The 282,667-nt window shown below is 52.8% G+C and overlaps 3 protein-coding genes, 2 long non-coding RNA genes and 2 pseudogenes across 18 annotated transcripts; 5 read left to right on the top strand and 2 right to left on the bottom strand.

Annotated features, from left to right (window-relative positions):
* Positions 1 to 15,590: 15,590 nt before the first annotated feature.
* On the top strand, positions 15,591 to 24,564 carry SLC39A3 (solute carrier family 39 member 3). The gene is made up of 3 exons (XM_005587474.4): positions 15,591 to 15,663; positions 18,793 to 19,101; positions 23,613 to 24,564. The coding sequence occupies exons 2-3, from the start codon at positions 18,892 to 18,894 to the stop codon at positions 24,345 to 24,347; spliced, it is 945 nt and encodes a 314-aa protein (XP_005587531.3). The 5' UTR covers positions 15,591 to 15,663; positions 18,793 to 18,891; the 3' UTR covers positions 24,348 to 24,564.
* Positions 24,565 to 35,100: 10,536 nt separating this feature from the next.
* DIRAS1 (DIRAS family GTPase 1) lies at positions 35,101 to 42,041 on the top strand. Of its 2 annotated transcripts, none has more exons than XM_045380292.3 (2): positions 35,101 to 35,198; positions 38,655 to 42,041. In XM_045380292.3, the coding sequence occupies exon 2, from the start codon at positions 38,725 to 38,727 to the stop codon at positions 39,319 to 39,321; it is 597 nt and encodes a 198-aa protein (XP_045236227.1). In that variant the 5' UTR covers positions 35,101 to 35,198; positions 38,655 to 38,724; the 3' UTR covers positions 39,322 to 42,041. The 2 variants fall into 2 exon arrangements, with proteins under 2 accessions (XP_045236227.1, XP_045236228.1); XM_045380293.3 differs by having other exon boundaries at positions 38,593 to 42,041.
* A 9,855-nt stretch (positions 42,042 to 51,896) lies between these two features.
* GNG7 (G protein subunit gamma 7) lies at positions 51,897 to 261,693 on the top strand. Of its 8 annotated transcripts, none has more exons than XM_065535413.1 (6): positions 52,342 to 52,390; positions 109,630 to 109,686; positions 200,276 to 200,373; positions 215,842 to 215,881; positions 252,283 to 252,400; positions 257,675 to 261,693. In XM_065535413.1, exons 5-6 carry the CDS (start codon positions 252,320 to 252,322, stop codon positions 257,798 to 257,800), a joined length of 207 nt encoding a protein of 68 aa, XP_065391485.1. In that variant the 5' UTR covers positions 52,342 to 52,390; positions 109,630 to 109,686; positions 200,276 to 200,373; positions 215,842 to 215,881; positions 252,283 to 252,319; the 3' UTR covers positions 257,801 to 261,693. The 8 variants fall into 8 exon arrangements, 5 of the variants coding, with proteins under 5 accessions (XP_065391485.1, XP_065391483.1, XP_065391484.1 ...); XM_065535411.1 differs by lacking the exon at positions 200,276 to 200,373 and adding an exon at positions 164,314 to 164,408; XM_065535412.1 differs by lacking the exon at positions 200,276 to 200,373 and adding an exon at positions 164,314 to 164,482.
* On the bottom strand, positions 91,536 to 98,936 carry LOC123570326 (uncharacterized). 2 transcript variants are annotated; one of them, XR_006694421.3, is made up of 3 exons: positions 98,642 to 98,936; positions 93,834 to 93,944; positions 91,536 to 92,568 (listed from the first exon to the last, which is right to left on the bottom strand). It is a non-coding gene; the product is annotated as an uncharacterized lncRNA (long non-coding RNA). The 2 variants fall into 2 exon arrangements; XR_012428240.1 differs by having other exon boundaries at positions 91,547 to 92,114.
* Positions 185,735 to 192,520, top strand: LOC102115461 (ATP synthase F(0) complex subunit C1, mitochondrial pseudogene; annotated as a pseudogene).
* LOC123570325 (uncharacterized) lies at positions 216,411 to 227,000 on the bottom strand. 5 transcript variants are annotated; one of them, XR_012428238.1, is made up of 5 exons: positions 225,542 to 227,000; positions 222,850 to 224,569; positions 217,871 to 221,974; positions 216,951 to 217,765; positions 216,411 to 216,728 (listed from the first exon to the last, which is right to left on the bottom strand). It is a non-coding gene; the product is annotated as an uncharacterized lncRNA (long non-coding RNA). The 5 variants fall into 5 exon arrangements; XR_012428237.1 differs by having other exon boundaries at positions 217,871 to 224,569; XR_010583312.2 differs by having other exon boundaries at positions 216,412 to 216,728; positions 222,850 to 227,000.
* A 9,829-nt stretch (positions 261,694 to 271,522) lies between the features above and the next one.
* Positions 271,523 to 271,617, top strand: LOC123570414 (U6 spliceosomal RNA; annotated as a pseudogene).
* The last annotated feature ends 11,050 nt before the right edge of the window (positions 271,618 to 282,667 follow it).

The following is a 282,667-nucleotide window of genomic DNA, read 5'->3' as shown; positions in this document are numbered from 1 at the left end:
GTTTCTGGTTCAGCCGCGACCTCTGTCAGCTCCCAAGAATCACACACCAAAAAGTCACAAAATGCAAAGAACAGCTGCCCCGGGATTGCCGGGTCTAGTGCTGAAGAGGCCTGGCTGTGGGAGACAGGTGTGCACTTCAAGTCTCTAGCAGAGCTTCTCACCCGGGCGGCTTGTGCCCCAGGGCACACTTAGCTGGACAGCATCTGGGGACACAAGTGGTTGCTGCAATGGTGGGGGTAGAGGCGAGGGACGCTGCTCAGCCCCCTGCAGGGCCCAGGACAGCCCCACCCCAGAGAATGATCTGGCCCCAGTGTCCACAGAGCCTGGGCGGTGAAAGGGGAACCGTGGATGAGCGATGCTCTTTAGACTGTCCTCAGCTCAGCAGCAGCAGCGTGTCCTAGAGGCGCGGTAGAAACTCTTAAGTCTTGGGCCCCACTCCAGGCCAGGCGCAGTGGCTCACGCCTGCAATCCCAGCACTTTGAGAAGCTGAGGAAGGGGGATGGCTTGAGCCCAGGAGTTCAAGATCAGCCTAGGCAGGATGGTGACCCTCAGCTGGGCGCAGTGGCTCACGCCTGTAATCCCAGCACTTTGGGAGGCTGAGGCGGGCAGATCACCTGAGGTCAGGAGTTCGAGACTAGCCTGGCCAACATAGTGAAACCTTGTCTCTACTAAAAATACAAAAATTAGCCTTGCATGGTGGTAGGTGCCTGTAATCCCAGCTACTTGGGAGACTGAGGCAGGAGAATCGCTTGAACCCAGGAGGCGGAGGTTGCAGTGAGCCGAGATCGCACCACTGCACTTCAACCTGGGCAAGAAGAGTGAAACTCCATCTCAAAAACAAAAAATACGATGGTGAGCCTCTATCTGTACCAAAAAAAAAATTAGCCAGACATGGTGGTGCTCATTTGTAGTCTCTGCTCCTCAGGAGGCTGAGGCAGGAGGATCACTGTAGTGAGTCATTATCACACTGCTGCACTCCAGCCTGGGCAAAAGAGCAAGACCTTGTCTCAAAAAATAAAAAATAGGCCGGGCGCGGTGGCTCATGCTTGTAATCCCAACTCTTTGGGAGTCCAAGGTGGGTAGATCATGAGGTCAGGAGATCAAGACCATCCTGGCTAACATGGGGAAACCTCATCTCTACTAAAAATGCAAAAACTAGCCAGGTGTGGTTGCAGGCACCTGTAGTCCCAGCTACTCGGGAGACGGAGGCAAGAGAATGGCGTGAACCTGGGAGGCGGACCTTGCAGTGAGCCGAGATCACGGCCACTGCACTCCAGCCTGGGCGATAAAGCAAGACTCCGTCTCAAAAAAAAAAAAAAAATTAAAAATAAGTCAGGGCCAGGCTCGGCGGCTCACACCTGTCATCCCAGCACTTTGGAAGGCCGAGGCGGGCAGATCACTTGAAGTCAGGAGTTCAAGACTAGCCCGGCCAACATGGTGAAACCCCGTCTCTACTAAAAATGCAAAAATTAGCCGGGCGTGGTGATGCACACCTGTAATCCCAGCTACTCGGGAGGCTGAGGCAGGAGAATCGCTTGAACCCGGAGGTGGAGGTTGCAGTGAGTCAAGATGGCACCACTGCACTCCAGCCTGGGCGACAGAGTGAGTGAGACTCTTATCTCAAAAGAAAAAAAAAATTAGATACGTGTGTGGGCCCTGGTTGTATGTTCATCAAACCCTCTAGCGCCCACCAAATTTAAGACCCAATGATCCCTCTGTGTCCTGCTTCTTGTATTTAGCCAGCCCCTCCACTCCCATTGGATCTGCATCCTATTTATTTATTTTTTTTGAGATGGAGTTTCGCTATTGCTGCCTAGGCTGGAGGGCAATGGAGTGCAATGGCGCGATCTTGGCTCACTGCAATCTCCACCTCCCAGGTTCAAGCAATTCTCCTGCCTCAACCTCCCTGAGTAGCTGGGACTACAGGCACCCGCCACCACGCCCAGCTAATTTTTGTATTTTGGATAGAGACGGGGTTTCACCACATTGGCCAGGCCAGTCTTGAACTCCTGACCTCAGGTGATCTGCCCATCTCGGCCTCCCAGAGTGCTGGGATGACAGGTGTGAGCCGCTGCGCCTGGCTGGATCCGCATTGTAAGTCAAACAGCCCAGGTGATGGCAATGCCCCTGTTTGGAGAAGCCCACTACGGGAAACACCTGCAGACACCGTTGCAGGAGGCACGTAGCCTGCGGTTGGGCTACCGCAGCCGACTCGCCCTTCAGTCTTGGTAGACGACCTCGGCTTATTTCCTCCCATCTCGTGTCCATCACTGGGAAAGCCTGTACACCCTCTTCCCGGTTGACCCCGAACCCAGCCCAAGCCTTTAAGAGACCCCAGAAAGTTTCTGTTTTGGAATCACCACAGGGTGGAGAAGAGGAGGGGCGGCGAGGGGGAGCTGTCATCCCAGAACCAGCAGCTTCTCTGTGCCACTTGATGAGAAGCGTGTCATAGATAACGGCTTGTCGATCCCACACAAGTTAGAAATAGGGTATTTCTGAATATTCCTGTCAGAGATGCACGGAGCAAAGAAATGGTAATTAAACTTGGGTTTTGTGTAAGTCGTGACTCGGGGCTCCAGGAGTAGGTTGGACCTCCCAAGTGTAATCATGAAATTAGGAAGGCTCTGCCCTCTGCTTCTCTGCGCGCTTGGGGTGCGGTTCCTACAAAACCTGACCCTGCATGGGCGACGTTGCAAACTCCTCCAGAGTAAGTCCCAGGAAGCCACGCGGAGGAAACAAATAGTGGTTTTCTTTTTTGCAGAATTGGTGCTTCTCAATGGGGGCAGTTGTCCTCCCCGGGACACAGGGTGATGTCTGGGGACATCTGTGGTTGTCACGACTGGGGGTTGCGCCTGGCATGGAGTGGGTGGAGGCCAGGGACGCTGCTCAGCACCCTGCAGTGCCCAAGATGCCCCCACTCCAGAGAATAATTCAGCCCCAAATGTCCATAGCACAGAGGAGGAGAAGCCCAGCCACATGATACTCTCTAGATAAATGTGTCAAATAAATCCATGTCCCAAACTGTTTTGCCATTAGGAAAAATAATTTGTCACTGGCTCTGGAATGTCCCGGTATCTTTGAAGGAAAAGATTTCACCCCAAACTGAGTAACATGAAAACCTAAAATAAGTCGGGCGCAGTGGCTCATGCCTGTAATCCCAGCACTTTGGGATCCCGAGGCGAGTGGATCACGAGGTCAGGAGATCAAGACTATCCTGGCTAACACGGTGAAACCCTGTCTCTACTAAAAATGCAAAAAATTATCTGGGCATGGTGGCGGGCACCTGTAGTCCCAGCTGCTCCAGAGGCTGAGGCAGGAGAATAGTGTGAACCCGGGAGGCGGAGCTTGCAGTGAGCTGAGATCACGCCACTGCACTCCAGCCTGGGTGACAGAGCGAGACTCCGTCTCAAAAGGAAAAAAAAAAAAAAAAGAAGGCAGGGCGCAGTGGCTCAAGCCTGTAATCCCAGCACTTTGGGAGGCCGAGACGGGCGGATCACGACGTCAGGAGTTCGAGACCATCCTGGCTAACACGGTGAAACCCCGTCTCTACTAAAAAATACAAAAAACTAGCCGGACGAGGTGGCGGGCGCCTGTAGTCCCGGCTACTCGGGAGGCTGAGGCAGGAGAATGGCGTAAAAACCCGGGAGGCAGAGCTTGCAGTGAGCTGAGATCCGGCCACTGCACTCCAGCCTGGGCGACACAGCGAGACTCCGTCTCAAAAAAAAAAAAAAAAAAAAGAAAGAAAATAAAACCTCCAATGAAGTGACCTTCCCCATCCTGTTCTCCATCTTTCAAAAATATCTTATTTCAAATTATTCTTTTTAGAGACAGGATCTGGCTCTGTTGCCTAGGCTGGAGTGCAGCAGCATGACCATAGCTCACTGTAGCCTCAACCTCCTTGGCTCAAGTGATCCTCCCACCTCAGCTTTTCAAGTAGCTGGGACTACAGCCATAGATCACCACGCCTAGCTAATTTTATTTATTAGTTTTAAATTTTATTTATTTTTTGAGACAGAGTCACACGCTGTCACCCACGCTGGAGTGCAGTGGTGCGATCTCAGCTCACTGCAAGCCTCAACCTCCTGGGTTCAAGCAATTCTCCTGCCTCAGCCTCAACAGTAGCTGGGATTACAGGCGTGCGCCACCATGCCTGGCTAATTATTTTGTGTTTTTAGTAGAGATGGGGTTTTGCCATGTTGGTCAATTTGGTCTCGAACTCCTCATCTCAAATGATCCACCCGCCTCGGCCTCCCAAATTGCTGGGATTACAGGGGTGAGCTACCGCACACAGCCTATTTTTAAATTTTAGATTCAGGGGTACATGTGTCCTCCCTCCCTCCTTTCCTTCCTCCCTCCCTCCCTTTCCTCACTTCTTCCCTTCCTTCCTCCTGCCTTACTATGGTATCGAGATGAACCTGGCCAACATGGTGAAACTCCATCTCTACTAAAAATACAAAAATTAGCTGAGCGTGGTGGCAGGCATCTGTAATCTCAGCTCCTCGGGAGGCTGAGGCAGGAGAATCTCTTGAACTGGGAGGCAGAGTTTGCAGTGAACCGAGATCACACCACTGCACTTCAGCCTGGACGACAAAGCGAGACTGTCCCAAATAAAATAATAAAAAATAATAAAATAAAAAGGCCAGGCACCGTGGCTCACGCCTGTCATCCCAGCACTTTGGGAGGCCCGAGGCGGGATGATCACCTGAGGCCAGGAGTTCGAGACCAGTCTCACCAACATGGAGAAACCCCATCTCTGCTAAAAATACGAAATTAGCTGGGTGTGGTGGTGCACGCCTGTAATCCCAGCTACTAGGGAGGCTGAGACAGGAGGATCGCTTGAACCCGGGAGTTGGAGGTTGCAGTGAGCTGAGGTTGTGCCACTGCACTTCAGCCTGGGTGACAGAGCGAGACTCCACCTCTAAATAAATAAATAAATAAATAATTAAAAAAATTAACATTGGGTTGGAGACCAAACACCCGGCCTTCAGCCTGGGCAACAGAGCGAGACTCCGCCTCTAAATAAAACAAACAAACAAACAAACAAATAATAAAAAAAATTAACATTGTGTTGGAGACCAAACACCCGGGTTGTGGTCTCGGAAATGGGGAGCCGGGGCGATTCCGCACGGAGCCGCCAGGGGGCGCGGCAGCCACGGGCACCCACGTGCGTCCGCAGCTGCCAGGGCTGCGATCGACAAGGCGTGGCTCCTCCTGCAGCCACCCGGGGTCAGAGCCTAGGGACCGCCCTGCTCCTAGAGATTTGCTCTTAGAACCGGGTCTCCTCTCAGAATGACACGGAGAATACGTCCTCCGAAGCAGGGATGCCCTACTGGGTCCTCGTGCTTTGATGGAGCCAAGAGGATGCACGCAGTGGACTAGGGAGCCAGGCTGGCCCTGCATAGCTGTGGGATGCAGAGTCAACGACGTGGGGCGCCGTAGCCTGGGCGCGCGAGGACGCCGAAGCCCACCAGAAACCAGAAATTCTCATCAGCTCACAGTGGTCCTGAATTCTTGCCAAGCCCAGGTAGACTTGAGGAGCCCCGTTCCTCTGTCTCCCTCTCTTTTGTTAATTGTGCTTTTTCAACCTGTATACATTTTTATTTACTTATTTATATTTTTTAACTTTAATTTTTTTTTTTTTTTTTTTTTTTTTGAGACGGAGTCTTGCTCTGTCCCCCAGGCTAGAGCGCAGTGCCATGATCTCGGCTCACTGCAACCTCCGCCTCCTGGGTGCAAGTGATTCTCATGTCTCAGCCTCCAGAGTAGCTGGGACTATAGTCACACACCACCACGTCTGGCTATTTGTGTGTGTGTGTGTTTATAGTAGAGACAGGGTGTCTCCATGTTGGCCAGGCTGGTCTTGAACTCCTGGCCTCAGGTAATCCACCTGTCTCAGCCTCCCAAAGTGCTGGGAATACAGGTGTTAGCCACCATGCTCAGTCAATTTTTATTTATTTTTGAGACAAAGTCTCTCTTTCTGTGTGTCTGCTTTCCAGGCTGGAGAGCAGTGGTGCAGTCACGGCTCATCCCAGCCTCCACCTCCTGGGCTCAAGCGATCCTCCGGCCTCAGCCTCCCGAGTACACGGGACTACAGGCATATGCCATCATGCCTGGATAATTTTTTTTTTAGAGATGGGGTCTTGCGGTGTTGCCCAGGCTGGTCTCAGACTCTTGCTTGGCCTTATGCAGTCCTCCCACCTTGGCCTCCCAAAGTTGGGATTACAAGTGGGTGCCACTGTGCCAGGCTGCTTCTTCTTTTTCTTTTTCTTTTTTTTTAAGAGATGGGTTCCTATCCTGGCTGACACGGTGAAACCCCGTCTCTACTAAAAAATACAAAAAACTAGCCGGGCGAGGTGGCGGGCGCCTGTAGTCCCAGCTACTCGGGAGGCTGAGGCAGGAGAATTGCGTGAACCCGGGAGGCGGAGCCTGCAGTGAGCTGAGATCCGGCCACTGCACTCCAGCCTGGGCGGCAGAGCGAGACTCCGTCTCAAAAAAAAAAAGAGATGGGTTCCCCAGGCTGGAGTGCAGTGGCACCATCGTAGCTCACGGCAGCCTTGAGCTCCTGGACTCCAGTGATCCCCTTACTTCAGCCTCCTGAGTAGCTGGGACTACAGGCATTTTAAAGACTTTTAATGGAAGTGAAACATACCTACACCAAAGTGCTCAAATTATAAGCAAACATCATGGGCCGGGCGCGGTGGCTCACACCTGTAATCCCAGCACTTTGGGAGGCCGAGGCGGGTGGATCACCTGAGGTCAGGAGTTCGAGACCAGCCTGGCTAACATGGCGAAACCCCATTTCTACTAAAAAATACCAACATTAGCCGAGTGTGGTGGTGGGCATCTGTAATCCAAGCTACTCGGGAGACTGAGGCAGGAGAATCGCTTGAACCCAGGAAGTGGAGGTTGCAGTGAACCAGATCATGCCACTGCACTCCAGCCTGGGCAACAAGAGCGAGACGCCATCTCAAAAGAAGCAAACATCATGATGAATTTATTTTCACAAGGGGAACACGCCCATATCATTGGTACCTACACCAAGAAACCAAACCTAAGCAGTTCCCCCACACTCCTGCTACTCCCTGCTTACCCAAAGGGTGACACTGACCTAGCGTTTGATGCCATGGATGGGTGGTACCTGTTTTTGAGAGTTATACAAATACGATCTGCAAAAGGTAAAGCCACAAGTGTTTCAGAAGAAAATATAGGGTCTATTTTGGGGTAGGCAAAATTTTCTTAGAGAGAAAGCAAAAAGCACTAACCATAAAGTTTTTTTTTTGTTTTGTTTTGTTTTTTCTTTTTCTTTGAGACAGAGTTTCACTCTTTTTACCCAGGCTGGAGTGCAATGGCGAGATCTCGGCTCACTGCAACCTCTGCCTCCCAGGTTCATGCGATTCTCCTGCCTCAACCTCTCGAGTAGCTGGGATTACAGGCGCCACCACCATGCCTGGCTAATTTTGTATTTTTAGTGGAGACGGAGTTTCTTCATGTTGGTCAGGCTGGTCTTGAACTCCCAGCCTCAGGTGATCTGCCCACCTCAGCCTCCCAAAATGCTGGGATTACAGGTGTGAGCCACCGCACCCGGCCAAGTTTGTTTGTTTGTTTGTTTTTAATCAACAACTAGACTGCATTAAAATAATGATGCCATTAAAATAGAGGGATAAATTGACCCATTGAGTGGGTGAAGACATTTGCAATATGTACTTTATAAAAATATCAAGTACTCCTACCGATCAGTGAGAAGAAGAGAGATGACCCAATTCTCTTAATGGGCAAAACACTTGGAAAGACATTTCGGCCAGGCGCGGTGGCTCACGCCTGTAATCCCAGCACTTTGGAAGGCCGAGGTGGGTGGATCACAAGGTCAGGAGATCGAGACCATCCTGGCTAACACAGTGAAACCCCGTCTCTATTAAAAATACAAAAAATTCAAGCCTGTAATCCCAGCACTTTGGGAGGCCGAGACGGGTGGATCACGAGGTCAGGAGATCAAGACCACCCTGGCTAACACGGTGAAACCCCGTCTCTACTAAAAAATACAAAAAATTAGCCAGGTGAGGTGGCGGGCGCCTGTAGTCCCAGCTACTCGGGAGGCTGAGGCAGGAGAATGGCATAAACCTGGGAGTCGGAGGTTGCAGTGAGCTGAGATCACGCCACTGCACTCCAGCCTGGGCAACAGAGTGAGACTCCGTCTCAAAACAGACAAAACAAAACCATAATAGCAAACAACTACACCAGAATAGCTCAAGTTAAAGGACCTGGGAAACAAGTGCTAGCCAGGTGTGGTGACACACACCTATAGTCCCAGCTATTTGGGAGGCTGAGGCGGATGGATTGCTTGAATCCAGGAGTTCAAGACCAGCCTGAGCAACATGGGAAGACTCTGTCTCTACACACACAAAATAATAGGCTGGGCTTGGTGGCTCATGCCTGGAATCTCAGCACTTTCGGAGGCTGAGTCAGGACGATCACTTGAGACCAGGAGTTCAACACCAGCTTAAGTGACATAGTAAAACTCCAGCCTGGCCAATATGGTGAAACCCCATCTCTACTAAAAATACAAAAAGTAGTCAGGCATGGTGGCGGGCGCCTCTAATCCCATCTACTTGGGAGAATGAGGCAGGAGAATCACTGGAACCCGGGAGGTGGAGGTTGCAATGAGCTGAGATCACGCCATTGAACTCCAGCCTGGGCTACAGACAGCCTGGGCTACAGAGGGAGGCTCCATCTCAAAAAAAAAAAAAAAAAAAAGGATCTTTACAGTTGAAAAACCTGACATACGTCAGCCAGGTGACCCAGTCAGTGTCAACAGTGGTAAGTCATGTTGACTGCATGGACGTTGACATGATGTGGTGAGGATGGCACCTCACTTCTGTAGTCTTCCTCAAAAACAAACAACAGAAACACAACTCCAGTCCAATGGTGAGAAAACTATCAGGAAACCTCCAATCAAATATTCCAGGCCGGGCGCGGTGGCTCACGCCTGTCATCCCAGCACTTTGGGAGGCCGAGGTGGGTGGATCATGAGGTCAGGAGATCAAGACCATCCTGGCTAACACGGGGAAACCCCGTCTCTACTAAAAAGACAAAAAAATTAGCTGGGCGTGGTGGCAGACGCCTGTAGTCCCAGCTACTCGGGAGGCTGAGGCAGGAGAATGGCGTGAACCCAGGAGGCGGAGCTTGCAGTGAACCGAGATCGCACCACTGCACTCCAGCCTGGGCGACAGAGCGAGACTCCGTCTCAAAAAAAAAAAAAAAGAAAGAAATATTCCACAACATATCTGACCTGTCCTCCTCAAAACTGTCCAGGTCATGAAATACAAGGAACGTCTGAGAAACTGTCACAGCAAGAGGGGTCTAAGAAGATGTGATGAGTAAATATCATGTGAGGCGGGGCGCAGTGGCTCACGCCTGTCATCCCAGCACTGTGGGAGGCTGAGGCAGGAGGATCACTTGAGGTCAGGAATTCGAGACCAGCCTGGCCAACATGGAGAAACCCCATTTCTACTAAAAATACAAAAAATTAGCAGAGCATGGTGGCAGGTGCCTGTAGTCCCAGATGCTCGGGAGACGGAGGCATGAGAATCACTTGAACCTGGAAGGTGGAGGTTGCAATGAGCTGAGATTACACCACTGCACTCCAGCCTGGGCAACAAGAGTGAGACTCCGTCTCCAAAAAAAAAAAAAACCAAAATCCAAAACCAAAAACCAAAAACAAACAAACAAAAACACCACGTTTATATTTCAGTGAATTTTCTTTTTCTTTTTTCTTTTTGAGATGGAGTTTCACTCTTTTTGCCCAGGCTAGAGTGCAATGGCGCGATCTCGGCTCACTGCAACCTCCGCCTCCCGGATTCAAGCGATTCTCCTGCCTCAGCCTCCCAAGTAGCTGGGATTATGGACATGCGCCACCACGCCTGGCTAATTTTGTATTTTTAATAGAGGCGGGGTTTCTCCATGTTGGTCAGGCTGGTCTTGAACTCCCGACCTCAGGTGATCCACCAGCCTCAGCCTCCCAAAGTGCTGGGATTACAGGCGTGAGCCATCGCACCAAGCTTTCAATGAATTTTCTTATGCTCTTCACCTAGATTCACTTATTCTTAACATTTTGCCAAATTTTCTTTTTTTCTTCTTATGTGTGTGTATATGTGTATAATAATAATTATTATTTTTTGCCAACAATTCAAATGAAAGTTCCAGACATCAAGTATTGTATATCTCCTGAGAACAAGGACATTCTATTACATAAATACAGTATAATTGTTAAATTCAGGAAATTAAACAATACTGAATATTGGCATAATATGATTATTTAATATACAGTCTATATTCAAATTTTGTCTGTTGTTTGTTTGTTTTTTTTTGTTTGTTTGTTTTTGAGTTGGAGTTTTGCTCTTGTCGCCCAGGCTGGAGTGCAGTGGACAAATCTCAGCTCACTGCAGCCTCCGCCCCCTGGGTTCAAGTGATTCTCCCACCTAGCTGGTATTACAGATCCAGCTAATTTTTGTATTTTTAGTAGAGACAGGGTTTCACCATGTTGGCCAGCCTGGTCTCAAACTCCTGATCTCAGGTGATCCACCTGCCTTGGCCTCCCATAGTGCTGGAATTACGGGCGTGAGCCACCGCGCCCGGCCCTTTTTGTTGTTGTTTTTTTGTTTGTTTGTTTGTTTCGGTTTTTGAGACAGGGTCTTGCTCTGTTGCCCAGGCTGGAGGTCAGTGGCAGAATCATAGTTCACTGTAGCCTTGAACTCCTGGGCTTAAGCACTCCTCCCTCCTCCCAGTAGCTGGGGTGACAGGTGTGCGTCACCACACCTGGGAAATTAAAATTTGGGTTTTTTTTGTTCGTTTGTTTGTTGTTTTTTGTAGAGACAGGGTCTCACTATGTTGCTCAGGCTGGTCTTGAACTCCAGGGCTCAAACGATCCTCCTGCCTCAGCTTCCCAAAGTGCTGGGATTATAAGGCATGAGCCACCGTGCCTGGCGTCTTGTTTTATTTTGTATTTTGGTGATTATCTTCCTGGATTGAGACTCTTTTCTTATATTTATTCACCTCTTATATTGGTTCTCCTGTGAATTGCTCATTCATCTTCCTTCCCATTTTTATTTGAGGATGTTTATTTTCTATCAAGGGCTCTGTCTCATATAATATCAACATTTTTCTCCCAGCCTGTTTCTTGTCTATTAAATCCATTCATGGTGTTTTTTTTACTATGGAAGATTTTTGAAATATTCAATGCAGTCAAATGTGTCAGTATTTTTTTTTTTTTTTTTTTTGGAGAGAGATAGGGTCTCATCATCTTGCTCAGGCTTGTCTCCCAACTCCTGGGCTCAAGAGATCCTCCTACCTCAGCCTCCCAGAGTGCTGGGATGATAGGCATGCATCACTGTGCTACTTTTATTTTATTTTATTGTTTAGTATTTTTTTCTATTGCACTCTGAAGACACCTGCTCCTACATAGCTTCTGGTGCATAGGAGGTTTTCAAAAACACACGCTGAATGAATCAAAGCCCAAAGCTTACGTAGCTCCTTCTCTGAGCAGCCTGATTCTCCAAACAATTATGAATAAATATCGCATGCTATGAATTCCCCTTAGGAAGTAGTTGTCCTGTGGCGTCTACCTGGTGTGCTCGTGTTCCAAGCCATCTTTTTCTTGTCATGAGTTATGGAAAACAGAAACAGAGTCAGATCACTCTGCATCTGATAATAAAAATAGCTACCACAAACTGCGTGTTCCACAAGATGATGTCAGCTCCACGCAGGCAGAAAATGGCATTAAATGCTAAGAACTTGTAGATGCCTCATTTATAGCCTCTGCAAAACTGAACTGTCTTTTGACGCCTTCAATCTCTGTGCCTCCTCCGGTCTTTCCTATTTTAGCGAGCACCAGGATCCATCCGATGGCACAAAGCTGAAAACAGGAGTCATCCCCAACACCTTCTTCTCCTGCAACCCACACGGACAAACCAGTGCCAAGTCCTGTCAATTCACCCTCCAAAACATTTCTCAAACTCACTCACTGTCCTTTCTCCTGTCAATGCCCTCAGCTAAACTACCATCAAGTCTTAGAAATAGATATAGGGTCTCATTATGTTGCCCAGGCTGGTCTCGAACTCCTGGGCTCAAGCGATCTTCCTTCCTTGGCTTCCCCATGTGCTAGGATTACAGGCGTGTGCCAAGGCACCCAGCCCAACTCTTGCCCAGAGGACTCTGAAGTAGTCTCCCTGCTTCCATTCTTGCTTCTCTGTAATTCAGGCTTTCTTTACACACGAGTCGAAATAATCTTAAGACATAAAATTAGATGACAACCCTCACCTACTTAACATCCTTCAATGAATCACACTGCACTTACGGTAACATCCAATTCCACAGCACGGTCTACGGGACTGTCCCTAATCTCCCATCTCCCCACTGCTCATGGATGTTTAGCCAGGCTGGCTTTCCAACTCCTCAAACGCAGCAAACCCTTTTCCATCTGTTTGTCAACTATCCTCTCTCCTCTCCCTACTTCCCAGTACTTTTTTTTTTTTTTTTTTTTTTTGAGATGGAGCCTAGCTCTGCTGCCCAGACTGGAGTGCAGTGGCATGATCTTGGCTCACTGCAACCTCCACCTCACGAGTTCAAGCAATTCTCCTACCTCAGCCTCCCGAGTAGCTGGGATTACAGGTGCCCACCTCCACACCCTGCTAGTTTTCTTTTTTTCTTTTTCTTTTTTTTTTTTTTTTTTTTTTTGAGACAGAGTCTCGCTCTGCCTCCCAGGCTGGAGTGCAGTGGCGTGATGTTGGCTCACTGCAAGCTCCGCCTCCCGGGTTCATGCCATTCTCCTGCCTCAGCCTCCCGAGTAGCTGGGACTACAGGCGCCTGCCACATTGCCCGGCTAGTTTTTTTGTATTTTTTAGTAGAGACAGGGTTTCACCGTGTCAGCCAGGATGGTCTCGATCTCCTGACCTCGTGATCCGCCCGTCTCGGCCTCCCAAAGTGCTGGGATTACAGGCTTGAGCCACTGCGCCCGGCCTTCTTTTTTTTTTTTTTTTTTTTTTTGAGATAGAGTCTCGCTCTGTCACCCAGGCTATAGTGCAGTGGTATGATCTCGGCTCACTGCAAGCTCCACCTCCCGGGTTCATGCAATTCTCCTGCCTCAGCCTCCCGAGTAGCCGGGACTACAGGCGCCCGCCAGCACGCCTGGCTAATTTTTTTGTATTTTTTAGTGGAGACGGGATTTCACTGTATTAGCCAGGATGGTCTCAATCTCCTGAGCTCGTGATCTGCCCACCTCAGACTCCCAAAGTGCTGGGATTACAGGTGTGAGCCACCGTACCCAGCCTTCTCGTATATTTGACTTGGCTAATTCCTGCAGAGAAGTCTCTCTCTTTCTTTCTTCACAGAACTTAGTATGACCTATAGTTTTTCTAGTATGTAGGCGTATTAGTTATCTATTGCCATATGACCATTTTTCCCCCAAACTTAGTGCCACCAGGCATGGTGGCTCATGCCTGTAATCTCAGCACTTTAGGAGGCTGAGGTGGGAGGATTTCCTGAATCCAGGCATTTGAGACTGGCTTGTGTGACATTAGGTAAAAAATTAGCTAGGCATGGTGGCACATGCTCCCAGGTACTCGGGAGGCTGAGGTGGGAGGACTGCTCGAGCCCAGGAGGTCATGGCTACAATGAGCTATGATTGCACCACTGCACTCCAGCCTGGGTGATGGGGCAGGACCCTCTCTCAAAATACAAGCAAACAAACACAAAACTAAGTGGCTTGAAACAGCATTTATTATCTCAGTTTCTCTGGATGAGGAATTCAGGTGCAGTTCATATGGGTCTTCTGTTTTCAGGGTCTTTGTCTCTCTTTCTTTTCTTCTTCTTTCCTTCTTTCAATCTTTCTTTCTTTCTTTCTTTCTTTCTTTCTTTCTTTCTGTCTGTCTGTCTGTCTGTCTGTCTCTCTCTCTCTCTCTTCCTTTTTTTTTGTTGCCCAGGCTGGAGTGTAATGGTATGATTTCAGCTCACTGTCACCTCGGCCTCCCAGGTCCAAATGATTCTGATGCCTCAGCCTCCTGAATAGCTGGGACTACAGGTGCCCGCCACCATGCCCAGCTAATTTTGGTATTTTTAGTAGAGATGGGGTTTCGCCATCTTGGCCAGGCTGGTCTCAAACTCCTGACTTTAAGTGACTTGCCCACCTCGGCCTTCCAAAGTGCTGGGATTATAGGCATGAGCCACTGTGTACAGCTTTGTTTTAGGGTCTTTCAAAGGTTGCAATTGAAGTGAAGCAGTCAACCGAAAGCTCACTTGGGGCAGGACCCTCTTCCATGATAATACTCATGGCTGCAGGCAGCATTTGCTTCCTTATGGGCTGTTGTGCTGAGGGTCTCATTGCCTTGCTGACCATTGGCTGGAGGATACTCTCAGTTCCTTGCCCTGTGGATCTCTCCAGCATCTTAGCTTGCTTTGTCAAGTCATGTAGGCTGAGCAGGTGAGAGACAGGCTCTGCTAGCAAAATAGAAGTCACAGTCTCTCAGAGTCTAATCGCAGAATGACATCCCATTCGTTTGCCATTTTCTATTTGTTAGAATCAAGTCATTGGGCCAAGCGCAGTGGCTCATGCCTGTAATCCCAGCACTTTGGGAAGGCAAAGCAAGAGGATCACCTGAGGTCAGGAGTTCGAGACCAGCTTGGCCAACATGGTGAAACACCGTCTCTACTAAAAACACAAAAATTAGCTGGAGTGGTGGCATGCGACTATAATTGCATCTACTCGGGAGGATGAGGCAGGAGAATTGCTTGAACATGGGAGTCGGAAGTTGCAGTGAGCCAAGATCGTGCCACTGCACTCCAGCCTGAGTGACAAGAGCAAGACTCTGTCTAAAAAAAAAAAATTTTTTTTTTTTTTTTTAGAGATAGGGTCTCACTATGCTACCCAGGCTGGCCTTGAACTCCTGGACTCAAGCGATCCTCCTGCCTCGGTCTCTTAAAGTGCTGGGATTACAAATGTGAGCCACTGCGCCCTGCCAAGATTTGGTTTTTAACTTATGCGTTACCTCGTATACTTATTTTTTCATGGTTTGAACATGTAACATCTACTTTCTTAGCAATTTTGCAGTATGCAATGCATCGTTACCAGCTGCAGCCACCGTGATGTACGGTCGATCTCTTGGACTTATTCCTCCTGCCTATCAACAGAGATTTGTTGAAAGGATGAAGCTGCTTCTTCAGCCGTCCGTAAGGGGATCAGCAGCGAGGACACTGAGAGAGGAGCCGCCTGCGTTGGAAATCACTTCCCGTCCACACCTCCAAGCTCCTTCCAAGCGGGATTCAGCACCAGATGCCCCTGGACAGCTCTGGAAACCCAATCCTGCCGGAACCGTTCCTCGCCGATCCGAGTTTCCCGTCGGGGCCGCTTGGTGGCTGCGCCCGCCGCTCTGCGGGAGGAAACCCCTTTCCTGTGCCGGTAGAAGAGGTGGAGTCGCATGTGAGTGGCAGGTTCCGCAGCCAATAGTATGGAAAGTTCTGCCAGCGGCTCTCGGGGAGGCCAATGGGCAGGGGCGTGGGCGGGGCGTGGGCCAGCCGCGCTGAGCGGGGCCTCTCCAGGCCGCGTCTGTGGGGTCGAGACTGCGCGGCGGTTGGGCGGGGAGCGGCGCCTGTCGGGGGACAAGGGTTCCCCGGGAGGTAGGTGCGGGCTGAGAGAGGACTCGGGGCGGCGGGGCGGGGCGGCGGGGCGGGGCGGCCCTGGGCGGCCGGTGTTCTGGTGGATTCTACCCGCACGTTAGCCGAGGCCCGACTCCGGTATCCGGCAGCGCGAGGCACACAGAAGGCGCTCAATAAGTGCTGATTGAATGAATGAGGCCGCGCCCTCCGCATCCCGGCCCGAGCCGTCTACAGTTTGAGAGCGTGCAGGCCACCCTCACCTTCACTGTACAGCCTGAGGCATCCAGATGCCGGACAGGTCTTTATTGGGCGCCTACTGTGTGCCTGGGTGGCTCTGCGCTGGGTGCAGCTGGCCCAGAGCGAGACAGACAGCCTGGTCCCGCCCAGCTCACCGCCTGGGGGGGCGGGACGACTTTAATCGACTTAAAATAATGTAATTCCTAGTTCCCTCTGTAGCACAAAATAAAAGAAAATAACACCAGGGAAGGGGGCGGGGAGGGCTGTGAGTGGAGACGTCTGAGCAGTGACCCGAAGACCTGAATGCAGGGAGGTGGCGGGGCCATGAGGCGCTTGGCTCTGATGGTGGGGGAGAAATCCCAGTTGGGGAAAACTCAAGGACCAGGGGAGGAGCTGAGATTCCTCCTAAGAATGGTGACATTTTGGGGTCCAGGGTGAAACCGACTCCATTTTGGGCCATTGCATCAGGTAATGCGGCCCTTATCAGTGCCCACAGGCTTCCGTTCCTCCGTGTGTTCAGCCAGCGGGTTTTTAGTATCTTCTGCACCAGGCCTTCCGGGGGGTACAGGGATATGGTTTAGGGCGGGAGTCAGCCATGGTCAGAGAGGGAGGCCCCCCTCTTTTTTTTTTTTTTTTTTGAGACGGAGTCTCACTCTGCAGCCCGGGCTGGAGTGCAATGGCGCGATCTCGGCTCACTGTAACCTCTGCCTTCTGGGTTGAAGTGATTCTCCTGCCTCAGCCTCCCGAGTAACTGGGATTACAGGCGCGTACCAGCATGCCCAACTAATTTTTTTTTTTTTTTTTTTTTGAGAGAGAGTCTTACTTTGTCACCCAGGCTGGAGTGCAATGGCGTGATCTTGGCTCACTGCAACCTCCACCTCCTGGGTTCAAGTGATTCTCCTGCCTAAGCCTCCCAAGTAGCTGGGATTACAGGTGCCCACCACCACACACAGCTAATTTTTGTATTTTTACTAGAGACAGTGTTTCACTGTGTTGGACAGGCTGGTCTTGAACTCTCGACCTCAGGTGATCTGCCCACCTCAGCCTCCCAAAGTGCTGGGATTACAGGCATGAGCCACCACACTTGGCTGAGGGAGGCCCTTTTGAGGGGTCCTGGATGCAGTGAAGCAAGAGAGAAGGAGGAGGCATTGCTGGAAGGTCAGGAGAAAGAGAGCATGTTCCAGGTGGAGAGAGAAGAACCCATGCAGAGGTCCTGAGGCATGAGCGAGTTTGGCACAGAAAGGACCAGTGTGGGCCAAGGTGAGGCAGGAGCTTGTCGTGCAGAGCCTCAGCCTCAGGGTCCAGAGTTTAGACTTTACTCTGGGGCATGGGGAAGCCATGAACCACCACCATCCAATAGAACATTCTGCACCGACGAGAGTGTTCCCTTTGCTGTCAAATACGGTAACCACAGAAGTCAAGTAGGCTTGTGTGACTACTGAGCACTTTAAATGTGGCCAGGGAGACTGAGGAGTGGAATTTTAGAGTTTATTTAGTTTGTTTATTTATTTATTTTTTTGAGACGGAGTTTTGCTCTTGTCACCCAGGCTGGAGTGCAGTGGTGCCATCTTGGCTCGCTGCAACCTCCGCCTCCTGGGTTCAAGCGATTCTCTTGCTTCAGCCTCCCGAGTAGCTGGGATTACAGGTGTCAGCCACCACACCCGGCTAATTTTTGTATTTTCAGTAGAGATGGGGTTTCACCACGTTGGCCAGGCTGGTCTTGAACTCCTGACCTCAGGTGATCCACCTGCCTCGGCCTCCCAAAGTGCTGGGATTGCAAGTGTGAGCCACCGTACCCCGCCTGGATTTTTTTTAGTTTTGATGAACTTTTTTTTTTTCTTTGAGACAGTGTATTAGTCAGGGTTCTCTAGAGGGACACAACTAATGGAATAGTTACATATATAAAGGGGAGTTTATTAAGTATTAACTCACATGATTACAAGGTCCCACAGTTGTCTGTAGATTGAGAAGCAAAGAAAACCAGTATGAGTTCCAAAACTGAAGAACTGCCCTGGTGCGGTGGCTAGCACCTATAATCCTAACACTTTGGGAGGCCGAGGCAGGCAGATCACGAGGTCAGGAGTTCGAGACTAGCCTGGCCAACACGATGAAACCTCGTCTCTACTAAAAATACAAAAAAATTAGCTGGGAGTGGTGGCGCATGTCTGTAATCCCAGCTACTAGGGAGGCTGAGGCAGGAGAATCGCTTGAACCCAGGAGGTGGAGGTTGCAGTGAGCAGAGATTGCACCATTGCACTTCAGCCTGGCAACGGAGCGAGACTCTGTCTAAAAAAAAAGCTGCCTGGGCGCGGTGGCTCACGCCTGTAATTGCAGCACTTTGGGAGGCCGAGATGGGCGGATCACGAGGTCAGGAGATGGAGATCATCCTGACTAACCCGGTGAAACCCCGTCTCTACTAAAAAATACAAAAAACTAGCCGGGTGAGGTGGCGGGCGCCTGTAGTCCCAGCTACTCGGGAGGCTGAGGCAGGAGAATGCGGGAGGCAGAGCTTGCAGTGAGCTGAGATCCGGCCACTGCACTCCAGCCTGGGCAACAGAGTGAGACTCCGTCTCAAAAAAAAACAAAAAGAGGCCGGACGCGGTGGCTCATGCCTGTAATCCCAGCACTTTGGAAGGCCGAGGCAGGCAGATCACCTGAGGTCAGGAGTTTGAGACCAGCCTGGCCAACATGGCGAAACCCTGTCTCTACTAAAAATACAAAAATCAACTGGGTGTGGTGGCAAGCGCCTATAATCCCAGCTACCTGGGAGGCTGAGGCGAGAGAATCGCTTGAACCTGGAAGGTGGTGGTTACAGTGAGCCAAGATCACGCCACTGCACTCCAGCCTGGGTGGCAGAGCGAGGCTCCGTCTCAAAAAAAAAAAAAGCTAATGCAATGCCCCTGCTGTTCACAGTTGCTGGACTAAGACATGAGCCTCCAACTGCGTGGTTGGGCTCGGTAGCACATCGTGGGGTTTGGCCCTGCGGTGACCAGAGCAACCCAAGCCGCCACCATGGTGAAATTGCTAGTGGCCAAAATCCTTTGCATGGTGGGCGTGTTCTTCTTCATGCTGCTTGGCTCCCTGCTCCCCGTGAAGATCATCGAGACAGATTTTGAGAAGGCCCATCGCTCCAAAAAGATCCTGTCTCTCTGCAACACCTTTGGAGGAGGGGTGTTTCTGGCCACGTGCTTCAACGCTCTGCTGCCTGCTGTGAGGGAAAAGGTAAGGGCTCCCTGGGTGCTAGCAGCAGCCCTTGGCACCTTATGGCCAAGGGACTCTGATGCATTTTCAACACTGATGCCAAGTTCAGTGGAGGCCTTGATGCTGTGAGGGTGATGGAAAGTAGGAAGTGAATTTGCTGTGTGATTGTGAACTGGTTGCTTTCTGTCTCTGTGCTCTCCCAGCTAAACAAGGGGCTTGGACTAGACCTGGGATTCCCAACAGGTGGACTCGTCGGTTGTCACCTGATAATCAGACCAGACCACCCACCCAGGTAGCACACACTCTGTCCTGAAGCTGGAAAGCATGGCCTCTCTTCGGTTCCTGTATCAGTCAGCTACTGCTGCGTAACAAATTATAGCAAACTTAGCATCTGAAGACTACCCACGTTTATCATCTCACAGTTTCTGTGAGTCAGGGATCTGGGCACTGCTTCAGGATCTCACAAGGCAGCAGTCAAAATGTCTCCTGGGCTGTGGTCTCATCTCAACGTTCAACTGGGGATGGGTCAACCTCTAAACTCACGTGGTTGTAAGCCAGGTTCAGTTCCTCATTGGTTGTCAGACCGAAGATGTCTGTTTGTCAGTGTCTGTTGGCTGGGGGCAGCCCTCAGAGCCTGGCCATGTGGGCCCCCCCGGCATGGCCAGTTCCTTCATCAGCAAATGGAGAAGATGGCCATGCCTCCGTGTAAGACAGAGGGCACAGTCCTATGTCATACAGAGATGGCAGCGTATCCCTTCCCCTGTGCCCCAGTGTCCTTCTGGTTAGAAGCAAGTTCAAGTCCCTCCCACACTCGAGTGGCCAGGACCTCACAGTGTATGTCTGTCAGGAGGCAGGGGCTTCTGGGGCCATCTTGGAGTCTGTCCACCCCAACTCCTGACAGCATCGTCCTCTGGTAACCTGTTCCTTGAGCTCCCCTACATCAGCAGCCCAGAGTATGGGTCCCCTGTCGGGCCACACTGTGACCAGCCCTGGCCATGCTTGCTGGGTGACCCTGGGTGAGGGGCTTCCTCTCTCTGGGCCGGATGTGACGGTTGAGTTTGTGTTGGTTACTTGCTTGGTGGAGATGTGAGGACCCCCTGTCCTTCCTCCCAATGAAAGCACAGAAGCCCTAAGCTAACCACCCCGCCCGGCCCTGCTTTTCCTCGTGCCTGGTGTCCAGAAAGGAGGAGGGGGCTGTTGTCTGGGATTAAATCCTCTGAGCCTGTTAGTGTGGCAGGGTGGAGTTCCAAGGTGGCCCCCGAGCTTCCAGCCCCTGCTCCACACGCCCCATGCTGTTTCCTCCCCTCGAGTATCGGTGGGGCTGGGACTGCCGTGGGTGTCACTCTGCCATTGTGTCAGAATCCCAGCCGAGGGGATTTTTTTGCAGCTGTGATGACCGACCCATATCAGTTAACACGGTTCATCCAAAGGGAGGGGGTGGGCCTGGCCTAATCAGGTGAGCTGCTCCCCTCCTGCTGGCCTTGGAGAAGCAAAAAGCCAGGGTGTGCCAGGAGAGGGGCATGAAGTGAGGATCCAAGGGCAGCCTCTCAGTGCCAAAAGCCGTCCCCGCCAACAGCCAGCGAGGACACAGGGGCCTCAGTCCACAGCCACGAGGAGGTTGACTCTCCCAGCCTCCAGTGAGCTTGGAAGACGACCCTGGGCGTCAGTGAGATCTCAGCCCTGACGACACCCTGGTTCCAGCCCCGTGAGACCTGGAGCATAGAGCCCAGCTAGCCCACACCTGGATTTCTGCCATTCAGAGCCGAGACACCACATTCCTGCTGTTCTGCGTGGCTGAGTCTGCGTTCATCTGTTACGCAGTGTGTGGAGACTGACATCAGCACTGCGAGGATGGAGATCTTGGTCGTCTCTGATGTCTCCTGCATCCCAGAGGCCACTGCCAGCCCCCCTTTTCCCCCAGAGTCATGGTGTCACCCCCGTCACCCTCTGACTGCAGGCCTGGGCAACTGCGGGGAGCTCGCTTTTCCCTCCCCCTCATCACAGTGGCCTTCTCACAGCACCCAAATCTTCCCCTGCCGTTCCCCTGCCCTCGGGCTGGCCAGGCGGATGAGGTCCCTCCTCCTGAGCCCCCAGCGTCACCCATTGCAAGGCCAGGCTCTCAGTCACCCCTGCAAAATGGTGCCTGGTTCACAGCTCCCGTGCGTCTGCCTCATCTCTCCTGATCAGTGTCTGTCTCTTGGGAGTAGCTAGAGTTCCTTGTGAGCTTGTCCCCAAGCGAGGCACGCACCAGCCGGTGGTCAGTGAGGGAGTTAAGTGGCTTCTCCGTGGAAACACAGCCTTCTGCTGCAGCAGAGGCTCACCCAGCGTGATCTGCCCCGAGGAAACACTGGGTCATGTCTGGGGACATTGTGGTTGTCGGGACTGGGGATGCTTCTGGCCTGGAGTGGGTGGAGGCCAGAGACACTGCTCAGCAGCACCCTGCAGCGCCCAGGACGGCCCCATCCCAGAGAACAATCCAGCCCCAAATGTCAACACCTTCCCCCTACCCAAGTTGTGAAAATAAAAAGTGTTTCCAGACATTGCCAGATGTGCACATGGGCAGAATCGCCCTGGTTGAGAACCACTGTGTACGTGTGTGTGCTTGTATGTGCACCTGCGTGTGCGCCTGTGTGTGTGTGTGCATGGGTGCGTACGTGTGCGTGCGCATGTGCGTCTGTGTGTGTGCGTGCGTTTGTGCGTGTGTGTGCATGGGTGCATGCACGTGTGTGCGTGCGCATGTGCGTCTGTGTGTGTGCGTTTGTGCATGTGTGTGCGTTTGTGCATGTGTGTGCGCGTGCGCATGTGCGTGTGTGTGTGCGTTTGTGCATGTGTGTGCGCGTGCGCATGTGCGTCTGTGTGTGCGTTTGTGCATGTGTGTGTGCGTTTGTGCATGTGTGTGCGCGTGCGCATGTGCGTGTGTGTGTGCGTTTGTGCATGTGTGTGCGCGTGCGCATGTGCGTCTGTGTGCGTTTGTGCATGTGTGTGCGCGTTTGTGCATGTGTGTGCGCGTTTGTGCATGTGTGTGCGCGTGCGCATGTGCGTCTGTGTGTGTGCGTTTGTGCATGTGTGTGTGCGTGCGCATGTGCGTCTGTGTGCGTTTGTGCATGTGTGTGTGCGTGCGCATGTGCGTCTGTGTGTGTGCGTTTGTGCATGTGTGTGCGTGTGCATGTGCGTCTGTGTGTGTGCGTTTGTTCATGTGTGTGTGCGTGCGCATGTGCGTCTGTGTGTGTGCGTTTGTGCATGTGTGTGCGTGTGCATGTGCGTCTGTGTGTGTGCGTTTGTGCATGTGTGTGTGCATGCGCATGTGCGTCTGTATGTGTGTGCGTTTGTGCATGTGTGTGCGTGCACGTTGTAATGAAGTCTGCTGGGAGGAAGCAGGGAAGCAGGTGTTGTGAGTGTCGGGCATGTTGTGATTTTCCCCTGCTTTGGTCTCGAGGTCTCTTTGGAGGGTGGCTGTGAACCCTGGCCCTGTCCTGACGGGGCTCCAGGGAGCTGTTGTGGGTGTTTACAGCCTGCCTTTCACAGGACACTTCATCCCGGCGCGTAGCCTAATGCCTGCGTGTCCGCCCCATGAGCGGCTGTCCCTCCCATAGGAGCGTGTACCTCTTGCAGACGGCCTGCGGCTCCTGTCTGACCTGCGTCTAGTTTTTTCCCACCAAAGTCTCCCCTCGCTAGGAGGGCCCTGACCGGGAGGAGAGTCGGGCCTGGGCGTGTCAGTCAGGGAAGCACAGAGGAGGCCTCGCAGCAGAACACGCGCGGCCAATGCAGCTCTTTATCATTTATTTTGAGCTGGAGTCTCGCTCTGTCAGCCTGGCTGGAGTGCAGTGGCGCCATCTCGGCTCACTGCAGCCTCCACCTCCTGGGTTCAAGCAATTCTCCTGCCTCAGCCTCCCGAGTAGCTGGGATTCCAGGCGCTTGCCACCACACCCGGCTAATTTTTGTATTTTTAGTAGAGATGGGTTTCCCCATGTTGGCCAGGCCGGTCTCGAACTCCTGGGCTCCAGCGATCCACCCGCCTTGGCCTCCCAGAGTGCTGGGATCACGGCCGTGAGCCACCGCCCCCAGCTCGTTTGTTTGTTGTTAATCTATCGCAGGCAAGCCCTTCCTGTCCCACTTTTTTTTTTTTTTTTTTTTTTTTTTTTTTTTTTGAGACGGAGTCTCGCTCTGTCGCCCAGGCTGGAGTGCAGTGGCGCAATCTCGGCTCACTGCAAGCTCCGCCTCCCGGGTTCACGCCATTCTCCGGCCTCAGCCTCCCGAGTAGCTGGGACTACAGGCGCCCGCCACCGCGCCCGGCTAATTTTTTCTATTTTTAGTAGAGACGGGGTTTCACCATGGTCTCGATCTCCTGACCTTGTGATCCGCCCGCCTCGGCCTTCCAAAGTGCTGGGATTACAGGCTGTCCCACTTGTTTTAACCTCTGCGTGAATCAGGGATTTCTGGACTTTGTTTTGAACGGTGACATGTGGCCGGTCCTGTCGCCTCCACCCCTGAGTGTGGGTCTCTCTCTCTCTCTCGGGTGTCCCTGGCTGCAGGTCCAGAAGGTCCTGAGCCTCGGCCACATCAGCACCGACTACCCGCTGGCCGAAACCATCCTCCTGCTGGGCTTCTTCATGACCGTCTTCCTGGAGCAGCTGATCCTGACCTTCCGCAAGGAGAAGCCGTCCTTCATCGACCTGGAGACCTTCAACGCCGGCTCGGACGTGGGCAGCGACTCGGAGTACGAGAGCCCCTTCATGGGGGGCGCGCGGGGCCACGCGCTCTACGTGGAGCCCCACGGCCACGGCCCCGGCCTGAGCGTGCAGGGCCTCTCGCGCGCCAGCCCTGTGCGCCTGCTCAGCCTGGCCTTCGCGCTGTCGGCCCACTCGGTCTTCGAGGGCCTGGCCCTGGGCCTGCAGGAGGAAGGGGAGAAAGTGGTGAGCTTGTTCGTGGGGGTGGCTGTCCACGAGACGCTGGTGGCCGTGGCCCTGGGCATCAGCATGGCCCGGAGTGCCATGCCCCTGCGGGACGCAGCCAAGCTGGCAGTCACCGTGAGCGCCATGATCCCCCTGGGCATCGGCCTGGGCCTGGGCATCGAGAGCGCCCAGGGCGTGCCGGGCAGCGTGGCTTCCGTGCTGCTGCAGGGCCTGGCGGCCGGCACCTTCCTCTTCATCACCTTCCTGGAGATCCTGGCCAAGGAGCTGGAGGAGAAGAGTGACCGTCTGCTCAAGGTCCTCTTCCTGGTGCTGGGCTATGCCGTCCTGGCCGGGATGGTCTTCCTGAAGTGGTGAGCAGCCACGCCATTGTCCCTGCCGCCGGGAGCCCCGGGCCGGACACAGGCCACGTCCCCCGGCCCCGCCTCCCCTGAGAGCAAGCACTGTGGCCCCGGGCCACCGTCTGTGCGCAAGGGGCCTCCCGGAACCAGGCTGTGCCCCCGATCCTACACCCCGAGTCTCAGAGCACTGCTACTTTTTAAAATACTTCTTTCTCTTAAAAGTCTTTATCAAAGCTGTGTGGCCATGTCAACCTTGGGCCGAGGGGTGTGGCAACCTGCAGGCGGGAGGGCCGGGGCCTGGGTCCAGGTGAGAACAGTCAGGACCCTCCTCTCCCTGCCACACAGCCCCAGCCTGTGGAGAAGGACAGGAGCGTTTGGCTGCTGTCACCAGAGTGGGGGCTGCACTGCCTGTGCCTCTGGAACTAGCTGGGGGTCCTGAAGGCCCGTCCTCTGCCCGTCTCTGTTGCCAGGGTCTCGCCGCCCGAGCCCCGAGAGTGTCTTGAATCTTATGAGGTTGGAGTCACTGTGGGGGGACAGCCAGGCTCCGTCCCTCCTGCCACACAGGCTGTGCCCCCCGCAAGTGGGCCATGTACCCTCAGGAGTGCCCTCTCCTCCTCTCCCTGTTGCTGTGGCCCCTGGAGCAGGGACCCCTGGGCTGGGTGAGTGTCACAGTTTCCTGAGATGCACAAGCAGGGTCAGGAAGCAGCTTGAGGATCAGTCCTCAGCTCCGCCGCACACACTGGGGTCTCCAGAGGAAGACGGATCCCACCGGCGGTGGGGCAGGCCCCGTGGTGCGATTCCCTCCCCCGGACACCGCTCCCGAGAGGGCAGGAGCGCGGGGAACGAGCAGCCGAGCGTGGGCTGGGGCAGCCCTGAGCTCCCGGCTCCGTGGCAACCTCCGGAAGGCCTGAGCCGTTGTCCAGGCAACACTGCCAGGTCTGGGGAGGTGAGAGCTGGGGAAGGACTCTCTCCTCGGGGATTTGTCTGCCTGGCTCGAAGCCGCTGTGGCGCCGTGGAAGGGGGCCCGGCCTGCCCGCCCGGGCTGGGTGTTTCCACCGGCTTCACCACCTCCTCGCTCCGACCTGGAGCCCCGGCCCCCGTCTCTGGGCCTTGGCGGCTTCCGGCCCCATCAGGGCTGCGAGGGCCTCTGGCTGTCCTCACCTCCTCCCTTGTCGCTCAGCTTTGGGCGCCAGGCCCCGGGTAACCTTCTCCCGTCCCATCCTCTGCCTCGCCGCCACGTCTCCCTACACCAGCCCACAAGACTGACTGTGGGGGCGCTACATGGAGAGGCCCCCATCTGGCCTGTGGGCTTGGGCCTGGCGGGTCTCCTGTCCATCAACCCATCACTCTGGTCAGATGGGAGCTCCAGGGCCAGCCAGTGACTTCTCTGAGGGGCGTGCTGGCTGGTGCCCTGCTGCAGCTCCCAGGGGCCAGTCACAGGTAGGGACGACCTCGAGAGGGCGGTGGCTGCCAGGAGCATTGTCACAGGGGCCCCGGGAAGCCAGGAAAGTCGCACGGCCCCTGCAAGTAACTTCCACTCCATGGGGTCTGTAAGTAACCTGAGGTTTAGCCTCCGCTCCTGAGACCTCCCCCGCCAACTTCCACTCCAGGGGGTCCCTACCCCATTGCTGTTGGAAGTCTGAACCTCTTACCGGGGACCCATCTCTGAACCCCGTGCAGCCTGGCCCTGGCCCCAGGGGTGTAGGAGTTTCACAGTGTCCTGAACCCAGTGTGGTTCTGCCCCTCCCTCCCCCCACTTCACCCCGCCTGGGCCATTTGTCCTTTACTGCAGGTGGGTGGGTTGTGAAGCCGCTGGGTCCCTGCACTGGTGGGGAATGTGGCTTGAGTTTCGTGACTGCCAGGGGATAGGGACATCCAGGCCCCCCACATGGGAAGGCTCAGGGTTCCTGTCCCCCAAATCCAGCAGGAACCCACATGGGGCAGAGCACCACCTGCTCCGGGGGTCCCCATCCACCTTCACCCATCACAGCTGGAAGCACAAAGTGGGGCCCTGCCCTTCACCAGCCATCAGCTCCCCAGGGTGGCCTGAGGGACCCCAGCTGTCGACCCCTGCAGGCCCAGCCACCGGCCCCCACAAAGGGTCCCAGGCAGCTTCTTCCCCTTCCCTCCAGAGGAGCCTCCGAGACCACGTTGTCCCCCACCAGCGCTGTGCCATCAGCCACATCTGTCCTCCCGAGGGTGGGAGCTCAGGGCCGGCTCTGCTCCTCTAACCGCAGCAGACCAGAGGCAGCGGCCAGAAAGCAGGACACAGGCGGGGTAGGGGCGAGCAGGCTGTGGCCTCCAGACCCCTCCGTCCCAGAGTCTCGGGAGCACAAAAGGAGCTTTCCTGGGGCCGGCAGGACCCTAAGGCAGCAGGGTATCTCTTGAGCCACTTTTGGTCAGCTTTCACCACTTTGTTTGTTTGTTTGTTTTTGAGATAGAGCCTTGCCCTGTCACGCAGGCTGGAGTGCAATGGCGCGATCTTGGGTCACTGCAACTTCAACCTCCCGGGTTCAAACGATTCTCCTGCCTCAGTCTCTCAAGTAGTTGGGATTACAGGTGCCCACCACCATGGCCAGCTAAGTTTTGTATTTTTAGTAGAGACAGGGTTTCACCATGGTGGCCAGGCTTGTCTCGAACTCCTGACCTCGTGATCCGCCCACCTCGGCATCCCAAAGTGCTGGGATTACAGGCATGAACCACCACGCCCGACCCACTTTTTTTTTTTTTGAGACAGAGTCTCGCTCTGTCGCCCAGGCTGGAGTGCGGTGGCGCGATCTCGGCTCACTGCAACCTCTGCCTCCTGGGTTCAAGTGATTCTCCTGCCTCAGCCTCCGGAGTAGCAGGGACCATAGGCGTCCGGCACCACGCCCAGCTAATTTTTGTATTTTCAGTAGAGATGGGGTCTCACCATGTTGGTCAGGCTGGTCTCGAACTCCTAAGTTCAGGTGATCCACCCTCCTCGGCCTCCCACAGTGCTGGGATTACAGGCGTGAGCCACCGCGCCTGGCGGCTTTACCCACTTTTGAGGAGGAACCCAGCATATGTCCATGTTGGGGTAAAGACGTGGCACGGTCATCTCGTCCGTCCTACAGAGTCCAGAGGCACAGGGCTCACTCCCAAGGTCCCTTGGCTGACGGCGGCCAGGTCCGGGCTCCTGTGAGGCAGCCCAGCGACTCTGTCTGCTCTGGCTCTGCCCACAGACACACTGTCATCCAGTGCCAGGAGCCACTGCTTGAGGAAGCCTGGGTTCGTCACTGCCTACAGCCGCAGGCCACTCCTGCCTCAGAACGACGCCACAGCACTGCAGAGCCGGCCAGCTCTGGCTGCGCACGGCCGCCTCCGTGTAGAGACACAACTTTGAGTCGCAGAAGTGTCATGTGACCTGCAGAAGCCAAGGGTCCTCCTCTTTGCGGGTCTCTTTGACTGACTGTGACTCCCAGCCGGAGATCTTCTGCCCCCAGGAGACACCGGGCCTTGTCTGGGGACATCTGTGGTTGTCTTGACTGGGGGTACTCCTGGCATGGAGTGGGTGGAGGCCAGGGATGCTGTTCAGCACCCTGCAGTGTCCAGGACGGCCCCTCCCCAGAGAACAGTTTGGTCCCAATGTCCACAGGGGGAGACACCCAGCCCAACTCATAGGAAGACCCAGGGCAGGTGATGGTGGGCTGTGTAGACCTCCCGTTCACAAGAGAGACGCTGGGAGGAGAGGGGACACCTGCCAACAGTTTCATGTGCTGTGAGAGACCAGGAATAGCTTGGACAGATCGTTCCTGGATAACACAGACAGCTTCCTGTGTAAAAACGAAGCTCCGGCCAGGCGCAGTGGCTCACTCCTGTAATCCCAGCACTTCGGGAGGCTGAGGCGGGCAGACCAGTTGAGCCCACGAGTTGGAGACCAGCCTGACCAACATGGCGAAACCCCATCTCTACTAAAAACACAAAAATTAGCTGGGTGTTGTGACAGGCTTCTGTAATCCCAGCAACTCGGGAGGCTGAGGCAGGAGAATCGCTTGAACCCGGGAGGCAGAGGTTGCAGTGAGCCGAGATCGCCCTACTGCACCCCAGCCTGGGCGACAAGAGCAAGACTCGGTCTCAAAAATACACACACGAAAAACCAGAACTCCAAGCGCAGAGTACCCAGTGCCACCTTTGCCCGAATCCAACACCTCTGGCTGGGTCACAGCCACCCCTAGGCTCATGTCTGGCCAGGGGCTTCTCTTGTCTATGACCAGGCAGGTCACAGACGGGAGGGACCCAGGTCAGGCCTAGCCCCTGCCCTGCCAGAAGCAGACCCAGCAGCCCTGTCTAGACCCCAGGTGGGCCCAGGTTTTTCTGTTGGGACAGAGAGGGTGGGCGGGGGTGTGGGCGTCACTCAGCTCTGCAAGCTGGAGAATTGACTTGGGACTTGGGCTCGGGGTCCCTGCTGGGCGCAGGGGCGGGCTCCAGGGGGAAGGAAGCCCCTTGTGGGGTTCTCAGCACAGCCAGCTGGATGGCATCGCCGGATTCCCCCACCTGGATCCGGAGACAAAAGGAGAAAATGACGAGGCGGCGCCCAGGCCCGCGGGGTTGAGTCAGCCATAATAACAGCCTGTCGGCCCCACGGTGTCTGTTGTTTGTATTTCTGTTGCACAAGTTATTAGCTCGGGGCGGGACGGGGAGGTCGGCGGTGGATGGGACGGTGTCTCCCAGCCCATGGCACCATCAGACTGTCCTGGCCAGCAGCTCCGGACCCGCTGCCCCACTGGGAAGAGGGGGGGCTGTATCCCACCTGTTCCAGCTGCCAGCCTGCCCCCAGCTTGTGCCTTGAGCTGTGTCTGCTTTTGGGACAGAGCCGGTGAGCAGCCTGTCACCAATAAAGACTCCTCAGGCTTCACCTCGATGCTCGGAGGCTGCCCCAGCCTTTCCAGCGTCCACCTGCAGGTGGGAAGGAGGCGGAGGCTCCCGAAAGTAGAGGAGAGGTCTGCCTTTCGAGGGAGGGGCTGCTGCAGGACGTGGGCGCTTGTCTGGAAGACCCCAGAACTCTTCTCCCGGCTGCCGGGTGCTGAGGCCAGACGGGGCTGGAGTGGGAAGGTGCCCCCACCTCTGTCCCTGCCACCCCTCAGGCCTCTGCGGCCACGCACCTGCAGCCCCTCGGGGCAGTGACACAGCTGGCCTCCGTGTCCTGGCTGAGGGTGGAAGTGATGGCGGGTTGCGGTCTTGCAGGGTGAGAATTGGGTTAGACAGGTGAGTGCTTCAGAGCCTGGGAGCTGCACACGGAGGGGAGGGAGTGGCCAGCGCTGTGTCGGGCTTCTCCATGAAGAGGTGAGCGGGCTGGCTGGGCTTCCGTCTGAGCTAGTGGAGGTCCAGCCAGACTCAGGCTAGATGAGCTGGCCCCCAGGACAGGCTTCTGTGCCTCGGCTTTGTGGACATCTGGGGCCATCCTGTGCCTTGTGGGAAGCTGAGCTGCAGCTGGGCTTTGGAGTGGGGCCTGAGAATTTGCATTCCACCAAGTTCCCAGGCAACGCTGGCCATGCTGGGGTGGGCAAAGTTTGAGACCATCCACCCCTCCAGGGTCTCTCCCCCTGGGCACTGTGGACCCAGGGGCCAGATGGTTCTCTGGGATGGGGTTGCCCTGGACACTGCAGGGTGCTGAGCAGCATCCCTGGCCTCCAACCACTCCATGCCAGGAGCACCTGCAGTTGTGAGAACCACAGATGTTCCCATCTAGTGCCCAGTCTCCCCTTGGGACCGAATCACCCCCTGGGTGGGAACCAGTGCCCCAGAACTAAGGCGGCTCACATTCTGGAGAGGGAGCCGACGCCAGCATGTCACGTGGTACCAGGTAGCAATAAATGCCCTGAAAAGAATGAGGACACGGTGAGAGACGGCAAAAGGAGATGATTTTAGCTCCGTGGTCAGGAGCGGTCTCTGGGGTGACATGCAGGGGACTGGAGGAAGTGAGTGAGGAGGAGATGGGGGAGAGACAGCGTGTCTGGCTGAGGGAGCAGCATGTGCAAAGGTCCTGGGGCCTCTCTGTAGTTCTCAGCCTTTTTTCTCTGATGACCAGAGTGGCTGCTTCTCTCTAAGAAGACCCAGGTGTTACTGGAGCTTACCCTGCCAATGGTAAAGACTCAGTAACCCCACTCCTTAGAGGTGGTGATGAAACGGCACCCCAGCCAGGCACGGTGGCTCACACCTGTAATCCCAGCTCTTTGGGAGGCCGAGGCGGACGGATCACCTGAGGTCAGGAGTTCCAGACCAGCCTGGGCAACATGGTGAAACCCCATCTGTACTAAAAGTATAAAAATTAGCCGGGTGTGGCAGTGGGCACCTGTAATCCCAGCTACTAGGGAGGCTGAGGCAGGGGAGTTGCTTGAACCCAGGAGGTGGAGGTTGCAGTGAGCCAAGATCACACTACTGCACTCCAGTCTGGGTGACAGAGTGAGACTCTGTCTAAAAAACAAAAACAAAAACAAAAACCCATAGCACTCGGATGTTAGAGAGGAACCCAGTGCTGACTCTAGGAGCCAGGCAGGGTGAGGCGTGGCATGGGGGCTGGGGGAGCAGCGGTGAGCAGCTCTGCAGATGCCGACAGGAAAAAAAAAAAAAAAAGGGGGGGGATGGGGACTTGGGGATGCCAGCCCGTTCATCTTTGAAGGCAAACTGGTTTTTGACAAATGGTCTTTGTTGTATCTTAAAATATTGATGCCACCAGCCTCGACAATATAGTAAGACCCCATCTCTACAGATTTTTTTTTTTTTTTTTTTTGAGTCTTGCTCTGTCACCCAGGCTGGAGTACAATGGCACGGTCTCAGCTCACTGCAACCTCTGCCTCCCAGGTTCAAGCGATTCTCCTGCCTCAGCTTCCTGAATAGCTGGGTTTACAGGTTCCTACCACCATGCCCGGCTAATTTTTGTATTTTTAGTAGAGATGGAGTTTCACCATGTTGGTCAGGCTGGTCTCGAACTCCTGACCTCGTGATCAGCCCACCTCAAAGTGCTGACCTCTTGATCAGCCTCTCAAAGTACTAGGATTATAGGCGTGAGCCACTGTGTCCAGCCCAGAACTTTTTTTCTTTTTGTCTTTTAAGATAGAGTCTTGCTCTGTTGCCCAGGCTGGAGTACAGTGGTGTGATCTCAGCTCACTGCAACCTCCGCCTCCCAGGTTCAAGTGATTCTCCTGCCTCAGCCTCCTGAGTAGCTGGGATTACAGGCGCCTGCCGCCACGTTTGGCTAACTTTTTATATTTTTAGTAGAGAAGGGGTTTCACCATGTTGGCCAGGCTGGTCTTAAACTCCTGACCTCAAGTGATCTGCCCACCTCAGCCTTCCAAAGTGCAGGGATTACAGGCATGAGCCATTGTGCCCAGCCCAGAAACATTTTTAAAAATTAGCTGGGCCTGGTGGTGCGTACCTGTAGTCCCAGCTACTCAGGAGGTTGAGGAGGAAGGATTGCTTGAGCCCAGAAGGTCAAGGCTGCGGTGAGCTGTGACCTCACCACTGCACTCCAGCCTGGGTGACAGAGTGAGACCCTGTCTCGATAGATGTAGATAGATAGATAGATAGATAGATAGATAGATAGATAGATAATTGATAGATAATGATTAATAGATGACAGATGATTGATAGACAATAGGTAAATGATTAATAGATGATAGATGATAGGTAGATGATTGATTATTGATAGGTGATAGATGATCGGTAGATTATTGTTAGATGATAGATGATTGATTGATTGATAGATGACAGATCGATGATTGATAGATGATAGATAGATAGATGATAGATAGATTGATTGATTGACAGATGCTAAACTTGAAAAGCAACTGTGTGGCTGAGCCTCCAGGGACTCTTCCCCCTGAGGCCAGGATGTGCAAACTCAGCTTTGCCCACATGGTCCAGAGACCACTGAAGAGAGCCGAGGACCGGACCCTACTGCCCTCCTCTCCAATGGCTAGCTGGGGCTCAGTGAGGCCCGTGCGGCCCTGGCCAGGGCAGCAGGGTGAGGACAGGGGCCGTGGAGCTGCAGGGCCGGCTGAGGAGCTGGACGTTTCAGATGAACGCCATCCCTTGCTATTCTGTTGAAAGGAGATCTGTAAGGCAGGACAGGCCCACTGTCCCCGGGACAGGACTCCAGATAGCCAGGGACAGGGCAAGAGGATCACAAGGGGGTGGCCGTCCATCCCCAGAAGGCTGGGCTGTGGCTTCAGAGCCTGATGGATCTGGACGGGCCTCTTCCCCACTGGGCCACCATGGGCGAGCCGCTTCCGTTCTCTGAGCAGCAGTTTCCAGACGGGAGCAGGGACAGTGGCCTCGTACAGACGGCTGAGAGCCCAGCACCCACTACACTGGCACTCTGTGTTTGCGGGATCCATGCAGACTCCCCCGGTTTCACCCTGGGGACTCAGTGTGGACGCCTGTGGATCCCGCCCAGCTCAGGAGCTGGAGAGGTTGACGGGTCCTCTTCTCCTTGGCAAAGATGCAGACGGCCTCAGTCCTCCTCGCCCACCTCTGTGCCTCTCAGGACACCCAGGGACTCTCCAAACAGGGACTCGGGTAGGAGAGGCAGCAGGGAACCCAGGAAACTCCAGTGCCAGTCCCGGCTTGCTCAGCGCCCCAGTGTGCAAGTGCCCTGGCCCCTGAGATTTGGATCATGGACCTTTCCAAGGAGAGGCAGAGCTGGGGCGCCCACCCACCGCCACTCACAAAGGCCAGGACGAACGCTCTGCTTCCTGGCCCGCCATGGGGGAGAGGCTCCTGCTGTCCTAGTTTGGGTGCTCGGGTCAGGGGTGGAGCCTCTGTTCCCCAGGGACAGTGAGGAGGGGAACAGGGCCTGGCCTCGCCAGCTCACTCGGCCCACAGCCTGGCCTGGGAGCTATAAATAGCAGCCGCAGCGTGGAGTTACTGCCCTGCCCACTCTCCTACCTATGAGTCAGCCTGCCCCGGCCTGAGCTGGTGCCCGGAGGAGCCAGGGAGCCAGCCCGACGCCCTGCCCCACGCTGGCGGGTCACTCAGGAGACGAAGGCAGGCAGGCAGACTGGGAAGGGGCAGGGCTGCGGTCTGAGTGCTTGGGTGCCCAGCAGCCCCGTGTAGGTGGGCACCCTGCCCGTGTGTTCCCAGCAACCCTACAGGCGGGCAACAGTGACGTCACTGACAGATGGGGGAACCGAGGCTTGGAGAAGGCACTTCCCTGCGGGCAGCCATGTAGAGCAGAAGCTGGGATTTGTCTGCCTCGGGGCTGTCTCCATCTCCTGCTGAGGGCACCCCCAGATGAGGGTCAGGGGCCGGGCCATGCTCTGAGGTGCTCCCACAGGGCTGGGGTCAGGGCAGGAGGGAGGTGCACACCAGGAGCACTCAGGCCAGGCCATGGATGCCAGGCTGAGAAGCTGGACCTTGACCTGGGAGAAGGGAGCCATGGGTGGCGTTAGAGCAGGGGAGGCCCATGTCCCAGTTGGAGCGTTGAGTGGCAGAGTAGGAGGGCTGCAGAGCGGGGGTCTAGAGGCCAGGAGGGAGAGTGGGGTCAAGTCAGGGAGAAGCAGAGTACCAAAGTCATACGAACCTCAGTGCCCCGGCCTCAGTGGCAACAGGAGACGGGACTGAGTGGTCTTGGGGGCAGTGCCAAGTCTCTGCAGAGGCAGAAGGGCCCACCTCATCCAGGGCCATGGAAATGGTGGCCATGGAGAACCCAGGAGCTGAGTGCCAAGGGCTTCCCGGGGCTGCAGCACCTGCTCACAGGCCTGGTGACGGGGAGCTCACCACCTTCCAGACCAGCCTCTCACCCACTGACCACTCTGACTCCGGAGAGTCCCCTGTGGGTCCGAGAGTTGGCCTCTCCACCAAGGGGCGCCTTCCTCTAACAGCCTTGCGGCCTGGGACTGTCCCACACTCACACTCACCCGTGAGTGCACCTTCTGACCTGGTCACTGGACCCCAAAGTCCAGTCTCCTCTGGGATCTGCCCGATGAGGCCAAAAGGAACCTCAGCCTCCAGGTCTCCAAAATGGAGGAGGAGTCACGGTCTCGTGGATACACAGACGCCATCAGGAAAGCCAGTGCTCCCCTAAGACGCCTCCTGTTGGGGGAACACAAACATATTCCTAACCCAAAACCGCAAACCCATTCTCTGCAGAGTAGCACCAGCCCCCTTTGCTCATCCCCCACCTCCCTAGGCCCGACTGCCACGGGCTGCCTCCCAATCCACAAAACCAGCCCTACTGAGTGCTAAGTCCACTTCTACCCCCATCCCGCCCCTGCCCAGGCCCCTGGGATGGGTGGGCCTCCAGGTGCACCCCACTGACCTGAACCCTCCCACCTCCGCCCACTTCTAAACCTGTTCATTGAGTGTTGGTTATCGACGGACTCAATTCACAACGCACCCCTCTGGTTCCCCGCCCGGCGTGTGACCGGGCCCCAGCCGGCCTCAGGGGCCCCATTCTGCAACCCCTTTATCCGTATTTCTGCCAAAGCCCCCCACCCCCGGCTGGAGTCTGCTCCTCCCGAGCCGGGCTCCTGGCCCCCACTCGGGGTTTCCCGGGAAGCGGCCCCACGCTCCCATCCCGAGGGAGGGCGCGCGCAGGTGGCCACGTGGCAAGGCGGGGGTCCCGGATCCTGGCGATCTCCCCCACCCCGGGCGCGGGCAGGGGTGCCGTGGGGGTGGCGGTCCGGGGTCCCTCGTGGGCCGGCGGTGACCTTGGCCAGGCGGCGCGCGGGCCCCGTGGGCGCGGGTCCCCGGGGCGGGGCGGGGCGGGGCGGAGCGCGGGGCCGGGCGGGCGGGGACGGCGCGGGCGCGACTGCGGCGGCTCGGGCGGGCGGGGGGCGGCGGCGCCAGCGGACACCGGAGCGGGCAGGAGCAGCGGCCGCGGCGCCGCAGGGACCAGCGGGCCCAGGTAGGCGGCCCGGGGCGGGGCGGGGGTCCCTGCGCAGCCCCCCGCCGGCCGTCCTCCCCGCCGCGCGTCCCTCCTTTGTCCCGGCCCCACCCTCCCGGGCCTCGGGGCCGGGCCCTTCCCCGCCTGGCTCCAGGGCCCCTGGTCGGGCGCCCCCGGTCCCATCCCGCCAGCCCGGCCGGCCCCTCCGCGGCTCACCTTGGACAGCTCCCGGCCGCCTCCCCTCCCCCACCCGGAGGGCGCCCCCCTGCCGAGCCCGCCCCACCGAGGCCCACCCCGCCGCCCCTCTCCGCATTGGTCCCCTCGGGCAGGGCCTCCTCCCTCCTGCAGCTGCCCACTTCGCCCTCCGCCCCGCTGCCCAGCCAAGCCCCTCCCTCCGCGCCCCTTCCCGGGGTGGGCTCCTCCTCTCCACCACTGAGGTCCTCCTGAGTCAAGGGGCGCCCCTGGGCTGGCCCCGCACTGTGCCTCTGCGCCCTCGGCCCCCTAGAGCAGGCCCTCTCTCCATCAGACCCCTCAGCGGTCAGGCGGCCCCGGGTCAGACCCCCGCCCCACCCTTGGTCAGGCGTGACCCCTGCCAGACCCCTGGGTCGCGGCTTTCTCTGCTTTCCTGACCCTGAGCTTGCTTTGACACCCCCGCCCCCACCAACCATGCCGTGTCCGGCCAGGAGCCGGGCTTCAGGGACCCAGGGCTGGGGTACCGTGGCCCTGCCTGGCTGTCCGGGGGTGGGCTGCCCGGCACAGGCGGGAAACCCCGGGAGTGTAGCCAAGCAGGGTGGGCTTCCAGCCCAGCTATGCGCCTCCACCCCCCTGCTCTGTGACCTTGAGCCAGCCCCTCCTGCTCCCGCCTCAGTGCCCACGACTCAGTGCCCTCCACCCGCATCCCCCAGGAGGAGGAGGTGGGAAGCCGCGTGGGCTTCGTGGGCTTCAGGGCTCTTGAGTGCAAGCGCCTTCCTCGTCAGGGATTCCAGACCCCGCGGGGCTACTCGGGGAGGACAGTGCTGCTGATGGGGGCTGGAGCATCAGCGCCCACAGCAAGGCAAAGGCTGGGTCTGGGTCCACAGAACCCATGGCCGTTAGGACCCCAGGCCCATCTTGGTGGCATCTTTCTGCACAGCAGCGTGCCTGCCTCTCAGGGCGCCCACCCAGGAAAGGGCAGGGTCTGCAGCGCAGGCCGCCTCCCCCCAACCACCAGCACCCCCAGCCTCCTCCGAATGTCCAGAATTACTATGCATGTAGTCCACACACCCGGCAGCCAATCACATGAGTTGGCATTGCCGAGGCGCCCAGAAGTTTGCCTGGCTCATCACAACTGGGGACTGTGTCAGCTGGCGCTTTCATCATCCTGTTTTCTTTTTCTGGCAAATCTGTTACCCTTGATAATCCAGAAGGTGCCTTTGCAACCAACTGGCACGGCCAAGTGCTCTGCCTACCGGCCCCGAGCCCTTGTGATTGTGATCACTGTGGTGATCGGAGTCTCTGCTGGACGGGGCACTGCCTGGGACCTTTCTCCACCTTGTCACCTTACTTGTCCCAACAGTGGCTCGCATTTCACAGAAGAGAGAACGGAGGCTTGGGGAGTTGAATGTGCCTGTTTAGGTTCAAACCACTGGCTCCTGGGGAACCTCTGGACCCTCCCCATAAACACACCCCCACCCCAAGTGCAACAGCAAGTAGGAACTGGTGCCTCCTTCTCTCCCACTGTAGACCCCCTTGCTGGGGGACTCCCCATCCCCATCCCAGAGACTGGAAGGAGGAAGGGGAGGGGAGGACATAAATTCTGGAGATAAGCCACCTGCCCTTCCCCCAGGGTTCTCTCCCCACCTCCATCCTTTCAGGATCCGCTGTGCTGTGTGACCTCCTCAGGCTGCTGGACCTCTCTGAGCCCAAGAGAGAAGAGAGAGGCCAAAAGGACCCCCTCCCAGGAAACGCTATTCCTAAGGATCCATCAGACCTGAACGGGAAGGCCTAGGGCATGCCAGGCCATAGTTTGATTTTATAATTTAGGAAGCGGGGATTTTCCCATTCAGCTTCTGGTTGTGTATGTTTGTGTCCCACCTGGGCTGCAAGACCCTGCCTCCCGGGGTGGCTATTGGAAATTGGTGCCCTGATTTGCAAATTGTGGTTCTCAGACTCCCAGCCTCAGGATCCCATTTATGGGAGGTGAGGAGAGCAGCCTTAAAATACAAGTTCCAGCTGGACTCGGTGGCTCACGCCTGTAATCCCAGCACTTTGGGAGGCTGAGGCGGGAGGATCACCTGAGGTCAGGAGTTCAAGACCAGCCTGGCCAACATGGCGAAACCCCGTCTCTACTAAAAATACAAAAATTAGCCGGGTGTGATGGTGCGTGCCTGTAGTCCCAGTTACTCTGGAGGCTGAGGCAGGAGAATTACTTGAACCGAGAAGGCAGAGGTTACAGTGAGCCGAGATTGCACCGCTGAACTCCAGCCTGGGCAACAGAAGGAGACTTGGTCTTAAAAAAAAATAAGAAGAAGGCCAGGTGCGGTAGCTCACGCCTGTAACCCCAGCACTTTGGGAGGCCGAGGTGGGCAGATCACCTGAGGTCAGGAGTTCGAGACCTGCCTGACCAACATGGACAAACCCCATCTCTACTAAAAATATAGAATTAGCCAGGCGTGGTGGCGCATGCCTGTAGTCCCAGCTGCTTGGGAAGCTGAGGCAGGAGAATAGCTTGAACCCGGGAGGCGGAAGTTGCGGTGAGCCGAGATTGAGCCACTGCACTCCAGCCTGGGCAGCAAGAGCGAAACTCTGTCTAAAAATAAATAAATAAATAAATAAATAAATAAATAAGAAGAATAAAATAAAATACAAGTTTCCAGGGCTGTTGCCCTGGCCGACTGATTCATCATACCTAGGGCTGCAGCCCTGACACATGCATCTTAAACACAGCACCATGTGCGTTTTCCACGAGGGTTAGCCATCTCTTGGGTGGGGGAAGAGCAGGGGACCCATGGTTGTTGGAGACGGGCACCGTTTGATCCACCAAACAGGCTCAGGGTGGCACAATGGCTCAGCAAGGCCTCAGAGTCAGGCAGGTGTGGAGCGAGAGGTGGAAGGCAGACCTGCTAGCTTTCAGGGGCCCCTGCCACGCTGGGAAGAGAGGAGGAAGCCTGCACAGCCTGGAAGGGACACCTGCACCAGGGGAAGGAGTTTCGTGGGCATCCCGGCATCTCTCACGCCTCTCCTAGCTCAGCGCCCCCCGGGGAAGCTCAGGCCCCAGATTTGGTTAGGGAGGAGTAAGCAAAGGGTGTTGGCTGTGTGCCCACCTGCGGGACAGAACTGCAAAGTCAGCCACGGCAAGCAGATGGGCCTTTTCGGGAGGCAGGAGGCACAGCAGCCACCTCCTCTGAGAAGCCGCTCTGTCTGCCTCTCTCCCTAGGGCGTGGGGCTGTCCCCTCCAGCCTGGGTGGCCTTTGACGTCTGACCCTCCTCTCCGCACAGGCTCGGTCTGGGGTTCTTGCAGCCGGCACCAGACCCTCCCAGGCCCGGCCCCCCACCCGCCGCGGGGAAGATGCCCGAACAGAGCAATGACTACCGCGTGGTGGTGTTTGGGGCGGGCGGCGTGGGCAAGAGCTCACTGGTGCTGCGCTTCGTGAAGGGTACGTTCCGCGACACGTACATCCCCACCATCGAGGACACCTACCGGCAGGTGATCAGCTGCGACAAGAGCGTGTGCACGCTGCAGATCACAGACACCACCGGCAGCCACCAGTTCCCGGCCATGCAGCGCTTGTCCATCTCTAAGGGCCACGCCTTCATCCTGGTGTTCTCGGTCACCAGCAAGCAGTCGCTGGAGGAGCTGGGGCCCATCTACAAGCTCATCGTGCAGATCAAGGGCAGCGTGGAGGACATCCCCGTGATGCTCGTGGGCAACAAGTGCGACGAGACGCAGCGGGAGGTGGACACGCGCGAGGCGCAGGCGGTGGCCCAGGAGTGGAAGTGCGCCTTCATGGAGACCTCGGCCAAGATGAACTACAACGTCAAGGAGCTCTTCCAGGAGCTGCTGACGCTGGAGACCCGCCGGAACATGAGCCTCAACATCGACGGCAAGCGCTCCGGGAAGCAGAAGAGGACAGACCGCGTCAAGGGCAAATGCACCCTCATGTGAGCCCGGAACGCCCACCTGCCCGCCGCCCACCCCCACTGGCCCCGGCCCCCGCTGCCTCCCCCAACAATGACACCCTCCTCGGCCTCCTCCTCTTCTCTCATCCTTCCTCCGACACCTCGGCTGGGGAAATCGAGGCCACCCCCTCTCCGCTGCCCCTGCCCATCCCGAGGCAGGGCTGGGGCTCTTCTTCCTCCCCCGCTCTCTTTCCACCCTCCTGTTCTGTCTGTACCCGCCCCCCAAAACCAAGAGCTAGAGGTGGCCCCCCTTGTCCTGCAGATGGGAAAACAGGACGGGGAGCTGGCAAGAGGAGCTGCTTGTTCCCGCCGGGATCAGAGGAGGCTGCGTTTCCCCATCTCCATCTCTTTCCCTGGGGTGTCCCCAGCCAGACCTGCGCGTCCTGTCCCTCACATTTGATCACTGTGACCTTCCGGGGGAGGGGGGAGTTGAAAATGCACATCAGCCTCAGATATTTTTTTCTTTTTTTCTCCTGTTTGGTGTTAATATACATCCAACCCCACCCGGCCAGTCACGACCTCTGATCTGTGCCCCTCCTCCGGTCCCAGAATGCCGCTCTCTCCTGTCTTCACACCGGGGTGTGGGGCCCGCGGGATGGGCCTCAGGCCACCAGGCAATAACCACAGGGCCTGCAGCAGTGCCCCTGCCAGCCCCGAGTCCCACCCCCGGGGACCGGCCACATCCACAGCACAACTGCCCGGTTGGAGACGCACCATGAACGTAGAAGGGCTTCCCAGACACCGTCCACCCGGGGACCCGTCTCTTCCACCAAGACAGAGACGTTAGCAACGCATGGTGGGTGGGGACCTGGGATGCTCAGGAGGGGGTGCCCAGGGCCCTGGCCAGAGAGACATCAATTATACCCCGGTAGAGGGACAGCCGATAGGACCCAGCACCAGCAGGATCCGAGGGGCCTCCAGGCAGAGGTCTGCCCCGCCCACTTCCTCCCCACCACCTGTGTCCCAGAGAGCAGGGCCCACCCGGGAAGGTGGCGTCCTGGAGTCAGGTGTATCTGCAGCCATGAGGTTCTCGGTGTTTTTGTGAGAGAGTCTGAGTGACGCCACACTCACGTGACCCCACAGGGTTGTGTCCAACATTCACGGAAGTGACTATGGAACGGTGTATGCGGTGTATTTGTGCAACCTGGGGTGCGTGGATGGGTGACTTGTATCTAAGTGCATCTGTGTGTATACCTGTGTGTGTCTGTCTGGGATGGTATGTTTTCGTGGCAGTCTGTGTGTGTAATAGTGGTGTAGGGTCTATAGAGAGGTGGGTAGTTGTAGATACCTGTGTATGGTTGTCAACAAGACCGGGTATTTGTGATGTGTCTGTGTGAATCTTTTGTGCCTGTATGAGCATGACTATATTTTGCGGGAGTGGGTGATATGGTTTTTCTGAGAGTATTTATCTGTAAATATGTTTGTCCTGATTGAGGGACACGATCTCTGTTCCACTCGATAGCAACATGACTCTCTAGCAATGTGACTTTTGGTCCCAAATCTGTATCAGTTGGATATTGCTGTGTAACCAATGACCACAAATGGAGCAACCAGAAACAACACACGTTTATTATCTCATAGATTCTGCAGGTCAGAGCCTGTGTGCAGGTTCGCTGGGTCCTCTACTCGGGATCTCAGGAGGCTGCAATCAAAGCATTGGCCAGGCAGAGGTCTCATCTGAAGGCCTGATCGGGGAAGGATTTGCTTCTTCCAAGCTCATGTGGTTGTTGCAGCATTCAGTTCCTTGCTGTTGCAGGACTGAGGGCCTCAGTTCCTCACTGGCTATTGGCTGGAAGCTGCTCTTTGTTCTGTGCCATGTAGGTCTCTCCATAGTGGGGCTTTGGAGCACAGCAGCTAAGTCAGCGAGGGAAGGTGAAATGGAGGTGTTGATCTTATTGGGTGTGAGGAAGCAGCGTGTGTGTGTGTGTGTGCGCACACTTTTGTACACTGAGAGAGAGAGAGAGAGAGAGATTGCACGCATGTGTCTCTGTAGTCATGTGGCCAGGTGGGACTATGTAGATAACGTATTGCTCGTGTCTGATTTGGTACATGGGACGATGTAGATAACATGTTGCTCGTGTCTGATTTGGTACAAGCATGTTTGTTTTCCTCTGTGTTCATGTGTGTGTTTACTCAACAAATGTTTACTGGACACACTCAGAGAGAGGGAGTGTGCATACTTGTGTGTGTGTTGCTATCCAGCACCTGGACTGGGCTCCCAGAAGAGCTGGCATTGTGTCTGAGCAGAGCGGGGTCCCCCTAAAACTTGGGCTGTCCCAGGGCCCACCAGCAGCTGACATTGCCTCCTCTCCTGTCCTGGCAGTAGCTTCTGGGCTCTGAAGGTGCCGGAGAGAGTGAGGCTGGGCAGGGGTCTGCGGCCCTTTCTCAGGGACACACCCTGATAGCACAATCTCCCTGGGGCCCTGCCCACCTCCAGGCCTCTCCCACCCCAGACCCTGCCCCGACCCTGGGGAGAGAGGGGATCTGCAATAGGAGGGGGCCTGAGCCTGCCCTGGCTGCTGGCCCATACTGCCTGGGCACCCCTGGTGCTGAGGACTGTGCCAGGCCATGCTTGCTGTGACTCCGCCCCCACCCCCTCTCCCCCCGCATGTGGGTGTCCCCACTCCCCCATTGTGGGGTCTGTGTAGCCTTCGCTCTAGACATAGTCTTCCTGCAATAAAAAAGTGGATCCTGCATTTCCCACCAGCATGGTGCCCGTCTCTGTGGTGGGGGTGGGGTGTCAGCTCACCACCTGCAAAGAATCAGGAAGTGTGGGGAGGTGCAGGATGGGGTGAAGGGTGGAGGAGGTGATGGGTGTAGGAAGTGAGGGATGGGGTGAAGGGTGGAGGAGGTGAAGGGTGTAGGAAGTGAGGGGTGGGATGAAGGGTGGAGGAGGCGATGGGTGTAGGAAGTGAGGGATGGGATGAAGGATGGAGGAGGTGAAGGGTGTAGGAAGTGAGGGATGGGGTGAAGGGTGGAGGAGGTGATGGACATAGGAAGTGAGGGATGGGGTGAAGGATGGAGGAGGTGAAGGGTGTAGGAAGTGAGGGATGGGATGAAGGGTGGAGAAGGTGTTGGGTGTAGGAAGTGAGGGATGGGGTGAAGGGTGGAGGAGGTGAAGGGTGTAGGAAGTGAGGGATGGGGTGAAGGGTGGAGGAGGTGATGGGTGTAGGAAGTGAGGGATGGGATGAAGGATGGAGGAGGTGATGGGTGTAGGAAGTGAGGGATGGGGTGAAGGGTGGAGAAGGTGATGGGTGTAGGAAGTGAGGGATGGGGTGAAGGGTGGAGAAGGTGATGGGTGTAGGAAGTGAGGGATGGGATGAAGGGTGGAGGAGGTGATGGGTGTAGGAATTGAGGGATGGGGTGAAGGGTGGAGAAGGTGATGGGTGTAGGAAGTGAGGGATGGGGTGAAGGGTGGAGGAGGTGAAAGGTGTAGGAAGTGAGGGATGGGATGAAGGATGGAGGAGGCGATGGGTGTAGGAAGTGAGGGATGGGATGAAGGATGGAGGAGGTGATGGGTGTAGGAATTGAGGGATGGGGTGAAGGGTGGAGAAGGTGATGGGTGTAGGAAGTGAGGGATGGGGTGAAGGGTGGAGGAGGTGAAGGGTGTAGGAAGTGAGGGATGGGATGAAGGACGGAGGAGGTGATGGGTGTAGGAAGTGAGGGATGGGATGAAGGGTGGAGGAGGGGACCTGTGTAGAAAGTGAGGGATGGGGTGAAGGGTGGAGGAGGTGAAGGGTGTAGGAAGTGAGGGATGGGATGAAGGATGGAGGAGGTGATGGGTGTAGGAAGTGAGGGATGGGATGAAGGGTGGAGGAGGGGACCTGTGTAGAAAGTGAGGGATGGGGTGAAGGGTGGAGGAGGGGACCTGTGTAGAAAGTGAGGGATGGGGTGAAGGGTGGAGGAGGGGACCTGTGTAGGAAATGAGGAATGGAATGGTGGTGGGGAGGTGGAGGGAGCGGGGTGAGGACACGCAGCAGGGGAGGCAAGGCAGGACCCGTCTGGGACTCTGCTTGGAGATGTCTCTATGTGGCTTTTTTCTAGGGCCTCGGTTTCCAGATTTGCTCTGTGCACATTAGCTGGGGACATTCTCCCAGCTGGACTTCCTGTGAACTTGGGCAATTTCCTTGCAGGCCCAGTGGTGTTGGGGCAGAGGGGACTGTATTAGTCCATTCTTGCAATGCCATAAAGAAATACCCAGGCCGGGCCAGATGCAGTGGCTCACGCTTGTAATCCCAGCACTTTGGGAGGCCGAGAAGGGCAGATCACCTGAGGCCAGAAGTTTGAGACCAGCCTGGCTAACATGGAAAACCCTGTCTCTACTAAAAATACAAAAATTATCCTGTCTCTACTAAAAATACAAAAAATTAGCTGGGAGTGGTGGCAGGCTCCTGTAGTCCCAGCTACTCAGAAGGCTGAGGCAGGAGAATGGCGTGAGCCCCGGGAGCGGAGCTTGCAGTGAGACAAGATCGCACCACTGCACTCCAGCCTGGGCGACAGAGCGAGACTCTGTCTCAAAAAACAAAAACAACAAACAAACAACAACAACAACAAATTATCTGGGTGTGGTGGCGGGAGTCTGTAATCCCAACTACTCGGGAGGCTGAGGCAGGAGGACCACTTGAACCTGGGAGGCGGAGGTTGCAATGAGCTGAGATCATACCATTGTGCTCCAGCCTGGGCAATAAGAGTGAAACTCTGTTCCACCCCCCACCCCCATTCCCCCAAAAAAGACAAGTAATGTCTGAGACAGGTAATTGATAGAGAAAAGAGGTTTAATTGGCTCATGGTTCCACAGCCTGTACAGGAAGCATAGCAGCTGCTACTTCTGGGAGGCCTCAGGAAACTTACGGTCATGGCGGAAGGCAGAGGGGAGCAGGCAGGTCACTTGACCGGAGCAGGAGCACAGGGGAGGAGGTGCCACACACTTTTAAACCACCGGATCTTGTGAGAACTCTATTATGAGACAGGACTGAGGAGGTGGCGCTAAACCATTCATGAGGATACACCATCGTGATCCAGTCACCTCCCACCAGCCACTACCTCCAACACGGGACAATTCAACATGAGATTTGGGTGGGGACACAGAGCCAAAGTACGTCAGGGGACCTTCCCTGCTTGTCCCATCTGCCACCCCAGCTCCCACCCCCCCACCCCCAACCCAGAGCAGGCTGGGGCAGGGGTCTGAGCTAAAGAGGTAAGGCGTTGTTCAGGCACAGACTGGAAGGAGGAACTGAGACACCATTCATTCATGTTTTCATTGGTTCATTTATTCATTCATCCACTATGCAAGAGGCACCACTGTATGCCTGGCCCTGCCCTGATGCTGGGCACACAGCAGTGACAGACACAAGGCCCAGAGTCCCTGCCCGCTCAGAACTCATAACCCACCGGGGACGATGATTGTCTATGAAGAAGTGGATCAAATCATTGCAGACACGTGTTCCCTACGCAGAAGATAAACCTGCATCACAAAAGTGACGTGGCTGGGAGTCCCAGACCTCTGGGGTCTGACTCAGAAGCCGACGCGTTTGCTGACGTGGGAAGCGGGGGAGAGGCCAGCTCCAAGGGAACCGGGGACGGAGCACTGGGCAGGGGGACCAGCAAAGATGTTGAAGCAGGAACAGGTGAGGCCTGGCTGGCAGGAGTGCAGGGAGGAGAGGGAGGGTGGCCAGTGAAGTTGAAGGTCGCCAGGGGTCAAACAGTGCCTGGTGGGCTGTGGGAAGAGTCTGGACTTTCACGAGAAGGACGCCAGGGCATTATGGGAACATTTCAACACTTCCCTCAAGAGACCTCGAGGGCCCTGCTGCACCGTGTAGTTACTGCAGCTGGCTGGGGAGGTTGGACAGGCACTAAGAGCCCTATTTTACAAAGGGAGGAACCCACAGGACCTCACTCTCCCTATCTGTGTAACGTGAAGTCTGGCTTGCCAGGATCCCAGGAGGCGGGAGAGGGCGGCGGTTAGTGATATATCCTGCTGGTCAAATGTGAAGATGGTGGAATCCCAGCTCCAGCTGCAGGGAGCATAGCACCTGCCTGGGATCCGCTCTTCTATTTATCCAGGTGACCATGGGTTTTTTTTTTTTGAGACAGAGTCTCGCTCTGTCGCCCAGGCTGGAGTGCAGTGGCCGGATCTCAGCTCACTGCAAGCTCCGCCTCCCGGGTTCCCGCCATTCTCCTGCCTCAGCCTCCTGAGTAGCTGGGACTACAAGTGCCCGCCACCTCGCCCGGCTAGTTTTTTTTTTTGTACTTTTTAGTAGAGACGGGGTTTCACCATGTTAGCCAGGATGGTCTCGATCTCCTGACCTCGTGATCCGCCCGTCTCGGCCTCCCAAAGTGCTGGGATTACAGGCTTGAGCCACCGCGCCCAGCTGACCATGGGTTTTGAGACACCTCTTTTAAAAATTACTTTTCTTTTTTTTGAGGTGGAGTCTTGCTCTGTCGCCCAGGCTGGAGTGCAGTGGTGAAATCTGAGCTTCAAACAATTCTCCTGCCCCAGCCTCCTGAGAGCTGGGATTACAGATGCCCACGACCACACCTGACTAATTTTTGTAGTTTTAATAGAGATGGGGTTTCACCATGTTGGCCAGGCTGGTCTTGAACTTCTGACCTCAGGTGATCCACCTGCCTTGGCCTCCCAAAGTGCTGGGATTACAGGCGTGAGCCATCATGCCCGGCCTTCATTGCAATTTTTTTTTTTTTTTTTGAGATGGAGTCTCGCTCTGTTGCCCCGGCTGGAGTGCAGTGGCGCGATCTCGGCTCACTGCAAGCTCCGCCTCCTGGGTTCACGCCATTCTCCTGCCTCAGGCTCCCGAGTAGCTGGGACTACAGGCGCCCACCAACACGCCCGGCTAATTTTTTGTATTTTTAGTAGAAATGGGGTTTCACCGTGTTAGCCAGGATGGTCTCGATCTCCTGACCTCGTGATCCGCCCACCTCGGCCTCCCAAAGTGCTGGGATTACAGGCGTGAGCCACTATTCCTGGCCTTCATTGCAATGTTTAAGACGTTTTATTAATTAATAATTATTGATTCACGGGAAGGTACAAAGAGGTCCAATGCACCCCTCACCTAGCCCCCCAGCTGTGTTTCCATCTCGCATAACTGCAGTGCAACCTCAGAACCAGCACAGTGGAAGGACACAGGTCTCACCGGTTTTACATGCACTCATCTGAGTGCGTATGTGTGTGTGGTTTATACAGTTTTATCACACACATAACTTCCTCTAAACACTGTCACAAGATACTACTTTTTTTTTTTTTTTTGGACAGGGTCTTACTCCATCGTCCAGGCTGGAGTGGTACAGTGGTGCAAACACAGCTCACTGAAGCCTCAATCTCTTGGGCTCAAGTGATTCTCCCACCTCAGCATTCCCCAAGTAGCTGGGACTACAGATACATGCACATCACCACACATGGCTAATTTTCTTTCTTTTTTTTTTTGAGACGGAGTCTCACTCTGTTGCCCAGGCTGGAGTGCAGTGGTGCCATCTCGGCTCACTGCAAGCTCTGCCTCCTGGGGTCACACCATTCTCCTGCCTCAGCGTCCTGAGTAGCTGGGACTACAGGGGCCCTGTAGTTTTAGTAGAGACGGGTTTCACCGTGTTAACCCGGATGGTCTCGATCTCCTGACCTTGTGATCCACCCGCCTTGGCCTCCCAAAGTGCTGGGATTACAGGCATGAGCCACTGCACCCGTCTAATTTTCTTATATATGTATTTGTAGATATGGGGGGGTCTTGCTATGTTGCCCAGAATGGTCTCGAACTCCTGGGCTCAAGGGATCCTCCTGCTTCGGCCTCCCCAAAGTGCTGGGATGACAGGTGTGAGTTACTGCACAATCAAGATGCTTAAGTGATGTGGAAGATTCCCTCGTGACAGCCCTCCTAGCCACATTACCCACCCTCACTAATGCAATATGTGTGTATTTGAGAGTCTCGCTCTGTCGCCCAGACTGGAGTGCAGTGGCATGATCTCTGCTCACTGCAACCTCCACCTCCCAGGTTCAAGCGATTCTCCTGCCTCAGCCTCCCAAGTAGCCAGCATTATAGGCATGCGCCACCACGGCCCAGCTAATTTTAATTTTTTTTGTATTATTAGTGGATTTTTTTTCCAGAACATTAAAGCAGTTGAAAGTATTCAAGGATTCAAAAGATGTTGTATTCAAACTCACAATGGCATGTATCTTTTTGTAATGTTATTATTAAGTTTCTTTATGTCCAAATAGACTTTATTATAATTTTACTGTCCTAGTTTTAGTAGAAGCAAATTCTACTAAATCATCCGTCATATTTTCAAAATCTACTTCGGGAAAAAAAATCAACCACTAAAAATGCATAAAGATATATAAAGGTGCTGGGTCAAGCACGGTGGCTCATGCCTGTAATCTCAGCACTTTGAGAGGCTGAGGCAGGTGGATCATGAGGTCAAGAGATTGAGACCATCCTGGCCAATATGGTGAAACCCCGTCTCTACTAAAAATGCAAAAATTAGCTGGGCGTGGTGACCCTGTAATCCCAGTACTTTGGCAGGCTGAGGGAGGAGGATCACTTGAGCCCAGGAGTTCAAAATCAGCCTGGGCAACCTGGTAAGACCCCATCTCAAAAGAAAACATTAAAAAATTCGTAACTCGGCCGGGCGCGGTGGCTCAAGCCTGTAATCCCAGCACTTTGGGAGGCCGAGACGGGTGGATCACGAGGTCAGGAGATCGAGACCATCCAACGGTGAAACCCCGTCTCTACTAAAAAATACAAAAAAATAGCCGGGCGATGTGGCAGATGCCTGTAGTCCCAGCTACTCGGGAGGCTGAGGCAGGAGAATGGCGGGAACCCGGGAGGCGGAGCTTGCAGTGAGCTGAGATCCGGCTACTGCACTCCAGCCTGGGCGACAGAGCGAGACTCCCTCTCAAAAAAAAAAAAAAAAAAAAAAAAAAAAAAAAAAAAAAATTCGTAACTCTCTGGAAGAATATTTGGCAGTTTCTTAAAGAACAAATCGTGCAGCTACCATATGACATAGCAACTGTGGTCCTGGTCATATATCTCAGAGAAATGATTTATGTTGATACACAAACCCTTACAGGAATGTTAATGGCAGCTTTATTAGTAAGAGCCAAACACTGGTCTTCAGTGGGTGGATGGTTGAACAAATTGTGCCCCATCCTCATTGTGGAATATTACTCAGCAGTCAAAAGGAACAAAATACTAAGACAAGCAACCACCTAGATGAATCAGATAATTATAAAAAGTGAAAAAAGTTGGTCAGATGAGGCAGCTCACACCTGTAATCCCAGCACTTTGGGAGGCCAAGACAGGCGGATCACGAGGTCAGGAGATCGAGACCATCCTGGCTGACACAGTGAAACCCCGTCTCTACTAAAAAATACAAAAAACTAGCCGGGCGACGTGGCGGGCGCCTGTAGTCTCAGCTACTCGGGAGGCTGAGGCAGGAGAATGGCGTAAACCCGGGAGGCGGAGCTTGCAGTGAGCTGAGATCCGGCCACTGTACTCCAGCGTGGGCGACAGAGCGAGACTCCATCTCAAAAAAAAAAAAAAAAAATACAAAAGTTAGCCAGGCACGGTGGTGGGCGCCTGTAAGCCCAGCTACTCGGGAGGCTGAGGCGTGAGAATAGCTTGAACCTGGGAGGTGGAGTTTGCAGGGAGCCGAGATCACGTCACTGCACTCCAGCCTGGGCGACAAGAGTGAGACTCCGTCTCAAAACAAACAAAAACCAAACACATAAACAACAAATAAAACGAACAAAAAACTCAAAGGAAATTGATGAGAAAAGATACGTGAAAATATGTCTATTTCGGGATATGCTGCCTTTTGCATTTGTCTTAGGCTCCAACATGGTTTCACATGACACTTTTTCAAAATTGTTACAAATACTTGTATCTATGTATGGGGTACATGTGGTATTTGTTATATGCATGGAACATATAATGATCATATTTGGTATTTGGGGTGTTCACAACTTAGACTATTTCTCATTTCTATATGTTGGGAACAATTCAAGGTCTCTCTTCTAGCTATTTTTTTGAGACGGCGTTTCGCTCCTGTTGCCCAGGCTGGAGTGCAGTGGTGCGACCTCGGCTCACCTTAGCCTCCACCTCCTGGGTTCAAGCGATTCTCCTGCCTCAGCCTCCCGAGTAGCTGGGATTACAGGTGCGCACCACCACGCCCGGCTAATTTTGTATTTTTAGTAGAGACAGGGTTTCTTCATGTTGGTCAAGCTGGTCTCAAACTCCTGATCTCAGGTGATCCGCCCACCTCGTCCTCCGAAAGTGTTGCAATTACAGGCGTGAGCCACCGCGTCTGGGTGGGTGCCTGCAATCCCAGTATTTTGGGAGGCCGAGATGGGTGGATCATGAGGTCCAGAGATCGAGATCATCCTGGCTAACATGGTGAAACCCCGTCTGTACTAAAAAATACAAAAAATTAGTTGAGTGTGGTGGGACGTGCCTGTAGTCCCAGCTACTCAGGAGGCTGAGGCAGGAGAATCACTTGAACCCGGGAGGCGGAGGTTGTGGTGAGTCGAGGTCACGTCATTGCACGCCAGCCTGGGCAACAAGAGTGAAACTCCATCTCTCTCTCTCTCTCTCTCTCTCTCACACACACACACACACACACACACACACACACACACACATTTTATTAAATAGAGATGAAGCCTCGCTATGTTGCCCAGGCTGGTCTCGAACTCCTGCCCTCAAGGAATTCTCCTGCCTTGGCTTCCCAAAGTGTTGGGATTATATTTTGAAATATACAATACATTGTTGCTAACTACAGTCACCCTATTCTGCTATCAAACATTAGAATGTATTCCTTCTGTCTAACTGAATGTTTGTACTCATTAACTCACGTCTTTTCATTTACCCCCACTCAACCTACACAACCTTCCAGCCTCTGATATTGATCATTCTACTCTCTACCTCCATGAGATCAACTCTCTGGCTCCCACATATCAGTGACAACACGCCGTATTTGTCTTTCTGTGTCTGGTTTATTTCACTTTTTCACTTAATATTGACCTCCGGTCCCATCCATTTTGCTGCAAATGACATTTTATTCTTTGGTATGGCGAAATCATATTCCATTGTGTATTTAACACTTTCTTTCTTTTTTTTTAAAGACAGGGTCTCACTCTGTCGCCCAGGCTGGAGTGCAGTGGCATGATCATAGCTCACTGCAGCTTCAACCTCCCAGGCTCAAGCGATCCTCCTGCTTTGGCCTCCGAAGTAGCTGGGACTACTGGTGTGCGCCGCCAGCCCCGGCTAATATTTTAATTTTTTTGTAGAGTTGGGGTCTCACTATGTTGCCAGGCTGGTCTTGAACTCCTGGGCTCAAGCGATCTTCCCGCTTCAGCCTCCCGAAGTGCTAGGAATACAGTTGTGAGCTACTGTGCCCTGCTCAAGTTCTATTTAAACAGTCATTCCTCTTGGGGAATGCCAGTGGGGAGAGCCTGGAGGAGGGCAAGCAGGGAGATGGAGGTTTCTCTGTGTCCTGCAGGGCAGGCCACTGGAGCCCGGAGGATGAGCAGGGAGGTTCCTGCAGGGATGACTGGAACCCTGGGGAGGTTTATCTTGGATTTTGGCCAGCAGCTCCAATCACAGGGCTCAGGTGGGGCAGCAAGGACACAGTGTCAGTGCTGGACGAGGTCCCTGAGGTCACAGAATATGGTGGCTCCATCTTCCTTCCAGGGCTGTGTGCTTCTTTTGGAGAAATATAAAGTGTTTCCCGATATCCCCAAGGGAGCTTATGAAAAATGAAGATTCCAGGCCTGTAATCCCAGCATTTTGGGAGGCGGAGGCAGGAGAATCACTTGAGCGCAGGAGTTCAAGACCAGCTTGGGCAACATAGCAAGACCCCATCTCTAACAAAAACATTAGCCAGGACCAGGCACGGTGGCTCACGCCTGTAATCCCAGCACTTTGGGAGGCCAAGGCCGGTGGATCACCTGAGGTCAGGAGTTCAAGACCAGCCTGGCCAACATGGTGAAACTCCATCTCTACTAATAATACAAAAATTAGCCGGGCGTGGTGGTGGGTGCCTGTAGTCCCAGCTACTCGGGAAGCTGAGACAGAAGAATCACTTGAACCTGAGAGATGGAGGTTGCAGTGAGCCGAGATCGTGCCACTGCACTCTAGCCTGGGCAACAAAGCAAGACTCCATCTCAAAAAAAAAAAAAAAAAAAAAAAAAAATGCCGAGTGTGGTGGTGCGTGCCTGTGGCCCCAGCTACCTGGGAGGCTGAGGTGGAAGGACCACTTGAGCCCGGGACTTCAAAGCTACAGTGAGCTATGTCTGCACCACTGCACTCCAGCCAGGGCAATTGAGTGGGACCCTGTCTCAAAAACAAAACAAAAGCAAAACAAAAGACAGATTGCAGGGTCCAGTTCCCTATAGGATTCTGGTTCATTCCGTCTGGGTTGGGGCCCAGGAATTTGTGAATCCAGGGCCACGAGTTAGGAAACTGAGAAACCTTGGAAATGATGAGACAGGCTTGGGCAAGTGATCTTAGGGGGCAAGTGACCTTAGGTTTCACCTCTCTGAGACCCAGTTTCCACCTCTGTAAAATGCGGATAGTAATCTCGCCTTCTGGCCTTATGCAGCGGGTTCCACGAAAGGGAGCCTATATTCAAGAAAGCGGCATAGCAGTTACGATCACTGACATTCTTCCTCCTCAAATGAACCCCTGGAGCTGGCATGCAGGATTCGAACCCGCTCTCCTAGCGCGGGATTCGAACTCGCGAAACGCCTCGCGCCTTCCTGACGTCACGAAGTCACCCCTGGAAAGCCGCTCCTCGCCCCGCCCCCGGCCCCGCCCGCTCCCGGAGCCCCGCCCCGCTCTCCTGGGCGCAGCCTACCCCGCTGCCTGCCCCGCGCCCCGCCCCCGCTCCGGCCTCCCGCCGCCGGGGCTCGCGATTGGTCGTGCCGGGACGCCAGGGCCCGCCCCCCGAGTGTCGGCCCCGCCCCCGCAGAGGGGAGCGAGCGCTCGCGGGCCGGGGCGGCGGGTTCGGCTGCGCGGCGGGGCTGAGGCGGCCGCGGGGCCCGAGTGCAGGTAAGGGCGCCAGCGTTTCGGGCCAGGGGAAGTGAGGGCGCGGCCGGCGTCCCGGAGAGGGGACTGGGACGGCTCCGAAATGACTGCGGACCGAGTTGGGGGTCGGAGTTGGCTGAGGAGGGGGGCTGGGGCTGGGGACCCGGGCTGCAATTGGAGGCTGGGATTGGAATTGGGGATGGGGCTGCGCTTGGGGGTCGGAGTTAGCTGGGGAGGGCCTGGGGCTGCACTTGGGGTTCAGGGCTAGCTGGGGAGGGGGCGGGAGTTGTAGGTCGAGGTTAACTGGGGACGGGGCAGGAGGTGCAGATGGAGGTTAACTGGGGAAGGGTTGGGTCCGGGCACTGGGACTCCACTGGGGATCACGGCTAGCTGGAGAGGAGGCTGGAGTTGCAGGTTCAGGTTCGCTGGGGAGGGGGCTGGAGGTGGGATTGGAGGTCTAAATTAGCTGGGGAGGGGGCTGAGCGTGAGATGGGGGTCTGAGTTAGCTGGGGAGAGGGCCGGAGTTGCAGGTCCAGCTCAGCTGGAGAGGAGGCTGTAAGTGGAACTGGAGGTCTGAGTTAGCTGAGGAGGGGCCTGGGGGTGAGACTGGACGTTTGAGTTATCTGGGGAGGGAGCTGGAGTGGCAGGTCGAGGTTATCTGGGGATGGGGCTTGGAGTAGGATTGGAGGTCTGAGTTATCTGGGGAGGAGTTTGGAGTGGCAGGTCGAGGTTAGCTAGGAAGGGGCTGGTGGTGGAATTGGAGGTCTTGAGTTTGCTGGGGAGGGGGCTAGAGTCGCAGGTCGAGGTTAGCTGCGGAGGGGGCTTGGAGTGGGGTTGGAGGTCCGAGTTAGCTGGGGAGGGGGCTGGAATGGTAGGTCGAGGGGCTGGAGGTGGAATTGGAAATCTGAGTTAGTTGGGGAGGGCGCTGGAGGTGTAGCTGGGGATTGAGATTAGCTGGAGAGGGGAACAGGGGTTGAGTCAAGGGTCAGCTTATTTGAAGAGGGAGCTGGGAGTGGGGTTGAGGTTTGCAGGGAGCTGGGGAGGGGGCTGGGGATGAAGTTTGAAGTGGGTTTGTTGGAGAGGGGGCTGCAGAGGGAATTAGAGGTGGAGGTTGTCTGGGGAGAGGACTGAGGAATGGGGTTGGTGAAGATGGAGGGCGGTGATTGACGGCCCAGGGGTTAGGCTTAGCTGAAAAGGAGCAGAAGAACAAAGTTGGGGTGAGCCAGAGAGTGGCTGGAGCATACAGGTGGGGGGCCAGGCTTGTTCCAGAAGGGGTCTGGGGGCTTTCAGGGGGAAATGGGGAGCTTGTGAGTGCGTGGGGTGGAGGGGGGTTCAGGGAGAAGGAAGTTAGGGTGAGGTAGTGAGAAAGGCGGTGGGAGTAAGGTCCCAGGCTGGAGATAACCTGGGGGCAGGTGTTTTGCTAGACATTAACTAATTAGGAGGAAAACGGGGTATGGGGAGGTGTCTCAGGTAGGATCCAGTTAAAAGCAATTTGGAGAGGACTCACCCCTCTACTTTTGGGGGAGATGTTAATTGTTTGCTCTAGAACCGGGCACGGAGCACAACCCCCCTGGGAACAGTGAGCTGAAGGAGACGGGAGTTTGGAATACTTTTTGAGGTTTATTTCTAGGATATAGGGTGCCAAGGAGAACGCTTCAGGAAGGAGAAAGGCTCCTGTCGGTGACTGAATTTTTCAGGAACTAAAGTGGGAGTTTTTGGGACGGTGATATTGAGCGACGTGGGTGGTACTTTATTTTTCCTGGGGAGCGGGGGTTGCTAGGGGCTGGGAGGTGGGCGGTGGAAGACAAGCTTGATGAACAGAGGCAGCGGATTCCCAGCTAAGCGTCTTCACACGGTTGCTAGGTGTCAGCGAGGCAAATGCCAAGTTCACAAACTTGTTCCCATCGTGGGATGCTGCGATCTTGCCCTGAGGGAGAGTCGGGGGCCTCTGGGAGGTGCGCCTGTGTGTTCCCACCCGGCCTCTCGCTGCTGGGCTGTATCGTCTTTTGGAGGTGGTGTTGACTCCCCTGCAAAGCGGGAATAATAAAAACGGTAGCATGTGCCTCTCAGGGTCGAATTACGGGATGCATGCATGGAATATTTCCTAGCAGGTAGCCAGGGTACCTGAAGCATGGAGAATAATGTACTCAATCCAGTTTTTTTCTTGGGTGCGTTTGGAGGTAGAGGAGTGGGATGCCTGAGTTGTCACAGAGGAGAGGAAAGGAAGTGACTGGAACTTGACTCTAGTCCTGCAACCTTAGGGGCATACATCAGGGTCACCCCCAGAAGCTTTCAAAAATAATCTGCATGGGTGGTTGTGGTGGCACATGCCTGTAATCCCCACGCTTTGGGAGGCTGAGGTGGGTAGATCACCTGAGGTCAGGAGTTCGAGACCAGCCTGGCCAATAGAGTGAAAACCTGTCTCTACTAAAAATAGAAAATTTAGCTGGGCATGGTGGTGGTTGCCTGTAATCCCAGCTACTTGGGAGGCTGAAGCAGGAGAATGGCTTGAACCCAGAAGGTGGAGGTTGCAGTGAGCCGAGATCGTGCCACTGCACTCCAGCCTGGGCAACCGAGAGAGACTCTGTCTCAAAAAAAAAAAAAAAAAAAAAAAAAAAGAATCTCCAACAGCAAGAAAAATATTTGTTAATATTATTATTATTACTATTATTTTGAGAGAGTTTCAAATATGGAGCCTGTCTCCATATTATTAAAAGTGAGTAAAAAACTGAAAAGAAAGATGACTTTGTCCACACCTGGTGGCAGGAGATACTCAAGGCTCGTTAAGTAACAAATGCACCTGTTTAAGAGAAGGCTGCCTGGGTCATTCTGATTTAAGGGTGCCCCGTAAGGAACCACATCCAGCTGTGATTATACGCTCGAAATGTTGAGTTTACAACTTCAGTGTATGGGGTGCGTTTGGTCTCTCTCTCCCAGTGCTGTGGACATTTGGGGTCTGATCGTTCTCTGGGGTGAGGCCTTCTGGGCACTGCGGGGTGCTGAGCAGCGTCTCTGGCCTCCACCCACTCCACACCAGGAGCTCCCTGCATCGTGACAACCACAGATGTCTCCAGACATCACCCAGTGTCCTGTAGGGACAGAGACACTCCAGTGTGGAACCCTTGTTATAGACAAAACTGATTTATTTTCTCCTTTAACGACCTCATCTCCCCTTTGATGTGCATGAAGTGGGGCCATTCAGAATTGGGGATTGTTTTTAAGTCATTTAGTGCTATCGTTTTGAGAGGGGAGAACTAAGGTCTCACTGCTTTTAGAAAACACTAGAAATGCCTACTTATGGCCGGGCGCAGTGGCTCACGCCTGTAATCCCAACACTTTGGGAGGCCGAAGTCGGTGGATCACTTGAGGTCAGGAGTTCGAAACCAGTCTGACCAACATGGTGAAACCCCGTTTCTACTAAAAATAACAAAAACTAGCCGGGTGTGGTAGCATGCACCTGTAGTCCCAGCTACTTGGGAGGCTGAGGCAGGAGAATCACTTGAACCCAGGAGGCAGGGGTTGCAGTGAGCTGAGATTGCGCCACTGCACTCCAGCCTGGTGACAGAGTGAGACTCTGTCTCAAAGAAGAAGAAGAAGAAAAAAAAGGCTACTCATTTTTAGGTGGGTCTTTTAGGTGGCTTTTGAACACTTAATACTGATTTAGAAGATGGGGATGAAGTTGTCAGTTACAGGCATTGGAAGATGACAGTGTTTGCAATGTGCTTTCTCGGTTTTAACCTGGAGCGTGAAGCTTCCAACGTAGCTTGAATTCTGCAGGTGCATCTTGATCTCACAGAGCTTTATTTAGAAAACATCCTTTGACTGAGGCCTTCATTTTCTGTTCTTGTTTCATGCTTAATAAACCCTGGGGCCCCACTGCTTGACAGCAAAGAGAACGAAACACAAATTACTCTCACGTGTAGATAATTCAGCTTCGTGTTTACTGAATGGAGGCATTTTTCTTGTTCACCGAGTAGTAGTGGGAAACACTCCTTTCTTCATTCAAGGTGTTATTCCGATTTTTTCAGTTGCGTCTGGAAGCAGCAATAGTTTTTAAAATCATATCCACCGAGTCATTTGTATTTTTGAAGATGCTTCATGGTTTCTTACAAGAAGGTCGTGCCTGGTCTCTAGGGGCTTGGGAGCTGGTGCGTGTGTGCTTTTTTTCTCTCCCTTTCTTTCTTTCCCTCCCTCCCTTCCTTCCTTCCTTCCTTCCTTCCTTCCTTCCTTCCTTCCTTCCTTCCTTCCTTCCTTCCTTCCTTTCTTTCTTCTCTCTCTTTCTTTCTTTTCTTTCTCTTTCTTTCTTCTTTCTCTCTCTTTCTTTCTCCTTCCTTCCTTCTTTTTTTTGAGACGCAGTCTCTCTCTGTCACCCAGGATGGAATGTGATGGTGCAATCTTGGCTCACTGCAACCTCCGCCTCCAGGGCTCAAGCGATTCTCCTGCCTCAGCCTCTGCTGGGACTACAGGTGCCCTCCACCACACCCAGCTAATTTTTGTATTTTTAGTACAGATGGAGTTTCACCATTTTGGCCAGGCTGGTCTGGAACTCCTGACCTCTGGTGATCCGCCTGCCTCGGCCTCCCAAAGTGCTGTGGTTATAAGCGTGAGCCACCACGCCTGGCCTGTCCTTTTTATTTGAGATGTGGTCTCGTTCCATTGCCCAGGCTGGAGTGCAGTGGTGCGATCTCGGCTCACTGCAACCTCCACCTTCTAGGTTCAAGCGATTCTCCTGCTCTAGCCTCCCGAGTAGCTTCCATTACAGGCATGCACCACCACGCCGGCTAATTTTTGTATTTTTAGTAGATTCGGGGGTCTCACCATGTTGACTAGGCTGGCTTCGAACTCCTGACTTTAGGTCATCCAACCACCTCGGCCTCCCAAAGTGCTGGGATGACAGGTGTGAGCCACTGCGCCCGGCCGCTGTGTCCTTTCACGACTGATTTCTGCAATTCGGCGTCCTTGGTGATGTTGGGCGCCTCCCCCCGCTCAGTGACATTTCTTGACTTCACTTGTCACTGCTTTTTACACATGCCCTCTTTGGCCTGGCCTCTGTCTCTTAAGAGTTAGGGAAAAGTGTTCATGGTTGACGTCACCCAGGAGACCTTACAGATGAGTGTGAGAACTGAGGAGATGGGTTGACCTCTCCTCAGTCACACAGCAGCCCCCGAGGGGTCACTCCTGTCCTCCTCCTCCTCCCCCGATCCTGCGGCGTGAGTGGGCCACACTCTGTCTGTGTGGTTCCTCCCCCAGATCCGCTCCTGACACGGGTGGGCAAGGGGGGTTTGTGGGCAGCACTGAGACGCTTCCACGAACAGTTACTTGAACCTCGTAAAAGGAAAAGTCTTACTGCTTTTTATGACAAAAATCGAGGTATAATTTACACTTCATAACATTCAGTCCTTTTAAGGATACAATTCCATCTTTTAAATAAGTTTATGAGCTGTGCAAACATCCCTATAAGCCCCTTTCAGAACATTCCTGTGATCCCAGCACTCTGGGAGGCTGAAGGGGTAGGATCACTTGAGGTCAGGAGTTTGAGACCAGCCCGGCCAACGTAGCGAAACCCCATCTCTACTAAAAATACAAAAATTAGCTGGCTGTGGTGGCAAGTGCCTGTAATCCCAGCTACTCAGGAGGCCGAGGCGGGAGAATCGCTGGAACCCGGGAGGTGGAGGTTGCAGTGAGCCAAGATCACGCCACTGCACTCCTGCCTGGGCGACAGAGCGAGACTCTGTCTCAAAAACCAACCAAACAAAAAAACATTCCATCACCCAGTAAGATCCCTTGTCCCCATGAGGGGGACTCTCCACCCCCTCCCCCAGCCCCGGCACCCACGCCTCTCCCTCCTGTCTCTGGACCGGCCTGTCCTAGACATTTCAAAGAAATGGGTCACACCCTGTGTGGCCTTTTGTGTCTGGTGTCTCTCACTGCGTGTGACATCCTCAAGGTGCATCCATGCTGTGGCCTGCGTCAGAGCCTCGCTCCTTTTCAGGGCTGAGTTGTGTTCCGGTGCGTGGACCGGCAGCGCTGTGCTCATCCACCCATCCAGCAACACACGCCCGGCTGCTTCTGCCTTTGGGCGATGGAGCGTGGTGCTGGGATGTAAATGGCTTTTTCCTGGGTGCAGGCAGCCCACTGTACTGAAGCTTGGGATGTTTGTTTAGGGGTGCTTTCTTTCCTTCCCTCCCTTCCTCCCTTCCTCCCTCCCTCCCTCCCTCCCTCCTTCCCTCCCTCCCTCCCTCCCTTCCTCCCTTCCTTCCTCCCTCCCTCCCTCCCCCCCCCCCCCCGCCTCTCTCCTTCCCTCCTTCCTTCTCTGTCTTCTTTCTTTTGCTCTGGCTGGCATGCGGTGGTGTAATCTCGGCTCACTGCAACTTCCGCCTCCCAGGTTCCAGTGATTCTCCTGCCTCAGCCTCCCGAGTAGCTGGGATTACAGGTGCCCGCCACCACACCCGGATAATTTTTGTATTTTTAGTAGTGACAGGGCTTCACCATGTTGCCCAGGCTGGTCTCGAACCCCTGACCTCAGGTGATCCGCCTGCCTCGGCCTCCCGAAGTGCTAGGATTACAGGCGTGAGCCCCCATGCCCGGCCCCTTCTGTCTCCTTTCTTTCCCATCCCAGTGCTCCCTCTTGAGCTGAGAGCCTCATCATCTCTGGCGGGAGCCTCTGAGGTGACAAAGTGGCCTCTGGTTTCTCTGACTCCAGCAAGACCTTCTTAGTAAGCTTCCTGGGCACTGATCAGACGGTAACTTCCCTGCCCCCTACCAAGTGAGCACCCGCACGATGGCACCCCAGTTCCTCATGGGGTCTTCACGGTCCTGCATGGCCCAGCCCTGCCCTCTGACTCTTCAAGTGCCCCCCCACTTGGCTCCATCCACCTCCCCAGTGCCCCTGGGTTTCCTGGACGCTGCCGTTGCTGTCTCCTTTGTCTGAAACGCTCCTTCCTTCCTTCCTCTATCCGACAAAGGCCCGTTGTGTGCCTATTTTAAGCCTCAGAACTGGTGCCAGGCCCTGGGAGCACCACGTGAATGAGGCATCTGTGTGCTGGTGTGGGGGCCGTGGAGATGGCAGCCCGGGTCAGAGGGGCCTGAGCCCAGGGTGGCACAGAGGTGGGGGCCTCAGGCCTGCATGTTCTGGGAGCTGTGTAGGTGCAGGGGTGATAAGTAGTCGTCCAGGCGGGTAGAGAGGGGGCTAAGGAAGGTCCAGACGGGAGGCCACGGGGAAGCTTTGAGTAGAATACTAGTTTGCCAGGGAATGGAGTGGTGGAGACTGGCCCATCTTAGTGGGTACACAGAGGGCGCTAGGTCTCCCTATGCCACTCCCCACACATTTTCTCAGCCTGACTCACTGCAGCCTCAAACTCCCGGCTCAAGCAATCCTCCCACCTCAGCCTCCCAGAGTAGCTGGGACTGCAGATGCACGCCACCATGCCCAGCTAATTAAAAAAAATTTTTGTAAACATGGAGGTCCCCCTGTATTGCCGAGGCTGGTCTCGAACTCCTGAGCTCGAGTTCGATCCTACTCTGTCATGGTCTGAGTAGGATCATTCTCTGGGGTGGGGCCGTCCTGGGCACTGCAGGGTGCTGAGCAGCATCCCAGGCCTCCACCCACTCCTTGCCAGGAGCACCTCCAGTTGTGACTACCACAGATGTCCCCAGACACAGCCCCGTGTCCCTCAGGGAGCAGATCACATCCGGGCTAGGGGGTTCCACGGACCCCAGGAGACTCTGCGTCCCATGATCCTCTGCCCTGCTGAGGTCCCAGGAGGCTGCACACGTTGAAATCCACATCCTGAGTGGGGAGGGAGAGAGGAGATGAGTCCCAGGAGCTGGGGGTCCCCCTGGTTTACACCGACTGCCCCGTTGGGAGTTTATTCTGGTGTCCAGTGTGATCAGGAGGCCGACTTGATCTTCTCCCAAATAATGTAGGGGCTCCCTCTTGGCACTGCAGATGGGGGGACCGGATTGTCCTCTGGGGTGGGGCCGTCCTGCGCACTGCAGGGTGCTGAGCAGCGTCCCTGGCCTCCACCCACTCCACGCCAGGAGCACCCCTGAGTTGTGACAGCCACAGATGTCCCCAGACATTATCCACAGTCATCTGGGGTTGAGAACCACTGCTGTGTATCAGGCTATGGTAGAACAGATCCTTTAAACTAAAACTGTTTTTTGTTTTTGTTTTCTTCCCCTAAAAACTATAGTTGAACTAGTTAAGTGCCATTCCCTGCCAAAAAAAAAAAAAAAAAAAAAGCAACAACAACAAAAAACTCCCCAAAATGTAGATTCCTCTAAAAATGGTGTCACCCATTCCAAATAGCCTTGACATTTCTGACCCAAATCCCCTATGCTGACCCCACCTTAGAATCTCAAATGTAGCCCAGCCCAAGAGAGAGAAGGAAGAGAATTTTATCCTCAAACAACCAAGATTTCTTAGGCATGGAGACCTTTCAAGGTCAGAGTCATTTATTTTACAGACATTTATGAACGTTCACAATACAACATTAAGTGTCTGATATTGTGTCGGGTGCTGGGGTTACAGAATGAAGACAGGGACCTTGACCTCTGAGAGCCTCCAAGAGGAGGTGGCATTTGATTAGAGACTTGTGGGGGCGGGTGGGTAGAATGTGGGCATTCATTCTTTAACCCTTGACACATTTATCTGGTGCTGTCTCTGTCCCATGTCTAGCCATGCCCTAAATCAGAGCTTGTCCCTGGGGGCGATTCTGGCCTTCAGGGGACACTGAGTGGTATCTGGGGACATTTGTGGCTGTCACGACTGGCGCTGCTCCTGGCATGGAGTGGGTGGATGCCAGGGACACTACTCAACGCCCTGCAGTGCCCAGGATGGCTGCACCCCAGAGAATGGTCCAGAGCCCCGATGTCCACAGTGCCCGGGGGAGGGACCCTGGTTTGCAGAAATGGCTACCGTTTTGGAATTTCTGTACAGTTACTCTTTGGAGGATGGTAAAGTAGAAAAAGATTACCTTTGATGTACATTAATTAGTTGAAAGTCTGCTTTTCTTGGCCGGGCGCGGTGGCTCACGCCTGTAATCCCAGCACTTTGGGAGGCCGAGGCGGGCGGATCACGAGGTCAGGAGATCGAGACCATCCTGGCTAACACGGTGAAACCCCGTCTCTACTAAAAGTACAAAAAAGTAGCTGGGCGAGGTGGCGGGCGCCTGTAGTCCCAGCTGCTCGGGAGGCTGAGGCAGGAGAATGGCGTGAACCCGGGAGGCGGAGCTTGGAGCTTGGAGTGAGCCAATATTGTACCACTGCACTCCAGCCTGAACAACAGAAGGAGACTCCGTCTCAAAAAAAAAAGAAAAAAAAAAGTCTGCTTTTCTTTTCTTTTCTTTTTTTTTTTTTTTTTTTTGAAGCAGGGTCTTGCTTTGTCACCCAGGCTGGAGTGCAGTGGTGCAATATTGGCTCACTGCAACCTCCGCCTCCCTGGCTCAAGCAATTCTCCCACCTCAACCTCCGGAGTAGCTGGGACTACAGGCACACATCAGTATGCCCAGCTAATTTTCTTTTTTTTAAATTTTTGGACTGGGCACGGTGGCTCAAGCCTGTAATCCCAGCACTTTGGGAGGCCGAGACAGGCGGATCACGAGGTCAGGAGATCGAGACCATCCTGGCTAACCCAGTGAAACCCCGTCTCTACTAAAAAATACAAAAAACTAGCCGGGCGAGGTGGCAGGCGCCTGTAGTCCCAGCTACTCGGGAGGCTGAGGCAGGAGAATGGCGTGAACCCGGGAGGCGAAGCTTGCAGTGAGGCGAGATCGCGCCACTGCACTCCAGCCCGGGCCACAGAGTGAGACTCCGTCTCAAAAAAACAAACAAACAAACAAACAAAATAAAATAAAATAAAATAAAATTTTTGTAGATATGGGGTACTGCTATGTTGCCCAGACTGGTCTCGAACTCCTGTGCTCAAGCGATCCTCCCGCATCAGCCTCTGGAGTAGCTGGGACTACAGGCGCATGTCACCGCATCCGGCTAATTTTTTGTAGAGGTGCAGTCTCACTATGTTGCCCAGGCTGGTCTTGAACTCCTAAGCTCAAGTGATCCACCCGCTTTGGACTCCCAAAGTGTTGGGATTTCAAACGTGAACCACTGTGCCTGGCTGAATGTCTGCTTTTCTTTTTAATGAGATAGGGGCTTACTCTGTTACCCAGGCTGGAGTGCAGTGGCACAATCACAGCTTACTGCAGCCTTGAACTCCCAGGCTCAAGTGATCCTCCTGCCTCAGCCTCCCAGATAGCTGAGACCACAAGCATGTACCACCACACCTGGCTAATTGTTGTATCTTTTGTAGAGATGGGGTCTTGCTATGTTGCCCAGGCTGGTCTTGAACTCCTGGGCTCAAGTGATCCTCCTGCCTCAGCCTCCCAGATAGCTGAGACCACAAGTATGTACCACCACATCTGGCTAATTGTTGTATCTTTTGTAGAGATGGGGTCTTGCTATGTTGTCCAGGCTGGTCTTGAACTCCTGGGCTCAAGTGATCCTCCTGCCTCAGCCTCCCAGATAGCTGAGACCACAAGTATGTACTGCCACACCTGGCTAATTGTTGTATCTTTTGTAGAGATGGGGTCTTGCTATGTTGTCCAGGCTGGTCTTGAACTCCTGGGCTCAAGTGATCCTCCTGCCTCAGCCTCCCAGATAGCTGAGACCACAAGCATGTACCACCACACCTGGCTAATTGTTGTATCTTTTGTAGAGATGGGGTCTTGCTATGTTGTCCAGGCTGGACTTGAACTCCTGGGCTCAAGTAATTCGCCCACCTCAGCCAGCCCAAGTTCTAGAATTACAGGTGTGAGCCACGACGCCGGTTTTCATTGTTCATTTGACCTTTGTTGACAAGGCCAAGACCGCTGCCTCTGGCCTTCTTAAAAAAACCTCCCTAACTTGATGGACAACAAAGCCAGGAGGAATCAAAGAAAAGAGGTGAATCCAGCCAAGTTCAAGTGCAGATGTCCTGGCAGAGTCTGTTGGCACAGAGAGGGCTGTGGCTTCAGAGTGGTTGGAAAGTAAGGCCTGGACTTTGCCGGCCTTGCCAGTGCCCAGTTGTAGGAGGAGCCTGGGACCGCCACTGTCATGAATGACCACAGACCGGGTGGCTGAAATAACAGAAACGTATCGTCTTGTGGTTCCGGAGACCAGGAGTCTGAAATCACAGTGTCAGCAGGGCTGCGCTCCTTCTAGAGGCTCCAGGGAAGGAGTCTCCCTGCCTCTCCCGCTCTCCAGGGGCTCCGGGAGTCCTTGGCTTATGGCTTATTGATCTGATTTCTGCCTCTGTCACCACAGAAGTCCTTCTCCCTGGGTGTCTGTGGAAATTTCCCTCCTGTTTTTTTTTTTTTTTTTTGAGATGGAATCTTGCTCTGCTGCCCAGGCTGGAGTGCAGTGGTGTGATCTCAGCTTACTGCAACCTCCGCCTCCCAGGTTCAAGCAATTCTTCTGCCTCCCGAGTAGCTGGGGTTACAGGCGTGTGCCACCACACCCAGCTAATTTGGTGTTTTTAGTAGAGACGGGGTTTCACCATGTTGGCCGGGCTGATTTTGACTCCTGACCTCAGGTGATCCTCCCGCCTCGGCCTCCCAAAGTGCTGGGATTACAGGTGTGAGCCACTGCACCCGGCCGAAATTTCCCTCCTCTTGTGAGGTCAGTCTGGGTCAGCACTTTAGGAGGCCAAGGCAGGTTGATCGTTTGAGCCCAGGAGTTTGAGACCAGCCTGGGCAACAGGAAACAATCCCATCGCTACCAAAAAGACATAAATTAGCTGGGCGTGTTGGCATGCGTCTGTGGTCCCAGCTACTCAGGAGGCTGAGGTGGGAGGATCGCTGGAGTCTGGGAAGTCGAGGCTGCAGTGGACCATGATTGTGCCACTGCACTCCAGCTTGGGTGACAGAGCAAAAGCCTGTCTAAAAAAAAAAGAGGCCATCGGTCGTTGGATTTAGGGTTCATTCTAATCCAGTGTGACTGCATCTAAATTCATGACATCTGCAAAGACCTTAATTCTAAATAAGCTCCCAGTCCCAGGTGTGCGGGGTTGGGTCATGGACCGTTCCTTTGGAGGGGTTCACAGTGTAACCCCCAACGCCTTCGTCCCCTGCGTGCGGTGAGAGTCAGGCTTTTCCCGGACTGTGTGATCCCAGGTGCTAAATCCCTTCCTGCTTCCCCCTCCTCCCTCCTGCCTTTTCCCAGCTACAGAAAAATTACACGTGCACCATCCCACAGCCAGTGGAGAACTCTGTGCCTGCAGGGGCCCCTGGGAGCGCAGGAGGCTGCAGAAGGAAGTGGGAATTTTGAGTTCATGTCCCTCCCAGAACCCCCGGGGGGCAGAGAGGCCACAGGTGACCGCGCAGCCCCCCTGAGAAGTGCCCCAACCACTCCTGGTCTGTAAAACAGGGTGGGAACGCCTGGCCCTGGCCACGTACTGCAGGGATGCACTGGGAATTGTAAAGCACTCTGTAAATGTTAAGTGTATTGTTATTGAAGTGGTGAGACCTGGATAAAGTAGCATCTCTTGCCCGGGGACTGTGGGCATTGGGGCTGGATCCTTCTCTGGGGTGGGGCTGTCTTGGGCATTGCTGGGTGCTGAGCGGCGTCTCTGGACTCCACCCACTCCATGCCAGGAGCTCCCCCGTCATATTGCCCAGGGCTCCCCGTGGGCAGAAACATCCCTAGTTGAGAATCACTGGTCTAAATAATTTCTTTTTCTTTTATTTTGATTTATCTTAATTTTTTAATTTTTTATTTTATTTTATTTTATTTTCAGACGGAGTCTCGCTCTGTCTCCCAGACTGGAGTGCAGTGGCGCGGTCTCCGCTCACTGCAAGCTCCGCCTCCCAGGTTCACATCATTCTCCTGCCTCAGTCTCCCGAGTAGCTGGGACTACAGGCGCCCGTCACAATGCCTGGCTAATTTTTTTTTTTTTTTTTTTTTTTGTATTTTTAGTAGAGACGGGGTTTCACCGTGTTCGCCATAATGGTCTCGATCTCCTGACTTCGTGATCCGCCTGCCTTGGCCTCCCAAAGTGCTGGGATTACAGGTGTGAGCCACCGCGCCCGGCCTGTTTTATCTTAATTTTTTTGAGACAGAGTCTCGTTCTGTTGTCCAGGCTGGAATGCAGTGGTACGATCTTGGCTCACTGCAACCTTCACCTCCTGGGTTCAAGCACTCCGCCTGCCTCATACTCCTGAGTAGCTGGGACTACAGGTGTGCACCACCATGCCTGGCCAATTTTTGTATTTTTTAGTAGAGAAGAGGTTTCACCATGTTGGCCAGGCTGGTCTCAAACTCTTGACCTCAAGTGATCCTTCCACCTCGGCCTCCCAACATGCTGGGATTACGGGCATGAGCCACTGCACCCGACTCTTCCTTTTATTATTATTATTATTATTATTATTTTTTTTTTTTTTTGAGACGGAGTCTCGCTCTGTCGCCCAGGCTGGAGTGCAGTGGCCGGATCTCAGCTCACTGCAAGCTCCGCCTCCCGGGTTTACGCCATTCTCCTGCCTTAGCCTCCCGAGGAGCTGGGACTACAGGCGCCCGCCACCTCGCCCGGCTAGTTTTTTGTATTTCTTCATAGAGACGGGGTTTCACCGTGTTAGCCAGGATGGTCTCGATCTCCTGACCTCGTGATCCGCCCGTCTCGGCCTCCCAAAGTGCTGGGATTACAGGCTTGAGCCACCGCGCCCGGCCCTTTTATTATTTTTTTTAATTTTTATTTTTTTGGAGAAAGAGTCTTGCTTTGTTGCCCAGGCTGGAGTGTAGTGGTGCAATCTTGGTTCCCTGCAGCCTCTGCCTCCCAGGCTCAAGTGATCCTCCCACCTCAGCCTCCTGAGTAGCTGGGACTATAAGTACGTAACACCATGACTGGCTAAGTTTTCCATTTTTAGTAGAGATGGGGTCTCGCCATGTTGCCCAGGTTGGTCTCAAACTGCTGAGCTCAAGCAATCCTCCAGTCTTGTCCTCCCAAAGTGCTGGGATTACGGACATGCGCCACTGAGCCCAGCCTAAACCATTTCTAATAAGATTTTATGATTCTGTGATTGCATTAAAGTACAAAGATACTTTTGGGTTTTTAAATAGACTTTATTTTTTTAGAGCTATTTTAGGTTTACAGCAAAATTGAGCGGTAAGAACAGAAAGTTCCCATACATCCCCCCCTGCAACCCACACACACAGCCTCCCCCACCACCAGCACCCCGTACCAGAATCGTGCATTTGTTATCATCACAATGGATGAACCCACGTTGACACATCATTGTCACCCAGAGTCCCCAGGCTCTATTGGAGTTCACTCTTGGTGTTGAAGATTCTATGGGTTTGGAGAAGGGTGTGAGGATATGTGTCCACCATTGTGGTATCGTATAGTTTCACTGCCCTGGCTGGGCGTGGTGGCTCACACCTGTAATCCCAGCACTTTGGGAGTCTGAGGTGGGAGGATCACTTGAGGTCAGGAGTTCGAGACCGGCCTGGCCAACATGGTGAAACCCCATCTTTATTAACAATACAAAGCTTAAGTGGGTGTGGTGGTGCATGCCTGTAACCCCAGCTACTCGGGAGGCTGAGGTGGGAGGATCGCTTGAGGTCAGGAGTTTGAGACCAGCCTGGCCAACATGGTGAAAACCCGTCTTTATTAACAACACAAAACTTGGCTGGGCGCGGTGGCTCAAGCCTGTAATCCCAGCACTTTGGGAGGCCGAGACGGGCGGATCACGAGGTCAGGAGATCGAGACCATCCTGGCTAACACGGTGAAACCCCGTCTCTACTAAAAAAAAATACAAAAAACTAGCCGGACGAGGTGGCGGGCGCCTGTAGTCCCAGCTACTCGGGAGGCTGAGGCAGGAGAATGGCGTAAACCCGGGAGGCAGAGCTTGCAGTGAGCCGAGATCCGGCCACTGCACTCCAGCCTGGGCGACAGAGCGAGACTCCGTCTCAAAAAAAAAAAAAAAACAACAAAAAACACAAAACTTAGCTGGGCGTGGTGGTGTGTGCCTGTAACCCAAGCTACTTGGGAGGCTGAGGTGGGAGGATTGCTTGAGTCTGGGAGGTGGAGGCTGCAGTGAGCCGGGATTGTGCCATTGCACTGCAGCCCGGGCAACAGAGCAAGACCTTGTCTTGAGAAGAAAAAAAAAAAAAAGAACTGAGCCAACAGGTTGAAATTGAAAACCTCAGGTGGATTTGGAATCAGAGAATCTTAAAAAGGCAGCTGAGAAAGGGGCTTAGAGTACGTCCAGTCCAGGAGTCAGTAACCACCGCCCTTGGGCCATCTCTGGCCCACAGCCTGGTTTTATATATGGCCCGTGGGCTAAGAATGATTATCTCATTTTTATTTTTATTTTATTTTACTTTTCTGAGACAGAATCTCATTCTGTCGCCTAGGTTGGAGTGCGGTGGCGCGATCTTGACTCACTGCAAACTCTGCCTCCTGGTTCAAGCCATTCTCCTGCCTCAGCCTCCCAAGTAACTGGGATTACAAGCGCCCGACGCCACACCCAGCTAATTATTGTATTTTTAGTAGAGACGGGGTTTCGCCACGTTGGCCAGGCTGTTCTCAGACTCCTGACCTCAAGTGATCCTCCCGCCTCAGCCTCCCAAAATGCTGGGATTACAGACGTGAGCCACCGTGCCCGGCCTCCATTTTTAAATGGTTGGGAAAAAAAAGTCAAAGGCAACCTCCCTTCTGCCCGCTGCCAAAAGAAGCAAAAAACAAAAGTCAAAAGAAAAGGCCGTGACACATGACAATTATATGGCATTCCGATTTTAGCGTCCAGAAATAATGTTTTATTGGCACACAGCTCTGGGCATTCTTCTGCCACGGTGTAGTTAAGTCACTGCCACAGAGAGTGGCTCCACTGCAAGGCTGAAAACACTGGGTGTCTGGACTCTTACCGAAAAAGCGTGTTGGCCGTCGAGTTCATCTCGCCTGCTTTACGGTTGGCAACTAAGGCCTGGCAGTTTCACGAGTTAGTGGTCTTGCTGGGACTTGATCTTGGAACTTTGTACTTTAGCATTTGTCATGTCATTTCAGCCTCTGTGTTGTCAGAGCTCTAACAGTTAACTTCAGAGAATTGCATCGAGTATATATATATATACACATAATTTAAAAATTTTTTTAAATTTAAAAACAAAAATTTTAAATATTGATTTATATTTTTATATTTTAAATATAGTTTCATATTTTGTATATATTTTATATATTATATATTTTATATATATTTAAATTTTTTTTTTTTTTTTTTTTTTTGAGACGGAGTCTTGCTCTGTCACCCAGGCTGGAGTGCAGTGGCCGGCTCTCAGCTCACTGCAAGCTCCACCTCCCAGGTTCACGCCATTCTCCTGCCTCAGCCTCCCGAGTAGCTGTCTTGGCCTCCCAAATTGCTGGGATTACAGGCTTGAGCCACCGCACCCGGCTAAATATTTTTAAAAATATTTTTTAAATATTTAAAAAATATATATATACATATATATTTTTTTGAGTTGGAGTCTCACTCCGTAGCCCAGGCTGGAGTGCAATGGTGCCATCTCGGCTCACTGCAACCTCTGCCTCCCAGGTTCAAGTGATCCTCCTGCCTCAGCCTCCTGAGTAGCTGGGATTACAGGCGTCCACCACCACACCAAGCTAATTTTTGTATTTTTAGTAGAGACGGGGTTTCACCATGTTGGCCAGGCTGGTCTCAAACTCCTGACCTCAGGTGATCCACCCGCCTCGGCCTCCCAAAGTGCTGGGAGGCCACCAAATATGGTCTTGTTAGGAGCTTTTATTCCTATAGCCTCCATGATGAGGAGGGTTTAATGATTTGGGAACAATTATATATAATTATTTTTTTTTCCCCTATAGCCTGGTGCTATGTATAGTATGATGGGCATTTTGGTGTTTTTTCTGCATTATTTTTATTTTTGTTTAATTTTTTCTCATCTATTTATTTATTTTATGTATTTATTAGGTTGGTGCAAATGTAAATGTGGTCTTTGCCATTAAAAAATATTTTTTAAAATTTGAATTAAATTTTTTTTTGAGACAGAGTCTTACTCTGTCACCCAGGCTAAGTGCAGCGGCATGATCATGGCTCACTGCAGCCTCCAACTCCTGGGCTCAAGCGAGCCTCCCACCTCAGCCTCCTGAGTAGCTGGGACCAAAGGCGCGCAATACCACGGCTGGCTAATTTTTGTTTTGTAGAGATGAGGTCTCACTATGTTGCCCAGGCTGGTCTCGAACTCCTGAACTCAAGCGATCCTCCAACCCCAGGCCCCCAAAGTGTTAGGAGGACAGGCATGAGCCACTGCACCCGGCTAACAGTGGGTTCGTTTCTGTTAACTAAACTCCACACTTTATTCAAATATCATTAAACTTCCCCTAATATCCTTTCCTGCCCGAGGACCCCATCAAGAATCCCACCTGACATTTAGCCGGCTCGTCTCCGGGACTTTCTCCGGGTTGGGACCATGTCTTAGACATTCCTTGCCTCTCATGACCCGGACGGTCTTAGGAGGACCGGCTGGGTATTGTGAGACTTACTTCTGATCTAGGTTTGTCAGATATTTCTCTCGTGATCAGACCGGGGTTACGGATTTTGGGAAAGAACATGTAGGAGTGAGATGCCCTGTTGCTCTCTCCTTCTTGGGGGTCCTTGAGACCCTGGTGACTTCCTATTGGTGCTGTTAACCTGGTTCTCCCAGCCCAGGTGGCCTTAGCCCACCTGCCAGCTACTCTGAGGTCATTCTTGCTGAGGGAACTCCCCACCTCCCCAGAACACTGAAACCAACTCCATCCTTCGTCTTGCAAACTTTGCTTTTCATCTTCGCATCGTGATTTAAGCTTCTTGGCCGGGCTGGTGGCTCACTCCTGTCATTCCAGCTTTCCTTCTTCTTCCCCTTCTCCTTCTCCTTCTTCTTCTTCCTTCCTTTTCTTCTTCTTCTTCCTCTTCCTCCTCCTCTCCTCCTCCTCCTCCTCCTCCTTCTTCTTCTTCTTCTTCCTCTTCCTCCTCTCCTCCTCCTCCTCCTCCTCCTTCTTCTTCTTCCTCTTCCTCTTCCTCCTCTCCTCCTCCTCCTCCTCCTCCTCCTCCTTCTTCTTCTTCTTCTTCTTCTTCTTCTTACTATTATTATTATTATTATTATTATTATTATTATTATTATTTTGAGACAGAGTTTCACTCTTGTTGCCCAGGCTGGAGTGCAATGGTGTGATCTTGGCTCACCACAACCTCCACTTCCCAGGCTCAAGAGATTGTCCTGCCTCAGCCTCCCAGGTAGCTGGGATGACAGGCATGTGCCACCACGCCCAATTTTGTATTTTTAGTAGAGACGGGTTTTCTCCATGTTGACCAGGCTGGTCTTGAACTCCTGACCTCAGGTGATCCACCTGCCTCGGCGTCCCAAAGTGCTGGGATTACAGGCGTGAGCCACCACGCCCAGCCTAACCCCAGCACTTTGGAAGGCCAAGGTGAGAGGATTGCTTGAACCCGGGAGCTTGAGACCAGCCTGGGCAACATAGGAAGACCCCATCTCTACAAAAAAGAGGAAAAAATTAGCTGAGTATAGTGGCGCATGCCTGTGATCCCAGCTACTTGGGAGGCTGAGGCAGGAGGATTGCTTGAGCCCAGGAAGTTGAGGCTGCAGTGAGCCAAGATCATGCCCCTATACTCCAGTGTGGGTGACAGAGCCAGACCTTGTCTCAAAAAAAAAAAAAAAAAAAAAGGAAACTTCTCTTTTGACCCCACCGCACAAAAGGATCGTTTCAGGGTGTTGGAAACGCGTCGTCTTCCCCATCTTGGCAGCAAACGCGGAAGACAGCCCGGGAGAGACAGCTCCCTTCTGACTGGAGACATATGCGTCCTGTCGGTCCCAAATGTGTTGGGGGGATTGGCCGGGATCCCGGTGCTGGAGACTGAAGCAAGCAGGCGCCCGGCCGGGATGTTGAGCATAGCTTTGCCTGAGATGCGACATTTTAAAAAAGGTGTGGGGAGGCCGGGCGCGGTGGTTCACGCCTGTAACCCCAGCACTTTGGGAGGCCGAGGTGGGTGGATCACTTGAGGCCAGGAGTTTAAGAACAGCCTGGCCAATGTGGTGAAACCCCATCTCTGCTAAAAATACAAGAATTAGCTGGGCGTGGTGGCAGACGCCTGTAATCCCAACTACTCGGGAGGCTGAGGCAGGAGAATCGCTTGAACGCGGGAGGCGGAGGTTGCAGTGAGCTGAGATCGCACCATTGCACTCCAGCCTGGGTGACAGAGCGAGACTCTGTCTCAAAAAAAAAAAAAAAAAAAAAAAAAAGGCTGAGACAGAGACCACACACGGCTGGGAAACTGCCTGACCACCGGCACTTCCCGCCCCCGGCCTCTGGGATCGCGGTGACACCCCTGGGTCCACGTTCTCGCGCTGATAAAGTGTCTGGGAAAAGCAGAGGATTGCTGGAAAGCAGGATATCGGTGGGGGCTGAGGTGGGGTTGGAGTGTCCTTGGAAAGCGAAACTGGGCCGGGACAGAAGGGCTCTGGAGAGAAAGAGCCCAGGCCCTCCTCTCTCGGGGACAGTGAATAGGGCCCTTTGTTTGGCCAAGGCCCTTTTCTTAGTGGCCTCTTTTCACCGGGCAAACAACGGCAGGGTGTCGCTGGGTGTTCAAGGCCGTCCCCTGCCCACCAGGCCCTGGTCGCGGGAGGAGGAGACCGGGCGGTCACGGATGTTACTGGGGATCTGACGTTTGGCACACGCTGCACAGGACCTCGTTACTTCCCACCCTGTCCCCCATCTCTGACTCTCGCCCACTTTGTTTTGTTTTGCCTCCCTTATTTCACTTTGAGACAGGGTGTCCCTCTGTCACCCAGGCTGGAGTGCAGTGGTGCGATCACAGCTCAATGCAGCCTCTGCCTCCCGGGTTCCAGCCATCCTCCTGTCTCAGCCTCCCAAAGTAGCTGGGGCCGCAGGTGCATGCCACCACGCCCGGCTGATTTTTAAACTTTTTTTTTTTTTTTTTTTGAGACGGAGTCTCGCTCTGTCGCCCAGGCTGGAGTGCAGTGGTACAATCTCGGCTCACTGCAATTTCTGCCTCCGGGGTTCAAGCGATTCTCCTGCCTCAGCCTCCCGAGTAGCTGGGATTACAGGTGTGCGCCACCACACCCATCCAATTTTTGTATTTTTAGTAGAGACGAGGTTTCTCCATGTTGGCCAGGCTGTTCTTGAACTCCTGACGTCAAGTGATCTGCCCGCCTCGGCCTCCCAAAGTGCTGGGATTACAGGCGCGAGCTGCCGTGCCCGGCCCCCATCCTGCTTTCCGTCTCTGTGAACCTGAGGGCTCTAGGGACCTCTTAGGAGTGGATCACATAGGATGTGTTCTTCTGTGCCCTGGCTTCTCTCACTGAGACTGAGGTCCTCAAAGTGCATCTGCACCGAGGCCTGTGTCAGGACTTCCTGTTGTTGAAGGCTGGATCGTACTCCAGGGTGTGTGTGGACCACGCTATGTTGATCCATGCTTCCGTCCAGGGCCACTTGCGTCGCTGCCACTTTGGGGTCTCCATCAATAGCAGCGTGTCAACGTTCGCCATCAATAGCACTGGTGCGGGCCGGGCGCGGTGGGTCACGCCTGTCATCCCAGCACTTTGGGAGGTCGAGGCAGGCGGATCACAAGGTCAGGAGATCGAGACCATCCTGGCCAACATGGTGAAACCCTGTCTAAACTAAAAATACAAAAATCAGCCGAGCGTGATGGTGGGAGCCTGTAATCCCAGGTACTCACGAGACTGAGGCAGGAGAATCGCTTGGACCCAGGAGGTGGAGGTTGCAGTGAGCTGAGATCACACCATTGCACTCCAGCCTGGGAGACAGAGCGAGACTCCTTCTCAAAAAAAAAAAAAAAAAGTCAGGCTGGTCTCGAACTCCTGACCTCAAGTGATCCGCCTGGCTTCGGCCTCTCAAAGTGCTGGGATTACAGGCGTGAGCCACGGCGCCCGGCCCCACCATTTATTTTTAAACCCATAGACTTGCTGGTCGCGCTTCTGTGCCCGGTGGGACTTTTGTCCATTTGACACTGCTTTTGTAGCTCGGTCCCTTGGGGCTGAGGGAGGATTTGAGCTCCTCTGGCCGATGCTGTCCACCAGCTCCCTGGCCAGCCCCTGCAGGAGCTCCTTTGTTGTTTCTGCACGGGCACCTCCCAGCAGCAAGCCCGTCCCTGCCCGAGCTGGCCTGTCCCTGCGTAAGAGCCGGTCAGCCCCGGGCAGTTTTTCACAGCTCAGTTCATTCCCCTCCCTCCTTCTCCAGGGTCTCTCTCTCGTTTTTCTCCTCACCTGGAATGCCCTCGGTTCAGGCTTTCACCATCTCCGCCTGCTCCGGCTCCCCCATTTCTTCTCCCTGTCTGATGTCTCCTTGTGCTTCAGTGACATCTTGAAGTTTCCGGACTCCCACCCGCCTCCCCTCTGCTAGTCTTTATGGGAGCCGGCATCTTCTTTTTTGGCCTGAGCATTGTTTTTGTTTGCTTTATCTGTAGAAGAGGCTCCTACCTCAAGACCAGGTAAGAAGACCACACAAAAGGCGTGGAGAGTATCTAGCAACTATTCTGGGGAAAAGGGTCTTTTTAAAAAAATTAGAGATGGGAGACTTGGCTGGGCGAGGTGGCCCACGCCTGTAATCCCAGCACTTTGGGAGGCCGAGGCAGGCGTATCACCTGAGGTCAGGAGTTCGAGACCAGCCTGACTTCCCACCCAGGCTGGCCTGGGACAACGTAGTGAGGAACCATCTCTATTTATTTATTTATTTATTTATTTATTTATTTATTTATTTATTTATTTATTGTGAGGCGGAGTCTTGCTCTGTCACCCAGGCTAGAGTGCAGGGGCATGATCTCCGTTCACTGCAACCTCCGCCTCCCGGGTTCAAGCAATTCTCCCGCCTCAGTCTCCCGAGTAACTGGGACTACAGGTGCGCACCACCATGGCCAGCTCATTTTTGTATTTTTAGTAGAGACGGGGTTTCACCATGTTGGCCAGGCTGGTCTTGAACTCCTCACCTCAGGTGATCCACCCACCTAGGCCTCCCCAAATGCTGGGATTACAGGCATGTGCCACCGCACCTGGTCGGGAGTCCTTATTCACTGAGCCCAGGATGGAATCTTCTAGAATGCAGTGGACTGTCATTTGAATGCCTCCCTCACTCCCACAGTTGCAGCTGCAGATATCCCATCGCCCCCTCACCCCAGGGCCACAATTACCCCCAGAGCAACCCCTGGCAGTGCCCCTGAGGCTCTGTCTTCAGATGAGGAAACCGAGGCTCTGTCTTCAGATGAGGAAACCGAGGCTCTGTCTTCAGATGAGGAAACCGAGGCTCTGTCTTCAGATGGCACGGAGTGGGAGACTTCACCAGATGGAGTGGGAGTCGGGGCAGGGACGACCCCTGCCTCCCTGTAACTCTTTATTTATTTATTTATTTATTTTTGAGATGGAGTCTCGCTCTGTCGCCCAGGCTGGCGTGCAGGGGCACGATCTCGGCTCACTGCAAGCTCTGCCTCCCGGGTTCACGCCATTCTCCTGCCTCAGCCTCCCGAGTAGCTGGGACTACAGGCGCCCGCCACCACGCCGGGCTAATTTTTGTGTGTGTGTGTTTTTAGTAGAGATGGGGTTTCACCGTGTTAGCCAGGATGGTCTTGATCTCCTGACATTGTGATCCACCTGCCTCAGCCTCCCAAAGTTCTAGGATTACATGCCTGAGCCACCGTGCCTGGCTTTTTTTTTTTTTTTTTTTTTTTTTTTTTTTTTTTGAGACTGAGTCTCCCTGTCACCCAGCCTGGAGTGCAGTGGTGCGATCCCGGCTCACTGCAACCTCCGCCTCCCAGGTTCAAGTGATTCTCCTGCCTCAGCCTCCTGAGTAGCTGGGACAACAGGTGAGTGCCGCCATACCTGGCCAATTTTTGTATTTCTAGTAGAGACGGGGTTTTACTATGTTGGCCAGGCTGGTCTCGAACTCCTGACCTCGCTATCTACCTGCCTCGGCCTCCCAAAGTGCTGAGATGACAGGCGTGAGCCACTGCGCCCAGCTCACCCGGTAGCTCTTTTATGAGACAGCTCTGTCTACGTTTTGCACAAACTCTTTTGCCTCCATGACAGAACCAGCCATGTTTCCTTGCACATTTTTCCAGGTGAAACTCCAGCTTCCTTCTGACTGTGGAGTCGATTATGCCAGGCCTCCTCATGTTAAAAATTGCCAGCTTCCGGCCAGGTGCGGTGGCTCATGCCTGTAATCCCAGCACTTTGGGAGGCTGAGGTGGGTGGATAACCTGAGGTGAGGAGTTTAAGACCAGCCTGACCAACATAGTGAAGCCCAGTCCCTGCTAAAAATACAAAGTTAGCCAGGCATGGTGATGCATGCCTGTAACCCCAGCTACCCGGGAGGCTGAGGCGGGAGAATCCCTTGAACCCAGGAGGCAGAGGTTGTAGTGAGCCAAGATGGCGCCACTGCACTCCAGCCTGAGCGACAGAGCAAGACTCCATCTCAAACAAAAACAAACAAAGAAACAAAAGCTATGGGTTTCACTTGAAAACATGCTCCACGTCAGCCATCAGGGAAATGCAAATCAAAGCCATAGTGAGATACCACTTCACACCCAGTAGGATGGCTAGAATTAAAAAAAAAAAAAAAATCACAAGGGCTCATGGCGATGTAGAAACATCGGGACCCCCATGTGTCACTGCTGGGAGTGTAACGTGGTACGGCTGCTCTGGAAACAGCTTGGCAGTTCCTGAAGTGGTTACATACAGTGTTTCCACTCGGCCCTGTGAGTCCACTCCTAGGTGTACACCTGAGGGAAAGGAAAGCCTACGTCCACACAAACACTGCACAAGAAAGATCTGGCCCAGTGAGGTGGCTCACGCTAGTGTTCCCAGCACTTTGGGAGGCCGAGGCGGGTGGATCACAAGGTCAGGAGATCGAGACCATCCTGGCTAATATGATGAAACCCCGTCTCTACTAAAAGTACAAAAAGTTAGCCGGGCGTGGTGGCCAGCACCTGTAGTCCCAGCTACTAGGGAGGCTGAGGCAGGAGAATCACTTGAACCTGGGAGGTGGAGCTTGCAGTGAGCTGAGATCGCGCCACTGCACTCCAGCCTGGGCAACAGAGCAAGACTCCGTTTCAAAAAAATAAAATAAAATACTTTGGGAGGCCGAGGCAGGCGGATCACGAGGTCAGGAGATCGAGACCATCCTGGCTAACACGGTGAAACCCTGTCTCTACTAAAAATACAAAAAAATTAGCTGGGCATGGTGGTGGGCGCCTATAGTCCCAGCTAGTCGGGAGGCTGAGGCAGGAGAATGGCGTGAACCCAGGAGGTGGAGCTTGCAGTGAGCCGAGATCGCGCCACTGCACCCCAGCCTGGGTGACAGAGCGAGACTCTGTCTCAAAAATATAAATAAATTAATAAAATAAAAAAAGTTGGAGACCAGCCTGGGCCACATAGTGAGACCCCGTTGCTATAAAAAATAAAAATTAGCCAGGCCTGCTGGGGCACACCTGTAATCCCAGCTACTCAGGGGGGTTAGATGGGAGGATCACCTGAGCTCGGGAGATGGAGGTTGCAGTGAGCTGTGATCCACCACTGCACTCCAGCCCGGGCAGCAGAGCAAGACCCTGTCTCAAAAAAGAAACGAATTAGGTCCAGAGTTCAAGACCAGCCTGACCAACATGGAGAAATCCCGTCTCTACCAAAATACAAAATTAGCCAGGTGTGGTGACACATGCCTGTAATCCTAGCTACTCAGGAGGCAGAGGCAGGAGAATCGCTTGAACCAGGGAGGCAGAGGTTGTGGTGGGCTGAGATCTCACCATTGCATTCCAGCCTGGGCAACAAGAAGGAAACTCCGTCTCAAAAAATATATATATATATTGTAAATTTTGTGTTAAGTGTATTTTACCAAAACACCCACTGTTGGTCTATGTGGTCTATTTTCAGAGCTTTTAATTTTTAGTTTTTAAATTTAAAAAAATTTTAAAAAATAGAGACAGGTGGCTGGGCAAGGTGGCTCATGCCTGTAATCCCAGCACTTTGGGAGACCGAGGCAGGTGGATCACCTGAGGTCAGGAGTTTGAGACCAGCCTGGCCAAGCTGGTAAAGCCACATTTCTGCTAAAAATACAAAAATTAGCTGGGCATGGTGACAGGTGCCTGTAATCCCAGCACCTTGGGAGGCCGAGGCAGGAGAATCGCTTGAACTCGGGAGGTGGAGGTTGCAGTGAGCCGAGATTGCACAACTGCACTCCAGCCTGGGCGACAGAGTGAGACTCTGTCTCAAAAAAAAAAAAAAAAAAAAAAAAGACAGGGTCTTACTATGATTCCCAGGCTGCTCAAAGTCCTGGGCTTAAGCGATCCTCCCTCCTCGGCCTCCCAAGGGGCTGGGCTGGGATTACAGGTGTTAGCCTCCATGCCTGGCTGACAGTCTTAGACTGTTTTTCTCCCTGTGAGTTTCTCATCTTTCTCCAGTGGGTCAAGCCTAGTAGAGCTGTGGACACTGACTGGTTCTGTTTTAAGGGACTCTGGCACTGGGGTTTGAGTTCCTTCACATCTGGGACTGCTAAGCAGAGCACGTCTTTGATTTAGTTCTTGCCAACCCCAGGTAATTTAGGAAGTTGCTACCTGGTGCCTGGAGTTAATACGAGTAAGGTAAAGATGCAGATGGGAGTGCAATGGGTTGAAAATTCTGTCCTGCTTTGAGGAAGTGGGACCTGAGGGAATAGAATATGTAGGAAGTGAAAGGCGGCGAATCATGGAGGCTTCTGGAATCTTCTGCAACCTTCTAGAAACTCCAAGAACCTTCTAGAGTTTTCTGGAATGTAGTCATGGTGAGGCGTTGGATTTAGAATGCCTACTTAGCCACCATGTGACTTTCTTTCTGTGTGAACTTTGAACAAAACATGGAACCTTTCTGTTTCCTTGTGTGTCAGACAGGATAGGAATCACTCCCTAGGGTCGTTGAAAAGATTGAGATGGACGAGGCTGTGACCTGGATGGGTGGTGGTCCTGGTTATCACTGTTATTGCTGGAATCACTGCTAATATTATTCAATATATTATGTATTAATATTAGTATTGGCTGGGTGTGGTGGCTCATGCCTGTAATCCCAGCACTTTGGGAGGCTGAGGTGGGAGGATTTCTTGAGCCCTGGAGTTCGAGACCAGCCTGGGCAACATAGTGAGACTCTATCTCTACAAAAAATTATTAAAAACTAGCCAGATGTGGTGGTGCACGCCTGTGGTCCCAGCTGCTTGGGAGGCTGAGGCAGGAGGATTGCTTGGAAGCCTAGGTAGCCGAGGCTGCAGTGAGCGACAATTGCACCATTGCATTCCAGCCTGGGCAACAGAGCAAGATCCTGTCTCCAGAAAATTAGCACTATACTATATGTTATTTATGTTGTTATTTTTCCTCATGGACACCATGGGCATGGACCAGATTGAGGAAATGATGAAGTCTGTTCTTGGAGAGATGGGATAGGAGCCGTAGCTTGGCCGGGCTGGCTCTGGAATCAGGCTTGTCTGGAAATAGGAGGGACCGTCATGGGAAGCTGTTGGTTTCCGATCGTTGAAGACTGCGTGACAGAGGATGGGTGGGCTGGGGCATGGGCCAGGGAAGAGATTCTGTTGCCATGGGGTGTAGACCTGGCTTTGAAGGCCACTCCTAGCTCTGAGAGCTGGGACCCTTGAGAGAAGCAGTTACCAGGCTGGGGCTTGGCAGGATCAGGGTTGGAGATAATGGTCTTGGGGGCACTGCCTGCTGCCCGGGACCCCCCGAGACTGGACACCTCATCTGATTCTTCTCCCTGTGTTGTGGATGGGGAAACTGAACCCGTATGCATCTATTACCCCTTCCCAGGATTTGGTTCCTCCGCCCATAATAGGTGACTGAGTTCAAAGAGCCAAGTGTGACCTGTGTACAGTGGCTGCGACCCACCTGCCCACCGTGTGGCAGCCATGTCATCCCTGGAAGTTTGCATTCCGTGGCTGTTCCTCTGTTACTCTTTTGACTCCGTGCCCAAGTCCAGCAGCTTCCAAATCCAAAGCCTTGCTATGCCACAATACTTACTATATTTCAGAAAATTCTGGAAGTTTCCAGAAGCTTCTGGAAGATTCCAGAACATTCTACAAGTCATCTTTCACTTCTTACATATCTTGCTCCCCCAGGTTTTACTTCCTCAACGTAGCATGTGCCCTGAGATGGAAGTGGCCACAGTCACATCCACTCCTGTGTTCCTTGCTGTGACAGTGTTGGTGTTGGCCACCGCCACCTCCTCTTCCACTCAGGGCCCACAGTGGAAGGTCTGGATGCCTGGTGTGCTGTTTTCCTAAGGCTGCTGACCCCTAACTAACATCCACACAGAGGCCACTGGTGGTCAGCACAGGTGGCAGGGTTAGAAAGCTTGGGAGACTGGCTTTGTCCTTTGAGTCAGAGGAACAGTCACACCATGTTTGTGGGATGATATGCATGTAGCTACAGTCAGCCCTATAGCTAATGGCAGCGGTTATCACTCTCTGTCACTGTGGACCTTGGGGCCAGATCATTCTCTGGGATGGGGCCGTCCTGGGCGCTGCAGGGGGCTGAGCAGCGTCCCTGGCCTCCACCCACTATATGCTAGGGACACTCCGAGTCGCGACAGCCACGGATTTCCCCAGACATTGCCCAGTACCCCATGGGGGCAGAATCACCCCCAGGTGAGACCCCTGGGGTTAGGGGATTCCACAGACCCCCAAGAAACTCTGCGTCTCATGATCCTCTGTCCTCCTGAGGTACCAGGAGGCTGCACGCATTGTAATCCACACCCTGAGTGGGAAGGGAGAGAGGAGGAGAATCCCAGGAGCTGGGGGTCCCCCTGGTTTCTGCTGTCCACCCCATTGGGAGTTTTTTCTGGTGTCTGGTGTGAACAGGGAGCAGATTCAATCTTTTTCCAAATAATTAAGGTGGAGTCTCTCCTCCTTGGGATTCAGGGCTGTCATTCTCTAGGGTGGGGTTGTCCTGGGCACCGCAAGGTGCTGAGCAGCATCCCTGGCCTCCACCCACTGCACACCAGGAGCACCCCTGAGTCATAACAGCCACAAATGCCCCCAGACACCACCCAGCATCCCCTGGGGACCAGAAGGATCCCTGCTTGAGAACCATGGTTGTATAGAAAGGGATCGAAGCAAAAACAAACAAACAAACATGGAATTTTCCGCTCCCCTGTGGCATCCTTCTGATAGATTAGATTCAGCCCCCGTGTTCCGACAACACCGAGCTCAGCACCGCCCGGAAGGCCCTGTCTCCAGAGGGCGTTCCCAGATCCTGCTCCCTGGAAGACTTCTTGCGAGCACATACGCAAGTGTAATTAAGCGGCCGTCTTTCGTCCGTGGTGGTGACACAGATTTGGGTCTGTAATAAAGGTGTGGAGTCCCTTTAGAGCTGAGAGCCGGATCACGGCCAGGAGAACGCCTTGCTTTGAGATTCTCTGGGAGTCGGGAGTCCTGCCTGGGTGGAAATCAGCCCCCGAACAGGGAGGGAATGTGCAGGTCGGGGCAAGTGGCTCCTTTCTTCCCGGCAACCCCGGAAGCTGTCTGCATAGCTTCCCTCTGCCCCACGTGTCTTTGAGTCTTGCAACCGCCCAGCTGAAAATTACACCCAACTCCTCCAGCCAGGTCTAGGAAGTGGTGCAAGCTCCTGAACCCCCATCTGCAGAATAACTAACTAGATGTTGCTGAAGATCACCAAAGAGGCTGGGCCTGATGCCTCACACCTGTAATCCCAGGATTATGGGAGGCCGAGGCGGGAGGATCACTTGAGTCTAGGAGTTTGACACCAGCTTGGGCAACATGGTGAAACCCCATCTCCATAGAAAACAAAAACAAAAATTAGCCAAGCATGATGGCACGCGCCTGTGGTTCCGTTCCTCGGGAGGCTGAGGTGGGAGGATCGGTTGAGCCAGGCGGTGGAGGTTGCAGTGAGCTGAGATTGTGCCACTGCACTCTAGCCTGGGTGGCAGAGGTATATCGCCGAGGGTTTGACGGACTCTTCTAGATAATCGATGTCTGTCTGGCTCCTTGGGGGCTGTGCATGTCTACGAGGCGGGTGTCTGAACCTGCCAGGATGTGGCTGCCTAGAGGAGGGTGTCTGTGGGGTGAAGTTTGGATATTTGAGGGCTCCCATGGAAATTGACCTCAACCTGCGTGGCTCAAAACCACAGAAATGGATTATCTGGCAGTTCTGGAAGCCAGAAGTCTGAGATGAAGGTGTGGGCAGGGCCGTTCCCAGTCCAGAGAATCCCGGGGAGGATCCTTCCCGCCTCTTCCAGCATCTGGCAAGCGGCCGGCGATTCTTGGCGCCCCTTGGCTGGTGACATCGCTCCAGCCTCTGCCTCCGTCCTCACACAGCCCCCTTCCCTGTGTGGGTCTGTGTCCAAATTTCCCTCGTCTCATAAGGACATCAGTTATTGGATTTCGGGCTCATCTTAATCCGGCACAACTTCATCTTAATGATAAGTCCATCTGCAAAAACCCTGTTTCCAAATAAGGTCCCATTCTGAGGCATCTGGCTCAACATTTCCTTCCAAATAATTAACTTTGAGTCTCTTCCGCCTGGTGCTGTGGATATTCAGGCTGGATCATTCTCTGGGGTGGGGCCATCCTGGGCACTGCAGGGTGCTGAGCAGAGTCCCTGGCCTCCACCTACTCCATACCAGGAGCACCCCCCAGTCGTGAAAACCACAGATATCCCCAGAAATCACCCAGTGTCCCCTGGGGGCAGAATCCTCTCCCCTCCCCCGCCCTATTGAGACCCCTGGTGTCAGGAATATCTTCTGTTTTCATGGGGTTTTCTTTGTATCTTGTAGGATCCTAGGGAAATGTTTGCTGCACCAGTCCCTCATAGGAGCCAATTTAGGTCATCGCTGTCCTTCAGAACTGTCCTCTGCAGAGGGGCCGTGACATCTGATATTCTCTACCCTTTAACCAGCCTGGTTTGCTAAATAACGCTCCCTGCTTCTTTACCGCCAAGCGACCTCTCCTGCTGGGCACTGCCAGCATTTCCTGGTCTTTGTGGTTGCAGATTTTTGGTGGATCACACCGGGCTTGGTCACAAAGCTGTCCCTTCCCTCCTTGAGCCTGGAGGTTCCATAAAAGCCAGATTCCCGTTCCCCAGCCCCTGCCATTGCTGCTGTTCCTGGCTGGTTCCAGGGTTTAACTCGTCATCCGCTGCTGCAGAGAACGAGAGACCCGTCCGTTCTCCAGGGGCACGGCGGGAATTTCTGGCGTGCCTCCGTCTCTGAGAACGTGATCTGTTTGGGTTCATTTACGAACACGTCCAACTGTTAGGAGCGCTTGGCGCCGTTGCGGGTTTGTTTGGAGAATCTAAAGCAGTCTGTAACCCTGTCGCGTCTTCCATGTGTTAAAACATTACCAGTCCTGAGTGTGTGAAAATCTGGATTTTTATCTATTCTAGTCTCAGCCAGAGAGGGAGGCGTCATGACGGTTCCGTTTTGGGAAAAGTAGTACGGTATGCATTACGAAAGACCATTGTTTTCTCACCGAGTCCGTTTCTGGTGACGTGCGATGGCACCGTTTTCAAACTCGACCATGTAGAAAAGCCGCCCAATGGAGTCGGCGCTGTCGAGGGGGAAAAGGCAAGTTATGACCGTCGAATAAGGAGATTTCTGTTTTCTTCAATACTCCCTGACTTTGCATTGGAGCAGGTGTCCTCTGTGTTTTAGAACAGTCACCTGGCAGGCCGGGCGCAGTAGCTCACGCCTGTCATCCCAGCACTCTGGGAGGCTGAGGTGGGTGGATCATCTGAGGTCAGGAGTTCGAGACCAGCCTGGCCAACATGGTAAAAACCCGTCTGCACTAAAAATACAAAAATCAGCCGGGCATGGTGGTGGGCGCCTGTAATCCCAGTTACTTGGGAAGCTGAGGCAGGAGGATCGCTTGAGCCCGAGAGGCGGAGGTGGCAGTGAGCTGAGATCGTGCCACTGCACTCCAGCCTGGGCAACAGAACGAGACTCTGTCTCAAAAAAACGAAACGAAAACAAAACAAAAAACATCACCAGTCACTTTTGGAGACCTTGCCCTTTTCCCAGCAGTATGGCTTTTCTGATTCCCTTCAAGAGTGGACTGTACTGCTTTTGTATATTTCAAACATACAATTGTGTGTGTGTGTGTGTGTGTGTGTGTGTGTATATATATATATATTTTTTTTTTTTTTTTTTTTTTTTTTTGAGACAGAGTCTCGCTCCGTTGCTCAGGCTAGAGTGCAGTGGGGGTGATCTCGGCTCACTGCAACCTCTGGCTCCCAGGTTTAAACAATTCTTGTGCCTCAGCCTCTGGAGTAGCTGGGATGACAGGCGCGTGCCACTACACCTGGCTAGTTTTTATATTTTTAGTGGAGACGGGGTTTCACCATGTTGGCCAGGCTGGTCTCAAACTCCTGACCTCAGGGGATCCACCCGCCTCGGCCTCCCAAAGTGCTGGGATTACAGGGGTGAGCCACGGCGCCCTGCCTTTATTTCCATTTTCTTGGTTTTTCCAGGACCACACGTGCCGTTGACTCCCCACATCGCCTTACACTCTGCTGGTACACTTCTCAGACTCATTGGTTTTGATGACCTGGTGGGTTTTTTTTTTTTTTTTTTTTTTGAGATGGAGACTTGCTCTGTCGCCCAGGCTGGAGTGCAGTGGCACGATCTCGGCTCACTGCAAGCTCCGCCTCCCGGGTTCACGCCATTCTCCTGCCTCAGCCTCCTGAGTAGCTGGGGCTACAGGTGCCCGCCACCGCGCCCGGCTAATTTTTTGTATTTTTTAGTAGAGACGGGGTTTCACCGTGTTAGCCAGGGTGGTCTCCATCCCCCGACCTCGTGATGTGTCTGCCTCGGCCTCCCAAAGTGCTGGGATTACAGGCGTGAACCACCGCGCCCGGCTGACCTGGTGGTTTTGAGGAGGACTCGTCGGGAGTTTTATAAAATGTCCCCCAGTGTGCGTTTCCATGATGTTTGCTCTTGAATAGTCTGGGGTTCAGGGCTCTGGGGAGAATCGGGGGCACGTGACGTCCACACTGCTGGTGTTGACACTGGTCATCTGGCCAAGTTAGAACCCAGTGGCTTTAAACTTTGAATTATTGCCAGCATTTAAAAATCAGGGGTCACAGGCCAGGCAAGGTGGCTCACGCATGTAATCCCAGCACTTTGGGAGGCCGAGGCGGGTGGATCACTTGAGGCCAGGAGTTTGAGACCAGCCTGGCCAACATGGTGAAACCCCATCTCTACTAAAAACACAAAAATTAGCTGGGTGTGGTGACACATGCTTGTAATCTCAGCTACTCGGGAGGCTGAGGCAGGAGAATTGCTTGAACATGGGAGGTGGAGTTTGCAGCGAGCTAAGATCGTGCCACTGCACTCCAGCCTGGATGACAGAGTGAGACTCTGTCTCAATAAAAAAAAAAAAAAATTGGGCGTCACACGTGTAATCCCAACACTTTGGGAGGCTGAAGCAGGAGGATTGCTTGAGGCTGGGAGTTCTAGACCACCCTGGGCAACACAGTGAGACCCCATCTCTATAAAATATTTTAAAATAGGCCAGGAGTGGTGGCTCACGCCTGCAATCTCAGTGCTTTGGGAGGCCGAGGCAGGAGGATCACTTGAGGTCAGCCTGGCCCACATGGCAAAACCCTGTCTCTACTGAAAATACAAAAATTAGCTGGGTGTGGTGGCAGGTGCCTGTGGTCCCAGCTACTCGGGAGGCTGAGGCAGGAGAATTGCTTGAACCTGGCAGGCAGGGGTTGCAGTGAGCCGAGACTGTGCCACTGGGTGACAGAGGGAGACTCCATCTTAAAAGAAAAAAAAAATAAATAAAATAAAATAAAATGAAACTAAAAATCAGGAGATTTTACAATAGAACATCTCCCAGCTTGTCTTGGAGTAGTTGGAAGAGCTGACATTGGGCTTCACACCCACTGGTGCAGGAGCGATGCCCTGATGCCCTTTGAATGGGCCAGGTGTTGTCTCTCTGGGGTTCCGTGTCACCTGCCTGCCTCAGGGCCGACCTCAAACTCACGACCCCTGGACGGGCCTTGGAGCTCAGCCAGGGCGAATGTTCCCCTGCCTGGCTCCTTCCAAGCTCCCGGGTCGCGGAGAGGTGGCTGTAGCTGGGGGAAGTGCGTGAGGCAGAAGGCAGGCCAGCCAACGTTGTCGTGAGCCTTGTCCACCTTATTTGTCAGCACTTGGGGGTGGGTCCTTGTGGCTGGTGTGAAGGACGCATTGGCTGGTGCTGGCCGGGCCGAGGCTCAGAGCCACCGGTGTCCAGGGCGATCCGGGGTGGTCTTTGGCCTCCCTGCAACTGCCAGGCTGGTCATCAGAAAGGCTGTGGCTCCTGAGCTGCTGGGAGTTGGTGGAAGGTGGGTTGCTGAGATCAGCCAGAGAGTTTCAAACCTAGGTGGGCACAGATTTGTGGTCGTCACAGTTAAGAGAGGGGCAGCTCCTGGCATGGACTGGGTGGAGGCCAGGGACGCTGCTCAGCACCCTGCAGTGTGCCCAGGATGACCACAGAGAACGATTCATCCTTGAATGCCAACGGGGAGAGACCCTGCTTTAATTATTTGCAAAAATACCAAGTCTGCTCCCTGCTCACACCAGACACGAGAATAAACTCCCGAAATCAGGGGGACCCCCGGCTCCTGGGATTCACCTCCTCTCTCCCTCCCATCTCAGGATGGGGATTTCAATGTGTGCAGCCTCCTGGGACCTCAGCAGGGCCGAGGATCTTGGGACGCAGAGTCCCTTTGCCGGAGTGGGGGTGGGGCATGGAATCCGTAGCCTAAGGGGTGTCCATGGTGGGTGATTCTGTCCCCCAGGGGACACCTGGCGAAGTTGAGACTTTGTGGTTGTCACAACTGGGAGGGGTGGCGAGGGCTCCTGGCATGGAGCGGGTGGAGGTCTGGGACGTTGATCAGTATCCTGCAGTGCCCAGCACAGCCCCACCCGAGAGAACACTCCAGCCCCAGCGTCTCAGCAGTGCCTAGTGGAGGAGACCCTGGACCAAAGTGACCCTCAGAGACCAGGGCGCTCTGTGAATCTCCACACCCGCCACACAGCCGTGCCCGAGGCAGCTCAGGGTCTGGGAAATCGAGCTGCATGGACGCAGTGGCCGTCCCAGCTCAGCAAGTCTGACCGTCTGGAGGCTGCAGGGCTGACTTGGTGGAGTCAGGGTGACCTGTGTGCGTGCAGGCACTGGCGCTGGGAGCGCAAGCCTCAGCTCCGTGCCCCGTGACAGCGGGTTCGAGGTGACAGTACGGCCCCCGCAGGGACCTCAGGGGCAGGCCAGCTGCCAGTCTCTGCTCCCCCGACAGTGAGGTGGGTCTGCCCCCGCTGGCACTCCTTCCCCTGGAGACGGGCTGAGGGGAGGGTGGGTCTCCGTGGCCAGAACCAGCCCGCCCCAGGCAGAACTCATTTCACCCCCCTCCCCGGTTGACCCTGCTGTTTTTGTTCCTTCGTAAAAATATTAACAGGGTGCTCAGAGAGAGGGAGTTTGAAGAGAAAAGAGTCAAAGGCCTTGAAGTTGCAATGTAGCGCTCTGGGGCTCTGTCTTGTGAGGCATCCACACACCTCTTCTTTTTCTTTTTCTTTTCTTTTTTTTTTTTTTTTTTGAGACAGAGTCTCACTGTCTCGCCCAGTCTGGAGTGCATTGGCGCAATCTCAGCTCACTGCAACCTCTACCTCCCGAGTTCAAGAGATTCTCGTGCTTCAGCCTCTGCTGGCATTACAGGTACTCCCCATCACGCCTGGCTAATTTTTGTATTTTTAATAGAGATGGGGTTTCACCATGTTGGCCAGGCTGGTCTTAAACTACTGGCCTCAAGTGATCCTCCCACCTCAGCCTCCCAAAGTGCTGGGATCACAGGCATGAGCCTCTGCACCCAGCCATCAACAGAACTTTTCTGTAAAGAGCCAGAGAGTAAATATTTTCGACGCTCTGAGCCAGGCGCTCTCTGTTGCAGCCTCTCAGCTCTGATGTTGATGTTGGAAAGTGGCCTAGACAGTACATAAATGGGTGTGGCTGTATTTCAGTAAAACTTACTGACGAAAACAAGTGGTGGGCTGGATTTGACCCACACTGGTAGTTTTTGTTTGTTTGTTTGTTTGTTTTGAGACGGAGTCTCTCTCTATCACCCAGGCTGGAGTGCGGTGGCACGATCCTGATCCCGGCTCACTGCAACCTCCGCCTCCCGGGTTCAAGCGATTCTCCTGCCTCAGCCCCCTGAGTAGCTGGGCTTACAGGTACCGCCACCACGCCTGGCTAATTTTTGTATTTTTAGTAGACATGGGGTTTCACCATGTTGGTCAGGCTGGTCTCGAACTCCTGACCTCGTGATCCGCCCGCCTCGGCCTCCCAAAGTGCTGGGATGACAGAAGTGAGCCACCATGCCTGGCCCACAGCGGCAGTTTTCTGATTCTTGCCATGTTAGACCAGCATTGCCCAGCATAGGGGTCTCTATTACTAAAGTGACAGTCATGACGCACAACCACCCCCTTCTTTGAGGCTTCCTCCTAGGTTGGTGACCTTGAGCTGGCTTTACGTCTTCTCAGTGTGTTTCCCCGTCTGTGGAAGGAGGATTATACGTATCCCTTATGGGGCTGCCGGATGGATTAAGCTGGATATTGTGGGGACCGTGATTTCTCACCGGGAATGATCCTTCTTCCCAGGGGACACTTGGCAATGTCTGGGGACATTTGTGGTTGAGGGGTGTTCCCAGCATGGAGAGGGTGGAGGCCAGGGACGCTCCTCAGCACCCTGCAGTACTCAGCACAACACCCTATGACAGTCATTGGCCCAGGTGTCAGCACCAGGTGTGGGTGGCCATACCTAACCGGCTGTGCAAAGATCAGGATGCCACGGCATATTAGTTGTCTCGTTTCTTCCTTCAGACCACAGCGTCATGCTTATTTTCTAGAACTTTCCATCCATAAAACTGCAGCCCTCCTCCAGCCTAGGCAGCAGCTGCACCCTCAGCAGGCATTCATTGAGCGCCGCCTGGATGCCGTCGGCCTTGGTAGGGAATACACCATGTTGCCGAAATTGGCCTTGGGTGTTCCGGGGGCTCCCTCCAGCAGCCCCTCCATCCGCCTGGGGTTGGAGTGCTTGGTGGTCGTCCCGGAGCCAGGGAAACAGGAGACAAGACCAACCGCCCAGCCACCGGCCCCCCCACCCCTCCCATTCTTTTCATAAGCGCAAACTTCCCCTGCCAATTTGCATATCCCGTTTTTAGCGTCTTTCTTTTCTAGGTTTTACATAATCATCTCATTATTAGATGCTGTCACAGGAACTTAATGTTCCCTCAATCACATTTTACAGCATTTTCTAGCGTAAGTAGCTAATTGCCTGTCATCCTTCTCTTCTGTTTTTTTTTTTTTTCCTGATAAACTTTTCATTTTAGAAGAGTTTCAGATTTACAGAAAAACTGGGAACGCAGTGCAGACAGTTTCATCTCCTCGACACCCACTTTTCCTTAGCATTCACATCCAATGGCACGGTGCATTTGTCACAGCGAATAAGCCGGTATTGATACAGCTTCATGAACCCACGTCCGCACTCTGTTCCGATTTCCCCAGTTTTCCCTAATGTCCTCTCCTGTCCCATGGACCCATGCAGGATCCCATCTCTGGCCTGTGACAGTTTCTCAGATTTTCTTTTTTGTTTGTTTGTTGTTGTTGTTGTTGTTTGTTGTGGGAGACAGAGTTGCTCTGTCGCCCAGGCTGGAGTGCAGTGGCGCCATCTCGGCTCACTGCAATCTTTGCCTCCTGTGTTCAAGTCATTCTCCTGCCTCAGCCTCCCCAGTAGCTGGGACTACGGGCATCTGCCACCATGCCCAGCTAATTTTTGTATTTTTAGTAGAGACAGAGTTTCACCATGTTGGCCAGATTGGTCTTGAACTCCTGACCGCAGCTGATCTGCCCACCTCGCTCGGCCTCCCAAAGTGCTGGGATGACAGGCATGCGCCATTGCGCTTGGCCTACTTTTAAATTATTTTTGTAGAGATGGGGTCTCCCTATGTTGCCCAACTGATCTTGAACTTGTGGCCTGAAGCGATCCTCCTGCCTCAGCCTCCCAAAGTGCTGGGATGACAGGTGACAGTCACTACACCTGGTTCCAAATTAGATATTCTGAATGCCCTTTGCAGCCAAGGTTTTCTGGTCAGCACATAAAGGTGAGGTTTCACACATAGAAGATAGATGGTAAGAAAAGAAACAGCCCTTTTCCACATTTCAAAGAAGCAACATCTTGGGAAAATTTTTGTTGTTGTTGTTTGTTTGTTTTTTGAGAGGGAGTCTTGCTCTGTGGCCCAGGCTGGGTTGCAGTGGTGCGATCTCTGCTCACTGCGACCTCTACCTCCCGGGCTCAAGCGATTCTCCTGCCTCAGCCTCCCAAGTGTCTGGGATTACAGGCGCAGCACCTTGCCCGGTTGCTTTTTGTATTTTTAGTAGAGACGGGGTTTCACCATGTTGGCCAGGCTGGTCTCGAACTGCTGACCTCAAGTGATCCACCCGCCTCAGCCTCCCAAAGTGCTGGGATGACAGGCGTGAGCCGCCGCACCCTGGATGAGTGTGTGTTTTGTGTGAAGGGATGCTCTGCGCTAACTCTGCCATGTGATGTTGAGGATCAGAAGTGAATCTTTTTTGACAGGATCCTCATCTACTTTCAGGATGAAAGATTGGAACACTGCCTAGATGCGAGTGTTCGGTGGCTGAAATGGGGCTATTTTGTCTTAGACTGTTTCCAGGCGGGGGTCTCAACCAGTGGCCTTGGGGGCAAATCCAGGCCACCTGTTATTATAAATAAAGTTTTATTGGCACACGATGGGCCATGCCCATTTATCTGTGCATAGTCTATGGCTGCTTTCAAGATACAACAGCAGAATTGTGTAGCTGCAACAGAAAACATATGTTCTGTAAGGCAGAAAATAGCTGAAAATATTTACATCCTGCCCTAGACAGGAACACTTTGCTGTGCTCTGGTCTAGTCCAGAAAGGAGGTAATCTGGCCAGGCGAGGTGGCTCACACCTGTAATCCCAGCACTTGGGAAGGCTGATGGGGGATGATTGCTTGAGCCCAGGAGTTCAAGGCCAGTCTGGGCAACATAGCAAGATCCTATCTCTATGAAAAATAAAAATTAAAAGAGCGGGCATGGTGGCTCATGCCTGTAATCCCAGGACTTTGGGAGGCCAAGGCAGGCCGATCACCTGAGGTCAGGAGTGTGAGACCAGCCTGGCCAACATGGTGAAATCCCGTGTCTACTAAAAATGCAACAGTTAGCCTGGCGTGTAGGCAGGCGCCTGTAATCCCAGTTACTCGGGAGGCTGAGGCAGGAGAATCCCTTGAACCTGGGAGGCAGAGGTTGCAGTGAGCTGAGATCGTGCCACTGCACTTCAGCCTGGGCGACAAGAGCAAGACTCTGTCTCAAAAATAAATAAATAAATAAAAATAAATAAATACAATAAAAATTAAAACATAAGCCGGGCGTGGTGGCACTTTGGGAGGCTGAAGCAGGCAGATCACCTGAGGTCAGGAGTTCAAGACCAGCCTGGCCAACATGGTGAAACTCCGTCTCTACTACAAATACAAAAATTAGCCGGGTGTGGTGGCGCACACCTGTAATACCAGCTACATGGGAGGCTGAGGCAGGAGAATCACTTGAACCCGAGAGACAGAGGCAGTGAGCCGAGTTTGCGCCATTGCACTCCAGCCTGGGTGACAGAACAAGACTCCATCTCAAAAAATAAAATAAATAAAATAAATTTAAAAAATGATAAAAGGAGGTAATCCAGGTTCTAAATAATAAAGCCAGTATGTGCCTTGACCCATGGTTCAGATACTACCACTTTAAACATTTTTTTTTTTTTTTTTTTTTTTTTTTTTGAGACGGAGTCTCGCTCTGTCGCCCAGGCTGGAGTGCAGTGGCGTGATCTCGAATCACTGCAAGCTCCGCCTCCCGGGTTCATGCCATTCTCCCGCCTCAGCCTCCCGAGTAGCTGAGACTACAGGCGCCCGCCACCACGCCCGGCTAGTTTTTTGTATTTTTAGTAGAGACGGGGTTTCACCGTGTTAGCCAGGATAGTCTCAATCTCCTGACCTCGTGATCCACCCGCCTCGGCCTCCCAAAGTGCTGGGATTACAGGCTTGAGCCACTGCACCCGGCCCACTTTAAACATTTTATAGATACTCATTTATGAAATCCCCAAAACCAATCTCACAGGGTACGTGCTGCTTCGATGTGCATTTTACAGTGTGGGAAACTGAGGCACAGCGACATTGGTAAGGGACTGAAGGTCTCCCAGCCAGCGAGTCATGAAGTCAGAACGGAGTAGCCCCTGTTCAGCACACCACCTTGGCCATACCAGAGCGAATGTCCCCACCCAATCCTTCCTTGGGACTCAGTGGAGCTATTTTCATGTCGAGGGGAAATAGAAATCTCTTCGTTCTCATCTTCTTTATTTTTTTGTCCTGCATGGCCCTCTTCCTAAATCCTTGTTGCCCGTCTCTCCAGACATTCCAGTTCCAAGAGGTGTAGGGTGTGGTGAGGACTGTCCAGCACGGCAGAGCGATCCTGCCCCCAGGCAACACTGGGCCATGTCTGGGGACATTTGTGGCTGTCACCACTGAGAAGTGCTCCTGGCATGGAGTGGTTGGAGGTCACGGATGCCGCTCAGCACCCTGCAGGGCTCAGGACAGCCCCAGCCCAGAGAATGGTCCAGGCCCAATGTCCGCAGTGCCTGGGAGGAGAGACTCAGCATTCATTATTTGGAGAAGAAATGGAGTCTGCTCCCTGCTGACCAGGATAAACTCCTGATGGCACAGATGGTGTAAACCAGGGGTCCCCAGCTCCTGGGATTCACCTCCTCTCTCCCTCCCCCAACTCAGGGTGTGGATTTCAATGTGTGCAGCCTCCTGGGACCTCAGCAGGACAGAAGATCAGGGGACAGAGTCTCTTGGGGGTTCGTGGAATCCCCCAACTCGGGGTGTCAACTAAGGGTGATTCTGCCCCAGGGGACACTGGGTGTTGTCTGAGAACATTTACGGTTGTCATAACTTGAGGGTGGTCGTGGCATGGAGTGGGTGGAGGCCAGGGACGCTGCTCAGCACCCTGCAGTGCCCGGGACAGCCGCGCCATAGGGAATGACCCAGCTCTGAATGTCCATGGTTTCCAGGGGAGAGACCTTGCATTAACTGTTTGGCAAAAGAAAAAAATGCGTTTGTTCCCTACTCACAGTAGACACCAGAATAGATTCCCGATGGGGCAGACAGTGTCAGCCGGGGCCATCCTCCCCGAGTGACCTAGAGGACCGGGTGAGGAGGGTCTCTAGAGCACTAAAGGCGCAGGACACAAAACTGGCTGTCTCATCGTTCCTTCCCCCTCCTTGTCCTCGGTTCCCAGAGACCTTGGACCCTCAGGGTCAAGCAGGCCCTGCTCCTTTGTTCTGTGTGCCCCAGGGTGCGGTGGAGCCTGTTCCAGGGCACACCCGGCCTGGCCGTCATCGGTCTCGTGGCTCTGAAGCAGCCACGTCACTCCCCCCGTCCCGGCACCTCCCCTGCGCCTGCACCTGGGTGAGAACCCGTCCTGGCCTCTCTGCCCCCTTCCTTTGCAATCAGCACTTTGCTGGTGACATATTTAGATGGTTGCTGTGGTGATGAGTGAAGGCTGAGGTTGACAACTTCAGTAGTGGCACAAAGGACAGGGCTGTGTTTCTATATCCAGCCTCCAACGAGACAAGACGCCCCTGCCACGTGCTGGCGGAATGTCAGCGTGGGAAGGGAAGGGGGCTCTGACAGCCCATCCCGCCCACTCAGTTCCCAGAGGAGGAAGTGCAGCCGGGCCTGGGGGGTGGAGGATAGGCCTGTCATCAAATGTCAAGTCCCTGGCTGTCCTGCCCTTGAGGGACATGCCTTAGATCATTGGGTGTCAACTGGGGGCAAGCCTGCCCCCTGGGGGCACTGGCGATGTCTGGGGACATCTGTGGGTGTCATGATTTGGGGGTGCACCTGGCCTGGAGTGGGTGGAGACCAGGGATGCTGCTCAGCACTGTGCAGTGCCCAGAGCGGCCCCACCCCAGAGAAGAATCAAGCCCCAATTTAATAGTATCAAGATCAAGCCACCTTGCTTTAGTAGGAAATAGATAAAAGCCAGTAGATTTGTTCAGTTTTAAAAACTGGTGCTGGCAAGTATATCTTGATAATTTGCAGAATGCCCAAATGAATCATGTTCTTGGCTTGGTCATTCTTCTGATTTTCTCTCACTTATCCAACTGGGTTCTTGCATCTCCCCCGATTATCAGGGTGATAGATGTTGGAAAAACAAGAAAATGAAAGATCCAGTTGCTGACTATTAGGAAAAGGTAATGGTTGACTACACATCTGTCTTTCACTGTTTTGTGCTGCTATAATGGAATGCCACAGACTAGATAATTTATAAATAATAGAGATTTGTTTCTTACGGTTCTAGGGGCTGGGAAGTCCAATGTCAGGGTGCCGGCATCTGGCAAGGGCCTTCTTGCTGTGTCAGAAGGTGGAAGGGCAAAAGAGCACACATATGAAAGATTGGGGAACTGGGGAAGAAAATGCGGGGGGAGAGAGAGAGAGAGAAAGGGGGGGAGAGAGAGAGAGAGAGAAAGAGAGATGGCATTAATGAGATTAGAGCCTTCATAACCTAATCACCTCTTAAAGTTCTCACCTCTCAACATGGTGGCATTGAGAATTAAAGTTTCTACAACATGCTTTTTGGGAGGACACATTCAAGCTATAGCAACATCTGCTTGGAGGAGTCATATGGATCAGCAGCCCTTCCTTCCCTTTGCAGATGTGCCCGTTATCTATCACTGTGTAACAAATTACCCCAATACTCAGCTTAAGCAGCAAGCATTTACTATCCTGCAGTTTCTGTGGGTCAGTGGGCTATTACATTACTTATATTATATTTATTATATTATTTGGTCTTTGTCCTGATTTTTTCTGGTGCAGAACTCCTGAAATCCTTGGAATCTGCAAAGTCATGTCGTTTTGTATGATGATAAGTCGACTGATGGCTGGCAGCCCCGAGTTATTTTCAGGATGGGTCTGGCCACCAGAAAGATCAAAGCAGGATGAGAGGGCTGGAACCTTTAGCTGTACCCTCCAACCTCTGGAGAGGGGAGAAGCACTGAAGGTTGAGGTGATGACCAGTGGCCAATGATGCAATCAATCATGCCTATGAAGTGAAGCCTCCATAAAACTTTAAAAGGACAGGGTTTGGAGAGCTTTGAGATAGCTGAGCACATGGAGGTTCCTGGAGGGTAGCATGCCAAGGAAGCTTTGTACTTCTTGCCTATACCTCATCCTATGCATCTTTTCATCTGTATTCTTTGTAATATGCTTTATATTAAACCAGTAAATGTGTTTCCCTGAATTCTTTGAGCTGCTGTAGTAAATTAAACCCAACCCTAACTTGAAGCTGGTCAGTTGGAAGTTCTGGAGGCCCAGACTTGCTACTGGTGTCTGAAGAGGTTGGGGTCAGTCTTGTGGGGTTTTTAGCCTTCAACCTGTGGGGTCCAAGGCTGTGTCCAGGTAGATAGCATCTGAATTGAATTGAACTGAATTGGATTAGGGGACACCCAGCTGGTGTGTGGGGAAACTCCTCCCACATTTGGTCACAAAAGTATTTTGTGTTTTTTTTTTTTTTTTTTTTTTGAGATGGAGTTTCACTCTTGTCACCCAGGCTGGAGTGCAATGGCACGATCTCAGCTCACTGCAACCTCCACCTTCCAGGTTCAAGTGATTCTCCTGCCTCAGCCTCCCTAGTAGCTGGGATTACAGGTGCCCACAACCATGCCTGGCTCATTTTTGTATTTTTGGTAGAAACGGGGTTTCACCATGTTGGTCAGACTGGTCTCAAACTCCTGACCTCAAGTGATCCTGCCACCTTGGCCTCCAAAAGTGCTGGGATTACAGGCATGAGCCACTGCACTTGGCCATGTTGATTGTTGTTGATGTGAGAGTGAGAGGAAAAACAATTTGAGTTTGAGTTTTTTCCGCTCTCACTCAGGAGTTTGGAAGCAGCTCCACTGGGTGATTCTGGCAGTGAATGTGCTGGGGCTGTATCATCTGAAGGCTCGATTGGAGCTGGAGGAGCTGCTTCCAAGATGGCACCCTCATGTGGCTGTTGGTGGAGGCCTCAGCTTCCAACTGGCCTTGACAGAAGGGCAAAATGCCCAAATGAACAAATGAATCCTTCCTTCCCTCCTTCCCTCCCTCCCTCCCTTCCTTCTTTCCTTTTTTTTTTTTTTTTTTTTGATGGAGTCTCACTTTGTCAGCCAGGCTAGAGTGCAGTGGCGTGATCTTGGCTCACTGCAATCTCTGCCTCTTGGGTTCATGTGATTCTCCTGCCTCATCCTCCTGAGTATCTGGGATTACAGGCATAACTACATCAACTAGCCAATTACTGGCTAATTTTTATATATTTTTTAGTGGAGATGGGGTTTCACTGTGTTGGCCAGGCTGGTCTCAAACTTCTGATCTCAAATGACCTGCCCCCACCTTGGCCTCCCGGATTGCTGAGATTACAGACGTGAACCACCTTGCCCGCCCTGGAGGGCCCATTTCTGCACCACATGGATTTCTCCACAACACTGCCTTCATTTCCCCACAACATGGCAGTTGGCTTCCCCCAGAACACGTGACCCAAGAAAGAACAAGCAAAAGTCACTGTATTTTTATTTATTTATTTGAGACAGGGTCTTCTTCTGTTGCCCAGGCTGGAGTGCGGTGGTGTGAGCATGGCTTACCACAGTCTCAAACTCCTGGGCTCCAGCGATCCTCCTGCCTCAGCCTTCCGAGTAGCTGTGATTATAGGGGCATGCCTAATTTTTGGCTAATTTTTGTATTTTTTGTACAGATGGTGGTGGGGTGTTGGTGTGGGGGTCTCACTATGTTTCCCAGGCTGGACTTGAACTCCTAGACTCAAGCGATCCTCCCATCTCAGCCTCCCAAAGTGCTGGGATCACAGGCGTGAGCCACCACGCCCGGCATCGTCTACTTTCTAGCTTGTTCTCTTGTACTTTTGAGGGCATGAATATGGTAAACAGATGAAAAATATACTTCCAGTTTCTCCTTTCTATGTGGTTTTGGAGCAGGAGGATGAAAAGGTCTTACCCATAGCGTCAACCCTTCAGTGGAAGGAACTGTGTTTCTCCCACAGGGAATCAGGATTGGAAGGGGATGAGGCTCAGGGAGAATTACACAGAGCCTTGTGGGTGTAACAGGGGGATGAAGACGTGTTATCTCCTGCTTGATGCCATCTTGCAGAAATAAGCTAATCATCTCCAGAATATGCTTTCGTTCGCCAAATGGGATTTGCACATGCATCGTAGGCTAATCTGCCTTCCATGGATGGCAGGTTCTGTGAGTAATCTGACAGAGGCTAATTGGGACAGATTCCATTAGGACTGCTGTGTGATCCTCTCACGGGGCCGCCGTGGCCCCTGGGTAAGGAGGATGGCTCTGCTGTGGGTTAATCCAGGCTTAAGTGGCCAGGAGATTTTGATCCTCATGGTATTACATGGTGGCGATACTCACAGGGGCTCGGGGAAAAGCAGAAAATCCATTTGGCCAGGACTGACCAGGCTTCTCTCTGGGGCTTGTTTAGAAGAGCTTGTGGAAGGAATCCGCTCATAAATGTCAGTGCTTAGAGATCATGTTGTCTCAAGTGGGTGCCTCTCCTCCTTTCCTCTTCCTTCCCTCATTTCTCCCTCCCTCCTTCCCCTCCCTTCCTCCTTTCCTTCTTTCCTTCCTTCCTTCCTCCGTCCCTCCTTCACTCACACTCATTCCCGTTCCTTTCCTCTGTCCCTCTCTCTCACTCTGTTTTCCTCTCTCTCCCACCCTTTCTCCCTCTCCCCCTCCCTCCCTCTCTTTCCTTCCCTCCCGCTTTCCCTCCCCTCCTCTTTTTTTTTTTTTTTTTTTGAGATGGAGTCTCACTTTTTTAGAAAAAAATCAGGCCGGGCGCGTTGACTCACACCTGTAATCCCAGCACTTTGGGAGGCCGAGGCGGGTGGATCACGAGGTCAGAAGATCGAGACCATCCTGACTAACACGGTGAAACCCCGTCTCTACTGAAAATACAACAAAAAAATTAGCCGGGCGTGGTGGTGGGTGCCTGTAGTCCCAGCTACTTGGGAGGCTGAGGCAGGAGAATGGCATGAACCCGGGAGGCGGATCTTGCAGTGAGTGGAGATCGCGCCACTGCACCGTAGCCTGAGTGACAGAGTGAGACTCCGTCTCAAAAAAAAGAAAAAAAATCCGAACGCTTGGTTCGTGATATAACTCTCACAATTTGTCTTTTCAAGTTCCCCTTTCAATAGACTATTTTTAGAGCAGTTTTGGGCTTACAGAAGAATTGAGCAGAAGACATAGAGTTCCCACCTATCTCCTCTCCCCTAAAAGGTACGCATTTCCCCCTACTGCTACCATCTCTCATTAATGTGCTACATTTGTTACACTAATGAGCCAATATTGATACATGGTTATTGACCAGCAGCTACAGTTTACATTTGGTGTGGCTCACTCTCTAGGGACCTCCTAAGCATGGAGTTACACAGGATATGTCCTTTTGCATCTGGCTCATTTCACTGGACACGATGCCCTCGAAGTTCATCCACGCTCTAGCCTGTGTCAAAATTTCTTTCCTTTTTCAGGCTGAATCATATTCCATTGCATGAATGGACGACATTGTGTTTATCCATTCATCTCTCGGTGGCCACTTGGGTGGTCTCCACCTTTGGGGTGCTGTGAATCGTGCTGCTGTGAACACGGGTGTACATTTTGACATTTTGGTTTTGGAGGATGTACCACGTTTTGTTTATACTTGGTTTTTTTTTTTTTTTTGAGAGGGAGTCTTGCTCTGTTGCCCAGGCTGGAGTGCAGTGGCGCGATCTAGGCTCACTGCAAGCTCCGCCTTCCAGGTTCATGCCATTCTCCTGCCTCAGCCTCCTGAGTAGTTGGGACTATAGGTGCCCGGCTAATTTTTTGTATTTTTAGTAGAGACGGGATTTAAACAGGATGGTCTCGATCTCCTGACCTCGTGATCTGCCCTCCTCGGCCTCCCAAAGTGCTGGGATTACAGGCGTGAGCCACTGTGCCCGCCTGACCTATGGCTTATTTTTATAAAGCTCAGGGCTAAAAAGCCTTTTCCATTTTAAAAGGATTGTAAAAAAACAAATAACAAAGAGGAATATGCAACAGCAACCCTTTAGCTCGCAGAGCGTAAAATACTTACTGTTTGTCCCTTTGCAGAAAAAATTTGCAGACGCCGGATGTAAGATACTAACACGAGGGGAAGCTGAGTGAGGGGTGTCTGGGAACGCTGTACTAGCTTTGCAACTTTTCTGTAAATCAAAAATTTTTCCAAAACAAAAATGAAATTTTTTAAAAAGATGGTGTCTCACTATGTTGCCCAGGCTGGTCTGCAGCTCCTGACCGGAAACGATCCTCCTGCTTTGGCCTCTCCGGTAGCTGGGATTACAGGCACAGGCCCTTGTGCCTGGCTGAAACAAAAGACTTTTGAAAAGGAGAATTGGGGTTAGAATTCAGGAAGTCCTATAAAGCAAGACGTGAAACCCGGAAGTCAGGAGTTAGAGACTGGTGGAGGACTTTCAGTTTCAGCTCTGAGTGCCTTTATACTGTTTCTCTTTTTAGGATAAATATTATTTATCTAGATAGATTTTTTTTTTTGAGACAGGGTCTCGCTTTGTCACCCAGGGTGAAGTGCAGTGGCACCATTTCAGCTCACTGCAGCCTCAAGACGTCCTCCTGCTTCAGCCTCCCGAGTAGCTGGGACTACAGGCGTGCACCACCATGCCCCAGCTAATTTTTAGTAGAGACCGGGTTTTACCATGTTGCCCTGGCCGGTCTCGAACTCCTGGGATCAAGAAATCTGTCCGCCTGGGCCTCCCAAAGTGCTGGGATTCCAGGCATGAGCCACCACGCCTGGCCAGTTTTAATTCTGAAGACAATCATTGAAAATTGATCTGACACTGTTTCATGTTTTCGGGCCTCTCCCCTGCCCCGCCCCCAGAGGATTCCAGTACATGAAACCTGTAAACATTTGGTTGTGCGGCATTACTCTTTGCTAAAAATCATTAGGACTTATTCGTTTCTGGCATTCAAGGTCCTCTGAGATCTAACTCTAGTACAGGGATTATCAACCCTTCCTAAAGGGCCAACGTATAAATTTTTGGCGTTGCAGGCCATGTGCTGTCTGTCGAGTCCTCCCAGCTGTGCTGTGGGAGCTCAGAAGCAGCTATGAATGATATGTAAGTGAACATGCACGGTTGTGTGCCAATAAAACTTTATTTACAAAAGCAAGCAGTGGACTGCGTTTGACCCATGGGCCAGAGTTTGCCAACCTCTAGTCTAGTTCATCTTTCTTTCTCTTTTTCTGATGGAGCCTCACTCTGTCACCCGGGCTGGAGTGCAGTGACATGATCTCGGCTCACTGCAACCTCCGCCTCCTGAGTTCAAGCTATTCTTCTGCCTCAGCCTCCTGAGTAGCTGGGACTACAGGTGTACACCACCATGCCCGGCTAATTTTTATATTTTTAGTAGAGACAGGGTTTCGCCATGTTGACCAGGCTGGTCTTGAACTCCTGACCTCGTGATCCACCCGCCTCGGCCTCCCAAAGTGCTGGGGTGACACGTGTGAGCCACCGCGCCCGGCCTCACATTTTCTGTATCCATTCATCCAACGATGGACACGTAGGTTGGTTTCCTATCTTGGCTATTGTGAATGAGGCTGACAGATTCTGATTTCATTTCCTTTGGATGTATACCCAGAAGTGGGATTACTGGATCATATGGTGGTTCTATCTTTAATTTTTTGAGGAACTTCCATTCCGTTCTCCAGAATGGCTGTGCTCATTTACATTCCCACCAACAGCACACAGGGCTCCCTTTTCTCCACATCCTCACCAATGTTTCTTTTTCTTTTTCTCTTTTTTTTTTTTTTTTTTTGAGACAGAGTCTCACTTTGTCACCCGGGCTGGAGTGCAGTGGTACGATCTTGGCTCACTGCAACCTCTGCCGCCCGGGCTCAAGCGATTCTCCTGCCTCAGCCTCCAAGTAGCTGGGATTACAGGTGCCTAGTTTTTGTATTTTTAGTAGAGACGGGGTTTCGCCATGTTGACCAGGCTGGTCTTGAACTCCTGACCCCGTGATCCGCCTGCCTCATCCTCCCAAAGTGCTGGGATTACAGACATGAGCCTCTGCACCTGGCCATCTTTACCAATGTTTCTTATCTTTTATCTTTTGGATCATAGCCATTCTAACAGGTATCTCATTGTGGTTTTAATTTGCATTTCCCTGATGATGAATAATCTTCAGCATTTTTTCATAATCCTGTTGGCTGCCTGTGTGTCTTTATTTGAGAGGTGTCTAGTCAGATTATTTAACCCCCTCTTTTTTTTTGAGACAGGGTCTCTTTTTTTTTTCCTGAGACAGAGTCTTGCTCTGTCACCCAGGCTGGAGTGCAGTGATGTGATCTCAGCTCACTGTAGCCTCGACCTCCCAGACTCAGCATTCCTCCCATCTCAGCCTCCTGAGTAACTGGGATCACAGGTGCACACCACCACACCTGGCTACATTTTAAAAATGTTTTGTAGAGATGGGGTCTTGCTATGTGGTCCAGGCTGGTCTTGAACTCCTGAGCTCAATCGATCCTCCTGCCTCTGCCTCCCAGGGGACCCTGGGCAATGTCTGGGGACATCTGTGGTTGTCACAACTCAGGGGTGCTCCTGGCATGGAGTGGGTGGAGGCCAGGGATACTGCTTAGCACCCTGCAGTGCCCAGGACGGCCCCAGCCCAGAGAATGGTCCAGCCCCAATGCCCACAGTGCAGAGGGGAAGACCTTGCATTCATGATTTCAAAAATAATAATTGAATTGCGTCTCTGCTCACAACAGACACCAGAATAAGCTCCCAGTGGGGCAGACAGCATAAACCACAGGACCCCAGCTCCTGGGATTCTCCGCCTCTCTCCCTCCCCCCACTCAGGGTGTGGATTTCAATGTGTGCAGCCTCCTGGGACCTCAGCAGGGCAGAGGATCATGGGACACAGTCTCTTGGGGATCCGTGGAACCCCCTAACTGAGGAAGTCTTTCTGGGGATGTTTCTGTTCCCCAGGGGACATCAGGCAATGTCTGGGACATTTGTGGCTGTCATGACTGGGGGTGCTCCTGGCATAGAGTGGGTGGAGGCCAGGGACGCTGCCCAGCACCCTGCAGTACCTAGGATGGCCCCGCCCCAGCGAGTGACCCGGCCCTCATGTCCGTAGCACCTGGGGGGTTGAGCGGGGGACCCCAGCTGTTTCAGATCGTGCCTAGGAGGCCGCTCTGGGAACCCGGGGAAGGTGGGAGCAGAGCTTGTCATGAAGCAGGAGGGGAGGGTGTGCATCAGAAAAGAAATGACAGGTTTGAAATCTGCAGAAGCTCATCTCTCCTCTCCCCCTCTCCTCCCCACCCGGCCCCGCCCCCACCTGGCTTCCTAAATAAAGACCTTCCTCTCCATGGAGACTGCCTCACTCAAACTCACCCCCTCGTGCGTGCAGAGTCTCAAAAACACGGCCCCGCCCCCGCCGCAGTGAGGGTCCGAATGGGAGGTTTGGAAATGGGAGAGCATCTGTGTCCCAGACCCGGCGGTGGGGGGCCCAGGGCGCCCGGCACATCTTCCAGAGCCCAGGCTCGCCGAGGCAGGCGAGAGCTGTCCCCTCCCCTCTGTTAGGGATGCCTGCCAAGGTCAGCCATGGGCGAGGCCAGGGACAGCGCCCAGGTGGTGCCAAGGGGACTGTGAGTCACCTGTGGCCAGGAGGGCTGAGTGAGGAGGAGACACGGGCCCTGGGCCTCAAGGGCGCCATCCGAAGATCCCATAAGGTTGAGGACAAGGGAGGTCAGAGGGCAGAAATTCAAGGCAACAGAACAGCTCTAGAAGGGGGGTGCCCCTAGCACGGGGTGGGTGGAGGCCAGGGATGCTGCTCAGCACCCCGCAGTGCCCAGGACAGCCCCACCCCAGAGAATGATCCAGCCCCAGTGTCCACAGTGCTGACGGGGGGAGACCCTGCATTCATCATTTGGAACAAAATAGACTTTGATCCCTACTTACTCCAGACATCAGGATAAACTCGCGATGGGGCAGACGGTGTAAACCAGGGGGACCCCAGCTCCTGGGATTCTCCTCCTCCCTCCACCCCACTCAGGATGTGGATTTCAGTGTGTACAGCCTCCTGGGACCTCAGCAGGGCCGAGGATCATGGGACTCAGATCAATCCCTCATCTGCCCTGCCACGGAATTTCCCAGCTCTGTGTTTGTCTGTTGCAAATCCCCAGGTTTGGGAACTGAGGGTCTGGCTGTTTGTGTCCTTGGGCACTGCTTGGAGATAGCAGGCTATAAAATCTATCAGCCTTTTCAGAATTACGAGCAAAAATAATAACCAGCACCTTAATAACCCTGGAAGATGCATGCCTTCGACACTGTGGGTGAGGCCTGGTTTTTGTTTATTTTATTTTTATTTATTTATTTGACTCAGAGTCTTGGTCTGTGGCCCAGGCTGCAGTGCAGTGGTGTGATCTCGGTACCACGGTTCACTGCAGCCTCTGCCTTCTGGGCTCAAGTGATCCCAGGAACCACCATGCCCAGCTAATCTTTAAATTTTTTGTAGAGATAGGGTCTTACTATGTTGCCCAGGCTGGTCCCAAACTTCTGGCCTTAAGCAATCCTCCACCTCAACCTCCCAAAGCACTGGGATTACAGGCATGAGCCCCCATGCCCAGCCCATAGTACAATATCTTTAGATAGTCCACAGGCTGCAGTGACATCCCTCAGTCAATGTTTCCAGCACAGCTGAAACTGTATATCCTCTGACCCCCATCTCCCCCTTCCTTTCCCTCCACCACTAACCACTTTTCTGCTCTTTGTTTCTATGTATTTGGGGGGTTTTGATTGTGTATTTGTTTTGAGATGGAGTCTTGCTCTGTTCCCCAGCCTGGAGTGCAGTGGCGTGATCCCAGCTCACTGCCACCTCTGCCTCTCGGGTTCAAGTGATTCTCCTGCCTCAGCCTCTCGAGTAGCTGGGATTACAGGTGCCTGCCACCATGCCCGGCTAATTTTGTATTTTCAGTAGAGACGGAGTTTCACTATGTTAGCCAGGCCGATCTCCAACTCCCGACCACAGGTGATCTGCCCACCTTGGCCCCCCAAAGTGCTGGGATTATAGGCATGAGCCACCGCACCCGGCTGTATTTGGGGTTCTTTGTTTTGTTTTTGGACTCCACAATATGTGGGATTATGCAGTAATTTTCTCCCTCGGCATCTGGCCTATTTCACTTGGCATCATATTCTCCAGGTTCTACAAGGGGGAATTTTATAGCATGTGAATATTTTAATTTCTTTTTTTTTTTTTTTTTTTTTTTTTTTGAGACAGAGTCTCGCTTAGCCGTCCAGGCTGGAGTGCAGTAGTATGATCTCGGCTTACTGCAACCACTGTCTCCCAGGTTCAAGTGATTCTCCCATCTCAGCCTCCCGAGTAGCTGGGATTACAGGCGTCCACCACCACACCTGGCTAATTTTTGTATTTTAGTAGAGATGAGGTTTCACCATGTTGCTCAGGCTGGTCTTGAACTCCTGACCTCAGGTGATCTGCCTGTCTCGGCCTCCCAAAGTGCTGGGATAGCAGGCATGAGCCACTGCACCCGGCCTATTTTAATTTTTTTAAAAAAGAAATTTGTCAGGTACGGTGGCTCATGCCTGTCATCCCAGCACTTTGGGAGGCTGAGGAGGGTGGATTGCCTGAGCCCAGGAATTCGAGACCAGCCTGGCCAATATGGCATAACACTATCTCTACAAAAAATACAAAAATTAGCCGGGCGTGGTGATGGGCACCTGTAATCCCAGCTACTTGGGAGGCCGAGGCAGAAGAATCACTTGAACCTGAGAGGTGGAGGTTGCAATGAGCTGAGATCGTGCCACTGCACTCCAGCCTGGGTGACAGAGTGAGATTGTCTTAAAAAAAAAAAAAAAAAGAAAGGAGAGAGAGAAAGGCGAGAGAGAAAAAAAGAGAGAGAAAAGAAAGAGAAGAAAGAAGGAAAGAAAGAAAAAGAAAAGAGACAAAGGAAGAGAGAAAGAGAGAAAAAGAGGGAGGAAGGAAAGAGGGATGGAGGGAAAGAAGGGAAGAAGGGAGAAAGGAGGGAAGGAGGGAGAGAGGGAAGGAAAGAAGGAAGGAAGGAAGGAAGTCAGACAGAGATCTGGAGAAGCACCTCCAGGACACAGTGGGGAGCGCTGGGAGTCAGTAGCAGCCCTTCCTACACGAGGTGCCCTGACCACCACCACCGTCCGTGGCCTCTGTGTCCCAGGGGGACTGATCTCTCCCTGCTGGCATTCGGCACCTGCTACCTGGAGTGTTTCTTGCCTGTGTCTGAGACTTGCCTGCCTGCTGGGTGGAAGGGCCAGCTGCACACAGGCGCCCAGGGCCCTAAGCCGGATTTAAGGCCGGGTTATTGGCGCCTTGAAATCCATACTAATTTATGAACAGGAGGTCCCAGCGGTTCATGTCGCCCCTGGCTGGGCAGTTTCTGAGAGGACTCAACCCCCGCGGAGAGGTCTCGCCTCCTTGGCTCCACTGCTGGCCGCACAAGTCAATTGTGATTCGTCCACACAGGGAACATGAAAACCCAGCATTTCTGTCGGGCTGAGCGAGCGCTGAAGGTCGCTGGGGGACAGCCTGGCACCAGCTGGTGCAGCTCAAGGCCCGAGGACAGAGCGGCTGGGACACGGCTTCACCCACGCTGTGTTCGCCTCTGACCCGGGCTGCTCTGGGGCTGAGCACAGACCGGCGGGGATCCGCTCAGCCCTGCAGTTGCCTCATTGCGGAGTCCAAGGTCTTGAGGACAGCCAGGGGCTGGGGTTAAAGGGCTGGGGAGAGGGAGGTTTGCAGTGAAGGCAGAGAATGAGAACCCATCTTAAAAATGATTCCTAGGGCTGGGCGCGGTGGCTCAAGCCTGTAATCCCAGCACTTTGGGAGGCCTAGGCGGGCGGATCACGTGAGGTCAGGAGTTCGAGACCAGCCTGGCCAACATGGGGAAACCCCGTCTCTACTAAAAATACAAAAAAAGCTAGCCGGGCGTGGTGGTGGGTGCCTGTAATCCCAAGTACTCGGGAGGCTGAGGCAGGAGAATCGCTTGAACCCGGGAGGTGGAGGTTGCCGTGAGCCGAGATTGCGTCACTGCACTCTAGCCTGGAGGATAGAACGAGACTCTGTCTCAAAACAAAATAAAAAAATAAAAAATAAGATTCCTGTGACACAAATATTCATAGCAGCAGATTCACAATCGCCAACAAGTAGGAACAAGCCGATGGTCTATCCGCGGGTGAATGGATTTAAAAACCATGTCCCTTGGCCGTGCGGGGTGGCTCAAGCCTGTCATCCCAGCACTTTGGGAGGCCTAGACGGGCGGATCACCAGGTCAGGAGATCGAGACCATCCTGGCTAACACGGTGAAACCCCGTCTCTACTAAAAGTACAAAAAAATTAGCCGGGTGTGGTGGTGGGCGCCTGTAGACCCAGCTACTCGGGAGGCTGAGGCAGGAGAATGGCGTGAACCCAGGAGGCGGAGCTTGCAGTGAGCCGAGATCGCGCCACTGCACTCCAGCCTGGGTGACAGAGCAAGACTCCGTCTCAAAAAAATAAAAATAAAAATAAAAATAAATAAATAAACAAATACAAACCACGTCCCTCCCTACTCAGGAGGAGTAAGACTCAGCCATGGAAAGGAGCGAGTCTGATACAGGTCACAGCGTGGGTGCACCTTGAGGACGTCACGCTCAGTGAGCGACACTGGACAGTGTGTGACCCCATTTCTATGAAATGTCCGGGACAGGCCCATCCACAGAGACAGGGAGGGGACACATGGGTGCCGGGGCTGGAGACTGGGGGCCGATGGGGAGGGCGCTTCTTTGTAGGAGAATGTTCTGGAACTACATAAAAGTGGTGGTTGCCCAGTTTTGCAAATATACTGAAAACACTGAATTATACACTTTAAGTAGGCGAGTTGTATGGTATGGGCATTATTTCACAAGAAGGCTGTTTGAAAGTAGTGATTCTTAGGGGTGAGTGTCTACATTGAATGTATCCGCCTCTCTCAGTTTGGTGGTTTTGATAAGATGTGCCGTAGCTGTGTACGGAGCCACTGGCAGGGTAGTGGGTTGAAGGGTGCACAGGACCACCACTTCGAATTCATTCAGTAATTTAAGGTTGTCCAGGTGAAATGGCTGCACCTGAATCCCAGCCCTTTCAGAAGACAAGGTGGTGGGAGGATCACTTGAGCCCAGGAGTTCAAGACCAGGCTGGATAACATAGCAATACCCTGTCTCTATTTTAAAAACTTTAAAAATTAGCCCACAAACTAAGCACATTCCTTCCCGAACTTCCCAGTCCATAAAAACTACAACAGTGATTCTCGAAACCTGTAGGCCCAGCTCCTCAGGAGGCTGAGGAAGGAGGATCACTTGAGCCCAGGAGGTGGAGGCTGCAGTGAGCTGTGATTGCATCATTACACTCCAGCCTGGGCGACAGAGTGAGACCCTATCTCAAAAAAACAAAAACAAAAACAAAAACAAAAAAAACATGATTCAAAGTTGAAGGGTTATGTGCATAGCTGCCCTGCAAGGCGGAGGGCAGGAGTCTGGGCCTCCTGCCGCCCCATGGGCATGCCGCTCTAGCCCTTTCATCGCTCATCCCTGCTGCCCTGAGCTGCTGCTATTCTGAGTGGCAAGCCCTGGTGTAGCGGATCCTGCAAGATTCCAGCTGTTTCCAGAGCCCAAGGGTACCAGGGCGTTCCTGTGGCAAGGGCACCACCTGCAGGTGACATCGGGGATTTGCGCTCCCTAACCCCGCCTTTTATTGATGGTAAATTACCCTGGGCTCATAGAACAGAAACTAGCATTTTAAAGTTTGTGTTTTTTTTTTAAATGAACTTTTAATTTTAGATTTTCAGAAGAGTTGCAAAGAAATCCAGAGATCTCGTGTCTGTCTCTCACCAGTTTTCCCTTATGTTAGCATCTTATGAAGTCACCGTGCATTTGGGTTTGGTTTGTTTCTGAGACAGTGCCCTGCTCTGTTGCCCAGGCTGGAGTGCAGTGGCACAATCACAGATCACTGCAGCCTCGACTTCATGGGCTCAAGCGATCCTCCTGCCTCAGCCTCCCAAGTAACTGGGACAACAGGTTTGCACCACCATGCCCAGCTAATTTTTACATTGTTTTTGCAGAGATGGGATCTTGCTATGTTGCCCAGTCTGGACCATGTACTTATGACCACCAGGAAGCTCATGTGGGTACATTTCTATAAGTCAAATTTCACTCTTTATCCCAGTTTCACGATTTTTTCTTCTAAGGTCCCTTTTCTGTTTTAGGATCCTATCCTGGATCCCAAGTGGCTTTTTTTTTTTTTTTTTTTTTTTTTTTTTTCCAGACTGGGACTCATTCTGTCACCCAGGCTAGAGTTCAGTGGCATGATCTCAGCTCACTGCAACCTCCACCTCCTGGGTTCGAACGATTCTCGTGCCCCAGTCTCCCAAGTAGCTGGGATTACAGGCATCCACCACCATGCCTGGCTAATTTTTGTATTTTTAGGAGAGACAGGATTTCAATCTGTTGACCAGGCTGGTCTCGAACTCCTGACCTCAAGTGGTCTGCCTGCCTTGGCCTCCCAAAGTGCTGGGATTACAGGTGTGAGCCACCGCCCCTGGCCCCACGTGGCATTTATTTTTATTTTTTTCTCAGGCAGGATTGCACTCTCTTGCCCAGGCTGGAGTGCAGTGGTGCAATCCTAGCTCACTGCAACCTTGATCTCCCAGAATCAAGCGATCCTCCCATCTCAGCCTCTTGCGTAGCTGGGGTCACAGGCGGGCATCACTACACCCTCCTAACTTTTAAATTTTTTTTGTAAAGATGGGGTAACTTTGTAGAGATGGGGTGACTTGCTGGGGGGACCCCGGACTCCGCACAAGGCCTCCTTGCAGCTGTGGTTTCTCCCAGTAAGAGGACGTGGAGCACGGAGCAGAGTTCACGAAAGGAAAGGCTCGTGGGGTGGGTTGGGGAGGCCAGGCCTGGCTTCCAGGTCCAGCTTCCAGCCCTCTCCCCATGCGTCATGTGGGACATGCCTCATCCCCAGCAGCGAGCTGGGGCAACAGCCCGAAGCACCGTCACCAGCGAGGCTCCCAGAGACCCAGCGCCCACGTTCCTATGGGGGCTGGATCTGCGGCCCCTGCTGCCTGACCCATGCCAGAATTCCAGACTCCAGAGGGAGGCAAGGGTTTCATATAAACCACGGTGTTTGCAGGAACAGCTTTGGCCCTGGAGCGCGTCCTGTCAGTGATGGTGGCGGGCCCCCCCGAGGCCCCTGAGGTGGGGAGTCCCTGGTCACAGCCTCAGGCATGTGGTGCCAGCTTGGTTCTGCTCAGAGACTGCCCGTCCCAGCTGAGCTGGGGCTGAGGGATTTACCAGGATGCAGGACTATCAGGCTAACTCTGGAAAAGTCCTGGGCAGACCTGGATACGTTGGGTGCCTTCTGGGCACCATGGGACTAACTCAGCCTCTTCTTCTTCCTCCCAGGGGGATCACGAAGCTCAGAAGATGTACAGAGTTGTTTTTGATAAATTGTAAAGAGCCATAAAAACATCAATCCTTGCACTCAGTTCAGTTTTCAAACACGTGGAAAATGTATTAGGAATAACGTCATAAATCTCTAATAATAAATGTTTTCAGAAAATTGCCTTCTGCTTCTTTCTTTTTTTTTTCTTTTTTTCTTTTTTTTTTTTTTTTTGAGGCAGAGTCTCACACTGTCGCCCAGGCTGGAGTGCAGTGGCTCGATCCCAGCTCACTGCACCCTCCGCCTCCCAGGTTCAAGTGATTCTTCTGCCTCAGCCTCCTGAGTAGCTGGCACTACAGGCACCCACCACCACATTGGCTAATTTTTGTATTTTTAGTAGAGACGGGGTTTTGCCATGTTGGCCAGGCTGGTCTCGAACTCCTGACTGCAAGACCCTCCTGCCTCGGCCTCCCAAAGTGCTGGGATCACAGGCCTGAGCCACCGCACCTGGTTGCCAAAATGATTTCTGTCCTTGTCCAATCACGAGCGCAAGGCCATTCTCCAGTGCTGACCCCATCAACACGTGCGTGGCACCTCCAGCCACGCCAGTCTAACTCTGTGTGTTTTTTCCAGGGAGCGGAGCTTGGTTTCGGGATCTCGGTGCTGCAGACGGCGAGACCTCCTGCACAGGTCGGTGCTGTGACTCATTTCTTTGCTCTGATTTGAGGCTCGGTTGGCTCTTTTGCACCCTGAATCTAAGACGTGGGGTTGCTGTCAACCCGGTTGTCTTGGCCTTGACCTGGGTCTGTGGGCTTTTTGTATCCACCAAGTGTGAGTAATGGGGAGCGGGTGCGGGGGAACAGCTGCTAGCCCCTGGCAGAGTTTCCCACCCACGAGGCCGGGAACGTGGCACTCACTGGTCCTACTGGTGCCGGAGCCCCTGGACGGGGTCAGGGTGGGAAGCCCTTGGCGGTGCTGCCTGCCTTTCCGGTGTCTTCATGCCGTGGTAGGGAGTTTGAAGGAGGGTGCCTCAGCCTTCACCCCTATCTCCTGTGCACCTGGAGAATAACCCGTCGCTGGCCCTTTAGCTCTCCTCTGTTGGTTTACTGCTCGTTTTTCTCCCTAAAGAATCATGAGTGACTTTTAAAATGTAGGAAGAGGAAATCATTTAAAAATAAGTAGAAAGGAAGGCAGAAGTGTCCAGAAAAGGCAAAGCCGTAGGAACAGAAAGGGACTCATGGTGGCCGGAGGCTGGGGACGTGCATGTGCGCCGGGGGCTTGCCAGGGACATGGAAATGGACCCAATGGTCGGGTGGGGGTGGCTGCAAACCTGGTGAACTTACTAAAAAATCTTTTTTAAAAAGTTTTAATTTTTTTTTTAAGAGTTAGGGTCTTGGCCAGGCATGGTGGCTCATGCCTGTAATCCCAGCACTTTGGGAGGCCGAGGCGGGTGGATCATCTGAGGTCAGGAGTTCCAGACCAGCCTGACCAACATGGTGAAACCCCATCTCTACTAAAAATAGGAAAATTAGCCAGGCGTGGTGGCGCAGGCCTGTAATTCAAGCTACTCGGGAGGCTGAGGCACGAGAATCACTTGAGCCTGGGAGGCAGTGGTTACAGTGAGCCAAGATCATGCCACTGCACTCCAGCCTGGGCAACAGAGCGAAGCTCCTTCTAAAAAAAAGAGAGAGAGAGAAGAAAAAAGAAAAAGAAAAGAAAGAAAGCAAAAACAAAACAAAACAAAACAAAAAACAAACCAGAAAGGAGTTAGGGTTTGCTTTGTTGCCCAGGCTGGTCTTGAACTCCTTGGCTTAAGTCATCCTCCTACTTTGACCTCCCAAAGTGCCAGGATTACAGGTGTGAGCCACTGCACCTGGCCCTGAAGTATCTTTGAGCAGTACACTTCACTTGAATTTTATGGCATGTAATGTGCGCCTTAAAAATGCATATTTTAGCCAAGCCCAAGATAAATCATTTTGGTCTCGTCCTTAGTAGACAATGGTCATGAGAGGTAATTCAAAAACAGATGTACTCAAAAGTAAAGAATATGTTCAAATGTAGCAATAAGGCAAAGACTCCAAATGTCCATCAATGGGTACGTGGATCAGCAGAACATCCTCCATCCACACCGTGGAGTATTACTCAGCCGTGAAAAGGAATGAGGCTTTGACACAGGCCACAGTGTGGGTGTGCCTTGAGAGCGTCACTCTCAGTAAGAGATGCCAGACACCAAAGGCCACACAGCATGTGATGCCATTTCTACGAAATGTTCAGGACAGGCCAATCCACAGAGGCAGGGAGGGCACGCGTGGGTGCCGAGCCTGGGAGAGGCATGGGAAGTGATGGTTGATGTGTTTTTTCTTGGTGTAATTAGAATGTTCTGGAATTAGATAGTAGTGATGGTTGCAGGACTCTGTGAATGTACTAAATGCCACTGTATTGTGCATTTTCTTTTTATTTTATGATTTTTTTCTTATTTTTGGTCCCTCAGAGAATACCCAGAAAGAATTATGCATTTTTAATGGGTGCACTGTATGTCATATGAATTATATCTCAATAACATGATACATGTATAGATAGATAGAGCTATTTTACATAATAGGTGCAGTGGCTCACGCCTGTAATCCCAGCACTTTGGGAGGCCAAGGTGGGTGGATCACCTGAGGTCAGGAGTTTGAGACCAGCCTGGCCAACTTGGCGAAACCTCTTCTCTACTAAAAATACAAAAATTAGCTGGGCGTGGTGTCGGGCGCCTGTTATCCCAGCTACTTGGGGGGCTGAAGTGGGAGGATTGCTTGAACCCAGGAGACGGAGGTTGCAGTGAGCTGAGATTGCACCACTGCACTTCAGCCTGGGTGACAGAGCGAGACTCCATCTCAGAAATAATAAAATAAAATAAAGTGTAGATACAAAAAGTATAGATATAAAATATATGTATAATATTTATTTGTTTATGAAGCCAAACATAAAAATGTAAAAGAGTTCATAGTGTACAATTCCACTTACAGGAAAATTCTAGAAAAGGTGACAGAGATCAGAGGTGGCCTGGAGGCTGGGGGGTAGGATCGGGGCAGCTCTGGGGGCCGATGGCAGCATCCCATTGAGATTATGCTGATGGTTGCACAGCTGTAGAAATGAATGGCAACCCTTCGAACCATGTGTGCTTAAAGATGAGCGTGCCGGCCGGGCGCGGTGGCTCAAGCCTGTAATCCCAGCACTTTGGGAGGCCGAGACGGGCGGATCACAAGGTCAGGAGATCGAGACCATCCTGGCTAACACGGCGAAACCCCGTCTCTACTAAAAACACAAAAAATTAGCCGGGCGAGGTGGCGGGCGCCTGTGGTCCCAGCTACTCGGGAGGCTGAGGCAGGAGAATGGCGGGAACCCGGGAGGCGGAGCTTGCAGTGAGCTGAGATCTGGCCACTGCACTCCAGCCTGGGCGACAGAGCGAGACTCCGTCTCAAAAAAAAAAAAAAAAAAAAGATGAGCATGCCCTGTGTGCATCTCAGGGTGTGTAACTCGCACCCCAGTGAAGCCGTGACACCAACAGAAAAGCTCAGCCTGAAAAAGGAGGCGCAGGGCGGGAAGGCGTGCAGAGCCCGGAGAGGTCTCGGACTTTGCATTTCTGGTGCACATGGTACAGGGCAGGAAGGTGTGCAGAGCCTGGAGAGGCTCAGACTTTGCATTTCCGGTGCCGAAGGCGCAGGGCCGGAAGGTCTGCAGAGCCCAGAGAGGTGTCGGAGTTTGCATTTCTGGTGCACATAGTGCAGGGCCCGAAGGTCTGCAGAGCCTGGAGAGGTCTTGGACTTTGCATTTCTGGTGCACATGGTACAGGGCGGGAAGGTGTGCAGAGCCTGGAGAGGCTCAGACTTTGCATTTCCGGTGCCGAAGGCGCAGGGCTGGAAGGTGTGTAGAGCCCGGAGACGTCTCGGACTTTGCATTTCTGGTGCACATGGTACAGGGCGGGAAGGTGTGCAGAGCCCAGAGAGGCTCAGACTTTGCATTTCCGGTGCACATGGTGCAGGGCTGGAAGGTGTGCAGAGCCCAGAGAGGTCTTGGACTTTGCATTTCCGGTGCACATGGTGCAGGGCCGGAAGGTGTGCAGAGCCCAGAGAGGCTCAGACTTTGCATTTCCGGTGCACATGGTGCAGGGCTGGAAGGTGTGCAGAGCCCAGAGAGGTCTTGGACTTTGCATTTCCGGTGCACATGGTGCAGGGCCGGAAGGTGTGCAGAACCCGGAGAGGTCTTGGACTTTGCATTTCCGGTGCACATGGTGCAGGGCGGGAAGGTGTGCAGAGCCCAGAGAGGCTCAGACTTTGCATTTCCGGTGCCGACGCGCAGAGCCAGGGCAGGAAGGTGTGTGGAGCCCGGAGACAGCTCAGACTTTGCATTCCCAGAGCTGGCTGGGACCACCACTGGTTTGGTGTTGGGCTTCTTCAAACATTCAGTTCTGGCCGGGCGCCATGGCTCACGCCTGTAATCCCAACACTCTGGGAGGCCAAGGCGGCAGGATGGCTTGAGCCCAGGAGTTTGAGATCAGCCTGGGCAACAGAGCGATATCCTCATCTCTACAGAAAATTAGCCAGGTATGGTGGCACGCACCTGTAGTCCCTGCTACGTGGGAGGCTGAAGTGGGGGGGGATTGTTTAAGCCCAAGACTTTGAGACCAGCCTGGGCAACATGATGAAACCCCATCTCTACAAGAAATACAGAAATTAGCAAGACGTAGTGGTGCACACCTGAAATCCCAGCTACTTAAGAGGCTGAGGTGGAAGGATCGCTGGAGCCCGGGAGGTCGAGGCTGCAGTGGGCTATGATTGCACCACTGCACTCTAACCTGGGCAACAGAGAGAAAGACCCTTTCTCTAAAAAAACAAAAAGAAATAACCCTATTCATTTCAACAGGGAAACGCTAGCAGCTGCGGAACTGTTTGCAAGCTAGGATATGGCAGTTCTCAGCAGAAACATTACGATTTCTGGTCTCCCATGGGCGCCTTTGGAAAGACTACCGGTGATGGGGTCATCGTTCTCCATGACCCGTCCCAGCGACACGTGTCCCATGATGGGGGTCTGTGAGAACAGCTCTCTGGCAGGCAGGCTGTAGGCTGGTGGGGCTGCCCACTAAGCCCCCAGGGCCTGGGTGGGAGCTGCTAGATCCTCTCGTTGGACACTGGTGGATGTAGGCACCTCCTGCAGCGGATGTAACAAGTGTCCACTGATGTGGAACGGTTTCTCGCACACACAGTTATTATGTGACAGCTCTGCAGCTCGGAAGTCTAACATAGGGCCGGGCGCGGTGGCTCACACCTGTAATCCCAGCACTTTGGGAGGTCGAGGCGGGCGGATCGCCTGAGGTCAGGAGTTTGAGACCAGCCTGGCTGACATGGTGAAACCCCATCTCTACTAAAAATACAAAAAAACTAGCCAGGTGTGGTGGTGTGCGTCTGTAGTCCCAGACACTCAGGAGGCTGAGGCAGGAGAATCCCTTGAGCCCGGGAGGCAGAGGTTGCAGAGCCGAGATTGCACCACTGCACTCCAGCCTGGGCGACAGAGTGAGACTCCATCTCAAAAAAAAAAAAAAAAAAAAGCCTCACATAGGCCTCACTGGGCAAAAATCAAGGAAAATCAAGGTGTGGGCAGGGCCCATCCCTTCTTGGGACTCCAGGCCAGAATCTGGTTCCCGCATTTCCTAGCGTCTAGAGGCACCCACATCACTTGGCTCGGGGGCCCCTCCTCCCCGTTCACAGCCACAGTGAAACCTCTTCCAGTCTGACTCTCACCCTCCTGCTTCCTCTCCTGAGGACCCTATGAGGACACCGGGGCCCCCAGATCACCCCGGATGCTTTCCTGTCTCACAATCCTTAACTTCATCCTGTCTGCAGTGCCTTTTGATGTGGAGCTGACCTGTGCATGGGATCTGGGGTTAGGATGGGGCTGTCGCTGGGAGCCTGCTGTCCTCTCTGCTGAAATGGGCAGCCAGCTGGAGGGGTGAACAGAGCCGACTTCCTCCCTTGCCGGTCACTCGCGCGCCCATGACCTCAAGGAGAGAGGAAGAGGCTCCCTGTAGGAATCCGCCGGGTGCGCCTCTGGCCATCGCTGGGCTGGGTTCTTGAGGCTGAGAGCCACTGGGGGTCAGCTGCGTGACCCGAGTCCCTTCTTCTTGTACCACTTCCGGGGACCACCTGCCAGTTTCTGGGGTGCCTCCCCTTCATTTCATAGACTTAAGTTTCTCTAGCAGGTCATTTTAGGGATGGCAATTTGGCCTGAAGCCGTTTGATCCCTGATTGAGGCCAGAACTTGGTGAGTTGCTGGGTGCGGTGGCTTGCACCAGTCATCCCAGCACTTTGGGAGGCCAAGGTGGGAGGATCACGTGAGCCCAGGAGTTTGAGACCAGCCTGGGCAACATAGCAAGACCCCATCTGTACCAAAAAATTAAAAAATTAGCCGGGTGTTATGGTGTGTACCTGTAGTCCCAGCTACACTGGCGGCCAAGGCAGGAGGATCACTTGAGCCCAGGAGGTCAAGGCTGCAGTGAGCTATGATTGCACCACTGCACTCCGGCCTGGGCAACAGGGCAAGACCCTGTCTCCAAAAAATAAACAACAACTAAAAAGGTAAAATGAAGAAAAATACAAAGAAGGCGAAGCCCCTAAGTTCCCCCAACCCGGCACTAATGGGCGTCAGCATCTTGACAAGCCTGTCCTGGGATTTTTGTGAATTACGTTCCCCTGTAGATTTCACATGAGGAGGGTTCTGTTCTCTCATGTCCTCATTCCCATCACTGGGCGTCCTTCCTCGTTGAGAAACCTTGACGTCCACCCTCATTCCTGATGCTCGTTAAGGAACTCCCTGTGATAGGGGGTGGTGACTTACCACTTTAAAAATAATTTTATAATGTGTCTAACTCGTCCCCCCAGCTGGGCTTTTGGGTGTCTCTCTTTTTCTTTACCTCTCTTTCTCTCTTCCTCTCTCTCTCTTTCCTTCGTTCCTCTCTGTCTCTTTCTTTCTTTCCTTCCCCCTCTCTCTATCTCTCACCTTCCTCCCTGTCCCCCCTTTCTCCTTCCTTCCTATCTCTATCTCCCTCTCTCCGCTGCTTCCTTCCCTCCCTCCTCCCTCCCTCCTCCCCTTCCTCCTCCCTCCCTCCTCCCCTTCCTCCTCCCTCCCTCCTCCCCTTCCTCCTTCCTCCCTCCTCCCCTTCCTCCTTCCTTCCCTCTCTCCCTCCTTCCTTCTCTCACTCCTTCCCTCCCTCCTTCCTCCCTCACTCCCTCCTTCCCTCCCTCCCTGCCTCCTTCCTTTCCTCCTTCCCTGCCTCCTTCCTTTCCTCCTTCCCTCCTTCCTTCTTCCTTTTCTCCTTCCTTTCCTCCCTCCCTCCTTCCTCCCCTCCCTCCTTCCTCCCTCCCTCCTTCCTTCTGTCCCTCCCTCCTTCCTTCCTTTCTTCCCTCCCTTCCTCCTTCCTGCCCTCCCTCCTTCCCTTCTTTCCTTCCTTCCTCCCTCTCTTCTTCCTTCCTTCCCTCCCCCCTCTCCTTCCCTCCCTCCTTCCTTCCTTTCTCCCTCCCTCCCTCCTTCCTTCCTTCCTTCCTTCCCTCCCTCCCTCCTTCCTTCCTTCACTTCCTCACTCCCTCCTTCCTCCTTTCCCCCCTCCCTCCTTCCTCCACTCCCTCCCTCCCTCCTTCCTTCCTTCCATCCTTCCCCCACTCCCTCCTTCCTTCCTTTCTTCCTTCCTTCCATCCCTCCCCCACTCCCTCCTTCCCCGCCTCCCTCCCTCCCTCTCTCCTTCCTTCCTGAATCCTTCCCCTTGGATGGTTGAGGTTTCAGTTAAATTCCTGCGAGTGGATTTGCTGCTGAGCTCTGTGCATGTGATCTACATTTGACATCCAGCCACAAGGACCTCCAGAAACGCCCCATTCCTTCCTGGAGTGCTCGTTCCCCACCCTGCCAGCTGCAGCGATGAGATCTTTGCCAAGCTGGCAAGTAGGGGTGCACATCTTTGTTTTGTTTGGGTGTCCTCGGTGGCCGGTGAATCCGACCGTTCTCTGGGCGTTCCTTCTGTGGACTGCCAGGCTGGGCTCTTTGATGACCTTTCTGTTCCGACGTTTCAGGTGCATTGATTTGTTTGAACAGTTTATAAACGTTGGTTTGAACTCTGCAAATATTTTCCTGAGCGTGCCTTTTGACTTTGCTTATGGTGGGTTTTGCCATAGAGGATTTTTTTTTTTTTTTTTGGACAGAGTCTCACTCTGTTGCCCAGGCTGCAGTGTAGTGGCACGATCTCGGCCCACTGCCACCACCTCCTCCCGGGTTCAAGAGATTCTCCCGCCTCAGCCTCCTGAGTAGCTGGGATTACAGGTGTGCGCCACCACGCTGGGCTAATTTTTGTATTTTTAGAGACGGGGTTTCACCATCTTGGCCAGGCTGGTCTCGAACCCCTGACCTCAAGTGATCCTCTTGCCTCAGCCTCCCAAAATGCTGGAATTGCAGGCGTGAGCCACTGCGCCTGGCCAGGATTTTAAATGTTTGTTACACATGAGCATCTCCTTTGTTTTTTTATGAGTTTCTTCCAAATTTTTTTTTTTTTTTTTTTTTTTTTTTTTTTTTTTTTTTTTTTTTTTTTTTTGAGACGGAGTCTCGCGCTGTCACCCAGGCTGGAGTGCAGTGGCCGGATCTCAGCTCACTGCAAGCTCCGCCTCCCAGGTTCAAGCCATTCTCCTGCCTCAGCCTCCCAAGTAGCTGGGACTACAGGCGCCCGCCACCTCGCCCGGCTAGTTTTTTTTTTGTATTTTTTAGTAGAGACGGGGTTTCACCGTGTTAACCAGGATGGTCTCGATCTCCTGACCTCGTGATCCGCCCGTCTCGGCCTCCCAAAGTGCTGGGATTACAGGCTTGAGCCACCGCGCCCGGCCCCAAATTTTAAGATTATAAAAAATATCACCTGTATTTCGTTCTGATTGCGTGTTTTACACTTAAATTCTGAACTATTTGAAATTTAACTATGCTAGTGGGTCTCACAGAGGGAGCAGGGGTGATTCTGACCCAACCCTCACTTCCCCTCCCCAGGGGATGCTGGGAGATGTCTAGGGATGTCTCTGGTTGTCATGAGCGGGGGGTGCTCCTGGCACGGAGTGGGTGGAGGTCAGGGACGCTGCTCAACACGGCCCCATCCCGGAGAATAATCCAGCCCCGATGTCTACAGGGCCAGGAAGGAGAGACCCTCTCCTCTCCTCTCCTCTCCTCTCCTCTCCGCTCCGCTCCGCTCCGCTCCGCTCCTCTCCTCTCCGCTCCGCTCCGCTCCGCTCCTCTCCGCTCCGCTCCGCTCCTCTCCGCTCCTCTCCGCTCCTCTCCGCTCCGCTCCTCTCCTCTCCTCTCCGCTCCGCTCCGCTCCGCTCCTCTCCTCTCCTCTCCTCTCCTCTCCTCTCCTCTCCGCTCCTCTCCTCTCCTCTCCTCTCCTCTCCTCTCCGCTCCGCTCCGCTCCTCTCCTCTCCGCTCCGCTCCTCTCCGCTCCTCTCCGCTCCGCTCCGCTCCGCTCCTCTCCGCTCCTCTCCGCTCCTCTCCGCTCCGCTCCTCTCCTCTCCTCTCCTCTCCTCTCCTCTCCTCTCCTCTCCGCTCCTCTCCTCTCCTCTCCTCTCCTCTCCTCTCCTCTCCTCTCCTCTCCTCTCCGCTCCTCTCCGCTCCTCTCCTCTCCGCTCCGCTCCGCTCCTCTCCGCTCCGCTCCGCTCCTCTCCGCTCCTCTCCTCTCCGCTCCTCTCCGCTCCTCTCCGCTCCTCTCCGCTCCGCTCCTCTCCTCTCCTCTCCTCTCCTCTCCTCTCCTCTCCTCTCCTCTCCGCTCCGCTCCTCTCCTCTCCTCTCCTCTCCTCTCCTCTCCTCTCCTCTCCGCTCCTCTCCTCTCCTCTCCTCTCCGCTCCGCTCCTCTCCTCTCCTCTCCGCTCCGCTCCTCTCCGCTCCTCTCCTCTCCGCTCCTCTCCGCTCCTCTCCTCTCCTCTCCTCTCCTCTCCGCTCCGCTCCTCTCCGCTCCTCTCCGCTCCTCTCCGCTCCTCTCCGCTCCGCTCCGCTCCGCTCCTCTCCTCTCCGCTCCTCTCCTCTCCGCTCCTCTCCGCTCCTCTCCGCTCCGCTCCTCTCCGCTCCTCTCCTCTCCGCTCCTCTCCTCTCCGCTCCTCTCCGCTCCTCTCCGCTCCGCTCCGCTCCGCTCCTCTCCTCTCCTCTCCTCTCCTCTCGGCTCCGCTCCGCTCGGCTCCGCTCCGCTCGGCTCCGCTCCGCTCGGCTCCGCTCCGCTCCGCTCCGCTCCTCTCCTCTCCTCTCCTCTCCGCTCCTCTCCTCTCCTCTCCGCTCCTCTCCTCTCCTCTCCTCTCCTCTCCTCTCCTCTCCTCTCCGCTCCTCTCCTCTCCTCTCCTCTCCGCTCCGCTCCTCTCCGCTCCGCTCCGCTCCTCTCCTCTCCTCTCCTCTCCTCTCCTCTCCTCTCCTCTCCGCTCCTCTCCTCTCCTCTCCTCTCCGCTCCTCTCCTCTCCTCTCCTCTCCGCTCCGCTCCTCTCCTCTCCGCTCCTCTCCTCTCCTCTCCTCTCCTCTCCGCTCCGCTCCTCTCCGCTCCGCTCCTCTCCGCTCCGCTCCGCTCCTCTCCTCTCCTCTCCGCTCCGCTCCTCTCCTCTCCTCTCCGCTCCGCTCCGCTCCGCTCCTCTCCTCTCCTCTCCTCTCCTCTCCTCTCCTCTCCTCTCCGCTCCGCTCCGCTCCGCTCCTCTCCGCTCCGCTCCGCTCCTCTCCTCTCCTCTCCGCTCCGCTCCTCTCCTCTCCGCTCCGCTCCGCTCCGCTCCTCTCCTCTCCTCTCCTCTCCTCTCCTCTCCGCTCCGCTCCGCTCCGCTCCTCTCCTCTCCGCTCCTCTCCGCTCCTCTCCTCTCCTCTCCTCTCCTCTCCTCTCCTCTCCTCTCCGCTCCTCTCCGCTCCTCTCCTCTCCTCTCCTCTCCTCTCCTCTCCGCTCCTCTCCTTTCCTTTCCCTTCTTTTCTCTTCTCTTCTCTTCTCTTTTTTTTTTTTTTTTTTTTTTTGAGACGGAGTCTTGCTCTGTCGCCCAAGCTGGAGTGCTGTGGCGCGATCCTGGCTCACTGCAAGCTCCGCCTCCTGGGTTCACGCCATTCTCCTGCCCCAGCCTCCCGAGTAGCTGGGACTACAGGTGCCCGCCACTGCGCCCGGCTCATTTTTTGTATTTTTAGTAGAGACGGGGTTTCACCATGGTCTCGATCTCCTGACCTTGTGATCCGCCCGCCTCGGCCTCCCAAAGTGCTGGGATTACAGGCATGAGCCACCGCGCCCGGCCTTCTCTTCTCTTTTCTTTTCCTTCTGACAGAGTCTCGTTCTGTCACCTAGGCTGGAGTGCAGTGGCACGATCTCAGCTCACTGCAACCTCCGCCTCCTGCGTTCAAGTAATTCTCTGCCTCAGCCCCCCGAGTAGCTGGGATTACAAGTGCATGCCACCACGCCCAGCTAATTTTTGTATATTTAGTAGAGACGGGGTTTCACCATGTTGGCCAGGCTGGTCTTGAACTCCTGACCTCGTGATCCACCTGCGTCAGCCTCCCCAAGTGCTGGGGTGACAGGCGTGAGCCACCGCGCCTACCCCATTCATTATTTCAGAACTGACTTCAGTCCCTAGAGTTTATCTGGACACCCGAATAAACTCCCAATGGGGCAGTCAGTGTAAACCAGGGGACCCCCAGCTCCTGGGATTCACCTCTTTTCTCCCTCCCCATTCAGGGTGTGGATTTCAATGTGTGCAGCCTCCTGGGACTTCAGCAGGGCAGAGGATCATGGGACGCAGAGTTTCTTGGGGTCCGTGGAATCCCCTAACCCGGGGGGTCTCACCCAGGGGTGATTCTGCCCCCAGAGGACATCTGTAATTGTCTTGATGGAGGGGTGCTCCTGGCATGGAGTGGATGGAGGCCAGGGACGCTGCTCAGCACCCTATGGTGCCCTGGACAGCCCCACACCGGAGAACCATCAGGCTCTGATGTCCACAGCACCCAAGGGGAGGCCCCAGTAGAGGGACGGAATTAGTGGCGAGCAGGCATGGTGCCGGCTGACCTCGAAGGGGTCCTCTGTTACACAGGATGGCGTGGGATGCGGGTTCTTCCTGATCTTTTAATAATGTTTTTTTTTTTTTTTTTTTTGAGACGGAGTCTGGCTCTGTCACCCAGGCTGGAGTGCAGTGGCGCAATCTCGGCTCACTGCAAGCTCCGCCTCCCGGGTTCATGCCATTCTCCTGCCTCAGCCTCCCGAGTAGCTGGGACTACAGGCGCCGCCACCTCGCCCAGCTAGTTTTTTGTATTTTTTTAGTAGAGACGGGGTTTCAACGTGTTAGCCAGGATGGTCTCGATCTCCTGACCTCGTGATCCGCCCGTCTCGGCCTCCCAAAGTGCTGGGATTACAGGCTTGAGCCACCGCGCCCGGCCTCTTTTAATAATGTTGATAGTCATTCATTGAGCACCTCCTGTTTGCTGGGCGCTGGGCTAGGCGAGTGCGGCTTTGGTTCCTGGGGGCACAGGGTGGGAAGCTTAAAACTCACCTCCCTACGAGAATGGACGAGGACGAGAGCAAGGCTGTGAGGGGTGCAGGCGCCTGCCGGGGTCTCTGACCTCTGGGTGGCAGCCTCTGCAGGAGAGCAGGTGCGCCGCCAAGTGAGGGCCGTGGCTGCCTGTCCTGGTGACAAAACCAGCACCGTGATGCCCTGCTCCTATCTTCTGTAGACCCCAAGCAGCAAAGACGGCCGGCCGGGGCGCGGGGAGCCTGTTCCTTGGGTCTGGGAAGCTCGGTTTGCAGAGGGCCGTTGTTACCGCTGGCGGCCACCAGGGGGCAGAGGAGGCCCATGGAGTCTCCTGAGCCCGGGCCTGGAGCCGGGAGGGGGCTGGAGATGCGGGGGGTTGCAAGTAGGGACGGGGATGCAGGGGGTGCAGGTGGGTGCAGATGAGGACAAGTGGGGATGGAGGTGCAGGTGGGGACAGAGGTGCAGGTGAGGACGGGGTGCAGGTGGGTACAGGTGGGTGCAGATGAGGACAAATGGGGTGGGGGTATAGGTGAGGACGGAGGTGCAGGTGGGCGCAGGTGGGGACAGAGGTGCAGGTGAGGATGGGGTGCAGGTGGGTGCAAATGAGGACAGGTGGGGATGGGGTGCAGATGGGGACAGAGGTGCAGGGGGGTGCAGGTGGGGATGGAGGTGCATGTGGGGATGGAGGTGCAGGTGGGCACAGGTGGGGACGGAGGTGCAGGTGGGGACGGAGGTGCAGGTGGGTGCGGGTGGGGACGGAGGTGCAGGTGGGTGCGGGTGGGGACGGAGGTGCAGGTGGGTGCGGGTGGGGACGGAGGTGCAGGTGGGGACGGAGGTGCAGGTGGGGACGGAGGTGCAGGTGGGTGCGGGTGGGGACGGAGGTGCAGGTGGGGACGGAGGTGCAGGTGGGGACGGAGGTGCAGGTGGGTGCGGGTGGGGACGGAGGTGCAGGTGGGGACGGAGGTGCAGCTGGGGACGGAGGTGCAGGTGGGTGTGGGTGGGGACGGATGTGCAAGTGGGTGTGGGTGGGGACGGAGGTGCAGGTGGGTGCAGGTGGGGACAGAAGTGCAGGTGGGTGCAGTTGGCACGGATGGGGACGGAGGTGCAGGTGGGTGCAGGTGGGGATGGAGGTGCAGGTGGGGGCAGGTGGTGCAGGTGGAGACAGAGGTGCAGGTGGGTGCGGGTGGGGATGGACGTGCAGGTGGAGACAGAGGTGCAGGTGGGTGCGGGTGGGGACGGAGGTGCAGGTGGAGACAGAGGTGCAGGTGGGTGCGGGTGGGGACGGAGGTGCAGGTGGGTGCGGGTGGGGATGGAGGTGCAGGTGGGTGCAGTTGGCACAGGTGGGGATGGAGGTGCAGGTGGGGGCAGGTGGGGATGGAGGTGCAGGTGGGTGCAGTTGGCACAAGTGGGGATGGAGGTGCAGGTGGGGGCAGGTGGTGCAGGTGGAGACAGAGGTGCAGGTGGGTGCAGTTGGCACGGGTGGGGACGGAGGTGCAGGTGGGGGCAGGTGGGGATGGAGGTGCAGGTGGGGGCAGGTGGGTGCAGGTGGGGACAGAAGTGCAGGTGGATGCAGTTGGCACGGATGGGGACGGAGGTGCAGGTGGGTGCGGGTGGGGATGGAGGTGCAGGTGGGTGCGGGTGGGGACACAGGTGCAGGTGGGTGCGGGTGGGGACACAGGTGCAGGTGGGTGCAGGTGGGGATGGAGGTGCAGGTGGGTGCAGGTGGGGACGGAGGTGCAGGTGGGGACGGAGGTGCAGGTGGGTGCAGGTGGGGACAGAAGTGCAGGTGGGTGCAGTTGGCACGGATGGGGACGGAGGTGCAGGTGGGTGCAGGTGGGGATGGAGGTGCAGGTGGGGGCAGGTGGTGCAGGTGGGTGCAGGTGGGTGCAGGTGGGGATGGAGGTGCAGGTGGGGGCAGGTGGTGCAGGTGGAGACAGAGGTGCAGGTGGGTGTGGGTGGGGACACAGGTGCAGGTGGGGGCAGGTGGTGCAGGTGGGTGCGGGTGGGGACACAGGTGCAGGTGGGGGCAGGTGGTGCAGGTGGGTGCGGGTGGGGACGGAGGTGCAGGTGGGGGCAGGTGGTGCAGGTGGGTGCGGGTGGGGACGGAGGTGCAGGTGGGGGCAGGTGGTGCAGGTGGAGACAGAGGTGCAGGCAGTGCATACGGACTGCATCCCAGATGTCTTCAGTCACTCCCGAGCCCGTCTTTGAGCTCTGTCACTACCCCCACTGCAGTTTGCTTGGTTCAACACTGAGAGCCCCAGGTCTCAGGCAAACCTAGGTGGTTGGCCCCTGCCCTGGGGGCCCCTGTGTGCACACTCGGAACCTCTCTGCCAAAACCAGAGGCAGTCCCTGGATGTTGTGCATGGCAGGAGGCGGGAGGCACTGGCTGTGCTCCCAGGAGTGGCCTTAAGGTAGTCAGGGAACGCACCCCACACTCAGGCATGGAGGTGTTGCCAGAGCAGAGCTTGGACCAGAGAATGGAAGGCGTAAGCATCCCCCTGGAGGGGTGGGTGGCCCTGGGGGAGTGCAGGTCATCCTGTTATGGCAATCAGACCCTGGTTTGTCCCCACCATCAGGCCCTGGGGTGCCTGCCATTCCCCCTCCCGGATGTCACGCTTTTCAGGGTAAGAGCTGGCTGCAGACCTGGGGCTGCCACTCCCTAGCTTCGGGAGGGGTCATTGTCCTGGCGGGCAGAGGGCCTGGATCCTCGCCTGTGAGTTAGAGACTCAGGCACCCCTGCCCTGGGTGGTGGCAGGCGAGAGCTTGTTCAGTTTGGCCAGAGGAGAATTCCATCCACCCCCTGAATGGGAGGGAGAGAGGAGGTGAATCCCAGGAGCTGGGGTCCCCCTGGTTGATGCTGTCTGCCCCCTTGGGAGTTTATTCTGGTGTCTGGTGTGAGCAGGAAGCAGACTCCGTTTTTTTTCCAAACAACACAGGTTTTCCCCGACTGGCCCCTGTGGACATCGGGGCCACATTGTTCCAGGAGGCTGCACACGGTGAAACCCACACTCTGAGTGAGGAGGGAGAGAGGAGGCAAATCCCAGGAGCTGGGGTCCCCCTGGCTGACATCATCTGGCCCCTTGGGAGTTTATTGTGGCATCTGATGTGAGGAGGGGACAGACTTGAGTCCTTTTTTTTTCTCAAATTAAGGCAGGGTCTCTCACGTTCAGGACTGTGGACTTTCTACCCCTTAGGAGACACTGGGGCTGGGGGTGGGGTTGGAGATGCAGAGGGTGCAGGTGGAGATGGGTTCACGGGGCACCTGCACCCGCCTACGCCCACCTGCACCCACCTACGCCCACCTGCACCTCCGTCCTCACTCATCTGGGGCAATGTCTGGGGACATTTGTGGTTACACGACGGGGGCGTGCTCCTGGCATGGAGTGGGTGGAGGCCAGGGACACTGCTCAGCACCCTGCAGTGCCCAGGACGGCCCCACCCCAGAGAACAATACGGCGCCAATGTCCACAGTGCCCAGGTGGAAACCCTGTTCCAGGATAAGCATTTCTTCAGCCTTTTTGCTTCTTGCCTCACTGAGTACAGAACTCTGTGACCTCCAGATCACACAGTGTGTTTTTCTGATAGCTCCTTGTTCTCCCAGGGAGGGTTTTGTTTGTTTGTTTGTTTGTTTGTTTTAACATTTCTGCTGAGAGCTTTACCGGAGCCTTTTATCTTGAGAAGGGCTCTTGTGTGGTGAGCAAACTCCAGTCCCCACGGCCAGTCAGAGCGGGTTTACTTCCCCCTGGTCGGTCACCAGATTTCAGCATGTCCTCGTCGTGTTGAAATTCACGTTATTATCGGTTCTTTTCGCGGACAACTTGTTCCCCTGAAAGAATTGCCAAGATATCCAGCCAGGACCAGAAAACGCCGTTCTGTCCCCGGAAGGTCACAGCTGGCTGCTGCCACCCTCCCCCGAGAAAACGTGTGCAGCCCGCAAGTAATTACGGGACGCTGTGCTGAAATCAGGGGCTCTGCCACAGCCCCCAGGGCTCAGAAAATCTCCCTGTACCCGGCAGCCTCCATGTCTGCAGCCCAGGACAAGGTGGTACTTCCTGGCTGTAGGAGAGCTTGGACGTGACCCTCTATAGCAGGGGTCAGCTGGGTGATGCCGGCCCCCAACCCCAGGGACATTGAGCAATTTCTGGGACACCTGTCGTTTTTGTGACTTGGGGTGCTCCTGGCATGGAGTGGGTGGAGACCAGGGATGCTGCTTAGCACCCCGCCGTGCCCAGGATGGCCCCGCCCCAGAGAACAATCGGGCCTCAAATATCCACAGTGCTGAGTGGGAGAAACTCTGGGTTCATTATTTTGGGGAACAAAAAATCAAGTTATTTTCCTGCTCACAATAGGCACCAGAAAAAACTCGCAATGGGGCAGACGGTGTAAACCAGGGGGACCCCCAGCTCCTGGGATTCTCCTCCTTTCTCTCCCGCCCCACTCAGGGTGTGGATTTCCATGTGTGCAGCCTCCTGGGACCTCAGCAGGGCAGAGGATCATGGGACGCAGAGTCTCTTGGGGTCCGTGGAATCCCCTAGCCCAGAGGGTCTCAACTTGGGGCAGTTTTGCACCCAGGAGACATCTGTGACTGCCTTGATTGGTGGATGCCATGGGGTGGAGGCCAGGGGTGCCACTGCCGTGCCCGGGGCAGTCCCACCACCGAGAATGATTCAGCCCCAAATGCCCACAGTGCCGGGGGGAGAAGGCCCGGTGCAGAAGAACCTGCCTCCCGGGAGAGTTGGGAACAGGCTTCTGTTCTCCTCCTGACAGAATTACTGTGGCTCCCACTCAAGCCCCGGTACACAGACCCCCATCTTCAAGCCCACCAATGTCCTCTCAATGAATCCCCGTTTCAGAGCTGTTATTGCGACCTCCTGACTCTGCTGATGGAGGCTCCATACACAGAGGGCTCACGTCCACGACCACCGAGCCCGGGGATCCGTTGGTGGGGCCGTGGGAATCTGAGCACCCCAGCCCAGTGTGCAGCCCACAACCACCTCTCGCACGCATGTGTGTGTCTGTTGCTAAGCAACCGCTTGCACAGTCAGCCTCCCACAGAGCGAGGGATGAGGCATCAACTTGGTCATCGGCAGATTCATCGAGCCTTGGCCGCCTTTGACTCAAAACACACACGGCGGTGATGGTCACGTATGATGAGACGCCAGGGGGCAGGGGACATGGGGGAGCCGAGCGGAGGCCAGGATGGCTCTGCCAATCTGTGGCTTGATCTAGACCGTCTATGACCCCCTATAGCAGGGGTCAGAGTCCGTTGCCCAGGACAGCAATGATGTGGCCCGTTGGATGTTAATCTTCCTCCTGTCTGCTTCATCGTTTTAGTGAACCAGCACCCACGTGCAGGGCCCCTGCCAGGCTAACACCCTCGGGTCTGAGCGCAGACACTCCCAGTGCCGCCTGGGGATGCGTGTCCTAGATGGTTAAGGTGCAGCCTGGGGAGGCCCAAGGTGGGGTCTGCTCAGAAGTTAAGGGCCTGGTAGAGGGGCCCCTTGTCCCACCAGCAGGGTTCAAGGGGCTGAGGGCTCCTAAGCTGATGCAGGCCAGGCAGAGGCCCAGGCGGGTGCCCCAGTGCAGAGCCCGCTGTGGCTGGATGAGCCTTGTAATGACAGCCTCGCAAAAACGTAATGTTAGAGCCTCAGCTTTACTCATTTATTATTTTATTTTATTTAGTATTTTAATTTATTATTTTAGAGCCTCAGCTTTACTTATTATTTTTACCAGATGTGGATCTGAATTATTATTCTTATATTCTTGTTATTATTATTATTATTATTATTATTATTATTATTATTTTAGAGTCAGAGTCTCACTCTGTTGCCCAGGTGGGAGTGCAGTGGTGCGATCATAGCTCAGTGTAACTAAGGGGTGCTCCTGGCAGGGAGTGAGTGGAGGCCAGGGACTCTGCTCAGCACCCTGCAGTGCCCAGGACGGCCTCACCCCAGAGATGGATCCAGTCCTGATGTCCACAGCGCTGAGGGGAGGGATTTCACTACAGAGTAGAAAGTCTGTGTTTGTCAGCTGTTTTTACAATTCCCGGTCTGTTCTCTGCGTGTGTGTGTGTGTTTCTTTTAGTTTTGTTTATAGCAGGTTGGTTTTCTTTTTCTTTTTGAGACGGAGTTTCACTCTTGTCTCCCAGGCTAGAACGAAATAGCGTAGTCTCCGCTCACTGCAACCTCCACCTCCCAGGCTCAAGCAATTCCCCTGCCTCAGCCTCCCAAGTAGCTGGGATTACAGGCGCCTGACACCATGCCTGGCTAATTTTTGTATTTTTAGTAGAGACAGATTTCACCACGTTGGTCAGGCTGGTCTCGAACTCCTGACCTCAAGTGATCCACCTGCCTCAGCCTCCCAAAGTGCTGGGATTACAGGTGTGATCCCACACGGTGCCAGGCCAGGAGTCTTACCTTTCTAGGAGGCAGAGTTTATCTGTTCTCTTTGGGGCTCCTTCCTCTAGAGAATGGGGGAGAGGGCAGCACCAGGGTGATGATGTCCCTGCAGAACAAGCCATCGTGGGATTAGCCTAGTCGGTGCTAGTTGTCTTTATTGGAGATATCAGGGAGAAGCCCTGAAAATGCTGCAGTCTGCCTTGGCTGGTTCAACATCCTTTCACCCCTTTTCTCTCTTCCTCTTTCAGAAATGGCACTTCTAGGGTCAGTCGGCTTCATTTTAGAAGTTAGAAAAAGAAGGAAAAACCTGCTAAAGCTGGGGTTGAAAACTGTGGCCCCCAGGCCAAGTCCTCCCTCTGTTTCCTGTTTTTATAAATAAAGTTTTATTGGCATACAGCCACAGACATACTGTGCCCCCCCACCCCAGGCCCAGTCTGGCCCTCTACTTCCTGTTTTTATAAATGAAGTTTTATTGGCACACAGCCACAGACATACTGCAGCTCCCTGGGCCAAGTTCCCCCTCCATTTCCTGTTTGTATAAATAAAGTTTTATTGGCACACAGCCACAGACATAGTGCAGCTCCCTGGGCCAAGTCCTCCCTTCCACTTCCTGTTTTTATAAATAAAGTTTTATTGGCACATGGCCACAGACATTCATTTACCTGTCATCAGTGACTGCTTTCATCCTACAAGGACAGAGCTCAGTGGCCCTTTGCAGAAAAGGTTTGCTGACCCTCAGCCTAGAGGCCCTGAATTGTCTGATTTCATCTCATAACCACTTGTGAGGATTCACTGGACAGATAAGGATGCTGAGACCCAGCGAGGTTAAGTGGTTTCATGAGGTGACATAACCAGCAGTTTAGGGCTTGGGCTCCCAACTGTGCCACCTACTGACTCTGTGGCCCTGGGACATCTCTATGCTTTTCTGAACCTCAGTGCCCTTGTCTGTGAAATGGGGGAGAATAGGCAGTGCCTGCCTCTCAAGGGGTTAATGCATGTCAAGCTGTCTAATACTAAATGCATCAATCTTCCTCTGTTCTTCATGCCTACTGTGCCTCCTCACCCCCGCACAGTGCTGTTAAGACAATCAGATAATGTCATGGTCATTAGACTTTTTTGATGATATGTTCAGACATACTCAGGAGGAAACTGCTGAGTTGCTTGGCTGATTGTGGAGGGACAGGGTGTCCAAGCCCTTGTGTATGGATAAGTATGAAAGCCGACCGTAAAATCCCGGAGGGCTCTGGTCTGCAGCACATAAAGAATGTATTGGCTAGCTATGGCTGTGTAACAACTACCATGAATGCAGTAGCTTAGAGTGACACCCATTTATTAGCTCATGGTTCCATAGGTCAGAAGTTTGGATGTAGTGTGGCTGGGTAAGACCCTGCACAGAGGACCCAGCCACACTATGTCCAAACTTCTGACCTCAGAGATGTGAGCCAGGGCTGCATTCTCATCTGAAGGTTTGTGTGGTGATGAATCCACTTCTAAGCTCATTTCAGGCTCATTCAGAATTCAATTCCTTGTGGCTGACAAACTGTTTCTGTTGTCTTGTTAGCTGTCAAGAAGGGGCAACTCTCTGCTCTTTGAGGCCACTCTTAGGCCACATGGCCTCCTCCATAGGCCCCTCACGCTTCCAGGCTCTCACTTCAGGAAGGGCCCAATCCCTTTTAAAGGGTCACTCGATTAGGCCAGGCCCACCTAGGATAATCGCCCTTTCAACGAACTCAAGGTCAACTAATTTAGGACCTTATTCACCTCTTCAAAATCCTTTCTTTCCTGCAAAGTAACCTAATCAGGGGAGTGTTATCTCATCACATCCACAGGCCCTGCCCACACTCAGGGGGAGGGAATTCTACAAGACGTGCTCTCCAGGGAGTGGGGATCTCGGTGATCTTAGAATCCTCTTGGTGGCAAAGGGGAAGGGGGGCCCGCGTTCGGCCTCAACCAGGACGGAATAAGCAGGACCTTCGCTCCCTTTTTCTGGTGTCCATCCCTTCCTCTCGCAGGAGTATTGCCAGGACTTTGGGGAGAGGGTCCGGGTTATTGGGAGAAAGGAGGCATTTGGAGAGTAGGTGGCAGGCTGTGTCCTAATTACAACTAAATGTATCTACACTTAATTTTTTTTTTTTTTTTTTGTAAACCTTGGCCGGGTGCGGTGGCTCACGCCTGTCATCCCAACACTTTGGGAGGCCGAGGCAGGCAGATCACGAGGCCAGGAGATCGAGACCATCCTGGCTAACACGGTGAAACCCCATCTCTACTAAAAATGCAAAAAATTAGCAAGGCGTGGTGGTGGGTTCCTGTAGTCCCAGCTACTTGGGAGGCTGAGGCAGGAGAATGGCATGAACACAGAAGGCGGAGCTTGCAGTGAGCCGAGATTGTGCCACTACACTTCAGCCTGGGTGACAGAACAAGACTCTGTCTCAAAAAAAAAAAAAAAAACCTTTATTTTGAAATCATTACAGATTCAGAGGAAGTTGCAAAAATCACACAGAGCAAAAAACATCACATGGACCTTCACAGTTTCCCCCAGTGGTGACATCTTACGTAACTGTAGTACAAAACCAGGAAATGGACCTTGGCACCATGTATGTGCAAAGCTCTGTGCCTTTTGCACACATGCAGACTCGGCTTCACCTTATTTGTGGGTGTGCAGGAACATTAAGTGTCCATAAACGTGGATGGAGCTCCTCTTACTCGTGTGCATGGGGTCAGAGGGAGGCGGGAGTACAACCAAACAAAACCATCCAGACTTTGACCGTTGGTGTGGGTGCCAGGTTCCAATCACTGTGTGCCCCCACGCTGCGTTCAGGGCCACGCTCTTCTGTCTTCTCCCACTAGTCTTGAGACTGTGAGGTCTTATCCACTACCTCTCAAGCAGCCAGCCCTTCTGGTGGGCTTTGTCGTGGGGAAGGGGTGGCAGTAGGTTTGTTCTGGGGCTCCTAGCACTAGAAGACTTGGTTCAAATCCAGAAGCGCCTCCTATTCGTGTGGGCGCCCAGGCAACTTACCTGACCTGTCTGTGACTCCATGTCCTTGGGGACGTCCTATTCTAAACACAAGAGCATGGCCCGCTGTCATCGTCACCATCCTGGCATCTGCAGAAGAGCCACTAAGTGCTGCCTCCTGAGAATTTCTGGAAGGAAGAGATGACTGTTAGGGTGGAAAGTTATTGAAAGGGACATTTGGAGTTCTTTCCAAGGGAGATAACCCATCCCCCAATATCCCCTATCCATTTGCTCAAGCTACTAAGATATCCAGAAAGACCTAGTAAGATATCCAGTTGTTCACCTCAAGTCTTCAACTTTCCCCAAAGTTCTTTGCTGTTTTCTCTATGCCTTGTGCAGAGCCTGATGCATAGTATGTGCTCCTTGGGGGCCACTTTGTGTGTGTTTCCTACTAACGGCACCTAAATAGCAATGGCCACCGTGTCTTTTACAGCTACAGTCGTAGGCAGAATTCCAAGATGGCGCCCAAGATCCCCACCCACTACTGCCCACGTCTCATCTAATCCCCTGCACTTGAGGATGGGTTGGACCTGCGAGTACGATGGGGTGTCACTCCAGTGGTTCGGTTAATGCAGATAGGTCATGTGTTTGGTAAAGGGATTTTGCAAATGCGATGAAGACTCCTAGTCGGTTGACTTGAGCTCATCAAAAAGGAGACATCCTGGGTGGGCCTGGCCTCATCAGGTGAGCCCATAAACGAGAGCAGAAGCACATCCCAAGTTGTCAAATTCACAGAGACAGAAAGGAGAATGGTGGGTGCTAGGGGTTGGGGGAGGGAAGAGGGGCGCTGTTGTTGAGTGCATACAGTGTCTTGGTTGTACAAGATGGAAGGTTCTGGAGAGCCATTGCACAGCAGTGTGAATATACTTAACATCACTGAATCGTACACGTAAACGTGATTAAGATGATCAGTCTTATGTTATATATATGTATATATAAACCACACTTGGAAGAAAGAGAGAAAGGGATGGGGTGCTTGCCTTAAAGAAAGCAAACAGCCATGTCATGAGCTGCCACTGGAGGGTCCATGTGGCAGAGACCTGAGAGTAGCCCCTTGGGGCTCAGAGCACCCCCATCCAAAAGCCGGTAGGAAAACAGTGACCTCATTCCTAGTGCTGCAAGGAAATGGATTCTGCCGATGACCAAACAAGCTCGGGAGAGGACCCCAAGTTCCAGATGATAACTCAGCCCAGCCCATACCTTGATTTCAGGCTTATAACAGTCTGAGCAGAGGACCCAGTTAAACCAGACTCTTGACACACAGAAATTATGAGATGGCAAATGGTGTTTTTGTTGTTGCTGTTGTTTGTTATGCAGCAGTAGCTGACTCATACACTTGCCATGTTGAAGTTGAGATCATTATCTCCATTTCACAGAGGAGAAAACAGTAGCGGAGAGGGGCTAACGTGTCCAGGGCCACATGGCAACTGTGTTGTGATCATCACATCAACTGTGCCTGTCACCCGGGCCAGACCGTCACCTCCTTCATTAAGATCAGGGATCTGGTCCAAGCCTTCACCAGATGTTTACTGAGTGAGTGAAAGAAACAAAGAATGAAGGTGCTGGGACCGGTCCTCACCTGACTCCCTGCACACAGGTGAGTCTGTGTCTGCGACCAGGACCAGTGACACCATGTGACACTGAGTGACATCTCGAGAACATAACTGTGAGGCTCAGAAGGAGTAGTTAGCACATGCAGCTCTCTGGGCTGAGTCAGCTGCTGGCACTGAGGTCGGAGCTGATCAGCCTCCTGGAATGTGACATGCTGTTCCCTGACTAATATTCCGGTTGAATCAGAGCTTTGCTCGTAATGAGAGGCAAGTCTCGAGCCAGTCACCCTCTGGCCCATGTGAGACTGGGAATTCAGAATCAGCCGGGAGTGACAGAAAGCCAGGTCTGGCTGGCACGTCTGGGTGGGTGTTTACGGCATGTGGGCTGCCAGCTGTGACTAGCTTTGAAGGGAGCCAGAGCCGGAGGACGCAGGTGCAGAGGACAGGCGCCCGGAGGAAGTGGGAGGAGAGGAGGCCGTGGGGCTGGGGCCCCACTCTGGGTGCCCCTGGAGCCATGCTGGGGGTGGGCTCACCCCCTTACCGCCATGAACATGTGAGGCCGATCGTTCTCTGGGGTGGGTCATCCTGGGCACTGCAGGGTGCTGACAGCGTCCCTGGCCTCCACCCACTCCATGCCAGGAGCACCCCCAGTCGTGACAACCACAGATATCCCCAGACACCACCCAGCTTCCCCTGGGACAGAATCACCTGGGTTGAGACCCTCTGGGATAGAAGATTCCGCAGACCCCCAAGAGATTCTGCGTCCCATGATCCTCTTTCCTGCGGAGGTCCCAGGAGGCTGCACACATTGAAATCCACACCCTGAGTGGGGAGGGAGAGAGGAGGTGAGTCCCAGGAGCTGGGGCCCCCTGGTTTATGCCGTCGGCTCCCACTGAAGTTTATTCCAGTGTCTGGGGTGAACAGGGAGGAGACTCGGTTTATTCCCAAATAATTAAAGCAGGTCTCTCCCCCGGGCACTGTGGACACTGACACTGGACTGTTCTCTGAGGTGAGGCCGTCCTGGGCAATGCAGGGTGCTGAGCAGTGTCCCTGGCCTCCATCCACTCCATGCCAGGAGCACCCCTCCATCATGACAATTACAGATGTCCCCAGACACCGCCCAGTGTCCCTTGAGGGGACAGAATTGCCCCAGTTGAGACCCTGATTGAGTGAACCGATGAACACAACACCGCCCAAGAGTGAAAGCAGGTGCCCACACCAGGAGCTTCGTTCGGGAATTCAGGGAGGGCTTCCTGGAGGAAGTGACATGAGTTGAGTGTTGCTAGTGCCCTGAAGGTGACAGGTGGGGTGGGAGATACAGGTGCAGAGACGGTTCCAAGACCTTGAAAAGGTGAGGGAGAGGGAGTGAGGAGGCCACACGGCAGAAGCTGCATTTTATCCTGAGGACAGGAGGGAGCCACAGCGGGTTCTGGCTCCACCCATGACAATCAATTGGTTTGGGTCCAACCTCCCTGTGTGACAGATTAGGAAACTGAGGCACAAAGAGGGTGAGAGATGCCCCAGCCTCCCGTGGGGGGCAGAGGTCCCCGTGGGTTTCCACGGTGCCGCTGGTCAGGCTGGTTTGGGGCGGGGGGCCGGCTTCAGGCCTGGGGTGGGAGCAGCATCAGCTTCACGTTCCCGCTGGAGACGCGGGGTCAGGTGGGCACCCGTGGTCACTCTCTGCTTCTGTTTGGTAAGACGGGGGGTGATCACCACCCCTGCTGCCCAGGGTTGCTGCAGGAAGTAAATGAAATAATCAGGCCAGGCGCAGCGGCTCACACCTCTCATCCCAGCACTTTGGGAGGCCGAGGCAGGTGGATCACCGGAGGTCAGGAGTTCGAGACCAGCCTGGCCAACATGGTGAAACCCCATCTCTACTAAAAATAGAAAAATTAGCCGGCCGTGGCGGGCGCCTGTAATCCCAGCTACTTGGGAGGCTGAGGCAGGAGAATCGCTTGAACCCGGGAGGTGGAGGTTGCAGTGAGCCGCAGTGAGCAGTCCAGCCTGGGTGACAGAGTGAGACTCCGCCTCAAACAAACAAACAAACAAAAACAAACGAAAAACCCCAAACAAACAAACAAACCCCAAAAACGAAATAATCAGCTCCGAAGTCCTTGTCTTGTGCCCAGCGCGGTGAGGGCACGACTGCTCTCTGGTCTGTACCAAGAATCATCTTTCCCCAGAGTGGGCTGGGCCTTCTCACACCCGCATCTCCTCTCTGGCCCAGCTTCCTTCTCCCCAAAGACTCTGCCCTTCACTGGCTTCCCTGGTAACCATGGAAACACTGGGAGGCGCATGGGTGACCCACGGCCCTACTACAGGTTAGTGGCAGAACCTTGGTTCGCTGCTTCCTGATCCCCGTGACCGAGGCGGAGAAAGAAGTCTGGCTAATCCGGGCGCAGTGGCTCGTGCCTGTAATCCCAGCAAGTTCGGAGGCCGACATGGGAAGATCACTTGAGGCCGGGAGTTTGAGACTAGCCTGGGCAACAGAGACCCCCCCCATCTCTGCAAAAGAAAAAAATAAAAACCCTGGATGGGCACAGTGGCTCACACCTATAATCCCAGTGCTTTGGGGCACTGAAGCAGGAGAACTGCTTGAGGTCAGGAGTCCAGAACCAGCCTTGGTAAAAGAGTGAGACCCCCATGTCCACAAAAAAAAGTTTTTAAATTAACTGGGTGCAGTGATATGCACCTGTGGTCCCAGCTATTCGGGAGGCTGAAGCAGGAAAGCCACTTGAACCCAGGAGGCCGAGGTTGCAGTGAGCCGAGACCGCGCCACTGCACTCCAGCCTGGCAACAGAGCGAGATCTTGTCTCGAAAGAAAGAAAGAAGAAAGAAAGGAAGAGGTCTAGGGGCCCCAGGGAATAGCGCATGCACCCTCAGCACAGAGCCCGAGTCCCCAGGGAGGTAAACCACAGAGCCTGGGGTCCTGGCTCTGCATCCACAAGGAAAGGTGACAGCCGTGCGGTGGCTTCTGTGCCCTGAGCCGACCTTGTCTTCCTGTCTCAGGGCAGGAGTGGCCCAGCCCACAGTACGGAATTCTCCAAGCTCAGTAAACACCCTGGGGCCTGTGGGATGGGTTGGAGGGGCTTGGGCCCCTGTGCCCGCCTGCCCTCTGCCTGGGGGTAATTATCAGAAAGGCTCCCTCCTTCGCTCCTTCCCAGAAGGCGCCGCCGGGCTCAGCCTCCCGCAGGTCGGGGCTGGCAACAGGTCATGGCCACCGCTCTGGAGAGGAGGGGCCTGCTATACTGTGGCATCACCGGCAACCAGACAGAGGTGGAGCTCTGCCTGAGAGCCACCGGAGCGCCTTTCTTTCTTTTTTGAATTGCGGTAAGATATATGAAACATAATATTGACCATTTTAGCCATTTCTAAGTGCTCAGTTCAGTGGCATTCAGCACATTTGCACGGCGGTGCAGCCATCACCACCGTCATCTCGAGAACTTTCCATCTTCCCAAACAGAATTTCTGTCCCCATGGCACACTCGCTCCCCGTCCCCTCCCCAGCCCCTGGCACCCCCCAACCTGCTTCCCTTGTACTGTTGGCTCTTGTTCACAGCAGCCAAAAGGTGGAAGCCATCCAAGCGTCCATCAACAGATGGACTGTCTCTGAATTTGACGACTCTAGGGACCGCCTAGGCGTGCAATCACACAAGGTTTGTCCTTTTTTTTTTTTTTTTTTTTTTTTTGAGACGGAGTCTCGCTCTGTCGCCCAGGCTGGAGTGCAGTGGCCGGATCTCAGCTCACTGCAAGCCCCGCCTCCCGGGTTCCCGCCATTCTCCTGCCTCAGCCTCCCGAGTAGCTGGGACTACAGGCGCCCGCCATCTCGCCCAGCTATTTTTTTGTATTTTTAAGTAGAGATGGGGTTTCACCGGGTTAGCCAGGATGGTCTCGATCTCCTGACCTCGTGATCCGCCCGTCTCGGCCTCCCAAAGTGCTGGGATTACAGGCTTGAGCCACCGCGCCCGGCGGTTTCACCTTTTTTAATATCCTGTTGGTCTGAGGCTGGAGTGGCCCCTGGGGTGGCAGGTTTTCTGGAGCAAGGGCGCAGCTCTGGGCTGTGGGTTGGGGGATCAGGGCAGAGGTTTGCAAGGGGGGCAGTGACCTGCCTGCAGAGAGAGGAGGCGGGACGACGACGTCTTGTAGCCAGAGTGCAGGGGGGCCTGCCTGCCTTTCATTCTACAGGTTTTTGTGTCTTCTTTTCTTTTCTCCTCTCCTCTCCTCTTCTTTTCTCTTTTCTTTTCTTTTCTTTCCTTTTCTTTTCTTTGTTTTTGAGACCGAGTTTCGCTCTTGTTGCCCAGGCTGGAGTGCAATGGCGTGATCTCAGCTCACTGCAACCTCTGCCTCCCAGGTTCAAGCGATTCTCCTGCCTCAGCCTCCCCAGTAGCTGGGATTACGGGCACCTGCCACCACGCCCAGCTAATTGTATATTTTTAGTAGAGACAGGGTTTCTTTATGTTGGTCAGGCTGGTCTTGAACTCCGACCGCAGGTGATCCACCACCACCCCCCCACCACCTCGGCCTCCCGAAGTGCTGGGATTAGCTTTATTGAGATATAATTCACGCACCATAAAATTCACCCTTTAAAAATGTGCAGCTCAGCAGTTTGTGCACAGCTCACAGAGTTGTGCAACCATCTCCTTTATCTAATTCCGGAACATGGTGTCACCCCCAAAAGAAGCCCTGTCCCCCATGAGCAGTCACATCCCATCTCCCCCGGCAGCCCCGCCATATGCGCATCCCCTCCCTGTCCCTGTGGATGGGCCTGTCCCGGACATTTCGTAGAAATGGGATCACACACCACGTGGCCTTCTGTGTCTGGCTCCTTTCATGGATCGTGATGTCCTCAAGGTCCAGCCACACTGTGGCCAGTGTCAGAGCCTCGTTCCTTTTCACGGCTGAGCCCTGCTCCATGGTGGCGTTTGCTGTACAAGGTGGGACAGAATGGACATTTCTTTTTTTTTTTTTTTTTTTTTTTTGAGACGGAGTCTGGCTCTGTCGCCCGGGCTGGAGTGCAGTGGCCGGATCTCAGCTCACTGCAAGCTCCGCCCCCCGGGGTTTACGCCATTCTCCTGCCTCAGCCTCCCGAGTAGCTGGGACTACAGGCGCCCGCCGCCTCGCCCGGCTAGTTTTTTGTATTTTTTAGTAGAGACGGGGTTTCACCGTGTTCGCCAGGATGGTCTCGATCTCCTGACCTAGTGATCCGCCCGTCTCGGCCTCCCAAAGTGCTGGGATTACAGGCTTGAGCCACCGCGCCCGGCCCAGAATGGACATTTCAATGATCCCCAGATGTCTGACCATGCCCTTCACCCTGATTAGGGCTCAGCCTAATTTTAAGCAAATGCTTGCTGTGAACTTGCCATGTGTGAGGCCTGGGGTAGCAAACTTTTCTGCAGAGATCCAGATAGCAAACGTATTAGCCTTTGCAGGGTCCGATGGTCTCTGCCTGCCGTTGTAGCGGGAAAACCACCGCAAGCAATATGTAAACAAGTGGGCGTGGCCGCGTGCCAATAAAACTTTATTTACAAAAACACACAGTCAGCTAGATGTGGTCCAGGGGCTGTCGTTTGCTAACCCCTGGCTTAGGACAAAGGTTCTGAAACTCTGTGGTCCTGACGATTATTCCAAAGAGCTTTTGTTTATATGCCTCCTACTTGATATTGGTTGAATTTGAAATCAAGACTGAGAACATGTCAAACAGGTATTCATTCATTTTAAAATAGCAATAATAAGCTCTCAGGGTAGCCAGAATGATATTTTTTGTTTTTCTTTTTGTTTTTGAGACCAAGTCTCGCTCTGTTGCCCAGGCTGGAGTGCAGTGGCGTGATCTCGGCTCACTGAAAGCTCCGCCTCCCGGGTTGACACCATTCTCCTGCCTCAGCCTCCCGAGTAGCTGGGACTACAGGCACCCACCGCCACGCCCGGCTAATTTTTTGCATTTTTAGTAGAGACGGGGTTTCACCAAATTAGCCAGGATGGTCTCGATCTCCTGACTTTGTGATCCGCCTGCCTTGGCCTCCCAAAGTGCTGGGATTACAGGCGTGAGCCACCGCGCATTTTTTGTTTTTCATGGATAGTAACTGTTTTCCTAAAGAGACAAACAAAAAGGTTCATGGAAATACCAAAGAAAGACGAAGAAACCGACAGAGCCCAGAGGAACCCGGGGAGATGGGACAGTCAGATGCCACGTGGGCTCCTGGATGGGGTCATGACGGGGCAGGAAAGGCTGTGAGGGGAAAACTGAGGGAAGCTGAATTGAGTGTGGCACTTGGTTAATAGGAAGGTGCCAGCGTTCCCCAGCTGTGAGCAATGCCCTGTGGTTACAGAGGGTGGCCCCTGAAGAGGAAGGTGTGGGCGGGGACTCTCTCTTTGCAGCTTTCCTGTAAATCTAAAATTATTTCAAATAAAATTGTTTATTTAAAAAAAAAAAAAAAGAACAGGCTGGGCACGGTGGCTCACGTCTGTAATCCCAGCACTTTGGGAGGCCGAGGCGGGCAGATCATTTGAGGTCAGGGGTTCGAGACCAGCCTGGCCAACATGGCGAAACCCCCTCTCTACTAAAAATACAAAAATTAGGTGGGTGTGATGGCAGGTGCCTGTAATCCCAGCTACTTGGGAGGCTGAGGCAGGAGAATTGCTTGAACAGGGCAGGTGCAGGTTGCAGTGAGCTGAGGCTGCACCACTGCACTCCAGCCTGGGCAACAGAGACACACACACACACACAGAACAGAAAAAAATGTGTCTGAGAGCTTTGCAAGGGGCACAGGTGAGGAGCAATCTGTACCCTCAGTGCCCTGGGGTTGGCAGGGATTTGGGCAAGATGGAGAAGCTGGTGAGTGGAAGAGTGGATGGGAGGCCAGTCTGTTGGTCGGTCAGCAAACATTGACTCGATACTCGCCGTGTGCCAGGGACAGCCTAGATGCTGGGGGCCCAGCCTGATACAGGTGGAATCAAGTCCTGTTCTCAGGGAGCATCTGTCACACACAGACAGCACACGCCCAGACACACAGGCAAACCAAACAGGGTCTTAGAAGATAAGGAAATGGTCATGCCTGTAATCCCAGCACTTTGGACGGCTGAGGTGGAAGAATCACTTGAGGCCAGGAGTTTGAGACCAGCCCAGGCAACATAGGAAGACCCCATCTCTCCAAAATTAAAAAAAGAAAATAATAACCGGGCATGGTGGTGCACACCTGTAGTTCTAGCTACTCGGGAGACTGAGGCGGGAGGATCACTTGAGCCCAGGAGGCTGAGGTTGCAGTGAACTGTGATTGCACCACTGCACTCCAGCCTGGGCAGCAGAGCAAGACCCTATCTCAAAAAAAAAAAAAGGGAAAGACAAAATAGGATGAGGTGGCACCAAGAGGACAGAGTCTGTGCCACATGGTGTCCAGGAAGGTCTCTAAAGAGGGGACACCCTTGCCGACCCTTGCAGGATGGGGAGGAGCACTGAAGGCAGGAGGAAGGGCATTCCGGAGGGCTCCCTGGAGACCGAGGTCTGGGAGCCACGGGAAGGGGGCCCAGGCCAGGTCTTTGAGGGCTGGAGGCGGAGAGGACAGTCGTGAAGCATCATTGCAGAATGTCCTTGGTCTGAGGTGACCTAGTGTGGCTTCTTGATCAGATTGACGGGGTCCTCAGAGCTCACAGACCAGGGCAGGGCAGAGCTGCAGGGCTGGGCCAGGCTCTGCCTGGACGACTGCCGAGCTCTGCCTCCCTGAAAGATCTAGTTTCTGGTCCAGGCCAGCGGTTCTCAAGTGGGACATGTCTGCCTCCAGGGGACTCTGGGTGATGTCTGGGGACGTCTGTGGTTGTCACAACTGGAGATGCTCCTGGCATGGAGTGGGTGGGGGTCAGGGACGCCGCTCAGCACCCTGCAGTGCCCAGGACGGCCCCATCTCAGAGAACGATCCAGCCCCGAACGTCAGAGACTTTGGGCTAACGGAATGTAATTAGGCGGAAGCAAGCTCAAGTTTTTCCGATAGTCACAGGCTGGGCAGCACGCTGGTGGAAGGCTGATGCAAAGCTTTGGTGCCAGAACCTTCTGATTCCAAGACGCTTTCACTCACAGTCACCTGCATGACCAGGGAGGCAGGGCTGCACTATCCCGTGACCCCAGATGAGGAAACAGTCACAGGAAGGGGCGGGCAGAACCCGTGCCCCACTGTTCTTGGCAGCTCCTGGAAACATCCTTCCCTAAGGACCTGATCGCCAGCCTTGCCCAAGAACCCACCAGATATGTTTCGTCTGTTTTGTTTTGTTTTGTTTGTTTGTTTTGAGACGGTGTTTCGCTCAGGCTGGAGTGCAATGGCACGATCTCGGCTCACTGCAACCTGCAACCTCCGCCTCCCAGGTTCAAGCGATTCTCCTGCCTCAGCCTCCCGAGTAGCTGGGATTACAGGCATGTGCCACCACGCCCATCTAATTTTGTATTTTTAGTAGAGACGGGGTTTCTCCTTATTGGTCAGACTGGTCTCGAACTCCCAACCTCATGTGATCCGCTCGCTTTGGCCTCCAAAGTGTTGGGATTATAAGTGTGAGCCAGCGCACCCAGCCTTTCTTTCTTTGTTTTTTAATAGAGATGGACTCTCTAGCCCGGCTAACATGACAAAATCTCATCTCTACTAAAAATACAAAAATTAGCTGGGCGCGGTGGCACACGCCTGTAATCCCAGCTACTCAGGAGGCTGAGGCAGGAGAATTGCTGGAACATGGGAGGAGGCAGAGGTTGCAGTGAGCCGAGATCGTGCCACTGCACTCCAGCCTGCGCAACAGAGCGAGACTCTGGCTCAAAACAATAATAATAAATTAGAGATAGGGTCTCACTATGTTGCCCAGGCTGATTTTGAACTCCTGAGCTCAACAGATCCTCCCGCCTCAGCCTCCCAAAGCACTGGGATCAGAGGTATGAGACACCATGCCTGGCCCACACCAGCTGTGTTTAATCAATGCCAGGCAGCCCTGCAGCTTGGTGACATCAGCAGGCCACTGGCTACTGGGTGTTTTTTCCATCCTGCCCTGTTCCCTGCTGGCACCAGGGGAACAAGGCCCATACAGGAGTCTGTCCCAGGTCACCAGGTACTGGGGTGGCCTGTAAGGATTTGGAGGGGACAGGAGGTGCCCCTTGGCCAAGGCCCTTCACTGTGCCGGGCACATTGCTGGCTGCCGTGGGTGCATGATCTTAGGGAACCCTCCAGCCTCCTCCGCCTCGCTGCTTCCTTGCAAAGACAATTTCCCAGTGCAGGGCAACCCAGTTACTCAGCAGTGGCTCTTTAGAATCTCACAGATGGCACGTTGAGAACAGACAGTGGCTGCCAAGTACTCTGAAAGTGGCCTGGAAAGCTGGGCTGTTCCACACACCTTGCCCAGCCTGGCACTGAAGCCAGGGAAGGAGGGCTTGGGCTGGAACCGCAGCACAAATCACAGCTGCAAGTTCTGGCTCTGCCGACGGCTCCAGGGTGGCCTCGAACAATCATCTCCTGCCTCCTGCCTTAGTGCCTTGTTTAAAAGCTGAGGAACGCCTTGGCGTTGAGAATTGACGTGTGATGCAAGATGGGGCAGCCGCCGTGGAAACCAGTCTGGCAGTTCCTCAAAAGGCTGAACGCGGAGTCACCACATGACCCAGCAATTCCACTCCTAGTTATGTGCCCAGAGGAATTGGAAGCAGGTGTTCAAATAGAACCTTGCCACAAATGTTCGTATGGTACGATTCACGATGGCTAAAAGGTGGAAAGGACGCAAGTGTCCATTAGTGGGTGAATAGAGCGTGGCCTTCCACAGTGTGGCCTGCCACACACTGGAACGAGACTCAGCTGTGAACGAGACTCTGACCCAGGCCACGTGCAGTGTGGATGCACCTCGATGATATCCCACTCAGTGAGAGATGCCAGATCCAAAAGGCCACACAGTGTGTGATCCTAGTTCTATGAAATGTCCAGGACAGGCCAGTCTAGGGAGGCAGGAAGGGGATGCGTGGGTGCCAGGGCTCGGGGAGGGGGATGGGAAGTGACAGCCGATGGGGATGGGGTATCTTTTTGGGGGGCCGAGAATGTTCTAGAACTAGATAGAGATGATGGCTGCCCGAATGCCACTGAATGTCTGCAAAGGGAGCTTTTTTTTTTTTTTGAGACGGAGTCTCGCTCTGTCGCCCAGCCTGGAGTGCAGTGGCCGGATCTCAGCTCACTGCAAGCTCCGCCTCCCGGGTTCACACCATTCTCCTGCCTCAGCCTCCCGAGTAGCTGAGACTACAGGCGCCCGCCACCTCGCCCGGCTAGTTTTTTGTGTTTTTTAGTAGAGACGGGGTTTCACCGGGTTAGCCAGGATGGTCTCGATCTCCTGACCTCGTGATCTGCCCATCTCGGCCTCCCAAAGTGCTGGGATTACAGGCTTGAGCCACCGCGCCCGGCCTGCAAAGGGAGCTTTTATGTTGTGCGCATTTCACCGCACACCTGCCTGAGACGGACGTGCAGGGCCCCTCTGTGGGTACACGGAGGGCAGGGAGAGGGTGCTAGGGAAAGTCCCCGCACCTGCTTTCTGGCGACCATGCTCAGGCTGCAGCTGGGGGAATTCTCTTCCCGCCCTCCTGGGACCTCTGGAGCCTTGAGTCTGCTCCCAGCGCCGTTCACCGGGTGTTGAGGATGTGGTCTCGCAACAGACGCCTGCAAGGGACCCTGTGTGAGGCTGGCCCCCTTTACCCTGGGGGTGGGCGCGGGGCCCCAGTTCCCTGAGTGGATTCTGCATTACACTTATCGGCCTTTAGATGTCGCTGTGACCGTGGCCTTTGCTGGCCTTAGGCTGCGAGTTTGATTTGCACCTTTTTAATTCAGGATTCACATGCTGCCGCAGTCTGAGTGTATTGGCAGAGCCAGGGTCCCTTGATCTTTTTTTTCTTTTTTTCCCCAAGTAATTAAATCAGGATCTCTTCTGCTAGGTACTGTGGATGTTTGGGGCTAGCTCCTCTGAGGTCTGGCTGTCCTGGGCACTGCAGGGTCCTGAGTGGCGTCCCTGGCCTCCACCCACTCCATGCCGGGAGCACCTCCTGGCATGACAACCACAGATGTCCCCAGACATTGCCCAGTGTCCCCTGGGGGCAGAATCACCCCTATTGAGACCCCCCACCCCCAGGTTAAGGGAATCCACGGACCCCCAAGAGACTGCATTCCATGACCATCTCTCCTCCTGAGGTCGCAGGAGGCTGCACACATTGAGATCCACACCTTGAGCGGGGAGGGAGAGAACAGGTGAATCCCAGGAGCTGGGGGTCCCCCTGGTTTATGCCGTCTGCCCCATTGGGAGTTTATTCTGGTGTCCAATGTGAGCAGGGGAGAGATTGTATTTTCCCCGAACAATTAACGCAGGATCTCCCCCTCTCCAGGCAGCGTAGACACCTGCTCTTCCAATGAGGCAGTGGCTTGAGACAATGGACTTTAGGTGAGGGGCTGAGAGCTCAGAGTCCCCCTATGTGTCAATTCAACACCTCATTCAACGTAATTCGAGCGAATTCACCTAATCCAATGTAGGCGCTAATTCAGCAGGAGACAGCGTGTGGCCTATGGCAGGACAGTAGGCTGCAGCCACCAGCTGGGTTAACCTCACGTCTGACATTCTTCGTCTGAATTCCTTTTTCACGTCTCTTAAACACCATCCCTTTCCCTGGCTGGTTCTACCTGCCTGCAGGGCCATGTTGGGATGCTCAGGGCCTGGGGCACATTTGCCTTCCTGGGCCACCTCCGCTCAAAAAACGTCTGAAGTTGGCCAGGCATGATGGTTCACGTCTGTAGTCTCAGCACTTTGGGATGCCGAGGCGGATGGATCACCTGAGGTCAGGAGTTCGAGACCATCCTGGCCAACATGGTGAAATCCCGTCTCTACTAAAAACACAAAATTAGCCGAGCGTGGTGGTGGTTACCTGTAGTCCCAGCTACTCAGGAGGCTGAGGCAGGAGAATCGCTTGAACTAGGAGGTGGAAGTTGCAGTGAGCTGAGGTCATGCCACAGCACTCCAGCCTGGGCAACACAGCAAGACTCTCTCTCAAAAAAAAAAAAAAATTCCAAACCTGTATTTTACAATTGTCTCGGCATAAAGACAAACAGAATCCAGGCTGGATTCATGATTATAGACTCACAAGTATTTTATTCATCATTCGTCGACTGGATTTTAAAATATCTCCAGGAGCCCTGGACTTGGGGCTTTTGTGCCGTGGGAGCCCGGATCCTGCCTGGGGGGTCCTGGCTTGAGTCTTCTCACGGAGACCCCCTCCCTTCGCCCAGGTTGGGTCACCCCGATGTGAAATGCCCAGCTCCCAGACGCACCTTCTTTGCAGCCTGGGCTGCTACCCTGCAACTGTTTTTAAATGGGGGTGATGCTGTCCCTAGGGGGCACTGGGCGATGTCTGGGGACATGTGTGGTTATCACAACTGGGGGTGCTCCTGGCATGGAGTGGGCAGAGGCCAGGGATGCTGCTCAGCACCCTGCAGTGCCCAGGACAGCCCCACCCCAGAGAAGGATGGGGCCCCAGGGGAGACCGTAGACCAAAGTCAATCCAATTATTTAAAAGAAAGACAGATTTGGCCAGGTGTGCTGGGTCACACCTGTAGTCCCAGCACTTTGGGAGGCCGAGGCAGGCGGATCACAAGGTCGAGAGATTGAGACCATCCTGGCCAACATGGTGAAACCCCATCTCTACTAAAAATAGAAAAATTAGCTGGGTGTGGTGGCGGGTGCCTGTAGTTCCAGCTACTCGGGAGGCTAAGGCAAGAGAATCACTTGAATCCGGAAGGCAGAGGTTGCAGTGAGCTGAGATCGCACCACTGCACTCCAGACTGGCGACAGAGTGAGACTCCGTCTAAAAAAAAAAAGAAGAAAGAGAGAGATTTTTATTTATTTTTACTTTTACTTTTTATTGTTTTAGAGACAGAATCTCACTCTGTCGCCCAGGCTGGAATGCAGTGGCACGATCAAGGCTCAGTGCAGCCTCCACCTCCCGGGTTTGAGCGATTCTCCTGCCTCGGTCTCCTGAGTAGCTGGGATTACAGGCGCCCACCAGCACGCCCGGCTAATTTTTACTCTTTTATAAAGACCTGGTGTTGCTCTGTTGGCCAGGCTGGTCTCGACCTTCTGAGCCCAAGTGATCCTCCCACCTTGGTCTCCCTAAGTGCTGGGATGATAGGCGTGAGCAATTGCACCCGGCCTAAGAGAGATTTTTATTTTTATTTATTTATTTATTTATTTATTTATTTTTTGTTGTTGTTGAGACGGAGTCTCGCTCTGTCGCCCAGGCTGGAGTGCAGTGGCTGGATCTCAGCTCACTGCAAGCTCCGCCGCCCGGGTTCACGCCATTCTCCTGCCTCAGCCTCCCGAGTAGCTGGGACTACAGGTGCCCACCACCTCGCCCGGCTAGTTTTCTGTATTTTTTAGTAGAGACGGGGCTTCACCGGCTTAGCCAGGATGGTCTCGATCTCCTGACCTCGTGATCCGCCCGTCTCGGCCTCCCAAAGTGCTGAAGAGAGATTTTTAAATGGTATTATCAAATAAATCATTAAATAGATTCAGGCTATGCACCGTCTTGCCCACCTGCCGTCAAGCCCCACGCAGGACGGGACCCCCTCCTGCCACGGGCCTGGGACGGGGCCCACCTCGAGCTCACGCAGTGGTGACAGCGAGGCCGCCTGTCGGGCGGTGACCAGCAGGTGGCAGCACAGCCCAGCTCCCGGGAGACCTGTCCTGGCTCCAGCTCCCAGCGTCCCAGAAACACCGCAGTCTAGACGCTCGCCAGGCGGAATTCCTCGCCCCTGAAGTCAGTCTGCGTGTAGACATTCGCGATACCAGCTCCCAGTCATCACTTCCCACTCTGCGTCTCCCAGGCTGTCTCGCCAGGGCCCTGGATCCCTGGGCTGAGTGGCTTAGGAAGGGTTGGAGTGGCGGGGAAGGAACCCCGGGCTGCAGGGACCCACTTCCCAGAAAGCAGATACCGAGAGAAGCCACCCAAGGCCGGTGCTGGGCGTGGTCATTTCTGAGAATGTTTAGGACGCTTCCCCTGAGCCTGGCACGTGAGCCCGGTCCCTCCCCGCAACCCCCACCTCCCCGCCTCCGCTGCCTGATAGGAACCGAGAATGTCAAGTTTGGTGCCCAGGACACAGGTGTCTGCACGCTCAGGCTGACTGAAACCAACCCTGGCCTGGGAGAAATGTATCCCAGGGCCCCACCTGGGTCCCTGGGGCCCGTTTGGTTCAAACCTCTTCTGAAACCTGTCAGCATCTTGCAACAATAAAAGAGGGTCTCTTGTGCCTGTAATCCCAGCACTTTGGGAGGGTGAGGCGGGAGGATCATCCGCTTGAGCCCAGGAGTTTGAGACCAGCCTGGACAAGATAGCAAGACCTCGTCTCTACTAAAAAATAAAAAAAAAAAAATCAGTGGCTGGGCATGGTAGCTCATGCCTGTAATTCCACCATTTTGGGAGGCGGGCGGATCACCTGAGGTCAGGAGTTTGAGATCAGCCTGGCCGACCTGGTGAAACCCCGTCTCTACTGAAAATACAAAAATTAGCTGGGCCTGGTGGCAGTTGCCTGTAATCCCAGCTACTCAGGAGGCTGAGGCAGGAGAATCGCTTGAACCCGGGAGGCGGAGGTTGCAGTGAGCCAGGATCACACCACCACACTCCAGCCTGGGCGACAGAGCAAGACTCTGTCTCAAAAAGTAATAATAAATAAAATTTTTTTTAAATAACCAGGTGTGGCAATGCACACCTATAGTCCAAGCTGCTCAGGAGGCTGAAGCAAGAGGATTGCTTGAGTCCAGGAGGCTGAGGCTGCAGTGAGCCACGATTGTGCCACTGCACTCCAGTCCGGGTGACAGAGTGAGCGAGACCCCGTCTCAATAATAATAATAATAAAGAATAAAGAAGGTCTTTGTCATGTTATCCGAGGCCACCTGAGCTGTCCCCTGGGGCAAGGCGCTTGCCAGAGGTTTCCCCGTGCTGTCATCATCTTGACCCAATAATATTAACTTCTGAGAGTTTAGGGGAGGGAGAGGGCCGTCTGCTTTTGGTAGCACTGGGTGGGGAGCCTGGCAGGTGCTTGGTAGTGGTAACGGACCTTGGCTGTTTAATATGCACGCTCACCTGCTTTTCCTGTACCGTTCAATTTCCTCACTCGTGGTTGAGGAGCTCCAGAAGTGCACTGAGTTCACTGGCTCACCGAGGGTCCCCCAATAGGCCAGAGGCACCCCCAGGTCCCACTGGGTTGTCCTACGCTGGCCCGTCTGCAGCTGTGAGCTCTGGGGACCAGTTCCCTTAATCCAGCGTGATGGTTTGCTGGGGCTCTGTAACCTCAAGCCACAGACCGGAGGGCTTCAGCAACAGAGATTTCTTCTCCCTCTCGGTTCTGGAGGCTGGAAATCCGAGAAGGTAACAGGTGGACCCTGTCTGCTCTGGCATTCGGGACTTGGTGCGCAAACATCACTGCAGTCCACCCAGCTGTCCTGCACAACGGGATTCCAGAAATGGCCAAAATGAGGCTCACAGGAGAGAGCCTGAGGTCCTCCAGCAAGTGGACGGATCAACTGCAGTTGTTACCCGGACCTGTCAGGTCCCAAATCCCAGGACAGGACCAGGGTCAGGCAAGCAACGAACTCACACTGGGCACAAAATTGAAGGGGGCGTGGAGAAACCTCAGTGACCAAGATGAAATCATACTTTAGTGTAAAACAAAAATTAGCTGGGTGGGGTGGTACGTGCCTGTAGTCCTAGCTCCACAGGACACTGAGGTGGGAGGATCACGAGCCTAGGAGTTCAAGACCAGCCTCGGTAACATAGTGAGACCCTCATCTCTATGAAAAATTAAAAATTAGCCGGGTGTGGTGGTGCGTGCCTGCAGTCCCAGCTACTCAGGAGGTTGAGGTGGGATCACTTGAGGCCAGGAGTTCCAGATATGCCTGGGCAACATAGCAAGACCCCATCTCTAAAAACAAAACAAAACAAAAAAATTCCTGCCAGGTATGGTGGCTCACGCCTGTAATCCCAGCACTTTGGGAGGCCAAGGCAGGTGGATCATGAGGTCAGGAGATCAAGACCATCCTGGCCAACATGGTGAAACCCTGTCTCTACTAAAAATACAAAAAATTAACCGGGCGTGGTGGCGGGCACCTGTAATCCCAGCTACTTGGGAGGCTGAGGCAGGAGAATTGCTTGAACCCAGGAGGTGGAGGTTGCAATGAGTAGAGATTGTGTCGATGCACTTCAGCCTGGGCAACAGAGTGAGACTCCGTCTCGGTGGGGGGCGGGGGGAAGCCAAAATCAATGCAGAAATCCACAATGAAGCCAGAATCAAAATTTTAAATCAAAATGGGGTCAGTAATTCTGATTTTTCCTTTTGCTTTATCAGTGTGCCTCTCACAGCACTGTTAATGATCCCACCTTGATTCTGATAGTTTGATCATCACAGATTTTGCAGATTCACTTTGAATTTTTCTAATGGTGGATTAAAATATTATTTATATGGATGCTGACTTTTTTGGCCTCCCCTTACATTTTGTGAGTGTTTTGCCCACCTGACCCTGGTCCCAGTCCTGCAAGACCAACCCTCTCACATTCCCTTTAATCCCTGGCTGTGTGGACACCTGTCAGATAAATGTGCACCTGCCTGTTCTGAATAGTAACACTTCCCAAAAGTCAGTGGCAGAGGTGCAATGGAGAGGCCTGGCCTGGACCATTTCAAGGGTAACCTAGCAATTCCGCCCCGGGGCATGGACCCAAAAGAATTGAAACAAGTCCTCCAACAAATACACGCACACGAATGTTCACAGCAGCATGGTTTTCACAGCAGACAGAAGGTTACTGCAAGAATCCAAGTGTCTATCAGAGGATAGATGGATCCACACGTGGTTCATCCTGACAGTGGAACACGACTCAGCCCCGAAAAGGAGAGAGGCTCTGACACAGGCCACAGCACGGATACACCTTGAGGACATCATACTTAGCGAGAGATGTCAGACACAAAAGGCTACGCAGTGTGTGATCCCATTTCTATGAAATATCCGGGACAGGCCCATCCACAGAGACACGAAGGGGATGCGTGGTGCCAGGAGCTGGGGGAGGGGAGGGCGAGTGACAGCTGATGGGGATGGGGTTTCTTTCTAAGGTGAGAATTTGCAAGAAATTGGCCGGGCGGCCGGGTGCGGTGGGTCAAGCCTGTAATCCCAGCACTTTGGGAGGCCGAGGCGGGCAGATCACAAGGTCAGGAGATCGAGACCACAGTGAAACCCCGTCTCTACTAAAAATACAAAAAAAAAAAAAAAATTAGCCGGGCGAGGTGGCGGGCGCCTGTAGTCCCAGCTACTCAGGAGGCTGAGGCAGGAGAATGGCGGGAACCCGGGAGGCGGAGCTTGCAGTGAGCCGAGATCGCGCCACTGCACTCCAGCCTGAGCAACAGCGTGAGACTCCGTATCAAAAAAAAAAAAAGAAATTGGCTGGGCGCGGTGGCTCACGCCTGTAATCCCAGAACTTTGGGAGGCCGAAGCAGGCGGATCACTTGAGGTCAGGAGTTTGAGACCAGCCTGGCCAACATGGCGAAACCCCATCTCTACTAAAAATACAAAATTAGCTGGGCATGGTGGTACAGGCCTGTAATCCCAGCTACTTGGGAGGCTGAGGCAGGAGGATTGCTTGAACCCAAGAGGCGGAGGTTGAAGTGAGCCGAGATCACACCACTGCACTCCAGTCTGGGAGACAGAGACCCTCTCTCAAAAAAAAAAAAAAAAAGAGAGAGAATGTACAAGAACTAGGTAGGAGTGATGCTTGTACAAGGTTGCGAATGTATTGAATATCACTGAATTGTTCATTTTAAAATGCTTAATTTTACAGTATGCAAACCTTACCTCAATTTCTTTAAAAAGCCGGTCAGAAGGTGGCTTTGGAGAAGGCACACCGGTTTCAGCTGTGGTCGCAGGCCTGCAGGGGCCTGATGAGGCCCTCAGTGCCAGCAGACGGGGTTACCTGAAAACCAGAGAGGGGATCCCGGCAGGCCCTCTGACAGCCTCAGTGCAGGCCCCGGGAGAGTGTGTCGTCCGTGTGTGCCCCACGCAGGGAAGGCCTTTGAGCCTTTGCCAGCTGCATCCACTGCTACAGACACGGGGTTGCCCAGGAGGCACCCGGCACCTTGCCCTGGAGTGTCCAATGGCAGCCAGGGGAGCTCCTCCAGGTTGCTGGTCTTGAACTCTGCGGATGCCTCAAGTGGTGCAGGTGTGCCTGCATCTGGGGACACGTGAGCCTGCTCCCTGGACCTGGGGGTGCAGGGGAGCTGCACCGAGGCCGTCGGCCTGCCTGCCGCGTCACCCACCTCCAGAGACGATCTCGGTCATCCTGTGTGTGTGAAGAGCCGGTCCCTCCAGCCCGCAGGCCGTGCCTCGCAGGGGCTTCAGGGATTTTTTTTTATTTTCCCAGGGGCAGATCCCATGTGGGCGGAACCTCTCCACATCAGATATTACTCTTGCGTTTCGGTCTCTCTGCTCCCCAGAACTCCCCGCTCCTTTCCTCCACCCACTCTTCGCCACCTGCGAGTTGTTCTGACTTTTAGGTCTGAAACCGACGTGGCCCGCTCTGTGTCATGGGTGGCAGAGCCGCGACCTCAGCCTAACCTTTGTTTATTTTTTTCCTCCACCTTCCCACTCACTTGGCTTAACCTTTTTTCTTTTTTCTCAAATACCATCTGATCTGCTGATCTCCCTCAAAGAGCTGTGTCTCAGATCGCAGGTGAACTTTCTGGATGGCGTGGTCTGCGTGCGTGTGTGCGTCTGGCTGCCTGCCAGGAAGGAACCGGTGTTGCCGCCCTGTGTCGCTGTCACCTGAAATTATTGCTGTCCCGTGGGGACTGCTCCCTAGAAATCCTCTGTGCCGTGTGGGGGGTGAGCGCCGGTCCGTGCTGACACCGCAGGCCACTTCCCAGTGCCGATGATCAGAGCTCTGCCTCTGAAGTGAGAAGCGGAGACCCCACTGGGAGGGGCGGGGCATGGAGGGTGCCGGGTTCCAGTGCCAGGCTGAGCCTACATGGGAGGGACTCGCAGGCTGGCCCCAAGTGGATTTTCTGTGTTGTTAAAATACATAACAATGTAGTTCAGCTTGCCCCATCCTAATATGTATTTCTTTTTTTTTTTTGAGATGGAGTTTCACTTTTGTTGCTCAGGCCGGAGTACAGTGGCGCGATCTCGGCTCACTGCAACCTCCGCCTCCCAGGTTCGAGCGATTCTCCTGCCTCAGCCTCCCAAGTAGCTGGGATAACAGGCACCGGCCATCATGCCTAGCTTTTTTTGAATTTTTAGTAGAGACTAAAAATGTTAGGGTTTCTCCATGTTGGCCAGGCTTGTCTTGAACTCCTGACGTCAGATGATCCACCTGCCCCGGCCTCCCAAAGTGCTGGGATTACAGGCGTGAGCCACCACACCCAGCTTTCTTCTTCTTTTTTTTTTTTTTTTTTTTTTTTAACACAGGGTCTTGCTCTGTCGCCCAGGTGGGAGTGCGGTGGTGCAGTCACAGCTCACTGCAGCCTCAACCTCCTGGGCTGCAGGATCAAGTGATCCTCCCACCTCAGCCTCTTGAGTAGCTGGGACTACAGACACACACCACCACGCCCAGCTAATTTTTAAGTTTTTCGTAGAGACAGGGTCTCACTCTGTTGCCCAGGCTGGTCTCAAAATCCTGGGCTCAAATGGTCCTCCCGCCTCGGCCTCCTGAGGTGCTAAGATTACAGGCATGAGCCATGGTGCCCAGACCTTGTTTACTGTTCAAAAATTAACTCCGTGGCATTAATTATGTGTACACCGCGTGCAAACACCAGCATTATCTATCTAGTTCCAGAAATTTGTCACTGCCGAGAATGGGAACCTTTCCAGTTTAGTTTTGGAGTGTCTTCCAAAACGACGGCACCATCCGAGCACGTCGTTGGTCTTCCTTGCCTTGGCTGCCTTCCCTGCTCCCGACTTTTTATTTTTGAGACAGGGTCTAACTTTTTTTTTAATTAATTATTATCATTATTATTATTATTATTTTGAGACAGAGTTTCACTCTTGTTGCCCAGGCTGGAGTGCAATGGCACAATCTCGGCTCACCACAACTTCTACCTCCCGGGTTCAAGCAATTCTCCTGCCTCAGTCTCCTGAGTAGCTGGGACTACAGGTGCGCACCACCACACCCAGCTAATTTTTGTATTTTTAGTAGAGACGGGGTTTCTCCATGTTGGTCAGGCTCGTCTCGAACTCCTGACCTCGGGTGATCCACCTGCCTCGGCCTCCCAAAGTGCTGGGATTACAGGCGTGAACCACCGCGCCCAGCCTTTTTTTTTTTTTTTTTTCCCACATAGCGACTTGCTCTGTCGCTCAGGATGGAGTGCAGTGGTGCGATCACCACCCCCTGGGCTCAAGCCACCCTCCTTCCACAGCCTCCCAAGTAGCTGGGACTACAGGCACTCACCAACACCCCTGGCAATTTTTTGTATTTTTTTGTAGAGACAGGGTTCCCTGTGTTGCCCAGGCTGGTCTTAAACTCCTGGCCTCAAGCGACCCTCCTGCCTCAGCCTCCCAAAGTGCTGGGATTACAGGCATGAGCCACTGCACCTGGCCAGCAACAGGATGTAACTTTGTCACGCAGGTTGGAGTGCAGTGGTGCAATCTCAGCTCACTGTAGCCTCCAACTGCTGGGCTCAAGCGATCCTCCCACCTTGGTCCCCCAAGGAGCTGGGATTACAGGCACCCACCACCGTGCCCAGCTAATTTTTGTGTTTTTGTAGAGACGGGGTCTCACTATGTTGCCCAGGCTGGTCTCAAACTCCTGGGCTCAAGCAATCCACCCACCTCGGCCTCCCACAGTGCTGGGATTACAGGCGTGAGCCACCCAGCCTCTTCCTGACTCTTAAAAGGAGCTTGCTTGCTTGGAAGCTTGCCGGACTGTGGGGCACGGAGGCATTTCCTGTGAGCATCTATGTCTGCCCTGAAAAGAGACTTTGTATGTAGTGTGAGTAATGCCCCCAAAGATATTGGCTCCTAAATCCCTGGAACCTGCGAATTTTCCCTTGTGTGGCAAAGAGGTTGCAGAAGTGATTACATGAAGGATCTTGAGATGGCAGATTATCCTGGATTCTCCAGGTGGACCCTAAACAATCACAGATGTCCTTATAAGAGTGAGATTTTGGCCGGGCGTGGTGGCTCACACCTGTAATCCCAGCACTTTGGGAGGCCGAGACGGGCGGATCACGAGGTCAGGAGATCGAGACCATCCTGGCCAACATGGTGAAACCCCATCTCTACTAAAAATACAAAAATTAGCCAGGCGTGGTAGCACGTGCCTGTAATCCCAGCTACTCGGGAGGCTGAGGCAGGAGAATCACTTGAACCCGGGAGGCAGAGGTTGCAGTGAGATTTGGCTCACACCTGTAATCCCAGCACTTTGGGAGGCTGAGGCAAGAGGATCGCTTGAGGCCACGAGTTTGAGACCAGCCTGGCCGACATAGTGAAACCGTCTCTACTAATAATACAAAAATTATCTGGGTATGGTGGCAGGTGCCTGTAGTCCCAGCTACCCAGGAGACTGTGGCAGGAGAATCACTTGAACCCAGGAGGTGGAGGTTGCAATGAGCCCAGATGGCATCACTGCACTCCATCTTGGGCGACAGAGAGAGACCCTGTCTCAAAAAAACAAACAAAAAACAAACAAATGAAAACAAGAGGCTGGGCGCGGTGGCTCACGCCTGTAATCCCAGCACTTTGGAAGGCCGAGGTGGGCGGATCACAAGGTCAGGAGATCGAGACCATGGTGAAACCCCGTCTCTATTAAAAATAGAAAAAAATTAGCCAGGCGCAGTGGCGGGCGCCTGTAGTCCCAGCTACTCGGGAGGCTGAGGCCGGAGAATGGCGTGAACCCGGGAGGCGGAGCTTGCAGTGAGCCGAGATTGCGCCACTGCACTCCAGCCTGGGTGACAGAGCGAGACTCCGTCTCAAAAAAAAAAAAAAAAAGAAAACAAGAGCGAGATTTGACACAGGAGGAAGGGCATGGGGAGACAGAGGCAGAGACTGGAGCCACGTGGGCTCAAGCCAGAGGATGCCTGGAGGCCCCAGATGCTGGAGGAGGCAGGAAGGACCCTCCCTGGAGCCTCCAGAGGGAGCACAGCTCTGCCCACGTCTTAATTTCTGACCTCCAGAGCCATAGATAATCCATTTCCATTGTTTTAAGCCATCAGATCCGTGTGACTTGTTATAGCAGCTTCAAGCCACTCATACTGACAGCCAAAAGGACTTGGACTCCAATGACGGAATCTAGTTCATCCCAGGATTTCAGTTGGTTTCTTGGGCCTAATACTTCTAAGAGAGAGGAAGCCACCCCTGAATTTTGTCCTTCCCACCACTGCCTGCTTCTCTGTCTGGGAAAAGCATTCAAACAAACCATACTTCGTTCTTAAACTTGGGGTGGTGTGAAAATCACACCCTAGGGCAGAAAACTTTATATTTTCCCTCCCTCCCTCCCTTCCTTCCTTCCATGCATTCTATTTTTTTTTGAAGGAGGGTCTTGCTCTGTTGCCCAGGCTGGAGTGCAATGGCGCAATCATAGCTCACTGCAACCTCGACCTCCTGGCTCAAGCAATCCTCCTGCTTCAGCCTCCAGAGTAGCTGGGACTGCAGGCACATGCCACCACATCTGGCTAATTTATTTTTATTTTTTGTAGTGATGGGGTCTTGCTATGTTGCTCAGGCTGGTCTCAAACTCCTGGCCTCAAGCAATCCTCCTGCCTTGACCTCCCAAAGTGCTGGGAGACAGTCGTATTAGGCTGTACCTGGCTAAGAACACTTTTCAGTGTGTCAAAACAGGCACTTCTCCCTTAAAGGCTTAGTTCCTCCTTCTGTAAAATAAATCTAGGTGACACAAACTCTGAAATCCTTTCCAGCTTGAACACGCTAGGAAAAACTGGGAGATCTACGAGCAGTGAATAAAAACGAACCGAGATGATCCTCCTAGCTGCAGGGGCTTCTCCTGATGCCTGCATTCTCCAGATGGTTGGTTTCCTAAATTTAGCCGCCGCCCCGCAAGGGTGAGCCCTGAGTATTTTTGGTCGGTCTCCAGTCCAGGCTGTGAATACACAGCCCTGATTTGCATTTCTGAACCCTCAGGGATGGCTGGATTCCTTGGGCTGCTCTGCCTGGAATTTTCAGCCCCAGAGAGCCACGGCGGTCCCACCGGATGCCGGTCCCACCCCATGCCAAAAGCTCTGGGGGTTCCCCCTCCTTCTGGCGTCAGCTCCCTCTCTGCAGCCGGTGGAACACTGCTTTAGAGCCAGGAGACTCGCTGCTGGACCCCAGCTCTGCTGTGTGCCACACGACACCGGGTGAAGCATTTAACCACCACTCTTTAAAAACAAGAAAAAGGCAGACAGCTGGATGCAGTGGCTCGGGCCTGTGATCTCAGCACTTGGGGAGGCCAAGGAGGGAGGATCACTTGAGCCCAGGAGTTCAAGACCAGCCTGGGGGCAACATGGCAAGACTTTGTCTCTACAGATGAAAAAAAAAAAAAAATTAGCCCAGCGTGGTGGGGCATGCCTATGGTCCCAGGTACTCGGGAGGCTGAGGCAGGTAGATCGTTTGAGCCCAGGAATTGGAGGTTGCAGTGATCTGTGATTGCGCCACTGCACTCCAGCCTGGGTGACAGAGCCAGATCCTGTCCCAAAATAATAATAACAATTAATTAAGAAGAAGAAAAGGGTGGGCAGCCCAGCATAGTGGCTCATGCCTGTAATCCCAACACTTTGGGAGGCCAAGATGGGAGGATTGCTTGAGCCCAAGAGGTCGAGACCAGCCTGGGCAACACAGCGAGACCCCGTCTCTACAAAAAGAAAAAAAAACAAAATATGGCTGGGCTTAGTGTCAGGCTTAGTATCTGTCATCCCAGCTGCTTGGGAGGCAGAGGTAGGAGGATGGCATGAGCCCAAGAGGTCAAGGCTGAAGTGAGCTATGATGGCACCATTGCACTTCAACCTGGGCAACAGAGCAAGACCTTGCCTCCTAAAAGAAAGAAAGAGGCCAGGTGCAGTGGCTTATGCCTGTAATCCCAGCACATTGGGAGGCCTAGGCGGCTGGATCACTTGAGGTCAGGCATTAGAGACCAGCCTGGCCAACGTGGTGAAACCCCGTCTCTAAAAATACAAAAATTAGCCAGACGTGGTGGTGTGCACCTGTAATCCCAGCTACTCGGGAGGCTGAGGCAGGAGAATTGCTGGAACCCAAGAGGTGGAGATTCCAGTGAGGTGAGGCTGAGCCATTGTGCTCCAGCCTGGGCAACAAGAGCGAAACTCTGTCTACAAAAAATAATAATAATAAAAGAAAGAAAGACAGGGGCGGGTGGAGAAAGAGAAAGAAAGAAATAAAAAGAAAGGAAAGAAAGAAGAAAGAAAGAGGCCGGGCACGGTGGCTCAAGCCTGTAATCCCAACACTTTGGGAGGCCGAGGCGGGCGGATCACAAGGTCAGGGGATCGAGACCATCCTGGCGAACACGGTGAAACCCCGTCTGTACTAAAAATACAAAAAATGAGCCGGACGTGGTGGCGGGTGCCTGTAATCCCAGCTACTCGGGAGGCTGAGGCAGGAGAATGGCTTGAACCCAGGAGGCGGAGCTTGAAGTGAGCTGAGATCGCGCCACTGCACTCCAGCCTGGGTGACAGAGTGAGACTCTGTCTCAAAAAAAATAAAATAAAATAACAGAAGAAAGAAAGAGAAGGAAGGGAGGGAGGGAGGGAGGGAAAGAGAGGGAAAGAGGGTGGGCAGTGCACCTTCCCTCACAAAGCAGTGAGCCCCAGATGCGTCTACCTAAGGAAGGGTTTTCCACCATGTCCGACCCGGGCCCACCCTTCCGCCCTTGCAAGGTCCCTGGCCCTGGCCCCCTCTCTCGGCTTTCCTGACCTGAGCACCTGCCCCGGAGCCCAGAGTTTTGAGCCCAGCTTTCATCTAGCCTCTCCTCCTGCACCCTGCATTTCTGGTGCTTCCTTCTCTACGCCTTTGACCCCCTTCCAGCTGTTAACGATCAACCTGCCTATAAAAGGCAATTCTGATTGAAGGAAAAGGGAGGGGTGGGTGGTGAGGGGAGGGCCGGGTGGCCCTCTGCCCAGCCCGAGATTGGCTTCTGCTCCTGGCTTGCCGTCCAGCGTATGGGATTGATTTAGATTCCCCAGAACGCCACGGAAGGTAGCACAGGCTGTGATGACTGTGCAGTGACTCGTGCTCCGGGGCCCAGCCGGGGATCCCTGCTGCCGGTCTGTCCGCCTGTGCGAGGGAGGCCGCAGATCTGCCTGCATTTTCCTGCAGGCTCGGGAGGGGCCTACAGAACCTGCGGCTCCTGCATGCCTGTCTGCTGGCAGCTCCTCCGCACCGCCCTGAAGGAAGTGCTGTATCTGTTTGAAAGCATGGCCGGGCGCGGTGGCTCAAGCCTGTAATCCCAGCACTTTGGGAGGCCGAGACGGGTGGATCACAAGGTCAGGAGATCGAGACCATCCTGGCTAACCCGGTGAAACCCCGTCTCTAATAAAAAATACAAAAAACTAGCCGGGCGAGGTGGCGGGCGCCTGTAGTCCCAGCTACTCGGGAGGCTGAGGCAGGAGAATGGCGTGAACCCGGGAGGCGGAGCTTGCAGTGAGCTGAGATCCGGCCACTGCACTCCAGCCTGGGTGACAGAGTGAGACTCCGTCTCAAAAAAAAAAAAAAAAAGCATGCAGGAGAGGGTGGGTACAGGGGAGCCAGGGCCTGCAGAGGACGCAGCCCACCGCCCAGTCCTGAGTGCTTCTTTTTGTTGTTGTTTTGAGACGGAGTCTCGCTCCGTTGCCCAGGCTGGAGTGCAGTGGTGTGATCTCCGCTCGCTGCAACCTCTGCCTCTCGGGTTCAAGCGATTCTTCTGTCTCGGCCTCCCAAGTAGCTGGGATTACAGGCGTGCACCACCACGCCTGGCTAATTTTTGCATTTTTAGTAGAGATGGGGTTTCACCATGTTGGCCAGGCTGGTCTTGTACTCCCCACCTCAGGTGATCCACCCATCTCGGCCTCCCAAACTCCTGGGATTACAGGCGTGAGCCACTGCGCCCAGTTTCTAGTGCTTCTTCTCCAGATCCTAGCAGGCTTTCTTCCCCAGGGTGCCTCCAAAGTGCTGCTTCCAGATTCTGGAAAGATCATCTGGGATTCCACTGCTCTCCTCTCCTCTCTTCCCTTCTCATCTCCTCTCTTCCCCTCTCCTCCACTCCCCTCCCCTGTCCTTTTCTTCTTTTTGAGACAGAGTCTTACTCTGTGGCCTAGGCTGGGGTGCAGTGATGAAATCATAACTCACTGGAACTTCAGCCTCCTTAAGTGAGCCTCCTGCTACAGCCTCCCGAGTAGCGGGGACTACAGGCTCACACCACCACTCCTGGCTAATTTTTAAAATTTTTTTTGTAGAGACAGGGTCTCGCCATGTTGCTCGGGCTGGTCTCGAACTCCTGGGCTCAAGGGATCCTCCTGCCCCGGCCTCCCAACATGTTTGGGATTACAGACGTGAGCCGCCAGGCCCGGCCTTCACTGCCTTTCTTTTCCTCAGTAAAAATCTGACATTGGGGGATTGCATTACTCGGTTACCCTTTCTTCAGACACCTCTCTTTTCCTGCTGCCAAACGACGGAGACAGGGAGCCAAAATAGTGCCCAGTCCTTGTTCCCAGGAAGGCCGTTGTAGAGCAGGGGAGACGGACACATAGATTGCAAGCATGCGCATGTATCTGCAATAGGCATGAACCATGTGGCAGGACCGAGTCCCCATGGCTAGGGAAACACACTGCCTGGTAACTTGAGACCAGTCAGATAGTGAATTGAGGAGTTACCTACTCTGGGGTTTACCTACTTGTGCCCCATGGTTTTTAGGGACAACAGGCTTCCCAGCTGCACCCTGGGCCATCTGGATGGAACTCGAATGGATGAAAAGAACACAGCTTTGGAGTCAAGCAAACCTTCCCCTGTTCTATTGTTTAAATAAGGAATTATTTGTTTTTGGAGATGGTGGGGGGTTGTCTCCTTGTCACCCAGGCTGGAGTGCAGTGGCGCGATCCTAGCTCACTGTAGCCTCAAACTCCTGGGCTCAAGCGATCCTCCTGCCTCAGCCTCCCGAGTAGCTGGGACCACAGGCACGCACCACCAGACCTGGTTTATGTTTCGCTTTTTTATTCTCCTTCAGCCGTGCTTTTCAGCTCTGAGGACTTGGGCAGGTTTATTACCATCTTGGATCTCATTTTCTCTTCTCTAAAGTGGAGGGAATACATTGTAGTGGGGTTCTCAAAGTGTGGTTCAGGGACATCCAGGGGTTGGTCTCTGAGACCCTTTTGGCGGGGGACCACCGGGTCAATACTGCTAAGATAGCAGCCGGGTGCGGTAGCACACATCTGTAATCCCAGCACTTTGAGAGGTCAAGGCGGGCGGATCACCTGAGCTCAGGAGTTCGGGACCAGCCTGGCCAACATGGGGAAACCCCGTCTCTACTAAAAATTAAAAAAAAAAAAAAAAAAAAAAAAAAAAAAAAAAATTAGCCAGGTGTGGTGGCACGTGCCTGTAATCCCAGCTACTCAGGAGGTTGAGGCAGGAGAATCACTTGAACCCGGGAGGCAGAGCTTGCAGTGAGCCGAGATCGCGCCACTGCACTCCAGCCTGGGTGACAGAGCGAGACTCCGTCTCAAAAAAAAAAAAAAGAATGCCAAGATACTGTAGGTCTTCTTCCTCTCAGTCTCTCCCACACAGATGGCGGAGTTTTCAGAGGTTGCATGACGTTTGATATCACAGTAGATTGAATGCAGCGGCTTATATGAGAATCCAGCTGTCTTCTATTAAGCCAGACATGAAAGAAATTTGCAAAAATGCAAAACAATGCCACTATTCCCCCTCAATGTTTTTTTTTTAAAAAATAGTTACTTTTCACTTAAACATGTCGTCCTCCTAGCATAAAATATATGGTTTAAAAAATATTTAATGGGATTATGTTAACCTTTAACAGGAGTATAGCTAAAATCTACATAAACACAACTGTCTAAGGGACTTAATAATTTTTTACCACCATGTTTATGTATATATTTTTGGCATATTTATGTATATTTATTTTGTATGACAGCTTTATTAAGATTTTTACATGCCATTTAGAATTCACTTATTTAAGTGCACAATTCAGTGGTTTTTAGAATATCCAGAGTTGTGTAACCATTACCACAATCTAATTTTTTTTTTTTTTTTGAGACGGAGTCTTGCTCTGTCTTCCAGGCTGGAGTACAGTGGTGCGATCTCGGCTCACTGCAACCTCCGCCTCCAGGTCTCAAGCGATTCTCCTGCCTCAGCCCCCTGAGTAGCTGGGATCACAGGCCGCACCACCACACCCGGCTAATTTTTGTATTTTTAGTAGAGACAGGGTTTCACCGTGTTGCCCAGGCTGGTCTCGAACTCCTGACCTCAGGTGATCCACCTGCCTCGGCCTCCCAAAGTGCTTGGATTACAGGCCCGCCTAACCCCCGGTTTTCATGCACCGTCTTTGATGTTGCCTTTAGGCTGTGTCTGAACTCTGATGTCACAAACCACAGCTGGGCTGCCACGATAACTTGACAGCTTCATGAAATACCCAAACTCCCCCAGCTCCTGTGACATCAGGCAGGAAGAGTGACGCGGCTGCACGGCAGGGCTGCCCCAGGGCCCCCCGGGTCCGCACCTCCACCTCGTGGAAACCCACCCAGGTGGGCGGAGCTTCCTCCCTCCGAAGTCCTGGAAATGCTCTTCCCCACCGGCTGGGTTTATTTGGATTCATCCAGCCTCGGCTGGGAGGAGGGAGGGGTGGGCCCTCGTAGTATTTATTCTGCTGGAATGGAAACCTCAGAGCTTTGAGATGTTCAAGCAGACAGACGTTCACCGAGTCAGCGAGGGGAAGTGCGGTGCTCTCGGAGGTCAGCCCGGGACAGCAAAGCAGGCAGGCCGGGGCTGTGATCAGCTCACAAAGCACCACGTGGTGTCTGCAGCCAGCGACCAACATTACATCCCCCCTTCGGCCCCCACCCCGGGCGTCCCTCCCGCAAGCAAATAGCAGAGCCTGGTGACACTGGCTTTTTCCAGCGGAGCGTGGGGCACCCGCTTCCCCTCCTGCCCGCCTCTCTCCCTCTTCATCATCGGCCCTCGGTAGAACTGTGTGCTAGAAACTTCACTTTCCGTTTTTGGAGATGCTTCTAGAAACTAGCCTTCTTTCCAGCTTGAGGTGAGCTGGAAGTTAGATCAGTTTCCATTTCTTTCACCTGAAAACGTGATTACAGCAGTCGGTGTTTCGTAAGCTCTCGTTTTCCGTGACCCCCTTATTTTTAGACATCCTTTACCTAATTAATGGCTCCGTAGAAAGGATAACGGTGGCAAGAGATTTTTAGATGCATCCGATGTCTGATTCTTTTGACCAAAGATGTCCAAGTAGCATTATTATTTTTATTGTTATTATTGAGACGGAGTTTTGCTCTTGTCGCCCAGGCTGGAGTGCAATGGCGTGATCTCGGCTCACTGCAACCTCCACCTCCCGGGTTCCAGTGATTCACCTGCCTCAGCGTCCCGAGTAGCTGGGACTACAGGTGCACACCACCATGCCTGGATAATTTTTAAATTTTTATTCTTTCTAGAGATTGGGTCTTGCTATGTTGTCCAGGCTGATCTTGCACTCCTGGCCTCAAGTGATCTTCCCACCTCTGCCTCTGAAAGTGCTGGGATTACAGGTGTGAGCCACCGAGCCCGGCCTATACCCGTGAAATTTCAATATCTTGGATATACTGTGTATCTGTTTATGTTCTGTTTTCTGGGCTTAATGCATAAAAAAGTAAAATTTGTTTTCACTTCCCCAAGAATTGATTTTCGCCCCGTTGAGAATGTGTTTGTAAAGAAGTCTCGTACCACAGGAGTGAGAATGGAGAAATCTCATTACAAATCTCATTCCCCAGAATTAACCACTGTTAACAGTGTGGGGTGGGTGGGAACCGACCATCAGTGCAGAATGTGAAAGGAGAACAACTGGGGTGGATATTTGCCCACTTCTTTTTTTTTTTTTTTTTTTTTTGAGACAGGGTCTCCCTTTGTCAACCAGGCTGGAGTGCAGGGGCATAATCATGGCTCACTACAGCCTCAACCTCCTGGACTCAAGCCATCCTCCCACCTCAACCTCCTGCGTAGCTGGGACTACAGGTGGATACCACCACACTTGCCTAATTTTTGTTTAATTTTAGTAGAGATGGGGTCTCACTATGTTACCCAGGCTGGTCTGAAACTCCTGGGCTCAAGTGATTCTCCTGCCTCAGCCTTTCAAAGTGCTGGGATTGCAGGTGTGAGCCCTGCACTGGGCCTGCCCACTATTTTTTTATTTTTTGAGACAGACTCTCACTCTGTCGCCCAGGCTGGAGTGCAGTGGCGTGATCTCAGCTCACTGCAACCTCTGCCTCCTGAGTTCAAGCGATTCTTCTGCCTCAGCCTCCTGAGTAGCTGGGATTACAGGCATGCACCACCGCACCCGGCTAATTTTTGTATTTTTAGTAGAGATGGAGTTTCTCCATGTTGGTCAAGTTCATCTCAAACTCCTGGTCAGGCTGGTCTCAAACTCCTGAACTCAGGTGATCCGCCCGCCTCGGCCTCCCAAAGTGCTGGGATTACAGACAGGAGCCACTGCGCCCGGCCGCTCACTAGTTTTGATTGTGAGTTCTTGAGCAAGTTCCTTGGTTTTCGTAAGCGTTGCTTCCTGCTTTGTAGTGGAGTAACAACCATGTACTGTAGAGTCGCGCGAGCACGGGATCCGGTCGTTGATGGACAGAACCGCGTGGAGGGCCTGAGATGACTAAGTACTACACAGGTGCTGCTTAGACAGTTGTCATGGTCATTCCCGTCTAACCACTGAAACTTTCTTTCTAGACATTTCCTGTGCATGCACACTCACATAGATACGTACAGCAATATGGAGCGCTTTGTAAATTAAGGGTCCTGAGCTGCTTTTTACCTTTTTACATTTAATTTTTTTTTTTTTTTTTTTTTTGAGACAGAGTCTCGCTCTGTCGCCCAGGCTAGAGTGCAGTGGTGCAATCTCGGCTCACTGCAACCTCCGCCTCCCGGGTTCACGCCATTCTCCTCCTTCAGTCTCTTGAATAGCTGGGATTACAGGCGCCCACCACCATGCCTGGCTAATTTTTTGTATTTTTACTAGAGATGGAATTTTGCTTTGTTGCCCAGGCTGGTCTCAAACTCCTGAGCTCAGGCAATCCACCCGCCTCGGCCTTCCAAACTGCTAGGATTACCACACTCGGGCCTTAAATTTAATTTCTTTTCAGCTGGGCACAGTGGCTCACACCTGTAATCCCAGCACTTTGGGAAGCCGAGGTGTGTGGATCAATCACCTGAGGTCAGGAGTTCGAGACCAGCCTGACCAACGTGGTGAAACCCCGTCTCTACTAAAAATACAAAAATTAGCCAGGTGTGGTGATGAACGCCTGTAATCCCAGCTACTCAGGAGGCTGAGGCAGTAGAATCGCTTGAACCCGGGTGGCAGAGCTTACAGTGAGCCGAGATCATACCACTGCACTCCAGCCTGGGTGACAGAGCGAGACTCTGTCTCAAAAAAAAAAAAAATTAATTTTTTTTGAGACAGCATCTTCCTGTCGCCCAGGCTAGAGTGCAGTGGTGCCATCGTGGTTCACTGCAACCTTGATCACCTGGGCCCAAGCGATCCTCACGCCTCATCCTCTCAAATAACTGGGACTACAGGCACGTGCCACCATGCCCAGCTAATTTTTTTGTTTTTTTGGTTTTTTTTTTTGTAGAGATGAGGTCTTGGTATGTCGCCCAGGCTGGTCTCAAACTCCTGTCCTGAAGCAATCAGCTCGCCTCAACCTCCCAAAGGGCTGGGATTACAAACGTGAGCCACCACGCCAGGTCGTAAAAGGACATTTGTGAGATAGTCACAGACAACGGGTCACAGCCTGGTTATTGGTAACAGGAAATTATTGGTGATAATCATGTAGCAACACATTGTTAATTTGATTGGATGGTTCTGTGTTGGGAAATGAGAAGGCTCCCATGATTAGAGAACGTTCTGAAGGGTCTACAGGGAAAGTCATATGATGTCTTGAATTTGTGTGAAATACCCGTGCAAAGCTGGAGAGAGGAAGTGAGAACAGAAGAAGGGCAGAATGTTAATTCCTGTTGCAGGAGGCGTTGGCGCTCAGAGAGACCTCATCCTGGTATGGGTACTTCAGGCTGTGTTTGAAATTTTCCACTATATGTAATTTTTTAAGTTGTAGTCCCTCCCTCCCTCCCTCCCTCCCTTCCTTCCTTCTTTCTTTCTTTCTTTTTTTTTTTTTTTTTTTTTTTTTTTTGAGACGGAGTCTCGCTCTGTCGCCCAGGCTGGAGTGCAGTGGCTGGATCTCAGCTCACTGCAAGCTCCACCTCCCAGGTTCACGCCATTCTCCTGCCTCAGCCTCCCGAGTAGCTGGGACTACAGGCGCTGCCACCTCGCCCGGCTAGTTTTTTGTATTTTTTAGTAGAGACGGGATTTCACCACTTTGGTCAGGCTGGTCTCGAACTCCTGACCTCAGGTGATTGATCCACACACCTCAGCCTCCCAAAGTGCTGGGATTACAGGTGTGAGCCACTGCGCCCATCTCGATCTTCTGACCTCGTGATCCGCCCATCTCGGCCTCCCAAAGTACTGGGATTACAGGCTCGAGCCACCACGCCCGGCGTCTTTTTTTTTTTTTTTTTTTTTTTTGAGAGGGAGTCTCATTCTGTCGTCTAGGCTGGAGTGCAATGGTGCGATCTGGGCTCACTGCAACCTCTGCCTCCCAGGTTCAAGCGATTCTCCTGTCTCAGCCTCCCTAGTAGCTGGGACTATAGGCGCCTACCACCACACTCACCTAAGTTTTTTGTATTTTAAGTAGAGATGGGGTTTCTCCAAGTTGGCCAGGCTGGTCCTGAACTCCTGACCTCAGGTGATCTGCCTGTCTTGGCCTCCCAAAGTGCTGGGATTACAGGCGTGAGCCACTGTGCCCGGCCTTAATTTGCAGTTTCTGTAAACAACTTGCGTAATACAAAAGCAGAGAAATAAACTGTCCTCGCCTTCAGATGCACCACATGTTTGTTTTAAAGTATAGTATTTAGTCCAGATTTGAGAAGTTTGGGGTGAATAAGGTAAGAAACTTTTTTGTTTTTGTTTTTATTTTGCATCAAATCTTTCTGTCTGCCTTTCAGCTTGCTTCAGAAAACTTAAAACATCACAGTAGTAATCAAAACATACATAACATTGAAACAGAAGGAAATGGCATGGACCACAGAACTCCAAGGATTGTTTACAGAAAAAAAAAAAAGAAAGAAAAAGAAAGTGCTACCCCAGGAAAAGTACTCGCAATGCTATTTTTTTTTTTTTTTTTCAGATGGAGTCTTGCTCTGTCCCCCAGGCTGGAGTGCGGTGGCGTGATCTCGGCTCACTGCAACCTCCGTCTCCCAGGTTCAAGCGATTCTCCTGCCTCAGCACCCCTAGTAGCTGGGATTACAGGCAGCTGCCACCACGCCCGGCTAATTTTTGTATTTTTAGTGGAGACGGGGTTTCGCCATGTTGGCCAGGCTGGTCTCGAACTTCTGACCTCGGGTGATCCGCCCGCCTCAGCCTCCCAAAGTGCTGGGATGACAGGAGTGAGCCGCTGTGCCTGGTCCTACTCTCAATGCTTTTGAAATCCTTAGAGCAGCTTGAAGGCTTCTAAATACATAGAACGAATATTTTAAAAAACAGAAAGAAATTGAGTCAATACTATTTCTTTTCAGTTTGAAAATATAAAGCACAAAATAAAGACAACCATTGCAAGTTAAAAAAAAAAAAAAAGGAATTTTCCACTATAAATTTTTAAGAGAGGCAGAGATTAAGAAGAAAATCAGGCCGTTCGTGACCAAGACCAGAAGCCTCTATCCTCAACATGGGTGGCCACGGGCTTCTTCTCTCCACCCAGGGCTCTGTCCTCTTTGAAGTTTTTAGTCTGTGCTGGATTTTCTTACTTTTTTGTGACCTCAGCTGTGGGTTAGAAAGGGTATTCATTTTCTTTTTTCTTTTTTTTTCCTTCCTTCCTTCCTTCTTTCCTTCCTTCTTTCCTTTTTTCTGTCTCCCTTCCTTCTTTCCTTCCTTCCTTCCTTCCTCCCTCCCTCCCTCCCTCCCTCTCTCTTCTTTCTTTCTTTGTTTCTTTCGTTCTTTTCTTTCTTTCTTTCTTTCTTTCTTTCTTTCTTTCTTTCTTTCTTTCTTTCTTTCTTTCTTTCTCTTTCTTTCTTTATGTTTTTCTTTCTTTCCCTCCTTCCTTCCTTCCTCTTTCTTTCTTCCTCCATCCCTCTCTTTTTCTTCCTTCCTTTTTCCTTCCTTCCTTCCTTCCCCTCCCCTCCCCTCTCCTCCCCTTTACTCCCCTCCCCTCCCCGCCCTTCCCGTCCCCTCTCCTTGTTACTCTGTCACCCAGGCTGGAGTGAAGTGATGTGATCATAGCTCACTGCAGCCTTGATCTCTGGGCTCAAGCAATCCTTCTGCTTCAGCCTCCTCAGTAGCTGGGACTATGGGCACATAGTAGCACACCTGGATACTTTTTAAAAAATTTTTGTAGAGATGGGATCTTGCTTTGTTGCCCAGGCTGGTCATGAACTCCTGGGCTCAAGCGATCTTCCTGCCTCAGTCTCCCAAAATGCTGGGATTACAGGCGTGAGCCACTGCTCCTGGCCTTTGTTCATTTCTTTCATCCAGTCTTGCCTGGGTTTTATAGGAGGACAGATTTGAAGTGATGTTTTCTGCCGCATTGCTAGAAATCGAAATGGTCTGATAGAAGGAGCATTTTTTTTTTAATGTAGCAACTCTACTTTTCAGCCTTTTAAAAATGTTAAGAGTTGTTTTTGATTGCCATTTTTTGTCAGTGTGGTTAGTCAGCTTCATTCTTGTTAGCGCATTCTTGTGTATGCCAGAGTGACTTGAAGAACACACTACTAATCTTTATAGTTTTTTTTTTACGTCCAAATAATGTTGCAGCAGAAACATCATGGTATACATAGCTTTTGACCTTGTCTAAATATCTCAGGAGGTAAATTCCTAGAAGCAGAAATGCAGCGTTAGAAGATACTGGCATTTACAATTCTGTTAATCATTGACAAATAATCTTCCACAAAGTTTATAGCAACTTGAACTCCTGTCAACAGTGAGTGAAAATGCCAGTTCCCCCACAACCTTGCCATAATGATTATCAACTAAAATTAAAAGTTTTGCCAGCCAGTTATGTGAAATTAGTGTCTCTTTGATGTTATAATATTCAATTATTTGGCCATCAGTGAAATCAGTCACCTATTCCTTTCTTTCCTGATTGTTAATATCTTTGCACCAAGTACCCCTGTATATCTTCTATTTGGCTATTGAGTTTTTTCTTATTGATTTGTAGGTGCTCTTTACATATGACAAGCACTGACACTTTGTTACACATGCTACAGATGACTATTTTCTTATTGATTTGTAGGTGCTCTTTACATATGACAAGCACTAGCACTTTGTTACATATGCTACATATTACTATTTTCTTCTAGTTTGTTATGTGCCTTTTTTTATTGACTTTGTGGCTCTCCTGCATCCTAACACACCCAGTGTAGAAGAGAGTTTCCTTTGGGCTAGAGCCTTGGGATAGACTTTCCCCCAACATTGGTTCTTTGGTTGAACAGCCTCAACAGGGAGTTTAGAAACAGACAAACTCAAGGCCACACACTCAGTCCCCTATAATCTCTCCCTTTAAAAAAAAATAACCTTTTATTTTCAAATTACAAAAACAATGACATACTAGAAAATCTTTAAAATACCAGCCATTTTAAAGAAAGGGACGGAAATAATCCTGCATGCGTTGTTGCCATCTTACAAGAGAGGAAACAGAGAGGAGGCGGAGTAGTATGTTGGCAAATAGTATTGGCAAGTGGGAGTATGCCTTACAAATCTCATAAGAAACAGCAAGGAGGGATGATTATTCCTCCACATCATCGGTTCACACAGCCTTCCAGTGTGGAATGGCTTGTTTGCAAGCCAAACCTTCTGCGTGAGAGGTTCTTCTTGTTCTGCGTGAGGTGCTGAGTTGCTAGGTTACTGAGAGCATCAGGAATCCAAGGAACAACATACTTATATCATGCTCAACTTTGAAAAACAAAATGGATATTAACATTTAAAAATGAGAAAGAATAATATTTATTGCACCAGGATTTGCAAGTCTTGAACTCTAGTTGCAATTCGACCATTTCTAATTTGTATATATGTGGGTGGGTGGATGGATGGATGGATGGATGGATGAGTAAATGGATGGTTGGATGGATGGATGAATGGATGGATAAATGGATGGATGGGTGGGTGGGTGGATGGATGGATGGGTGAATGGATGAGTGGGTGGATGGATGGATAATTGGTTGGTTGGGCAGATGGATGGATGGTTGGTTGGGTGGATGGATAGATGGTTGATTGGGTGGGTGGATGGATGGGTGAATGGATGAATGAGTGGATGGATGGATGGATGGATGAATGGATGGGTGGATGGACAGATGGGTGGATGTATGGATGGATGAGTGAATGGATGGATGGATGGATGGATGGATGGATGGATGGATGGATGGATGGATGGATGGATGCATGGATGGATGGATGAGTGAATGGATGGGTGGATGGATGAATGAGCAGATGGATGGATGGATGGATGGATAGATGGACAGACGAGTGGATGTATGGATGGATGAGTGAATGGATAGGTGGATGGATAAATAGATATAGAGACATAGATATACATGACAGCTTTATCAAGATAGAATTCACACAATTCTACCATTTCTAAGCCTCAGTTTTATCTATAAAATATGGAAAATTGTTATGTGCCTGATAGAGAAAAAAGGAAGACTGACCCATTTTCTTTACCTGTTCTATTTTTTTCCTTACCTCTTACAATTTTTTTATTTTTTTGAGATGGAGTCTCGCTCTGTCGCCCAGGCTGGAGTGCAGTGGCGCGATCTCCACTCACTGCAAGCTCCTCCTCCCGGGTTCACGTCATTCTCCTGCCTCAGCCTCCCGTGTAGCTGGGACTACAGGCGCCCACCACTGCACCCGGCTAATTTTTGTATTTTTAGTAGAGACGGGGTTTCGCCGTGTTAGCCAGGATGGTCTCAATCTCCTGACCCCGTGATCAGCCCATCTCGGCCTCCCAAAGTGCTGGGATTACAGGCGTGAGCCACCGCACCCGGCCGTAATTTTGTTTTTTAATGGTACTTTTAAAACCGGTTCATTCGAAAAACCCACCTGGATAAAAGGCCCAACCTGTTGATAATGTTGTTACCTATAGTTTATTTCCTAACAGCTTTATTGAGATAAAATTATATGCTATAAAGGCCTGGCACGGTGGCTCACACACCTCTAATCCCTTTGGGAGGCTGAGGCAGGTGGATCACTTGAGGTCAGGAGTTTGAGACCAGCCTGGCCAACATGGTGAAACCCTGTCTCTACTACATATACAAAAAGTAGCCAAGTGTGGTGGTGCACATCTGTAATTCAAGCTACTCAGGAGGCCGAGGCGGGAGAATCGCTTGAACCCGGGAGGTGGAGGTTGCAGTGAGCCAAGATCGTGTCGCCGTACTCCAGGCTGGGCGACAGAGTGAGACTGGCCTGTCCTGAACATTTCGTGTCAATGGGATTACACACTGTGTGGCGTTTTGTCTGGCTTCTCTCGCTGAGTATGATTTTTGGGAGTTCATCATGTTGTAGTGTGTATGCAGTGAGGTTTTAAATGCTCCTAGACTTAGTACAGCCCCCTACGTGCAGGGCCTAAAGGAGCTAAACCAAGGCATTATTTCCTTACTGCTCCCATCATCTGACATGGGAGGAGGGGATTAGAGTCAAATAGCGGAGGTGGGAACCACACAGGAAGATCCAGAGACACATAGAAGACTCCAAGATCTACAAGAAATAAGACCTGGGAGGTCAGGCACGTGGCTCATGCCTGTGATCCCAGCACTTAGGGAAGCCGAGGCGGGCAGATCACTTGAGGTCAGGAGTTCAAGACCAGCCTGTTCAACATAGTGAAACACTGTCTCTGCTAAAAAAAAGAAAAGAAAAAATGCTGGGCGTGGTGTTGTGCACCTGTAATCCCAGCTACTCAGGAGGCTGAGGCAGGAGAATTGCTTAAACCCAGGAGGTGGAGGTTGCAGTGAGCTGAGATCACACCCCTGCACTCCAGCCTGGGCCACAGAGGGAGAGTCCATCTTAGAAGAAAGCAAAGAGACAGCTGGGCGTGGTAGCTCATGGCTGGAATCCCAGCACCTTGAGAGGCCGAGGTGGGCGGATCACCTGAGGTCAGGAGTTCGAGACCAGCCTGACCAATATGGAGAAACCCCATCTCTACTAAAAATACAAAATTAGCCAGGTGTGGTGGCTCATGCCTGTAATCCCAGCTACTCGGGAGGCTGAGGCAGGAGAATTGCTTGAACCTGGAAGCGGGAGGTTGTGGTGAGCCGAGGTCGCGCCACTGCACTCCAGCCTGGGCCACAGAGGGAGACTCAAGACCCGGGAGTCAACTAGCACCAGGGCCAGCAAGGGACGGCTGATGTTATCCCTGAGCACCTGGGAAGACAGGTGCCACCACCAAGACAAAGCAAGGGAGTCGGGGAGGAAAGGAAGCCGGTTTCCCCAGAAAGATGGCCACCTGACGGGGTCTGCGGTGTGATCAGCAAGCCCGGGTTTGCTGGGTCCGAGGACTTGGAGCCCTCCCACCAGGGCAACCCCAGGCAACCCAGGTCAGGTTGGTCACCCTGAGTCTGGAGTTCCCACGGAGCGGGCCAAGGTTAGATGCGTCAGCAGGGGGTTTGAAATGAAGGTCAGAGGAGGATGGCTAAGAAATACGGCCCCTGACTGACGGGAGAAAGTTCCGCGGGGCCGGCGTCCAGCTGCCGCCGCCCTGGGCTCCTGCTTTTTTCCCAGCCTGGGGAACAGGCCCTTTGACCGCCCTGCCCGGCCCTGTGCGATTCACCAGCTGTTGACTTTTAAAAGAAAAACAAACCTCATGACGTGCGTTAAGGTCTGTTTATTACCTGTCGCTTTGCAGAGAACCGCGTCGTGATGGTTTATCTCAGTGTGACTTTTTAATCCGATGACTTTCAGATTGTCCCCAGGGAGCTGATTAGGATGTAAAGGCCGGTTGCAATTCAGCCGGACTCTCCGAGTGCACAAACAACATTGTCACCAGTCCCCGGCCACCCTCTCACGCCCCCACCAAGCTTAGGAAAATAGTCTGTGCTCAAGAGACTTGCTGGGTTTCTAAGCAGCCTGTGAAGTGCCGTATTTCTGCTGCACAAATTGTACCCAGGGACCTTTTACACCAGAGCAGGCTGTTTGCAAATAGAGAGATGGTTTTTCTTCTCTTGCTCCAATCTGGATGCTTTTTCTTTCCTTTTCATGACCAGTTGCACTGGCTTGAATTTGCAGTAATGATACTGAATAGAAAGAGTGAGCGTGGCCACCCTTGTCTTGTTCCTCTTTTCTCTTCCTTTCTTCCTTTCTTCCTTCCTTCCTTTCTTTCTTTCTTTCTTTCTTTCTTTCTTTCTTTCTTTCTTTCTTTCTTTCTTTCTTTCTTTTCTTTCTCCTTCCTTCCTTCTTTCTTCTTTCTTTCTTTCTTTTCTTTCTTTCTCCTTCCTTCTTTCTTCTTTCTTTCTCCTTCCTTCTTTCTTCTTTCTTTCTTTTTCTCCTTCCTTCCTTCCTTCCTTCCTTCCTTCCTTCCTTCCTTCCTTCCTTCCTTTCTTTCTTTCTTTCTTTCTTTCTTTCTTTCTTTCTTTCTTTCTTTCTTTCTTTCTTTCTTTCTCTCTCTTTCTTTCTCTCTTTCTCTTTCTCCTTCCTTCCTTCCTTTCTTTTCTTTTCTTTCTTTTCTTGAGATGAGAGTCTTGCTGTGTCACCCAGGTTGGAGTGCAGTGGCGCGATCTCAGCTCACTGCAACCTCCGCCTCCTAGGTTCAAGTGATTCTCCTGCCTCAGCCTCCCGAGTAGCTGGAATTACAGGCGTGTGCCACCACGCCCGACTGATTTTTGTATATTTAGTAGAGATGGGATTTCACCACATTGGCCAGGCTGGTCTCGAACTCCTGACCTCAAGTGATCCATCCACCTCAACCTCCCAAAGTGCTGAGATGACAGGCTTGAGCCACTGCACCCAGCCTTAAATTTTTTTTTTTTTTTTTTTTTTTTTTTTTTTTTAACAGACAGGATCTCACTCTGTCACTCAGGCTGGAGTGCAGTGGCACGATCACAGCTCACTGCAGCCTCGAACTCCTAGGCCCAAGTGATCCTTCCACCTCAGCCTCCCAAGCAGCTGGGACTATAGGCGTGTACCACTATGCCTGGCTAATTTTTTAACTTTTTGCAGAGATAGGATTTTGAACTCCTGGACTCAAGCAATCCTCCTGCCTTGGGCTCCCAAAGTGCTGGGATGACAGGCATGAGCCACCAAGCCTGGCCTTGACTTATTTTTAATTTTTTGAGACAGGATCTTGCTCTTTTGCCCAGACTGGACAACCGGAGTGCAGTGGTGTGATCATGGCTCACTACAACCTCAAACTCCCAGGCTCCAGCTATCCTCCTGCCTCAGCCTCCTGAGGAGCTGGGACTACAGGTGAGCACCACCATGCCCGGCTAATTTTTTTTTTTTTTTTTGTACAGATGGAGGCTCACCATCTTGCCCCGGCTGATCTTGAACTCCTGGGCTTAAGCCATCCTCCCTCCTTGGCCTCCCAAAGCACTGGGATTACAGGCGTGAGCCATGGCTCCCTGCTTTGTTCTTGGCTTAGGGGAAAAGCACTCAGTTTCTCACCAATGAGTATCGTGGTAGCTGTGGGTGTTTTGTGCATGCCTCTAATTGGGTAGAGGGAATATTCTTGTGTTCCGAATTTGTTGAGTGTTTTTGTCATGAAGGGTGTTGAATTTTGTCTGCATCTGTTAAGATGATCATGTGGGCTGAGCGTGGTGGCTCCCATCTGTAATCCCAACTCCTTGTCTCCACAAAAAAATACAAAACACAAAAATTAGCCGGATGTGGTGGCACGTGCCTGTAGTCCCAGCTACTCAGGAGGCTGAAGCAGGAGGATCAATTGAGCCCACGAGGTTAAGGCTGCAGTGAGCTATGATCGCACCGCTGCACTCTAGCCTGGGCAACAGAGTGAGACCCTGTCTTCAAAAAAAAAAAAAAAAAAAAAGGAAAAAAATGAGTTTCTGGGTTAACTATATGCCAACTCACTTCGCCAACCTCTATACTGTCTAAACATCCTTCTCCATGTTCTAGAGCCACTTCTAAAGCCACTTCTTGGTCCTCTCCAGGCTAAGTCAAGACTTTCTGTATTTTCCCTTTAAATGGTTTCTGATTCCTCTACCTGGAGGAATTCAAATCCTCCAGCCAGGGCTGGGCGTGGGGGCTCACGCCTGTAATCCCAGCACTTTGGGAGGCCGAGGCGGGAGGACCGCTTGAGCCCTAGAGTTCAAGCCTGGGCCACATGGAGAGACCCCATCTCTACTAAAAATACAAAAATTAGCCAGGCGCGGTGATGCGCACCTGTCGTCCCAGCTCCTCGGGAGGCTGAGATGGGAGGAGGCTTGAGCCTGGGAGGTCAAGGCTGCAGTGAACCAAGATCGCACCACTGCACTCCAGCTTGGGTGACAGAGTGAGACACCATCTCCAAAAACAAACAAAAAACAAAACAAACCTTCCTCAACATCTAAGCACCTCTGAATTCTCTGGGAAGAAAAGCGCTCACCCCAGAGAGGAACTAGCCGGACCCTGGTCAGATCGTCCCTGCTCTCTGGTGCTTTACTGACTAATCATCTTGTATCTGTCTGAGCCCAGAGCCAGGCATCAGCCCTCACTCCCTCCCTCCTTCTGCCCAGGGGTCACCAGCCTCCCGCAGCCTCAGCTCCTGCTGTGTCTAACCCTGGCAGCGACCCTATTCACGGGGCGTGGTGAGGGTAACAGTCACCTAGCAGTGGTTCTCAGCCAGGTGATCCTGCCCCAGGGGACGCTGGGCAATGTCTGGGGACATTTGTGGTTGTCACGACTGAGGGGTGCCCCTGGCGTGGAGTGGGTGGAGGCCAGGGACACTGCTCAGCACCCTGCAGTGCCCACGGCAGCCCCACCCCAGAGGACGATCCAGCGTCAGTGTCCAGAGTGCAGAGGGAGAGGCCTGTGTTCATTAAGGGAAAAATATTGAATCTGCTCCCTGCTCACACTCGACAACAGAATAAGCTCCCGATGGGGCAGAGCGTGTAAACCAGGGGGACCCCCAGCTCCTGGGATTCTCCTCCTCTCTCCCTCCCCACTCAGGGTGTGGATTGCCATGTGTGCAGCTTCCTGGGACCTCAGTGGAGCAGAGGATCATGGGATGCAGAGTCTCTCGGGGATCCGAGGAATCCCCTAACCCAGGGAGTCTCACCGGGGGATAGATTCTGTCCTCAGGGGTACGCTGGGCGACGTCTGGGACATCTGTGGTTGTCATGACTGGGGGTGCCCCCGGCGTGGAGAGGGTGGAGACCAGGATTGCTGTTCAGCACCCAGCAGTGCCCAGGACGGCCCCACCCGGGAGAAAGATTGGCCCCGGCGTCCACAGGGCCTGGGAGAAGCCTCTACTGAGAAAGCGTCCGTGGGTTGCGTGGCCGGTCACAGAGGCTACTCCGTGTGTTTAGCATCCCAGGGTCATGAACGTTAATCAGATGCCCACCCAGAGCTCCTGGAGGCTGAGACAGCGTCCGCCTCCCTTCCACGCTTCCACGGTCGGTGTGTTATTGCCTCGAGTTACAGCTTTTTGCGAACTGCGTGAGGCCCGGGTGACTCAGCAGCCCAGGCGTGCCTCCCATTTGCAGCCCGTTTGTGGCCGTTACAAGGTGACCGCCTGCGTACCGACCCCCACACTGTTGTCCTCACTGGCCGGAGCCTCTGCCATCCCAGGCGCTAGATCTCACAGCTCCCTTGGGTCCCCGGAACTTTCCCAGCCCCCTGCAGCTGCCTCTCAGCAGCTGTGATTCTCATCAGAAGACGTTGTGCCCGGGGAGCCCTCTGTCCTTCCGGCCAGGACCTGAGAGCGTGGGTGAGCTTCCCTGGCAGAGGAAGCAACGCAGGGCATGCAGGTGAGGTCGGAGGGGCAGGAGAGGCCCCTGGGTCTGCATCTGGGAATGGTTCTGTCCAGGCAGAGACCCTGGAGCCAAATGTTCAGGGAGGATCTGGTGATTCCGTGCAGGTCACATCCTCCTGGTATCTTCTTGCCGCCGCAACTCTCCGTGGGGAAACCTCCAACCCAGGGGTCCTCACCTGGGGCTGACCCTGGCCCCTGGGGGACACTGGGCGACATCTGGGGACATCTGTGGTTGTCACAACTTGGAGGGGGTACTCCTGTTATGAAGTCGAGGGAGGCCAGGGATGCTGCTCAGCACCCTGCAGTGCCCAGGACGGCCCCACCCCAGAGAACCATCAGGCCCTGGGTCCACACGGTCCGGGGGAAAAGCCAGGATTATGTCATGGACTTAGGGGGTTAGGCTTATGCATCAGAAAGATGGCAGCCATGTGGTGAGGAAGGGCCAGATCCAAAGCAGGAGAGCCCCTCCTGACACCTAAGGATGCCGGCAAGACACTGCCTGTCGGGGGTGAGAGTGGTAAAGAGAAGTAAATGACCGGCCGCCCTTGTGGAAGCCAGATTGGCAGAATTTCGTGACTGGGCGTCTGTGGACAGAGAGGAAGGGGCGAGGGAGGAAGCAGGAGGAAGCTTGCATTGGGATGTCTCGGAAAACTTAAATTCAGGAAAGTCCTAGGAAATACATGCTTGAAAATATCTGCATTTGTATGGAAGATATGTGTGGGAATATATGTGTGTACATGCATGTATACATAAAGGTGAGTGTGTGCATCTATAACTATTTCATCTGACATCCACCTTTCTAACTTATCTGTCTGTAGCCACCCATCCTCCATCCAGCCATCTATCCAGCATTCATCCAGCCATTCACCCAGGCATCCATCCATCCACCCATCCACCCACCCACCATCCATCCATCCATTCATTCAGCCATCCACCCAGGCATCCATCCACTTATCCATCCATCCATCCATCCATCCATCCATCCATCCATTCACCATCCATCCATGCATCTATGCATCCACCATTCATCCAGCCATCCATGCAATCATTCAACCACTCAGCCATCCACCATCCATACATTCACTCACCCATCAACCACCCATCCATCTATCCATCCATCGTCTATTTGTCCATTCACCCAACTATCTACCCAGACATTCATTTATCCATCCATCCATCTACCCATCCATCCATCCATCCACCTAACCACCAACCCACCTAGTCATCCATCCATCTATCCATCCATCCACCCACCTACCCATCCATCCACCCAACCACCAACCCACCTAGTCATCCATCCATCTATCCATCCATCCACCCACCTACCCATCCATCCACCCAACCACCAACCCACCTACCCATCCATCCATCTATCCATCCATCCAGTCAGCCAGTCAGCCAGCCATACATCCACTCATCCATCCTTCCACCCACCCATCCACCCATTCACCCATCCACCCACAGGCTCATCTACCCATCCATCCACCCACCCCCCCATCTACCCAGTCACACACCCACCCACCCATCCATCTGTCCACCAGCCCATCCACCTGTCCAGCCATCCTAAGAAGTTATTCTGTTTCTCTGGCTCCTCAGGGCTGAGACAGTTTCTCAGGCGTTCTTGTTTCTGATGCCTTGAACAGTCTTGAGGAGGTCTGGTCAGGTGTTTTGTAGGTTGTGCCTCGATTGGATTCGTCCAGTGTTTTTCTCATGGTCAGACTGGAGTGTTGAGTTTTGGGGAGAAAAACCTCAGATGCGAGGGCCTTCTCATCACATCCTATCAAGGGCACACGGTAGCCACATGACTTACTGCTGATGAGCTTGATCACCTGGCATGGTAGTGGATGCCAGGATTCTCCACTGTCATTATGATTTCAAAGTGACTTTTTTTTTTTTTTTTTTTTTGAGATGGAGTCTCGCTCTGTCACCCAGGCTGGAGGCTGGAGTGCAATGGCACGATCTCGGCTCACTGCAACCTCTGCCTCCCGGGCTCAAGTGATTCTCCTGCCTCAACCTCCTGAGTAGCTGGGACTACAGGCACCTGCCACCATGCCCGGCTAATTTTTGTATTTTTAGTAGAGTCGGGGTTTCGCCATATTGGCCAGGTTGGTCTCGAACTCCTGAGCTCACCCGCCTTGGCCTCCCCAAGTGCTGGGATTACAGGTGTGAGCCACCGCGCCCGGCCCAAGGTGACACTCTACTGGATCTACACACAATATTCACTCTGAGTTCCCATTGAGTGAGGGATGCCTGCGTGCGTGTGTGTGTACATTCTACCTCCTTTTTCACTTGAGCCCTTGGCTGTCAAATGTCAGGGCTGGAATTTGCACTCATTTCCAGAGTCCGTGAGTGTCCTTCCCTCCCTATCCTTCCCTTTCAGCCTCAGCTGAGCTCTTGGGGCACCGAGGTCACCAGCAGCTTGTCTGGCCCCACTGGCTCCCAGCTCCCCGAGCCAGACGTGCCATCCCAGGTTCCCCATTTGCAGCCCTCGCTTTGAATTTATGGGCCTGCTGAGCAGTATGGGAAACTCATCAGGGACTGTGAAAGTCACTCTGGAAGGTGGGAATGCCAGCAGCCGCCAGCCCCCAGCACCTGCACCAACAAGGGGTCTTGCCACACAGCTTGGGCTGGAGTGGGCAAAGCTGGAGGGTGGGGCAGTGGAAGGTGGGAGCTCTTAGTCCTCCCCGATCTCACCCCATCATGACAGCTGCAAGACTGTGCTGAGCTAGCCCTGGTTCCACAGTCTACAAAGGGGGTGAGAGGTCCGTTTTTCATCATCAAAACAGTACAACTTGACGTTTACAAAAGTAACACCGGCTTGTTGCTAAAAAAATTTTTCAGAAAACACACAGAGGTTTAAAGAAAAAGGGATACTGAAAAATCAATGAATTTTGGCTGGATGCAGTGGTTCACGCCTGTCGTCCCAGCACTTTGGGAGGCCAAAGCGGACAGATTACGAGGTCAGGAGTTCAAGACCAGCCTGGCCAACATGGTGAAACCCCGTCTCTACTAAAAATACAAAAAATAGCTGGGCGTGGTGGTGGGTGCCTGTAATCCCAGCTACTCAGGAGGCTGAGGCAGGAGAATCGCTTGACCCCGGGAGGCAGAGGTGGCAGTGAGCCGAGATCGCGCCATTACGCTCCAGTCTGGGCGACAGGGTAAGACTCTGTCTCAAAAAATAATAATAAAATGTTTTAAAAACTGAATTTTACACTTTATGAGGGTGAATTTTATGGTATATGAATGATGTCTCCATTTTGTTTTCAAAAGGAAAAGTTCCCCTGGTAATCCCAGTCTGGGGATGAAGACTATTAAAATCTCTTCCAGGCTGCCTGTTTCTAACGGGCTGTTTTCAATATCGTTTCGAACTTACTGAGAAGTTGCGAGAATAGATGCAGTCACTTCATATACTCTTTATACTCAAATATGCCAACTGTTTACACTTGCCCTATTTTTTATTTTATTGTTCTCTCACTCCATCGTTCACCGTGTGTGTGTATACACATTTATGTGTGTCTATGTATTTATGTATAAATTGCAGGTGGATATGTGTATATATATCTATATATACACAGAAAGATAGTTACTTATATGGCATATATACTAGATATATCATTATGCAGTTATATATACACAGAATTATATGCATGTAGTTATACATGTATGCATATTAATTTATTTCCAGTCATTTGAAATCAAGCTGGAGATATCATGCCCCGTTAACCCTAAAGATCTTGGTGGACATTTTCTAAGAACAAGGCCCTTCCCTCCCTCCCTTCCTTCCTTCTTTCCCCTTTCCTTCCTTCCCTCTGTCTCTTTCTTTATTTGAGGCAGGGTCTGCCCTGTCACCCAGGCTGGAGTGCAGTGGTGCAATCATGCCTCACTGCAGCCTCGACCTCCTGGGCTCAAGTGATCCTCCCTCCTCAGCCTCCCAAACAGCTGGGACACACCACCATGCCTGGCTAATTTTTTTTTTTTTTTTTTTTTTTTTTTTTTTTTTGTGTAGACAAGGTCTTGCCTGTCACCTAGGCTGGAGTGCAGTGGTGCAATCACAGCTTACTGCAGCCTCAAACTTCTGGTCTCTAGCAATCCTCCCACCTCAGCCTCCCAAGTAGCTGGAACTACAGTCACGTGCCACCGCTATTTTTTTTTATTTTTTTTTAATTCTTTGAGGAGATACGGTCTCCCTATGTTGCCCAGGCTGGTCTTGAGCTCCTGACCTTAAACCATCCTCCCACTTCAGCCTCCCAAAGTGGTAGGATTATAAGCATGAACCACTGGCACCCAGCCACGCTCACTCTGTGTCCTTCTGATACATTGCCATAGTTCTTTGAGTTTCCTTACTTTCTGGCACAAAAAGATGCTCCAGAGATATAATATTTTTTCTGCCCCAATCCTGGAGCCAACCTCTTCTCCAACCTGTCCTGATGACTTTTAGTTCTTCCAAACATGTACTGTTAAAAAATGTGCACTACACCCACACATGTATGGACTTTTCCGAATAATAATAGAATCATAGTGTTGATACTCTTCTTTAATTTGTTTTTTTTTTAATTTAGCAATATATTATGGGAATCTTTCCACATTTTCAAATACAGATTTGCAACATCCTTTTTAGTGAATGTTAAGTGTTTTATGGTTGTACCATAGATTACTGAACTAATCTCCTAAATTAAATAGGAGTACAGCACCGCCATCAGGGCTCACTGTAGCCCAGCCTGGAACTCCTGGGCTCAAGCAAGGCATCTAAGTTGTTTATTATTTGTTTTTCTTTATCCATAATAATGCTTCAGGAGAGTGCTTGTGTGTGCAGCTCTGCACAATCCTATGAGCATATCCTTAGGACAGTTTTCCAGAGGGAGACTTGCTTACAAGAACAGTTATTCCAATGTCCTCCACCCACTGTGTGCTAGTCCATGATTTATCACACCTTGACCATCCTGGATATTATCTATTTTTAAAAAATACTTACCAGTTGGACCAGGTGTAGTGGTTCATGCCTGTATTATCAGCACTTTCGGAGGCTGAGGCAGGAGGATTGCTTGAGCCCAGGAGTTTGAGACCAACCTGGGCAACATAGCAAGACCCCATCTCTACAAAAACATTTAACAATTTGGCTGGGCATGGTGGCTCACGCCTATAATTCCAGCACTTTGGGAGACCGAGGTGGGCAGATCACCTAAGGTCAAGAGATTGAGACCATCCTGGCCAACATGGTGAAACCCCATCTCTACTAAAAATACAAAAAATAGCTGGGTGTGGTGGCTCCCACCTGCAGTCCTAGCTACTCAGGAAGCTGAGGCAGGATAATCACTTGAACCTGGCAGGTGGAGGTTGCAGTGAGCCAAGATTACGTCACTGCACTCCAGCCTGGGTGACAGAGCCAGACTCTGTCTTAAAAAAAAAAAAAAAAAAAATGACCGGGCGCCGTGGCTCACACCTGTAATCCCAGCACTTTGGGAGGCTGAGACAGGCAGATCATGAGGTCAGGAGATCAAGACCATCCTGGCTAACACCGTGAAACCCCGTCTCTACTAAAAATACAAAAAATTAGCCAGGTGTGGTGGCGGGTGCCTGTAGTCCCAGCTACACGGGAGGCTGAGGCAGGAGAATGGCGTGAACCCAGGAGGCGGAGCTTGCAGTGAGCCGTGATTGCGCCACTGCACTCCAGCCTGGGCGGCAGAGTGAGACTCCGTCTCAAATAAATAAATAAATAAATAAATAAATAAATAAAATAAAATAAATTAACAATTAGCCAGCCATGGTGGCATGTACCTGTAGTCCCAGCTACTTGGAAGGTGGAGGTAGGGGGATCCCTTGACCCCAGGAAGTCAAGACTGCAGTAAGGCATGATTGTACCACTGCACTTCAGCCTGGGCAACAGAGCTAGACCCTGTTTCAAAAAAAAAATTGTCATTTAAAGGCTAAAAGTAACATCTGATTGTATGATCTATAATCTTTTTTATTACTGGAGAGCTTGAAATTTTTCTTTTTTTTTTTTTTTTTTTTGAGACGGAGTCTCGCTCTGTCACCCAGGCTGGAGTGCAGTGGCCGGATCTCAGCTCACTGCAAGCTCCGCCTCCCGGGTTCACGCCATTCTCCTGCCTCAGCCTCCCGAGTAGCTGGGACTACAGGCGCCTGCCACCTCGCCCGGCTAGTTTTTTGTATTTTTTAGTAGAGACGGGGTTTCACCGGGTTAGCCAGGATGGTCTCGATCTCCTGACCTTGTGATCCACCCGTCTCGGCCTCCCAAAGTGCTGGGATTACAGGCTTGAGCCACCGCGCCCGGCGAAATTTTTCATAATGAACATTTATAATGCTTTTTTTGGATTATGTTCACTTTTAACAATTTATTTTTTAAATTTTGAGATAATTTGTGAATTACAGAAGAGGTGCAAAAATGGTACAGAGTGTTCCCTTACACCTTTCATCCAGCTTCCCATTGGCTGACATCTTCCATAACTACAGAACATTAATCACCACTAAAAAAAATCAACCTTGCTACAATATTAAGTACAGGGCTGATTCAAATTTCATCCTTTTTTCCATTTCCCTGTGCTTTTGTGTTCCATGATCTGATCCAGGATCCCACATTTATTAAGCTGGTTTGTTCACTTTTATTGCTTTGTTGGAGATCTTTATATATTAAGGACCTCAGCTTTTTGTCTCTCGTCCCTTTGGCAGAGTATTTCCATTTTGCTTTTTCACTTTGGCAATGACTTCAAGAGACGGGTGGTAGGTGACATAGGATGATGCTGGCATCCTGGCTTAAAGCGAGGGTTATAGGGCACAGACTGCATACTAAACCCTCCACAAACTGTTCTCACCTCCCCATCCCGTCCCAGACGTTCTCTGTTTCTGTAACACAACTCGAGCAACTGGCCGCTTGTCACCTTGTGAAACCTTGATATTTTATTCTACAAAGTTGTGCCTACCTTGAGTAGAGCCTACATCTTAGACCGTATCATGGTTCCTGCATTGTTCCGACACCTGTTGGGTGATGCAGAGTGAATGGGGCCTGGCCAGGCATCTTGTTGAGGATGATGTCACATTGTCCCCACCCTCGAGGAGAAGGGGAGGTGTCCCATCCCTGCAAGGTGGGGGGCAAACCCCTGCAGAAGTGGGCATTGGGAGTGCAGCCAGGAGCTTGGCTGCAGGCGTCCTGGCTGCAGACACAACTTTGCTGCTGTGCTTGGTGAACAACACCAGGGACCAGGGAGGGGGCCCCATGTCCCCACCCCACAGCCTCAGACCTGTTCTCACCCCCCTGTGGTTTGGAAACTCAGTATCTCTGCTAACCCCTCCTGGGTAATTTGCAAGTGAAGGAATTGACAGCCGGTGCTCCAGGCCACCCGAGAGACACCCCGTCAGTCTGTCACCCAGGCCACTAGGCACTTTTAGACAAACTGTTGGGGGAAGGGAGAGGTGGAAGCAGAGATTAATCACTTTCAGGCTGGGCCTGCAGCGAAGGCACTTGTGGTGAGGGACGTCCTAGTGCATGTTCCCACAGGGTTCATGTAAGTCTTTCTTGAGGCCTGATATGGGGGGAAGACGAGGGAAGAAGACACCAGTCTTTGCCTCAACAACCAGGCAGAGGCCGGGCACAGTGACCCACGCTGGTAATCCCAGCACTTTGGGAGGCTGAGGTGGGAGGATCGCTTGAGCCCAGGAGTTCAAGACCAGCCTGGGCAACATAGTGAGACTCTGTCTCTTAAAAAATGTAAAAATTGCCGGGCGCGGTGGCTCACGCCTATAATCCCAGCACTCTGGGAGGCCGAGGCGGGATCCCAGCACTTTGGGAGGCTGAGGTGGGAGGATCGCTTGAGCCCAGGAGTTCAAGACTAGCCTGGGCAACATAGTGAGACTCTGTCTCTTAAAAAATGTAAAAATTGCCAGGCGCGGTGGCTCATGCCTATAATCCCAGCACTCTGGGAGGCCGAGGCGGGATCCCAGCACTCTGGGAGGCTGAGGTGGGAGGATCACTTGAGCCCAGGAGTTCAAGACCAGCCTGGGCAACATAGTGAGACTCTGTCTCTTAAAAAATGTAAAAATTGCCGGGCGCGGTGGCTCACGCCTATAATCCCAGCACTCTGGGAGGCCGAGGCGGGATCCCAGCACTTTGGGAGGCTGAGGTGGGAGGATCGCTTGAGCCCAGGAGTTCAAGACCAGCCTGGGCAACATAGTGAGAATGTAAAAATTGCTGGGCACGGTGGCTCACGCCTATAATCCCAGCACTCTGGGAGGCCGAGGCGGGTGGGTTGTCTGGGATCAGGAGTTCAAGACCATCCTGGCCAACATGGTGAAACCCCATCTCTACTAAAAATACAAAAATTAGCCAGGCATGGTGGCACGCACCTGTAATCCTAGCTACTCGGGAGGCTGAGGCAGGAGAATCACTTGAACCCCGGAGGCAGAGGTTGCAGTGAGCCGAGATTGCACCACTGCACTCCAGCCTGGGAGACAGACTGAGACTCTGTTTCAAAAAAAAAAAGTAGGCCGGGCGCGGTGGCTCAAGCCTGTAATCCCAGCACTTTGGGAGGCCGAGACGGGCGGATCACAAGGTCAGGAGATCGAGACCATCCTGGCTAACATGGTGAAACCCCGTCTCTACTAAAAATACAAAAAACTAGCCGGGCGAGGTGGCGGGCGCCTGTAGTCCCAGCTCCTTGGGAGGCTGAGGCAGGAGAATGGCGTAAACCCGGGAGGCGGAGCTTGCAGTGAGCTGAGATCCGGCCACTGCACTCCAGCCTGGGCGACAGAGCGAGACTCTGTCTCAAAAAAAAAAAAAAAAAAAAAAAAAAGTAAAAATTAACTGGGCTTGGTGGCACCTGTAGTCCCAGCTACTTGGGAGGCTGAGAGGGGAGGATCCCTTGAGGCCAAGAGTTCAAGGCTGCAGTGAGCTGTGACTGCACCACTGCACTCCAGCCTGGGTAACAGCAAGACCTTGTCTCTAAAATAAAATAAAACAGAACCAGGCAGAGAGCCGGGCACGGTGGTTCACGCCTGCAATCCCAGCACTTTGGGAGTTTGAGGTGGGCAGATCCCCTGAGGTTAGGAGTTCAAGACCAGCCTGGCTAACATGGCAAAACCTTGTCTCTACTAAAAATACAAAAATTAGCCGGGCATGGTGGAGCACACCTGTAGTCCCAGCCACTTGGGAGGCTGAGGCAGGAGAATCTCTTGAACCCAAGAGGTGGAGGTTGCAATGAGTGGAGATTGCACCACTGCACTCCAGCCTGGGCAACAGAGTGAGACTCAGTCTCAAAAAAAAAAAAAAAAAAAAAAATAGAACCAGGCAGAGAGCAGCAGGGCCACGTCCTATCCCTGCCTCTTAGACAGAAAGGCATGAAGGGGTGAGCAGGCCAGGCCGGGACCAATGTCAGGGGCCAGGACTGGGGCTGGTGGGGTCAGCAGGACTCACTCAGCTGTGTGATTAGGTCGTGACCCCTGGGCACACCTGCATTCCCCTGCCCCGGGAGGTCCTCCAATGTTTATTGAGTGGGTGCTCTGGGACGGGCACTGCGGGGGGTGCAACGGGTTTTTTTTTTTTAAGTTCCAGTGGAGTCTGGCTGGGTGTCCAGGGAGGAGGACACAAGCCGAGAGACACCTGCACGCCCAGAGCTGGAGGAGGCAGGAAGGGTCCTCCCCGGGAGCCTCTGGAGGGAGCACAGGCTTGCAGACCCTGTGATTTTGGACTTCTAGCCTCCAGAACTGGGAGAGGATCCATGTCTGTGGTTTTAAGTTCTCCCCTCCCAACCCCCCATTTGTGGCACTTTCTTACGGCAGCCCCAGGACACCCATCCACAGAGTTCCTGGGAAATGGGGATGTCAGGTCTGTCATCTGCATGTTTGGCAACCAGAAAAGCCCCTGTCCGTGGGGGTGCGTCCCCTGCTCCCCGCATTTCCCCGAAGACAAAACCCCTTCGATCGGCAGCTTGTCCTTGTGTGTCCCCGAGGAAGGTGACCAGCAGGTGGAGCTGCTGCCCATCAGCGGCCGTCCCTGTGCCCTCCTCCCTCCTCTTGTTACCATAAACACTTGCAGACCTCAGAGGAAAACACTCAACGATTCCCAACCGACAGGGCTGTGTGCTCAGGGCTTCAGAAGCACGCACAGGGAGCGTCCTTTCCTGCACCCGCCCTGTTGACTCTGCCATTTATCTTCCCGGCCGCCCGGCTTCCCAGGGCAGCCTGATGGCCAGGGTGCAGGTCTGGGTGGGTGCCAGGTGCCTGTCCTCCCGCCCGCCCCGGCCACCCTGAGCTGCAGGACACAGACCCGGACGGGAGCCAGCGGCGCTGGGAGTGGCCTCGGCTCTGTTACGCTGGGCAGTGAAATTTCAAAACAAACTCAGCCACATGGTCCGAGTCAGGTGTGTCTGGGTGACCCCCTGTCCAGACCTTGGCGAGGTCTGGACCTGCCCGCCCAGTGGCACTCATCCCGCAGATGCTGAGGCGGAGCCCAAAATCATGGGACCCTCTGCTGCAGGCACCGGCGAGGCGGGCTGCCAGGGCCGGAGACGAGCAATGTGCATTCTTGGGATGTTTTTTCGTTTAACCGTCTCTCCCTCTCCCAGCCATTTCCTGGCCTCTCGCAGACAAGCGACAGACAAGCAGGTCTGGCGCCGGTCCACGCTGGTGGTTTTCCATGCCGGGGGTCAGTCTGGGATCCAAATCCCCACAGCTCGGCCCCTAGGGAGCCAGGAGCCAGGGGTTTGAGGCCCCGATCCACCCCTTCCCAGCTCTGTGACCTTAGCTAAATTCCTTTAGCATGGTTTCCCTCCTTGGGCATGTTAACATTTGGAAGCTGATGATTCTTGGTCTCAGTGTTGGGGGGTTCCTGGCAGGGAGTGGGTGGATCAGAGATGCTGCTCAGCACCCTGTGGTGTCTAGGACGGCCCCACCCCAGAGAGAAGGATCCAGCCCCGATGTCCACAGGGCTGAGCGGGAGAGATCCTGCTGAACGGGAGCTGCAAACAGGTGCTTTTCTGCCCAGCTTCTCCGGCCTGGTTAGCCATGAAGCCTGGGGCTACCGGCCGTTGAGCCTAACCCTGAGCGGGCGTTGCTTGTGCATTCCTTCGGCCCTGCAGGACGGGCAGTCTCTCATGGCTGGAGCACCGTTTTCTATTGATTTATTTATATTCTGCCTCATTCCACAAAGAATCGGAGCAAGCATTCAGGAAGAGATTCAATCAAATAGAAAAACGCAAATCGCTTCCTAAAATAGAGTAGTGAGCAGGGCGAGTAAGGAGTCAGCACCAGGCTGCCCTCGGTCCCCTGGGTCCCGTATCGGGTTCTCTGAGGGTCCCCGGCTCTAACGGGGAATTGGTCCCAGTTCTGCCTACGTCTACCTGAGTCTCAGCAAATCTCTGAGCCTCAAAACCCTCAGACCCTCAAAATCTCTAAGAATCAGCACCCTCTATGATGTCATAATGCTGAATAAGACAAGCGTGAGGCCCGGCGTGGTGGCTCACGGCTGTAATCTCAGCCCTTTGGGAGGCTGAGGTGGGAGGATTGCTTGAGCCCAAGAGTTCAAGACCAGCCTGGGCAACAGTGAGACCACCGTCTCTACAAAAAAATAAAAGAATTAGCCGGGCGTGGTGGTGCGTACCTGTGGCCCCAGCTCCTCGACAGGCTGAGGTGGGAGGATCTGGAGCCTGAGAGGTCAAGGCTGCAGTGATCTGTGATCATGCCATTGCACTCCAGCCGGGGTGACAGCAAGACTTCATCTCAAAAAAAAAAAAAAAAAAAAAAAAGGGAAAATAACACCATAACATTTTATATAGGGATGTTCTATGTTTTCTTTTTAGATTTATTCCCTCGCTCTGTCGCCCAGGCTGGAGTGCAGTGGTATGATCTCGGCTCACTGCAACCTCTGCCTCTGGCTTGAAGCAATTCTCCTGCCTTAGACTCCCAAAGTGCTAGGATCACAGGCGTGAGCCACCACACCCAGCCAGAAGACTCTAGCTTAGCAGAGTCATGGGAAGACACTCGCCTGCTGGTTCCTGGTATGAAGAAGTGAGCAGTGCATTGTGAGAAGGCCCAAGAAGGGCCTCATAGCGAGGACCCAAGCGTGGCCCCTAGGAGCTGGGAGTGTCCCCCAGGCAACAGCCAGCAAGGAAACAGGGACCCCGGTTCTACAACCACAGGGAGGCAAATGGTCCCAACAGCTTGAGGGAATGCTGGATGAGGAGCCTTCCCCGGCCGAGCCTCGGATGAGATGCAGCCCCATCCAACACCCAGACTGCAGCCCTGGGGGAACCCTGAGCAGAGGCCTTGGCTTGGCTGTTCCCAGACTCCTGACCCCCAAAACTGTGATGTACTAAGTGGATGGTGTTGGAAGCCACCACATGGGTGGTGATTGGTTATGCAACACAGAGACTGAGCTTACTGTCCCCACAGCCCTAGTCTGCGAGGTGGACCTTGTCCTGACCCTGCCAACAGGAGTACAAAGACTTACTGGAACTTTGAACACGGGACAGCCCTGGTGACTCATGTAGCGTGAATGAGTTAAGAACAGATTCAGGCCGGGCGCAGAGGCCCACACCTGTAATCCCAGCACTTTGGGAGGCTGAGGCGGGAGGATCACTTGAGCCCAGGAGTTTGAGACAAGCCTGGGCAATATAGCGAGACCCCGTCTTTAGAACAAATTTTAAAAATTAGCCAGGGTGGTGCTGCGTTCCTGTAATCTTAACTACTCAGGAAGCCGAGGCAGGAGGATCGTTTGCATTCGGGAGTTTGAGACCAGCCTGGGCAACCCAGGGAGACCCCATCTGTAAAAAAAAGTTTTAAAAATTACCCAGATAGGGGCCAGGCGTGGTGGCTCAAGCCTGTAATCCTAGCACTTTGGGAGGCCGAGACGGGCGGATTATGAGGTCTGGAGATCGAGACCATCCTGGCTAACACGGTGAAACCCTGTCTCTACTAAAAAATACAAAAAACTAGCTGGGCAAGGTGGTGGGCGCCTGTAGTCCCAGCTACTCGGGAGGCTGAGGCAGGAGAATGGCGGGAACCCGGGAGGCAGAGCTTGCAGTGAGCTGAGATCCAGCCACTGCACTCCAGCCTGGGCGACAGAGCGAGACTCTATCTCAAAAAAAAAAAGAAAATTACCCAGGTGTAGTGGTGCACACCTATAGTCCCAGCTACTCAGGAGGCTGAGGTGGGAGGATCGCTTGAGCCCAGGAAGTCGAGGCTGCAGTAAGCTGTGATTGCACCACTGCACTCCAGCCTGCGCAGTGAAGCAAGACCCTGTTTCTTAAATAAATTAATTCATTTAAAAGACCAAGTTTAGTTCCCAAGGGTTCCTGGTTTCCCAGACGTGTGAGGGCGGCCAGCAGCTGCTGCAGTGCCCATCCCCCGCCCGCCGCGGCCTGCCCTGTCCTCCCTGGGGTCAGCAAGCATCCAGGGACCACAGCGAACTCTGGGAGGGAGTGGGACAGCCCCACCCAGGGCAGATTCCCAGCACACCGTGTGCAGGCCTGGGTCGAAGAGTTCTGCTGGAATCGACCCGGCGTGTTTGTTTTTGCTGCGGTCCTCTGGGGCCATCCGGGCTGCATGCCTGCACGTCATCCGAGGCCGCCCCACTGCGGTGGGTTGGGAAACTCAGTCTTGGATTCCGCCAGCCTCACAACTCCTGCTCTGGGAGCACGTGCCTGTGCTGCATGTGTCTGTGTGTGTGCATGCGTCTGTGTGTCTGGTTCTGCGTGTGTCTGTGTGTGTCTGCGTGTACCTGTGTCTGAGCGTGTGTGTCTGCCTACGTGTGCCTGCGTGTGTCTGCATGTACCCGCGTGTGAGCGTGTGTGTATCTGGTTCTGCGTGTGTCTGCGTGTACCTGTGTGTCAGCGTGTCTGTGTCTGCCTGCGTGTGCCTGCGTGTGCCTGCGTGTGTGTGTACCTGTGTGTGAGCGTGTGTCTGTGTGTCTGGTTCTGCGTGTGTCTGTGTGTACCCGTGTATGAGCGTGTGCCTGCATGTGTCTGCGTGTACCCATGTGTGAGCGTGTGTCTGTGTGTGTGCCTGCGTGTGTCTGCGTGTACCCGTGTGTGAACGTGTGTGTCTGCCTGCGTGGGCCTGCGTGTGTCTGCGTGTCTACACACCCTGAGGAGGCGCCCGTTCTGCTCTGTGCACTTCCCCGAAGCTTTCCAGATCACTCCCAAAGGACACCCAGAAAGACTAGAGCCGGGCACTGTGGCTCACACCCATGATCCCAGCACTTTGGGAGGCCGAGGCAGGAGGATTGCTTGAACCCAGGAGTTCCTGGCGACAGCAAGGCCCCGTCTCTACAAAAGAATTTTAAAAATTAGGCCGGGCACGGTGGCTCAAGCCTGTAATCCCAGCACTTTGGGAGGCCGAGGCGGGAGGATCACGAGGTCAGGAGATCGAGACCATCCTGGCTAACACGGTGAAACCCCGTCTCTACTAAAAATAACAAAAAAAACCTAGCCGGGCAAGGTGGCGGGCGCCTGTAGTCCCAGCTACTCGGGAGGCTGAGACAGGAGAATGGCGTAAGCCTGGGAGGCAGAGCTTGGAGTGAGCTGAGATCCGGCCACTGCACTCCAGCCTGGGCTACAGAGCAAGACTCCGTCTCAAAAAAAAAAAAAAAAAAAAAAAAACTTTTTAAATTAGCTAGATAGGGTGGTGCAAACCTGTGGTCCCAGCTACTCCGGAGGCTGAGGTGGGAGGATGGCCTGAGCCCAGGAGGTCCAGGCTGCAGTGAGCTATCATGGTGCCACTGTACTCCAGCCTGGGCAACAGAGCAAGACCCTGTCTAAAAAAAAAGGAAAAGTGGGGAGTACAGGTGACTTGGGGCCGGGAGCCAGCAATAGGCAGGGTTGTGGGCTGGGCAGTGTGGAGGGTATTTCTCCCCCAGTGCTGGGAGAGGCGATGGCAATCTAGATATGGCCTTATCAATTCATGTTAGTTACCAACGACTGAAAAAATGCAGACCACCGGGGCATTGCTCATGTCTCCAGCTCTGATCCGCTGTTGTACTAGGGGGCTAACCAGGCCTGTGTCTGCCTCCTTCTTGAACAGCTCAGTGAATTCATCTAAACAGCCTTCCTACAGCAGCTTCCCACTCCAGGTGGCCAGACGGGAGTTCCAGACCAGTGTTGCCTCCCGGGACATTGACACGGCAGCCAAGTTGATTGGTGCTGGGGCAGCCAGAGTTGGTGTGGCGGGTTCAGGGGCTGGCATTGGAACGGTGTTGGGCAGCTTGATCATTGGCTATGCCAGGAACCTGTCTGTCAAGCAGCAGCTCTTCTTCTGTGCCATTCTGGGCTTTGCCCTGTCTGAGGTTGTGGGGCTCTTCTGTTTGACGGTCGCCTTCCTCATCCTCTTCACCATGTGAGGCTCCCTGGGGGCCACCTGCCTGTTGCTGCTACAGCTCCACACCATTCCTGGGGCTGGGGTGTGCTAAGCTTTACCATTAAACACAACGTTTGTCTAAAAAAAAAAAAAAAAAAAGAAAAGAAAAGAAAGAGAGAGCTACTCTGTAGGCTGAGGTGGGAGGACGGCTTGAGCCCAGGAGGTCCAGGCTGCAGTGAGCAATCATGGTGCCACTGCACTCCAGCTTGGGCAACAGAGCAAGACCCTGTCTAAAAAGAAAGAAAGAAAGAAAAAGAAAAAAGAAAGAGAGACTCCAACCAGCCTTTCTTCCCTGGTTCCCTGACAGCTCATTGTGCCCCTACGGCTAACAGCAGCTGGAGCTGACAGCCTTTCACAGGGCCTACCAGCAGCCTTGGAGGAACCCCGAGCCGATTTAATAGACAGGACACTGAGGCTCAGATAACAAGTGCGGTTTCGGACAAGAGCAGGAGAGGAGGTGGAGAAACAGACCCTTGTGCGCGGCTGGTGGGGATGGAACAAGGCCCAGCCTGACGGCTTCTCACATGGGTAAACGTGGAATTACCATAGGCCCAGCAATCCCACTCCTGGGTATAGATCCCACAGAACCGACAGCAGGGACTCAAGGAGGTGTTTGCACACACATGTGCACAGCGGCACGATTCCCAACAACTCCAGGGTGAAAGCCAGCCCAGGCGTCCATCAGTAGATAAACACAGCATGGTCCAACCAGACAGTGGAATATTACTCAGCCATGAAAAGGAAGAGAATCCAGACATAGGCTACAGCGTGATGAACCTCGAGGACCTCACGCTCAGTGAGAGGGGCCAGACACGAAAGGACGTGTCCTGTGTGATCCCACTTCTGGGAGGTCCCTGGAGTCGTCAGATTCACAGAGACAGGAAGTAGGATGGGGGATGCCGGGGGCTGGGGAGGGGGACAGGGAGTGAGTGTTTCACAGGGACAGAGTTTCAGTTTGGGAAGAGGAGAAAGTTCTGGAGAGGATGGTGGTGATGGCGGCACAACATGTTAGTGAGAAAAGAGAGAGGGAGAGGAAGGGCTCAAAGTCAGCCCCAAGCCCCATCTTCAGCGTCATATGGGATGCGTGTTCCTGCAGCCTCACCGTTGAGTTTGAAGGCATGATGTCAGAATGCAGGCCCAGCAGGGATTCCCCCACCAGGGAGATGGCGGGGGTGGCTGGCAGGGCGGGTTTCACCTGGACTGCACCAGGCCAGGTGTGACGGGCTCTGGGCCAGACCCAGGCACCCGAGGTGAGAACGCAGCATCTCTCGTCTCAGGATACCCAGGCCTCCCCCGAGGCGGCAGAACTCCGGCTATACCTCGCAGCAGCTGGTCCGTGGTGCCCACGGTATATCCCACGCATGCAGTGCCTTTCCGGCCTCTTCCAGAAAGAATTTAATTCGCCCCTTTGCATATGACCATGGGAGGGAAATGCCAGTCCTACTTTTATTGTTTGTTTGTTTGTTTTTGTTTCAAGACGCAGTCTTGCTCTGTCACCCAGGCTGGAGTGCGGTGGTGCGATCGGGGCTCACTGCAACCTCCGCCTCCCGGGTTCACGCCATTCTCCTGCCTCAGCCTCCCGAGTAGCTGGGACTACAGGCGCCCGCCACCACGCCCGGCTAATTTTTGTATTTTTGGTAGAGATGGGGTTTCGCCATGAACAAGACTCTAATTCTTTCTCCACGTCGGCCAGGCTGGTCTCGAACTCCTGACCTCAGGTGATCCGCCCACCTCAGCCTCCCGAACTGCTGGGATTACAGGTGTGAGCCACCGCCTCCAGCCCCGATCCCACTTTTAGATCGTTCTCCACAGACAGCACAGAAGTGACTTGTCCGAGGCCACGCAGCTGTGAGGGGACAGGGCACACAGAACATCTTAAGTCTTCTAGCTGCTTCCCTCGGACTAGCCCCGCCTCCTCCATCAGTGCAGAAACATGGTTGGGGAGTGGGCTCTGAACCGTGGTCCCCTCAACACCTATTTCATGAAGGAAGCCAGGCCAGGCGTGTGGGACTCAGGCCTGTAATCCCAGCACTTTGGGAGGCCGAGGCGGGTGGATCACCTGAGGTTGGGAGTTCGAGACCAGCCTGGCCAACATGGTGAAACCCCATCTCTACTAAAAATACAAAAATTAGCCGGGTGTGGTGGCGCCTGTAGTCTCAGCTACTCAGGAGGCTGAGGCAGGAGAATTGCTTGGACCTAGGAGGCAGAGGTTGCAGTGAGCCAAGATTGTGTCCCTGCACTCCAGCGTAGGCAATAGGGCAAGACTCTGTCTCAAAAAAAAAAAAAAAAAGCAGAAATAAGCAGAAATGTCCGTAACAGGCAGATCCACAGAGAACATGGATGTGTGGTTGGAGGGGACAGGGTGACTGCTAATGCCGACAAGGTTTCCATTTAAGATGATGAAACAGTTCTGGAATTCAGCCAGCACACTGGCTCACGCCTGTAATCTCAGCAACTTGGGAGGCTGAGGTGGGAGGATCGCTTGAGACCGGGAGTTCAAGGCTTCAGTGAGAGAAGAAGGTACCACTGTAGTCTGGTCTGGGTGACAGAATGTTAACTCTTAAAAACAAACAAACAACAAAAAGACTGGGCGTGGTGGCGGACGCCTGTAGTCCCAGCTACTCGGGAGGGTGAGGCAGGAGAATTGCTTGAACCCGGGAGGCGGAGGTTGCAGTGAGCCGAGATCACGCCACTGCACTCCAGCCTGGCGACAGAGCGAGACTCCCTCTCAAAAAAAGAAAAGAAAAAGTGTTGGAACGAGATAGTGGTGATGGTCGCACAGCTCTGTGAAGGAATTAAAAACTTTCTCGACCAGCCTAGGCAACATAGTGAAACCCGTCTCTACAAAAAATAAATAACTAAGCAGGCATGGTGGCATGCACCTGTAGTCCCAGATACCTGGGAAGCTGAGGCAGGAGGATTGCTTGAGCCCAGGAGTTAAAGACCAGCCTGGACAACACAGCAAGACCCTGTCTCTACAAAAAATAAAAAATTAGCCTGGTGTGTTGGTGTGCACCTGTGGTCCCAGCCACTCGGGAGGCTCAGGTGGGAGGATCGCTTGAGCTCAGGAGGTGGAGGCTGCAGTGAGCTGAGACCGTACCACTGCACTCCAGCCTGGTGGACGGAGTGAGACCTCATCTCAAAAAACAAAACAAAACAAAACAAAAACAAATGAACAAAAAACAAAGAGGGACAATGTGGCATTGTCAAAAGAACAAACAGGCCAATGGGACAGGATAGGTAGGTAGTCCGTATTTTATATGACCCATATAAAATGGTCCACTAGCCGGGCGTGGTGGCTCACGCCTGTAATCCCAACACTTTGGGAGGCCAAGGTGGGCAGATCACCTGAGATCAGGAGTTCAAGACCAGCCTGGCCAACATGGTGAAACCCCGTCTCTACTAAAAATACAAAAATTAGCCAGGCGTGGTGGCGGGTACTGTAATCCCAGCTGCTTGGAAGGGTGAGGCAGGAGGATCACTTGACCCCGGGAGGCAGAGGTTGCAGTGAGCCAAGATCGCACCTCTGCACTCTAGCCTGGGCAACAGAGCAGGACTCCATCAGAAGGAAGGAAAGAGAGAGAGAGAGAGAGAGAGAGAGAGAGAGAGAAAGACAGGAAGGAAGGGAGGAAGGAAGGAAGGAAGGAAGGAAGGAAGGAAGGAAGGAAGGAAGGAAAGAAGAAAGGAAGGAGGAAAGGAAGGAGGAAAGGGGAGGGAAGAGAGAGAGAAAGAAAGAAGGAAAGAGAGAAAAGAGACCACACATCTGATAACTCTTTCACTTAACATAGCCTGCGGGTGCCCTCCGAGCCACCGCTGCACACCAGCCATCCTAGAAATGCAACGTGGCCTAACCACACCTCTGCAGGCAGATTTGAGATGGTTCCAGTTTGGAAGCGTTCACAGTTCTGCCATCAGAACAAGGATAAGGATATAGGTAGACATCTTTGCCCACGTGTCCAACAAGGTCTTTACAATAAATTCCTAGGTACGGAATCGTCACATCAGCAGGTAGCACTTTCTCGGTTCCGACGATGCCGCCACCTTTTCTTCTCAAAATGTTGACCAGGGACCCTCTGTTATCTGTGCTGGACAGGCCCCCATTCCGCAGATCCTAGAAGACACTGGGCGTCATCAGGCTTCCATCCATGACGGTCTGAGGGGCCAGACCGTGCATTTGTTGTTGTTTGTTAAAGCTGGACAACTCCGCCGGGCACGGTGGTTCACGCCTATCATATCAGCACTTTGGAGGCCAAGGTGGGTGGATTGCTTGAGTCTAAGAGTTTGAGACCAGCCTGGACAACATAGTGAGACCCCATCTCTAAAAAAAAAAATACAAACATTAGCCAGGCATGGTGCCATGCACCTGTAATCCCAGCTACTGGGGAGGCTGAGGCAGGAGGATCAGTTGAGCTCAGGAGGTCAAGGCTGCAGTGAGCTGTGATCACACCACTGTACTCCAGCCTGGGTGACAGAGCGAGGCCCTGTCTCAAAAAATTAAAAAGCCAAACTGAACATCTCTTTTTAGGCTTGGGGGTTTGTTTCCTTGTGTGAATTGTGGGTTCACGTCCTTTACCATCTTTCCACTGTCCGAGGAGGGCTCTCTGCTCCTGGAAAACCTTCCAGTACCTTCCGCTTATGGCTGAGACTTGGCTCCTGGGCTGTCTGTCTGAAACTCCTCCTGGGGCCCACTGTGGGGCTGCATCCTTAGGGATTTAGCTTCTCCTTTGCTCCCATGATCTCAGCTAAGTGGGTGTGGAGATGCCCATTTTACAGATGGAAGAGCAGAGGTTTGCAGGTGCCGCTTCCCCACTGAACACAGGCCCCATCCACATGTGGCTGGAAAGGGAAGTTTCCTTCCTGACCTGAGGCCCAGTCGAGCTCTGTGTGTCTCCCCGTGCCTGACTGTCATAGTCCTTTTCGTGTTGCTATAAAGGAATAGAGCGGAGGCTGAGGGGTTTATCAAGCAAAGAGGTTTATCTGGTTCATAGTTCTGCAGACCATACAAGCATGCTGCCAGCATCTGCTGGGCTTCTGGTGAGGCCTCAGGAAGCTTCCACTCATGGCAGAAGGTGAAGGGGGAGCAGGCATCACATACGGCCAGAGAGGGAGCCAGAGAAAGGAGGGAGGAGGTGCCAGGCTCTTTTTAACAACCAGGTTGTCTGTGAACTAACAGAGTGAGAACTCACTCATTCCCGAGGGGAGAGCACCAAGCTATTCATGAGGCATCCACCCCCACAACCCAAATGCCGCCCACCCAGCCTCATCTCCAACACTGGGGGTCACATTTCAACGTGAGATCCGGAGGCACGAACATCGGCCCCGTGTCACTGACCTTGCTCAGGGCTATGCTGCCGGATTCTGGGATTTTGTGGTTATTTTTGTTGCCATTGTTCTAGTGTGGTGGTTCGCTGATCCTGCTCCCCAGGGGACACTGGGAGATGTCTGGTGACATTTGTGGTTTATCATGACTGGGCGATGGGTGATGTCTGGGGACATCTGTGGTTATCCTGATGGGGGTGCTGTTGGCATGGAGTGGGTGGAGGCCAGGGACGCTGCTCAGCACCCTGCAGTGCTCAGGACAGCCCCACCCCAGAGAATGGTCTGGCCACAGTGTCCACAGTGCTAAGAGGAGAGACCCTATTTAGTATAATAGCAATAAATTATCATTGCTTGCAACAAATTACCATTGCTTGCACTTTTTGTTTAAGAATGGAGATGATTGCCCTCTGTTGTGTAGCGGTTGCTGCCCCAGAGTTATGCTGCATCCTTTGTGGAACTGGACCCCAGCAGGTGCCTCATGCTGGGGCCTCTCTCATCACTGAGTTGTGTGTGTGTGTGTGTGCACCTGTGTGTATATGCATGTGTGCATTTGTGTATGTGTGTGTGCTTGTGTGTGCCTAATGGTATGTGTGTGTGCTTCTGTGTATATATTTGCTTTTGTGTATATGTGTGTGCTTCTGTATGTGTGAGCTTGTGTGTATATGTGTGTAAATATGTATATGTGTATATGTTTTTGTGCATATATCTGTATGTGTATATTTGTGTGTATTTGTATATTTGTATATGTATGTGTATGTGTATAGTGTGGATATATGTTTGCACATGAGTGTGTGTGTGCATTTGTGTGTATATTTGTGTGTATTTGCATATGTGTATATATTTGTGTGTATATGTGTGTATGCATGTGTGTATACGTGCATGTATATGTGTGTATGTGTGTATATTTGTGTGTATATGTATGTGTATATGTGTATATCTTTATGGGTATATGTGTATGTGTGTATGTGTATATATGTGTGTATGTATATGTGTGTATGTGCATGTGTCTGTGTGTAATGTGCATGTGTATGTGTATGTGCATGTGTGTGCATGTGTATATATGTGTATATGTGCACGTGTGTGCATGTGTCTATGTGTGTGTGCGCATGTGTGTATGTGTATGTATGTGTATATGTGTATGTGTGCATATGTATGTGTGTGCATGTGTATTGTATGCCTATATATGTGCATATGTGCATGTGTGTGTATAATGTATGTATGTGTACGTGTGTATATGTGTGCATATGTACATGTGTATGTAATCTGTATATGTATGTATATGTGTGTATATGCACGTATGTGTATGTGTGTATGTATATGTGTGTGCCTGTATATGTGTATATGTGCACGTGTGTGTCCATGTGTATGTGTGTATGTTTATATATGTGTGTGTATGTGCATATATGTATGTGTGTATGTTTGCATGTCTATATGTGTATGTGCATGTGTATTTATGTGTATGTATATGTTTATGTGTGTATGTATCTGTACGTGTGTATATGTGTGTATATGTGCACGTGTGTATGTGGTATATGTGGTATATGTGTATATAGGTATGTTTATGTGTATGTGTATGTGTGTGCTCACGTGTATGTGTATATGTCTAATGGGTGTATGTGCACGTGTATGTATGTATATATGTATATATGTGTATGTGTATATATGTGTGTGCATGTGTATGTGTATGTCTATATATGTGTGTATATGTGCATGTGTGTGTATATGTGTATGTATATGTGTGTAAGTGTGCATGGGTATATGTGTGTACTATTGTATGTGTATATATGTGCATGTATGTGTGTGTATGTGCACGTGTGTTTATGTGTGCATGTATATGTATATGTGCATGTGTATATATGTGTGTGCATGTGTGTACGTGTATGTGTGTATGTATATGTGTGTGCATGTGTATATGTGTGTATATGTGCATGTGTGTGTATGTATATGTATGTGTATGTGTGTGTGCGAGTGTATATGTATGTCTCTATATGTGTGTATGCACGTGTGTGTATGTGTGCTCGCATGCTTGTGACTGTCTTTGGGTGGCTGGAGTGCCTGGTGAGGTGCATTTTCCAGGAAGGCTTTGTGAACGCCCTACTTCCTGAGTTCCTGCCGAATGGCAACGCCCTTCTCTCCCTTCCATGCCTGAGTGCGTCCTGCCCGGGAACAGATGGGTGACTTCCCCATTGCCCAGCTGACATTGCCCTGCCCCCATGGAGTCTAGTGCTCTGAAGAGGAGACTTGTGACCTTTTTGGTCTCATCCTAGACCACAAGGCAGCGAGCTTTTCCTGTAAAGGGCCAAAGAGTTGCTGTTTTCGGCTCTGTGGACCAGACAGTCTCTGGCTCCACCACTCAGATCTGCCTCTGTAGCATAGAAGCATCAAAGGCAGCGCTTAAGTAGAATACTACAGAGGACACCGGCCCAGCTCAGTGGCCCATGCCTGCAATCCCAGCACTTTGGGAGGCCGAGGTGGGAGGATCCCTTGAGCTCAGGAGTTCAAGACCAGCCTGGGCAAAATGGCAAAAAAAAAAAAAAAAAAAAAAAGCAAAAATTAGCCTGTGTGATGATGTGCACCTGTAGTCCCAGCTACTCAGGAGGCTGAGGCAGGAGGGTCGCTTGAGCCCGGGAGGTGGAGGCTGTGTGAGCTATGATTGCACCACGGCACTCCAGCCTGGGTGACAGAGTGAGACCCTCTCTCGCACACACACACACACACACACACACACACACACACACACACACACACAAAATCAAGGACAACTGAGAAGAAATAAACCTGCAGATGGAGAAGGTGTGTTTTGGAGAAGCATCACTACAGAAATGATCACGGCCAAACCAGTGACTTGAACTCAAGGAGCTTCTAGAGCAGGGGTCAGCCAGAAAGGGCCCATGATGGACAGTGTGGGTTTTTTGTTATTGTTTTTGTGTTTTTGTTTTTATTTTTGAGACCGAGTCCTACTCTGTTGCCCAGGCTGGGGTGCGGTGGCGCCATCTCGGCTCGCTGGAATCTCCGCCTCCTGGATTCAAGCGATTCTCCTGCCTCGGCCTCTCGAGTAGCTGGGATTACAGGTGTGCGCCACCATGCCTGGCTGTTTTGTAATTTTAGTAGACACGGGGTTTCACCATTGTTGGTCAGGCTGTTCTCGAACTCCTGACCTCAAATGATCCGCCTGCCTCGGCCTCCCAAAGTGCTGGGATTACAGGCTGGAGTCACCATGCCCAGCGACAGTGTGTTTTTTGTAAATAAAGTTTCACTGGCACCCACCATGCCCACTCATTGAGAAATCGTCCACAACGGTTCTCCTGCCTCTGCGGCTGAGTTGAGCAGTTGCAACAGAGACCATCTGACCCACAAAGCCGGAGAAGTTTGCTCTCTGGCCTTTTATAGGAAAATGTTGCCGACTCCGGCCTCACAACCTCTATCCAGTCCTTTAGTGGTGGGGGTGGAAGGAGAAGGAGGTGTCCCCCGACCATCGCCGTGGCCCAAATTCTGGTCTGCTGTCTCGGACCCTTCCCCCGGAGCCAGGCTGAGCCGCCTCTTAGGGGTTTGTGTGAGTTTCGTGGAGCTGCTCTTACAAGATTCACAGACCCGGCCGTTTAGACACTGCAGGTTCATTCTCTCTCTGTTCTGGAGGCTGGAAGTCCAAGGCCAAGGTGTAGGCAGGGCTGGGTTCTTCCGAAGCCAGGAGGGAGAATCTGTCCCAGGGCCACTCCCGGCTCCTGGTGGTGGCTGGAGATCCTTGGCCTTCCCTGGCTTGTGGAAGTGACACCCCCAATCTCTGCCTTGTCTCCCCAGTCTCTTATCTATACAGCATTCTCTCTCCTGTGCGCATCTGTGTCCAAATGTCTCCTTTATTTATTTTATTGATTGATTGATTTGTTGATTGATTTTTGAGACAGAGTCTCGCTCTGTCACCCAGGCTGGAGTGCGGCGGCGCAATCTCGGCTCACTGCAACCTCCGCCTCCCGGGTTCAAGCGATTCTCCTGCCTCAGCCTCCTGAGTAGCTGGGACTACAGGTACGTGCTACCAGGCCCGGCTAATTTTTGTTTTTTTAGTAGAGATGGGATAGGGTCTGTCTATGTCACCCAGGCTGGAGTGCAGTGGCACAGTCATGGCTCACTGCAGCCTGGACCTCCTAGGGCTCAAGCTGTCCTCCCACTCAGCCTCCCAAGTAGCTCGTTCACAGCCACGTGCCACCACACCCAGCTAATTTTTACATTTTTTTTGCGGAGATAAGATCTTGCTATGTTGTCCAGGCTGGTCTCGTGCTCCTAGACCCAAAGGATTCTCCCACCTTGGTCTTCCCAAAGCACTGAGATTACAGGTGTGAACCACCGTGCCCAGCCTCAATTTATTTATTTTACTTATTTTATTTATTTATTTATTTATTTATTTATTTATTTATTTATTTGAGACAGAGTCTCTCTCTGTCGCCCAGGCTGGAGTGCAGTGGTGAGATCTCAGTTCACTGCGACCTTCGCTTCTCAGGCTCAAGTGATTCTCCTGCCCCAACCTCCCAAGTAACTGGGATTACAGGTGCCCGCCACCACATCCGGCTAATTTTTGTATTTTTTAGTAGAAACAGGGTTTCGACACGTTGGCCAGGCTGGTCTCGAATTCCTGACCTCAGGTGATCCACCTGCCTTGGTCTCCCAAAGTGCTGGGATTACAGGCGTGAGCCACCACGCCCAGCCTTTAATTTCCTTTAAAGTCAGAAGAATACCATCCGCCTGTCTCATATTTATTCTTCCACCAACGTGGTCATAAAGTAGTATTTTCTACGGATGGGGAATGGCAGATGTCATAATGAGACGCTGAGGGCATCTCCACCACCCTGAACAGATCCCGCTTACCATTGAGACTACCGCTGGCCCCAGTAAGGGGCTAAAACTCTCCACAAAGCAGCCAAGCTCTTTTTTTTTTTGGCTCTGTCACCCAGGCTGGAGGGCAGCGGTGCGATTTCGGCTAAATGCCACCTCCACATCCCAGGTTCAAGCGATTCTCCTGCATCAGCCTTCTAAGCAGCTGGGATTACAGGTGCACACCACCACGCCCGCCTAATTTTTGTTTTTAGCAGAGTAGGGGTTTCACCATGCTGGCCAGGCTGGTCTCGAACTCCTGACCTCGGGCGACCCACCCACCTCGGCCTCCCAAAGTGCTGGGATTACAGGTGTAAGCTACTGCGCCTGGCCTCAAGGCCATTTTTGACTCGACTCTGGCCTGGCTCCGGCCACCCGGCCCCCTGCCCCTGCACTCTTCCACACCCACGTCCCAGCTCTGAACTCAGGGTGTTGCCCAGGCCTCTGCACACAGTCAGCCCCCACAGCCTTTCCAACTCCATATCCGCACCCGCGCCGCCCCTCTGGGATAGGACATTGTCTCTGCCGTGACTTCTCTCTTTATGCCTTTTTTCCTCCTTAACTGAAATGTAATTCACATACTATAGAACTCGCCCATTGAAGTGATGCAATTTAATGTTTTTAGTATGTTCACAGGGTTGGGCAACCATTACCACTATCAGACCAGGACATTCCTTCCCCCTGAAGGAAACCCCAACCCCATTAGCGGTCACTTTCTATCCCCTCCCCCAGCCACCGGCACCCACGCATCCGCTTCCAGCCTCTGTGGTGGGCCTGTCCTGGACATTTCATAGAAATGGAATCACACGGCTGGGCGCGGTGGCTCACGCCTGTAATCCTCACATTTTGGGAGGCCGAGGCAGGTAGATCACCTGAGGTCAGGAGTTCGAGACCAGCCTGGCCAACATGGTGAAACCCTCGTCTCTACTAAAAATACAAAAATTAGCTGGGCGTGGTGCCACACGCCTGTAGTCCCAGCTACTTGGGAGGCTGAGGCATGAGGATCACTTGAACCCGGGAGGTGGAGCTTGCAGTGAGCTGAGATTGTGCCACTGCACTCCAGCCTGGGCAATTGAGTGAGACTCCGTCTCAAAAAAAAAATGGGATCACACACTGCATGGCCTTTTATGTCTGGCTTTTCTCACTGAGCGTGATGTCCTCAAGGTGCATCCATACTATGGCCTGTGTCCGAGCCTCCTTCCTTTGATGGCTGAATACTCTTCCATTAAACGAATGGACCATATTGTGCTTATCTATTCATCCGTTCACGGGCATCTGGGCTGTTTGCAATTTTGCCTGTTATGACTCATGCATCTGTGAACTTTCCTATACAAGTTTCTGTGTAAACCTAACTTTCATTTCCCTTGGGCAGATACTTAGGCCTGGAATTACTGGGTCACATGAAAACTGTGTTTAACCTTTTGAGGAACTGCCAGTCCTTAACTTCAGAGGCTGTTCATCTCTGCAGCTCAGGGTTCTGCAGATACAGCCTGGGCATGTGTCACATCTGGCCCTCTGCTTGTTTTTACAAATAAAGTTTTATTGGCACACGGCCCCACCCACTCATTTACATATAATCCATGACTGCTTTCTCACTACTTGGGCAGAGATAAACAGTGTCCACAGAGACCTTCTGGCCCCCAGATTCAAAGTGTCTACTCTCTGATCGTTTACAGAAAAGGTGTGCTCATGATCTACCACCTGTGACATCCAAGGTAATTGGCTATTTGTGGGTCTTAATCCCTCCTTAAAAGTAAAATAAAAATAAATAAATAAAATAAAAAGAATGCTTCCTTTCCCCTCACCATCTGCACAGAAAACTCCGTAAGGGCGGAATTTGATCTTTTAATTTTTAAATTGTTGTTTTCTACTATCGTTTATCTATTTATTTTTAATTTTTAATTTTATTTATTTTTATTTTTTGACAGCGTCTCTGTTGCTTAGGCTGGAGTGCAGTGTTGCAATCTCGGCTCACTGCAACCTCCGCCTCCCCAGTTCAAGCAATTCTCCTGCCTCACCCTCCCGAGTAGCTGGGATTACAGGTGCCCGCTACCACGCCCAGCTAATTTTTGTATTTTTAGTAGAGATGGGGTTTCGCCATGTTGGCCAGGCTGGTCTCCAACTCCTGACCTCAGATGATCCACCTGCCCTGGCCTCCCAGAGTGCTGGGATTACAGGCATGAGCCACCACGCCTGGCCGCTACCATGGTGTAAAATGTTTGCACACATCATTCCTCCCGTCCCCCACAGAAGCACTGAGGACATTAGACTCTGGGGCCGCTTCCTGTAGGACCCAGGGCTGGCCTCACACAGGCTCCACCCTGAGCTGCTGGTAACTGTCACCTGAAGTCTTAACTGCCCTGTGCCCAGCACACCCCAGACCACTTAATCAGGTTCTTCCGGGTGGGACGGGCCTCCCCCAGTGATTGCAGGGTTTAGGAACCCTGGGTGAACTGGTTCCTAATCCTAAATTTCTGCAGTTCTCATGGATTCAGTCCCGGAGGGAAGGAACCAACCGACCCTTCCTTCGACGCACACAGCTTTGGTTTTTGTTTTGTTTTTGTTTTTGTTTCTGAGATGGAGTCTGTCTCTATTGCCCAGGCTATCGTGCAATGGCGTGATCTTGGCTCACTGCAACCTCCGCCTCTTGGGTTCAAGCGATTCTCTTGCCTCAGCCTCCCAAGTAGCTGGAATTACAGGCATGTGCCACCACGTCCAGCTAATTTTTGTATTTTTTTTAGTAGAGACGGGGTTTCACCATGTGGGCCAGGCTGGTCTCGATCTCCTGACCTCAGGATCCACCCGCCTCGGCCTCCTACAGCACTGGGATGACAGGCATGAGCCACTGCACCCAGCCTGATCTTTTAATTTTTAAATTGTTGTTTTCTACTATCATTTATTTATTTATTTATTTATTTATTATTTTTTATTTTAATTTAACTTTTTGTTTTAGACAGAGTCTCGCTGTGTCACCCAGGCTGGAGTGCAGTGGTGTGATCTCGGCTCACTGCAAGCTCCGCCTTCCCGATTCAAGCGATTCTCCTGCCTCAGCCTCCCGAGTAGCTGGGATTATAGGCGTGGGTCACCACTTTCAGCTTTTTGTCTTTTTTCAGTAGAGAGCGGGTTTCACCATGTGGGCCAGGCTGGTTTCGATCTCCTGACCTCAGGATCCACCCGCCTCGGCCTCCCAAAGTGCTGGGATGACAGGCATGAGCCACCGCGCCCGGCGCAGCTGTGGTTTTTGAGCCTGCAGGGCGCACGCATTGTGTGAGGGTTGTACATGTTTTCTGCTCTTCCCACGTACTCTGAGCCCATGATTCCAATAGGAAGGCGTCGTCCTCTCCACCTCAGGGTCTTCCGTTGTCACGGCTACAGAGAAACACAGAAGCTCTGCTGATATTTTATTGTATTTATTTCATTTCGTTCCATTTCGAGAAAGGGTCTCACCATGTTGACCAGGGTGGTCTCAACCTCCTAGTCTCAAGTGGTCCTCCTGCCTCAGCCTCCCAAAGTGCTGGGATTGCAGGCATGAGCCACTGCATCTGGCCTGATTCCTTTTTTTTTTTTTTTTTTAATGACCAATGTATTATTTCCTAGGGTGCCATGCACATTACTACAGATTGCAGGGCTTTAAATAAAAGACATTTTATAACAGTCTCCTCTCCCAGTTCTGGAGGCCAAAAGTCTGAGATCAAGGTGTCTGCAGGGCTGGGCTCCCTCCAGAGACTCCAGGGGCAGGGTTCTTCCTGTTTCTCCCAGCTTCTGGGGGCTCTAGCAGTCTTTGGCTGGTGGCCGTGTCACTCCAGTCTCCGCCTCCATCCCCACACAGCCGTGTCGTCTCCTCTGCGCCTCTAAATCTCTCCTTCTTGGTGTTTGTTTGTTTTGAGACAGAGTGGCGCTCTGCCACCCAAGCTAGAGTGCAGTGGCACCATCTTGGCTCACTGCAGCCCCCACCTCTTGGGTTCAAGCAATTCTCATGCCTCAGCCTCCCAAGTAGCTGAGACTACAGGCGTACGCCTGGCTAACTTTTGTATTTTTGGTAGAGATGGGATTTCACCATGTTGGCCAGGCTGGTCTCGAACTCCTGGCCTGAAGCGATCCTCCTGCCTTGGCCTCCCAAAGTTCTGGGTTTACAGGTGTGAGCCACCGAATTTGGCCTGTGTCTCTCCTTCTTAAAAGGACACCAGTCATTGGATTTAAGGCCCACCCTACAAACAGGATGATGATTTCATCCCAAGATCCCTATCATCTTCCGTCTGCAGAGCCCCTGTCTCTGAGAAGGTTACATGCCGAGCTTCCAAGAGGATGTGAGCTTTTGCTGGATGCTATTCAACCCCCTGCATTCAATACACATGCTTTTTCTTGAGTTGAAAATTACCTACACTTAAACAGGAGCCCGCCCTTACACACACGAATGCCATTCTCATTTGGCTAACCATCCTTTGATTTTTTTCTTGCTGTTTCCCCCACCCCACCCAACCCCCAAATACCGCCTTCACGGTCTCCTCCATTCCCAGATTTGCAATGCTGCTGTGTTGTTTATGGATGAGCTTCAGATCCTCTCTGGACCAAGGAAGCTTGGGTGGGAAGGTTTAAATAACTCGACAGTTGACCATTAGGCTAAAAATTCACTTAAAATGAGCCCACTGAAGGGTTCAAAAGTGTGACCTGGGCTGGGTGTGGTGGCTCATGCCCATCATCCCAGCACTTTGGGAGGCCGAGGTGGACGGATCACTTGAGGTCAGGAATTCAAGACCGGCCTGACCAACATGGCGAAAGCCCATCTCTACTAAAAATCCCAAAATTAGCCAGGCGTGGTGGTGCACACCCGCAGTTCCAGCTACTATAGGGAGACTGAGGCAGGAGAATCACTTGAACCCAGGAGTCAGAGGTTGCAGTGAGCCAAGATCGTGCCAGTGCACTCCAGCCTGGGCGACAGAAATGAAACCTATCTCAAAACAAAACAAAACAAAAGTGTGACCTCTGTAATGCTTGGGAGCGGTTCTCTTGGGAGCCTGAGTAGAGTGTGGGGACATTTCTGGTAGTCACAACTACGGGGTGCTCCCAACATGGAGTGGGTGGAGGCCAGGGACGCTGCTCAGCACCCTACAGTGCCGAGGACGGCCCCACCCCAGAGAACGATCCAGCCCCAGTGTCCAGAATACAGCGAGGGAGAGTCCTGTGTTCGTTATTTGAAAAATACTGAATCTGTCTCTTGCTTACACTGGACGCTGGAAAATAAACTCCGATGGGGCCAATGGGGTAAACCAGGGGGACCCCGAGCTCCTGGGACTCTCCTCTCTCTCTCCCCGCTCAGGGTGTGGATTTCAATGTGTGCAGCCTTCTGGGAACTCAGCAGAGTCTCTTGGGGGTCTGTGGAATCCCCTAAGATTCCAGTGTAGCCCGGGAGCGATTCTGCCGCCGCCACCAGGGCACGCTCGGTCATGTCTGGGGGCATCTGCTCCTGGCATGGAGTGCGTGGAGGTCGGGGACGCTGCTCAGCACCCTGCAGTGCCCAGGACGGCCCCACCCCAGAGAACAATCCAGCCCCAATGTCCAGAATAGAGTGGGAGAGCCCTGTGTTCATTATTTGAAAAATATTGGGCCAGGCACGGTGGCTCACGCCTGTAATCCCAGCACTTTGGGAGGCCAAGGCCGGCAGATCACGAGGTCAGGAGATCGAGACCATCCTGGCTAACACGGTGAAACCCCGTCTCTACTAAAATACAAAAAGTTAGCCGGGCGAGGTGGCGGGCGCCTGTAGTCCCAGCTGCCCGGGAGGCTGAGGCAGGAGAATGGCGCGAACCCGGGAGGCGGAGCCTGCAGTGAGCCGTGATCCAGCCTGGGCGACAGAGACTCTGTCTCAAAAAAAAAAAAAAAAAAAAGAAAGAAAAATATTCAATCTGTCTCTTGCTCACACTGGACACCAGAATAAACTCCAATGGGGCCAATGGTGAAAACCAGGGGACCCCAGCTCCTAGGACTCACCACCTCTCTCTCTCCCCACTCAGGGTGTGGATTTCAGTGTGTGCAGCCTCCTGGGAACTCGGCAGGGCAGAGGATCGTGAGACGCAGTCTCTTGGGGGTCTGTGGAATCCCCTAAGATTCCAGTGTAGCCCGGGAGCGGTTCTGCCCCCGCCACCAGGGTACACTCTGGTCATGTCTGGGGGCATCTGCTCCTGGCATGGAGTGCGTGGAGGTCGGGGACACTGCTCAGCACCCTGCAGTGCCCAGGACAGCCCCACCCCAGAGAAGGATCTGGCCCCACTGTCCACAGTGCCCAGGGGGAAAAACCCTGTTGTAGGTATTAAAAGAGAGTGTAGCTTTCAGCTGAAGAGAAATCATGAGTGTTAGTCATTTAAAAGAAAAGGAAAAGGGGCGGGGTGAGGTGGCTCACGCCTGTGATCCCAGCACTTTGGGAGGCTGAAGCAGGAGAATCGCTTGAACCCGGGAGGCGGAGGTTGCAGTGAGCGGAGATGGCGCCACTGCAATCCAGCCTGGGTGACAGAGCCTGACTCTATCTCAAGAAAAAAAAAAGAGAAAAGAAAAAGGAGCCCACTGTAGATGTGTGTTCCTGGGGCTGAGCAGGTGGGGACCCCGGCAGCTCCCGGGCTGCGGTGACTCAGGGCTCCGGCTCTGTGTGAACCTGCAAATCCCAAGGGTGTTACTGCAAACCCCTGAGTGGGTGGAGGGCACGAATGCCTGCCCCCGACCCCGGTTTCTTTCTGAGAAGCAGAATGCAGAGAAACTTCTCAGAGAAATGTCGGAGGAAGGGGATTACCCGCCGGTCTCCCAGAAGAGCCTGCGAAGCTCAGAAACAGGGCTTCCTGTTTCTCGGGTCGACCCGGGGCAGCTGCCTCTGCTGGGCACTTTGCTGTCAGGCGCTTTTCAGAGTGCAAAGAAGAGAAAGAAGCCAGCGTCTTTTCTTTTTTTTTAAACAGAGTTTCGCCTTTGTCGCCCAGGCTGGAGTACATTGGTGCAATCTCGGATCACTGCAACCTCTGCCTCCCGGGTTCAGGCGATTCTCCTGCCTCAGCCTCCTGAGTAGCTGGGATCACAGGCACCCGCTGCCATGCCTGGCTGATTTTTTTTTTCTAATATATATATTTTTAGTAAAGACGGGGTTTCACCATGTTGGCCAGACTGGTCTTAAACTCCTGACCTCAGGTGATCCACCCGCCTCGGCCTCCCAAAGTGCTGGGATTACAAGCATGAGCCACCGCACCCGGCTAACCAGTGTCATTTGTATCCTCCTGAGAGAGGCTCTTGTGGGGATTGTGTGTCCAAGAGTGCTGAGAGCCGGGAAGGTCAAGGACCCAGGCTGGGGTGCAGAGAGAAAGGGACGGGGGAGGGCAGGGCCCTTCCTGGGCACACAATGGCAGCAGTGCTGATGGAACCACAACTGCGACAGGACCTAACCAGGGTCTCCCCAGGGCACCATGGATATTGGGGCCTGGGGTGGGACCGACCTGGGCACTGCAGGGTGCTGACAGCGTCCCTGGCCTCCACCCACTCCATGCCAGGGGCACCCCCCGTCATGACAACCACAGCTGTCCCCAGACATTGCCTAATGTCCTCTGGGAGCAGAGTCATCCTGGTTGAGCCCCCCTGGGTTATGGGATTCCACAGACCCCCAAGAGACTCTGCGTCCCATGATCTTCTGCTCCACTGAGGTCCCAGGAGGCTGCACACATGAAATCCACACCCTGAGTGGGGAGGGAGAGAGGAGGTGAATCACAGGAGCTGCGGGTCCCCCTGGTTTACACCGTCTGCTCCATCGGGAGCTTATTCTGGTGCCTACTGTGAACAGAAATTGTACTCAATTGTTTTCCCAAATAATTTTTTTTTTTTTTGGACAGTCTCCCTCTGTCACCCAGGCTGGAGTACAGTGGTGCGATCTCGGCTCACTGCAACCTCCGCCTCCCAGGTTCAGGCAGTTCTCCTGCCTCAGCCTCCTAAGTACCTGGGATTACAGGCATGCACCACCACGCCTAGCTAATTTTTGTATTTTTAGTAGAGACAGGGTCTCCTCATGTTGGCCAGGCTGGTCTCAAACTCCTGACATCAAGTGATCCACCCACCTCGGCCTCCCAAAGTGCTGGGATGACAGGTGTGAGCCACCGCGCCCAGCCTTTTCCCAAATAATGAATTCAGGGTCTCCCCTGGGCCCTGTGGACATCAGGGCTGGATCCTTCTCTGGAGTAGTGCCGTCCTGGGCAACGCAGCATTGCCCCATGCCAGGAGCACCCCCAAGTCAGGACAACCACAATGTCCCCAGCCACCACCCAGGGTCCCCTGGGGGCAGGGCTACTCCCAGGTGAGAATCACTGCCTCAAGGGAAGGGCTGGGTGGGACACAGAAATAAGGTGTGGAGGTACGGGGGTCCTGCGTGGGCCCCCTAAGGCAGGTCGGACCTCCTCTCCTGAGAGTCAACCCTGGGGGCCGGTGGGAGACAGACCTGTGGGATGGGTGATGTGGGGGTCCAAGGCGGTCCCCTCCTTCCTGCCACCAGCCAGGCCTCGTGGTGGGTGCCTGGCCAGGCTAGGCCCTGAGCACACTGAGGAGGTGCGAGGGACAGGCTGGGTTTGTACTGTAACCCCCCTCATCATTCATGGAGTCCGTATTTGCAAATTCGCTGGCTTGATGGTGTGTATTTGTGAACCCCAAATCAGTGCCTGGGGCACTTTTCCCTCTCATCCTGGGACACGCGCAGAGACAGAAATTAGTTGTGGGCGTGCGTTCCCTGAGCGGAGGCCACGCTCCGCCCTCCCGTTTCCCCTCCCAGGTGGACGGCGTCCTCATTACTGTCAAGCGAGAGCCTCGGGGTTTGCGTTTTTCTGCTTTTTGGTGATTTTGCTGTTTGCAGTGGTCCCAGGCATCGTGCTGAGGCCCCTTCTCGTCTCCCTTGGGGCCTCGTGCAGGAACCAGTAGGTGAGAGAAGTTTCGCTCAGGCAGGAGTGAGAGAGCAGCTGCCCCGTTCAACCCTCGTGTCATTGACAGGCATTCAGGAAGGCGCCTTTGGGCCGGGCGCGTGGCTCACGCCTGTCATCACAGCACTTCGGGAGGCTGAGGCAGGTGGATCATCCGAGGTCGGGAGTTCAAGACCAGCCTGGTCAACATGGCGAAACCCTGTCTCTACTAAAAATACAAAAATCAGCCAGGCACAGTGGCTCACGCCTGTCATCCCAGCACTTTGGGAGGCTGAGGTGGGCGGATCACAAGGTCAAGAGATCGAGACCAGCCTGGCCAACATAGTGAAACCCCATCTCTACTAAAAATACAAAAATCAGCTGGGCGCAGTGGCTCACACCTGTCATCCCAGCACTTTGGGAGGCCGAGTCAGGCAGATCACCTGAGGTCGGGAGTTCAAGACCAGCCTGGCCAACATGGTGAAACCCAGTCTCTACTAAAAATACAAAATTAGCCAGGCGTGGTGGTACATACCTGTAATCCCAGCTACTCAGGAGGCTGAGGCAGGAGAATAGCTTGAACCCGGGAGGCGGAAGTTGCAGTGAGCTGAGATCATGCCACTACACTGCACTCCAGCCTGGCGACAGAGTGAGACTCCATCTCAAAAAAAAAAAAAAAAAAAAGAAGGCGTCTTTGAAAGGAAACACACAGGCTGGGCATAGGGGCTCACACCTGGAATCCCAATGGTTTAGGAGGCTGAGGCAGGGGAATCCCTTGAGCCCAGAAGTTCAAGATCAGCCTGGGCAGGCCACATAGCGAGACCTTATCTCTACAAAAAATACAAAAATTAGTCGGGCACGGTGGCTCATGCCTATAATCCCAGCACTTTGGGAGGCCGAGGTGGGTGGATCTCGAGGATCAAGAGATTGAGACCAGCCTGACCAACATGGAGAAACCCTGTCTCTACTAAAAATACAAAATTAGCTGGGCATGGTGGCGCATGCCTGTGATCCCAACTACTTGGGAGGCTGAGGCAGGAGAATCACTTGAACCCGGGAGGCAGAGGTCGCTGTGAGCTGAGATCTCGCCACTGCACTCCAGTCTGGATGACAGGCCGAGGCTCGGTCTCAAAAAATATATGTAAATAAATAAATACAAAAATTAGGCCGGGCGCAGCAGCTCATGCCTGTAATCTCAGCTACTCGGGAGGCTGAGGCAGGAGAATCTCCTGAACCCGGGAGACGAAGGTTGCAGTGAGCCGAGATCCGCCATTGTACTCCAGACTGTACAACAAGAGTCAAACTCCATCTTGGGGAAAAAAAAAAATAGCCAAATATGGTGGCGGGTGCCTGTAATCCCAGCTACTCCAGAGGCCAAGGCAGGAGAATCACTTGAGCCTAGGAGACTGACGCTGCAGTGAGCTGAGATTGCGCCATTGCACTCCAGCCTGGGCAACAGAGTGAGACCCTGTCTCCAAAAAAAAAATAGAAACACACACAGAACAAGGTCATGTATTGATCAGATGAAGCAAAGGAAAGTTTCCTGAAACTCAAAGGAAACTAACCCTGCAAAAATATTCTCTAGGAGCAATGATTCATATTCGCAAACTCAGTTTTTATGGTGACTTCACAGAACAGAACTACCACAAATAATGAGAATCAAATCAACTGTGTATATATCTATGTGTATATATGTGTGTGTCTATATGTGTGTGTGTGTGTGTGTGTATATATATATATATCTTCTTTGTGACTATGAAAGGAATATTACTGGCCGGGCGTGGTGGCTCACACTTGTAATCCCAGCACTTTGGGAGGCCAAGGTGGGGGGATCACTTGAGGTCAGGAGTTTGAGACCAGCCTGACCAACAGGGTGAAACCCCGTCTCTACTAAAAATACAAAAAATAGCCAAGCGTGGTGGTTGGCTGCCTGTAATCCCAGCTACTTGGGAGACTGAGGCAGAAGAATTGCTTGAGCCCAGAAGGCAGAGGTTGCAGTGAACTGAGATCGCGCCACCGCACTCCAGCCTGGATGACAGAATGACACCTGTCTCAAAAAAATAAAATAAAAAGGAAAGAAAGAGAGAAGAAAGAAAGAAAGAAAGAAAGAAAGAAAGAAAGAGAGAGAGAGAGAGAGAAAGAAAAGAAAAGAAAAGAAAAGAAAAAAGAAAAGAAAAGAAAAGAGAAAGAGAGAGAGAGAAAGGAAGGAAGAGAAAGTTACATAACTTCATTTTGCAGAATCTGAGAGTCACATAAGGAGAGGAAAATCGTCCACAATCCCAGTGCTTTATCCTTTCCCCAGACTTCTACATACACACTCTTATTTTTAAAAATTGAGGTTCTATACACGGTTTGATCATCTACCTTTAAAACCTTTTTTGCTGGCCAGGTGCAGTGGCACATACCTGTCATCCCAGCACTTTAGGAGGCCAAGGTGGGAGGATCGCTTGAGCCCAGGAATTTGAGACCGGCCTGGGCAACATGGCAAAACCCTGTCTCTACAAGAATAAAAATTAGGTGGGTGTGGTGGCATGCGCCTGTAGTCTCAGCTACTCAGGAGGCTGAGGAGGGAGGATCACTTGAGCCCAGGAGGTTGAGGCTGCAGTGAGCTGTGATCATGCCATTGCACTCCAGCCTGGGAAACAGACCCTATCTCAAAAAAAAAAAAAAAAAAGGACACGGTGCCCATCAGATCAGTGGCAAGGATAATGAAAATAATACAGTGTGCTGAGGAAAAGCGGTATTTCCAGCCACCTAAAAGTAAGCCTGAAAGGCCAGGTGCAGTGGCTCACGCCTGTAATCCCAGCTCTTTCGGAGGCCAAGGTGGGTGGATCACAAGGTCAGGAGATCGAGACCAACCTGGCTAACACGGTGAAACCCCGTCTCTACTAAAAATATAAAAAATTACCCAGGCGTGGTGTCCAGTGCCTGTAGTCCCAACTACTTGGGAGGTTGAGGCGGGAGAATCACTTGAACCAGGGAGGCAGAGGTTGCAGTGAGCCGAGATTGCTCTACTGCACTCCAGCCTGGGTGACAGAGCAAAACTCCATCTCAAAGAAAAAAAAAGTGAGCCTGAGAGAGAAATGCACCGAGTCACCCATCAGAATGAGGAGCTGTGGTTCCCTGGTCAAGGGCCATGGCCTGGGACGGGGTCAAAGTCCTGTGGGTTCTGAGGCTGACCCAGGGCTGCAGGTGAGGTGGCCCCAGCATCCTCGGTCACTGTCCTGATTTTATGGATCAGGAGCTGAGGTCACACCGGGCTGGCCTGGGCACGTCACACTTACTCAGAGTTTGTGACGGGTCAGAAGTCTAATTTCCCGTCTTTCTCTATCACGGTCCTGGAACCGTGCTGCTGCTCCATTCGCTGACCCGGCCGGGTGGAGCCTCTGAGTCTTCTGTGAGTGCAGGCGCCTTTGGGCGGGAGGGAGGAAAATTCCTGCAGCCCCTCGTTTCTTGAGTTGGTGCGTGTTTACTAGCAGGACCTTGCTTTAGATGCAGGACTGGGTGGAGGCTCTTGCTCCTGCGTGCATGTGTGTGTGAACGTGTGTGTGCACGTGTGTGTGTGCACTTGTGTGTGTCTGTGTGTGCACGTGTCTGTGTGTGCATGCAAATGTGTATGCATGTGTGTCTTGTGTGTACACGTGCGTGTCTGTGTGCGTGTGTCTGTGTGCGTGTGTGTGCATGTGTGCATGTGTACAGTGCACGTGTGTGCACGTGCATGTGTGCGTGTGTGTGAGTGTGCATGTGTGCATGTCTGTGTGTGTGTGAGTGTATGATGTGTTTGCATGTGTGTGCATGCAAATGTGTGTGCATGTGTGTGTCTTGTGTACATGTGCGTGTCTGTGTGTGTGAGTATGCATGTGTGTGCGTGTGTCTGTGTGTGGGCATGTGTGTGAGTATGCGTGTGTGTGCATGCATGTGTGCCTGTGTGTGTAGAGGTGGGAGGGGAGGCAGTCCCCTGGATGTCTGTAGGTCACTAAGAGGTCAGGGATCGCACACGGAGTGATTCTGCCCCCCAGGGGACCCTGGGCTGTGTCTGGGGACATTTGTGGCCAACACAGCTGTGGGTGCTCCTGGCATGGAGCAGGTGGAGGCCAGGGGCGCTGCTCAGCACCCCGCAGAGCCCAGGATGGTCCCGCCCCAGAGAACAATCCGGCGCTGGTGTCCGTAATGCTAGGTGTAGAGAGAGACCCTGGCTTAGGAGAAGGTGACCCCAGCCACCGCCTTCCTGCAGCTGAGACCTGGGAGCCTCCGGAAAAGGCAGGATTCGCCCTCCCCGGCTGGGCTGAAGGTGGGGAGGCTTCCCGCCGACCTCAGCTTCCTTGGCCTGGGATGCAGCCCCGGGGCGCAGGGCTGCTGAGAAAGTGTCGTGTGTGCGTCGCCCGACTCCAGCCCAGGACAGCAGCCATGTGGCTCTTCTTTGTGTCGGTGGAAAAAAACCCATCGGTGGGTGGAAACAGCAAATGTTTCTGAAGGAAGAGGGGCTGGGCCTGCTTCGGAGACCACAGGGGCCCTTCAGGGCAGGAGGGAAACAGCCTCGGCCACGTGAACCCGGCCTAGCCCGGCCTTGAGCAGCTCAGGAGGTTGGGCCTGGGTTGGGCCCAGTGCAGGGGGCGTCTGCTGACCTCGCCGGGCAAGGCCACTGCAGGGTGAGCCTCGCTACGCAGGACGGAGCCTCCCCTAGCGCTGACAGTGCCGCAGCTCCTGGCTTCTCCAAGTGGGACCAGTGGCTCAGCAGCAGAGCAGTGGTGGCCTAACCAGGAGACACAGAACCGGGCATCTGGGCTCACTGTGCATAAGTCCCAGCCCCATGACCTCGGCTGGTGTAGACGCTCAGCAAGGCAGGGGCCTCTGCCTGCCTGGGCCTCCTTGTCCACAAAATAGGAGGCTGCTGCGAAGCTGAAGGAGGCAGATGGCTGCCTGCCTCTCCCTCCAGGCCTTAGTGGGAGTCAGGAAAGACCACGGAAGGTGGTCCCTGTGGCCCTGTCACGACCCATGCACTCTGCATCAGAGACGGATGCAGGACCCAGCTGTATCCAGGGTCCGGCTTGGAGCAGAGGATTCTGTTCCATGGAAAACCGCAGCTCCAAAGGCCCCAGTCCTCCCCCCTCCCGCCCAACCCCGGAGACCAATCACGGGGACATGGAGCCGTCCTTCCCTTCCTATTGACCTCCTGGCCCTGGGCGGCTCACATGAGACCCCTGGCCTTCCTGCCCCCTGTATACCTGTCATTTCCTCCATTCGGGGTTAATTGGTTTGTCCCCAGTTTCCACTTTCCACCTGTCCCTTCGCCCGGCACGTGGCTTACATCAAAGTAGAAATCAGAGATGGAAAACACCAAAGGATGCCATGGGAAGGCTCCGTGCCTGGATATTTTGTTTTTCTTGCACTGGTGTGTCTGATGGACTGAACGTTGAGTGTGGGGTTGGGGCTCCCTTGTTCTGAAATGGAATAACACAAGTTTCTAGAAAGATAATCTGCCCTGTTGTCCTGCAACAGAAACCTACAGGTCTTTTCCGCGTGGATCGGTGGTAAACAATAAAGCTGATTCTGCCCCCGTTTTCTCCGGAGGGCACGGCCGTTTCGAATCCCCATGCCTCATTTTTGGGGACAGCAACGTCGTTCGCCGATAAAAGCTGGAGGTAGCTCTGTGAGTTCCTTGTAAGTGAAAAATATGTAACCATGCTTTTCTCTTTCTCTATCCTTTTTTAAACAGGGTGTACAGCAAGCCGTGATTCCTGAGGAAACTAAAAAAGGTATGTGGCATTTTCTCTTACTTCATGAGCTTGGAATCTCTTGTTTTTTAGAAAAAGGAACAAACAAGCTCTAGTCTTTTATGTGTGCCTGACACACTGGGAGGTTGAGTCATCCCATAAAAGGGCTCTGGGCTCGGAGCCAGGAAACCTGAGTTCAAATCCCAGATCCCCTTTTACCAGCTCTGCCCCGTTTGGGTGGGTTCCGGTCAACTGTCTGCGGAGGAGATGACGTTCTCCGTTTTGCAGGAAGGTTTCAAAGATTAAACAAGGATATAGATACAAAAATATAAAAATGGCTGGGGGCAGTGGCTCAGGCCTGTAATCCCAGCACTTTGGGAGGCCAAGGCAGGCGGGTCACCAGAGGTTGGGCGTTAGAGACCAGCCTGGCCAACATGGCGAAAACCCGTCTCTACCAAAAATACAAAAATTAGGTGGGCGTGGTGGCTGGTGCCTGTAATCCCAGCTACTCTGGAGGCTGAGGCAGGAAAATCGCTTGAACCCAGCACATGGAGGTTGCAGTGAGCCGAGATCACGCCGCTGTACACTAGCTTGGGCGATAGAGCGAGACTGTCTCAAAAATATATATATATCATATATATTTTATAACAGTATATATATAACATTTTATAACATAAAATATATATTATATATAACACATATTTTATAACATATATAACATATTTTATAACACATAACATATATTTTATACCCACATGCACATATATATATGTATACACAGTGGCGTGCACCCGTAGTCCCAGCTACTCAGGAGGCTGAGGCAAGAGGATTGCTTGAACCCAGGAGTTCGAGGTTGCAGTGAGCTATGATCACAACACTGCACTCCAGCCTAGGTGATAGAGTGAGACCCGGTCTCTTAAAAAATATATATATACACGTACATACATATATACGTATATACATGTATATATACGTTTATATAGATATACATATATGTATATATACGTATATGTACGTGCATATAGGTATATATAGATATATACATGTATATATACACACTTGTGTGTATATATGTGTGTGTGTATATATGTATATACGTATATATACATACCCAGTGTGGTGGCACATGCCTATAATCCTAGGATTTTGGGAGGCTGAGGCAGAAGGATCACTTGAGCCCAGGAGGTGGAGGCTGCTGTGAGCTGTCACTGTGATTGCACCCTTGGACTCCACACTGGGCAACAGAGTGAGACCAGGTCTCTAAAATAAAGAAAAGAAAAATATATATACACACACATATATAATACGCATATGTAATATATACTAATATATATATATTTATATATATAGTATATATATTACATATGCATATTATATATATATATGCTCAACACCATGCTGGCATCTAAGCCAGTATCTAAGAGATGTGAGTGGAACCTGAAACCACAGCTGATCTGTTTCATTCGTGTTTTTCTAGGAATTTGTCCGTTTCACGTAGATGACCTAATTGGGTGTCACACACTGGTTGATAATACTACGGTATTCTCTGATAATGCTTTTTATTTCCATAAGGTTGGTAGTCATGTGTCCCCCTTTCGTTTCTTTTCTGCGCGTAGTTATTTGCATCTTATTTCCTTTTTTTTTTTTTTTTTTTTTTTTTTTTGGTTTTGCTTTTGGTCAGCCTCGCTAGAGGTTTGTCAATCTTGTAGCTCTTTTCAAAGAAGCAACTTTTGGTTTCGTCGACTCACAGTTTTTCTCATCTCTGTCTCGTTTATCGCTGCTCTGATCTTTACAATTTCCTTCCTCCTGCTGGCTCAGGGCTGCCTTTGTTCTTCCTTTTCTGGTTCCTTAAGGCAGCAGTCCTCAACCTTTTTGGCACCAGGGAGGGATTCGTGGAAGACAGTTTCTCCACAGACGGTGGGGGAGCTGGGAGGATGGTTTGGGGGCTATTCAAACGCGTTACTTTTATTGTGCACTTTATTTCTGTTATTATTATATTGTAATATATAATAAAATAATTCCACAACTCACCATAATGCAGGATCAGTGGAAGCCTGGAGCTTGTTTCCTACAACTAGATGGTCCCTGGGATGGGCGCGGTGGCTCACACCTGTAATCCCAGCACTTTGGGAGGCTGAGGCAGGCGGATCACTTGAGGTCAGGAGTTCGAGACAAGCCTGGCCAACAATATGAAACCCCGTCTCTACTAAAAATACAAAAATTAGCTAGGCGTGGTGGTGGACACCTGGAGTCCCAGCTACTTGGGAGGCTGAGGCAGGAGAATTGCTTGAACCCGGGAGGCGGAGGCTGCAGTGAGCCGAGATCGTGCCATTGCACTCCAGCCTGGGCAACAGAGCGAGACTCTGTCTCAATAACTAACAAACAAAAACTAGATGGTCCCATCTAGAGGTGATGGGAGACAGTGACAGATCGTCAGGCATTAGATTATTTTTGTTTGTTTATTTTGAGACAGAGTCTGTCTCTGTTGCCCACTTTGGAGTGCAGCGGCATAATCTTAGCTCACTGCAACCTCCGCCTCCCGGGTTCAAGCGATTTCCGGCTAATTTTTTGTATTTTTTAGTAGAGACGGGGTTTCATCGTGTTGGCCAGTCGAGACCATTAGGCATTAGATTCTCATAAGGAGCGCGCAGCTGAGATCCCTCCCATGCAGAGTTCACAGTAGGGCTCACGCTTCTGTGAGAATCTGATGCTGCCGCTGATGTGACAGGAGGCGGAGCTCAGGCGGGAATGCAAGCGATAGGGAGCAGCTGTGAATACAGAAGCAGCAGCAGGTGCGGTGGCTCCCAGCCCTTTGGGAGGTGAAGATGGGAGGATCGTCTGAGGTCAGGAGTTCGAGACCAGACTGGCCAACATGGCAAAACCCCGTCTCTACTAAAAATAAAAAAAGTTAGCCGGGCGTGGTGGCACATGCCTGTAATCCCAGCTACTCGGGAGACTGAGGCAGGAGAATCACTGGAGAATCACTTGAACCCGGGAGGCAGAGGTTGCAGTGACCCGAGATCGTGCCATTGCACTCCAGCCTGGGGGGCCAGAGCGAGACTCTGTCTCAAAAAAAATATATATATATATAATTTAAATATATATTTTATTTATAAATAGACATGTTGTTTATATATATTTATAAATATATATTTGTTTATATGTATTTATATGTTTTTATAATAGATAAATATATATTTGTAAATATATTTTTATATAAATAATAAAAGATGGCATGAAAATATGATTTACCAGCATGGCAGAGCTTTTTGGCATTGCCTAGATTTTGCCCCCAAAGTGAGTGCCTTATGGCCTCACCCTAGTCTCGGCCCCCACACTCCTGACACTCAGGATGACGATGAAGGCAGTGATGATTTAAAACGTGGCCGATGGTCGAGGGGTCGCACATGCCCACGGTGTCTCGTCTGGATCCTTTTATGTCCCTCTCCATGAATATATTCTCCACGGAGAAGTCCCTGCTCTCCCTCCTGTTTTCTGACCGGGAGACCAGACCTAGGAGGTCAGACGGCCAGTGTGAGGTCCCTGGAGCCCGTCCTGAGCCTGGTCCTCTGGGATACGCACGTGCTGGCCAACGGCAGCACGGCTGGATGGCAGGTGGCATGGAGCTGCCTGGGCAGGGCTCAGGTGTCTCCAGGCTGCAGGCTCAAGCTGCCAGCCACGTGGCCGCGTGCCGTGGGGATTAGGTCCCTGTGCTGCAGCATCTGCTTGGAGGGATGACAAGAGGCTCCAGCAATGACATCAGGCAGCTCTCGTCGGGCCCTGGCTAAGTCCCCTGGCCCTGTTCCCAGCAGCCCAGCCATCCCCACCGCTGACGCCTCCCCAGTCCTCAGCTCCCCTACTCAGTGACTCAGCAGACACCTCTCCCGTGCCCCCTGCAGGCCAGGTCCACTGCTGCAATTCCTTCAGTTCTCCTAGGATCCCGGGGGAGCAGGGCTCATTGTCCCCATTTTATAGGTGGGGAAACTGAGGCTTGGCAACCAAAAGATGCGGCAATGCCCAGGGGCTGGTCAGAAGCAGAGCGGGATTGGAGCCACGAGACTCTGGCCACAGAGCAGCTGGTGGTCCGTCAGGCTGTGCGGGCAACCTGCTCATTGGCACAGGCCCCTCAGAACCCAGCAGGGCCACGGTCATCCTCCCTGGGGGATAGTCACAGAAGCTGGGGCTTGGTGAGGAGGTGGGCAGAGGTGGTCGGGCGCGGTGGCTCCTGCCTGTAATCCCAGCACTTTAAGAGGCCGAGGTGGGCAGAGATCACTTGAGGTCAGGAGTTCAAGGCCAGCCTGGACAACATGATGAAACCGCGACTCTACCAAAAAATAAAAAAATTAGCCGGGTGTGGTGGTAGGCGCCTGTAATCCCAGCTACTCGGGAGGCTGAGACAGGAGAGTCAGTTGAACCCAGGAGGTAGAGGTTGCAGTGAGCTGAGATCGTGCCACAGCTCTCCAGCCTGGGCAACAGAGCAAGACCCCGTCTCAAAAAAAGCCAGCAAGGAGGGTCGCCACGGGGGCTGGATGAGACGGTGCCTCCCAGCAGCTCCTTCTCCTGCGTTCTACCCACTTCCTGTGAGCCGGTCTCAACCCAAACCCTCTTCCCCCATCCCACAAGGATTCTGAGAGTCAGGGCACCCCAGCCCCGAGGCAGCCACGTTTCCCCTTTCCACTGAGAGCTGCGAGAGGTCTCGGCACTTCCTGGGGCAGCCCAGGACTTGGCTGTGTTTCTGCATCAGCAAGAAAAGGCGTAATGGAATTTGGATAGACAAGAAAAGGGGATGTAAGCGTGAGCAAAACCACACACTCCATCTCATTGTTAGAAATTCCATGCGTGTCATCAAAACCTCATCTTGGGACAGAGGCCAAGACGAACTCACTGTCACAAGGCACTTTGTGCACAGCAAGTGTGCTGGCGTCCCTGTGACCCCCACCCTCACCCCGGGTCTGCTGGCTGACCCTGGACACAGCAGCCTTGTGGTTCCTCCCTCCTGGTCAGCTGGTGCCTGGTGCCTGGTAGCTGCAGCCGTGGTAGCTGCAGTGGTGCCTCTCCGGAAGGTTCTGGAGGAGAGACTGAAATTCCCATGCTTAGGCTCACAATGCCCCGTGCGAACCTCCAGATGAAAACGCAGCCCCAGCCGGGTGTGGTGGCTCAAGCCTGTCATCCCAGCACTTTGGGAGGCCGAGGCGGGCGGATCACGAGGTCAGGAGTTCAAGACCAGCCTGGCCAAGATAGTGAAACCCCGTCTCTACTAAAAAATACAAAAATTAGCCAGGTGTGGTGGCGGGTGCCTGTAATCCCAGCTACTCGGGAGGCTGAGGCAGGAGAATCGCTTGAACCCGGGAGGCGGAGGTTGCAGTGAGCCGAGATTGCCCCACTGCACTCCAGCCTGGGCGACAGAGTGAGACTCTATCTCCAAAACAAAACAAAACAAAACGAAAAACAAAAAGTACAGCCCTGTTTTATTGTTTGTTTTTGTTTTTGTTTTTGTTTAAGATGGAGTCTCGCTCTGTCGCCCAGGCTGGAGTGCAGTGGCACGATCTTAGCTCACTGCAAGCTCCGCCTCCCGGGTTCACGCCATTCTCCTGCCTCAGCCTCCCGAGTAGCTGGGACTACAGGCACCCGCCACCTCGCCCGGCTAGTTTTTTTTTGTATTTTTTAGTAGAGACGGGGTTTCACCGTGTTAGCCAGGATGGTCTCCATCTCCTGACCTCGTGATCTGCCCGTCTCGGCCTCCCAAAGTGCTGGGATTACAGGCTTGAGCCACCGCGCCCGGCCAATGCAGCCCTGTTGAAGCCCTCCCTCCAGGTTCTCCTCCATCTCTGCCCCCGCACCTGGCTGCCATTTTTGCCGAAATGTACATCCTGGACTGAAACTTGCCGACTTGCCCTTTGCTGTGTTTGAGCTTCGAGCATTGAGCCAGACACAGTTGGGTCAGCGCAGGAGCCAGGGTTCTCTCCAGAGGTCCTGACAGTTTGCTGCCAAACCTTCATGTCCAGACCTGGTGTCCCCCTGGGGGTCCCTCGGGTTTGGAACTGCCTTGGCATTGAGGATTCAAGGTGTGTGGCAGGAACAGGGACCCAGGAAACCCTCTGGTGGCCTCAGCCTGCCCAGCTTCATCACTTGAACCTGTCGGGACGCAAACAACACACACATTTCACAAGAAAGGCCACTCCTGGCTGGAACATCCCTTCCACCAGGGTCTCTGGGTCTTAGCATCACTGACATTAGGGTCAGATTATTCTTGAGATGGTGTTGTCTTTGTTTGTTTGTTTTGTTTTGTTTTTTGAGGCAGAGTCTTGCTCTGTCACCCAGGCTGGAGTGCGGTGGCGTGATCTCGGCTCACTGCCACCTCCGCCTCCTGGGTTCAAGCAATTCTCCTGCCTCAGCCTCCCGAGTAGCTGGGACTACAGGCGCCCGCCCCCACGCCCAGCAAATTTCTTTTGTATTTTAGTAGAGACCAGGTTTCACCGTGTTGCCTATGCTGGTCTCAAACTCCTGAGCTCAGGCAATCTGCCCGCCTCGGCCTCCCAAAGTGCTGGGATGACAGGCATGAGCCACCGCACCTGGGGTTTTTGTTTTTGTTTTTGTTTTTTTCCATTGTTAACATGAAAACATCCATAATGATTCTTAGCCCTCAGGGAGAACCTCCCTGGGCCTGTGGTCTTCTGGGACTTTCTAACAATGCCAGAGCTGGAGTGGGGTGGCCCTGGAGACGCCACACACCCGATGCTGGTGACCTGGAGCCCATGGGCCACAGCAGAGAACCACAGACCCGAGGTCCGTCCTTGGCCATGCGTGTGCCCGGACGGACCAGCCCCTGCTGCAGAGCCCAGAGGGGTGGGCGCACCAGGCCATGTGCACGCATGCGCAGGAGCAGCACCTGCTACGGATGGAAGTGGGGCAGGCACTCCACGTCCGAGGGCTGCCTGGGCCTGGGAGCCTCTGTCCTGGGAAGGAGATGGGCCCTGGGAACAGAGTGAGTTCCGGGAAGTAACACCCACCGTGAACTCGCTGCACCACGGCCTCCAGCCCCTTCCATCCAAGTGGCGTCTTTGGTACCCAGCGTCTGGGATGTGCCTGGGGTCGGCAGCACAAAGCCCTCAAAGACATCTGTGTCCTAATCCCTGGAAGCTGTGGCTGTGTCTCCATTTCAGTAGTCTGAAATTCCAGCTACTCGGGAGGCTGAGGCAGAAGAACTGCTTGAACCCACGAGGCGGAGGTGGCAGTGAGCCGAGATCGGGCCACTGCACTCCAGCCTGGGTGACGGACTCTGCAGATGGGATTGAGTGAAGAACGCCCCCCAGTCGCCAGAGCACCACCCTGGATGACCCGGAGGGCGCAGTGACCTCACAGGATCCTCATGAGAGGAGGCAGGAGGCTGAGAGTCAGAGAAAGACTGGAAGAGGCTGTGCTGTGTCTCGTGAAGGGAGAGGAAGGCGCCCGAGCCGAGGGATACCAGAGCCTCTAGAGGAAAGGCGGGAAAGGGATTCTGCCCTGGCGCCTCCAGGAGGGACCAGCCCTGCCCGTGCCTTGATTTTAACCCCGTGAGGCCCATGTTGGACTCTGAGCTCAGTGCTGTGAGATGAGAACCATGTCATGTGCAGCAGCCACAACAATGTCACATTACACAATGAATGTCCAGGGAGCTGCCAGTGTGCCGAGAAGGGGTTTTAGTGCAGCCTGACTGTGCATGGATGGTTGCGATCAGGGGCTTCTCAGAGGGGACGACATCGGTGGGGCTTTGCAGGATGTGTAGGAGTCTGCTGGGGGACCTGGGTGGAGAAAGACCCACCTGTGCCGAGGTGGGAAGGCCTGGTACTGCCCTGTGGACTCTTCCCAACCCTCCTGCCCTTCAGCTCCCGAGCACCACCGTCACGAGGCCGGCGCTGCCCCTTGCCCTGGCCTGGGGCCAGGGTGACAGCATTTCCTCAGCCAGGAAGCCCAGAACTGGAGTGACAGGAGCCACGGGGCTCAGTGTCCTGGCCCGGCCCCAGTTCCCGGGCTTGCAAACTCTCACATGACCGTGGTCATCCCCCACCCCCGCCGACCCCACCGCCGGGTGGACAGAGAGCAGCTTTTCTTTTCTCCCGCTCCCGTCACCGCGGAGACCAAACCCACAGTGGCGGCACGTCACCCTCTGTCATCGCGGCCTCTTTGTCTGAACAAGCCGGCTCATTCTTAGGCTCCAAGCTCCGGCCGAAGGCAGCGGCGAGACCTGCCCCGCTGGTCTATTTTTCACTTTCTCGTGGGCACCTCATTCATTCCCTCTCTTTAGCCCCTTCTAAATATAGCTGCCCCGGGGACCGATTTAGACGGGAGCAAAGGGCCTGCACTGACAGGGACAGTCACAAGGCGCTGTTTTCCAGCCAGGGTGCGGCCCTCCCATCCGTGTGGCAGAGCCCCCCCCCACTGCAGCCCTGGGCCCCACGGCCCTGCCTTGAGGTCACAGAGCCACTAACGGTCAGAGCTGGCACGAAGGCCCCACACACAGCTGCCCTCCCAGGCCCTGCTGTGGTGACCTGGCCCTGGAGGGGCTGCAGGTGCGGGGAAGGGCCCATCCTGGGTGCAGGGTCTCTGCATGTAGACCCTGGGTGCTGATGGGGACCTGGGGTTCTGTGGAGGGGGCGGCAGTTGTAGCCAGTGTCAGACCTGTCTCTTGTATTAGAGTTTCCATGTCAGTCGGGCTCCCGGGGCTCTGCGTGGATCCGTCTCTTTGGCGTCCTGGTGAGAGCATGGCAGGGCATGGGGGGGTCTGCATCCCAGCTGCCAGGGCACATATCAACGCCTGACCCTTGCCCTGTGCCTTCTCACCTGATGGTCTGTGTCCGCTCTCGAAGCTGTGTGCACCTTTCTTTTTCGTTTGTTTGTTTTGTTTTGTTTTGTTTTGTTTTTGAGGCAGAGTCTGGCTCCGTTGCCCAGGCTGGAGTGCAGTGGCGCAATTTTGGCTCACCGCAACCTCCACCTCCCGGGTTCAAGCCATTCTCCTGCCTCAGACTCCCGAGTAGCTGGCATTACAGGTGCCCACCACCACTCCTGGCTAATTTTTTTGTATTTTTAGTAGAGAGGGAGTTTCACCATGTTGGCCAGGCTGGTCTCGAACCCCTGACCTCAGGTGATCCGCCTGCCTCGGCCTCCCAAAATTACAGGCATGAGTCACTGCACCTGGCCTTTTTTTTTTTTTTTTTTTTTTTTTTTAAAAGACAGGTTCACTCTTGTTGCTTAGGCTGGAATATAGTGGTGCAATCTTGGCTCATTGCAACCTCGCCTCCCAGGTTCAGGCGATTCTCCTGCCTCAGCCTCCTGAGCAGCTGGGATTACAGGCATGCGCTACCATGCCCAGCTAATTTAGAATTTTTTTATTAGAGACGGGGTTTCACTATGTTGGCCAGGTTGGTCTTGAACCCCTGACGTCAAATGATCCACCCACCTCGGTCTCCCAAAGTGCTGGGAATACAGACATGAGCCACCGCGCCTGGCCTATGTGAGCACCTTTCTGCAGAGTCTAAACCAGGGTCCCCTAGGCCTGCAGACATGGGGGCAAGATCGTTCTCCGAGGTGGGGCTGTCCTGGGCAGTGCAGGGTGCTGAGCAGTGTCCCAGGCCTCCACCCACTCCAGGCCAGGAGCACCCCCCAGCTATGACAGCCACAGATGTCCCCAGACATCACCCAGGGGCCCCTGGGGGGCAGAATTACCTCTAGGTGAAACCCCCAGAGATAGAGGATTCCATGGACCCTCAAGAGACTCTGCATCCCATGATCCTCTGCCTTGCTGAGGTCCCAGGAGGCCGCACACAAGGAAATCCACACTGAGTTGGGAGGGAGAGAGGAGGTGAATCCCAGGAGCTGGAGGTCCCCCTGGTTCACACTGTCTGCCCCATTGGGAGCTTATTCTGGTGTGGGTGGGGATTGAACCCCATTTTCCCTAAATAATTAACTCAGGGTCTCCTCCCTCAGCACTGTGGACAGTGGGGTCAGATCCTTCTCTGGGGTGGGGCTGTCCTGGGCACTTACGGTTGCTAAGCAGCGTCCCTGGCCTCCACCCACTCCATGCCAGGCGCTCCCTCAACCCCGACAACCACAGATGTCCCAGGCATTGCCTAGGGTTTCCTGGCGAGGCTGAATCAACCCCCGTCCCCCATTAAGAGCCACTGTTGGCCCAGCATGATGGCTCGTGCCTAAAATCCCAGCGCTTTGGGAGGCAGAGGCGGGCAGATCACCTGAGGTCAGGAGTTTGAGACCAGCCTGGCCAACATGATGAAAACCCATCTCTACCAAAAATACAAAACTTAGCTGGACATGGTGGGGGCAGGGGGGCGTCTGTAACCCCAGGTACTCGGGAGGCTGAGGCAGGAGAATTGCTTGAACCCAGGAGGTGGAGGTTGCAGTGAGCCGAGATCCCGCCACCGTACACTGTCCTCAGGGGGCTTCTGTGACATGCACGGAGGTCCGCATGGCTCCCGGGGGTGGGCATGGCTGAGGCCCTCATGCCCACAGCAGGTGTGCAGATGTGCACATTAACACAGGTGCCCGGGGACACAGCTCTCTGCAAACCCAGCTGCCCCAGCCACGGTACGAGGGCAACTTGTTCCTCGCAGTGCCTCAGAGCCTTCTCTTCTCTCCGAAACTACTGTTCTGTTTTGTTTGGGTTTGGATCTTTTCCTCTCTAAACATAACACCCTGTCTCTTTTGTCTCTGGACACTGTGTTCTCAGAAGCAGTCATCCCTCCACAGCGAAGGGCTGACGTTTCCACTCCAAGCATTGTTTCCCCTCCCGCCAAATCTGGCTGCTGTTTTTGTTGCTTGGGGTTTATTTTTCTTCCCTTTTTCGTGGCAGGCAGAGGTTTGGAGGGGTGAAGGGGGGATTACCAGGCCCCCAGGAGGAAAGAGTCCAGGAGCTCTGTGAGCTGTAAAGCTACTGGTTCTGGAAGTTTTAAAGCCAGATGAAGGCTGCTTCTGTTCTCACGTTGCTGCTGCAGGCCGGCCGCCCCTCCCGCCTTCAAGGCCACCTTCCCGGGGGCCTGACTCACCCCGGCACGGCACGCCGCGCCACACAAGGCTGGGTCTGCTCTGATGAGCAGACTGGAAAAGCGCAGCCTCCTCATTGTGGAACTGCCTGGAAGCCGCCAGAGGCTGCTCCGAGCTGGAATTCTCTGAGCCTGACTTCCTGTGCCGTCAGGAGAGCAAACGCACGCCCGGCTTAGGAGCCGGTTTACAGGAAGCAGCGGTGGGGGGACGGCTTGCTCAGCTCATAGAGAAGTCACCCTCTGCACGGGTTTTTGTGTTTTTTTTTTGTTTTTTTTTTTTTTTTGAGACGGAGTCTCGCTCTGTCGCCCAGGCTGGAGTGCAGTGGCGCGATCTCGGCTCACTGCAAGCTCCGCCTCCCGGGTTCACGCCATTCTCCTGCCTCAGCCTCCCTAGTGGTTGGGACTACAGGCGCCCGCCACCACGCCCGGCTAATGTTTTGTATTTTTTGATAGAGACGGGGGTGGGGGGGGTTCACCATGTTAGCCAGGATGGTCTCGATCTCCTGACCTCGTGGTCCACCCGCCTTGGCCTCCCAAAGTGCTAGGATTCCAAGCGTGAACCACCGCGCCCAGCACTTTTTTTTTTTGACACGGAGTCTTGCTCTGTCCCTCAGGCTAGAGTGCAGTGGCACAATCTCCGCTCACTGCAGCCTCCACCTCCCGGGTTCAAGTGATTCTCCTGCCTCAGCCTCCCAAGTAGCTGGGATTACAGGCACACGCCACCACGCCGGGCTAATTTTTGTATTTTTAGTAGAGATGGGGTTTCACCATGTTGGCCAGGCTGGTCTTGAACTCCTGACCTCGTGATCCTCCTGCCTCGGCCTCCCACCGTGCTGGGATCGCAGGGGTGAGCCACCACCGCGCCGGGCTAATTTTTGTATTTTTAGTAGAGATGGGGTTTCACCATGTTGTCCAGGCTGGTCTTGAACTCCTGACCTCGTGACCCTCTTGCCTCGGCCTCTCACCGTGCTGGGATTGCAGGGGTGAGCCACCGCCGCGCCCGGCACTCTGCAGGATTTGAATGCTGCACCCTCATCTCAAGGCTGTGAAACTGCAGGCCGGGAGCTTGTGCCCGGATTCACGCCCGGGATCTTAGCACTTTGGGAGGCCGAGGCAGAGGGATCACTTGAGCCCAGGAGTTTGAAACCAGTCTGAGCAATAGAGTGAGGCCCCAGCTCCAAAAGAAAAAAGTATTAAAAATTAGCCAGGCATGGTGGTGCACACCTGTAGTCCCAGCTACTCAGGAGGCTGAGGTGGGAGGATCTCTGGAGGCCAGGAGGTCGAGGCTGCAGTGAGCTGTGATTGCACCGCTGCACTCCAGCCTGGGTGACAGAACAAGACCCTGTCTAAAAAAAGAAAAAAAAGGAGTCCAGGCACAGCGTCTCATACCCGGAATCCCAGCACTTTGGGCGGCCAAGGCGGGCAGATCACTTGAGGTCAGGAGTTCAAGAGCAGCCTGGCCAACATGGGGAAACCCTGTCTCTACAAAAAAATAAAAATGAACAATTAACATGGCATGGTGATGGATGCCTGTAATCCCAGCTACTCAGGAGGCTGAGGCAAGAGAGTCACTTGAACCCAGGAGGCGGAGGTTGCAGTGAGCCGAGATCGTGCCACTGCACTCCAGCCTGGGTGACAGAGCGAGACTCCGTCTCAAAAACAAACTAAAAAACACACAACAGAAAAGGAAAACAGCAGAGGCGATGTGTGCAGCTTGCTCTGTCCAGCATCTAACACCCAGCGGCAGCGAAGGGTGAATAAGAGCTGAAGCTGTCCCAGGCTGCGGGACCCATGCCTGCTCACCCGGGGGCCCTCCAGCCTGGAGACCCCAACCAGTCCCATCCTGGCCTTGCGTATCAGCTCCTTACACTGCATAACAAACTACCCCACACGTGGTGGCTTAAAGCAACACCCATGCCTGAGCTTACGGTTCTGGAGGTCATGGTGCGATGGTCCTCTGTCCAGGGTCTCCCAGGCTGAAAACTGAAATGTGAGCTACCTGCTGTCTGACGCGAAGCTTCCAGTTGTCGTCCCCAGCTCATTCAGGTTCTTCCAGAATTCACTTCCTTGTAGTCGTAGGACAGGGTCCCCCTTTGCTTGCTGGCTGTCAGTGATTGACATTCAGTGTACAAATCAAAAAACCCGAGGCCGGGCGCGATGACTCACACCTGTAATCCCAGCGCTTTGGGAGGCCGTGGTGGGTGGATTGCTTGAGGCCAGGAGTTCAAGACCAGCCTGGGAACATGGTGAAACCCCGTCTCTACTAAAAAATGCAGAAATTAGCCGGGCGTGGTGGTGGGCGCCTGTAATCACAGCTACTCAGGAGGCTGAGGCGGGAGAATCACTTGAACCCAGGAGGCGGAGCAGTGAGCTGAGGTCGCGCCATTGCACTGCAGCCTGGGTGACAGAGCAAGACTCCATCTCAAAAAAAAAAAAGGAACACACAGAGCTGCCTGCCGTGAGCCTAGCCTAGCCGAGGCTCAGCTGTGCTCCTGCCACAGGGAGCTGTTTGGAAGGGCCGCCCTGCAGCCAGCCCCAGACAGGAGGCCCAGCAGCACTGGGTACAGAAGCACCATTTCTTCCCAGCTCAGTCCTCAGCCCTGATCAGCCTCTCTTACTTTATTTTTATTTTTATTTTCTTGAGACAGAGTCTCACTTTGTCCCCCAGGCTGGAGTACAGTGGTGTGATCTCGGCTCACTGCAACCTCCACCTTCCAGGTTCTAGTGATTCTCCTGCCTCAGCCTCCTGAGTAGCTAGCTGGGATTACAGGTGCCCACCACCATGCCAGGCTAATTTTTTTTTTATTGTGTTTTTAGTAGAGACAGGGTTTCACCATTTGGCCAGGCTGGTCTCGAACTCCTGACCTCGTAATCCCCCCACCTCAGCCTCCCAAACTGCTGGGATTACAGGCGTGAGCCTCTGTGCCTGGCCTTAATTTTTTTTTTTTTTTTTTTTTTACTTAGAGACAGGGTCTTGCTGTATTGCCCAGGCTGGAGTGCAGTGGTTCCATCCCAGCTCACTCCACCCTCATTATGTTCTCCTGAAATTCTGCCTCGCTTCTCCAAGAACTTTTATTTTTAGTTTTTTATTTTAGAGACAGGGTCTCACTGAGTTGCCCAGGCTGGCCTTGAACTCCTGGCCTCAAGCAATTCTCCTGACTGGGTCTCCCAAAGTGCTGGGATTATAAGCATGAGCCACCGCACCCAATCTGATCAGCCTCTTTTAACAGGGTCTGGGGAATGCAGGAACTTCCCTGCCGGTGGAGGAACCCTCAGTAGCTACTGCTCCCTCACCTCTCTGGCCGCCAGGCCCTGCGGCCGCTGCTGCTGTCTCTGCCAGGCCGGGTGCATTCTTGACATTCCTGTCCTTTTACGCAGGCCACCCGGCCAGCTCTCAGAAGCCTCCACCGGCTGCACGCTCTTTCCCTGCTGGTGAGAAGATGGCCCTGGCAGCGGCGGCTCCCGGTCGGTTTATCGAGCCGGGAGTGGCACTTTCCCAACTATGAGAGCTATGCGTGGAATCCAGAGCCACCGCCAGCCTCTCTGGGTCTCGCTGTCACGGCTTCCTGTGCAGCTGGAAAACACCTCCAAGAGTAGCCGTGGCATCACAGGCCTAAAAAAGGAGCTGGGTTTGCTCTGGCAGGTCTCCGCCGGAGGGGAAGGCCAGTCTGTCCCGCTGCCCAAGCGGCCTCGCTGTCTGCTCGGCAGAGACAGGCCAGGCACGTGTGGGCTTCTCAGGATGCTCCAGCCTCAGCAACCCCAGGGACCCCGCGAAGTCTCCAGCCACCCCAGGTCTGCTGTCTGCTTCTTGACTTTACAGCCCAGGACACCTGGATTCAGTCCACCCACCCCCGAGCAGGGTCCCACGCACCCACCCTCTGCACAGGCCGGGCTCACCCTCTGCACAGGTCGTGCCAAGGGTCCCAGCAAGAATCAGTCTCAGAGCACAGGCCAGGTGTGGAGGCTCACGCCTGTAATCCCAGCACTATGGGAGGCTGAGGCAGGAGGATCACCGGAGGCCAGGAGATCGAGACCAACCTGGACAACATAGTGAGACTCTATCTCTACAAAAGATAAAAAATAAAAAATTAGTTGGGCATGGTGGCGTGTACCTGTGGTCCCAGCTACTTGGGAGGCTGGGGCAGGAGAATCGCTTGGGCCCAGGAGATCAAGGCTTCAGTGAGCTGGGATCACACCACTATACTCTAGCCTCAGCAACAGAGCAAGACCCCTTCTCAGAGAAGAAAAAAAGAAAGAGAGATTGAGAAAGGAAGGAAAGAAAGAAAGAGAGAAAAAAAAAAGAAAAGAAAGAAAGAGAGAGAGAAAGAAAGAAAGAAAGAAAGAAAAAGAAAGAAAGAAAGAAAGAAAGAAAGAAAGAAAGAAAGAAAGAAAGAAAGAAAGAAAGAAAGAAAGAAAGAAAGAGAAAGGGAGGGAGGGGAAGGAAGGGAGAGAGGGAGGGAGGGAGGGAGGGAGGGAGGAAGGAAAGAAAAGAGAGAGAGAAGGAAGGAAGAGAGAAAGAAAGAAGGAAAGAAAGAAAGAAGGAAGAAAGAAAGAAAGAGAAAGAAAAGAAGGAAGGAAGGGAGAGAGAGGGAGGAAGGAAAGATGGAAGGAAGAGAGAGGGAGAGAGGGAGGAAGGAAAGGAGGAAGGAAGGAAGGAAGGAGAGAAAGCAGAGGTGTGAGTTCCTGGGATGGTGTGTATTTAGAATGCAGAGCTTTAGGCCACTGGATGAGCAAGCCCTCTAGGTTGTTCTCCCTAAACCCTTTGGCAAATGTGGCAGGGCAGCTGGGGGAGGGACGACAACCAGCCTCCAGCACAGAGCTCCATTCAGGGTTCCACTGGGACCGTGTGGAGTGGGTGTCCGTTCCCCTTTGGATATCGTATGCATCTAAAGTTAAGCTTATGGCCAGGCACGGTAGCTCCTGCCTGTAACCCCAGCACTTTGGGAGGCTGAGGCGGGCAGATCACCTGAGTTTAGGAGTTCGAGACCAGCTTGGCCAACATGGTAAAACCCCGTCTCTACTAAAAATACAAAAATTAGCCAGGCATGGTGGCGGGTGCCTGTAATCCCAGCTACTCGGGAGACTGAGACGGGAGAATCCCTTGAACCGGGAGGCAAAGGTTGTGGTGAGCTGAGATCACGCCACTGCACTCCAGCCTGAGTGACAAGAGAGAAACTCCATCCAAAAAAAATTGGTATATATGTTTATTTCTCACTTTGTGAAAATATCCTTAATTTATTGTCATCACAAACAAATTTCAATTCTGATTGCCAAGCAAAAAAAAAAAAAAAAAAAAAAAACAGAAGCTAATGTGCTTTGCAATGCAGTTTATGGTTCAGTTTTACACAGGAACATAAAATATATGAAAAAATTACTAACTCAACTACAAGTATTAAATACTGAAATTAGTTAACAGTTTATTATAATTTATTTGACAATCTAGGGCTGGGTGCCGTGGCTCACGCCTGTAATCCCAGCACTTTGGGAGGCTGAGGCAAGTGGATCACCTGAGGTCAGGAGCTCGAGACCAGCCTGGCCAATATGGTGAAACCCCGTCTGTACTAAAAATACAAAAGTTAGGCCGGGCGCGGTGGCTCAAGCCTGTAATCCCAGCACTTTGGGAGGCCGAGACGGGCGGATCACGAGGTCAGGAGATCGAGACCATCCTGGCTAGCACGGTGAAACCCCGTCTCTACTAAAAAATAACAAAAAACTAGCCGGGCGAGGTGGCGGGCGCCTGTAGTCCCAGCTACTAGGGAGGCTGAGGCAGGAGAATGGCGTAAACCCGGGAGGCGGAGCTTGCAGTGAGCTGAGATCCGGCCACTGCACTCCCGCCTGGGCGACAGAGCGAGACTCCGTCTCAAAAAAAACAAAAAAAAAAGTTAGCCAGGTATGGTGGCGGGTGCCTGTAATCCCAGCAACTAGGGAGTCTGAGGCAGGAGAATCACTTGAACCCGGGAAGCGCAGGTAGCAGTGAGCTGAGATCATGCCATTGCACTCCAGCCTGGGAGACAGAGCAAGACTCCATCTCAAAAAAAAAAAAAAAAATAGGCCAGGCGCGGTGGCTCATGCCTGTAATCCCAGCACTTTGGGAGGCTGAGGCGGGCAGATCACTTGAGCTTAGGAGTTTGAGACCAGCCTGGCCAACATGGTAAAACCCCGTCTCTACTAAAAATATAAAAAATTGCCAGGCGCAGTGGCTCACGCCTATAATCCCAGCACTTTGGGAGGCCGAGGCGGGAGGATCACAAGGTCAGGAGATCGAGACCATCCTGGCTAACACGGTGAAACCCCATCTCTATTAAAAGTACAAAAAATGTGCCGGGCGAGGTGGCGGGCCCCTGTAGTCCCAGCTACTCGGGAGGCTGAGGCAGGAGAATGGCATGAACCCGGGAGGCGGAGCTTACAGTGAGCCGAGATTGAGCCACTGCACTCTAGCCTGGGTGACAGAGCGAGACTCCATCTTAAAAAAAATAAATAAATAAAAATAAAAAATAAAAATAAATAGATAGATAGAGATATAGATATATCTAGGAAGTCTGAAGCCATCAGCATTTCCAGTGCAATGAGGAATTTAGGAATCTCAGTGGAGCTGTTAAAGTAGTGAACCTTGTAGGTAAAATACATGCATGCCTTTCTATTGTTCTATTGTTTTTTTTAGAGACAGGGTCTTGCTCTGTTGCCCAGGCTGGGGTGCAGTGGTGCAATCATAGCTCACTTGTACTTCCAACTCCTGGGCTCAAGCAGTCTTCATGCCTCAGCCTCCTGAGTAGCTGGGACTACAGGTGTGCACCACCATGCCCGGCTAATCTTTCATTTATTTATTTATTTATTTATTTATTTATTTATTTATTTATTTTTGGTAGAGACGGGGGTCTCAATGTGTTGCCCAGGCTGGTCTCAAACTCCTGGCCTTGGCCGGGCGCGGTGGCTCAAGCCTGTAATCCCAGCACTTTGGGAAGCCGAGACGGGTGGATCACAAGGTCAGGAGATCGAGACCATCCTGGCTAGCATGGTGAAACCCCATCTCTACTAAAAAATACAAAAAACTAGCCGGGCGAGGTGGCGGGCGCCTGTAGTCCCAGCTGCTCGGGAGGCTGAGGCAGGAGAATGGCGGGAACCCGGGAGGCGGAGCTTGCAGTGAGCTGAGATCCGGCCACTGCACTCCAGCCTGGCTGACAGAGCGAGACCCCGTCTCAAAAAAAAAAAAAAAAAAAAAAAACTCCTGGCCTCAAACGCTCCTCCTGCCTTGGCTTCCCAAAGTGGTAGGATGACAGGCGTGAGTCACCCCCACTGCTCACGGCCTGACACTTGCTTTGGATAGCGTACGTGGAGAGATCTCTCTAAAACTGACCTGATCGGTTTCATTCTCAGCACACTGACCTGGGCCACTCAGCATGGCTGTCCTTGTTCCTGATGTTCATGTATGTTTTGTTGTTGTTGTTGTTGTTGTTGTTTTCTTGAGACGGAGTCTCGCTCTGCCACCCAGGCTGGAGTGCAGGGGCCGGATCTCAGCTCACTGCAAGCTCTGCCTCCCGGGTTTACGCCATTCTCCTGCCTCAGCCTCCCAAGTAGCTGGGACTACAGGCGCCCGCCATGTCGCCCGGCTAGTTTTTTGTATTTTTTTAGTAGAGACAGGGTTTCACCGTGTTAGCCAGGATGGTCTCGATCTCCTGACCTCGTGATCCGCCCGTCTCGGCCTCCCAAAGTGCTGGGATTACAGGCTTGAGCCACCGCGCCCGGCCCATGTATGTTCTGTTTTTACAAGAAAGTCATCATCAGAAGATACCAGTTTACCATCCATGGCATCAGGGCCTCCACAGCCACTGCGGCTTTTCTCCTCTCCATTCATTGTGTTTTTGCTTTGTTTTGTTTGAGACTGAGTCTTGCTCTGTCGTCCAGGCTGGAGGGCAGTGGCGCAATCGTAGCTCACTGCAGCCTCTGCCTTCCAGGTTCAAGCGATTCTCCCACTTCAGCCTCCCAAGTAACTGGGACTATAGGTGCGCTCCACCATGCCCGGCTGATGTTTGTATTTTTAGTAGAGACGGGGTTTCACCGTGTTGGCCAGGCTGGTCTGGAACTCCCAACCTCAGGTGATCCACCTGCCTTGGCCTCCCAAAGTGCATTCATTATGTTCTTTTGAAATTCTGCGTCACTTCCCTCAAGACCTTTCATAATTTCTCATCAGCCCCGCAGTCACTGTCCCCGCCTAACACCGCAGCTCCCCACTCCAGGGCCAATTTCCTGCCTCCAGCTTCCTGCCCCATTAGAACTGTACACTTTGAGCATGCTCAGTGTATTATATGTTGATGACATTTATATATTATGAAGCCATTCTATATTCTATACCATATTTATTTTATTATAGGCCAGGAGCCATGGTTCACGCTTGCAGCCCCAGTGATTTGGGAGGCTGAGACAGGAGGATCACTTGTGGCCAGGAGTTTGAGGCCAACCTGGGCAACATAGTTGTAGATACTTCATCTCTACAAAAAAATTAAAAACTAGCCAGGCCTAGTGGCATGCACCTGTAGTCCCAGCTACTCGGGAGGCCCAGGCAGGAGGATCACTTGAGCCCGGGGAGTTGGAGGCTACAGTGAGCTATGATTGCACCACTGCACTCCAGCCTGGGCAACAGAGTGAAAACCTGTCTCTAAAAATGTGTATGTATATATCTTTTATTATCTGTATAATAAAATATGCACATACACAAATGGAATCTGACCAGGAAGCACAGACTGCACCCCAAGGCCAAGAGAACCCCTCCTGAGAATCTAGGGTGGCTCAGCCTCCACACAGAACCCCTAGGGTGTCGTGGAGCATAGGGGAAACCGTTCTCTAGTTCTGAATTTTACAGCCGAGAAAGCTGAGGCTCAGGGAAGTCCAGGGGACGTGCTCAGAACCAGGTCTCCAGCCCGAGAAAGTCCTCCCTGTCAGGACCTTGCCGCAGGCCTCCCGTGTTCTGTCACACGCGCGACCCACACATGCTTCAGGGCTGCAGTGCTCTTGTCTGCAAGCCAGAAACACAGATCTTATATCTCTTGCTCCAAGACAAACAAAACATCGATTGTTTTAATCTTTCACTTTAGTTCTGATTAGGAAAAAAACACGTGGCTTCGGTTTCAAAAACAGCAAGCTGAGGCTCTTTTTTTCTCTTTCTTTTTTCTTTGAGACGGAGTTTCTCTCATGTTGCCCAGGCTGGAGCGCAATGGCGTGATCTCGGCTCACTGCAACTGCTGCCTCCTGGGTTCAAGCCATTCTCCTGTCTCAGCCTCCTGAGTAGCTGGGATTACAGGTGCCCGCCACCATGCCCGGCTAATGTTTCTGTATTTTTAGTAGAGACGGGGTTTCACCGTGTTGGCCAGGCTGGTCTCAAACTCTTGAACTCGTGATCCGCCCACCTCGGCCTCCCAAAGTGCTGGGATTAAACGCGTGAGCCACCACGCCCGGCCTTCTTTTCTTTTTGAGATATGTTTCACTCTGTTGCCCAGGCTGAAGTGTAGTGGTGTGGTCATAACTCACCGCAGCCTCCAACTCCTGGGCTCAAGCGATCCTCCTGCCTCAGCCACCCAAGTAGCTGAGACTATAGGCACACACCACTACACCCGGCTAATTTTCTTATTTTTGTACAGGCGGGGTTTCACTCTGTTGCTCAGGCTCGTCTCAAACTCCTGGGCTCAAGTGATCCTCCCACCTTGGCCTCGCAAAGCACTGGAATTCCAGGCATGGGCCACCACACCTGACCCAGGATTTCCACATATGAACTCGGTGAGGTCAGAGGAGGACACAAATATTTAGTCTGCAACAAACAGCCCAGGTGACTTTCCAAGCGTACCGTGTTCCAGGAATTCTGAGTCAAGGTCACCTGGCGCTAGAAGCCATTAAAAAGTCTTCCAAAAAGAAGTAACATTTGAAGCTCACATCATAAAGAAGGAGCATGTGTTGGCCAGGCGCAGTGGCTCAAGCCTGTAATCCCAGCACTTTGGGAGGCCGAGACGGGCGGATCACGAGGTCAGGAGATCGAGACCATCCTGGCTATCCCGGTGAAACCCCATCTCTACTAAAAAAAAAATACAAAAAAAAACTAGCCGGGCGAGATGGCAGGCGCCTATAGTCCCAGCTACTCGGGAGGCTGAGGCAGGAGAATGGCATAAACCCAGGAGGCGGAGCTTGCAGTGAGCTAAGATCCGGCCATGGCACTCCAGCCTGGGCCACAGAGTGAGACTCCATCTCAAAAAAAAAAAAAAAAAAGAAGGAGCATGTCACAGGGTAAAGCGATCTTCCAGGGTTAAGGTGGACATCTGCAAAGACAGGCATAGCCCCCACTTCAGGCCCCAAGCAAATGTCTCTTGAGCATTTATATATACCAGGGGAGAGAACAACTGGGGAGAACAACTCAGACCTTCTCTTCTTTTTTCTTTTCTTTTTTTTTTTTTTGAGACAGGGTCTTACTCTGTTGCCCAGACTGGAGTACAGTGGCATGATCTCGGCTCACTGCAACCTCCACTTCCTGGGCTCAAGCAATTCTCCCATCTCAGCCTTAATGAGTAGCTGGGACTACAGGTGTGCACCACCACACCCAACTAGTTTTGTTTGTGTTTTTGTTTGTTTTTGTTTTTGTAGAATCAAGGTTTTGCCATGTTGCCCAGGCTGGTCTCGAACTCTTGGGCTCAAGCGATCCCCCTGCCTCAGCCTCCCGAAGTACTGGGACTACCATCATGAGCCACTGCACCCAGCCCCCAGATCTTTGGCCTCCTGAGGCTTACAGTCCAGTAGGGGACAACTGAAATATCACATTATAAGTACTAGAAGAAAAGAAACCGAGCACCATGAGAGAATGATGTGGTGGGCTGAATGATTGACTCCAAGGTTGTTGTAATTGTTAATTTTATGTGTTAACTTGACTGGTCCACGGGGTGCACAGATATCTGTTGAAATGTTATTCTGGGTATGTCTGTGAGAATGTTTCTGGATGAAATGAACCATTGGCTGTGTAAAGCCTATTGCTCCCCCTCCCCAATGTAGGGGCCTCATCTAATCAGTTAAAGCCCTCAATAGAACAAAAATGCTGAGGAAGAGAAAATTCCTCCCGCCTGGCAGCCTTCAAGCTGGCACATAGGTTTTTCCAGCCTTTGGACTCCAATTGAAACATCTGCTCTTGGGCCTCAAGCCTGCTGGCTTTCAGACAGAAACTGTCAGTTCTCGTGTCTCTCTAACTTGCCAATTGTACATCTTATGACTTCTCAGCCTCCATCATTATGTGAGCCAATTTCTTATAATAAGTACCTTCTGGGCGAGCCATCTACCTTCTCTGGGTCTTAGTTTCAGGGACAGCCATCTCCCTCATGGCCCCCTACAGGGTTTCTGAATCTGGAAAATGCTGAGCTCATGAGGCCACAGGGTGAAAAAGGAGATGATCCTGGAGCCATGCATCAGAGAAGGCAGTTCTTTGACAGGATTGGAGCTGGGGGAAGAATTCTTGGGGGTGGGAATTGAACAATAAGCCTTGATTTTTGCACTTGATTTTGTAAGGAATTAGAAGCTCCTGGTGGTTTCTGAGTAGGGGAGAAACAGATTCAACTGCATTTTCAGAAGCACACTCTAGCTGTTGGAAGGAGATGGAGGGAGTGGGGAGTGGAGCAGAGGCCATTGGTGAAGCACACAGGGATCTGCCTGAGGCTGCAGAGCACTGCTGAAGTGGACGTCCAGGGAGGGGCTGGCTACACTGAAGAAAAGTCTCTGGGGGCAGCTGGCAGTGAGTCTTATCACTCTGACGTTGGACCAGTCACAGTGGATGGGGGATGTGTATATATATATATACATATATTCAGATGCTGACTTCATTTTGTGTGCATGTAGAATTGCAAAATTCAATTAATGTATCACTAGTAAACTCCTGAAGTAATATTTATAGCTCCTATCACTGGAATCCAATGACCAAAATAATATAATAAAAATCATATAATAAAAATGTGAAGGCAGAAGCATAGAACATCTTCTGTTGTGGGATGGTTGGAGGTGAGGACTGAGCTGAAGGCTGTTATGATCCATGTGTGTTCCAAGATTTTTGCAGAGGTTTTCACTTCCTGTTGATCTTTCCACTGGAACTTTAGAATTATTTTATCAAGTTCTTTCCTGTCTGCAACATTCTTGTTGTTTTTCACTCCTTCCTGCATTGTCTACCTTTCATCTGGAATTATCTTTCTCTAGTTTTACCTTTTAAAAGGCAAGTCTGTTGGTGAGAAAGTCTGGTTTTGTTTATCTGAAAATGCCCTAGGCCGGGCGCGGTGGCTCAAGCCTGTAATCCCAGCACTTTGGGAGGCCGAGACGGGTGGATCACGAGGTCAGGAGATCGAGACCATCCTGGCTAACATGGTGAAACCCCGTCTCTACTAAAAAATACAAAAAAACTAGCCGGGCGAGGTGGCGGGCGTCTGTAGTCCCAGCTACTCGGGAGGCTGAGGCAGGAGAATGGCGTGAACCCGGGAGGCGGAGCTTGAGATGAGCTGAGATCTCGCCACTGCACTCCAGCCTGGGTGACAGAGCAAGACTCCGTCTCAAAAAAAAAAAAAAAAAAAAAAGAAAATGCCCTTATTTTCCCCTAATTCTTGAAGGATATTTTCACTGGGTCCACCTAATTGTTGCTGTTTTTTTCCTCTGGCAACCTTTGTTTGTTGATTTTTGTTTGTAATTAACTGATTTTTGTCAAAGTACAATTCAAATGCAGTAAGATGAGCGGATCTTAAAGATACAGTTTGGTGGATTTTAGCAAATGTGTACACCTGTGTACACCAACAGCTCAACCAACATACAGAGCATTTCCATCACCCTAGAAGTTTTTTCATGGCCCTTTCTAGCCAACACCCTGGCCAAAGGCAGCAACCTCTATTTTCATTTCTTCATAGTTTTGCCTATTCTTGAACTTTATTTATTTTTTTTTCTTTTTCTTTTTTTTTTTTTTTTGAGATGGAGTCTTACTCTGTCGCCTGGGCTGGAGTGCAATGGCGCAATCTCGGCTCACTGCAAGCTTTGCCTCCTGGGTTCCTGCCATTCTCCTGCCTCAGCCTCCCAAGTAGGTGGGACTACAGGCACCCGCCACCACGCCCGGCTAATTTTTTGTATTTTTAGTAGAGACGGGGTTTCACCGTGTTAGCCAGGATGGTCTCGATCTCCTGACCTCGTGATCTGCCCGCCTCGGCCTCCCAAAGTGCTGGGATTACAGATGTGAGCCACTGCGCCCGGCCTATTCTTGAACTTTTTATAAATGGAATTATATAATATGCACCTCTAATATCCAGCTTCTGTTGCTTGACAAAATATTTTTGAAAATCATACACATGGCCGGGCGCGGTGGCTCAAGCCTGTAATCCCAGCACTTTGGGAGGCCGAGGCAGGCGGATCACAAGGTCAGGAGATCGAGACCACAGTGAAACCCCGTCTCTACTAAAAATACAAAAAATTAGCCAGGCGTGGTGGCGGGCGCCTGTAGTCCCAGCTACTCAGGAGGCTGAGGCAGGAGAATGGTGTAAACCCGGGAGGCGGAGCTTGCAGTGAGCCGAGATCGCGCCACTGCACTCCAGCCTGGGCAACAGCGTGAGACTCTGTCTCAAAAAAAAAAAAAAAAAAGAAAATCATACACGTTGCTCGATCTCTCAGTAGTTTATTCTTTTTGATTGTGCAGCCAGCTGTATTTCATTGTGTGAAATGCTGTGGCTTGTCGATTCCCCCATTGAAAGGCATTTGGATTGTTTCCAGGTTTTGCTGTTATGAGTCAAAGCTTATGAACATCTTGTACAAGTCCTTTTATGGAGACATGTTTTTATTTATCTTGAGTAAATCCCTAGGAGTGGAATTGCTGGGTCATAGGTGAGGTATGTGTTCAGCCTTATAAGAAACTGCTAAACCATTTTCCATGGTGGTTGTACTATTTCACATTCCCGTCAGTAATGGATGATGAATCCAGTTCTTCTACGTCCTCCCAAATATTTAGTGTTGTCAGTCTTTTTAATTTTTGCCACTCTAGTGGTTGGAAGGCAGTCTCTCTTTATGGCTTTAATTCATATTTCCCTGATGACTAATCATTAGACACCATTTCATGTGCTTATTGGCCATTTCTCTGCCACTTTTTAGGACATTTCTTTTGCCTGAGGTTCTAGGGATTCTGAAATCTGTGGCTGGAGGTCTTTTTATCAGTTTTAGAAAGTTATTGGTCCTTATCTCTTCAAAGATTGTTCCTGCTTCATTCTCTCTCTCCTCCTTCTGGTGTTCCAATAACATGTACATTGTACTTCACTGCATCTTCTATGTCTTTTGCTCTTTCTTCTGTAGTTTCTTTCCCTTTGTGTCTTCTTGCTTCTTTCTGGATATTTTTCTCTGTTCTGTCTTCCAGTTCACTAATTTTTATTTCTTCCATTGAGTTCTTACTTTTCAGATATTGTGATTTTCTCCATATCCACTGGCTCCTTTTTTTCCCTATCGTTCCGATTTGCTGCTAAAATTCCAATCTCATCTTTTTATTTCCTTGAACATAATTAACATAATTAATTAAGTCTCTGTCAATTCCCAGTGTATGGAAACCCTGTGGGTCTGTTTGTAGTGCTGGTTATTTCTGCTGAATTTTGTTTATGTGGTCCTGTCTCCTCGTATGTCTAGTTATTTTTACTTCGATGCCAGACATTGCATTGCGGATTTGTATATAGAAATAATCTTGGCCGGGCACGGTGGCTCACGCCTGTAATCCCAGCACTTTGGGAGGCCGAGGCGGGCGGATCACAAAGTCAGGAGATCGAGACCATGGCGAAACCCCGTCTCTACTAAAAATTTAAAAAATTAGCCGGGCACGGTAGCGGGCGCCTGTAGTCCCAGCTACTCAGGAGGCTGAGGCAGGAGAATGGCGTGAACCTGGGAGGCGGAGCTTGCAGTGAGCCGAGATCCCGCCACTGAACTCCAGCCTGGGCGACAGAGTGAGACTCCGTCTCAAAAAAAAAAAAAAAAAGAAATAATCTGAGGCCTGGGATGATATTGTTTTCCTCCGGAGATGATTTATGTTTACTTCTTCCAGGCATTTGGGGCCACAAGCAATCTAGGATCACCCTAATCCAGTATCAGGGGGATTGAGATTATTCAAACTCAGCTACAGTTGCTTTAAGGACCTGTCTGCTTCCTAATGATTACTCTTATTTATTTATTTATTTATTTACTTATTTATTTACTTACTTACTTACTTATTTTTGAGACAGAGTCTCACTCAGCTGCCAAGGCTGGAGCGCAGTGGCGCAGTTTTGGCTCACTGCAACCACTGTCTCCCGGATTCCAGCGATTCTCTCGTCTCAGCCTCCTGACTAGATGGGATTACAAGCACCTGCCATCATGCCCAGCTAATTTTTGTATTTTAGTAGAGACGGGGTTTCACCGTGTTGGCCAGGCTGGTCTCAAACTCCTGACCTCAGGTGATCCACCTGCCTCAGCCAAAGTGCTGGGATTCCAGGCGTGAGCCACCACGCCCAGCTGTGATCGTTCCTCTTACAGTGCAACATTAAGTTGTCCCAATTCACCCCAAGGGGGAATTTACCAAGGCTTCTCTCCTCGGGAAACCCTGGACCTCAATTTCTGTACCCTTGGCCTTGTGAAGCTGATAGAAATATCACTCGGCCTCTCAGCAAACCCTCCCCACCCCAGAAAAAGTGACCCCAAATCCAGGCTCTCCTTCGATCCTCCCCTAAATCCTGGCTGGAAATTCTCCATTATCTTAACAACCCTGCAGGCCCTTGAGCAGACGCTTTAACATTCTGTTGAGCTTTTCTTTCTTTTTTGAGACACGGTCTTTCTGTCACCCAGGCTGGAGTTCAGTGGCACAATCTCAGCTCACTGCAACCTCTGCTTCCCGGGTTTAAGCAATTCTTGTGCCTCAATCTCCCGAGTAGCTGGGACTACAGGCACGCGCCACCATGCCCAGCTAATTTTTGTATTTTAATAGAGAGAGGATTACACCATGTTGGTCAGGCTGGTGTCAAACTCCCAACCTCAAGTGATCCTCCTACCTCGGCCTCCCAAAGTGCTGGGATTATAGGTGTGAGCCACCACACCCGGCCCTGTCCAGCTTTTTTTTCTTTTATGAGACAGGGTCTCGCTCGGTCACCTAGGCTGGAGTGCAATGGTGCAATCTCAGCTCACTGCAACCTCTGCCTCCCAGGTTTAAGCGATTCTTGTGCCTCACCCTCCCAAGCAGCTGGGACTACAGGCACGCGCCACCACACCCAGCTAATTTTTGTATTTTTAGCAGAGACGGGGTTTCACCATGTTGGCCAGGCTGGTCTCAAACTCCCGACCTCAAGTGATCCTCCCGCCTCGGCCTCCCACAGTGCTGGGATCACAGGCGTGAGCCACTGTGCCCGGCCCTGTCCAGCTTTTCTAGTTGACCTCAGCAAGAGAGTGGGTTTGTCCTTAGCAGCTAATCCACCATTGTGCAAGCCAAAATCTACCAATAGAGATTTTTAGCCCAAAGTCCAAGTCGTTTAGAAGGAGGTCTAGATCTTCCTGATCTTAGAGCCACAGGATGACAAATGGGGGCCCATCCTCAGCCTTGAGAGGAGCCCCCTTATTTTCCAGTTGAGGAAACCAAGACCCAAACATCAGAAGCAGAGCCAGACTGCGAGCCCGGGTTTTCCATTTCCAGGCATGCACCATGTGGTCCCTTTTCAGGAACAGGTGTCAGCCTTTATCCCTTGAATAAGATCCCTGGCAATGACCTCACCTCTCCCTGAAACCTGAATGTTCTGTCAGTTCAGCAGAGGCTTATGCAACTCACAGTCCCCAGAGGCCCTTTTGTCTCTCATCGAGTCCATAAATGACACGGAAGTGATGCAAGCATGACTGGATCACCCTGGACTTCTGGAACTAATCACGGAGCTTACAAGACTCTCCTCTCACCTTTACCCTATGCCTCTAAAGAAGAAGGGATTTGCCCAAGCTCATGCTTTAAGTTCAACAACACAAAAATGGGCCGGGCGCGATGGCTCACGCCTGTCATCCCAGCACTTTGGGAGGCCGAGGCGGGCGGATCACCTGAGGTCAGGAGTTCGAGACCAGCCTGGCCAACATGGCAAAACCCCGTCTCCACTAAAAATACAAAAATTAGCCAGGTGTGGTGGCGCATGCCTGTAATCCCAGCTACTCAGGAGGCTGAGGCAGGAGAATTTCCTGAACCCGGGAGGCGGAGGTTGCAATGAGCTGAGATCATGCCACTGCACGCCAGCCTGGGCAACGGAGTGAGACTTCATCTCCAAAAACAAAGAATCCAACAACACAAAAATGGGTAATTTCAGGACACCCAGTTTGAGGCTCTATCCCGAATCCGATCCACGCTGATTTTTAATATGATCAGCTTCCAGCTCTGCCCAGGTCTCTCCAGGGCCGGTGGGGCTGTTGCAATTCCCTACTGCACCCCAGCCTCGGGGTAGGTCAGGGGAGTGGTGACAGGGTGCAAGTCCACGGGGAGTGAGATTTCTCAAGAGCTCCGGGCAAACCGGCCTGTCCGCATTCGCTGGGTGCAGGATGTTCCAGCTACCTTGTCTTTCCAGCAGCTGTGTTTATATTTGGCAGCTGCCACAGGTCCCTAGAAGAGGGTCCTCTTCTTGCCTGCCAGACTCTGGAACCCCCGTTTCCTGGCACAGGAACCTAGGGGCCAGGCCTGGTGCAGAGATGAGAGTGTCCTTCTGAGAATTTCAACAGAGGTCACTGGGGCTCAGAGAGGGAAGGCAACTTTCCCAAGGTCACACAGCTTGGTAGAGCCAGGGCAGATTTCTGGCCTTCCAGAGTTCCCTCTTCTGTGGGAGCTGTGGTCTCACTCCCTTCAAATGCCATGGGGCTCACATCTGGGGAAAGGCTCCCACCCTGTGGGGCATCTCCTAGTCACAAAGCGTTCTGGGAGGCTAATAAAATTAAAGTCCTTTTGGAAACACTCCTCTATTTCCTTCTTTTTTTTTTTTTTTTAGACAGGGTCTCACTCTGTCACCCAGGCTGGAGTGCAGTGGCGCGATCTTAGCTCACTGCAACCTCCACCTCCTGGGTCCAAGTGATTCTCCTGCCCTCAGCCTCCCGAGTAGCTAGAATTACAGGGATGCGCTGCCATGCCTGGCTCATTTTTTTGTATATATAGCAGACACGGGGTGTCACCATGTTGGCCAGGCTGTTCTTGAACTCCTGACCTCAAATGACCCACCCGCCTCAACCTCCCCAGTTCTGGGATTACAGGTGTGAGCCACCACACCCAGCATATTTGCATTCAGTAGCATTTATTTCTTGGGGCCTTCAGTCAGCTGGGTTCAAACTCTTTGCATTTTGCCTAAGGGAACCACTCTGAGCTGCAGGATATCTCCTGATAAGGGAGTTCCATAAAGGCCTAAGTTTTTCCCCCAGGGGACACCTGTCCAAGTCTGGGGACATTTGTGCTTGTCGTGACTGTGGGGCGGGGGTAAGGTGTTCCTGGCATGGAGTGGGCGGAGACCAGGGATGCTGCCCAGCACTCTGCAGTGCCCAGGACGGCCCCACCCCAGAGAAGGATCCAGCCAGAGGGAGAGGGCCTGTACTGGAGTGAGTTAAACTTCCAAGTTTAGATCAGGTCTCTTTAGGATTTTATGACTTTGGAGTTCAGCCAGCTTTGCAGACTGAGGCCCTAGGCTGTGTCTCTCTTTACTGATACCACTGTCGATTTTGTCACAGTTTTGGGTCTTTGTCTGCCCAGCCATCTGCTCAGCAAACATTTAGGCCACACCTCCTCTCCTCCACCCTGTGAGGACAGGCCCGCAGGTAGGGGCACAGCTCCAGAGGGGCGATGCTGCCAGAGAGGGACCCAGGCCACCTTCCTGGAGGGATGCAAGATACCAAAACTCCCTCTGTACCCCCAGATGAGGGGCGGGGGTAGGGGGGCGCTGGTGTCGTCTGAGACACAGCATTGGGCTGGCCTCAGGGTCCCAGTTCTGATACTATCTTATAGTCACAGATGACATTGCCCTGGAGGGGACCGGGAGAGGGTGCACGGGACTCCCTGGACTATGTTTGCAACTGCCTGAGTCCTTAATTATTTCAAAATAAAAAAGATAGGGCTGGGAGCAGTGGCTCACACCTGTAATCCCAGCACTTTGGGAGGCCGAGGCGGGTGGATCACTAGGTCAGGAGTTTGAGACCAGCCTGACCAACATGGTGAAACCCCATCTCTATTAAAAATACAAAAATTAGCCAGGCGTGGTGACGCACACCTGTAGTCTCAGCTACTCAGGAGGCTGAGACAGGATAATCGCTTGAACCCAGGAGGCAGAGGTTGCAGTGAGCTGAGATTGCACCACTGCACTCCAGCCTGGGCGACAGAGCGATACTCCATCTCAAAAAAAAAAAGTTAAGATAAACGATATTCAATAAACCTATAACAGATGATATAACTATATAATGAATACATATATACAGATATAAAATAGCAATCTAAATATATTATAAATACAAAATCAATAGCAAACAACATAAATGTCAAAATAGAAATCAAACTATATAATTAATAATGCATAAATTATATAAATAATGAATAAAGATACAAATATGTATGCAATAAGTGTATAATACAAATACTAAACACTAATAAAACTATATATTAGTAATACAAAACTGATATGAATATATCATGAATGAATCTTCAAGTATGTAATAAATGTGTGATAAATGACATAAATATAGAGTATAAATATAAATATATGAGTAAACATATATAACAAAATATACAAATATGTAATAAATGTATAATATTATACTGTATTATAATATAGTATAAGTTTATATTATAAACTAATAGCAGACCGGGCGCAGTGGCTCACACGTGTAATCCCAGCACTTTGGGAGGTCAAGGTGGGTGGATCACCTGAGATCAGGAGTTCGAGACCAGCCTGGCCAACGTGGTGAAACCACGTCTCTATTAAAAATACAAAAATTAAATGGGCATGGTGGTGGGCACCTGTAATCCCAGCCACTCAGGAGGTTGAGGCAGGAGAATCGCTTGAACCCGGGAGGCAGAGGCTGCAGTGAGCTGAGATCCTGCCACTGCACTCCAGCCTGGGCAACAGAGCGAGACTCCGTCCCAAAAAAAAAAAAAAAAAAAAAAGGAAGTAGAGCACTTGCATTCTAACTTTTCACTCTTACACGTAACACAATTATAAACGCCTTTCTATCTGTAGCTTTTTATTTCTTTTCATTTTTTTCCCTCGGGGTAACTGCCCGAGCAAGGGGTTAGAGGGCGGCGGCTCCCCGGAGGCTCCTGTGCTCCCACCTCCCTCCCTGCCGGCGCTGCCAGCTCCTCCCCTGCGGTTTTGTTCAGCCCTTGTGTGCACTGGAGCCTCGTGTCTAGTCAGCTCAGGTCTGCTCTCTGTTTCGGGGCTGGTCACCCTTCCTTGAGCGACCACAGATTTCCACTATGCCGTGGGGTGGGGAGTACCCTCATCCTTCTTTTTTTTTTTTAAATTTATTTATTATTATTATACTTTAAGTTGTAGGGTACATGTGCATAACGTGCAGGTTTGTTACATATGTATACTTGTGCCATGTTGCTGTGCTGCACCCATCAACTTGTCATTTACATCAGGTATAACTCCCAATGCAATCCCTCCCCCCTCCCCATCCTTCTTGACTTTCAGGCACGAGTGTGATTTTTCTGCACGAGGCGGGCTTAGACTCGGGTGTGGCTAAGAGCCTTTTGCTAGGAGGCCGGCCCGGGCCGGGCAGCGTCCCTCTTAAGTTTTATTTTTGGAGAGCCTCGCCTGGAGCCTAGCCTGCCTGAAGGGGCCTGTGCACTGAGGCAGAGCCCACACTCAGGACGGTGCCGCGGGGACTGCGGGGACTGTGTGCAGCTTTGACCACCTGGCCCTGCCCCCGGAGCTGCCTGCTCCCGCCCCTCCCACAGCTTCCCCGGGCCCACACCCCTGGGCCCGGGCCGAGGCAAGCGCATTCAGGTCCGGGTGCCCCCGTGCGCCTCTGCAGGGAGGCAGCTGGGAGGGGCGTTCCTGGCTGACTCAGCGCGTGGCCAGTTCTGCTGCTGTTGGCTTAGTCCTCAGCTGGGGGCATGGCTGCTCCTGAGTCAGTGCCGGCTGGTGACACCACCGAGACGGGGACTTGGGGAGGCGACTGCATGGGTGATGCAATCTGTGTCTGAGTCTCCGCATCTCAGCACGAGCATACACATGTACGCCCGTGCACACACACACGCACGCATGTACACACCCACGCACTCACATATCCACACACCTACAGTGACATATACACATGCCCACACACGTGCACACACCCATAGTGACATATACGCTCACACACGTGCATGCACACGCATATGCAGTGACATGCCCACACACACGTGCACACATTCATAGTGACATGCATGCCCACACACGTGTGCGCACACACATGCAGTGACATGTCCACACACGTGCACACACACATGTGCACACTGACACACATGCACACACACATGCACGTATGCAAATCCACCTATGCACACACTCATATGCAGGTGCACACACACATATGTAGATATGTACATGCACTCACAGATGCTCATGTACACACATGTTCATGTACACACATGCACTGATGCACAGACTCATGCATGCTGGCGTGCATATCCATGCATACGCATGTACACATACACATGCAGATATGTGTGCACACACGCATATATGTACACTCATGCATGCCAGCATACACATGTGCACACACATGCACACGCAAAGTACACATACATTCATATGTGTACGCACATTCATACACATGTGTACACTGACATGCACACCACATGAATGCACACACCCCCACACATACGTGTACAGTCACATGCACATAATTGACATACATGCAAATAAACAGACACACATGCACACACACACACACACACACACAGCGCAGCCCTCTCTGGCCTTTCTGGCAGGCCTGAGTTATTACCCAGCCCAAAGGGAGCATCTCCCAGGGAATTTCGCCCAAAACAGAAAAGCCAGCAAGGCTCAGGGCCTGATGCTCACGTGGAAATTGGGGGGGTGGCTGCCCAGGGCAGCAGGGGCCCATGGTCTGGGTGGACACTCCTGACTGTGGATGCTAAATAGGACCCCCTGGCCTTCCAAGGAAAACAGGAGGTGGGGCCAGCCCATTTGTTCTCTGTGTGCGCCTATTTTTAGCACTGAGTAATTTAGGTATTTTTAAGCCCAACCAAGGGCGGTTTTCCCTGAGTTGGATGTTTTGTGGCTGCTTTGAAGCGCTCTGGAATCAGAGCCTTCTGAGCGGCCACACGTGGGCCCTGCCTCCAGAGCAGACAGATTGGGCCTTCTCCGCCCCCAAAAAGGGGGGGCGGGACGTCTGCTGGAAACCAAGGAGGCTGGGTGGTGTCAAAGGGATTTTTTTTTAATTGATTCTTTCATTGAGATCGCCGTGGAGTCACATCCAGTGCTAACAAAGAATGTACAGGAATTCTGTGTGTCATTCCCCGGCCGTCCCCGGTGGTAACATTTGGTAAAGCTACGGGCAGGATCACAGCTAGACAGTCACACACCCACCAGCCTCGCTCAGGTTCCGCAGTATTCAGTATTGTACCGGCTGGTGTGTGAATGTGTGAGGTTGACAGTCACACACCCACCAGCCTTGCTCGGTTCCGTAGTATTCAGTATTGTGTCTGCTGGTGTGTGAGTGTGTGAGGCTCTCTGTGCGTTTATCACCCGTATAGGCTTGTGGATTCATCACTGTAGTTGAGGCACTAACAGGGATCATTCATGTTGCCCTTTTATTTACGTATTCATTCAGAGATGGGGTCTCACTAAGTTGCCCAGTCTGGCCTCACCCTCCCAGGCTCAAGAGATCCTCCCACCTCAGCCTCCCAAGTAGCTGAGACCACAGGAGTGTGTCACCCATGCCCAGCTAATTTTTTAATTTTTTGTAGTGAGGGGATCTTGCTATGTTGCCTAGGCTGGCCTCAAACTCCTGGACTCAAGTGATCCTCCCATCTCAGCCTCCCAAAGTCCTGGGATTACAGGCAAGAGCCACCGTGCCTCGCTGTGTTTCCCTTTTATACAGAGACCTATCTCCCTCCCAGCCCCTGCCCCTTCCTGATCCCTGGCAACCGTTAATCTGTTCTCCATTTCCAAAATGTTGTCCTTGGGCCAGGCATGGTGGCTCATGCCTGTATCCCAGAACTTTGAGAGGCCGAGACAGGCGGATCACTTGAGGCCGGGAGTTTGAGACCAACCTGGCCAACATGGTAAAACCCCATCTCTACCAAAAATACAACGATTAGCCAGGCGTGGTGGCACATGCACCTGTAATTCCAGCTACTCAGGAGGGCAAAGTGGGAGTGGCACTGGAAGGGAGAAGCGGAGGTTGCAGTGAGCTGAGATCGCGCCACTGCACTCCAGCCTGGGCGACAGAGCAAGACTCTGTCTATAAAATGTCCTCTTAAACACATTATACAAACAGAACCATGCTACACATCCTAGGCCCTGGAGATTCCCCTGCGGTGTGATATGCATGGATGGTCCTTTCCTTCTTATCACTACTTAGGCATTTTTTGAAAACTTTGGAATCTGCCTTGGCTTCTCTGCGGCTGCCTGGCTCTGCAAAACAGACAGCAATGCCATGAGTTATGACGGAAACAGGGCGCGGCTTAATTAACTGCTCACAAACGCCCAGCTGGGACTGCAGCTGCCCAGGACTCTTGAACCTGGCCCCAGCCCCTGCCACCCCCATCAGCACCGACCCCCTCGCTGAGTCCTACTAAGCAGGTTTCTCTAGTCTGGACACTGCTGACACGTGGGGCTGGATTGTTCCTGGAGTGGGGCCACCCTGGACACTGCAGGGTGCTGAGCAGCATCCCTGGCCTCCACCCACGCCCTGCCAGGAGCACCCCCAAGTCATGACAGCCACAAATGTCCCAGACATGACCCAGTGCTCCATGCAGGGCAGAGTCACCCCCAGATGAGATCTTGGGGGATTCCACGGACCCCCAAAAGACTCTGCATCCCGTGATCATCTGCCCTGTTGAGGTCCTGGGTTGTTCCGGGAGAATTCAAGAAGCAACAGCATGAGCTCCTGACTGGTTCAGTATGAAGGACATGGAGGACAGGCCGGGCGCGGTGGCTCCCACCTGTAATCCCAGCACTTTGAGAGGCCGAGGAGGGTGGATCACCTGAAGTCAGGAGTTCAAGACCAGCCTGGCCAACATGGTGAAACCCTGTCTCTACTAAAAATACAAAAAGTAGCCAGGCGTGGTGGCGGGGGCCTGTAATCCCAGCTACTCGGGAGGCTGAGGCAGGAGAATCGCTTGAACCCGGGAGGCAGAGGTTGCAGTGAGCCGAGGCAGCCACTGCACTCCAGCCTGGGCGACAGAGTAAAACTCCATCTCAAAAAAAAACAAAGGATAGTCATTGGGGGTTCTGCTGTGATCCCTGCCCTGACCCGGGGTCTCCCCTGGGCACTATGAACATCGGGGTTGGATCCTTCCCTGGCATGGGGCCGTCCTGGGCACTGCAGGGAGCTGAGCAATGTCCCTGTCCTCTACCCAACCCACTCCATGCCAGGAGCACCCCCCCCCCACAGCCACAGATATCCCCAGACATCACCCACTGTCCCACTGTCCCCACTGTCCCCTGGAGGGCAAGAACTCCTGCCACGGGACTGCAGCAGGCCACTTAGGAGCCTGTGTAAGTCCTCCCTTCTCTAGAGGCCTGACCTATTGCCTTTGCCCTTTCTCTTTTTTTTGTCTTTTTTTTTGAAATGGAGTCTTGCTCTGTCGCCCAGGCTGGAGTGCAGTGGCATGATCTTGGCTCACTGCAAGCTCCACCTCCCGGGTTTACACCATTCTCCTGCCTCAGCCTCCTGAGTAGCTGGGACTACAGGCACCCGCCACCATGCCCAGCTAATTTTTTGTATTTTTTTTTTTTAGTAGAGATGGTGTTTCACCGTGTTAACCAGGATGGTCTCGATCTCCTGACCTCGTGATCCGCCCACCTTGGCCTCCCAGAGTGCTGGGGCTACAGGCATGAGCCACCGTGCCTGGCCTGCCTTTGCCCTTTCATTCCCTCCTTCTGCAAACTCTCACAGAGGATTGTCACGGCTGACCGCGCACCAGGCTCTATGCTGGAAACCAAGGAGGCTGGGCGGTGTCAAAGGGATTTTTTTTTTAATTTATCCTTTTATTGTGTACCTTTTATTGTGTATCTTGTATTGTGTATCCTTTTATTGAGTACCAGCTCTGTGTACACCGAGGCCCCTGGTCCCCACCCAGAGGCCAAGTGGCTGTGCCCAGAGTTGGGAAGGTTGAGCCAAGGCCGGGTGCCCCTGCTGCCACCCAGAGGCCTGACCTGAGCTTTGACCCACACCCCTCTGCTTCCCCCACAGCTCTCTGGACAACGGGGCCCAGAGCTGATGGCAGACAATGTCAGCCACTAACAACATAGCCCAGGCCCGGAAGCTGGTGGAGCAGCTACGCATAGAAGCCGGGATTGAACGTATCAAGGTGAGCCCAGCGGACGCCAGGAAGAGGAGGGGAGAGGCCCGTGGGCGCCCCGCAAATGGTGGACAGGAGGCTCGACGGGAGGGCAGAGGCTTGCCCCACAGCTGTGCCTCTTGCTGCGTGACCTTGGGGCCCTCCCTTAACCTCTCTGAGCCTCCATTTCCTCGGCAGAAAGAGGCAACTGATCTAACACCTATCTCATGGGTTCGTGTGGGAACGTAACGTGCTTTGTAAACGCACTGGGGCCCCATGGAGACAGTCATTGTGACAGAGCACTTTGCTGTCCTTATCTGCATCGCTCTGTCCAGCTCCGTGGCTGTGACGGATACAAATTAAACTGAGAGACACAGTCCCGGGCAGGAGGAGATGGCTGTCCTGTCTACTTTTTTCACTTCTATGTCGTTTGAAGGATTTGTTTGTTTGAGATGGAGTCTCGCTCTGTCTCCCAGGCTGGAGTGCGATGGCATGATCTCAGCTCACTGCAACCTCCACCTCCCAGGTTCAAGCGATTCTCTTGTCTCAGCCTCCCAAGCAGCTGGGATTACAGGCATGCACCACCACGCCCGGCTAATTTTTTTGTATTTTCAGTAGAGACGGTGTTTCACTGTATTCGCCAGGCTGGTCTCGAACTCCTGACCTTAGTTGATGCACCTACCTCAGCTTCCCACAGTGCTGGGATTCCAGGCGTGAGACACCGTGCCTGGAATTTGAAGTTTCTCACAAGGATCACACTTGAGACTGTGCCCAGTCGAGATTTATTTTAAGGCAAGTTCTGAAATCTGCAGTGCAGGCCAGCAGGCTGGTGACCCAGGGAAGAGTTGCTGCTGCAGCTGGAACACCTGGCAGAGTGCCTTCCTCCTGGGAGGACCCCCGGCTTTTTCTCTTAAGTCCTTCAACTGATTAGATGAGGCTCACCTGCATTACAGACGGTCACCTGCTGTGCTTGAAGTCTACAGATTTAAAGGTGAATCATATAAAAAAAAAACACCAGGCCGGGCGCGGTGGCTCAAGCCTGTAATCCCAGCACTTTGGGAGGCCGAGTCGGGCGGATCACGAGGTCAGGAGATCGAGACCATCCTGGCTAACACCGTGAAACCCCGTCTCTACTAAAAAATACAAAAAAACTAGCCGGGCGAGGTGGCGGGCGCCTGTAGTCCCAGCTACTCGGGAGGCTGAGGCAGGAGAATGGCGTAAACCCGGGAGGCGGAGCTTGCAGTGAGCTGAGATCCGGCCACTGCACTCCAGCCTGGGCTACAGAGTGAGACTCCGTCTCCAAAAAAAAAAAAAAAAAAAAAACACCAGACTTTTGCATGCCAGGCACAGTGGCTCACACCTGTAATCCCAGCACTTTGGGAGGCTGAGGCGGGAGGATCACTTGAGGTCAGGCGTTCAATTCCAGCCTGGGCAACAACATAGCAAGACCCCATCCCTACAAAATAAAAAACAGGCTGAGCGCAGTGGCTCACACTTGTAATTCCAGCACTTTGAGAGGCTGAGGTGGGCAGATCACCTGAGGTCAGGGGTTTGAGACCAGCCGGGCCAACATGGTGAAACCCCATCTCTACTAAAAATACAAAAAAAAAATTACCCAGGGGTGGTGGTGCATGCCTGTAACCCCAGCTATTTGGGAGGCTGAGGCAGGAGAATCACTTGGAACTGGGACGTTGCAGTGAGCCGAGATCATGCCATTGCACTCCAGCCTGGGCAACAGAGCAAGATTCTATCAAAAAAAAGGAAAGAAAAAACAACCTTCACAGCAACATCTAGAAAAACATTTAATTGGCCGGGCACAGTGACTCACGCCTGTAATCCCAGCACTTTGGGAGGCTGAGGTGGGTAGATCACAAGGTTAGGGGTTCGAGACCAGCCTGGCCAATATGGTGAAACATAGTCTCTACTAAAATTGCAAAAAAGTTAACCAGGTGTGGTGGCAGACGCCTGTAGTCCCAGCCACTTGGGAGGCTGAGTCAGGAGAATAGCTTGAACCTGGGAGGCAGAGGTTGCAGTGAGCCAAGATTGTGCCACCACACTCCAGCCTGGGCGACAGGGCAAGACTCCATCTCAAAAATAAAATAAAATAAACGTTTAACCAAACCCTGGGGCACCATGGCCCGCCCTAGTACCCCCATAAAATCAGCCATCACCCCACGTATCCACTCAGAACTCAGTTCTCCAGTACCTGCCACCAGCTCGTCATTATTGGCCATAGGAATTTATGAGGAAGGGGTGCCTGGCCCTTGCTTTGCTCCCAGTTGGGGGGCAGACGGACTCGTCCCTGCTGGCCAGGTGGCGCAGGAGTCAGACACGGTTCTGATCGGCCGGTGACCCTCCCTCCAGCGCAGCTCTGAGCCCCCACCAGACCCCATCACACCGCCACCGGCCGGGATCCAGCCAGGAGGGGAGGGGTCTGCCTCCCACGAGGTGTCTGAATGTTCCAGAAATCTGACTGCTGAGGACAGACCTGAGCATTCAAAGCATTCCTTCAGGCTGAAGAAAGAGAAAGCCCTGGTTGAAGTGGTTTTCCTTTTATGAGTCGGTGCCAGCCCCCAGCCCGGGCGGAGGGCGGTGACTCATCCTGCCCCGTTTGATGTTGAGGAGGGGCCCCCATAGCCCCTTTGAATGTCGGGCCTCGGGGGAGCCAGGATTTGACCCGTGCCCGCTCCCAGTCCCGCCTGAGGTTTTATATCCCCAGCTCCAACGCGGCGACCAGAACCACAGAGCCTCAACGGCAACGATCTCGGGGCTCTCCAGCCCAGCGCAGCGGGCATGGGGGGTGGTGCCAAGGGGGCCGCGTGCTGGAGCCACAATGCCAGCTATTTTCAGGGTCTGGAGGCTATTTCTGTCGTCCAGGACAGCCGCTTCCCAAATAGAAGCCTAGAAAGCAGGCCAGGTCCGAGTCATCACAGGCCGCGGCCAACGGGCTCACTCCGTGGGCATGAGTGTTCCCCGGCTGCCCAGCTGGGCCAGACCCCAAAGCTGTCCCACAGGTTCCTGGCCTTTTGAGGGGCCCAGGTCCCAGGTATCCTTGGGGCCCAAAGGAGGACGGAGGATCTGGGATGCAGAGGTACTGGCCAAGGGAGGTGGCTCATGCCTGTAACCCCAGTGCTTCCAGAGGGCTAGGCAGGAGGATCGCCTGAGCCCAGGAGTTTGAGACCAGCCTGGGCAACACGGTGAGACCCTCATCTGTACAAGAAAGTTATTCTAAAAATTATGGCCAGGCCGGGCACGGTGGCTCATGCCTGTAATCCCAGCACTTTGGGAGGCCTAGGTGGGTGGGCCACCTGAGGTCAGGAGTTCGAGACCAGCCTGGCCAACATGGTGAAACCCCGTCTCTACTAAAAATACAAAAATTACCATGGCGTGGTGGCGGGTGACTGTAGTCCCAGATACTTGGGAGGCCGAGGTGGGAGAATTGCTTGGACCCAGGGGGCAGGGGTTGCAGTGAGTAGAGATCACGCCACCGCACTCCAGCCTGACTGACAGAGCGAGACTCTGTCTCAAAAATAAATAAATAAATAAATAAATAAATAAATAAATAATAAAAATAAAAAATTATGGCCAGGTGTAGTGGCTCACTCCTGTAGTCCTGCTACTCAGGTACTCCCAGCTGAGGCGGGAGAATCACTTGAGCCCAGGAGGTGGAGGCTGCAGTGAGCTACGATAGCACCACTGCACTCCAGCCTGGGGGACAGAGCGAGACCCTGTCTCAAAAGCAGACAACAAAGGCACCTCCGTGAAGTGATGCTGTGATCCTTCTCGGATCATCCCCTTCACCCCTGCCATGTCTAATCCTCCCCCTGTGATCGCCCTCTCACCTTTCAGGGGAAAAAGAGAGGAGAGAAAGGTCGCTGAGTCCTACAGAGACACAGTTACCGGTTACAGGATGAGATCCAGGGCCAGACGGACGTGTCCCTGTTTAGCCTGACCCAGGACACCCGACACCCCAGCCCCAGCCCTGCTGGGGTGAGCTAAGCGGGGAGTGGCAGCGGCACCCCCAAAGGCATGGCCAGGAGAGACGGGCGTGTGGCCTGGGGCAGGCTGGCAGCAGGGGGGCAGGGGGTCCCTCCTGTGACCAGAAGCATCAGCCCCTCTGGGGTTCGGAGTCATCAGGGGGTTCCGGCTGCACGAGAAAGATGGAGACAAGCTTATCTCATCCTCACCGGGCACAGCCACCTGGCTGGGTGTCACTGAAACCTCCTTCAAGCTCGTCAAATGTGCAGGCAGCATTTCTCTATCAGGACCTTCCTTCCTTGGGGTGAGAATGAGGTCTTGGACTCCAAAAGCAGGGTCCTTCTGTCCCTGACCCTTTGTGTTCAAAATCTGGCAACGCTTGCTGAAGGAAGTCCAGCCTTTTCTTTAAAAAAAAAAAAATCTTTTTTAGGCCAGTCGCTATGGCTCACACCTGTAACCCCAGCACTTTGGGAGGCTGAGGTGGGCAGATTGCGAGGTCAGGAGTTCGAGACCAGCCTGGTCAACATGGTGAAACCCCGTCTCTACTAAAAATACAAAAATTAGCCAGGCGTGGTGGTGCGTGCCTGTAATCCCAGCTACTCGGGAGGCTGAGGCAGGAGAATCACTTGAACCCACAAGGTGGAGGTTGCAGTGAGCCGAGATTGCACCATTGCACTCCAGCCTGGACAACAAAGAGAGACTCCATCTCAAAAAGAAAGAAAGAAAGAAATGGGATCACACACTGCGTGGCCTTCTGTGTCTGGCATCTCTCACTGAGTGTGAAGTCCTTAAGATGCGTCCACGGCCAGGCACGGTGGCTCACGCCTATAATCCCAGCACTTTGGGAGGCCACGAGGTCAGGAGATTGAGACCATCCTAGCTAACGTGGTGAAACCCTGTCTCTACTAAAAATACAAAAAAAATTAGCTGGGTGTGGTGGTGGGCACCTGTAGTCCCAGCTACTCGGATGGCTGAGGCAGGAGAATGGCCTGAACCCAGGAGACGGAGCTTGCAGTGAGCTGAGATCACACCACTGCACTCCAGCCTGGGCGACAGAGCGAGATTCTGTCTCAAAACAAAAAAAAAAAAAAAAAAGGAAAAGAAAAAAAAGATGCATCCACATTGTGGCCTATATCAGAGTCACGCTCCTTTTCATGGCTGAGTAATATTCCAGTGTGTGGACGGGCCACACTGTTTGCCCACGCCCCCGTCAATGGGCTCCTGGGCAGTTTCCGCCTCTGGCTGTTGGGAATGGCGCTGCTGTGAACCTGGGTGTGCCAGCCTCTTCTTATATCTCCCCTCTCTCCTCCTTGTGCCCAAACACAGGTCTCCAAAGCGGCGTCTGACCTCATGAGCTACTGTGAACAACACGCCCGGAACGACCCCCTGCTGGTCGGCGTCCCTGCCTCCGAGAACCCCTTTAAGGACAAGAAACCTTGTATTATTTTATAACTGTGTTCTCGTATGTGCGCTCTCTCTCTCTCTCGCTCTCTCTCTCTCTCTCTCTTTCTGTGTGTCTCAGGCAGGGCATCATTCAGTAATTAGCTCAAACAAAACATCTCAAGTCCCCAAAACGTTTAATTCCAAGAGAAATCCACCCTTCCCCCAAAAAAAGGCGTTCCCACTCCTGGATGGGGTAGAATGTACCTTGTAGGTGTAGATGGGGTTTCGGGTCCGACCCCGTGGCCCTCTCAGTTTGGGCAAAGCTGGGATGGAGGCTTTACGGCCACTTCCCGTTTGGTGTAACTGAAATCCCCCAGTGATGTGGGAACCATTTGTAAAAATCTCCATTGCCGTTTCGATTGTGGACGCGGCGCCGAGGGCGAAGGGAGGTGACTTGCCCGCTGGCAGCAGTTCCGGGAGAATTGGCCATTTGTAAAAAGACTTCACGGGGTCACTGAGATGCTTTGCGTTGTTTTTAAGTAGAGGTAAAATTGAGGTGGGGGGGGAGGTGACATCGTGAACTTTTTTTGGAAATATCTCTCCGTTTAAAAAGTTGTTATTCCGTACGGCTAAACTTGGATTGTGATGGTCGAACCCGGCGCTAAACTGTACCATCCAGCAATGAGTGCGCGATGGACCATGGGGGTTGGGAGGGGACTTTGCCTATGAAAAGTTGTCAAGTGTGACTCCTCTGCATGATTTTTGCCATGGGTCCTTTCTTCAGGGTCCCTTCTGTGCCAGAAACGGGTTTTCGGGACTTGCCAAGCGGAGCGGTCACCGGCCCGGCCCATCCCGTTTTGGGAATTTTTTTTTTTTTTTTTTTTTTTTTTTTTTTGAGATGGAGTTTCGCTCTGGTTACCCAGGCTGGAGTGCAGTGGCACGATCTCGGCTCACCGCAACCTCCGCCTCCCCGGTTCAAGCGATTCTCCTGCCTCAGCCTCCTGAGTAGCTGAGATTACAGGCGTGCGCCACCACGCCCAGCTAATTTTTGTATTTTTAGTAGAGATGGGGTTTCACCATATTGGCCAGGGTGGTCTCGAACTCCTGACCTCGTGATTCCCCCGCCTCGGCCTCCCAAAGTGCTGGGATTACAGGCGTGAGCCACCGCGCCCGGCGTGTTTTCAGCACCAGGCATCTGTGTGGACGGGAGAGGCTTTGACCGTCCTTGGTTCTTCTGGCTTGTTCTACCCTCTGACATCCACCGTAGACATTTCTCAAACAGAAATGCAGGCCGAGGAGCCGCGGCGGGGCGGGTGGGGCTGCCCTGTGCTGCCGTGTATACAAAGTTGTTCCATGATCTTGAAGTGACTTTGAAGGACGCCAGGAGGTGAGACGTTGTCCGGGAGATCGAAACGTCCGCTCAAAACGTTGCCCTGTCGCTCGAACCCAATCTTTTCACTTTTCCACCCCGTGCAACCCGGGACGGCTGCCTGAGGCCGGGAGATGCGTTAGGCGCAGAACGGGTCGCTCCTCCCAGCGGCACGTGGAAATCGAAGATGCCATGAGGTCGGGGGGAGGTTTCTGAAAGACGACTGTGTCCTCCTCTGCGGCACAGACGGGAGCAGGTGCAGCCACATCCTCCCAGGCCTGCTGGCGTCACTGGGGGCCACACCTGAGCTGGACCCTGAGCCGGACCCTGAGCCGCCGGGACCCCACACAGCCCTGATCGCAGGAGGCCTGGCCGCCCCGACTCCCCTCCATGGGGCTGACCCAGAAGCAAGTAGTAGAAAAAAGAAAAAAACTAGCCCAGCCCTGTCCCTCCAGTCCCAGTGGAAATGGGCATCTAAGGACCCGTGCCGAGAGGGTTCCTAGACGGCTGCCCAGGTCCTCTGTGCAGGCCCATGGGGCGGTGATCCCTGCTCAGCTCCCTTCCTGGGGCGACTGCCGGGGTTCCCACCTCACAAGGCTAGAGGGTTCTGCGTGTTGCCGGTGCAGGGAGAGTGACCTTCACTCCTCAACCTCGGGCGGCTCCCACAGGCAACAGCTGGGCTCCCCACCCCCGGCACCCAGCTCTCTACGGCCGGTCCGGGAGGGCTGGGGCTTTGGGGAGCCCTCCCCGCCAAACCTGCTGTTGGCCCAGGAGAGCCCCAGAGGCTCCCCAGAGACTGCAGCCTCCCGTGGTTGGGCCGGGAGCAGGCGAGGCTTGGGGTGTGGGCATCCCCACCACCCATAGCAGGAATGGTGGGAAGAGACAAAAGTCTGTTCCAGAAACCCTGGGAGGACCCCAGGCAGGGAGACCCCGCCTGCCCCCACCCTTCCCAGCGAGCCATCTTGGTAACTGGGAACAAACGCACCGCAGCCCGTTTTTCCTTAAAAGAGGCCTTAATCCCCGAGCCCCCGCTGCCAGGGCAGAGGGAGGAGGGGGCACAGCTGTGCCAAGCCCGGCCCCACTGGTGTGTCCTAACGATGTGACCCCAGAAATGCCAGCGGGGAACGGAGGCCGCTGCAGAGACACAGCCCAGGCAGCCGGGCCTCCTAGGCTGGTGGAGATGGTGGGGTTCAATCCCGGCTTCCAGGGACTCTCAGCTCCAAAGGCCCCTAAAGCCACGTCCTCCCGCCCCACAGACGGGACCCTGCACAGAAGTCAGAGAGCCTGGGGTCCAAGCGTTCTAGGTAAACTGAGGCTCAGGGAGGGGAAGGACAGGCTGGCCTCTCCTTCACTGTCCATAGAGCCTTGGGTTCCCTGAGCTATCCGGACCCCACCATCTCCCGGACCCCAGGGAGGTGGCCATTGCCAGAAGCCTGTGGATTTTCTAGCTTGGGGGATTAAAAAAAAAATTCTCCCCTTTTTTTCTTGTAGAGTAAACCTCAGTGACCACAGTGTGGAAAATACTTTTGCAGAGGAGCACACACACCCACCGCCGCACGTGCTTTTCTGCCGGGAATCCCTGGGGTGAACGCGTGTTTTATGGGCATTTCCAGGAGCGTGCGTGCACCTCCAGATGCGGGGCTGGCGGGCGGGGGTGGCAGCAGCAGCTCTAGCCTTGGGGACACCAGCGTCTCTCAGCCACGTCAGGGGAAAAAGAGAGTTAAGGACACTCACCCCCACCCACGCGCACACACACACAAGGCAGCGTCGGGTGGGAGCAAGAAGGCCGTTTCTCCTTCTGCCGCCTGGGTCTCTTCCCTGGTCCTGAGCGAGAAACCAGTTGCCGGGTGAAGGGCCACAGCGGGCCAGGCCCCGACCCTGTCGTGACCCACCTGGGCACCTTCCCGGACTAGCTCCGCCTACCCTGTCCTCTCTCCAGCAAGGAGCCAGAACACGCACCCTTCTCCCACCCTCCCCAGGGGTAACCCCAGGCCAAGCACAGACAGCTCAGCTGTGACCTCTGGCCTCTGGGGACATAAACAGGGTGGCTGGGCCGGGGCGGAAGGTGCTCCACTTTCTCTCTCTCTGCGTGGTCCCTTTGACGGGCTGGCCACCGTGTCCGGGGTGCAACGCTAGGCCTCCAGGCCACGCATCCATCTCCAAGTTAACAGGCCCTATCCTGCCCAAGCTCTGGGGCAGGTAGGAGGGGCCATCACACACCTGCCCATGCGTGAGTGACCCGGGAGGGGCTTCTGGGGGGAGGTGGAGCCACCACGCCCTTCCTCAAGGGGTCACTTATTAAACATCCTCGGGCCCTCTGCACAGAAGCCATACGCTGGCCAACCGCGCCTCCTCTGTCCACGGAACCGTTGCCGATCTAATCTTTGTAAAAACCTGTCTCCTGTTTCCAGCCGCCACCTGTGGTTCTAGCAGGTTCTATGCCATCTGCATTGGGATGTCTGGTTGTTTTTATTTCTGACTTTTTTAAAATTCCAGGTGTGCCGCACCCACTTTCTCGCAGTGTTTTAATATTACGTGGAGTTGTTGATACAATGTGAATTCATACACAATAAACAGCCTCACTCTCCCTTTTCTCCTGCCTCTAGGCTGCTCCTTCTCTCCCTGGCCCGGGGCTTGCTGGGGAGGGAGCTCTTAGCATGCAAGCAAATGCCCCGGGCTTGGCTCCAGGCATGGGGACCTACGGCCCCACACCATCCCGTCCACCCTCCCTTCACTGGCCCAGGGAAGAGGTAACAGGAGGGGACCCCTGGGGGCTGCACCACAAACCAGGAACGCGCAGGCCCCACGGGCTTTAGGATTTGTACTTAGAAAATCTAGGAGGGACCGGGTGTGGTGGCTTAGGCCTGGAATCCCAGCACTTTGGGAGCCCAAGGCGGGCAGATCATGTGAGGTCAGGAGTTCGAGACCAGCCTGGCCAACACAGTGAAACCATGTCTCTACTAAAACTACAAAAATTAGCTAGGCGTGATGGCACGTGATTATAATCCCAGCTACTCAAGAGGATGAGGCAGGAGAGCTGTTTGAACCCGAGAGGCAAAGGCTGCAATGAACCAAGATCATGCCACTATACTCCAGCCTGGGCAACAGATTAAGACTCCATCTCAAAAAAAAAAAAAAAAAAGCCAGGCACAGTGGCTCATACCTGTAATCCCCGCACTTTGGAAGGCCAAGGAGGGCAGATCATGAGGTCAGGTGTTCGAGACCAGCCTGGCCAACATGGCAAAATCCTGTTAAAAATGCAAAAAAAAATTAGCTAAGCATGGTGGTGGGCGCCTATAGTCCCAGCTACTCGGGAGGTTGAGGCAGGATAATTGCTTGAACTTGGGAGGCAGAGGTTGCAGTGAGCCAAGATTGTGCCACTGCACTCCAGCCTGGGAAACAGAGTGAGACTCCGTCTCAAAAAAAAAAAAAAAAAAGAAAAAGAAAAAATATAAGAGGAAGGCCGGGCTCAATGGCTCACGCCTGTAATCCCAGCACTTTGGGAGGCCAAGGTGGACAGATCACCTGAGGTCAGGAGTTCGAGACCAACCTGGGCAATGCAGTGAAACCCTGTCTCTACTAAAAATACAAAAATTAGCTGAGTGTGGTGGCAGGTGCCTGTAATCCCAGCTGCTTGGGAGGCTGAGGCAGGAGAGTTGCTTGAAGCCAGGAGGCGGAGGTTGCAGTGAGCCGAGGTTGCACCACTGCACTCCAGCCTGGGAAAGGAAAGCAAGACTCCGTCTCAAAAAAAAAAAAAAAAAAAAAAGATTAAGAAAAGCTTTTGGGCCGGGCACGGTGGCTCAAGCCTGTAATCCCAGCACTTTGGGAGGCCGAGGCGGGCGGATCACAAGGTCAGGAGATCGAGACCATCCTGGCTAACACGGTGAAACCCCGTCTCTACTAAAAAATACAAAAAATTAGCCGGGCGTGGTGGTGGGCGCCTGTAGTCCCAGCTACTCGGGAGGCTGAGGCAGGAGAATGGCTTGAACCCGGGAGGCGGAGCTTGCAGTGAGCCGAGATCGCGCCACTGCACTCCAGCCTGGGCACAGAGCAAGACTCCGTCTCAAAAAAAAAAAAAAAAGAAAAGAAAAGCTTTTGGGCTCTATGCTGGCAGGAACACGGGAGGATACAAGCTGTCACATGCCGCCAAAGGACCTCTAAGCGGGTACAGCCTTCCTGGAAAGAAAGCGCTTTGGTGGGCTGGGCGTGTGGCTCACGCCTGTAATCCCAGCACTTTGGGAGGCCAGGGGAGGTGGATCACCTGAGGTCGGGAGTTCCAGACCAGCCTCAATATGGAGAAACCCTGTCTCTACTAAAAATACAAAATTAGTAGGGCTTGGTGGTACATGCCTGTAATCCCAGCTACTCGGGAGGCTGAGTCAGAAGAATTGCTTGAACCTGGGAGGCAGAGGTTGTGGTGAGCCAAGATCACACCATTGCACTCCAGCCTGGGCGACAAGAGTGAAACTCCGTCTCCAAAAAAGGAAAATAAAAGAAAATAAAGTGCTTTGGCGGCTGTGCGCGGTGGCTCATGCCAGCCATCCCAGCACTTTGGGAGGCCAAGGCAGGCGGATCACCTGATGTCAGGAGTTCGAGACCAGCCTGGCCAACATGGTGAAACCCTGTCTCTACTAAAAATACCAAAATTAGCTGGGAGTAAAGGTGGGCATCTGTAATCCCAGCTACTCAGGAGGCTGAGGAACAAGAATCGCTTGAACCCGGGAGGCGGAGGTTGCGGTGAGCCGAGATCGCACCATTGCACTCCAGCCTGGGCCACAGGAGCAAGACTCTGTTTCCAAAATAAATAAATAAATAAATAAATAAATAAATAAATAAATAAATAAAACAAAATGTAAAATGTAGGAGTTGTGGAACCATCAGCTCTATGTAGTTCCAGACACTGTCATCACCCCAAAGACGTCCCATCCGCATCAGCAGTCAGTCTCTGCCCTCCCCAGTCGCAGGCCACCTTGAATCCCTTTCCTGTCTCTTTGGATTAGCCTGTCCTTTGCATTTCACATAAATGGGATCATGTATTGTGTGGCCTTTTATATCTGGCACTGCTCCCTGGCCATGACGTCCTCAGGGTTCATCCAGGTGCTGGCCTATGTCAGAGCTTCGTTCCTTTTCATGGCTGAGCAATATTCCTTTCTCTGGACAGACCACCTTGTATGTATCCATTGTGATTGGTATTTAAGGACATGGAAGATGCTTAAATGTTAGGTTGGTGCAAAAGTAATTGCGGTTTTCACTTTTTAATGGCACAATCGCAATTACTTTTGCACCAACCTAATAATATAGTCACTGAAAAACTTACATGCAAAATCGTACACATTACTAGCAACTGGTTTTTTATTTTGTTTTGTTTTAATGCACAGAAAAAAAGACATGGGAAATAAGCCAAAAGGGTTTTACCACTTCTTTTCCTGGTTCCCAAAACAAAATATAATCATTATAGAAGTTATATAAAATAATACAGTATTTAAAAGTCATCTTTAGGCCGGGCACAGTGGCTCACACCTGTAATCCCAGCACTTTGGGAGGCCGAGGCAGGTGGATCACCTGAGGTCAGGAGTTCGAGACCACCTTGGCCAACATGGCAAAACCCCGTCTCTACTAAAAATACAAAAATTAGCCGGGCGTGGTGGCCCATGCCTGTAAACCCAGCTACTCGGGAGGCTGAGGCAGGAGAATCACTTGAATCAGGGAGGCAGAGGTTGCGGTGAGCCGAGATCGTGCCATTGCACTCCAGCCTGGGCAACAAGAGCAAAGCTCCAACTAAAAAAAAAAAAAAAAAAAATTTTTTTACAGTCATCCTTAATTTACCTTTTTTTTTACTTGCAAGTAAAAAAAAAAGAATATATCCAGCCTTGCATGGTGGCTCATGCCTATAATCCCAGCAGGTTGGAAGGCCAAGGCAGGTGGATCACTTGAGGTCAGGAGTTCAAGACCAGCCTGGCCAACACGGAGAAACCTTGTCTCTATTAAAAAAAAAAAAAAAAAATTAGCCAGGCGTGGTGGTGCATACCTGTAATCCTAGCTAGTCAGGAGGCTGAGGCAGGAGAATCGCTTGAACCCAGGAGGTGGAGGTTGCAGTGAGTTGAGATAACACCACTGCATTCCAGCCTAGGCAACAGAGTGATACTCCATCTCAAAAAAAACAAGGCCGGGCGCAGTGGCTCAGGCCTGTAATCCCAGCACTTTGGGAGGACAAAGCAGGCGAATCACGAGGTCAGGAGATCGAGACCATCCTGGCTAACATGGTGAAACCCCGTCTCTACTAAAAAATACCAAAAAAACTAGCCGGGCGAGGTAGCAGGCGCCTGTAGTCCCAGCTACTCGGGAGGCTGAGGCAGGAGAATGGCGGGAACCCAGGAGGCGGAGCTTGCAGTGAGCTGAGATCCGGCCACTGCACTCCAGCCTGGGCGACAGAGCAAGACTCCATCTCGAAAGAAAGAAAGAAAGAGAAAGAGAGAGAGAGAAGATAAAAGAAAAAAGAAAGAAAAGAAGAAAGAAGAAAAAGAAGAAAAGAAAGAAAAAAAGAGAAGAAAAGAAAGAGGAAAAAGAAGAAAACAAAGAAAGAAGAAGAAAAGAAAGGAAAAGAGAAAGAAAGAAAAAAGAAGAAAAGAGAAGAAAGAAAAAGGAAGAAGAAAAGAAAGAAAAGAAAAAAAAAGAAGGAAAGAAAGGAAGAAAAAGAAAGAAAGAAAAAAGAAAAAAAAAGATCCCTCCATGCCATTCCTCAGACCCATTCTCAGCACCTGTAGCCACCTGTAGCTGTTGGTTCACAGCTGAGGCAAATCCTTCAGACTTCTAGGCGTAAGCAAACGTGGGCATCAGAACAAAGTAGTGACAGTAGGTATCATTAATGGTTCATTTCCTTGGATTGTGTCATCTGATCCTCCCGGAAAGGCCGTGAGGTAAGGGCGATGGTTCTACGCATTGATTGTGCAGATGAATAAACATGGGCTCAGAAAGGGTAAACAACGCCCTTGAGTCCACAGCTAGAAAGTGGTACGGCCAGGACTGGCCAGAATTTGCAGCCAGACCGTCGGGCTCCTGCACACGTGCCCAAGACCGTCTTCTGTCATGGAGATCGGCACTGCTTCATACCAACACTTGCTCTTTGCCATTTGTTTTTTTGTTTGTTTGTTTTCGTTTTTTGTTTTTTGTTTTTTTTTGAGATGGAGTCTCGCTCTGTCGCCCAGGCTGGGGTGCAGTGGCACGATCTCAGCTCACTGCAAGCTCTGCCTCCCGGGTTCCCACCATTCTCCTGACTCAGCCTCCCGAGTACCTGGGACTACAGGCGCCCGCCACCTCGCCCAGCTAGTTTTTTGTTTTTATAGTAGAGACGAGGTTTCATAGTGTTAGCCAGTATGGTCTCGATCTCCTGACCTCGTGATCCGCCCCTCTCTGCCTCCCAAAGTGCTGGGATTACAGGCGCCCACCACCTCGCCCAGCTAATTTTTTGTATTTTTAGTAGAGACGGGGTTTCACAGTGTTAGCCAGGATGGTCTCGATCTCCTGACCTCGTGATCCACCCCCTCAGCCTCCCAAAGTGCTGGGATTACAGGCGTGAGCCACCGCACCCGGCCGCCATTTGTTTTTTAAAACTGGACTCACTCAACACAGACTGCTCTGATACTAGCTTAGCTTTTTTTTTTTTTTTTCACTTGAGTTCCTATGACAGCTTGCTAAGTCAGTGCATTTTTATGAAGGAAAACAAAAAAGATATAAAAATAATAATTTTTAAAACATCAGTGCATTTTAACAACTCCAGAGTAATTTAATTTACATGCTTAGCTGTACGCTATGGCTCACGACTGAAATCCCAGCACTTTAGGAGGCCAAGGCGGGAGGATCACCTGAGGTCAGGAATTCAAGGCCAGCCTGGCCAAAATGGTGAAACCCTGTCTCTACTAAAAATACCAAAAAAAGGCCGGGCGCGGTGGCTCAAGCCTGTAATCCCAGCACTTTGGGAGGCCGAGGCGGGCGGATCACAAGGTCGGGAGACCGAGACCACAGTGAAACCCCGTCTCTACTAAAAATACAAAAAATTAGCCGGGGGCGGTGGCGGGCGCCTGTAGTCCCAGCTACTCAGGAGGCTGAGGCAGGAGAATGGCGGGAACCCGGGAGGCGGAGCTTGCAGTGAGCCAAGATCGCGCCACTGCACTCCAGCCTGGGCGACAGAGCGAGACTCCGTCTCAAAAAAAAAAAAACAAAAAAAAAAAAAAAAAAAAAAATTAGCCTGCCATGGTGGCAGGCGCCTGTAATCCCAGTTACTCAGGAGGCTGAGGCAGGCAAATCACTTGAACCCGGGAGGCAGAGCTTGCAGTGAGCTGAGATCACGCCAGTGCACTCCAGCCTGGGCAACAGAGCGAGACTCCATATAAAAAAAAAAAAAAATTACATACTACTGTTGGACATTTAGATTATTTCTGAGTTTTACTACTTTTACACACCATCTTTCATTAAAGTGTCTTACGAACATGTTTCTTTTTTTTTTTTTTTTTGAGACAGAGTTTTGCTCTTGCCACCCAGGCTGGAGTGCAGTAGTATGTTCTCGGCTCACTGCAACCTCCACCTCCCGGGTTCAAGCGATTCTCCTACCTCAGCCTCCTGAGTAACTGGGATTACAGGCATGCACCACCACACCCAGCTAATTTTGTATTTTCAGTAGAGACAGGATTTCACCATGTTGGTCAGGCCGGTCTTGAACTCCCGACCTCAGGTGATCTGTCTGCCTCAGCCTCCCAAAGTCCTGGGATTACAGGCGTGAACCACCGCACCCAACTTGCGTGTTCATTTCTGTGCACACACTTGTATGTGTGTGTGCATTTGCGCATATGTGTGTGTACCTGTCCCTAGAATTGTAAGACATTCGTATTTCCTCATATGTAAAATGCCTATTCATACTTTTTGTTTCCTTTTTTTTTTTTTTTCTTGAGACAGGGTCTGCTGACTCTGTCACCCGGGCTGGAGTCCAGTGGTGCTATCATAGCTCACTGCAGCCTTGATCTCCTAAATTCAAGCAATCCTCCCACATCAGTCTCCCAAGTAGCTGGGACTACAGGGAAGCACCACCATGCTCAGCTAATTTTTAAAAAAATTTTAAAGATGGGTTCTCACTGTGTTGCCCAGGCTGGTCTCCAACTCCAGGGCTCAAGTGATCCTCCTATCTTGGCCTCCTAAAGTGCTGGGATTACAGGCATGAGCCACTGCACCTGACCTGTTTATTTCCTAATTAAATCACTTGCCTATTTCCTTTGGAGTAAAGATGCTTTTTACACAGCCTTGTTAATTCTGATCTGTTATAGGTGTTGCTAATATTTTCTCCTAGACTATCATTTAGGTTTTTATCTCTGGCACCCAAAACCGATCAACATGTTCCTTTCTAGATTCTCTAGGTTTTGTGACATGTGTAGTTAGAAAACTGTTCCACAAACTAAGATTTAAAATGATACACCCTGGCTGGGCAGGGTGGTTCATGCCTGTTCATCCCAGCACTTTGGGAGGCCAAGGCAGGCAGATCAACTGAGGTCAGGAGTTCGAGATCAGCCTGGCTAACGTGGCAAAACCCTGTCTCTACTAAAAATACAAAAATTAGCTGCATGAGATGACACACGCCTGTAGTCCCAGCTGCTTGGGAGGCTGAGGCAAGAGAATCGCATGAACCTGGGAGGCGGAGGTTTCAGTTAGCTGAGATCGAGTCACTGCACTCCAGCCTGGGTGACAGAGTGAAACCTCTGTCTCAAAAAAAAAAAAAAGTTGGGCGGGGTGCAGTGGCTCATGCCTGTAATCCCAGCACTTTGGGAGGCCGAGGAGGGTGGATCACAATGTCAGGAGATCGAGACCATCCTGGCAAACATGGCGAAACCCTGTCTCTACTGCAAATACAGAAAATTAGCCGGGCAAAGTGGTGGGTGCCTGTAGTCCCAGCTACTCGGGAGGCTGAGGCAGGAGAATGGCGTGAACCCGGGAGGCGGAGCTTGCAGTGAGCAGAGATCGAGCCACTGCACTCCAGCCTGGGCGACAGAGTGAGACTAGACTATGTCTCAAAAAAAAAAAAGTTGTACATATACAGCATGGAATACTACGCAGCCATAAAAAGGAATGGGATCATGTCCTTTGCAGGGACGTGGATGGAGCTGGAAGCCGTTATCCTCAGCAAACTAACACAGGAACAGAAAATCAAACACCGCATGTTCTCACTTGTAAGTGGAAGCTGAACACGGAGAACACATGGACACAGGGAGGGGAACAACACACACTGGGGTTGTCCGGCAGTGAGGTGAGGGGGAGGGAGAGGGAGAGCTCCAGGATGAAGAGCTGGCACATGTGGGGGCTTTTTGTTTGTTTGAGACGGAGTCTTGCTGTGTCATCCAGGCTGGAGTGCAATGGCGCAATCTCAGCTCACCGCAACTTCCGCCTCCCAGGTTCAAGAGATTCTCCTGCCTCAGCCTCCTGAGTAGCTGGGATTCCAGGCGCCCACCACGCCTGGCTAATTTTTGTATTTTTAGTAGAGATGGGGTTTCACCGTGTGGGTCAGGCTGGTCTCGAACTCCTGACCTCAAGCAAGGCACCCACCCTGGCCTCCCAAAGTGCTGGGATTACAGGTGTGAGCCACTGCGCCCGGCAATACATGGGGCTTAATACCTAGGTGACGGGTTGATAGGTGCAGCAAACTACCATGGCACATGTTTACCTATGTAACAAACCTGCAGGCTTGTTAATTCTGATCTGTTATAGGTGTTGCAAATATTTTCGCCTAGACTATCATTTAGAACTGCACACGTATCCCAGACTTAAAATTAAGTTATATTAAATGCCGGGCGTGGTGGCTCATGCCTGTAATCCCAGCACTTTGGGAAGCTGAGGCGGGTGGATCACGAGGTCAGGAGATCGAGACCATCCTGGCTAACACGATGAAACCCCATCTCTACTAAAAATACAAAAAATTAGCCAGGCGTGGTGACAGACGCCTATAGTCCCAGCTACTCCGGGAGGCTGAGGCAGGAGAATGGTGTGAACCCGGGAGGCGGAGCTTGCAGTGAGCTGAGATCGCGCCACTGCACTCCAGCCTGGGTGACAGAGCGAGAGTCCGTCTCAAAAAAAAAAAAAAAAAAAAATCCAATTCCTCGTCGTTCCCGGCGTGGAGGGGCTCACATCCCTTGGTGTGGCGCCCCTTCCTCCACCTTCACGGCCAGGAGCACAGCCTCTTCCAGTCTCTCTTATGAGGGACCCTGTGAGGACACTGGGTGCCCCAGATCATCCAGGCTGCTCTCCCATCTCAGAGTCCTTCACTCAATCGCACGTGCAGAGTCTCTGTTGCCGTGGAAGGTGACACACCCCCGTGTTCCGGGAATTAGAACAAGGACATCTTTGGGGGCCGCTGTTCAGCCAAACACAGCTTGGGTTCCCCAGAGGCCAGAGCCTGAGACAGAAGGTTCATGTGCTCTTGTTTTCTGGGGGAGTCTGGTCTGATCCTCCGTAGGAGAGGGTGGGAGCAGGATAATGAAGCAAGGAGCGACAGCAGGCCCATAAGAGGGTGTGTCACTGCCTCAGCCTTGGGTTAATACAGGCGCCCTTGTTCCCACAAGCTCACGGAGGCGGTGTCTCAGGGCCCAGTAGGCGGGAGGAGGTTGACTCGCTGTCTCCTCACTGGCCACAGGCTCACCTCTGCACTGCCTGGTTGTGGCTGCCTGTGTGCAGAGGGGAGCTCAGGTGCAGAGCTCACACCTGAATGACATCCGTCAACACCTGTCGGGAGCTAGCCGGCGAGTGGGTGAGGTCGAGAGGCTCTGCAGGGAAGCATCAGAGGGTCTCATCCCAGGACCGGCCACAAAATTTGCAGGGCTCAGTAGAAAATGAAAACATGGAGCCCTTTTTCAAAAGTGTTTAAGAATGTCAAGACGATGACAGCATTAAACCAAGTGTGGGGCCCTTCCAACCACAGGGCCCTTCCGATCATGGGGCCCTGGGTGACTCACAAGTCGCACACCCATGAAGTTGGCCCTGTCTCATACACCCACCAAAATCTTTTTCAGATATTGCAGAAGGGGTTTGCTTAAGCTCTTAGGACAGAAAAAAAAGTCACAACAGATTGAAGTCATTAAACATGTACAGCCTTAACTGGCCGGGTACGGTGGCTCACTCCTGTAATCCCAGCACTTTGGGAGGCCAAGGTGGGTGGATCACCTGAGGTCAGGAGTTCAAGACCAGCCTGACCAACGTGGAGAAACCCCATCTCTACTAGAAGTACAGAATTAGCCGGATGTGGTGACGCATGCCTGTAGTCCCAGCTACTCGGGAGGCAGAAGCGGGAGAATCGCTTGAACCCGGGAGGCAGAGATTACAGTAAGCTGAGATCACACCATTGCAACAAGAGAAAACTCCATCTCAAAAAAAAACCTTCCCCTTATAACGTGCTCACTTCAGCAGCACATATTCAAAAAGTTGGAAGGATACAAAGATTACTATTGCCCCTGCGTAAGGATGACATGAAGCATTTCATATTTTTAAAAAAGAAATAATAATAATTCAAAATTTTAAAAACTTACCCTTATATGAGGTCCCTAGAGTCGTCAGATTCACAGAGACAGAAAGTAAAAGGGTGAGTGCCAGGGGCTGGGGAGGGGGATGGGGAGTGAGTGTTTCATGGGGACGGAGTTTTAGTTTGGGAAGAGGAAAAAGTTCTGGAGAATTGGCCGGGTACGGTGGTTCCGCCTGGAATCCCAGCACTTTGGGAGGCTGAGGTGGGCGGATCACCTGAGGTTGGGAGTTCGAGACCAGCCTGACCAACATGGTGAAACCCCGCCTCTACTAAAAATATAAAATTAGCCAGGCATGGTGACCCATGCCTGTAATCTCAGCTACTCGGGAGGCTGAGGCAGGAGAATCACTTGAACCCGGGAGGCAGAGGTTGCACTGAGCGAGATGGCACCACTGCACTCCCAGCACTTTGGGAGGTCAAGTCGGGCGGATCGCGAGGTCAGGAGATCGAGACCATCTTGGCTAACACGGTGAAACCCATCTCTACTAAAAATACAAAGAATTAGCCGGGCGTGGTGGCGGGCGCCTGTAGTCCCAGCTACACGGGGGGCTGAGGCAGGAAAATGGCGTGAACCCGGGAGGCGGAGCTTGCAGTGAGCCGAGATCGCGCCACTGAACTCCAGCCTGGGCAACAGAGCAAGACTCTGTCTAAAAAAAAAAAAACAAAAAAAACGGGAAACATTTCAGGCATTCGGCAGCAGGTGAGTGGATAAACAAACTGTGATCCATTCATACCACGGAATAGCACTCAGCGAGAAAAAGGAACAAACTGCTAAGTGCCATCGTGGATGACTCACAGGAACTTTACCCTGAGTGAACTAAGCCTTCCACAGGAGGACAGGCGGTGTGATTCCATTCACGTGAAATTCTAGAACAGGCAAACCTTGTACACAGGCTGTGTGGTCAGAAGAGTAACAGCCCCCAAAGATACCTGTGTCCTAATCCCAGAACCTGTGAATACCTTACACGAGATAAAAGGGACTTGGCAGATGGGACTACATTAAACATCTTGTCTGGATTGGCCGGGCGCGGTGGCTCACACCTGTAATCCCAGCACTTTGGGAGGCCAAGGTGGGTGGATCACCTGAGGTCAGGAGTTCGAGACCAACCTGACCAACATGGCGAAACCCCGTCTCTACTAAAAATACAAAAATTAGCCGGGCGTGGTGGCGCATGCCTGCTGAGGCAGGAAAATCACCTGAACCTGGGAGGCAGAGGTTGCAGTGAGCTGAGATCGCGCCATTGCACTCCAGCCTGGGCGACAGAGGGAGACTCCGTCTCAAAAAAAAAAAAAAAAATCTTGCCTGGATTGGCCCGTGCAGTGGCTCACGCCTGCAATTCCAGCACTTTGGGAGGCCGAGGTGGGTGGATCACCTGAGGTCAGGAGTTTGAGACCAGCCTGGCCAACATGGTGAAACCCCATCTCTACTAAAAATACAAAAATTAGCCGGGTGTGGTGGTGGGCGCCTGTAGTCCCAGCTACTCGGGAGGCTGAGGCAGGAGAATCGCTTGAACCCAGGAGGCGGAGGTTGCAGTGAGCCGAGATCGAGCCTCTGTACTCCAGCCTGGCGACAGAGCGAGACCCTGTCTCAAAAAAAAAAAAAAAAAAAATCAAAGATCTTGTCTGGATTATCCAGGTAGGCCCAGTGTCATCACAGGGTCCTTGTAAGAGGGTGGCAGGAAGGTCAGTCAGAGAAGGAGACATAACAACAGAAACAAAAGAGGCTGGAGGGATGCGAAGCAGGGTTGTACAAGTAGCCCCTGGAAGCTGGAATACACCAGGAAACAAGTGAAACAGCCTCCACGCTACGATTCCAACTGGAAAAGATTCTGCAAAAGGCAAAGCCATACATGAGTAAAAAGATCAGTGGTGAGCCGGGTGCGGTCGCTCATGCCTGTCATCCCAGCACTTTGGGAGGCCGAGGAGGGCGGATCACCTGAGGTTGGGAGTTCGAGACCAGCCTGACCAACATGGAGAAACCCCGTCTCTACTAAAAATACAGAATTAGCCGGGCGTGATGGTGCATGCCTGTAATCCCAACTACTCGGGAGGCTGAGGCAGGAGAATCGCTTGAACCCAGGAGGCGGAGGTTGCAGTGAGCCCAGATGGCACCACTGCACTCCAGCCTGGGTGACAGAACGAGACTACGTCTACAAAAAAAAAAAAAAAAATCAGTGGTTACCCAGGTTGAAGGTAGTGGGGTTAAGGATGAATAGGTGGAGCACAGAGGGTTTGGGGGGCAGTGAAACCACTCTATGTGACACTGTCATGGTGGATATGTAACCTCATGCATTGGGTAAAACCCACAGAACACAGACCTCCAAGGGTGACCTCGACTGTAAGCTCTGGACTGGGCTGGGTACAATGCAGTATGCAGACATCCTGCCTCTGCAAAGCAAAGAAGGGTCCATGCCACAGATGCCACAGAGCGCAGATTGATACAGGGAGGGCACGATGGCCCCCCCAGCCAGGCCGGAGAAGCACACCCACATTAAGCAAACATTGCCTCCCAAATCCAAGGAGATGCATTCGGCGTTGTGCCTTCTCTTTGGTTGTGGGAAGGGCCAGAGGCGATGCTTTATCTTTCAGTTGACGTCAAGCAAGGGAAGGATAGTGAGTGCCAATAGCCAGCGTCCACATGGCACGTATTTTGTTTATAAAAATGAGGAAGTTTGTTTTCGTACTAAAGAAAGGGTAAAAGAGCCATTTAAAGGCATCTTATCTAAACAAAGACTTTTTTTATTATTTTTTATTTTTTTGAGACAGAATCTCACTCGGTTGCCCAGGCTGGAGTGCAGTGGTGCAATCTCGGCTCGCTGCAACCTCTGCCTCCTGGGTTCAAGTGATTCTCCTGCCTCAGCCTCCTGAGTAGCTGGGATTACAGGCGTGCACCACCACCCCTGACTAATTTTTGTATTTTTAGTAGAGACTAATTTTTGTAATTTTAGTATTTTGTATTTTAGTTGAGACCACGTTGGCCAGGCTGGTCTCAAACTCCTGACCTCAAGTGATCCACTCACCTGGGCCTGCCAAAGCGCTAGGCTTACAGGCATGAGCCACTGCGCCCAGCCATAAACAGAGACTTTATTTTTTTTTTTTTTTTTTTTTTTTTTTTGAGACGGAGTCTCGCTCTGTCGCGCGGGCTGGAGTGCAGTGGTCGGATCTCAGCTCACTGCAAGCTCCGCCTCCCGGGTTCCCGCCATTCTCCTGCCTCAGCCTCCCGAGTAGCTGGGACTACAGGCGCCCGCCAACTCACCCGGCTAGTTTTTTGTATTTTTTAGTAGAGACGGGGTTTCACCGTGTTAGCCAGGATGGTCTCGATCTCCTGACCTCGTGATGCACCCGTCTCGGCCTTCCAAAGTGCTGGGATTACAGGCGTGAGCCACCGCGCCCGGCCAAACAGAGACTTTAAACCTGTCATCTGGACTTCTCTCTCTGACCCACCGTCAGCCTCAAATCCCTCCCGCTGAGATCTTCCCTCTTTCAGAATCCTTGCCTGCTCTCCCTTTCCCAGCCCTTCTGGCCCGTCCACGTGATTCCCAGAAAGTCCTCCACAAGCAACGGGCAGGGCTCTGGAGCCCAGGCAGCCAATGAGGCAGACTCAGGGTTTATTCCGCACCCTCCCACGCTCCCCCCGACTCCTGCCAGGTATCCAAAGAAAAATCCAACCAGGGGCCTGGGAAGGCATAGCAAAGTCTCTGGGCTGGGGGCTCCCCCCGGGTGGCCACGTAGGGTTCAGCGCTTTCTGTAGTGCACTTGTGGCTGACGTGTAGCAGCCACCAGAGGGTGTACCGTGGAAAGAGTGGGTGAGCCGGCCCTAAGAATGTGCCACTCTTTCTCGCCAACATGTATCACTCTGGGGAGAACTCCAAGCCAAGGTTGAGAAAGAAACGTTTCCAGGCCGGGCGCGGTGGCTCACGCCTGTCATCCCATCACTTTGGGAGGCCGAGACGGGCGGATCACGAGGTCAGGAGATCGAGACCATCCTGGCTAACACGGTGAAACCCCGTCTCTACCAAAAATACAAAAAATTAGCCTGGCGTGCTTGCATGTGCCTGTAATCCCAGCTACTCAGGAGGCTGAGGCAGGAGAATTGCTTGAACCCAGAAGGTGGAGGTTGCAGTGAGCTGAGATCGCGCCACTGCATTCCAGCCTGGGCGATAGAGCCAGACTCTGTCTCAAAAAAAAAAAAAAGAGGCCAGGTGCGGTGGCTCACGCCTGTAATCCCAGCACTTTGGGAGGCCGAGGCGGGCGGATCACGAGGTCAGGAGATCAAGACCATCCTGGCTAACAAAAGGTGAAACCATGTCTCTACTAAAAACACAAAACTTAGCCCGGCGTGGTGGCGGGCGCTTGTAGTCTCAGCTACTTAGGAGGCTGAGGCAGGAGAATGGCGTGAACCCGGGAGGCGGAGCTTGCAGTGATCCGAGATCGCACCACTCACTCCTGCCTGAGCGACAGAGCGAGACTGTCTCAAAAAAAAAAAAAAAAGAAGAAGAAAGGAGGAATTCTCAGGCCGGAGTCTGGAAGTTTCATGGGACAGACAATCTGGGCAAAACTACAGGGGCAGGGTCAGAGCTGTAGACAGCCATCGAGCAGAAGGCATGTCACGGGCTGGCTTGGGGATAAAAGAAAGCCAAAGTCCCATCCTTAGGTCATGGAGCTGCTCTCCCAGTCACATCCCCACAGTGGGAGGAAGTGGTGGAAGCCGCCCTTTTCCGACGCTCCTGTTGTCTATCTGGCAGCCTCCTCCCCACCACCTCTGGTGCAGCCATCTGGAGCGGAGGGAGGGAGGAAGTGCGGTTCACGTCTGGTCTCTTTCCTGACCAGCACACTTTTTTTTTTTTTTTTTTTTTTTTTTGAGACGGAGTCTCACTCTGTCGCCCAGGCTGGAGTGCAGTGGCCGGATCTCCGCTCACTGCAAACTCTGCCTCCCGGGTTTACGCCATTCTCCTGCCTCAGCCTCCCGAGTAGCTGGGACTACAGGTGCCGCCACCACGCCCGGCTAGTTTTTTTGTATTTTTTTTAGTAGAGACGGGGTTTCACCGTGTTAGCCAGGATGGTCTCGATCTCCTGAGCTCGTGATCCGCCCGTCTCGGCCTTCCAAAGTGCTGGGATTACAGGCTTGAGCCACCGCGCCCAGCTGCCAGCACACTTTTTGTTTGTTTGTTTGTTTGTTTGTTTTGAGACGGAGTCTCGCTCTGTCGCCCAGGCTGGACTGCAGTGGCCGGATCTCCGCTCACTGCAAGCTCCGCCTCCCGGGTTTACGCCATTCTCCCGCCTCAGCCTCCCGAGTAGCTGGGACTACAGGCGCCGCCACCTCGCCCGGCTAGTTTTTTGTATTTTTAAAGTAGAGACGGGGTTTCACCGTGTCAGCCAGGATGGTCTTGATTCCTGACCTCGTGATCCGCCCGTCTCGGCCTCCCAAAGTGCTGGGATTACAGGCTTGAGCCACCGCGCCCAGGCAGCCAGCACACTTTTGAAACGTTCCCTCCTTGGGCTCTGGGAGGTTCTTTGTTTGCAGAAGACACCTGAGGGTGAGAGAGCCGCAGGGAGCTTGGACTCAGGATTGTGGAGCCCACTGACTTCCCAAGATGGTTGCTGGAGGACCAGGATAAGGGGATGGCTCAGGAGTGAGCCTGCACGACCCTTGAAAGCACTCAAGCAAGAGGCAGCAGCAAGGCCAAATGGAAACAGAACCGGCTAAGTAGCTTCTGCCACCAACTTGGCTGAGTGACTTTCTTTCTTTCTTCCTTTCTTTCTTTTTTTTTTTTTGAGATGGAATATCGCTGTGGTTGCCCAGGCCAGAGTGCAATGGTGAGATCTCGACTCACCGCAACCTCGGTCTCCTGGGTTCGAGCAATACTCCTGCCTCAGCCTCCCAAGTAACTGGGATTACAGGCACGCACCACCACGCCCGGCTAATTTTTTGTATTTTTAGTAGAGATGGGGTTTCTCCATGTTGGTCAGGCTGTTCTCAAACTCCCTACTTCAGGTGATGCGCCCGCCTCAGGTTCCCAAAGTGCTGGGATTACAGGCGTGAGCCACAGTGCCCAGCCAGGAACTTTCAACAAGTCCTGATGCCGCGTCAGTTTCCTCGTCTGTAAGGTGAGGATGATTATTAGCATTAAGGTGGCTGTGAAGATATTAAAAAGGCATTACATACTTAATAAGCATCCAATAAATAAAACTGGCTGATGGTCTTAAGATTCTGCAATGTACTCGATATCCAGCTGGCATAAAGGACACATCAATGACAGTCGTCTCCTGAATTCCACAAGCATTTCCTGCCAAATGCCTAACCCACATTTACTATCCGTTCACGGGTATTATCCCACCCAGTCAGGCCATCTGCCCTTGGAGAGAAGCAATATACTCACAGAAAATCAACATGCGGGCCAGGTGCCGTGGCTCACGCCTGTAATCCCAGCACTTTGGGAGGCCAAGACATGAGGATCACTTGAGCCCAGGGTTTGGAGACCAGTCTGGGGAACATAGCAAGACCCCCACTCTACAAAAAGTAATTTTAAAAAATTAGCCAGACGTGGTGGTGCATGCCTGTGCTCCCAGCTACTCGGGAGGCTGAGGTGGGAGGATTCCTCGAGCCCAGGAGTTTGCGGCTTCAGTGAGCTATGATTGCATCACTGCACTCCAGCCTGGGCTACAGAGCAAGACCCTATCTCTTTAAAAATAATAATAATAACTTGCACAATGAAAACAATTTTCTTAAAAAAAAGAAAAAAACAGCCAGGTGCAGTGGCTCACGCCTGTAATCCCAGCACTTTGGGAGGCCACGGCGGGGCAGATCACCTGAGATCAGGAGTTCAAGACCAGCCCGACCAATATGGAGAAACCCCGTCTCTACTAAACATACAAAATTAGCTGGTCGTGGTGGTGCGTGCCTGTAATCCCAGCTACTCAGGAGGCTGAGGCAGGAGACTCACTTGAGCTGGGGAGGCAAAGTTGCAGTGAGCCGAGATGGCGCCATTGCACTCCAGCCTGGGCAAAAAGAGCAAAACTCCACTAAAATAATAATAATAATAAATAAGAGGAGGTGGAGGGTGAGAGTCAGAGACTGGTAGAGGCCACACTGCCAGCCGTGAAGGTGGAGGAAGGGGCCCCAAGCTGAGGGAAGCAGGTACCTCTAAATGCTGGGAAAGGTGGAAACCAGGTTCTCCCCTGGATCCTCCAGGAGGGCCCAGCCCTGCCCACAGCTTGGTTTGTAGCCCAGTGAGACTGATTTTGGACTCCGGGCCTCCAGGCTTGTCAGATAATAACTCTGTGTTGTTTTCAGACACTGGGTTTGCAGTGATTTGTTACAGCAGCGGGAGGAAACTCATACAGTACCCACAAATGCTTGCTGTATGAGTGAGGGCGCCGGGGAAAGAATGCAGAGCAGCTGTGGAATATGGCCTGGGAGCCAGGGGACTGTGCTGGCCTCCTGTGTGTCACCTGTCATGAGACCCTGGGCTTGGGAAATTATCCCAGGGTTTCAGTTTCCTGATCTGAAACACGGGGATCACTCTCGCCAGCCTCATGGACTGGGAGAAGTAAGGGGGTGGGTCCTCTCAAAATGTGGAGCCAGGGCTGGGCACGGTGGCTCACGCCTGTAATCCCAGCACTTTGGGAGGCCGAGGCGGGCAGATCACGAGGTCAGGAGATCGAGACATCCTGGCTAACACGGTGAAACCCTGACTCTACTAAAAAAAAAAAAAATTAGCCGGGCATGGTGGCAGGCGCCTGTCCCAGTTACTCGGGAGGCTGAAGCAGGAGAATGGCGTGAACCCAGGAGGCAGAGCTTGCAGTGAGCCAAGATTGCGCCCCTGCACTCCAGCCTGGGTGATGGAGCAAGACTCTGTCTCAAAAAAAAAAAAAAATGTGGAGCCAGCCAGCACCCGTGATGTTCCTCTCTGCTATAGCCAGGCATATCCCAATGTTCTTTCGAGGACCCTCAGCTCCATTCTGCCAGGAGCTTGTTCTAAGACCTGTCATATATTCACTCACCTATTTGTCATTAGTCCATGTGACTGACTGTCACCCCCTTCCCTGAAAGAGGCACAGACAGGTGAAGTAATTGCCCCAAGGTTGCTTAGCTGTTAAAGGGCAGAATGAGGGCTGGTCCCGGTGGCTCATGTCTGGAATCCCAGCACTTTGGGAGGCCAAGGTGGAAGGAGCACTTGAGCCCAGGAGTTCAAGACCAGCCTGGGCAACACAGTGAGACCCCATCTCTTACTAAAAGTTTTCAAAAATTAGCCAGTTGTAGTGGTACACACCTATATAGTCCCCACAACTCAGGAGGCTGAGTTGCGGGGATCGCTTGAGCCCAGGAGGTCGAGGCTGCCATAAGCTATGATGGCACTGCTGCACTCCAGCCTGAGCAACACAGTGAGACCCTGTCTCAAAAAAAAAAAAAAAAACGCAGGCACGGTGGCTCACACATGTAATCCTATCACTCTGGGAGGAGAGGCAGGTGGATCACCTGAGGTCAGGAGTTCAAGACCAGCCTGGCCAACATGGTGAAACCCCGTCTCTACTAAAAATACAAAACTTAGCTGGGCATGGTGGCGGGCGCCTGTAATCCCAGCTACTCAGGAGGCTGAAGCAGGAGAATCGCCTGAACCCGGGGTGTGGGGAACGGAGGTTGCAGAGAGCCGAGATCACTTCACTCCAGCCTGGGCAAAAGAGCGAAATTCTGTCTCAAAACAAAAAACCAACCAAACAAAAAAAGCCAGGTGCGGGGACTCAAACGCCTGTAATCCTAGCACTCTGGAAGGCAAGGCAGGCGGATCACCTGAGGTCAGGAGTTCGAGACCAGCCTGTCTAACACACTGAAACCTGTCTATACTACAAATACAAAAATTAGCCAGGGGTAGTGCTGCATGCCTGTAATCTCAGCTACTCATGAGGCTGAGGCAGGAGGATTGCTTGAATCCGGGAGGCGGAGGTTTCAGTGAGGTGAGATTGCATCACTGTATACTCTTCCAGCCTGGGCGACAGAGCGAGACTCGTCTCAAAATAAATAAATAAATAAATAAATAAATAAATAAATAAAAATTAAAATTAAAAAATTGCCTGTAATCTCAGCACTTTGGGAGGCCCAGGCAGGCGAATCACGAGGTCAGGAGATCAAGACCATCCTGGCTAACACTGTGAAACCCCGTCTCTACTAAAAATACAAAAAATTAGCTGGGCGTGGTGGCGGGTGCCTGTAGTCCCAGCTACTCGGGAGGCTAGGGCAGGAGAATGGCGTGAACCCGGGAGGCGGAGCTTGCAGTGAGCCGAGATCCCGCCACTGCACTCCAGCCTGGGCGACAGAGCGAGGCTACGTCTCAAAAATAAATAAATAAATAAATAAATAAATAAATAAATAAATAAAATTTTAAAATTTAAAAATGTTAAAAAAAATTTAAAAACAAAGGTAGAATGTGGAAGGAAATGAAACCATCAGGGAATGAGCGCAAGATGTGTCCCATCCGAATGGCCCCTCTGTGCCTCAGTTTACCCTCATCACACCGATCTTCCTCTTGGGAACGTGGGAGCTCCTAGCCTAAGGATGTGGGAGTCAAGGTCTGTTCTCAGCAGGCCACTCTCGCGTGACAACCCTGAAAGGAGGTGAAAGGTCGGAGGTTGCTGAGTCGCCCCACCCTGCCCTGGAGACAGAATTCAGATACGTGATGTCATGGATTCCTGGAGGTCTGAAAGTCCTGCTCACCTGGAACGTGGGAACGCCCTTCAGAATTCCCTTCCCTCCCCCAACCAGGAAATATAGGGGTCTCCCCATTCTGGGCCTGGCTCAGGGACTGTGTGTCCCTGACTGCCCTCCATGAAGCAGGCCAGCCTTGGGTCAGCGGGGAGGAGGAAGAGGACAAGGAGGAGAAGAAGGAGAGGCAGGGCGGCCAGCCTGGGTGGAGGAATCCCCGAACCGGCTAAAAATAGCCAGGGAAATTATTCCAACACCTTCCCAAAATAGAAAGCAGTCTCTCAGCCCAACAAAAGGCCAGGGCGGGTCGGCAGCTAGAGAGGAGGTGGGGTTTAGGAAAGGTGACCTGCGACAACCCCTCCCCCCCCATACAGCAGCCCCCCCACCCCGCCCTCCTTCTATAGCCCTTCCTCCCCTAGAGTCTTCCAGGGCCAGCTGTGGGCAGAGGGGCAGGCCCACGCGGGTGTGGGGTCCCTGGAAAGGGGCTCCCCCTCGCCCTCGCCCCTCCCCAAAATCCTGCACCAAAGGGCTCCTGACCCGGGACCTGGGAGGGCCCGAGCCACTCGCGCTAAAAATAGCCCTTGCCTCCTCCCAGGCTATATTTAGATCCATTCGCCCCGGCGTCAGCAGGAAGGCAGCGGCTGGGCACACCCCACCGGGCAGCCCGGGCGCCCTGGCTCAGGCACCGCCCCTGGCCACCGCAGGGACCAAAGCTGGGCAGAGACCAACTGTGTGGACAGAGCTGGCTGCAGCGCCCAACTTGCTGGGTGGCGCCAGGACACCCGCAGGCCCTCTCTGAGCCGGCTTGTGCAGGAGAGAGAGGGGGACGAGCTGGTAGGAGTCTACACTGCAGAGGGCGCTGGGAAAAGGTTGCTCCCAGCCCCGGGCCCTCACTCTGGGGGCCCGGCGGGGCGGGCAGTGCGCCGGCCTCAGTTTCCCCATCTGTGCAATGGGGACATTAACGGCACTCGCACCACAGCGCTCAGCCCACGGTCGGACACGCACTAAGCTCTCTGCACAGGTTGGCAGTCAACGAAAGTGGGTGTCACTGTTCTTTCTCCAAGTCCCCGTCCCGCCCGGGCCAGCTCCAGAAACGCAGGGGCTGATGTCATCCCTAAGCCCGAACCTCCCAGCGCGGCCGACGCAGGCAGGCGCCGCCGTCACGGGCGTTCCTGCGCCAGGGAATCCCGGCCCCCGCGCCAGGGCCCCAGTGGAAACCCGTGACGCCACCGCCCGCCGCCGTGGGTCTTCCGGGCAGGCGGTAGGGGGGCGGGGCGTTCTCCCGAGCTGCTGACCCCACCCCCGCGCCAGCTCCGG

This window comes from Macaca fascicularis, chromosome 19 (assembly GCF_037993035.2).
Source record: "Macaca fascicularis isolate 582-1 chromosome 19, T2T-MFA8v1.1".
NCBI lineage: Eukaryota > Metazoa > Chordata > Mammalia > Primates > Cercopithecidae > Macaca > Macaca fascicularis.
This window is presented reverse-complemented; position numbering and strand designations above follow the sequence as displayed.

What these genes read in the sequence shown, in the direction of transcription:
- DIRAS1 (XM_045380292.3), top strand. Translation starts at nt 38,725, where the DNA reads ATGCCCGAACAGAGCAATGACTACCGCGTGGTGGTGTTTGGGGCGGGC.
- SLC39A3 (XM_005587474.4), top strand. Translation starts at nt 18,892, where the DNA reads ATGGTGAAATTGCTAGTGGCCAAAATCCTTTGCATGGTGGGCGTGTTC. An exon ending in TGCCTGCTGTGAGGGAAAAG is followed by an intron (nt 19,102 to 23,612) that starts GTAAGGGCTCCC and finishes CCCTGGCTGCAG; the next exon opens with GTCCAGAAGGTCCTGAGCCT.
- GNG7 (XM_045380290.2), top strand. Translation starts at nt 252,320, where the DNA reads ATGTCAGCCACTAACAACATAGCCCAGGCCCGGAAGCTGGTGGAGCAG. An exon ending in CCGGGATTGAACGTATCAAG is followed by an intron (nt 252,401 to 257,674) that starts GTGAGCCCAGCG and finishes GCCCAAACACAG; the next exon opens with GTCTCCAAAGCGGCGTCTGA.